We start from the raw sequence: 288,358 nt of genomic DNA on the forward strand, positions 1-288,358 counted from the left end.
AATAGGAGGTGAATGGTTCTAACTTGATTTCTATTTTTTATGCCCTTATTGACACCTTGCCATGAAGTTACAAAGCATTTCTCTTTGTAATTCCCAGACGTGTATTTGCAATGTGACCTCTTGTTATTTTCAACTGCCTTCTAGACATCTCCACTTATATGTCATACAGGCACCTCAAACTCAGTGTATCCAAACTAAACTTCTTATCTTTCCCCAAAACCTGGTCCTCCTTCTGTATGCCCTGGCTCAGTTCCAGGCGTCAACGTTTACCCATTTCTCTAAGCTAGATGTCTCTGGCATTTTAAACCTCTCCCTCTGGTCCTGTCCACATCCAATCAACTGAATGCTGTTGATTTCACCTCCAAATTATTTCTGGAATCTATACCCTCCTCTTCATTCTCACAGCCATTAATTAATTAATTAATTTAAAAAATTTAATTGTATCAATGTTTAATTAAGTTATTGATTTGTACATCATAATAATATAATACAGAATACGATAAAAACTGTTGTTGATCCCATGTGCTTCCCTTTTTTTCCCCATAATTCTTATTTTTATTTTTGAATTTCAGAGTTAATTGTTTAAATTACAAAAGATGACTCTTTTATTAACAACTTTGTCCTTAGCCAGAATTCCTTTCATACAATTTTTTTAAACATCTTTATTGGAGTATAATTGCTTTACAATGGTGTGTTAGTTTCTGCTTTACAACAAAGTGAATCAGCTATACGTATACATATATACCCATATCCCCTGCCTCTTGCGTCTCCCTCCCACCCTCCCTATCCCACCCCTTTAGGTGGACACAAAGCACCGAGCTGATCTCCCTGTGCTATGCAGCTGCTTCCCACTAGCTATCTATTTTACATTTGGTAGTGTATATATGTCCATGCTACTCTCTCACTTCGTCCCAGCTTACCCGTCCCCCTCCCTGTGTCCTCAAGTCCATTCGCTACGTCTGCATGTTTATTCCTGTCCTGCCCCAGGTTCATCAGAACGTGTTTTTTTTTTGATTCCATATACATGTGTTAACATATGGTATTTGTTTTTCTCTTTCTGACTTACTTCACTCGGCATGACAGACTCTAGGTCCATCCACTTCACTACAAGTAACTCAATTTCGTATGGTAGTTCTATTTTTAGTTTTTTAAGGAACCTCCATACTGTTCTCCATAGTGGCTGTATCAATTTACATTCCCACCAACAGTGCAAGAGGGTTCCCTTTTCTCCACACCCTCTCCAGCATTTATTGTTTGTAGACCTTTTGATGATGGCCATTCTGAGTGGTGTGAGGTGATACCTCATTGTAGTTTTGATTTGCATTTCTCTAATGATTAGTGATGTTGAGCATCCTTTCATGTGTTTGTTGGCAATCTGTATATCTTCTTTGGAGAAATGTCTATTTAGGTCTTCTGCCCATCTTTGGATTGGGTTGTTTGTTTTTTTGATATTGAGCTGCATGAGCTGCTTGTAAATTTTGGAGATTAATCCTTTGTCAGTTGCTTCATTTGCAAATATTTTCTCCCATTCCGAGGGTTGTCTTTTGGTCTTGTTTATGGTTTCCTTTGCTGTGCAAAAGCTTTTAAGTCTCATTAGGTCCCATTTGTTTATTTTTGTTTTTACTTCCATTTCTCTAAGAGGTGGGTCAACAAGTATCTTGCTGTGATTTATGTCATAGAGTGTTCTGCCTATGTTTTCCTCTAAGAGTTTGATAGTGTCTGGCATTACATTTACGTCTTTAATCCATTTTGAGTTTATTTTTGTGCATGGTGTTAGGAAGTGTTCCAATTTCATTCTTTTACATGTAGCTGTCCAGTTTTCCCAGCACCACTTATTGAAGAGGCTGTCTTTTCTCCATTGTATATCCTTGCCTCGTTTGTCATAGATTAGTTGACCACAGGTGCATGGGTTTATCTCTCGGCTTTCTATCCTGTTCCATTGATCTATATTTCTGTTTTTGTGCCAGTACCACACTGTCTTGATTACTGTAGCTTTGTAGTATAGTCTGAAGTCTGGGAGCCTGATTCCTCCAGCTCCGTTTTTCTTTCTCAAGATTGCTTTGGCTATGCGGGGTCTTTTGTGTTTCCATACAAATTGTGAAATTTTTTGTTCTAGTTCCGTGAAAAATGCCATTGGTAGTTTGATAGGGATTGCATTGAATCGGTAGGTTGCTTTGGGTAGTATAGTCATTTTCACAATGTTGATTCTTCCAATCCAAGAACATGGTACACCTCTCCATCTGTTTGTATCATCTTTAATTTCTTTCAGTGTCTTATAGTTTTCTGCATACAGGTCTTTTGTCTCCTTAGGTAGGTTTATTCCTAGGTATTTTATTCTACAGCCATTAATTTAGTTCAATTCTTCTCTTGTACTTTTACAATGCCCTCCTAATAGCATCTTAATAGGTCCCTCTGCTTCCAGTCTCTCCCATATCCAATCTATCTTTTATGTACTAAATAGAGAGTTTTTAAAAAAAATACAAATCTGGAGCAAATTCCTCTCTTCCTTAAAACCACTCAGTACTCCTGGGAGCCTACGGGATCAAGTCCAAAGTTTTTAGCATGGCAGACAAGGCTCACAGTCTGTCCCCCATTCCTCCTTCCAACTTCATTGCTGGGATGCCTCATGTAACAGGCCTCTGCCTGTTAGACCAAACTACCATCTCGTCCTCAAAGAAAGCTTGTCATTCCTCTAAGTTAGTGGTTCATAACCAAGAGGACACATCATAATCACCTGGGGAGTGTTTTTTTTTTAAATAAAATACAAATGCCCTTTCTTCATCTGAAACCTTCAAAATCAGAATCTGTCTAAATGGAGCACAGGATCTGTATTTTAACCAGGTCATCAGGTGATGGGAATACACATGCCTCACTTAGGCATTTGCTCATGCTGTTCCTTCTATCTGGAATCCCCTTTCTTCTCCACTCCCTTTCCCTGATTCTCTACCCATTTTTCAAGGCGTAGCTCAAATATCACCTTCTTTGTGAAGCCTTCCAGGATCTACACAGGTAAAATGAATTGCTCTCTGGTGCCAGTTGCTGTAACATTTTTAAAAATTGTATTGCTACTATCATTATGTATCACTTTGAGTGCTCCTTGTTTGTTTGTTTTTTAATTTTATACAATTTTTAAAGGTTACTGAGTGATCCTTGTTTTTTTATTGTATTTCTTGCAAGAAAGCAAACTCCTTGCATTTCTTTGTATTCCCAGCACTTAGCACAGTTCCTGGCACTGTGCTCGAGAAATATGTGAGAAAGCAAAGAGCGGAAGAGAAATGAAAGGAAAAAGGGAAAGGTGGTGTGGCCTAGCCTGGCTCTGGGGCCCCAGTAAAAGTATAAAAAAAAACGTTCTGCCTTCGATTTCTCAGCAAAAATCCCCTGTTGCAGTCTATAGTGGGACCCTTCTAGTGGGCCTCACGGTGGAACATACTGAATTTTAACTAATCTTAAAATATCTATTTGGCACAGAAAAAAAAAAATGAGTAGAGCGGGAGCTCTGCTTGTCTACAATGTTGAGTTTCTGCCCCAGAAACTTCTGGTAGTCCCTGATAACAGCCCTGCAAGGGCTGCCTGCTATTCTCCAGTTCTGTTCATGTTCTCTTGAGTACAGAAGTAACAAAACTATGGGAGCTTTTACCACAGGGTGACAGAACCTCAGCAAGCAAGTTGAAGGGTAATTTTACACAACTGCCTTTCTTAGAGGTCCTGGCAACAACTTCCTTTTCCTCAGTGTGAGCTGATGGCATAGTCACTTCCTATTTGGTCTCAACTGCCAGTTTTTTTTCCTGTTTTTAACTGCCACCTTTGACTAGAACTGTTTCTTGAGAAACCTACAAATTAAAGAACAAGTGGTCAATTCAATACATGTAAAAAAGTTAATTCTGAGGGGAAAAGTATCACCCAAATTGGTTGTCTAGCATCATTTCATGGTAACCCATGAATGGTTCTCCTGTGACTAAAAACTGCACTCTGGAGAATACAAAGAAGTTACCTGACTTCATTACAAAGAGCCTAGTCTCCCAAAGAATCTCTCCTAAGAAACTCCCCAGTCTCCTCATGTACCCCTATGGCAACACAAAACTCAATTATAGGATGAATGGTACAGCAAGCAGTGGTCTGTCACCATTGAGGAGACTGTGAGTGAGTGCTGGCAGGCTTCTGAGGGCCTTCACCTTGGGTCTAAGGCATCTAAAGATCAACAGTGCAATTGTGTGAGAGTTAAGGCAGGCAGCAAAACTAGAACCAGGAAGTTATTTCTTATCGTGCTATCTTTCGACTCCTACCTCTACATGTGAATGAAATTGTTGGGGCCACATCTACCTCTCAGTTCTGTAACCAATTGGTGAAGGCAAGAAGTAATGAGCTCAATTCTTTTCATACTTAAATGCAAATATTGCAAAGTGAGTAAGCGTATATGTAAAGAAATGTTCTAAGCAGGAAACCGCTTAAGCAGCATCTGCTTCCACCCACCTCCTCCGTTGCTCTACTCCCCTCAGTAGCGTCAGGAAGTAAAGCTAGCAAGAAAATTCATCTGTGCTGAGTCTTAAATACTAGGTTTTTGTTATAAATAATACTATGGCAGAGTACTGTGCGAGCCCTCAAAGGTGCAAGGTTATTCAGGAGAATTAAGCAATTACACAGGTTTAATGCTCCTTGACCGAGAATTGATTCAGTATGTTTTTCTTTGGGATGCTTTGCTGGAACAATAGCCAGGTTACAACATCTGCAAGAACTATTATTTCGTGCTTTCCAATTTGATACCCACAGAGAGTAAAGTAAAGAGGAGAGTTACGGTATCACATATGCCTTTGTAAAAAAAAAAGAAAACGAAAAGAAAAGAACCCTTGAATGTTATATTTCCAAATATCAATAGAGTCTAGTAGCTTAAATCAAAATATTCCTATCACTGGATGGTGCGGTTCTAGAATTACCCGGATAATTTCCTTTAGTTTCAAATATTCAGATAATTGAAAGAAATTCAGATAATTGTATCAACTTCTCTTACACTTCAGACATATATGCACTTTATACATTTTAATGTAGTGATGAGTCTCAAAATGTGACAGTCCAAAATGTGAAATCCTACCTTTAAATTTTATAAAGTGGAGTAAGAGGTCAAATTTATCTCGATGAGGTAACATATTTGAAGGCTCCTAGGTAATGCCTGGTACATTAGAACATGCTCCATGATTAAATTTTTTAACACAAATCATTAAATTTTTCTGAAGGTTATTTTCTGTTCAATAGTATTTTTCATTAAGTAGTATTCACTCTTTGGGGGAAGATGATCTATGGTCTATACAAAGGTGGCATAAAAATACTGCTTTGTTTCCGGTACCCCCTTGATGTGGCCCAATATCTTGTGGGATTGTTTGTTTCTTCGTTTTAGCCCCAGCCACCACATTGAACTAAAATCTTCAGGGAACAAGGATTCTTAAGTCTGTTACCTGCTTATGGGACTTCCCTGGTGGTCCAGTGGTTAAGACTTCGCCTTCCAGTGAAGGGGGTGCAGGTTCGATCCCTGGTTGGGGAGCTAAGATCCCACATGCCTCGCGGCCAAAAAACCAAAACATAAAACAGAAGCAGTATTGTAACAAATTCAGTAAAGACTTTAAAAATGGTCCACATCCATTGGTTCTATTTTATGTTTTGGTTTTTTGGACGCGAGATATGTGGGAGATCAGCTTGGTGCTTTATGTCCGCCTAGAGGGCTGGGATAGGGAGGGTGGGAGGGAGACGCAAGAGGGAGGGGATATGGGGATATATGTATATGTATAGCTGATTCACTTTGTTATAAAGCAGAAACTAACACACCACTGTAAAGCAATTATACTCCAGTAAAGACGTTAAAAAAAAAAATGGTCCACATCAAAAAAAACTAAAAAAAAAAAAAAGTCTGTCACCTGGTTAGTAAACCTTAATGCAAAGAGTATAGAGCACGGTGTTTCAAACGTTGGCACCATGGACATTTTGGGTGGGCTAACCCTTTGTTGCCCTGTGCATTGGAGTATGGTTAGCAGCATTTCTGGCCCCTGCCCACTACCAGTAGCACTCTTCCCCCTCATTCGTGACAACCAACAATGTCTCCAGGAAGCAAATTTGCTCCTGGTTGAGAACCATGGCCCTAATGCATTACCTCACTATTGCCTACATTAAAGTTTGGCCATTTCTGTCTACCTACACTTTAGCCATGAACCCAGTCCATTCAGTAAATATTTATAAACATGGGAAAAGCTAAATATTTAATATTGAGGGTGTGACAAATGTCAGGAAACTGAAGCCACAGATTGTAAATTTAAATTAGTAACTTTTGTTGGGTTCAAGGGCACAGTCTAACTTGGAATTCACTGACTTTGCTTAATCTGTATATAATTTTGCTTTATTTATATGGTTATTAAGTATTCATACCCACTCAGGTCACATCAATCAAGCAGGTACCAAATCCAATCTGATACACTATGTCACACTCTATGGGGCTACTCAGAACATAAGATGTGGTGTCTCCCCTCAAGCTGTGGGAACACATTGTAATATATTATTAGACTCTAGGCTGACATTTTGGAGTAAAAATATTCAAGTGCCCTTTTGGGGGGGAATAACAAAAGCATACTTGAATTTCTTGTCATTTTGTTTAAATTAAGAAATAGACACATGAAAAAGCATAAGCAAACTACAAGGAACTCCATGTAAAAACTCAAGTGATCTCTATCAGTAATAACAACAACAGTTTATTTAATAGCAGGAAACCTAAAGAAAGGTCAGAAAGTTCACTAAGATCTCAAAAGCAGTGTTTTTAAGGAAATTTCTCAATAGTTCAGGTCTCAAAATTTAGCATTCAGTCTTCCACAGGCTTACATAACTCTGGCCCAGAATCATGTCAGGAAAAGTCACTTCTTAGATATGCTTACCTTATTTATTAAAATTACACAACTTGCTCTTAGGTAGTTGTGAAATTAAAGTAATGGAAAAGAATTTAGGGGACAAAAAAAGAAAGATGTAACATATAGTAAAGTGAACAATTTAAAGATTCAGCAAGAGCAGTGCCTAGGAGTTAAACCAGGCCATCAATAAAACACTATACCAACTAGCACTATGCCAACCTCAGTGAAGAGTTCAAAGGAAATCCATCCATCCATTCATTCAACAAATATCTATTGAGGGCTTCCTATGTGCCATACACTGTTCTAGGCTCTGAGGATACAGCAATGAACAAAACCGACAAAAATCTTGCCCTCAGAAAGCTGACATTCTATCTGAATAATTCTTACGTAAGAGAAGCAAATGAAATGCATGAAATAAGAAGAAAGAACTACAATGTGAGTGCTGCTTCCACCAACATGCAATAGGAGGAGTTTGAAGGAGGGCTTCGATCAATGAGGAAGAGTCAGTGGGGGTGGGACTCGAGATGAGCCTTAAATGATGGGGCTTGATTCAGACCCTTGCTACTCAAAGTGTGGTCTAAGAATCAGCACTATCCGCACCACCTGCGAAACTGAGAGCAACGCAGAATCTTGGGCCACTCCAAACTTGCTAAGTCAAAATCTGCACTTTAAAAATATCCCAGGGAATTTCTATGGACATTAAAGTTTAGATGGCACTGCAGGTTTCTGGTCAGGCTGGCATTAAGTGTGAACTGGGCTGGTGGGAAATAGAGACTGGATTGTGGCCTATCATCAGTTTAGAAGTGGTGAGGGCCTGGACTTGAGGATGATATCCTTTACCATCTGAATGGATAAAGAAAACGTGGTGTATATACATGAAATGGAATATTATTTGGCCATAAAAAAGGAAATCCTGCCATTTGTGACAACGTGGTTGGACCTTGAGGGCATTATGCTAAGTGAAATAAGGCAGACAGAGAAAGACGAATACTGTATGATCTCACTTATATGAGGAATCTAAAAAAAGTACCAAACTTACAGAAACAGAAAGTAGATTGGTGGTTGCCAGGGGAGGGTGATGGGGGAAGTAGGTGAAGGTGGTCAAAGGGTTCAAACTTCCAGTTAGAAGATTATTAAGCTCTGGAGATGTAATGTATGGCATGGTGACTTATAGTTAACAATACTTGGGGCTTCCCTGGTGGCGCAGTGGTTGAGAATCTGCCTGCCAATGCAGGAGACACGGGTTCGAGCCCTGGTCTGGGACGATCCCACATGCCGCGGAGCAACTGGGCCCATGAGCCACAACTACTGAGCCTGCGCATCTGGAGCCTGTGCTCCGCAACAAGAGAGGCCGCGATAGTGAGAGGCCCGCGCACCGCGATGAAGAGTGGCCCCCCGCTTGCCACAACTAGAGAAAGCCCTCGCACAGAAACGAAGACCCAACACAGCCAAATAAATAAATAAATAAAGTGGAAAACTGAAAAAAAAAAAAACAATACTATTTTGTATAGTACTTGACAGTTGCTAAGACAGCAGATCTTAAAAGTTAGAAGGACCTGGGTTTGAATTCCCAGCCCTACCACTTCTTAATTATGTGATATTTGGCTCAACTTATTTAACCTCACTGAGCCTTTTTCTGAATTTCTGCAAAATGGAAGAAAAGCAATATGACCTCAGGGGACCCTTGTAAAGATTTAATAATGTAACATATATATAGCACTTAGCGGTCCCTGGCACAAAGAAAATGGCACCCATTAATAATAACCATATTGATAACAATAATTTGCTATCTTTTGAGACAGATTCAAAAGGAACAAGAGAAACATTTATTGTCTGCCAGAGCCCCAACACTGTGTTGGGTACAGACCTACAACAACCTGCAAGTTAGGGAACTCCATCCTCATTTTAAACTGGCACTTGGATATTACATATTACAACCCCTTGTGGTTTCTCAAAGGTTCCTTCATAATGAGATGACCGGAACTGCTATTATTATTATTGCGGTTGTTATTGTTAGGTTATTCTCAAAAGAGCCTGTCTCCCTGCTGGAGTGAAACTTCAAATGGGGTGGAGGCAGGGAGTTGCCAAAACCACTGCTGTGTATGCTGAGTTCAATAATACGCCCATCTAACGACCCAATCTCATTTCCCATGCCTCTATTTCCTCATTAATTTTTCTGCCGATGTACCATCTGTTTTCCAACTTCCCTCTCTCTTACATGTGCAGAACTTGTGATGAAGAGAAGCCCCAGTCTGGTCGACCCCCCCAAACCCCCCAACTGACAGCCCAAGAGATAGGTAGGGGTAGCCTCAGTTCTAAGTCACCTGAAGCCTGTCTGGGGGCGGGGAATCCGGAAAGAGGAGAGTGGTCACGGACCCGCCCAGTGGCGCGGCCCGAAGCTGGGGAAAGAGCAGGGGTCCACCGACTCGGCGGCTCTCTGCGTCCCCGCCCAAGACCAGATCAGGGAGTCAAGAAGGACTTCCAACACCCGCCAAGTTTCAACTCAAGACTTCTGCGAGGCCGCGTGTGCCCGAGCCCTCGCACGCCTGCCTGCAACGTGGCCGCGTCCGGGACGCCCTCGGACCCCGAGGGTCACCCGAATTCTTCCCTTCTCTCTCCAGGCCGAGCCGTGCTCCAGGCCCCTCTGTCCGCGGGTTCTCCTCTCCGTGGGCCGGGAGAGCCTCCTTCCTCTCGGGCTCCAACCACCCCAGCCGAGCCCCTTCCCTGCGCGGAGCCTTAGCTCTCCTGACACCGCCCGGCTGCGGGGCGGGGGCAGGGCCAGCGGCGGAACCGCCCCCAACCGCCTCCCCGGCCCGGCGAGCAGGCGGGTGGCTGGGGCGCCTCCACCTCCTCTTCCTAAAGCGGCGAGGAGCAGACGAGCGGCATCACTCGAGCCCAGGTCCCGGCCACCGCCACACACGGCGCCCAGCGTTCAGTAGGAGGAGCAGCAGCTGAGGCGGCTGCCACAGCGGCGGGCGGGCGCCAGAAAGGTAGACTGAGTCTCGGGGAGCCGCGCCGCGGACCGCCCACCTCCCGGCCCCGGGCCGCGCGCGCCACCCGCCCCGTAACCCCACTCGTATGTGTCCTTCCAGGCCCCGGTCGAAAAGCCTGGGAGGGCCGCCGACCTACCCCCGGAGGAGGAGCCAGTCGGAGCCCAAGGCGCCACCGCCGCCGAAGCCGCGCGGAGCAGCTTTCGCCTTCATGGCCCACTCACCGGTGGCTGTCCAAGTGCCCGGGATGCAGGTGAGGACGCCCGGGCCGCCTCCGCCGTCCACGTGACTGCCCGGGAGCCCGGGGCGCGCTCCGCGCTGGGCACCGGCGACGAGAGGCGGCCCAGGGCTCTCCCGAAGCCGGGCCGGGCGCTCCGGCCAGGTGACCCGGGAAGAGGGTTCTCAGTGTTTCCCGGCGTGTAAGCTAGGTGGTGCACTGCGCCGGCCGGGCGCGGAGGGACTGGGGGCGCGGCGAGGTGGGGATGCTGGGGGGCGGGGGGGGGTGCACAAAATAGCCCGGAGCGAGACACCTGCGCCGGCTGAGCGTGGTGCGGTTGGGGGTTGGAGGTGGGAGCACTTAACTTGGGAGAGATGGAGGTGTCTCGGAATTCGTGGGGTAAAACGCAAGTGGTGCTCCCCCCTCACACACACACACACACACACACACACACGACACAAGTTGGGGCGGAGCAAGGCAACGGGGTGTCGGTGGTGGCGGCTTTGAATTGGGCTCTTCCTGTGTGCGTAGAGCAAAGAGCGAGGTGACTTCTTTTCCCCTTTTGGTGCTGCTGCTTCAGGGCCAAGTTGTATCTCGCTCCCCCAGCCTGGTCCAGCCCATAGGGTGGCGTGAGAAATGCAGGGTCCTAGGTTAGAGTAGCGGAGGTGATGACTCCCCCGCCCCGCCCCCTGCCTTTCCCACAGGAGGTCTGTTGCAATGCGGTTAAAGGAAGGTTTTTGTCCTCAACAAGGGACTACTTGCCTGGGACCCAACTTTTTACTCGACATCTTCCCAGCTCTCTCCCATTATATTTTCATTTTATTGAAGAAGAAATAAGCTATCTATGTCCACACACTTTTTATGCTTTTATGTTTTTAAATCGGTGCATTTCAAGCTATCTACTAAATGTTATCCAAGTTTACTAACTTTTAAGCGTTCACATTTTATTTTTTTTTCCTTTGCTAGACAGCCTAAACAACCTATTTATGAATAGGTCAGAGACTAGAAACACTTAAGCCTCATTACCTTCTAAAAATGTGAAAGCAAACTTTTTCTACGTTCAGAAAAAATGTTTAGAGTAGTAAAAACAGCTTATGTTTCTAGTAGAAATCAAAGTGCTATGGATTGGAGCCTCAGTTTACTAATTAATTAATGGAATTCATTTTTTTTAAAAAGCAGTTGGTCACATTTGATGCATGGTCACACACAAAAAAGGGATTTTTAAAATACTTTCCCCCAAAAGGACCGTTTGTGTCGGACATATATCTAACCTAGGACGCCTGTGTGTCCTAAGCACCAGGCCTTTTAGCTAAATATAGGGCAAGTCTGGGTTGAGTCCCAGGAAGTCGCTGTGTAGTTAATAAAAAAGAAAGGAAGAAAAAGGGAAATGAGAAATATTAGGGCCTTTTTATAGGTTGATCCATTCAAGCTTTACAAAATGCCTCAAACTTCCTTCTTCTCACGCCACCCCCCTCCTTCCCTCCCTCTTTCCCCCAGCCACTGCCCCTCACCCCATTCATTCAGTTCTGCCTTTGATTATATCAAGAGAATTAGTAATTTGCATTACTAACTACAGTTTTGCTCTGTCTGATGTGGAAGAAAGTGCGAAATTTTTCCCACCGTGCTCTCCTTTCCATTCTGTGAAGAGTAGAACGTTACGGATGTGTAGTTTGTCTCTGAGGGTCTCGGTACTTCTCTCTCCATTGTGTGCACGCGCTGCTTGCGTGCGTGCGTCAGCAGATTGAGTGCCTCCCGTTCATCAAGTTTGTGATTCTGGGGAACTCTGTGTGCTGAGGAGAAAATGGTTTCTGGTCTTTATTTCATTTGTCTTGACTTTATTTGATTTATATGGTTTCTGGTCCTTATTTGATTTGTCTTTATTTGATTTATATGGTGTAGGAACTGCTTGCTGTTCAGTATTTATTATGGCTCCCTGCTTTGTTTCATTATCTGAGTTCCCTATCTCTTGAATTTTAAAATCTTAATTAAGGTGGTTTAGAATGTGAATCACATCTTCTGAATGATAAATTCTGCTTTTCACTTTATGTCTGCCCAAAGTTGTGATTACTTTGTCTACCCTGATTTGGGGAGGGCAATCATCTCAATATTAGAAAAGAGGAGAGGAATATTTATTTGTCATTTTTCCTCGTCTGAATGAAATGGTAAATTCTTAACTTCTTATTTCCATTTTCTTTGTATATGTGGTTCTTACGCATTTGGTGCAACACAAGAGTTTTCCACTTTTAAAATTGTGGAGTATCCTAAAAATAAATTTAATGGCATGCAGTGTGACTCTTGAGCCTAGACTACTTTGACTATTCTTTTGTTTAAAAATATTGCAGATGAGATGCAGAAATATATCACGAGCTTGTAGAATTCTCCTCGAGTTTTGTGAAAGAGGGGCAACTTTTAGACCTTTAGAGTAGTAAGAAAACGTGTTAGCCATGTGTTCTTGAAATTCATGTATAGTATTTCCACAAATCTGGGTGAAGTGGTCGACCGGCCTATAACTTTTTAACAGTTTATTTTAGGGAATTATGAAGATTGATGGAAAAAATGATTTTTCCAGAAATAAAAACAAATTTACTTTATCCACAGTGTTTTTCTCCCCCTGAGGAGAGACGTGAAGTCGAGCTACCTGTTCTATCACTTAAGACTTCCAGCATTCCTGACTTTCAAACAAAGAAATTTCTGTTGCCACTAGTTTAAAATAGAAAAGAAACTTGGAGTGACGAAAGAAAACCCAGGATTTGGTCCAGTTGAAACCCTTCCTTGTGAATTAGTTATCAAACTCATATTGTTAATATTTCTTAATATTGTGGTAATGAACTTTTTTTGCCATATTACACCAAATGTGGAGGGTATGAATTTTTGGGGTACTTAATTTGTGCTTACTTCTCTAGTATATAACTAAAGGAATTTTCCATACCAGGAGCTAAACTCTTGAAACATATTTAAAGAACAACTTAAAAAAAATAAGCCAATAAACCTGTTTCTTTCCACTCAAATATTTACTCTTTAATGATTTAAAACATGTTTTTTCTTTGAAGTTCTCAGTTGTAAATCATACTTAAGTTTAAGATATTTCCCCTTAGAACCTGCATTAATGTTTATGAAGACAAGTGTTCTAAATTGGGTGTTAAATCTTTCATAAAGTGTGGGTGGGAGAATAAAGTTAAATGTTGAATTAGAGTACTAAGTATTATTATGTTATGCTTTGTGTGATGCCTTTTGTGAAAGAATTTTTTAAACTTCCTGCTAAAGAATTTAAACATTAGTCTTCATGTATCTTTAAATATGATCAGGGTGGTACAGTTTGTAAATGGTTGTTATTTGAGATGTGAGATGGAAATGAAGTTTAAGGATTAATGAACACTTTATTGGAGACTTTTATCTAAGAGTTGGAAAACATTGCCTTGCATTGGTGAACCTAGTTACTGGGTTCTGGGAAGGATACAGAAGTATACTACATGATCTCTGCCCTTAAAGATCTTAAAATGTTGTTGGGGAGATTAATCTAGTGCATGAAATATCAAATAATGCAAAATCTGTGATACTTACTCTATAATAGAAGTTGCTGACTGGAAGAGTTGAAGGCTTGCCCCCAAAGGATTTTTAGGATCCATATTGGGGAGGGCATTTCCAAGCAGGGAAATACCCTGAGCAAGTGTGTGCGCGCACACAATCTTTGAGCGTGGGATAAAATCACTTGGACTATGATGAAGAATTCCACTAAAAAAATAATAGGGGGTAAGATTGGAAAACTTGACTGGGTCCACATTATGGTGGTTCTTGAATGCTAGGGAAGGGTTTTGGCCTTCAGACTAGCCATTAAACATTTCTAAGTAAGGGAGGCTCAACAAAGTTGTATATAGGAAGAGAAATCTTAAGATTGGTTGAATGGATGAACTGGAGGATTGAGAGACTTGAGGCAGTTTGATCTACTGAGACTACTTCAACAAGGTATTCATATCTGTACAGATGCAATGGACCTTGCATTGACTGATTGCCTTCCCTATGCCTAGTACTATGAGGCAGAAAATATAATTACCAGACTTGTAATTAGCTAGTTACAGGAGGAAGAATCGAAGCCTTTGTGATGTTGAATATGGGCAACTGGGACAATTCTGGTACATCCAAAAGAAATCGGAAAGTCAGGGAGAAGAGCCAGATCCAGTAGAACATTAATGATTTCTGTTCTAGGCTTGTGAAGTTCAAGCTAACAGTGGGATGACAAAATAAAAATGTAGAGCTGTATGTCTATTATCTTGATTGTGGTGATGGTTTCAAAGGTGTATACATATGTCCAAACCCATCAAATCGTATACATTAAATATGTACAATTTTTTTGTATCTCAACATGCCTCAGTAAAGCTGTTTTTAACAATGTCCAGTGAATACTTGAAGATATAGATCTGGAGCTCTGGTCATTCATCAGACATTTACTGAGCATTTACTATATGCCAGTTTCTTTACTTGAAACTGAAGGGTGGGAGCCACCAAGGAGGGAAAGGTCATAATGCCAGAGAGCATGTGGAAGTGAGGGCCCTCGTGAGGCAGGAAGCACAGGTGGAAGGTTGGCTTGTAAGAAAAGGAAGGGTGACTTAAGATGCATGGGGGGGATGAGAAAATGTGTCAGGATCGGGAAGGAGTTAACTGGGGTGGGGGCGACTTCTTTATTTAACTCTCATCATGAAACCTAAATTGGAGGAAGAATTCAGTTTGGTGTCAGAATCTAGTATGTAGGCTTCTTACCTTCCTTCCACCTTCTGAAAGGACTGATCAGCTTTGCAATTTGAGGTGGAAAGAGGTAGAGAGCAATGCTTGCACTAATAGATAAAGCCAAACCATTGTCCTCGTTGGTGGGAAGCATATTCAGAGATGTTGAATATGCTAATGATAGTGGCAGAAGACCAGCTGAAACAGAATAATCAAAGACAACTGTGAGCTGGGAGAGTTGGAGGTAGTTGCAGGGTATGGGGTAAGCAGGCTGGGGGCTGAACGGAGAGTAAACAGGAATTGGGCATGGTAGGACATGTGCCTTGAACACTAATGAGGGTCTAAAAATGGCACATGAGGACAAATGTCCATCATGTACCTCCCTTGCTTGAGTTACAGAAAATGAGAGAATATAATTTAGCTGGTACCTAGGAACCATTGAACATTGTGATACTGTGTGTTTTTATTCTGCCTTTCATTTATTCAGTGACCTTGAGCAAATCATCTACAGAATGGGGAATAATAAAAGCTGCATTTCCTTTGCCTCAATGAGATGCTATTAGGATGAATTAACTATCATCTGCGGAGTATATTTTGAACTCCTTCATCAAAGGTGTTATGATGTATGTGGGCAGTTCATCCTACAAAACAGTGCTAGGCTAATCACATGAAAACACTGTCATTATCCCCTCTCACTCCTGCTTGACAACCCATGTTTTTCTATTGAAATCCAGTCTCCCCACCCCCGCCAAAGCACCCACACACATACCACCACCACCAGACCCAAAGTCTTCTGCTCAGCTTTCCAGACTTTCTGTTATCTGGCTCCTCTCTACAGATCTGTACTTAGTTATTTCTACTCCCCAACAAGAAATCCCTTTTGTTCTACCATGCCAGTTGCAATTCAGCAATCACTGACTGGCCAAATCCTACCTGATTTTCAAGGTCTCCATCTTGCTTTCCCCATGAACTTTCTCTGAATGTTCCAGGCTACAGAAATCACTCCCATTTCCAAGCACCTGTTATATCCCTTGTCAGTAGCAGACAGTCCAGTCCTTGATTTATATACTGCCTTAGATTTTCCCTAATTATATATGTTATACTTGTCTCCCAAACTAGGTTGTAAATTACTTGAAGGTAGGGACCATGTATCTTACTTTTCTTTATACCGTTAGGTATGAATTATATGTAAAAGTGTAGGCTAGTGAGTGCAGTACACATAGACTAGACTTTTCTGACTTTTTTCCGTTCTGTTTCTGTAAATATATTGTGTAATGCTTGAATTCTTCTAGCTCATGAAGGCTAATTTGTGTACAGTGTAGACATTTTATACTTACTAAAATGATTTTAATGTATTACATGTAATAGGTCTAATGAAATATACTTGTAACTAATCAGCTGTCCACACACTGAAGCTCTCATTCTCATCTTGCAAGACCTTTGAGAGAAAAAGCCCTCATTGCTTTCCTAGTAACTAGGGCTGATTTCAGACAAATTTATGGCTTTGGGAGAAATAACCTCTTGTTCCTTCCCTTTGTTCCCCCCTCCCAAAAAAATACAAACAAATAAATAAAAGAAACTTCTTTACTTCTCTGTCCCAGCTGTTACATTAGAAAGAATCTGATACATTTCACTGATATTAAGGTGTTTTTGATTAGTGGCTCACTGTGTGACCTCTCCCATGGATGTTCACATGTTACAGGAAGTAATGCCTTTTAAAAAGAAATATAATAGTAGAATTTCAAACTGCTTGGTGATAATTTTTGAATGAATTGTATCTTCTGAAAGAGTCGTGGTTTTACTCATTTGTTGCTAGAAAGCAGAGTTAGGAGAACAAAAACTAACACTATTATTAGGTGTGATGCAACAAACTCCTTTTCATTTCTTGTAGTTAAGACCCAAAGAATTTCTACCACAGGTACATATACAACAATGTCTCTGGAGGAATGCCATGAGGTAACTCATTTTTAAAAGAACAAAAATCAATAAAATATGCACAGCTAAAATTTTCACTCCATCTTATGTACATTTCTCATTTGGTCATCTGCCGCTTTAGACTAAGGTGTTATATGGTAGGGACCACAGAAAGCAAACATTTAAATACGATATTAACTAATTCCTCTCAACAATCTTATGAAATAGGAAGAGTTCTCCAATAGGAAAATGACTTCAAATTTATATTTAAAAACAGAAGAGCACATTGCTGGCCAACGCTACCCATCATCCTCTTTGTTGTCCCTCCCCCAAATCCCATATATTTCAAGCAGATCTTCTGAAATGCACATTCAGAGAAACCAGGAAACCTAGTGCAGAGCAGATCCCATCCTTCTCCTCTATTCCTGCTTGTCTCTCCCCATTACCTCTCACCAGCATTTACCTTACTGGGGATGGAGCTATACTCCCCCTCAGCCTTTTCTGGACTTGTTCCAGCATACTTCTGACAGCAGCCCGCTGGCCTTTCTTTTCCTTGGTTTATCATACGATCATGGATTAGAATGATCCGTGTCCTAAAATATTGGATTAGCCATTGGTACGACAGCTTTGGATATTCTAGCAAAATATGAACAAAATTGTGGTTCATACTTCCTGGGGACTAGAGTAAACAAAACTATAGACAGCTTAGGTGTAAGAGTTAAAAATATTCTAATTATCTTTTTTAAAATGTCCACTCTCCTCCTTTTTGATCAAGTAACTTCAAGAATGTGCTGCTGAGGAAATCCAAGGCATTGTGTTTTTATCTTTTTCTCATGAAAAATGTTTACAGATAAAAACTTCTCAACCTTTCTTTAAGATCCTTGTAACAGAGAGCGTGTGTTCTTAGTGGTATTTTTCCCCCTCCCCCTTTCACCTGTTTTATAAAAAAGTGAGGAAAAGAAATCTGTAAAACCCTATCAATTTAAAATGTAAAGGACTGAAAAAAGTAGGGTTCAAATCAACTATCATTGAATTTTTCAGTTTGTTTATTACAGAACAATAGAGTGTCTAGCTGAAGAATAACAGTTGCTTTGAATTATAGAAATAGCTTCCCAGTATCAACTTAATGAAGTTTTTACTGGATTTGAAATCCATACCATACTAGGTATGTTAGGGAATTTCTAAGCACACTAGTGAATTACTCTACCAGATTTCAATAGTGCCTGGTAACACAATCCTAGGAGTGAATTTTTGGCAGGTGGAGTAAAGACTTCAAGGACATTTAGACGCATCCAGATTTTTGTTTGAAAATGCATTTTTGAGTTGCTCTGTTAGTGCCTTTTTATCCCCCTCCCCCGGCTTTCCATTAAGCCATTGGCTTTGGGACATATCACTTTACAGTATGTTATATTAAGCTAGGATTTAACTGCTTGCTGCAGTATAGTATAAATAACATAGCAGTGGGTGATGGGGAAGGGATGGGCAACATAGATAATCAAGTGGGGCATAAGTTGTTATTAATGCAAGAAAATTTGGGGCAGCTGAGCCAGTAGAAACCATAAAGTCATAATTTCTTCCCAGAGCTAGGTTCATCATTATTGTTGCCCCCTAGAGCTGGGAAACTTTCTGGCCTCCCTGGTCTCAATTTCCTGCTGCCTGCCTTAACTTTAAGTAGAAGCATAAAAGAAACCAATCAGCAAAGCATGCACACATGCTACTAAGTATAGGGCTAGAAAATAGAACTTTGACCTCTTGTGGTTAAGGAGACTACAGTCAGTGTGTCTGCCAGCCTCAGGGAAAGAAGCATATTTCAAATGTATGCTTTTTAAGTGCTACCAACCCCATGGGAAGAACAGTTAGCAAGCTCATTAATTAGGGTCCTGTTTGCTTCTCTAGTTTTATTTCAAATCCTTTGAACTTTGCTCTGAGCCTTCCTATGTGCCTGTCAGTTAATGGTAATGTATTAGACTTTCCCAAGTTGGACGCTGGTGATCCAGGTTTAATGTTTTTACACGCTTAGTCTTCATGAAACAACTAGGTGTGATTTAAGCTAGAAAATTATTAGCAGCAAAGTTTGGAAGACCCACATTGTGTAGGACATAGTGCTTGATACCTATCTTTGAGATACAAAAAGTATAAAGGAGTCCCTGACCTCAAGAAGTTTATACTGAAACTGAAGAGATTAGACATCTACACATTTAGGCATCTAACAGTGCAGAGCAATAGTAATGAATCCCAAATGTGATAGAAACTGATATAGTAGCATTCCAAGGAAGATCAGACTAAGGAAGGGAATTATCATTTATAGAATGCCTTTATGCACTTGTGCTTTTGCCACTGCACTACCTTACTTCTAGGCAGGGCATCCCTGAACAGACCCTTAAAGGAGAGTGGGAGACAGGCAGGAGAAAAGGCATAAAGGGACACACACAAGGTTCCTTCCATAACAGAGGTGTGAGGTCGGTGCTTGTTGTCATGAACTACGTTAGGACCAAATTATGAAAGGCCTTGAATGCCAGACTGAGACAGGTATTTTTAACTCAGCCTACAGCAAGTTGTTGTTGTTTTTTGTTGTTGTTGTTGTTTTTTAATCAAGAAAGTGAACTGATGAAAGCAATGGTTCGTTGTCTGTTTTTGGAAGATTACATTAGGCTTCCAACCTAACAGGCTGGGTTGGAGAGGGAAAGGCTAGATATAATAAGTGGATGTTGTAATAGCCCAGGCTTTAGCTGTTAAGGGTGTGATCTAGGGCAGTGATGGTCAAGCTTGAGCATGTATCAGAACCACCTGGAGGGTTTGTTAATACACAGATTGCCAGGCCCCATCTCCAGAGTTTCTTTTTTTCTTTTCCTTTTTTTTTTAACATCTTTATTGTAGTATAATTGCTTCACAATGTTGTGTCAGTTTCTGCTGTATAACAAAGTGAATCAGCTATATGTATACATATATCCCCATATCTCCTCCCTCTTGTGTCTCCCTCCCACCCTCCCTATCCCACCTCTCTAGTTGGTCACAAAGCACCGAGCTGATCTCCCTGTGCTGTGCAGCTGCTTTCCACTAGCTATCTATTTTACATTTGGTAGTTTATATATGTCCATGCCACTCTCTCACTTCGTCCCAGCTTCCCCTTCCCCCTCCCCGTGTCCTCAAGTCCATTCTCTACGTCTGTGTCTTTATTTCTGTCCTGCCTCTAGGTTCATCAGAACCTTTTTTTTTCTTTTAGATTTCATGTATATGTGTTAGCATATGGTATTTGTTTTTCTCTTTCTGACTTACTTCACTTTGTATGACAGACTCTAGGTCCATCCACCTCACTACAAATAACCCAGTTTTGTTTCTTTTTATGGCTGAGTAATATTCCATTGTATATATGTGCCACATCTTCTTTATCCATTCATCTGTCAATGGACATTTAGGTTGCCTCCAGAGTTTCTGATTCAAGTAGGTCTGCAGTGTCCGTGAATTTGCATTTCTAATGAGTTCCTAGCTGCTCCGCTGGTCTGGGGACCACTCTGAGCACCACGTAAGGAAGACTTGACAGACCTTGGTGACTAATTGGATATGGGAAGGGCAAAAACGTGATGGGAGAGTAAAGACTCAAAGATATTGCCAAGTTTGGGAGAAAATGGGTTTATTTTTAAAAGTTGAATTTGAAGCACTGGCCACACAACCAAGCAGAAGCAATTAGTAACAGGTTTGTTCAGGAGTGAAGATGGAGATGGGAGGTCCTACATGGAGAGAGATAGTAGATGAAATTGTGAGAAATCAAAATAACATGATTGTCAATCATCCTTCCAAGAAGCTGAACTCAATTTTGTATTAAGTTTTGTAGCTTCCAAAATCTCGCTGTCACCCACCACTTCTGTGTTCCTTGATCCAGGTAGGTTTGACAGCTCAGTAAATGCTCTTCAAATGCAAACACTTTTATTAAGAACATGAAATCTATTTATGCTTATACTTGTGAAAATGCAATTTGGCTAAAGTGACATAAAATGCCAGTTTCCTAAATGCCAGTAAGTGGCACCATTTACTCCAAAGATAGACATTTTAAAGACTTTTTCCAATTTTGATACATCTCATCAATTTTGTTGTACAGAATCCCTTTCCCTCACTCTGTATTAACCCCCCCCAAAAAAAACCCAGATGTAATAACTCTGAGCTGCTATTATGTCAAAAATACCCATTCAAAGTTATCATATTCCAAAGCCACCTTGTGTTTACATATGGAAATTCTTGGAGGGGAGAGGAAGTTACTTCTGAATCATTAAGGAAATATCAAACCACTTCCTAAATGGCCTTTCTGACTCCAGCTTCTGCTCTCTAAAATATTCTCTATACCTGTCAGATTAATATATTACCACTTGCCAACAGGTACCATGTAGGAAAGCTCAGAGCTCAGTTTCAACAAAGGATTAGAACTGAAAATAAGAGAAGCAAATGGGCCTACTTAATGAGTTTGCCAACACCAAACAACGTGAGCAAACTTGATTCCCCACTTCATTCACCAGCCTTGGACCTAAGTCACTCTTCAATTTCTAAAATGAACACACAGGTAACAAAACCGAAATTATCCTTCAGAATTGAAGATGTGCCACCAGTGAGGATGTTGAAAAACATGTGTAGAAATGTACCTCTAAACACATTTTAGGTGATGTTTAATTACCATTAAAATAAGGTCCTTGAGTGCCTAGGGGACTTTCTCCCCCTTTAGGGAATACAATTTGTTTGGGTGTAAAATTCTGATATGTTTACCTTATACCTCTCACCTCTTTTGGGGTAGCTATCTCTTTTCCAGGATACTTAATTACTTTTGTGACCCATTTTTCATGATTTTGGACGGTAAATTAAGTTTTCATTGGGGAAAATTGATGGAGGCTGTGTGTATATGCACATGAAATGTATATTGTACATGAAGTATATTTTGTGTTTGAAAACACTTTTGATCTATTCAAGAAAATGAGGCTCAACATTGGCCAGTAGAGTTTTTAGTCAGCTGTACCAAATTTAGACATAACTATTTTAAAAAGTAGAAAAGTGCATTGTCAAAATAAAAATGGGTAAAAGATAGGATGGTCACTAAGTTCAAGAAGCAGAAAATGATGATTTGGTAATGTCATTTAAGAAGGTCTGCATATAAAAGGAATTCAGTAAAATTGATGTAAAAATTATGTACTCAGTAAAAATTATGGTATCCATGGATTTGCTAAATATTTTTATTATATAGTAAATATATAGAGTTCTTTACCACCTTTAAAAAGATTTATAAAAATCTTTAAATATGTATTTATAAAAGGTAAATACATATGCATATATGTACCTATGACTAAATACATAACAGTGTTATCAGGATTTTACACGTTGCGGTTTTATCATCACTAGTTCCTTTTTCTGTCTTTAATATTTAAACTATTACTATTCTTAAAGAAATTGGACTCACAGCAGTCTATTCCATACAGGAAACAGATCATGGGAAACAACTTTTAATGAAATTCAGTACCAGTGTTAAGCTGTTTTAGTGAATTAAAATTGGATTGAACATTACGTAGGATTATATTTATCAAGATTCTCAATTCTCTGCTTAATTTCTCCCATAGAATAGTCTTACAGAGAATCATTGCATCAAAGGAACTGCTTTTGATAGATATAAATCTGTTTACCTATTAGTAAAATCAGAGGCATGTGAGTAGTATACAAATGACTTCTGGTTAACAGAAACTTGTGATCATTGTCTAAGCTCTTATTTTGAAGCTAAAATTGTTATAGGTACTTTACACTAGATTCTAAGGTGATAGGGAATGGAGGGGGTTAGGGCATTGGATTCTGTTTCAGTGGCAAACAAAATCTCATACAGGAGAGCTGCTTTTTTTTTTTAACTATTTATCTCTTCATGAAAAATGGTGACTGTCACTGAAAGATCTTTTTTTTACTCTGTCACAGGCTTCCCAAAGGGCACATAAAATGAAAACGTGGGATTTGACTAGTTAAATAGTGAATCAGGTTTTAGCATAGGTGACACCTCCATCGTCGTCTTTTCGGACTGTGATTTCTGGTAATAGCAAGTGAAAAAAACTATTACCGCTGTTGCTATGGCTCTTCTATCTGCTGAGGTTCAGGCATCGTTTTGGAGGCTGCAGTGTAAACCGTGCTTTGGGAAGGTAGAATTTCATAATACCAGAGGATTCCTGCTGCCTCATGAGCAGACAGAAAATGTAGGTGAGGGAAAAGGTGTTGGACACTGGAAGAAGAGAAAGACAGTATTTCCTAGGAAGGGAAAAAGTAGTCTTTTGCTTTAAAGATTGAGAATTCTCTCTATATTTTTTAGAATGGGAAATTTCTCTACTTTCTGCAGAGAGGAGAAAAAGCTAACAGAAAAGGAAATTGGGGAGGTAATAGTAATTCATTTCTTTCTTGTTGCTTATGACTTCTGTGATAAAAGTTACATTTACGTAATCGACTTGTTATGGCAAGAAAATGTAAAGAGTCTTTTGTGGTTGGGAGAAAGCTTGTGGAAGATCAGGGGGAAGAGCTAACATCACAGGGATGGTGATTTCAGCTGCTTTTCTGTTTAAGATGTGCAATTTTGGTGGCGTGTGTACTGCACCAATAAATTGTTTCTAGACACTTGGAGTCATTTTGGGTGGCCTTTTTTTCCCTCTGTAGGCAAAATGAATACTTTTCATTAACAAGGAAAAGTGCCAGATTATCACTGGATTATATTTGACTAATTTGGACTGTTATTTGGGGATGGGGAAGGGGAGGCTAAAGAGAAGAAATCTTTCTTCCAAATGACTGGAATTAATATGATTGTTACTTTTCCAGTAGGTTCTGGCCTTAAAATTCTCCCTCAGGGAATGATTAAAACAGTTTTTTGGAGCATTTCAAGGCTGTGTAGCATCTCAGATTTACTTTAAAATAAGTTTGCTTAATCACTTTTTAGCACCACTTGATTTATATCTTGGCTGGGAGAAGAGTTCTAGAGAAGTATGTAGTCCAATTACTTTTTTCTAAGAAGACTTATGGATACCAAATACTACATTATTCTATTGTTGGCTTTTAACTTTCCAATAGTTTAAAAGGTATAAATGTCTTCATACTTGGATAAAACCAGCAACAACATTGTATTTTGCCCAGGGATTGCAGCCCCCTCCCCACTTTCCAGGATAGAGACAGCTTTCTCCCATTGTCCATCCACATGCCTGGGTTTTTTGGGAGAGTCAATCTGTATAACCCAAAGCAATTTAATTTGATTACTCTTGTGTGTTATTCTTTAATGACAGTGTGTCGTGCAGTCATAGTGTAAGTATGATCCTGATTGAAAGATAAAGCACAGTTTTAGATGATTTTTAAAAAAACCCTTTAACTCAAAAGATGATTCATATATTGTAAAAGAATATTCTTATTTAATATGGCCAAGTGATTCCAGAGTTTGAGAATTTAATTCTTTTTTCCTAGTAGGACACTAAATTGTCTTCTCCTAATTACTAGAATGAAGAATGTAGTGTATTCTCTTCCTTTATGCTGTGAAATAATGCCTGCACACATCTCCTCAAATGTAAAACTGTGAGCTTTGGGGATTCTGCTTAGGAGTCTGGACTAGGCTATTATTTATAAAAGATAAGAGATCATGTATTCATTCCAAGCAAATTTTGAATTGGATGTAATTAATTTTCTACTGAGGCAATTAATGTGTAATTACTTTTCTACTATGTGTAATTAATTTTCTACTAAGAGGTAGTAAGGCTATAATGTTTGGCTTATGTTTTGTACAAAAGGAAGTTTCCTTGAAATTTTGGATTTTCCCCTCTCCCTTGTAAATATTTTTGAATGCCTGTATTTTTAAAAAATAATAATGATCACCTTCTTCCAGTAGTGTTTTTGGAGTTTTGTTAATCTAATGCAGCCTTTCTCAATTGCAATTGTCATTCTGCACCACAAAACAGAGACAATGGTATGAGTTAATGTTTTCTCAATTCTCCCAAGAAGGACACAACTAAAACCATTCTAGATGCACTAGAGAGGAGTTTATTACACACAGTAGATTCCTTAGAGCAGCAGTTGACAAACTAGAGCCAAGGGCCAAATCCTGCCTGCAGTCTGTGTGTAGCCTGAAAGCTAAAAAAAAATTTTTTTTTTACATTTTAAAGAGTTGTTAAAAAAGAATATGTGACAGAGACCACAGACTATACCTGGCCCACAAAGCCTTTAAGACATTTACTATGTGGCCCTTTGCAGAAGAAGTTTGCCAAACCCTGTCTTAGGGCATGGAACCTCATTGAGAATTGCTGATCTAAAAAAAGGAAGCATTTTATAGTATTTTCTCTGGGATTAGGTATACAGTAAGATAATAGGAAAGTTTCTCTTCTTGAGGTAACTGGCTTGTATATTGGTCCCATTATCGTAATGCTTAATTCAAGGAAAGACTCCAGATCATAGTTAATAGGGAAATACATTTTTATTTGTTTTCTAGACAAAAATTTTAATGGTTGAGTGATATAGAAAGTTCTGTTGGTAACAAAAATGAATGATAAATTATGTGTATGTATATACAAATATATTTTAATATTTTTCTTAGTTTCTATAGCAAGAAAATAAAAGTGATTGAATTTTATAGGACTATGAGGGAGGGCACTGATTGCTTTTATCACTATTTTAAATTAAGGGGCTATATCTATTAGAGAAGGAAAGTGAATAGAGAGTATTAGGTGTCAGATATAATCACATTTGTTTCCTCCTTGTACTGAATAAGTGTCTTCACCCTACAATTAACATCTCAGGTACCTTGTCAGCAGTAAGGAGAATAGTACTTAATCAAAACTGCATTAAAATTATTAGATCACAGCATATGAAGTAATCAGGCTCTACCAAATGCCACTTAACTACTTGATTTAGTAGGGGAGGTGCCATCAGCCATAAAACATATATTGGTCAATCACAAAATTATCAAGGGAGAAAAAGACCAGCAGGCATTATTTGTAATTTGCTGCTGATTTCCTTTATCTCCATATTTAGTTAATCATGAAGTTCTAGCAGTGTTTTTTTCTTGGGAAATGTCAGACATCATCCCTTCTTTTATCATGCCATTCTGGCCTCTGTCACTAAATACACTTGGAAAGTTGTGTTGACAACTTTCCAAGGCAACGTGCAGAAATAATGAAACTACCTGAAACACAGACTTTATTTTTCACTCATCTGCTAGAAGCTTTCAGTGGCTCCCTACTAACCTGATCAGAAATTCCTAGGATGGATGAGTCAAGTGAGGCTTCTGAGATGGTCAGGAAAGGCATCACTGGATGGCTGAGCTGGCTTTAAGACTGGGTGGGAAGAAGGGAAAGAAAGGAAGGGAATGAAATTAGGCAAGACAAGAAAAGACAAATGGACTTCTAAGGTTGTGTCTTTCAAAATCTTCTGTGGGTCCTTTTGGGGAGGGCCATAAAGATTTGTTTGGTGAATGGTACTTTATCTCTGGTTAGGACTGTAAAATGATAGGGTACCAGTCAGCTCAAGTTGTAGATCACAGATCTTTTTGGGTAGCATACTGTTCAAAGCATTCTAATTACTTTGAATTGCTCATCAAGATTATTTTCGTTATGGCAATTCAAAAACTAATTAAGGAACTTTGCCATTTGTCTGCATCCTGAGGTTACTTGTTTGTCATTGCCCCACCCTACCCCATCCTCAGCTAGAAATCACTCATTATAAAATCAAAACCGCCAAGTATTTTATAAAGATCACTTCCAGTTCTAAAATCCTATGGTCCTTTAAAGTTTCTAAACAGATTGTATAGCATATTTTTTGGAGGAAAAAAATCAGATTTTGTACATGTATTCAGATTTGGTACTGGATGTTGATTATCCTTATTGGAGAATGACAGTTTCGTTAAGCTGATTGCAAAGTGAACAGGACCATATAGTTCAACTACTAAAATATATTACCTTAGCCATGGTTTTATGGAGAACATGTAAACAGCCTTATGTTTATAATGGTATTTCTTAAAGATTAAAAAATTCAACTCATATTAGTAGGTATCTCATAATTTCAGTAGCATTTTCCCCTTTATTTGAAAATTTAATTTTTCTAATATTGTGCTTTGATGACATGAATAGATTTCAGCAATGTCAGCACAGATCAATGGGGCTTAAAAACTGATGAATCTGTACCTTTAGGGATAAGGATTAGAACATTCACAAATGTTATTGACAGTGGGGTGTAGGGTAGGATGGAGATGGGTTTGAGAAACTTTAGTTCAGGAAAAGCTGATGAACTCTGAGCAGAGATTAATTTATAATAAAGAGAAGAAGAGTTCTCTAAGCTGAAATTCTTTGGGAAAATGGAAATATGGCAATATTTAGGACTTTTTTTTTCAAATGAACTGGTACTCCCTGTGCAAAGGAAAGGGGATACTGATGATAAAATCCTCATCAGTGAGGATGTTGAAATCCAGCCCCTGTTTTGTTAATGTAACAAATTTGTTGATGCGAGCTAATTTCTCATATATGTTGAGTGTATCGTGATGCGGGGCAAAGAACTAACTTATGCTCACTTGTAGTAGTTCTTCTTAGCTTAGGGTTTCAGGTACAGCTGTTACACATACACATCCCACTTTACTTAGTTTCTGAGTGTATTCCTATTTATTAATGCACTGCTCCAATTCTTTTAAAGAAGTAGATAGGGCATAAAAAATAATAAACATTATTCTTTTAGCCATGCACCCATACACACACATAAGCACACATTGTGATGATATTTTTCACTTTGGGGAAATGAAAAGTGGGAAATGGATTGTTGAAAAATTAGAGAGCATTCTTTTAGAGCATTCTATAATCTCCTCTCTGCTCCATTCTTAGGGTTTGCCAAGATTAAAATTGTTTGCTATTGACACATCATGCCATCGGTATCATTTTCTTGGGATCAAAGAATGTTAAAGCCAGCAGGACCCAAGAGATAAATTTCCTTAGTCCTAAGATTCCATTGGGTAACTCCTTGCAAATATTATTTGATTAAATTCGTTCAAAGTATAGATTTGATTAAAGAGGGAAATGTTGGAAGGAAATTATACTGCAACCACTTTCTCATGAAGAATGAAAAGGTAAGTCTATGTAAAATTCCACTTTTTCAGTGTTAATTTTCTGAAAGAACTCATGGTGTTAATAATTTAGTGCTGTGCTTACAAGCTTCAAACCTATTGATTTTAATTGGAGTTCCACATCGAGAAGGAAGATAGACAGTGAGCAAATCAATTTTGTTTTAATCCAATGCATTTAAATAAGTGTGTTGAAGATTCACCATAACATTATCCATGATAGTTTGATATTTGCTATAAGGGGCCTCTGCCTTAGATTCTATCCAAAGGTGTTTATTTCTGAAAGTGCTAGAATGGCATCCTTTAATTTTGCCTCCAGTATGGATAGCATAAAATGAGGCTCTCAGTGTCCATCATGTTAAAGTGCCCTGTGTGGGTTTGATTAAATAATGGCCTGTTTTATCATTTATACATTAGCAGAATCTTTGTCTTCCTCTCATTGTATAGCCTTGTCCTCTTTCCAAATTAGTATTTTATAGTTAGAGCTTGTTATCAATCCCAAGCCATATTTATATAATGTCCTGTCTAGTCAGTAATAATCCCTTTAACTTTAACCTTAATGTTTATGGTTAAACCCGATCCTTGATTGAATTGTGCATTTCTATATGTGTTCAGCCCAACTAAATTAAAAGAAATGTTCGGCAGAGTGATACACAGACTGTGGCCTCTAATCTTTGCATCAGTGTATGACATCATGCGAGACTCTCTAGGACATACAGTAGTCATGTGGCTCTGTTTAATAGTGATTACAGATGTGCTTCCAGAATCAGATTTCCATATGCCACTGAGGTACATCCTTTTGTGTATGGTTCCTACCAACTCTCCTTTGAGTATAGCTCCATATTATTTCACGAATTGCTGTTTTGCAACCCAAAGAGCTCCCCGGTAGAAAAGAAAAAACTCAAAGTTGTCACTTTGGAAAGTTTTTATTATGTCAATCACATGTGAGAATAGGGATTGACTTAGAATCTCATACCTATTTTAACATCCTTCAGTTTATTGAATGTAATCTTCCTTGTACTGAAAGTCAGAACTCAAATTGCAAATGGAAGGATAACCTCATGCCAAAGATTTCATCTTAGGAGGGCGCCCAGGTAAGCATCCTAAAAACATTCAAGAGCCACAGTATACGAAGTACTGTACTGGGTGCTGTGAGGGTACCTGGTGCTTAGTGAGATAGAGCCCCAACCTCAATGAGCTTACTCATTAGAAAATAGCAATAGAAAAGTCATGGCAATGAAAGAGAATGCAAAAATAATGAAATGCGTGCTGTAATGGAGGCTCAAGCAAAGGGCTGTGGGAGGGCAGAAGGTGAAACAATTGATTTTGTTTGGGTGATCAGGTTCCCCTGGGGAGTTCGGAAGGTGGTTTTTTGTTTGTTTGTTTTAATTAGAGATGCGGATTTCCAGAGGAGCCATAGGGTGTTGTTGACTGCGAAAATGGCATGGCCTAAAGGCTCAAACATAAGAAAGTAGAATTGTGCCCCAATGGAACATTGCATTTGTTTGTACGTCTAAGCTACTACTTACTGAAGCATTGGGTTTGAGATACGGTAAGATATCCCTGAAATTTTCCCTTTGGGCCTTTAGTTTTGTTGGATGTTCTAGTTCTGTATATGGGCAAATATAACTGCATTAGTTTCTGCATGCCACTTTACTTTCTGAATGAATTTACAATTAAAAGAAGAGGAAGATGAATATAACCTTAGGTCCTGTATGAGCTGAACTCCTGGCTCCCCTTGACTTCCTTGGAGCAGTCACTCACGTATAATGGGGCATGGCCAGTGTGAGGGGCCAGAGGTCAGTCTGGATTGTAGTTCACTCTGCTACTCTTTATCCATCCATCCTTGGCTTCTGAGCCTGCTTCATTATAGTATCAGAGAGTTGGAACTTGAATGCCGCCTACTCTAATTCTGAATTTCTTACTGGAACAATGGGATAGTATATACTTTTCATTTGAGCCACTGTATACCACTGTAGAGTTGGCCGTGTGGCCAGTGCCAGTTCATCCCTTACCTTAATGATTGCTTCAAAACTAGAGTTGGCAACTGCTAGTGATAGAAGGAGGGGAACAAAGGGATTTGGCTTCTAATACCTCACTAATTCACAGTGTCAGAACAGTAAGGGACTTAACAGTTCCCTGAGCCCACCTCTCTCCCTCATTATACAGATGGTGAAGCTGACATTTAATCACTGATTTCTGGTAATTTCTGGGATAAGCAAAATTATGCCAATTTTGCCTGACCTCTCTGCTGTTTACCTCTGTAATACTTATAAGAAACCAGATCTCCTTTTTTCCTTTGGAATGGCTGTGAGGTCAGAGAGAAATGAGCTAAATGATGCAATGGAATCTGCATCCAGCATTTATTGTGATGATAGCCTTGACTTTTGGTTATTGAAAGAAGAACGTGATTGTTTGCAGGATGTTTCCTTCCCTTTACCTATGGATATAATTAAAGGTTTAAGGGAAATTCAGCTCCCAGAGAGTTAATCAAAAAGACAAAATTAGTTATTTCCTTTAATTTAAGAAGTCTTAGATCCAAAGATGATTTACCTGGCTGAACAAAATAATATATTTCTACTCTCAATTAAAATAATAGGAATTTAAAGATCTGGGAAATGGAGCTAATAAAAGTGCTGCCTGTTATGACTTTGTTTCTTGCTTGAGGATTTCTAAGATGGAGGAAGCTATATAATTAAATTTCTTCTCAGTCTTTCTGTAGTTCAGTTTTCTTGAGAAAAATGTGGCATGTGGTAAAGTGACAATAGAATCAAAGAAATGTTTCATTCTTCTTTACCCGATTGTACATTGGACTGTCTTACAAACTTATGTAAAGAATTGCATTCTTCACATCCCAGAATGTGTCCCGCTTACTTCATTGTTCTTTTCCTCTGATCTGAGGTTGGGTAAAAAGAAGAATGCAACTTAGGGGGCAGAGGAAGCTCTTCTCTTATCTTCTCTTGAGTAGGAGGAATTAAGATGAAGGAATATTATCAATTTTTCTTTTGTTCTTAAAGATGAAGTAGACTCAAAATTATTAATCAGGTGAAACTCTTCAAACAGCTATGTCAAAATCTTTTGTAATAATTTCAACAGAGTTATCCTTTACTAAAATATTTGCATTCTAAGTATTTTTGCTAATGAGATGCATCTAAAAACAGGAATAATAGGGCTTCCCTGGTGGCGCAGTGGTTAAGAATCAGCCTGCCGATGCAGGGAACACGGGTTTGAGCCCCAGTCCAGGAAGATCCCACATGCCGCGGAGCAACTAAGCCCCGGCGCCACAACTACTGAGCCTGTGCTCTAGAGCCCACGAGCCACAACTACTGAAGCCCGCATGCCTAGAGCCCGTGCTCCGCAACCAGAGAAGCCACTGAAATGAGAAGCCCACGCACCGCAACAAAGAGTAGCCCCCCCTCGCCTCAACTAGAGAGAAAGCCTGCGCACAGCAACGAAGACCCAACGCAGGCAAAAATAAATAAATTAAAAAAAAACCCAAAGAACAGGAAAATAAAGGGAAGATGAAAAAGTACTAAAAAATTTAATTTTATTTTTGCCTTATGAACACATTTTTCTTGTTGCTGTGCACAGTATTGCTGAAAGTTTAAATTGTTGACTTTATGCTTTGCTATTAAGACCAGGGCTGCCTTGTTGCTGCCTCATCCATCTTTAAACTGCCTTTTAAGTGGGTGAGTAAAGACAAGGACTCAACTGTGAGTTTAGAAAATGCTGTCTGAAGACCACAAGGAAGCCCAGGGTTGTTTTAACTATATCTCTGACTACATTTCATTTATGTCATTATGTACATAAAATCAAATAATTTGACTTCTACTTTATGTTGCAAAAGCAAGTTATAATTACCTTTGAGAGATGTGGGTATTCAATAAAAATAGGTTAACTAAGAACATTTTCTTTATACAAGTATTTTGAGCTCTCACAAACATGGAAATACAAACTCAAACGACTGACCACCTCAAGAGATTTGACTTTAAGCTCAATTCTTCTTGGTTAATTTGAAACACATACAGACATACTTAATTTTGATCTTAGTTCTTATTCTGTTATATGCAAAATATAGTGAAGCTAAATATTTTATTTCATAAATATAAATCACAGAGGTCTCTTAAGAATTCCGTAAAATTTCATCAGATACTTGTAATATGAACCTGAGGTAAGGTAGAGAAATACTCTGCTAACATCACATTCTTCAAAAATTTAGAAAAATTTATGAGGAGTTTGCTTTATCCTTCTCATTATTAAAGTAATCTGAGTATTCACATGGTCATTTGAACAATTCTATGCCTATATAAAACCTAGCACAAAAGTATTGTCTTTATTCTTGGATAATTTCATCAATTTGAGGGTCTCTTTTCTGAACAGAACTGAAAACCTTAGTGTTAATGGTTACTGAAGTCTACAATAAATCACTGATAAAGCTGGAATTGGAGCTGTTGGCTTCCGGACATTGGGTCCTATGGGAATCATGGTATAGAATACCGTTGCTACCTTGCCTCCCACACTTTAGAGGCTAGCCCGATCCAGTCTAGTTATTGACATGGAAAAAATGGTCCAAGTATAGTAACCTTGTCAGAAAGTCAAGATTACATACTGTAAGACTCTAATATGAACTGTTTGGTAATTGTGCATATATACAGGGATCAGTCAATTGCATAGTGGTTCAAAAATTATAAGAAATCGTATTCAAAGAATAGGAAAGTCCTATTTTAAGTTTTTTCAAATTCTTCTAAGTTTAAATTTTTTTCAAATTCTTTTTTTTCAATTTCTTTAAATGTAGGGATATTAGTATGTAGACATTGGATAGTTGTGTGATCTGTTCATGGTGGAAAATAATTTTGGTTTTATAGCAAAAGGGTATAGTTTAGGTTACAAGCTGTAGTGAAAGAACCTTAGACTTAGGAGTCAGTATACTTGGGCTCAAGTTTGAGCTTTGCCACTAGTTAATTGCCTTATATCACTGAACAATTTGTAACCTCTCTAGACTACAGTTTTTCTCCCTGTAAAAATACATTCTGGATCAATCTAAATTCCTTTTATCCTGCTAAATTCATTCCTTGCTAAATTCCTGTTCATCTCAGAGATTCTATAATTATTTTAATTCCAGGATTTCTGCTTCCCTTTTTAACCTCTCCCTACATCTACCATCATTTTGACATAAATGGCCTTAAATTTTGCAGCTTCTGTTTGGTGGTATTAACCTAGGACACAGCAGGCAAACAATAAATGCTTGTTGCTGACGATGGTGATGAGGAGTTGCAGTAAATGACCATTTCCTTCCAGCTCTAAAAGCCTATGACTGTTATGGTTCTATCCAGAGAGAAGTCAATTGTGCTTAGATCATATATAGCACTTTAAAAAGACAGATAGTGTCCTGTGGTATTGAACGCAAGTAGTGCTAAGGGGTAGATGGCTGTTGATTTTTAATCTTTCCCTTTTTTCTTCTGGCAATATCTTGATTAGGAAGCACGCAACAGACTTTTGAGGCCGTGTTCATAGGGCAATTGAAAAATCTTAACATACCATAATAAAACGAATTGAATTTGAGGCCTATGGAACCACTAGAGAAAGACTTATATTTCTATGCATTCTATATTGTTAAATGACATGTAATAGTACAGACGTGGAAGTAATCTAGAAAAATATTTCCTCTTTAACTTAGGAGAACTAATCTGAGCAATTTAAAGAGGTAGCTACCTGGGTATATCTCTAGTTTTTAGTACATTGTTAAGCTAATGTTTTTAGTTACTCTCTGTGATTGTCAGGGCATCCTGAGTTCATTGCAGATCGCTTCTGGTTGTTACCACTTGAGAGGCTGGAATGAGTAAGAGATATTCCTTTCTAAGCCTTGATAGCATTAGCACATTCTTTGCTCATAATTTCCTGTGTGCCCCTCCTCATTAGTGAGTCACTGATAGGCCTATACACAGATCATTCTTTGTAAAGTGCAAAAAGTATTTTATAGTCAAGAGCACTCATAGTATGGATTTTACTAAGGTTGGGAGGCAAGTGCAAAACCTAGTTTGAGGTCAGCCTTGCTTACTTTGGTTCTCGGTTTTTGAAGGTTCTTTCACCTGAACTCAACCCTTTTTGGTAAAAACCTCTGAGAAATCTATCTTCTTTTTCCTGAATCTCTTATGTTTTCACTTTCAGTTCCAGACTAGAGGGCTTACAGAGCTACCTCAGATTCAAAGAAACTAGATTCTTTATCTTTGGTTCTTTCCTACCTTTGGCTTTCCAGGTCTTCATACTGCTAGAACCCCAAGACTAATTCTAATTTGGCCTACAATTTTCTTGTTTCTTCTAATCACCTATTCCTAATGTCCCCTGATGGGGTTCAGGACACACTAACCCCAAAATATAGCACTTTGGCATCTTGAATGTTTTAAGTTGAAGAAGTTTGAGAAAGACCTCCCCCACACTGCTGCCTTGAAGCAGGTCAGAAAACCCTCATTTGAGAGGTGCTCTCCCTATACCCAGAGGAAAGGAGCATCCTTATCTCCAAAGACAAGGTGACGCCAAAAAGAATCGGAACAAACAGGCGTTGCTAAGTTTCCCACAGTTTGCTGTATTTAGCTCGTACTCTTTGCCCAATCACTCTTTCCGCGACGTTCCACTCTTCATCAAACTTAGCATAAAAACACACAGGTTTAACCATTTCTTTCAGTCTTCATTTCCTTATGGAGGTTCCAGTGTCATGTAAAACTTTTATTAAATTATATTCTTTTCTTCTGTTCATCTGTCTTAGTTTAAGTTTCAAACCTAGGCAGAGACCCTAAGAGGGCTGAGGAAAAATTTTTTTGCCCCTACACGCCCCCCTCCACAGTCTGTACCCATTTTCTAGAAGCTAACTAGACCTAAACTTTTACTCTTTGTCAATATTGACTGTTAACTCAAAATGGTCATCAAATACATCACAACTTATTATATACCCTATTATTACATAGACTGTATTGGGTAAAAATTATTCAAGAATACATACATAAGGAGTATGGGATATGTTGCATGAGTTTGGATAAATGTTACATGTACAGTCTTATTCGAGGTGTCCTTAGAACAAGTATAGCAGGACTTAATTTTTAAAATATAGGTATGTATGTGTAAATACCAAAGTCCTCTTGGTTTTATTTTAATCTCCAAGATGTCCACTTTTAGTGTGTAGAGTTAGAAGAGAGCCACATGCTTGCCTGGGAAAAATAAGGATAATGAGTTCCCTATAATGAAGGATTCAAATTTCAGATCTGTCTGCTCAGTGGTTCCTAAATGCTGATTTTAAGACTGGTGCCAAAATGACTAGATAAAAAATAGTTTGGAGTACTTTTTTAAACAAATACTGATTCATGGGCCCTAGTCTCAGAGATTCTGAATCAGTAGTTTTGGGATGAGGCCTACGTATCTGCATTTTAAGAGATGTACTGGTGATTCTAATGTGTAGCCAGGACTGGAGAGTACTTAGGAACCCTTTAAGAGAGTTCTTCCAGCCCTCTAATTCTGTGATTTAAGTATACAAGAAACCTTCTTCCATCTGCCCCTGACTTTCCTGTTCTTTTCCTTTTTTAAAATTATAGTTGATTTATAATATTATAATAGTTTCAGGTGTACAACATAGTGATTCAATATTTTTATAGACTATACTTCATTTAAAGTTATTACAAAATAATGGCTATAATTCCCTGAACTATACAATATATCCTTGTTGCTTATACATAGTAGTTTGTACCTCTTAATCCCCTACCCTTATCTTGACCCTCCCCAGCCCCTCTCACCACTGGTAACCACTAGTTTGTTCTCTATATCTGTGAGCTTATTTCTGTTTTGTTATATATATTTATTTGTTTTATATTTTAGATTTCACATATAAGTGATAACATACACTGTTCATCTTTCTCTGACTTATTTCACTAAGTCCATCCATTTCCAGGTCCAGCCATGTTGTTGCAAATGGCAAAACTTCATTCTTTTTGATGGCTGAGTAATATTCCATTGGATACATATACCACATCTTCTTTATCCGTTCATCTATTGATGGACACTTGGGTTGTTTCCATATTTTGGCTATTTTAAGTAATGCTTCTCTGAACTTTGGGGTACATATATCTTTTTCAATTAATGTTTTCATTATCTTCGGATATATACCCAGGAGTGGGATTGCTGGATCATATGGTAGTTCTATTTTTAGTGTTTTGAAGAACCTCCAAACTGTTTGCCATAGTGGTTGCACCAATTTACATTCCCACCAACAGTGTACAAGGGTTCCATTTTCTTAACGTCCTCGCCAACATTTGTTATTTGTGGTCTTTTTGATGATAGCCATACTGACAGGTGTGAGGTAATATCTCATTGTGGTTTTGATTCGCATTTCCCAGATGATTAGTGGTGTTGAGCATCTTTTCATGCGCCTGCTGGCCATCTGTATGTCTTCTTTGGAAAAATGTATATTCAGGTCCTTTCCCCATTTTTAAATCAGGTTGTTTGTTTTTTTGATATTGAGTTGATGAGCTGTTTATATATTTTGGATATTAACCCCTTATCAGTTATATCATTTACAAATATTTTCTCCCACTCAGTAGATTACCTGTTCGTTTTATCAATGGTTTCCTTTGCTGTGCTAAAGCTTTTAAATTTAATTACGTCCCATTTGTTTATTTTTGCTTTTATTGCCTTTGCCTGACGAGACAGATCTAAAAAAAATACTATGACTTATGTCAAAGAATGATCTGCTATGTTTGTTTTCTTCTGGGAGTTTTATAGTTTCCAGTCTTACATTTAAGTATTTAATCCCTTTCAAGTTTATTTTTGTATGTGGTGTGAGAAAAATTTTCTAATTTCATTCTTTTACATGTAGCTGTCCAATTTTCCAGCACCACTTATTGAAGAAACTATCTATTTTCCATTGTATATTTTTGTCTCCTTTGTCAAATTGACCATAAATGTGTGGGTTTATTTCTGGGCCCTCTATTCTTTTCCATTGACTTGTGTGTCTGTTTTTATTCCAGTACCATACTGTTTTGATTACTGTAGATTTGTAGTACAGTCTGAAGTCAGGGAGCATGATACTCCAGCTTTGCTCTTTTTTCTCAAGATTGTTTTGGCTATTCAGGGTCTTTCGTGGTTCCATATAAATTTTAGGATTAATTGTTCTAGTTCTATAAAAAAAAAAGTCATGGATATTTTGATAGGGATTGCATTAAATCTATAGATTGCTTTGGGTAATATAGACATTTTAACAATAGCAATTCTTCCAGTCCATGACACAGGATATCTTTCCATTTCTTTGTATCATCTTCAGTTTCCTTTATCAATGTTTTATAGTTTTTAGAGTATAGGAGCTTCACCTCCTAGGTTAAATTTGTTACTAGGTATTTTATTCTTTTTGATGCAGTTTTAAGTGGTATTGCTTCTTTAATTTATTTTTTTGATAGTTCATTAGTAGTGTATAGAAAGCAACAGATTTCTGTATATAATTTTGTATCCTGTAACTTAACTATGTTATTTATTTATTTTTTTTTGGTGGAGACTTTAGGGTTTTCTACATAAAGTATCATGTCATCTGCAAATATTGTAGTAACAGTTTTTACTTCTTTCCTTCCAATTTAGATGCCTTTTATTTCTTTTTCTTATCTGATTGCTGTGGCTAGGACTTCCAATACTATGTTAGAAGTGGTGAGAGGGACTTCCCTGGTGGTCCAGTGGTAAAGAATCTGCCTTCCAATGCAGGGGATGTGGGTTCGATCCCTGGCTGGGGAACTAAGATCCCAAATGCCACGGGGCAATTAAGCCCGTGTGCCACAACTACTGAGCTGGCGCACCTCAACGAGAGAGCCCGTGTGCCTGCACACTACAGAGTCCACGTGCTCTGGAGCCTACACACCACAACTAGAGAGAGAAAACCCGCACGCCACAACTGGAGAGAAGCCTGTGTGCCACAACGAAGACCCCACACAGCCAAAAAAAAAAAAGTACATAAAATAAATAAATGTTTTTAAAAAACCATATGGCCATGTGACATTAAAAAAAAAAAGTGGTGAGAGTGGGCATCCTAGTCTTGTTCCTGATTTTGGAGGAAAGATGTTCAGATTTTTACCATTGAGTATGATTTTACCTGTGGGTTTGTCATAAATGACCTTTATTATGTTGATATGTGTTCCCTCTGTACCAAATTTGATGAGAGTATTTATTATGAATGGATGTTGAACTTTGTCAAAAGCTTTTTCTGCATCTATTGAGATGATTATTTGATTTTTATCCTTACTATTGTTAGTGTGGTATATTACAGTGATTGATTTGCAAATATTGAACCAATCTTGCATCCCTGGAATAAATCCCGATTGATCATGGTGTATGATCATTTTTTTTTTCACACACACATACTGTATTTTATTTTTTATAAGAGATAAATAGACTGACACCAAGCATTGTACATGGATGACCACAACAAAAGCAACAATGATTGCAATTACCAAACATGAAACACATTCATACTATGTCATAATATTGACATTCAGTCCAGTAATCCTCCACTGTAACAGCTCCTTTACTTTGCAGTGAAAATTGATTTGTATATTCTTTGCCTCTGAGTCCTTGTGGGATTTTTTTTTTAATAATTCAGACAGAAAGTCACAAAAATTATACTCATCCTCATCAGTTCACTCAGTCCCATGTAATTAATTTTTTTTTTCGTCTTGATCTTTTGTTAGCACTTTTATGAGTTCATCAGTTTTTCATTAGAGTTCTGAAAATGCTTATTCATTCAGTTCAGCAGTACAGTCAGTTACCAGAAACCTGTACTTGTCAGAGTCTTTTCCATGAATTTCTTGAAGATGAAACCCTTTTATAAGAACATATTTGCAAAAGCATCAGAGTACACCCAGAACTGTCTGTAAATGACAAAAGACTTAAAAATGACCACAGTTAAAGATTTGATGAAAGTTCATAATAATGCAGTTGACAAGAAAATTAGTTATTTCTGAGATATACATTTTAAAGTAATAACTAGGATTATTACTTAGAACATTATACCAGAACATATAAGATTTTTAGAAATTTCATGTAATGTCTGAAACATTTATATTAACATATTTCCATACATATTTCCATACAAATACAAATATAAGATTTTTAGAAATTTCATGTAATGTCTGAAACATTTATATTAACATATTTCCATACAAATAACCCAATGAAAGTTTAGTATTAGTTGTTTTGTTTGTTTGTTTGTTTATACTGCAGGTTCTTATTAGGCATCAATTTTATACACATCAGTGTATACATGTCAATCCCAATCGCCCAATTCAGCACACCACCATCCCCACCCCACCGCAGTTTTCCCCCCTTGGTGTCCATATGTCCATTCTCTACATCTGTGTCTCAACTTCTGCCCTGCAAACCGGCTCATCTGTACCATTTTTCTAGGTTCCACATACATGCATTAATATACGATATTTGTTTTTCTCTTTCTGACTTACTTCACTCTGTATGACAGTCTCTAGATCCATCCACTTCTCAACAAATGACTCAATTTCGTTCCTTTTTATGGCTGAGTAATATTCCATTGTATATATGTACCACATCTTCTTTATCCATTCGTCTGTTGATGGGCATTTAGGTTGCTTCCATGACCTGGCTATTGTAAATAGTGCTGCAATGAACATTAGGGTGCATGTGTCTTTTTGAATTACGGTTTTCTCTGGGTATATGCCCAGTAGTGGGATTGCTGGGTCATATGGCAGTTCTATTTTTAGTTTTTTAAGGAACCTCCATACTGTTCTCCATAGTGGCTGTATCAATTTACATTCTCACCAACAGTGCAAGAGGGTTCCCTTTTCTCCACACCCTCTCCAGCATTTGTTGTTTGTAGATTTTCTGATGATGCCCATTCTAACAGGAGTGAGGTGATACCTCATTGTAGTTTTGATTTGCATTTCTCTAATAATTAGTGATGTTGAGCATCTTTTCATGTGCTTCGTGGCCATCTGTATGTCTTCTTTGGAGAAATGTCTATTTAGGTCTTCTGCCCATTTTTGGATTGGGGTGTTTGTTTCCTTAATATTGAGCTGAATGAGCTGTTTATATATTTTGGAGATTAATCCTTTGTCTGTTGATTCGTTTGCAAATATTTTCTCCCATTCGGAGGGTTGTCTTTTCGTCTTGTTTATGGTTTCCTTTGCTGTGCAAAAGCTTTGAAGTTTCATTAGGTCCCATTTGTTTATTTTTGTTTTTATTTCCATTACTCTAGGAGGTGGATCAGAAAAGATCTTGCTGCGATTTATGTCAAAGAGTGTTCTTCCTATGTTTTCCTCTAAGAGTTTTATAGTGTCCAGTCTTATATTTAGGTCTCTAATCCATTTTGAGTTTATTTTTGTGTATGGTGTTAGGGAGTATTCTAATTTCATTCTTTTACATGTAGCTGTCCAGTTTTCCCAGCACCACTTATTGAAGAGACTGTCTTTTCTCCATTGTATATCTTTGCCTCCTTTGTCATAGATTAGTTGACCATAGGCGCGTGGGTTAATCTCTGGGCTTTCTATCTTGTTCCATTGATCTATGTTTCTCTTTTTGTGCCAGTACCATATTGTCTTGATTACTGTAGCTTTGTAGTATAGTCTGAAGTCAGGGAGTCTGATTCCTCCAGCTCCATTTTTTCCCCTCAAGACTGCTTTGGCTATTCGGGGTCTTTTGTGTCTCAATACAAATTTTAAGATGATTTGTTCTAGCTCTGTAAAAAATGCCATTGGTAATTTGATAGGGATTGCATTGAATCTGTAGATTGCTTTGGGTAGTATACTCATTTTCACAATGTTGATTCTTCCAATCCAAGAACATGGTATATCTCTCCATCTGTTCGTATCATCTTTAATTTCTTTCATCAGTGTCTTATACTTTTCTGCATACAGGTCTTTTGTCTCCCTAGGTAGGTTTATTCCTAGGTATTTTATTCTTTTTGTTGCAATGGTAAATGGGAGTGTTTCCATAATTTCTCTTTCAGATTTTTCATCATTAGTGTATAGGAATGCAAGAGATTTCTGTGCATTAATTTTGTATCCTGCACCTTTACCATATTCATTAATTAGCTCTAGCAGTTTTCTGGTAGCAGTTTTAGGATTCTCTATGTATGTCATCCGCAAACAGTGACAGTTTTACTTCTTCTTTTCCAATTTGAATTCCTTTTATTTCTTTTTCTTCTCTGATTGCCATGGCTAGGACTTCCAGAACTATGTTGAATAATAGTGGTGAGAGTGGACATCCTTGTCTCGTTCCTGATCTTAGAGGAAATGCTTTCACTTTTTCACCATTGAGAATGATGTTTGCTGTGGGTTTGTCATATATGGCCTTTATTATGTTGAGGTAGGTTCCCTCTATGCCCACTTTCTGGAGAGTTTTTATCATAAATGGGTGTTGAATTTTGTCAAAAGCTTTTTATGCATCTATTGAGATGATCATATTGTTTTTCTCCTTCAATTTGTTAATATGGTGTATCACATTGATTGATTTGCGTATGTTGAAGAATCCTTGCATCCCTGGGATAAATCCCACTTGATCGTGGTGTATGATCCTTTTAATGTGTTGTTGGATTCTGTTTGCTAGTATTTTGTTGAGGATTTTTGCATCTATATTCATCAGTGATATTGGTCTGTAATTTTCTTTTTTTGTAGTGTCTTTGTCTGGTTTTGGTATCAGGGTGATGGTGGCCTCATAGAATGAGTTTGGGAGTGTTCCTTCCTCTGCAATTTTTTGGAAGAGTTTGAGAAGGATAGGTGTTAGCTCTTCTCTAAATGTTTGATAGAATTCACTTGTAAAGCCATCTGGTCCTGGACTTTTGTTTGTTGGAAGATTTTTAATCACAGTTTCAATTTCATTACTTGTGATTGGTCTGTTCATATTTTCTGTTTCTTCCTGGTTCAGTCTTGGAAGGTTATACCTTTCTAAAAATTTGTCCATTTCTTCCAGGTTGTCCATTTTATTGGCATAAAGTTGCTTGTAGTAGTCTCTTAGGATGCTTTGTATTTCTGCGGTGTCTGTTGTAACTTCTTCTTTTTCATTTCTGATTTTATTGATTTGAGTCCTCTCCCTCTTTTTCTTGATGAGTCTGGCTAATGGCTTATCAATTTTGTTTATCTTCTCAAAGAACCAGCTTTTAGTTTTATTGATCTTTGCTATTGTTTTCTTTGTTTCTATTTCATTTATTTCTGCTCTGATCTTTATGATTTCTTTCCTTCTGCTAACTTTGGGTTTTGTTTGTTATTCTTTCTCTAGTTTCTTTAGGTGTAAGGTTAGATTGTTTACTTGAGATTTTTCTTGTTTCTTTAGGTAGGCTTGTATAGCTATAAACTTCCCTCTTAGAACTGCTTTTGCTGCATCCCATAGGTTTTGGGTCGTCGTGTTTTCATTGTCATTTGTCTCTAGGTATTTTTTGATTTTGTCTTTGATTTCTTCAGTGATCTCTTGGTTATTTAGTAACGTATTGTTTAGCCTCCATGTGTTTGTCTTTTTTACGTTTTTTTCCCTGTAATTGATTTCTAATCTCGTAGCGTTGTGGTCAGAAAAGATGCTTGATATGATTTCAATTTTCTTAAATGTACTGAGGCTTGATTTGTGACCCAAGATGTGATCTATCCTGGAGAATGTTCCGTGCGCACTTGAGAAGAACGTGTAATCTGCTGTTTTTGGATGGAATGTCCTATATATATCAATTAAATCTATCTGGTCTATTGTGTCATTTAAAGCTTCTGTTTCCTTATTTATTTTCATTTTGGATGATCTGTCCATTGGTGTAAGTGAGGTGTCAAAGTCCCCCACTATGATTGTATTACTGTCAATTTCCTCTTTTATAGCTGTTAGCAGTTGCCTTATGTATTGAGGTGCTCCTATCTTGGGTGTATATATATTTATAATTGTTATATCTTCTTCTTGGATTGATCCCTTGATCATTATGTAGTGTCCTTCCTTGTCTCTTGTAACAGTCTTTATTTTAAAGTCTATTTTATCTGATATGAGTATAGCTACTCCAGCTTTCTTTTGATTTCCATTTGCATGGAATATCTTTTTCCATCCCCTCACTTTCAGTCTGTATGTGTCCCTAGGTCTAAAGTGGGTGTCTTGTAGACAGCATATATATGGGTCTTGTTTTTGTATCCATTCAGCCAGTCTGTGTCTTTTGGTTGGGGCATTTAATCCATTCACGTTTAAGGTAATTATTGATATGTATGTTCCTATGACCATTTTCTTAATTGTTTTGGGTTTGTTTTTGTAGGTCCTTTTCTTCTCTTGTGTTTCCCACTTAGAGAAGTTCCTTTAGCATTTGTTGTAGAGCTGGTTTGGTGGTGCTGAATTCTCTTAGCTTTTGCTTGTCTGTAAAGCTTTTGATTTCTCCATCAAATCTAAATGAGATCCTTGCCAGGTAGAGTAATCTTGGTTGTAGGTTCTTCCCTTTCATCACTTTAAGTATATCATGCCACTCCCTTCTGGCTTGCAGAGTTTCTGCTGAGAAATCAGCTGTTAACCTTATGGGAGTTCCCTTGTATGTTATTTGTCATTTTTCCCTTGCTGCTTTCAATAATTTTTCTTTGTCTTTAATTTTTGCCACTTTGATTACTATGTGTCTTGGCGTGTTTCTCCTTGGGTTTATCCTGTATGGGACTCTCTGCGCGTCCTGGACTTTGGTGGCTATTTCCTTTCCAATGTTAGGGAAGTTTTCGACTATAATCTCTTCAAATATTTTCTCTGGTCCTTTCTCTCTCTCTTCCCCCTCTGGGACCCCTATAATGCGAATGTTGTTGCGTTTAATGTTGTCCCAGAGGTCTCTTAGGCTGTCTTCATTTCTTTTCATTCTTTTTTCTTTAGTCTGTTCCACAGCAGTGAATTCCACCATTCTGTCTTCCAGGTCACTTATCTGTTCTTCTGCCTCAGTTATTCTGCTATTGATTCCTTCTAGTGTAGTTTTCATTTCAGTTATTGTATTGGTCATCTCTGTTTGTTTGTTCTTTAATTCTTCTAGGTCTTTGTTAATCATTTCTTGCATCTTCTCAATCTTTGCCTCCATTCTTATTCTGAGCTCCTGGATCATCTTCACTATCATTATTCTGAATTCTTTTTCTGGAAGGTTGCCTATCTCCACTTCATTTAGTTGTTTTTCTAGGGTTTTTTCTTGTTCCTTCATCTGGTACATAGCCCTCTGCCTTTTCATCTTGTCTATCTTTCTGTAACTGTGGTTTTTGGTCCACAAGCTGCAGGATTGTAGTTTTTCTTGCTTCTGCTGTCTGCCCTCTGGTGGTTGAGGCTATCTAAGAGGCTTGATGGGAGGCTCTGGTGGTGGGTAGAGCTGACTGTTGCTGTGGTGGTCAGAGCTCAGTAAAACTTTAATCCACTTGACTGTTGATGGGTGGGACTGGGTTCCCTCCCTGTTGGTTGTTTTGCCTGAGGCAACCCAACACTGGAGCCTACCTGGGCTCTTTGATGGGGTTAATGGCAGACTCTGGGAGGGCTCACGCCAAGGAGCACTTCCCAGAACCTCCGCTGCCAGTGTCCTTGTCCCCACGGTAAAACAGAGCCACCCCCCGCCTCTGCGGGAGACCCCCCAACACCAGCAGGTAGGTCTGGTTCAGTCTCCCCCAGGGTCACTGCTCCTTCCCCTGGGTCCTGATGCGCACACTACTTTGTGTGTGCCCTCCAAGAGTGGGGTCTCTGTTTCCCCCAGTCCTGTCGAAGTCCTGCAATCAATTCCCACTAGGCTTCAAAGTCTGATTCTCTAGGAATTCCTCCTCCCGTTGCCGGACCCCCAGGTTGAGAAGCCTGACGTGGGGCTCAGAACCTTCACTGCAGTGGGTGGACTTCTGTGGTATAAGTGTTTGCCAGTCTGTGAGTCACCCACCCAGCAGTTATGGGATTTGATTTTACTCTGATTGCGCCCCTCCTGCCATCTCACTGTGGCTTCTCCTCTGTCCTTGGACGTGGGGTATCCTCCTTGGTGAAGTCCAGGGTCTTCCTGTCAATGATTGTCCAGCAGCCAGTTGTGATTCTGGTGCTCTCGCAAGAGGGAGTGAGAGCACGTCCTTCTACTCCGCCATCTTGGTTAATCCCCTCGGTGTATGATCATTTTAAGTGTTGTATTTGGTTTGCTAATATTTTGTTGAGGATTTTTGAATCTATATTCATCAACGATATTGGCCTAAAATTTTCTTTTCTTATAGTGTTTTTGTATGGTTTTGGTATCACAGTAGTGGTGACCTTGCAGAATGAATTTGGGAGTGTTCCATCCTCTTCAATTTTTTGGAATAGTTTATGAAGGATAGGTATTAGCTCTTCTTTATATGTTTGGTAGAATTACCTTGTGAAGCCATCCAATCCTGGATTTTTGTTTGCTGGGAGTTTTTCTTATTACAAATTCAGTTACACTAGTAGTGATCAATCTGTAAATTCTCTGTTTCTTCTTAATTCAGCCTTTGCGGGTTGCATGTTTCTAGAAATTTGTACGTTTCTTCTAGATATGCAATTTATTGGCATATAACTGTTGGTAGTACTCTCTTATGATTTGTTGTACCTCTGTGGTATCACTTGTAATTTCTCCTCTTTCCTTTTGTATTTCGTTTTATTGGGGTCCTCTTTTCCTCTTAGTAGACGTTTATCAGTTTCGTTTATCTTTTCAAAACAGCAAGTCTTAGTTTCATTTATTTTTTTCTGTTGTTACTTAGGCTCTATTTTATTTATTTCTTCTGTGATCTTTATTATTTCCTTCTTTCTGCTGATGTCAGCTTTGTTAGTTCTATTTCTATTCCTTTAGATTGTAGGTTAGGCTGTTTGAGATTTTTTTTTTTCTTGAGGAAGGCCTTTATCACTGTAAACTTGCCTCTTAGAACTGCATTTGCTGCTTCCAATAGATTTTTTTAACACTTTATTGGAGTATAATTGCTTTACAATGGTGTGTTAGTTTCTGCTTTATAACAAAGTGAATCAGCTATACATATACGTATATCTTCATTCTCCTCCCTCTTGCATCTCCCTCCCACCCTCCCTATCCCACCCCTCTAGGTGGTCACAGAGCACTGAGCTGACCTCCCTGTGCTATGCGGCTGCTTGCCACTAGCTATCTATTTTACATTTGGTAGTATATATAAGTACATGCCACTCTCTCACTTCGTCCAAGCTTACCCCTCCCCCTCCATGTGTCCTCAAGTCCATGCTCTAGGTCTGAGTCTTTATTCCTGTCCTGCCCCTAGGTTCTTTAGAACCATTTTTTTTTCAGATTCCATATATATGGGTTAGCATGCAGAATTTGTTTTTCTCTTTCTCACTTATTTCACTCTGAATGACAGACTCTAGGTCCATCCACCTCACTACAAATAACTAAATTTCCTTTCTTTTTATGTCTGAGTAATAATCCATTGTATATATGTGCCACATCTTCTTTATCCATTCATCTGTCGATGGACACGTAGGTTGCTTCCATGTCCTGGCTATTGTAAATAGAGCTGCAATGAACATTTTGGTACATGACTCTTTTTGAATTACGGTTTTCTCAGGGTATGTGCCCAGTAGTGGGATTGCTGGGCGTATGGTAGTTCTAGTTTTAGTTTTTTAAGGAACCTCCATACTGTTCTCCATAGTGGCTGTATCAATTTACACTCCCACCAACAATGCAAGAGGATTCCCTTTTCTCCACACCCTCTCCAGCATTTATTGTTTGTAGATTTTTTGATGATGGCCATTCTGACCTGTGTGAGATGATATCTCATTGTAGCTTTGATTTGCATTTCTCTAATGATTAATGCTGTTGAGCATTCTTTCATGTGTTTGTTGGCAATCTGTGTATCTTCTTTAGAGAAATGTCTATTTAGGTTTTCTGCACATTTTTGCATTGGGTTGATTTCTTGATATTGAGCTGCATGAGTTGCTTGTATGTTTTGGAGATTAATCCTTTGTCAGTTGCTTCATTTGCAAATATTTTCTCCCATTCTGAGGGTTGTCTTTTCGTCTTGTTTATGGTCTCCTTTGCTGTGCAAAAGCCTTTAAATTTCATTTGGTCCCACTTGTTTATTTTTGTTTTTATTTCCATTTCTCTAGGAGGTGGGTCAGAAAGGATCTTGCTGTGATTTTTGTCATGGAGTGTTCTGCCTATGTTTTCCTCTAAGAGTTTTATAGTGTCTGGCCTTACCTTTAGGTCTTTAATCCATTTTGAGTTTATTTTTATGTATGGTGTTAGGGAGTGTTCTAATTTCATTCTTTTACATGTAGCTGTCCAGTTTTCCTGGCACCATTTATTGAAGAGGCTGTCTTTTCTCCACTGTATATTCTTGCCTCCTTTATCAAAGATAAGGTGACCATATGTGCATAGGTTTATCTCTGGGCTTTCTATCCTGTTCCATTGATCTATATTTCTGTTTTTGTGCCAGTACCATACTGTCTTGATTACTGTAGCTTTGTAGTTTAGTCTGAAGTCAGGGAACCTGATTCCTCCAGCTCCATTTTTCTTTCTCAAGATTGCTTTGGCTATTCGGGGTCTTTTGTGTTTCCATACAAATTGTGAAATTTTTTGTTCTAGTTCTGTGTAAAATGCCAGTGGTAATTTGATAGGGATTGCATTGAATCTGTGGATTGCTTTGGGTAGTAGAGTCATTTTCACAATGTTGATTCTTCCAATCCAAGGACATGAGATATCTCTCCATCTGTTTGTATCATCTTTAATTTCTTTCATCAGTGTCTTATAGTTTTCTGCATACAGGTCTTTTGTCTCCTTAGGTAGGTTTATTCCTAGGTATTTTATTCTTTTTGTTGCAATGGTAAATGGAGAGTTTCCTTAATTTCTCTTTCAGATTTTTCATCATTAGTGTATAGGAATGCCAGAGATTTCTGTGCATTAATTTTGTATCCTGCTACTTTATCAAATTCATTGATTAGCTCTAGTAGTTTTCTGGTGGCATCTTTAGGATTCTCTATGTATAGTGTCATATCATCTGCAAACAGTGACAGTTTTACTTCTTCTTTTCCAATTTTTATTCCTTTTATTTCTTTTTCTTCTCTGATTTCTGTGGCTAAAACTTCCAAAACTATGTTGAATAATAGTGGTGAGAGTGGGCAACCTTGTCTTATTCCTGATCTTAGTGGAAATGGTTTCAGCTTTTCACCATTGAGGATGATGTTTGCTGTGGGTTTGTCATATATGGCCTTTATTATGGTGAAGAAAGTTCCCTCTTTGCCTGCTTTCTGGAGGGTTTTTTTTTAATCATAAATGGGTGTTGAATTTTGTCGAAAGCTTTCTCTGCATCTATTGAGATGATCATATGGTTTTTCTCCTTCAATTTGTTAATATGGTGTATCACATTGATTGATTTGCGTATATTGAAGAATCCTTGCATTCCTGGGATAAACCCCACTTGATCATAGTGTATGATCCTTTTAATGTGCTGTTGGATTCTGTTTGCTAGTATTTTGTTGAGGATTTTTGCATCTATGTTCATCAGTGATATTGGCCTGTAGTTTTCTTTCTTTGTGACATCTTTGTCTGGTTTTGGTATCAGGGTGATGGTGGCCTCCTAGAATGAGTTTAGGAGTGTTCCTCCTTCTTGTATATTTTGGAAGAGTTTGAGAAGGATAGGTGTTAGCTCTTCTCTGAATGTTTGATAGAATTCGCCTGTGAAGCCATGTGGTCCTGGGCTTTTGTTTGTTGGAAGATTTTTAATCACAGTCTCACTTTTGGTGCTTGTGATTGGTCTGTTGATATTTTCTATTTCTTCCTGGTTCAGTCTCAGAAGGTTGTGATTTTCGTAGAATGTGTCCCTTTCTTCCCGGTTGTCCATTTTATAGGCATATAGTTGCTTGTAGTGATGTCCCATGATCCTTTGTATTTCTGCATTGTCAGTTGTTACTTCTCCTTTTTCATTTCTAATTCTGTTGATTGGAGTCTTCTCCCTTTTTTCCTTGATGAGTCTGGCTAATGGTTTATCAATTTTGTTTATCTTCTAAAGAACCAGCCTTTAGTTTTATTGATCTTTGCTATCGTTTCCTTCATTTCTTTTTTATTTATTTCTTATCTGATCTTTATGATTTCTTTCCTTCTGCTACCTTTGGGTGTTTTTGGTTCTTCTTTCTCTAATTCCTTTAGGTGTAAGTTTAGGTTGTTTATTTGAGATGTTTCTTGTTTCTTGAGGTAGGATTGTATTGCTATAAACTTCCCTCTTAGAACTGCTTTTGATGCATCCCATAGGTTTTGGGTCATTGTGTTTTCATGGTCATTTTTTTCTAGGTATATTTTTATTTCCTCTTTGATTTCTTCAGTGATATCTTGGTTACTTGGTAGTTTATTGTTTATCCTCCATGTGTGTGTATTTTTTACAGAATTTTTCCTGTGATTGATTGTAGTCTCATAGCATTGTGGTCAGAAAAGATACTTGATATGATTTCAATTTTCCTAAATTTACCAAGGCTTGATTTGTGACCCAAGATATGATCTATCCTGGAGAATGTTCCATGAGCACTTGAGAAGAAAGTGTATTCTGTTGTTTTTGGATGGATTGTCCTATAAATATCAATTAAGTCCATGTTGTTTAGTGTATCATTTAAAGCTTGTGTTTCCTTGTTTATTTTCATTTTGGATGATCTGTCCATTGGTGAAAGTGGGGTGTTAAAGTCCCCTACTGTGAGTGTGTTACCATCGACTTCCCCTTTTATGGCTGTTAGCATTTGCCTTATGTATTGAGGTGCTCCTGTGTTGGGTGCATAAATATTTATAATTGTTAAATCTTCTTCTTGGATTGATCCCTTCATCATTATGTAGTGTCCTTCTTTGTCTCTTGTAGCACTCTTTATTTTAAAGTCTATTTTGTCTGATATGAGAATTGCTACTCCAGCTTTCTTTTGATTTCCACCTGCATGGAATATCTTTTTCCATCCCCTCACTTTCAGTCTGTATGTGTCCCTAGGTCTGAAGTGGGTCTCCTGTAGACAGCATATATACAGGTCTTGTTTTTGTATCCATTCAGCCAGTCTATGTCTTTTGGTTGGAGCATTTAATCCATTCACATTTAAGGTAATTATTGATATGTATGTTCCTATTACCATTTTTTAAATTGTTTTGGGTTTGTTATTGTAGGTCTTTTCCTTCTCTTGTGTTTCTTGCCTAGAGAATTTCCTTTAGCATTTGTTGTAAAGCTGGTTTGGTGGTGCTGAATCTTCTTAGCTTTTGCTTATCTGTAAAGCTTTTAATTTCTCTGTCGAATCTGAATGAAATCCTTGCTGGTTAGAGTAATCTTGGTTGTAGGTTTTTCCCTTTCATCACTTTATATATGTCCTACCACTGCCTTCTGGCTTTCAGAGTTTCTGCTGAAAGATCAGCTGTTAACCTTTTGGGTATTCCCTTGTATGTTATTCGTTGCTTTTCCCTTGCTGCTTTCAATATTTTTTCTTTGTATTTAATTTTTGATAGTTTGATTAATATGTGTCTTGGTGTGTTTGTCCTTGGATTTTTCTTGTATGGAACTCTCTGCACTTCCTGGACTTAAGCATTTCCTTTCCCATATTAGGGAAGTTTTCAACTCTAATCTCTTCAAATATTTTCTCAGTCCCTTTCTTTTTCTCTTTTTCTTCTGGGACTCCTGTAATTCGAATTTTGGTGTGTTTAATGTTGTCCCAGAGGTCTCTGAGACTGTCCTCAATTCTTTTCATTCGTTTTTCTTTATTCTGCTCTGCAGTAGTTATTTCCACTATTTTATCTTCCAGGTCACTATCCGTTCTTCTGCCTCAGTTATTTTGCTGTTGATTCCTTCTAGAGAATTTTTAATTTCATTTATTGTGTTGTTCATCATTGTTTGTTTGCTCTTTATTTCTTCTAGGTCTTTGTTAAACGTTTCTTTTACTTTCTCCATTCTATTTCCAAGCTTTTGTATCATCCTTAGTATTATTACTCTGAATTCTTTTTCAGGTAGGCTGCCTATTTCCTCTTCATTTTTTGGTCTGGTGGGTTTTTACCTTGCTCCTTCATCTGCTGTGTGTTTCTCTGTCTTCTCATTTTGCTTAACTTACTGTGTTTGGGGTCTCCTTTTCGCAGGCTGCAGGTTTGTAGTTTCCATTCTTTTTGGTGTCTGCCCCCAGTGGCTAAGGTTGGTTCAGTGGCTTGTGTAGGCTTTCTGGTGGAGGGGACTAGTGCCTGGGTTCTGGTGGATGAGGTTGGATCTTGCCTTTCTAGTGGGCAGGACAGCATCCAGTGGTGTGTTTTGGGGTGTCTGTGACACCCCAAAACACACCACCGGACGTGTTTATTATTTTAGGCAGCCTCTCTGCTAATGGGTGGGGTTGTGTTGCTCTCTTGCTAGTTGTTTCTCATAGGGTGTCCAGTACTGTAGCTTGCTGGTTGTTGAGTGGAGCTGGTTCTTAGCGTTGAGATGGAGATCTCTGGGAGAACTTTCACTGTTTGATATTACGTGGAGCCGTGACGTCTCTGGTGGTCCAATGTCCTTAAGTTGGCTCTCCCACCTCAGAGGGACAGGCCTGACACCCAGCCAGAGCACCAAGTCCCTGTCAGCCACACGACTCAGAAGAAAAGGGAGAAAAAAAGAAAGAAAGAAAGAAAAATAAAATAAAGTTTTTAAAATAAAAAATAATTATTAAACATAAAAAATAGTAAAAAGTAATTAGAAAAAGAAAAAAACAACCAAAGAAACAAAAAAAACAGACAGACGTAACCCCAGAACAAATGGTAAAAGCAAAGCTATACAGACAAAATCACCCAAGGAATCATACTCATACTCACAGAAAGAGAAAAAGGAAAAAACATATGTATATATCATTGCTCCCAACGTCCACTGCCTCAAATTTTGGTTGATTTGTTGTCTATTCAGGTATTCCACAGATGCAGGGTACATCAGGTTGATTGTGGAGATTTAATCCGCTGCTCCTGAGGCTGCTGGGAGAAATTTCCCTTTCTCTTCTTTGTTCACACAGCTCCTGGGGTTCAGCTTTGGATTGGCCCCGCCTCTGCATGTAGGTCGCCTGAGGGCGTCTGTTCCCTGCCCAGACAGAACGGGGTTAAAGTAGCAGTTGATTAGGGCACTCTGGCTCACTCAGGCTGGGGGGAAGGTGGGGTACGGAATGTGGGGCGAGCCTGCGGCGGCAGAGACCGGCATGATGTTGCAACAGCCTGAGGTGCGCCATGTGTTCCCCGGGGAAGTTGTCCCTGGATCACGGGACCCTGGCAGTGTCGGGCTGCACAGGCTCCCAGGAGGGGAGGTGTGGAGAGTGACCTGTGCTTGCCCACAGGCTTCTTGGTTGCTGCAGCAGCAGTCTTAGCATTTCATGCCCGTCTCTGTGGTCCGCGCTGATAGCCGCAGGTCGTGCCCCTCTCTGGAGCCTGTTTAGGTGGTGCTCTGAATCCCCTCTCCTCACGCACCCCGAAACAATGGTCTCTTGCCTCTTAGGCAGGTACAGACTTTTTCCCCAACTCCCTCCCGGCTAGCTGTGGCGCACTAGCCCCCTTCAGGCTGTGTTCATGCAGCCAACCGCAGTCCTCTCCCTGGGATCTGACCTCTGAAGAAGCTGGAGCCTCAGGTCCCAACCCCCACCCATCTTGGCAGTTGAGCAGACAAGCCTCTTGGGCTGGTGAGTGCTGGTTGGCACTGATCCTCTGTGCAGGAATCTCTATGCTTTGCCCTCTGCACCTCTTTTGATGCGTTCTCCTCCTTGGCTTTGAAGCTTCCACCCTGCCACTCCCTGTCTCTGCCAGTAAGGGGCTTCCTAGTGTGTGGAAAATTTTCCTCCTTCACAGCTCCCTCCCAGGGGTGCAAGTCCTGTCCCTATTCTTTTGTCTCTGTTTTTTCTTTTTTCTTTTGCCCTACCCAGGTACATGGGGAGTTTCTTGCCTTTTGGGAAGTCTGAGGTCTTCTGCCAGCGTTCAGTAGGTGTTTTGTAGGAGTTGTTCCACATGTAGATGTATTTCTGATGTATTTTTGGGGAGGAAAGTGATCTCCACGTCTTACTCTTCCACCATCTTGAAGGTCTCCCCTGCTTCCCATAGATTTTTGAAAGTTATATTTCTACTTTCATTTGTCTTGAGGTATTTTATGATTTCCTCTTTGATTTCTTCATTGACCCATTGGTCTTTTAGTAGCATATTGTTTAGTCTCCACTTGTTTGTGTTTTCCCCATTTTTCTTTTGTAATTGATTCCTAGTTTCATACCATTGTGGTTGGAAAAAATGCTTAATCTAATTTCTAGTCTCTTAAATTTGTTGAGAAACTTGTTTTGTGGCCTAGCATGTGATCTATCATGGAGAACGTTTCATGTGCACTTGAAAAGAATGTGTATTTTGCTCTTTTGGGATGGAATGTCTTGTAAGTCGATATCTATTAAGTCCAACTTGTCTATTGTGTCATTTAAGACCATTGTTGCCGTATTGATTTTTTGTCTTGGTTGCCTGTCCATTGATGTAAGTGGGGTGTTAAAATTTCCCTACTATCATTGTATTATTGTCAATTTCTCCCTTTAAGTCTGTTAAGATTTGCCTTACATATTTACGTTCTCCTGTATTGGGTACATACATGTTAATGAATTTAATATCCTCTTCTTGTATTGATCCATTTATCATTATATAATGCCCATTTTTTGTCTTTTGTTGTAGCCTTTGTTTTAAAGTCTATTTGTCTGATAGGAGTATTGCTACCCCTGCTTTCTTGTCATTTCCATTTGGATGAAATATCTTTGTCTATCCTCTCACTTTCAGTCTGTGTGTGTCTTTAGCTCTGAAGTGAGTCTCTTGTACAGCATATATATGGGTCTTGTTATTTTATCCAATCAACCACCCTATGTCTTTTGTTTTGTTTTGTTTTGCTTTTATTGGAGTATAGTTGATTTACAATGTTGTGTTAGTTTCTGCTGTACAGCAAAGTGGATCAGTTATACATAAACATAGATCCACTCTTTTTTAGATTCTTTCCCCATATAGGTCTTTAGAGAGTATTGAGAAGAGTTCCCTGTGCTATACAGTAGGTACCCTATGTCTTTTGATTGGAGCATTTAGTCCATTGACATTTAAAGTAAGTATTGATAGGTATCTACTTATTGCCATTTTATTCCTTGTTTTCTGGTTGTTTTTGTACTTCTTTGTTCATTTCTTTTTCTTTTTCTTCCCTTGTGGTTTGTAGATTTTCTTATATGGTATGTGTGTGTTCCTTTCTTTTTAGTTTTTTTTTTTTTTTATCTATGGTAGGTTTTTGATTTGTGCTTACCATCAGTTTCCTATATGTTGACCTATAACTATATCTACTTGTTTTAAACTGGGAGTCATTTAAGTTCAACCACATTTTAAAGATCTACATTTTTTACTCCTCTCCCCCTCATTGTGTGTTTTTGATGACATATTTTACATCTTCATGTTTGTCTCTTACCTTTGTATCATTGTACTTGATTTTACAATTTTTGTCTTTTAATCTTTATACTAGTTTACTTAAGTGATTGGTCTACATCCTTTACTATATATTTTCCTTTACTAGTGAGATTTTTCCTTTCCTATAAACTCTTACTTCTTATAGCCTTTTCTTTTCCATTTAAAGAAAACCCTTTAACACTTCATCTAAGGTCAGTTTACTATTGATGAACCCTTTTAGTTTTTGGTTGTCTGAGTAGTTCTTTATCTCTCCTTCAATTCTGAATCATAGCCTTGCTTGGTAGTGTATCCTAGGTTGTAGGTTTTTCCCTTTCAGCACTTTAAATATGTCATGCTACTCCCTTATGGCCTGCAAAATTCCTGCAGAAAAATCAGCTGATAGCCTTATGGGGGTTCCATTGTATGTGACTCTTTATTTTTCTCTTGCTGACTTTAGAATTCTCTGTTTATCTTTAACTGTCACCATTTTAAGTCTGATATGTCTTGGTCTGGTTCTCCTTGGGTTCATCTTGTTTAGGACTCTCTGTGTTTCCTGTACCTGGAAATCTATTTCCTTCTTCAGCTTCGGGAATTTTTCATCCATAATTTCATCAAGTACATTTTCTACCCCTTTCTGTCTCTCTCTTCTCCTTCTGGGACCCCTTCAGTGCAAATGTTAGTATGCTTGATGTTGTCTCATAAGCCCCTTAAACTATCCTCATTTTCAAAAATGTGTTTTTATTTTTGCTCTTCTGATTGCACGATTTACATTCTTTTATCTTCCAGATCACTTAGACATTCTTCTGTATCACCTAATCTTCTATTAATTCCCTCTAGTGTATTTTTCATTTCAGTTATTGTATTCTTCACTTCTGACTGGTTCGTTTTTATACTTTATAGTTACTTGCTAAAATTCTCACTGTGTTCATCTATTCTTTCCCCAAGTTCAGCTAGTATTCTTATTACTAAAGGTTTGAACTCTTTATCTGGTAAATTAATTACCTCTGTTTCACTAGGATTTTTTTCAGGTTTTTTTTTCTTGTTCTTTCATTTGAAATATATTCTTCTGTCTTCTCATTTTGTTTAATTTTCTCTGTCTCTATGAAGTTAGGTGAAAGAGTTACCTATCTGACGCTTCTGTGGGAGCATCCCTATGCAGTCTACGTGTGCCCAGTGGCTATGGTAGGAGAGCCGGATCTGACGTGAGCAAGAGTCACATCTTCCCCCAGGGTGTGCTGGCAGCTATCAGCTTGGTAGAAGGTGGTGCTGGAGATGGAAGGGCTAGAGCCAGAGCCAGGGCTTCTTCTATGCTCAGCGGCCATCACCGCCTCACTGGGGGCAGAGTTGGTGCCCAAGGTACTGGAGCAGGAGCCCTGAAGGTTAGGTCCGAGCTGGTTCCTTTCCCTCTATAAGTGTGTGCACCACCCCCCTGGCAATGGCACCTCTGCCCTAGTGGAGAGCAGCACTGGAGCAACAGGTACTAGAGGGGGCCTGCGGGACAGGCCAGGGTAAGTGCTGGGGCAGTCCCAGCAAGTTAGTCCGAGCCCCAGGTAATTTTCAATCTGCTGCTTCCTCATGTGCATGCTGGTAATGGCTGCCTTCCCCTTGTTCAGAGGCAGGGTTGGGTCCGAGGCAGCTCCATTCTCTCTAAGTGTGTACACTCTCCTTGGCAGCAGCAGCCTTTGTGGTGGTGGAGAGCTGCACCAGAGCAAGAGAGGCTGGAGTGGGCACCTGGTGCAGGCTGGGGAGCAGGCTGTGGCAGTTGAGGGAAACCAGCCAGAGCTCCAGGTAGTTTTCAGTCTGTTTCCTCCACCTTGTTCCCTGGGAGTAAGCAAGTGTGTGCATGCTCTTCATGAGTGGAGTGTCAGTTTCTTACAGCCCTCTGGTAAGTCCCACTGGTTTTCAAACCAGCTAAGGAGACTCGTCTTCCCAGAGTCAGGCCCAACATGTGGCTTGAACCCATCACTCCCCACGGAGGATCCTTGAGGCTGTGCTATCCCCTGCCTCTTGTGTGTCCCCTACTTGGGCACTTGTCCCAACTAGATCGCTTTTCCTCCCTTCCTGCCCAACTCTGTGCAACTCTTTCTTTATAGCCTTGGTTGTAGAAGAGCCTTTATGTCAGGCTCCAGGTTGTTTTCAGCAAGAGTTGCTTCATATGTAAGATATATTTTGATGTGTTCGTGGAAGGAGGTGAGCTCAGCATCCTCCTACTCTGCCATCTTGATCTCCCTCCCATCTGCCCCTGACATTCCACAGGAGACAAGTAAGATGATCATCCTACATTTTTCCCCTTTGGACTTCCTCAGAGTATTTCCATACTAAAAGGTTGTTGTTATCTTTGCTGTTTTAGTGGCGATGATACTGTCTAAGACTTAAATTTGTAACAATGTACCTATAGCTGAAGAGTCCAAATCCAAGCTAAGGACAGGTGATGAAGGTCAAGGAATAATGAGAATGTCCTGAGATGGATCTCTGAGGTTTTCATTTTCACAGACGCATTTTTGTGCAACGTGTATAAGTCATCTACCATTAGTTGTAAATCAATGTGACATTAATTTAGCCATTCATCCTTTTTGCTGCTGCAGAACTTAGAGCTCCTTCCTGGGCTATGGCTTTAAGAAGGCAATGCAAGCACAGATATAGCAGTAAACTAATTTTGCAATAGAGATAGAAAGACTTAGAAATTTTAATATTCTTAAGAGACTATCTGATTTGTGTTGAGAGGGGGCCGACTTGATTTTCTTAGAGGCTCTAAAGAAGAGTGAATGTGAATGATTGGGCAAGCCAGCGTCTTTATAAAGGTGGTTTTTAAATTGCATTGCTTGGAGTGTTTACCATTTATTTACTTGACTTTTGCCCTTGCATGAAAAACCAAAAGGAAATATGTCTTACTTTGGTTTAAGAAGCTGGCGACGTGGTGAATGGGGAGTTAGAACTTAGGTATTATCTATCCCAGATTCAGGAAGTCAGGGAGATGAGGTTATACTAATGAAAACTTGTTTTCAAGATTCCCTCCACTCTGAAAATTAGGGTTTTGCATGAGAAGTTTTAGTCCCAAAATAAAAGATTGGGAAGTGCAAATGTTGTGTAAATGAGAGATCTTTCTCTTTTTCCAACTTGGTATTCCTTGATTGAAAATCTTAAATTATATTTATTGATGAGTTAGGATTCACTTCAGAGCATGTTTAAAATTCAAAATGTGACTTGATTTTTAAATCTTTGATTTACATACTTTCAGGAACCCATTTATTATAGAAATCAAGAACAGCTGTGTTCTCCCTAGGGTTGATTGTTTCAGTCAAATCCTTTTAAAACACGAATTAAGAAGATGAGGATTTAATCTTTGTTTCTTCCAACAACAACAAAAAATCTCATTATAGAGTTAATATACCTCCTAGTCCAGACTGTGTTATCAGAAAGTACATATTCAATACTATCTACTTTTTAATCAATGGTATATTTATAACTTTTAGATTATTTTGTAGTTACGTCAGAAAAACTGAAAGATTTGCTCTTTTTATTTTTCCAAATTCACTGAATTTAGGAAGTTACAGGGTGGTGAACCTATCACTGAGCTATTTGGCGAGTATTTTTGCCACAAGGTACTAGAAAGACAAGAACCATCACCAAAAGTAGGCAGAGGTAACTTGTGGGTTAGCTATTATACTATGTGATACTAATCACAATGTCTTGGTAAGAAATTAAGCACCAAGTAAATCAATAACGATGGTACGCAAGTTTTGGAGAAGGTATTATAACAAAATGTTAGCATTAAAGAAACATTTGCAACCTACGAAGCCTAAACTATTTTTAAAAGCTCATATGGGCAGCTGAAGATGTATTTGTCCCATGTGAATACTAGAGGTGGGTGGGGATAACAAGTAACTTGCCATATCAAAGAGACTATGGCATACATGGAAAGTGTCTTTTAGAAATAGAAAAAATCCAATCAAGGAGAATGGGGAAGCTTATAAATTAAGCAGGTCATGTGCGAACTGTCATTTAGGCTGGTTGAAAAAAGAAAAATTGGTGAAATTCTTTAAAATCAGTCATAAGTTTTTAAGTTACTCAAAAGCAGGCAGTTTACTGGGTCTATTTGGTGATGATGGTGCAACAAACTTGACAGAAAAATAATAAACTTTAATGATCTATTTGTCTAATAAAAGAAGATATAAGGGAACATGCTAACTCAATAACTTGTCTCCTGAAATTGATGACCAGGTTAAACTGTAATAAGTGAACAGGTAATCTAGGTCCAATTAACAAATTAAATATAGACAGTTCATCAGAACTATATGGCATCCTTCTATATTTTGAAGGAACTCAAAGTAAGGTTTTAGGTCTGGACTAATAAAGCACTTAAGTATAAATTAGATTGACATGTATACACTGCTATATTTAAAATAAAACGCCTTCCCATGAAAAAATAAAAATAAATAAAAAATAATAAATTAATAACATGCTATTTTTGTGAGGTTTGGAAATCTTTTTTTCTACTTGATCAGTAGTATATATTCAGCAATATGAGTTTAAGTAAGGTTAAAGGTTATCTTGTGGGAGAAAAATTTGAATTAAAAATTGTACACTGTTAGATAAAGGATATTTCTGAATCAGGAAAGGGCAGTGAATTTATAAATCTAAGTCATGCCTATACATCTGTTAAACTAAAACCTTATGCTTGATTCAGATTTTGTTGTAGCAAAATATTGATTTATTCTGGATTCCTACTGTGAGATGTGTTGTGAAAGTTCAACATATTACCATTTCCTTATGAGTACTTGCAATCGTGATAAAAGCATAGAATCTTATTTCAGCCATTGATGAGAACATTACATACAGATAGGATCCCAAGTAAAGAAGAAAAAAAGGACTTGTAGATTCTTGGGTCCTTTGTGCTCTGTGTTGTTTATATGGTGGTTTAGAAGTATAGGTGCAGTGATTAGGATGTCCAAGTTGGAGAGAGAGGAGAGTTAGAAGGTAATATTTTGCTGGTGGAATGTAAGAATTTTAACAACTCACCTACCTATAGCTTAGATTAGGTATTCTCTCATTATCACTACCATTGCATTAATGTGCAAATTGTGTATATTCAGCTGCTTTATTCTAAAAAGAGTCTGGCCCTTTGGTGTGCACCAGAGACAACATTTGCTATAGGAGATTGTGGTAGCAGGATCAGCTAAGCCCACTTAGTGTGGGTGATCCAATAGAATATGGACTAGTTGGACATTTGGGATACAGTTGTTCTAACAAAGCAACATGCGGAGAGTCAAGGGAGTTTGTATGCTTTTTTTTTTTTAAATGTGGTATTGTCTCATGTGATTTATTTTCCTTCATTTAAAAACTTGATGCAAAATGTTTGTGCTCTTTCCTTTCTTTCTCTCCCCGCCCCCCCCCCTTAGAATAATATAGCCGATCCAGAAGAACTGTTCACAAAATTAGAACGCATTGGAAAAGGCTCCTTTGGAGAAGTTTTCAAAGGTATTGATAACCGTACCCAGCAAGTGGTTGCTATTAAAATCATAGACCTCGAGGAAGCCGAAGATGAAATTGAAGACATTCAGCAAGAAATAACTGTTTTGAGTCAGTGTGACAGCTCATATGTAACAAAATACTATGGATCATATTTAAAGGTAATGTGTACGCTGGATTATTTAAGTCATAAGGTATTTTCATTATAAGTATTTCTTTTTTTTTTAATTCTGTTTTTCGAAAGGCAATGTCTTAAATTAGGATTTGACAGCCTTTGGCCTCCAGGCAGAATTCAGCTCCATTTGTAGGGCCAAAATAGACTGTTTTTAGATTTAGCAGCTGTATCCTGAGTGCATCCCAGTACTCAGCTGCAACATTTTTCCACACCTGAACTTTTGGGTTGATGGAGGAACAGAAAGGCAGCTGAGCCTTGAGACATATCCTTTGCCAGGAAAGAGCTTTCTCCCTGGGCTTTTACACATTATTCTCAATGGTCCCGTCTGTCTCAACCTCAGAATTGATGGCATATGTAAGCATGTCACTATTCCATTGAGTTATGGTGGTTATTTACACATCTCTCTCTCCCTCTAGGTTGTAAGCTTCTTGACAGCAGGGAGTTTAGTTCAACCCGTCTTGGTTTTCACATCACTTAGCACAGAGCATGGCACATCTTAAGTACATGATAAATATTTGTTGAAATGGAATTAAATAGATTAATATCTGTTCCCCCCCACCAAAAAAAAGTTGGATTTTTAGTTTCCAGGATTATGGAATTAGCAGACACCTGAATTTCCAGCAGATGGAGTTATTACTGCATCACAGAAAACTCTTTGGTGACTGAAACCCAAGAGTTCTTGGGTTCCATATTTATAGAGTCAGGATTTGTGTCTATTGAAATATAAAACAATAAATAATTAGAAAAATCTAGCTTAGAGTTTAAATTATTTTAAAATTTAAAAAAAAGTATCCCCATACTGATATTTTTCAAAGGAGGGCAGTATTAGTTAGATCTTTGATTTTCAGGGCTTACAAGGGGGAAGGTTTTTTGTTTGTTTGTTTGTCCATCTATCTCTAGGCCAAAAGGGTGTGTTTATAACCCATCAGGCTGTTGGCCTGCACAAAAATTGATGCTGTCTTTTTATGTTCTGCTGATCAAATATACCCTAGGATAAACTATCTATATTAGCTAATACTGATATAGAAATTCATCGATTTCCCTGGCTCTTTACAGAGCCTAACCTTTTTTTTTTTTTTTTTTGGCCGCGCTGCGTGACTTGCGGGATTGAACCCAGGCCCCCTGCAGGAGAAGCGCAGAGTCCTAACCACTGAACTGCCAGGGAATTCTCCACAGAGCCTAATTTATTCTAATAGTACGTGAATTAGGTGACTGTGGCAGTAATGCATAGTAGAATGAATCATTAAATAGCCAAACAGTCACTATGTGTCACACACTGTACTAGGTTATGGAGATGTAAAAGTGAACAACTCCTGCCATTAAAAAGCTCACAGTCTCATATTGCACTAAAATGGTGTAGATTTTGTGATTGAATGTGTACAAGGTACAGATGAAGCATAAATAAGAAAATGGTCACCTCTACCCTTTTTTTCCATGATGGTATGAAGGAAAGGCTTCCAAGAGGAGGTGATACTGCTGGTAGCTCCTATGCAATATACTTTTAAGTGTTAGCCATTACTCTATTTTACTGTATACCTAATTACTTGATTCTTTGTGGTTCACTTTGCTTTTATATTCTTTCCTAAAAAGCTTATTTAGTGGGTCAGATTCCTTTTTAGGAATCCTATGGGGGTGGTCATTCAATCTCAGTGGTTTTAGGTCTCCCTTCTAATTTCCATAGCAGGCGTGGTTGTAGGCAGCCCAGGGAATTTGTTGTTGGTGGTGGTGATGTGTGTATGTGTTTTGCTTATTCTGGTTTACTCTTTCTGGATTGAATCCTTGTAATTCCAGACCCACTCTAGAGCAAATCTGAACACTTGCTATTTTTAGGCACCTGTATCAGATAAGCTAGTTTTGGTGACTGACTTATATTAAAGAAGCCCTATTTAAAACGCGCTATTGTGTATTATATTGAAAATGGGTACTGACATGGTATTGAGTTTTATTGTTTGCTTACCTTTCTTTATTCATATTCAGTACTCCCATGGAAAATGAACTGTAACTCTGTTTTTATTATTTATTCCTAAGATTTCACATTTAAAAAAATTTTCCTTATAGTATACATGTACCAGTCACCCAAAAAATACTTAATCTTTTAATAAATCAAACTGATAGTTTGTTTTCTCCAAATCTTGATTGTTTAATGTTCTCAGGCCAGTTAGTGATACAAAACTATTATCCAAGATGTCTTCTTACAGAATTAAACTGCATTATTTTTATCTCGTTTACCCGTCACTAATTAAAATACATGATGAGAAAGCCTACTTTGAAGAACATGTTACTTCATGATAAAATTGTAGAAATTCACAGATGGCTGCTATTGATTATATTTGTATCTAGATTATTTGTGCACACACATATTATCTCTATATGGATATATATATATATATATGCACAAAGAAAAAGAAATATGATTTTATAACTCTTTAATACCATTTATTTAAATTACTTTCTTAAATTGACCACTTGTTTATTTTCCATTCATATTAAACCATAGTGTGACTTTACAGGCTTAAATTTTTTTAAACTAAAATCACATCAAATATAACAGGGTTCTGTTTAGTTCAGTCAGTGAAATCAAGGCTACATCCTCTAAGTACCATCGGAGAACTGCATCATCAATCGACTTATGTTCTTGTTGTGGCCCATCCTTCCGTTTCAGATGACATGGGAGAGTTTGTGAGTCAAGTTAATTGAGTAAAGTAGGATACAGGTTCTTCTCAGGTTGTCCTAACACAGGACATAACCAAAACCCTCACTGTTAGCTGGAGGAAAATTTATTGCACTTGAGAGAAAATTATATGCTCTCTGAAACTGTATGTAGTTGTAGTACTTTCCTTGAGACATGCAAAAATGTACTAGGTATTCATTTTGACTGAGCTCACTGTATAACTTCGTTTTTAAAAACAAGAGTAAAAACCAGACAGACACATCAGTATGACCACAATATTTTCCTTTAATTTCACTTCACTGCAGATTTTCTTGACAGACAAAGTTAGTCTTTATGACGAGTGCTAAAATAAGCAAACCCTTCCCTTCTGATCTCATAACATTGGAAGAATCTTTTATAATCTTTAAATATTTTTCTAGTTCGATGTAAATCTTAAAATGAAGCTCACTCAGGCATTGAATAGAATTTGAATCATGCCTTTATTTGCTGCTGAAAATTGCTTTTAGATTTCTGTTTATGTTAAAGAAATATGCCCCCCTCCACATACCACAACGACTGATATTTATTTAAAAAAAAAAAAGAATTGAATGATTGAAGTAAAATATTCCAGAATAGAGTCTGTACAGTTTTGTTTCCTTCTCATTATTTTTCCTGAGACTTTTGTGTGTGCTTATTTCCAATGTATGGTGAGTGTTTCTGGAATATTTCTGGAATATTCTTTCATTTTTAAAAATCATAGTTTTCTTATAAAACTTGAAGGAAATTGGAGAGGGAAATATTTCCTCCTTGTACAGTGGTTTTTTTCCTCAAAATAAGAATAGCTTTAAACTTCCTATAATACACCTCTAAGAAGCCCCATGTTAGATTCTATTCAGCAGATATTTATTTTTCGGTCACCTACTCTGTGCACTCCTCTCATTCTGCATATTTGCCCTGGTCAGTCTCATCTACTTCATTCTGACAATTTCTAAATTCATGTGTCTGGTTTCAGCCTCTCTCCTTAGCCCCAGATAGGTATATCTAACTTATCTCATATCTCCCACTTATCTGTGGGTAGGTGCATCAAGTGCAATAACCCAAAAAGTGGGGAATAGCACTTAAAGTGGGTCTTGAGTATGATTTTGATAGGGTTTGGGATGTGAGGGTGGGGTATAGACAAGGCATTCTAGACTGGAAGAAAACGATTCCAAGTTGGTAAAGTATCTGGCAAGATGATCTCTAGTATTCCTTGCAGTTATATAAGATTTCACATTCTGTTTCTTTTTTTATCGTGGTATAATATATATCACAAAAGTTACCATTTTAACCATTTTAAATGTACAGTTCTGTGGCATTTCATACACTCATGTGATTTTGCAACCATCACTAGCATTCATCTCCAGAACTTTTTCATCTTCCTCAACTGAAACTCTGTACCCATTAAACTATAACTCCCCGTTCTCTCCTCACCGTAGCCCTTGGTAACCACCATTCTACTTTCTGTCTCTGTGAGTTTCCCTACCGTAGACTCCTCATATAAGTGGAATCATACAACATTTGCCCTTTGGTGACTGGCTTATTTTACTTACACATGCTGGTTTATGTGGTCAGTGTTATGACTGGCTATTTGCTTCATAGACCAACCAACTTAATTCAACATGTACTTGATCTCTGTTCAATAATTATCTCATAAATATATATAATGGGTATTTTAAATGTTTTTTTAAACATTTTTTCTATGAGCAAATGAATTCCAAGTTCCACAGTAGCATTTCTTCCCCCTTTAGCCAAGTGTCTGCTTTAGTGGCAAATTCAAAGGCCCCATGGGGTGATGGAGTTGATACTCCAGACACCAGTGATTTGTTAAAACTAGGCTCCAACTTCTCCCCAGTAAACAGTATAACTCTGAAGTACTTAACTCTTTTTAAAAATTTTTATTGGAGTATAGTTGATTTATAATGTTATGTTAGTTTCAGGTGTACAGCAAAATGAATCAGTTATACATATACATATATCCACTCTTTTTAAGATTCTTTTCCCATATAGCCCATTACAGAGTATTGAGTAGAGTTTCCTGTGCTATTCAGTAGGTCCTTATTAGTAATCTATTTTATATATAGTAGTGCGTGTATGTCAATCCCAATCTCCCAATTTATCCCTCCTCCCCCCTTACCCCCTGGTAACCATAAGTTTGTTTTCTACATCTGTAACTATTTCTTGAAGTACTTACTCTTTAGGGGTTCTGAATTTTGGAACAGAGAGCCATTTCCTAACCCCTAACTGACCACCCATGTTGATGCAGGGCTTTATTTTATTTATTTATTTATTTTTGGCTGTGTTGGGTCTTCGTTACTGCGCGTGGGCTTTCTCTAGTTGCGGCGAGCGGGGGCTACTCTTCGTTGCGGTGCGCAGGCTTCTCATTGCGGTGGCTTCTCTTGTTGCGGAGCACGGGCTCTAGGCGCATGGGCTTCAGTAGTTGTGGCACGTGGGCTCTAGAGCACAGGCTCAGTAGTTGTGGCGCACAGACTTAGTTGCTCCATGGCATGTGGGATCTTCCCGGAGCAGGTCTCGTACCCGTGTCTCCTGCATTGGCAGGCGGATTATTAACCACTGCACCACCAGGGAAGTCCCTGATGCAGGACTTTAAACTTAACTCCTCCAACCCATTGTTAAAACATTTGGATCATTTTATAATTGGAGAAGTGACATTTTTCCTTCAGGGACTTCCTATACTTAAATGTGCCAGATATATGGTTATGGTTTAGAGGTTTAGAGTCACTTGGCTCTTTTGGATTTGTAAACCAGTATGTAGATATCATCTTAGCCTTTTAAATTATTTAAGAACAAACCAAACACACATATTTGCATTCTCCAACACAAACATCTTTTACCAGAAATCAAAGATAGAAATTGTAGTCCCCCAAAAGAATACAAACACAGGGTCTAGGTTTTTTGGTTGGCTTTGGTTTGTGACTGGTGTTTTCATTAAGACCTGCTGTGGACAAGGAACGAGTAAGAGCCTGTGTGGGTTAAGCTTCCTTGAGTAGGGAGGAGCCCCACCAGCTCGCCATTCCTGCCTGTGCCCACTCGGGCCTCGCTTCAGTTCCCCTGTCTGCCTCGCAGTCTTCTGAATGTCTGGACCTATAACCATTCTCCAGCGAGGCTTGTCTGCAGAAGTGACAATCAGAAGGAAGCAGCCAGAAAAGCTATGAGGCAGCTCTGGTTCCCTGCCTGTTTCAGAAGAGTCCTAGTTCCACTGAATAGCTCGCTTGCAAAGAGGAAGCCTTCTTTTCAGATCGGGAATTTGCTTAGTCATAAGTTTAATGACTTTTTAAGCTTTCTATGAATACATTTTGGTAAGTTTCTGTTTTGAATCGGTACCAAAAAAAAAAGACACACATTGTTTTTAACTTGGAAAACAGGTGCTTTCATTCATGCAGAACTGCAAAACAGATAAACATGTTTTATAAGATCTTTTTATTTTTCTTTGAATGTCAGGTGAATGGGAAGCATTCTGAATTCATGAGGTAGAATGTAGTACTTAGGGAAAAAACGTGGCAAAAGAAAAACTTCTCAGGCTGTACGGCATTGTGAGAAACATTTTTTTCTTCTGTAGAAAAAAGTATGAAGATGCATCAGGTTCACAGTTCTTATGTTCTGAGTCCTAATTTCTATACATGAAAACAAGTTACATGAACCACTCCTGGAACTCTTCTCCTCTCCCACTGTTATGGGGAGTTATTTCCTCTCCTTCCTACTGTATACACCACTCTTTCTCTTCTCAGTTCAAGCTGGCCTGCTGTGACAGGAGAGAGTTGATGTCAAGATGGGCGGGGGACATTGTTCCTTTCTTTCTCTTATACATCCTACATAATGTCAGCATCTTAATTTAACTGAGCCTTCCCTGCCCGGACCCTTACCCTACACCACAACCCATTCCCCCCACTACAGTGTCCCCTAAACACTCATCATCATGTTATTGGAGTCCATTCTCTGCCATAATAAAGCCCCAGTCTCATGGAGACACTTGGCAATTTTGAATGGAACTCCTGAGTACTTCCCAGGGACTTTGGAGTTTGAGGACTCCTGGCAACAGCTTGAGAATCTTCATTCCACAGCTGGGACTGTAAAGGTGAGAAATGTGTTCCTGACATCCCAAATTGAAGCACGACACTGAATATATTTTCCCCTAGAAACATTGTTATGGTATAAATGGTAGTGCCTCTGGTATCCTTTCTGCTATACTATGGATATCTTTGTGTTAAATTGTCTTTTTGGAGGACACTGCTCCAGGAACCTAGGCATTATTTTTATGGGAAAATGCTGGCTTTCCAAATTCCAAACATCTTACTTAAAAATGGACTTTTGGAACACAATCCATTCACAACTTGGCTATTGGCCAGTTTAGCAAAACCAACCATTCCGCTTCCAGTCAATTCCGTGGTCCTACAATAATTCAGAGAATACCACTCATGAAATGGTATGGAGAGAGAGATGTCTCCCGTATTTCAAACTATAGCTGAAAGAAAAATGATTTAATGATTTAGCTGATGTAGCTGAATGGTGTGTGTGTGTGTGTGTGTGTGTACACCTGTTTTGTAATTCAAATACACGTGTTCCCCCTATGAGCTCCATTTCCTCTTGTACAACTTACAGTGAAGTTAATTCTACATGGATTAATCATAATGCTTTTTAAGCTACACACTCCCTTTCTCTTATCCATTTACCTCGGGGGAGAGGGGAGTCAATGTTCTTTCTAGGTTCCATATGTGTACGAAAAATCCCCGTTAATCCTCGTTGGTAAAAGTTGTAAAGTACATTAAAACAAAAGCCAAAATCTAAAATAAGGCACAATACCCAGTGTCCTCAAACTCCAAAATCACATGGGAAGTACCCAGAAGCCCCATTCAAAATTTCTACAAGTCTCTATTTACCTCCTCATTCTTTAATGTAACTATCTTTTCCTTTCAGCATCATTATTCCAAATAATTTAAAGCGATGGTTTTTTTCTGGGTTTTATAAAAGTTGCTAACAGTTAAACAATAAGGAACAATAATGTGTTATTTATTTAGCTGTATCATATGCTAAATAGGTTTCAGGGAGGGCCAAGACTCAGAACTTGACTTTCATTTGTAATATTCTATGGAAAAATATATTCTGAGTTCCAAACAACTAATTTTAAACCTATATTTTAGAACCAGTACATTAGTATGTCAGATTTAACATTTATGCTAGTATGTTACTTGGCTCAGGTTTATAATTATTAAACTATTTCATGGCTTTTACAGGGTTCAAAATTATGGATAATAATGGAATACCTGGGTGGCGGTTCAGCACTGGATCTTGTAAGTATTTTTAAATAATTACACACATATATCCATACTTGCACTTTTTTCTTTTAATTGGAGTAAGCAATGGTTTTTGGACAAGCTAAGCGGTTGTTTAGTTAATATGTTCACTCTGTCTTCAGGACCACTACTCTTACATAGATTCAGCTGTATTGCAGGGTTCCGCACGTTGCTGGCATTCTTAAAGTATATAAGAAATGCAAACAGCTTAATAAAATAAAATTCCCCCCAAATTAGGAATGAGTGTGTGACAGTTGCCGTCAGTTTAGAGTTTTACTTTACATGCTTATCCCTGAGAAGACTCAGTGTTCTTAGATTTTTTAAAAAGATATCATTCAGATAACTGTCTCTAAAATTGGCTCTTGGGTTCTGACCAAGAAGGCCTACAGACCCAGCTCTCTGCAGAGTTCTCTGTGCCCCTCTATAGGTCATTTGGAAATGTGATGGCATCTTTGTCACAATGACTTGGAAGTGCCACAGCCATTTTAGTGGGCAGGGACCAGGCTGCTACAATCCTGCAGTGTGCGGGAAAAGTTCTAACCAATGAAGATATGTTCGTGCATGAAATGTTTTTGAGAAACACTGGTTGTTTTCCCCAAGTGGTGTGATTCTGTCAGTGTTGTTCCCCACCTTTTAAATCTTTATTAATATGACATTGTATTTAAAATGCAATATGAATGACTAGAGACAAGTTTGTGTAGTAGAATAACCACTGGGCTGGCCTGTGGGAGTTTGAGGTTCTAGCGCTGGCTCTATTTATAACTAACTCTGTGACTGTGAACCAGACGCATAAATTCCTTGGACTTGGCTGTCCTATAAAACAAAGAATTTGCACTAAGCTCCTCTTCCATGTTTAATATTATATGACTTTTATATAATATGCTTCTGCCTTTGAAATGATAAGAGTCTGCTGTTTCTAAAAGTAATTTTAATTCTTATTTTTTAAAGTGGAGATGAGTTTTTCTGACTGAAAGTAATCAAATATTTTTTAAAGGCTTTCATCCTGACTGCCAGTGACTCCAAAGTTTCAAATAATCCTGTGAACAGAAATGACCATAAGCGATTTTCTTCCCTTTAAACAGAACCATACTTAAATCATTCTAAAGAAATGGTAATTAAACTTGATGGAGAGCCTCATCTTCTAGGAATTCATCTCAGTTTAATCAGTTGCTGAGTTAGGTCATCCTTCCTTGTGTCTAATGTAATTCTTATATCGTAAAGCTCAAGTTCATTTTTTTCTTTCTCTCTCCTCTCTAGCGAGAGAACATAACTGGTGTTTCTTTGGATAATAATCCTTCATGCATATGGAGTCAGGTCTCATTCTCCTCTTGCCGTTAAATGATCTCAGCTCTTTCTCTTGTCACATGGTTTGATTACACAATAGTTTTTTCATTAGCTCCACAAGAAGCCTCACAATTGCTCCACGAGCCTCCTTCCACTTCTTAAATATTAAGAACCCTTTCCAAATTTATCACAGTTAACTGGCCCCCAAAAGTGCTTACCATGTCGCTTCCCCGTTTTGTAGGCATTGGCAAAGCTAGTGCACTGCTTTCATCCGGATTTCTGATAGCAATGTGAAGCACTGGACACTGGCCCAGCCCTAACTAATACAATCTGTATCCCCAGTAGTAGTTTGGTCAGTTTTATGAAATCTCTGAATGAAAGGATTGTGAGATCATAATCTCATCCTGCCATTCTGATCTCCACCTAAATACAACAAATACCTATTAGCATAAATTCAATGAACTTAGAATGTTCTTAAAATCAAGAGACCTAGATCCTAGTCCTGGTTCTGCCATTGACTAGCTGGCTAATATTGGGCAAGCCATTGGACCTGTGCCTCAAATGTTCAATGAAGAAACTAGATGAGTAATCTCTCTAATTCTGTTTTTCTAGCCCTAACACTTAATGATATTGTGATTTAATTATAAACCTCATTTGACTGGACTTTGTAGGCAGAGCAAGTGATGAGAAAATGTGCTATTTCTGCTTCATATATAGTCCTGTACGAATGAATGCTATCATTTGGGGGAATCTAAGAAAGGATCAGGCTTAGAGGAGGGCACTGCTACCAGGGACAAGAGAAATCAGGAGGGATGCCGGGTAGAGAGCGTTCATCCCTTAAGCTGGTGCCTGACTAATGGAACATGATTATGACCAGTAATTGATGTCAACATTATATAGTGTATACCTCAAGATTCCCTCCCATTCTAACAAAAATAATTAGTTGTATGTGAACAGACTTTGAGCGTACTGTACATTATTTTATTGAATTGATTATACCTTACTTCTTTCCAAATAGAATTGCAGTGACTTACAACAAAAACACATATAATAAGGTTAAGAGAGTAAAACATGAGCACCAAGGGAAAAAGTTGGAAACAATATGCTAACTGTAAGAGAAAGCATAACAGAACATGCTGCATTAGGGACTGGCTGGAAGTCAAAAGAGTATGGGGAACACCCCCAAGCCCACAAGTAGATAGTCTTTGAAAGGGAAAATGTCCCTCTCTTGAATATCCTCAGTTGACAACAGAGGCAAATCACACAAGGCCAGTACACTGCCCTGGGGGCAGAAGTGTTAGCTATTAGAGACATGATATGGTCTTCAGTCTTTGGAGAGAAGCTCAGTTGTGTGCTCCAGGGACAGTCGACCAAGATCTTGCATCATCTCTCCCAAGGTTGCATTGGACATTTTTTAAAAAGCAATCTGTGTTCCATCTACTTTACCTTCCTTCTCTTTCCAACTCCCTTATTTCTCCTTTTCTGATCATTATCATCATGGCTAAAGAAACATTTTAACCACAACGTTTGGGACAGTTTTCTGTCTGATAGTGAACAAGAAAAACCCAGCTCTGCCACCACCCCATTCCCATTTCCCTGCCACCCAGGCGCCCCTACCATCCCCCTCCGGTACCCAGTTAAGTGAGATTTTACTTTTACTGAATTTTAAACTGGACCTAAGTATACCAGATAAGCTAATGGGTCTGTAGGACCACTTTTCTGTTTGTTTTTACTTAAATATATTTTTAAAATTCTGTATTATCCAGGGCACTTTTAGAAACCCTTCAGAATGATAGCTAGTACCTTTTATATGGACCTTGCCCAATTTCCTAATTTCCTAAGTGACTGAGGGTATACCTCCTCTGGCCCTGTCAACATTTTATGATCAGTGATACTAAGTACTAATCTTAAGTAGTATGACATTTATCTTTTTTTTTTTAGAAATTCACGTTCTTTTATTTATTTATTTATTTATTTATTTATTTATTTATGACTGTGTTGGGTCTTCGTTTCTGTGCGAGGGCTTTCTCCAGTTGTGGCAAGTGGGGGCCACTCTTCATCGCGGTGCGCGGGCCTCTCACCATCGCGGCCTCTCTTGTCGCGGAGCACAGGCTCCAGACGCGCAGGCTCAGCAACTGTGGCTCACGGGCCCAGCTGCTCCGTGGCATGTGGGATCATCCCAGACCAGGGCTCGAACCCGTGTCCCCTGCATTGGCAGGCAGATTCTCAACCACTGCGCCACCAGGGAAGCCCGACATTTATCTTTAACTTATTTGGTAGTACCTCAGAATTTCATTGCCAGCAATCAATAAAATAATATGCCATTTTCACCTCTTAGATGACTTTAATCACTGCTGTTTAAATAGAAACTTTTGGGGTGGAAGTTGATATATTTGAAAGTAAACAGATAATGTTACCTAGGAAAGGCACCTATTGAACTATGAACATCCCTGGAGTATACTATATATCCAGAGCATAGTTAATATTAAATGGTGAGACCGAAGTGTGGTTTCTATTTTAAGCTGTTAAATTTCAACATGAAAGTGCCCTTTATTCAGAATAAATATGGCATTCATGAAAGATGAAATACAGAAGGTGCCAAAGAGCTGTGAATCCCTCCCAGTGTGAGGCAGAGTGGGCAATATTTGATTTTCACCACCTCTTCCCTCCTTCCAGCAAACAGAACTCTACCTCAGCTCTGACTTTAGATTCCCACCCTTTCCTGTAATAATATTGTACAGTCCACTGTTTGTGCTTTATGAGGTACCAGAATTTTAAAATAACCATTTATTTTAAGGAGAGATTTTCAGATATTCCATTACAAATTCTCCTGAAACCTAATCATTGCTTTCCTTGTATTACAGTTAAAACTACTGGCTTTAGTACAAGGAAATGTGTTACATTTATTTGAAAAACCGTATCCCTCCATGATTTGATATTTTTTTTACAATGAAAGTCTGAATCGTTTAATTATTATATTCCTAGCTGAAATTTAAATCTGAGTCTCAAAAAAGGCTCTATGCTTTATAATGTTTTTGAAATACACAAATGCTAAGAACTGTGCTACAGCTGACCTATATGATCAAATTTGGTTGCTGCAAAAATCTTATGGACCGTCTGATCTAAAAATCAGTTCGGTGTAAATATTTAATAAGTTTTAAACAGCAAATGCCAAAATTTAAGTAGCTGATTTCTTTTTTCCTATCTGAGAAAAAGAAAGCTAGTTCTGTCATTATTTAAGCATGTTTCTTAGATCTTTGACGTGAATATTTAAGAACCTTAGGATTTGGAGCTAGTATATAGGTTGTACTATCTTTCAAGATTAAATCTAATCATTAAAAAACCCTTTCTGCCCTTTGGCTTAACTTTCCTCACCTTTTAAAATTTTCTCATTTGTTTAAATATTGGTTTAATAAACAGAACTGCTTCATATATCTAAGCGATTCTCTTATTTCAAAGAGAATGTCAAGTTCGAACTTCATTGTTCCAAACTTTTACATGTATATGTATGTATGTGTTTTTCCCCCTAAGCTGAGAGCTGGTCCATTTGATGAGTTCCAGATCGCTACCATGCTAAAGGAAATTTTGAAAGGTCTGGACTACCTGCATTCAGAAAAGAAAATTCACCGAGACATAAAAGGTATACAGAAGTCTAATGTGAACCTGAGAAAAACAGATGCATTCTGAGGAAGCTGAGGGTTTTTTCATCTCTTTTTCCCTCCTAGCTGCCAATGTCTTGCTCTCAGAACAAGGAGATGTGAAACTTGCTGACTTTGGAGTTGCTGGCCAACTGACAGATACACAAATTAAAAGAAATACCTTTGTGGGAACACCATTTTGGATGGCTCCTGAAGTTATCCAGCAGTCAGCTTATGACTCAAAAGTAAAGTGTTACCTGTACAAACTATTTTGTTTTTAATATTAAGTTTTATATAGTGTACTATCCTATTTAATAAACTGCCTTAATACTCCTTCCTTTTAAAGTATTCCTAAAGCTAGAGTCATGTCAGATGTTGCTGGTAAATCATACGTTCCCTTGATGCTGGTAGTATTTGGACCTTCTTCCCTTCAATGGCCTTTCATCCTACTTGGAATACAATCCAAAATTCTTACTATCACATATGTGGCTCTCTACAGTCTGGCCCTTGTCTACCTCTGGCTCATCTCTTATCACTCTCCTCTATTTTCTTTTTTTTGATCTCTCTTCACTTCCACTTTTATTTAAAATTAATTTTTATTGACCCTCTATTTTCTATCTGCTTCAGCCACAGTGGCCTCATTGCTGGTCCATAAACACAGCAAGTCCCCTCTAGCCTCAGGACCTTTGCACTTGCCTCTCCCTCTATCTGGAATAGCCTTTCTCCCAGTTAGGTCTCTGCTTAAACATTACCTACACAGAACAGTCTTCCCTGGCCATCCTGTGTAAATTTGCAGCCCTTTTACCTTATTCATTATTCCCTTATCCTGATTTACTATTTTCTTCACAGAACTTAGCACCATCTGACATCCTATTATTTATTTATTTATCTGTCTCTTCTACTAGAACATAAGCCCCTTTAGAGCAGGGATTTTTGTCTGGTTTGGTCACCACCTGAGTCCTCAGTGCCTAGAATACAGTACCTGGCACAAAGTAGGGGATTTGATCATTTTTTTAAATAAATGAATGATATTAATAAAAATTTATTAACATCACATTTCTTGAGACACTTTCATATTGTATGACCGTTAGACTCCACAGGTTATTTTGTGGCAATATGTTGGAATGGAATTTCAAGGTAATTGTTCTTTCCTCCTTACCTTAGGCCGACATTTGGTCACTGGGAATTACTGCTATTGAACTAGCCAAGGGAGAGCCACCTAACTCGGATATGCATCCTATGAGAGTTCTGTTTCTTATTCCAAAAAACAATCCTCCAACTCTTGTCGGAGACTTTACTAAATCCTTTAAGGAGTTTATTGATGCTTGCCTGAACAAAGACCCATCATTTGTGAGTATATGTGCTGCGACTACTATTTTCTATGATCAGATCTGCATAGAGCCAGTGTGGTTTGTTCAACAGTGAGGAATACAGTGCCTGTGAAAACTGTCTAAGATCCATCCAGGAACGTGATTCTTCCCTCTATGTTGCTAATTTTCTTCAGTTGTTGACAAGATCCGTAGTTCCTTCTCTCCTTCCCCTGCATCTTTTTCTCTTTTTTCTATGGTCCCTAGCTTCTTCTTTATTCTGTTGATCATTTCCTATTTCAGGGGGAAATAAAGTTCATTTTCTAGGATGTCATTATGAAAGTATATGTATAACTATTCACAATGATTTTTATTCAACTGTGTTTTCATTTTTCATGAAAAGTTGTTTGCGTTTCACTATTTTTTATTTAATGTTCAGCAGTTCCAACATGAAGTTGTACATGTTTCCTGAAGTCTAATGAGCTCCATTCATTTACTTGGCAAAGTTGATTACAGTTGTTTTACTGTTTTTAAAATAAAGCCGCCCGATGACTTCGAGAAACTAGAAATATACAAGAACTGAATTTGATGTGACAATTTTTAAGTTGCTAATGAATATTCTCATATTAATAAAATACTAGGGGGGAAAATATCCCCCACAGCACCTGGTATTTGTATTTAGATGCAATATGAATTAATGTGTGATGAAGAAGGGGGTCATATGATATGTGCAGATAATAACAAAGTTACAGCCTTGCTAGTTTTCATCCTTTTTTCCAATTTGCAGTAAATATAGTAAAAGTATTTTAAAGCACTATTTTGAAACGTTTTTAAATTTTTGCTTAATTATCAAAGTCCTGCCATGTGTTTCTCTGATTTTAAGAAAGCCCTGCTGCCTGTTGCTAGTAGGTAGGCCACCTTTTGCCCATTGGGCTTTAGCAAATTGGTACCAAAGTAGTGAATTTAATTTGGTTGCCTTGAGCCACTTCAAAAATAGAATTAGATATTGTCTTATGGCATTTTAGTTGTCCTCATATCTGCAGACATACTTTTACACCTTTCAGCTTAATAACTGAAGTGATTTCTTATCACTCCTTGCAATCAAAAGAGCCTAGAAATATTCATGCATCCTTTCTTTTTTGTTCCTTAGCGTCCTACAGCTAAAGAACTCCTGAAACATAAATTCATTGTAAAAAATTCAAAGAAGACTTCTTATCTGACTGAACTGATAGATCGATTTAAGAGATGGAAGGCAGAAGGACACAGTGATGACGAATCTGATTCTGAGGGCTCTGATTCGTATGTACCAATTATTTAATTTTTATGTAGATAGCCCATTTTAATATTGCATATATTTTAACTGTGATCCAATATGCTTTCTCTAGCATAAAATATAAACCTTATTCTAAAGTTTGACTTTAGAAACTGTGAAAATCTTTTAAAATCACGGTCTGTGAAGTACAATGAATTTGGAAACACGTTTTTTTTCTTAGAAGTGAATTGCTTTAGTTTTAAATGGTCTCGGTCTAACCCCTAGTGGATACTTGAGTATATTACAAAATTTTGGAACAAGATTCGATTTAAGGTGTTTTACTAGTTTGCCCAAAGTGATAAGGAGCAATGTCTTCTCTTACTTTGATGGCAACCTGCAAAATCCCTCTGGAGAACTAACGTTTCCCACCTCTTGGCCATGTACCAAACCGTGATCAGACCGGGACATTGAAATATTCATTTATATCTCATTTGTACCCCCTAAAAAGTTGCATTGTTTTTTAACTGCAGCACTTATACTAACGTTTCAGCCTCTAAGTCCATAATTTAATTTACTCCTTCGCTAGCTGAATTGACACAAAGGCAACACCAAATTTCTTTAGATACTACTTGCATTTATGAGAAATTGCCCAACTTCTAAAAGGTCTAAAAAATACCAGGATAGTTGTTTTTACTCTGTTCTAATGGTTGTTGGCCTTAGCTGCCCATGAGAGTCACCCATGGAGCCTTTCAAAAATGTAAATCAACTATACTCCAATATAAAATAAAAATTAAAAAAAAATCACAAGCCACACTACAGGAGATCCTGATCTAGTCAGTGGGAAGGGGTTGGGGCAGGGCTTTATATATAGTAAGAGACCTTCACGTGTGATTCTGGTACACACTTAGAGTTGAGAACCATTGCTACTCTTCAGTAAAAAGCAGTGTCTATTTGAAACTGAGATCAAATGATTTTTTATACATTGGGACAATTCTCCATTCGGAGTCTGGCTGCATTGATTAGGTATTTTCACCAAGCTGTATCATTTAGGAACTTATAGAAGTATCTTTGGCAATCTCTTTAGGGAATCCACCAGCAGGGAAAATAACACTCATCCTGAATGGAGCTTTACCACCGTGCGAAAGAAGCCTGATCCAAAGAAACTACAGAATGGGGCAGTATGTATATGGAGATGATCACTTCCTCTTGGTAGACTTTTTCGAACTATATAGTGAGAGTATGATGGCCAAAAATTGTTAGAATTTAATACCCCTAAGTGCTCATCTACCTCACTGTGTCCAGAGTAGGTTTCATTTGCCATTCGTTTTGAGCTAATTAAGAAAAGGTCATAGAAGTCATTTAAGTGGCCATTGGTATGTTTTAAAATGCATTTTACCTAGAGATAGCTAAACCCAGTGGAATCATGTATATCAGTTGTAATCCTCTAAGTTAGAGAACTTCTGGATGAGGGATGGGAATTAGTGATGGGAAGAAAGCATGGAAACTTGCCCTGTATTGGGTCTTTTGGGAGGAGGATTCCAATGAATGATTATTTTAATTTCATGTGTATAATCTATAATATTTGTTCAAAGGAGCAAGATCTTGTACAAACCCTGAGCTGTTTGTCTATGATAATCACACCTGCGTTTGCTGAAGTAAGTACGGATTCATTAGCTTCGGATATCTATTTTAAGAAGTATAGTAATTTTAAATGTTATAGCTATTGATCTTTCTCAGCTTAAACAGCAGGATGAGAATAATGCTAGCAGGAATCAGGCAATCGAAGAACTGGAGAAAAGTATTGCTGTGGCTGAAGCTGCCTGTCCTGGCATCACAGATAAAATGGTGAAGAAATTAATTGAAAAATTTCAAAAGTAAGCTTGAAATGTCATTTTTAAAAAACTATTTTGACATTTTCTGTTGGATGTTCATTTATGATGCGATAATATAATTACCTACTTGATTCAGTCATTCCGTTTATTCCTAACAAAGTCAATTCTTAATAGTCATATGCTTGAAAACTGTTTTGTTTGTTGCCCATCTTAAACATTAGCTTTTGGAATTATTATCTTCGGGCATTACAAGGTAGTTTTCCACTGAACGAAATGGCCTGGTTTTTTTTGTTTTGTTTTGTTTTCCTTTCCCTGTTAGTAGGAGTACAGACAAAAGGTCAGGGGACATATTCTTATTTGGACCCTTGTAAATACCATTGAGGAATGCTTTCATTCTTGCCACTACTCTTATCACACTGCTGTTCACATTGTTTCAGTGCTAAAGTTCATTAAGTTTAACCCCCATAAGAAAAGTTAAGGATTTTAGGTAGAGAAACTCAAATGAAGACTCTAAAAGGTTCTTATGTTTGATTTCAGTTTCTATACTGCCTCTTGAACTGTTGCTTTAACTTTGTTCACATTCAAAAAGGTTCTTACATTTAATTTTTAAATTCCCTTTTAAAACAAGACTTTTGTATGCATATGCAAACACAACTCCTTAGCTCAAGCAAGTTATAAAAAGCACTACTAATCTTAGCCTTAATCCCATTATATTGCTTCTCAGTGCATCTTTATATTCCTTGTATTTGTGATGCCGCTGGGACCAAGTTGGAACAAACCATACAGCCTGTAAAACACATACTCTCCTAGACCTTTCTGGCTGATAAAACCTATTTATACTCATCAGCTAAAGCCCCTCTTAAAATCCCTTAGTTTTTAGTGGAAACCTCCCCTCTTTTCCAATTTGCAAACAAATCAATTGGAAGTTGTAAAATCAGACCCAGAAGGGATTTTTGAACCGCTTTATATTTTAACGTTTACATGATGAGATGCAATACAATTTTTGTTTGCTGAATCAATTCTTTCATTGCAGAGTTCATACAGATGTAAAATAGACACATGCATAGTTGTATATCAATTTAAGTTTTTCTTAATTTTATAGGTGTTCAGCAGATGAATCCCCCTAAGAAACTTCTTGTTAGTGGCTTCTATTTCATATGGACCCAGAGAAACCCACCAAAGCTACTTCAAGCTTAACTATGCTTAACTCATGAGCTCCACGTGCCTTTTGGATCTTTGCGACATTGAAGATTTGGAAGAAGTTATTCAACTATTTTGTGATGGTGTTTATCATTTTATATTTTAAAGAGATTATTTTGTAAGGAATAATTTTTAATACTATAGTTTCACCTGTATTCTAGTAAATGTTGAGATACAGTTTTGCTTTTAGGTATCATTATTACTTAAGTTACTAGGATGAATACCTTTCATGTTTTGATCTTTAGTTAACTGTACACTCATGAAACATACAGGTCTTTTAAAGTCATCCTAAATATTCAACTTTTGTAATCATCAAGCCTCAAAAAGCTTTTTTTTTTTTTTTTAAAACACAAGCATATTCTAAAAATGACTACTGGTGGGGAGGCGGAAACAAGTCACACGTTCTTAAAGCAGAAGTTTTTAATAAGCTCTTAGAAATGAAACCTGGAAAACTATTGACTCTTCTCCCAAGTGGGTATGATATTCCAGGCAGCTCAATGATGATCACATTTGAGAGCCCTGCGTTTGAAACATTTAGAGGCAACATGTAGCAACAGAGGTACCTCTTGGTGTGCAGTATTTACTTTCTCTTATAGAAGAGACAATTGACCCTTATTTAACATGGTTGGAAAGTTAAAGCAATACTAATTAGCCAAGGATGGATTTTTGGTAATACCGGAAGAATTAGTCAGGATTCATTTTTAAAATCAACTCAAATCGCATATTATATGCTTGGATTTGGGGAGCTTAAAAGAAGCTGATTATCATGTGATTATAAATACCTGATCAACAGGTATGAATATAATTTACACCAGCATATTTTTGTCATGGTCATAAAATGTCCTATAAACTATTTATACATTTTTTTCCTCATAACTATCCAATACATAAACATCATTTGTTCATTTTTGAAAGGGTATTTAAATAAGCATTTTCTCGTTCATATGAAAATAACCATAGTACAGGATGATTTCTGTCCGTACAAAGGTAAGTTAGACTGTACAGTTAATTTTCAGTTATATTTATGGTACTGTTACATGGGTAATACCTTTTTCTTTTAAGCCCAGTATATATATTATGCCTGCCTAAGTTCTGAAGTGGGGCTATATTTCAGTAGTTGTAGAATTATTGATATTAATTAGTTTTGATAGTTAATGTTTTATTGTTTGGATCTGAACAATTTGGTTTTTGCACAAAAGTCATTTTAATAAACCTGAATAATTGCCAAATATTAGAAGAAAGATTTTCTTCAAGTGAAGAATACAGTTTTTAGTCAAAGCAGCCATTACCTCTTCCTTTTTTGTAATAATACAGACACTTGAATAAGTTGTTGTGTCATATGCCAAGAAAATTTTTTCATTGGTGCCTATACTGTAATAATTACTTTTAACACATTGTATTTTGAAGTAATAGTTCAGTTAAATTTTTCACCTGCTATGGAACTGAAACTCAATTACAGTTTATAATTTGTAGAGGTCTGGTAATAATTTTGAAGCTCGGATCATGTATCAAATGAATATTTTTGTAAAAGTAAAAGCAACAAATTTTTAAATTGATTATTTGAAACTTTACAGCGCAGCTGCACTGTGGATAGAAAATTGTATTGCTTATTCATTATAGTTATTAGTCCTGTAAAATGTTTCTGGGTAAGGATACTTCAGTGTTTTGGGGGGGGTAAAAATAAATATTTAAATTTCCTGGTCCTCAATGTTCATTTTCTTGAGGTGGGGGTATGGTGTGGTATTTTAATTGTTTCAAATCATTTCTCCTGTCCCCTTTCATTTATTGTTGGAACTTTAACACCAGTGTTTCCATTGGAAACTAGAAGGTATTCTTCACATTTTATTAAACATTGATTATAGCTCCAGTGAATATGTCCTGATTTCTGTCTCCTGTCCTGACAAAATTATTAATAGAGTTCTCTTTCACTCAAAAGTATCCTTCCTAGGTTACACAATAAACTTTATGGTCACCCTAGTTATAGTTTTATTAGGAAATTTTATACAGATGTGAACGCTGTATTTCTCTGGGGGAAACAAATTTCACAAAGATTTCTAGAAACTGAGATGAGAAATAGCATATAATCCTAAAAGAATCTGAGTTTTTCCTAGAGAAAAGGTCAAAGATGAACTTAATATAGCTTTGAGTATCTATAGGATTAATATATAGGTGATTGGGTTTCAATATATTCTTATTATTAAATAGCTATTCTAGACTTGTGAGTTACCGGATTCGATTCCAGGAGCAGGAAGGAAAGTGCTAGCATGTTGGAAAGAGGTAGAGTGAGGTATATTCAAAGGGATTTTTGTGGTGTAAGGACTAGGAGAGTAAGAAAACTATTCCATGCATCTTTTCTCCATTCAGTCATATATAAAAATAGCTTGCTTACATAATTGCATCATTTCTTTGAAGTCACTACCTAACATTATCTTGTAAATATGTTTTACTTACCATTAAAATCAATAAAGAAAATAAATAGTTCTCAAATAGAATGCTATACCTTCCAAGGGAAATAATAGAGAAATTTTGAATGGGTCAAGAATAGAATTTTGGTTCATTAACTCAGTCTGGAGTACTATCCTTTTTTTTTTTCAGCTACCCCAATTCTACCACTTCTCCATCCCTGACTATACATTTTTACCTGCTTCCCTCCTTTTCCTTGTTCTCTAAATGTCCCTTCCCTTAATTATAGGCTAGAGCCAATCGCTTCTGAAATTGACTGAAACAAAATGAAGTTCATACTTACAACTTAATTTTCAAATAAATGGGTTTCCATCACTCTTTATTAAAATGCTATTCATCTCATTTCCTTGCCTACATGCACGCAACAAGATATGGCAAAAAAAAATGCTTGCAGGAGAGATCACATAAACAGACCAACATGTTAACTTTTATCTTTCACTACATATTACAGCTAGTTAAGAATAGAGAATAAGTCAAACATCATATTATCCCCATCAGGCAGATGTCTGGCTTTAGAAATTGATCAATTCCTGAACTTCCGAGGTTTAGAATTGTGCCAAGTCCTAGATTAATTATAAACTGGTGTTCTGTTGAGAGGATCTATGTTCCTTCTTGTTCCTGAAATATAGGAGAGCCATGCTCCCCCTAACATATGTTATAAAAATTGAAGTCTTTAACATAAAACAGGGCTATTTTTACTGGGTCCCACACGAATAATGAGGACTGAAACCTTTAGTTGTAGTATTGTTTAAGAACAAAATGACCAACACAGTCACAGTCTACTAAGTCGCTAAATGATATCAGGAGCCAATTCTATAGGTCAATCCATACTGTCACTGTTCTTCAGTGTTGAAGAGCCTGACCTTCGTTTATAATGTCTCTTTGGGGAAATGTATAATGGAGATGACAAATACCCACCTCACTCTGCTACGGGGCTGGTGAGGAAAGGGCATGTTCCAGAATGATTCAGAGGGGATAGAGGAGTGAGGCTTGAGGAATGGGGCAGAGCTGGATCTTTCATAAGCTAAGTGCCTAAGCTTAGAAGAGTCCCTTAATACCAATGAATAGTAACAAAGAAAGTGGTTTTTGCAGAAGGTTCCTTATGTTTCACCTAAGTTAGTAACATGGAATTGGCCTGGAAATGTTCATAGGGTTCACATTTTAAGCTAAAAAGTAATTACATGCTTTTCACAAAGTCCTATCTTTAGCACTTGATGTATTGAAAGAAACATCTTCATCTTCTTCATCTAGCTGTAGACTACCAGAAGACAAGCGGATTCTGGCCATGGGTGAACTTATTCCTTTGTCATACAAAGAGTAGTAGTCTGGTTTAAGAATCTCTGATTCAGAATCACTGGATTCACTAGCTACATACCCTTCTGTTGCTCCCTGATCCATTAAAACTGTTGGAAACTCCTGCTCTGCAAACATATATGTAAACAGGTCAGCTTTACGACTCAGAGCAGGACAAGGCCCTAAAGGTCTAAATTCTGATCCAAAAGGAAAACGGATCGTTTTCATGTCTGATTGGCTCTGGGACCGTTTAGGGGTTGGCTCTTGAATGTTATATGCAAATGCATCTTCTAAATTTGGATCTTCCTCTTCTAGATCTACATTGAGGTTGCTCCAGCCAGTAGTTTGGGCCATAGCTTCTTGGAGTTCTTGGAAGTCTTGCTGAAAGCTCTGCATTCTGAGGTTCCCTGGGCTTCTTTTGGCTGGCTTCATTGCGGTAGGCTGTAGACAGCTGTCTGGCCTTTCCCTTTCCTCTGCCGTGATTGGAGACTGTCTGGGCACCTGGGGTGGTCTGTCCACATAAAAGAAGACTTGGGGAGGCATAATATCAACCTGCTGACCAGTACAAGGAATATAGGGCACATCTGTGTAAGTTAGCTGCCTTGCTGGACTCACTTTGCTTGTAAGGCCAGAAGATGTGCTCGTGTGATTGTCAGCAAACTTACAGCTTGTTTGGAAGGAGCTTAGAGGATTCCTTTCCTCAAAGTAGTCAGGATCGGGGTCAGTGGTAAAGACAGGGTCTGTATAAATAAAAGGGAACGAGGAACTGCTCTGGGACTGATGTAGTGATGTGGGATCTGCCTCTGGTTTGGAATGCTCCAGCTCGGCTGCAAACGTCACCTCCACGGCAGAGTTTCTCCTCCTGCTGTCCAGCACAGGCTCAGAGGCGTGCACTCCATTCACATTTCGGTAGTACCCGCTGCCATAGGCTAGTCTCAAATCTTCCACCTTGAGAGAAACAACATGTTGGTGAAAGAAGGGAAAAGCCATTTGGTTGGGGTGGGGGCAGGGATCTAAATCAGCCTTGAATTTTGCAAAGGTAGTTTTTCACAAAGGCCTTTCAACCCATGTTCTATGCCAGGGTTGATAAATAGCTACATAAAAGGTAATAACTTGTACCACATCCCAATTTATGTGCTGAAAAATAGACATGACACTTTCCTTTCTCAACACCATCACACTCCCAGCCTCCGCATTCTCCATCTACTTGAGCCAGCATCGTACTTCAGGCAGTATGGTTGAGTAGCTGTATTCATGAGCTAGGAGTTCTGCGTTTTGGTCCTGGCTCTGCCTTTATTAGCTGTGTGACCTTAGGCAAGTCTCCTAACCTCCCTGTTCCAGCCTCCTCCCTATTTTCTGTAAAATGGTGGGGAGGAGGGCTGTAAATGGCATGAGACGGTCAATCATTAGATGGTACCTTCCAGCACAATACCTCTGTGATGCCTTTCAGATAAAAATTGCCTCTGACTTGAATGAAGACAGAGTTCATGAGACCTCTAATTAATTTTTTTCAAGGGAGAGCAAAAGAAAAATAACATGGTTCATACTATAAAACTCAAATGAAGCCATCATCTCACAGTTCCAGGAGAACAGCACTTTGTTCTTAAATTAACAAAATTACATAGGAAAAGTACTTTAAAACCTTGACCCAAGGGACTTCCCTGGTCGCGCAGGGGTTAAGAATCCGCCTGCCAATGCAGGAGACACGGGTTCAAGCCCTGGTCCGGGAAGATCCTACATGCTGCGGAGCAGCTAAGCCCGTGTGCCACAACTACTGAGCCTGTGCTCTGGAGGCCACGAGCCACAACTACAGAGCCCGCGTGCCACAACTACTGAAGCCCGCGCTCCTAGAGCCCGTGCTCTGCAACAAGAGAAGCCACCGCAATGAGAAGCCCGCGCACCACAACGAAGAGTAGCTCCCGCTCGCCACAACTAGAGAAAGCCCACGCGCAGCAACGAAGACCCAACGCAGCCATAAATAAATAAATTTATTTATTTAAAAAAAAAAACTTAACCCAAGACCTTATAGCTTCCTCTAAGCCTTAAGATTTTCATAGGTAAAAAAGCAGCTTTTAGTTTTAAAAATACAAAGCCATAGAAATTCGTTTGGATCTGCATTTTGCAAGATGTTAGCAATACAGCTTGCAATTTAAAGACGTGCCAGATCTTTCCAGTCTATAAGGCACACACACCAGTTTACCCAATGGTCTTCTATTGGCTGGAGACTGAGTTGACAGACCTCCCCAGGAGGCTAACCTAACTTGACCAGAGTAACCTTTTTACATACTGGGAGATTCTGGCAGAATCAATTCCTGGAAGCATTTGAAATGTGGATGCATTACATTTATCTAAAGAAGAAGGAATTTTCAAAATCCTTACTTGTTTTGACACATCGGAGAGGAGGTCTGGTGAGGACCTGCACTGTCGTTCATGGTACTGCGATGGGTAATGTTTCCTGAAGTCCCCAAACAGAGAAGGAATTGAAATAGTCTTCATGTGAGTACAGGATCCCTATAAATCTCTAAATTCAACTTAAAAATCAACGTGACAAGTGGGAAGCAGCCGCATAGCACAGGGAGATCAGCTCGGTGCTCTGTGACCACCTAGAGGGGTGGGATAGGGAGGGTGGGAGGGCGACACAAGAGGGAGGAGATACGGGGATATATGTATACGTATAGCTGATTCACTTTGTTATACAGCAGCAACTAACACACCACTGTAAAGCAATTATACTCCAATAAAGATGTTAAAAAAGAAAAAAATCAATGTGACAAAGAGAAACAAAACCATGTACCTTTCAAATGGCAAGCTCTTCAACCTCCCCTTTTTCCCATATTCCAAAAGTTGCCTTTGGGTTCTTCCGCTATTATAAAAACAAGATAAACAATTTTATGAATGCTCTTTATAACCCAGTAGGCTAACTAAAACTCAAAAGTGTCATTTATTGTTGAAATTGAAAGATTCTGGATGAATGACATATGTCGTGCATCTCTGACCATCACATTAATAAGACCCACTTATCCGAGGATCAGGCAGAGCAACCTCAACTATTCAGAACCCAGAAATTTTTTAAAAGCTTCTGAACAGCGCTATATAACAGTTACACATTCTGGCCTTGAAAACTAATATACTTTCCTTTAAAGGCCTTTCCCCTTCCTCCAAATTTACACATAGTTTCTAATGAGGCTATTTGTCTGGTTTCCCAATCCATGACAGGAGAAAAGCAGCTAACTAAACAGTAGAAGAAGGTTGCTCCAGTCAGACATACACTAGCAAAGAAAGCCAGCTGATTGCTGGGAGAAACACAAGAGCCAAAAAAGAAATCACTAACATAATAAAATCCAAAAAGTCTGAGCCATTTATCACTGTGGTGCAGGGTCTAACATGCCTCCCCCGCCCTGAGGCTGCCACTGCACTACAGCTGCCGGCAGAGGATAATAAGTGATGTTTATAATAGGTCATTAAGAAAAGGGAAAAATATCCTCAGTATCATCTGTTTAAAAAGGCAGGGATTTGTAGAATACATTTTGGAAAGAGTCCATAAAAATATGTACATTGTAAAAATCTCACTTTTTACTGGGGCAGGCTTCTACTACTTGAAAAATCCTTCACAGGAAGCATTGGATTCGAATTTTTTATCTTAGCTAAGAGTTTGAAAGCGTCTTCCAAAGAACTCCTAGGCTGGTGGGATCCAGTAAAAACAAGTTCTTATATTGACCTCGCTTCCTTTCCTCCAAGGTGTTAACGTGTAGTAAGGAGCCTTCACTACAATATTGTTCAACCTCTCAAATCCCTTAGCCCCTCCAGTGATTTCTCACCCTATCTTTTGCCTAACCACCACCAAAAGGATGTTGTTGAGCTGTCCTTCCTATGGCTAGCATGTAAGTTGCACGTAAGGAAAACAATAGGTTCATTGACTACGTTTTCTCAAACGGCATATGTCCCCTTATCCTTGCAGAAATTCTGATCTAACCTCTTAAGTGGGGTGTACACCTGCCCCTACCTCCCTGTTAGGAAATATTGACTTAATGAGTCACACAGAGAATGAGCAGTAAAGGGTATCATCCTTTATGTGATTGAAATGGATTCTTTATTGCTTCTAGAATTCAAGCTCCTCCTACTGCCTTCCATGTTATTGAAAAGAAGTTGTGTGTTTAGTTTGCCTGTGTGCAATATTTAATTACCTGTAGCGGAAACTGGAACCCTTGCTGCAGAGTAGGGTTTTGGGCTTTGATTTGGGCTCTTCAGAAAGTCTGAAGAAAGCATGGTACTCCACACAAGTCTTCCAGAAAGCCTTGCAGGCATCTCGGCTGGCCATGGTGAACTCCAAGGTATCCTTGCACAACACCTGTATAAACCAATTTCCATCAAGCAAAACATCCTTCAAGAATATCAAAGACCTTCAAATCCCAACGCCTTCTAAACTATTGGTCCAGGGGCCCATCCAGCTTCTGATTTTCCACTTGGCTCCCTTTCGGCTTCACACGTACTGAAACCAAATGATTGGCAAACTTCCAAGGAACAGACAGGGCCACTGCTCAAAAACAGAACCTTCTCTAAGAAGTAAATCTTGCTCTGCACACCCTCCTCACCTCATACGCTTTTTTACCCCCTCTTCTCTGCCAGGAACATTTTTATGAAGTTGTAAATTAGGTTAAAATGAACATCAAAGGACATCCTTTCAAAGTGACAAGATGTTATAAATGACCAACAGGAAAAGGGGAGGGAGGAGGAGATCTGTCTTACAAATGGTAGGCTTTATAGGATGATTGCATATACATGAGTCTTTTTAACACACCAGCTAGAAACATTTCTCCCTCTTTATGCTGCCTTGTTCTATGGTGCTCTGTGTTGCTCATTTAGTGTATTCTAATCGGCTGTAGGGGAGCTTAGTCTTCCAGACCTAAAGTGCAAGGTTGCCCCATCTCCTGACTCACTATATACCCCCATTTGCCCATGCACGTGTGCGGTCCACTTTGCTGCTCCCCTTCTCTCATTCCTCTCCAGGTCTCTGGATGCAGCCCTGGGATTCTTCCCAAGCTTCACACTGGATTCAGTCTTCTGAACTGCTCAAATGAACACCTTTATCTAAGGCTAAGGTTCAGAGAATGAAGCCCAAACTACTGAATTATCTGTAGGTCAAAAATGTAGTTGATACATATTTTTAATTTCCTTTATAGTCATAAAAATTCTTTCTAGCCCCTTTGTCCCACCCTGTACAATGCAACCTTACCCAATAGTTGCTTCCTTTGCTTAATATATACCCACTCCCCACATCCTGCTTTGGGAAAGAGTAGGTGTTCAATTAGTTGGCATGCAGTAGGTGTTCAGTTATTTTTGCTTAAGGAAAGAAGATGAAAATACTTTATTAAAGGAAGCAAATAACGTTGAATTAATATGTCCACAGTCTTAGATCTGGGCTCTTTCATTTGACTTATCAAGTCCCTGAAAAATGGTTTCTAAGGAGACTTGTCTTTCATCCCAGCCACCCCATTTTCCTATTACTTTATTCATTTTGAACTGCCAATAGGATTTCTTAGTGTTTTGCCTTTAGTAAAAACATGACTAAAGCTCTGGTTTATTTATGTAGAGGCAAAAGAGGGAGAATATCATCGGTCAGGGCCAGGCAGCTTTCATCACTCACAATCAAACCATTTGCAGAAACAACCAAGAAATCTCAAGTGAGTAGAAAGTAAAAGAATTTATTCAAAAGCTACTTACCAAGATGTTGGCATGAAGTTTGATGAGAAAATGTTTTCTCTTAAAACTCAACTTGCGGATTTTAGCCCAGTTGAAAGTATTGATCTTTGTATTTCCCTATGATGAAACACACGACAGATTTCAGGATGAATGTCAGCACAAGCTGGTTTGTAAGACAATGCAACCCTGTTGGAAAATGCACTTCATGAACAGGACTATCCTTGATCTACCTCTTGCACAGACTGATCCAGTTGTACTAGATAGAAGCTATGGTCAAAGAAGGCATTCCAGGTGGGACACAAGTCTGCTCTGAAATGCAAGTAAGAAGGGGCATGCCTGGGAAAAGTTTCTAACCAGGATAGGGGATCACAGTAGAAAAAGATTGCAGGTATCCGGGTATACCCCACTTTTTGAAAGTTCACTTTACGCCACTTCGCTTTTACGAAAGACCCACATTATTACAAGTTTTCGCTAACTGAAAGAAATCCAAAGAGGATTTTTGCTTTTACTCCGAAAAAGGCGAAAATAAAAATCAGCATTTGTTTTGCAGTGAGCTGTTATAGAGGCAACACACACCCTGAGCAGTGAGAGTGGCACCTCTAAGCTCTTTCCCCGGGAACTACACTCTGCTCGGCAGCTCAGCATCAAGCCACCGTAGCTTTGAACTGTACATCGGTACTTTATCTCGATTTATTTTGTGCACCCATTAGCAAGATGTGTCCTCAGGTAATGCTTCTTCACTTGACACTATTTCAGCTAGGAAAGGTTTCATAGGAATGCTCTACTTTCAAATAGCAGGGGAAACCTGAACTGCAATAGCTCCTCTAATCTCACCCCCTTCCCATGTTTCCAAATTCAACTGCTTTAAAAAAAAATCCCATTTATTCTGCCACCTCATTTACTCAAACCCCTTCAATAGCTCTGCACCACCTACATCAACTCTACACTCTTCTGGCTTGATTTTCTTGCCCCAACTATATTGACTATAACTTTGATCCCACTGCTCCCAGAAAACACATTTCCATCCAACTCTGTACCTTCCCTCCCATAGGTCTCCTCATTCTCCTTACCCAGAATGACTAGCGCCTCCTCTAGGGTATTCCATATCATTGCCACAGCCTACACCCATTTCTAACTCCTCTGAACTCCTTTAGCTCTCCTGGACTACTCAAACAGTTTAACTCTCTTGTTTGTTTGTCTGTTTGTTTGTTTGTTCACATGGTCCAAAAATCAAAGGGGGTACAAAAATAAATATACTGAGAAGTCTCACACCCACCACTGTCACACCTACCTCTGTCCCCATCTAACCACTGTCTACAGGTAACCACATTATTTTGTTGGGTATACTACTTCTGCAACTAAAGTAAATGTGATAGATTAGCTTTTGATTACTCATTGTCTGATATTGATCGTTATTTCTCTGGTCTTTCAAAATAAATTGTGACTATTGTAATGACAGGAGCCATGTGTCATGCTTAATGTTAGTTTCTTGATTATGTCATCCTTTTCCTTCTCAGGGCCTTAGTCTGTGTGCCCTTTCCCTGGAACACCCTCCTTCATCAGCCAACCCTATCCCATTGGTCTGGATAACTTCCTCAGGTCTTGCTTAAATGTTAAGTCCCTTTCACATGTGTTACCTTAGCATCCTGTGCTTCTTCTAGCACAAAGCACATCACATTTGTTTATAATTACTTGTTTAATTGTCTGTCTTCCTCCTATTAGAATTTAAGTTCCTATTAGAATTTAAGTCAGGATCATACCTGTTTACCTCTGCAGTTCTAGTACCTGGCACAAAGTGGATGTACAATAAATATACTGATAGAAGGATGAATGGATTGCTGCCCAACTATAAATATACTCAAACTCACTGAATTGTACCATTAAAACAGATGACTTTTATGTTATGCAAATTATAGCTCAATAAAGCTGTTTTTTTTTTAAAGAAAGAATAGTACAATGAAGAACAGATAGAGGGTACTCAATACATAAATACTCTTTGACTGGATTTCAAGTAGGACAAAATAGACCATCTATATTGTTCCCAACTGTCTACAGAAGTATTCACAATGAAAGAGATCACAGCTAACATGACGGTCTTGCTCTCATACCCTTCCCATCTTCTCTCATGCAATAGGAAATAGCAAGAATCAGGGTTAGCAAGAAGAGATACATGAAAGCAATCTTGAGAAAGAAAAACAGAGCTGGAGGAAGCAGGCTCCCGGACTTCAGACTATACTACAAAGGTAGAGTAATCAAGACAGTATGGTACTGGCACAAAAACAGAAATATAGATCAATGGAACAGGATGGAAAGCCCAGAGATAAACCCACGCACTTACAGTCACCTTATCTTTGATAAAGGAGGCAAGAATATACAATGGAGAAAAGACTGTCTCTTCAATAAGTGGTGCTGGGAAAACTGGACAGCTACATGTAAAAGAATGAAATTAGAACACTCCCTAACACCATACACAAAAATAAACTCAAAATGGATTAAAGACCTAAATGTAAGGCCAGACACTATAAAACTCTTAGAGGAAAACATAGGCAGAACACTCTATGACATAAATCACAGCAAGATCCTTTTTGACCCACCTCCTAGAGAAATGGAAATAAAAATAAAAATAAACAAATGGGACCTAATAAAACTTAAAAGCTTTTGCATAGCAAAGGAAAATATAAACAAGATGAAAAGACAACCCTCAGAATGGGAGAAAATATTTGCAAACGAAGCAACTGACAAAGAATTAATCTCCAAAATTTACAAGCAGCTCATGCAGCTCAATATCAAAAGAACAAACAACCCAATCCAAAAATGGGCAGAAGACCTAAATAGACATTTCTCCAAAGAAGATATACAGATTGCCAACAAACACATGAAAGGATGCTCAACATCACTAATCATTAGAGAAATGTAAATCAAAACTACAATGAGGTATCATTTCACCCCAGTCAGAATGGCCATCATCAAAAAATCTACAAACAATAAATGCTGGAGACGGTGTGGAGAAAATGGAACCCTCTTACACTGTTGGTGGGAATGTAAATTGATACAGCCATTATGGAGAACAGTATGGAGGTTCCTTAAAAAACTAAAAATAGGGCTTCCCTGGTGGCGCAGTGGTTGAGAATCTGCCTGCCAATGCAGGGGACACGGGTTCGAGCCCTGGTCTGGGAAGATCCCACATGCCGCGGAGCAACTAGGCCCGTGAGCCACAACTACTGAGCCTGCGCGTCTGGAGCCTGTGCTCCGCAACAAGAGAGGTCACGATAGTGAGAGGCCCGCGCACCGCGATGAAGAGTGGCCCCCGCTTCCCGCAACTAGAGAAAGCCCTCACACAGAAACGAAGACCCAACACAGCCAAAAATAAATAAATAAATAAATAAATTTTTAAAAAGAACAAAAAAACTAAAAATAGAACTACCATATGACCCAGCAATCCCACTACTGGGCATATACCCTGAGAAAACCATAATTCAAAAAGAGCCATGTACCAAAATGTTCATTGCAGCACTATTTACAATAGCCAGGACATGGAAGCAACCTAAGTGTCCATTGATAGATGAATGGATAAAGAAGATGTGGCACATATATACAATGGAATATTACTCAGCCATTGAAAGAAACAAACTTGAGTTATTTGTAGTGAAGTGGATGGACCTAGAGTCTGTCATACAGAGTGAGGTAAGTCAGAAAGAGAAAAACCAATATGCCGTATGCTGACACATATATATGGAATCTAAAAAAAAAAAAGGTTCTGAAGAACCTAGGGGCAGGGCAGGAATAAAGACGCAGACGTAGAGAATGGACTTGAGGACACGGGGAGTGGGAAGGGTAAGCTGGGGTGAAGTGAGAGAGTGGCATGGACTTATCTATACTACCAAATGTAAAATAGATAGCTGGTGGGAAGCAGCCACATAGCACAGGGAGATCACCTTGGTGCTTTGTGACCACCTAGAGGGATGGGATAGGGAGGGTGGGAGGGAGACGCAAGAGGGAGGAGATATGGGGATATATGTATATGTATAGCTGATTCACTTTGTTATAAAGCAGAAACTAACACACCATCGTAAAGCAATTATACTCCAATAAAGATGTTTAAAAAAGATTAATAAAATAAAGAATAGATACATGTATATGTATAACTGAATCACTTTGCTGTATACCTGAAACTAACACAACATTGTTGATGAACTATACTGCAATATAAAATTTAAAAAAAGTTATTACAAGATAATGGCTATATTTCCCTGAGCTATATAATATATCTTTGTTGCTTATCTAAAAAAAATAAAAATAAAAAAGAATCAGGGTTTGAGTGGACTGGGTAAAAATTCCCTCCTGGGTGAACAGGTGTGCCTGTGATCCATCGGGTGTTTTGTCTATCAGTGTGGCTCTCATGCTGTAAAGTTTATAACCAAATAAATTAGAAAGTTAAGATTCTTGTTGCCAAGTCTGTACCTGATCTGCTTTGTGACTTATTTCAGTGCTCTAATTCGGTCCTGGGGGTCAGTGGGTCTGAAGCCACCCCTTTCTTTGTCACAGGTGATTCATTCCAAAACCTGTCTAGGTATCTGCCTATCGTTCTGAAGCTTCTTAAACCTTAACTTGGATCTAAATTCATTGAATGTTCACAGATGTAAGAAGTCCAAATAGACTGAAAAACTGTTGAAAAATATGTTCTGGCCACATTCCAAGGATTGAGGATTAATGGTGATGGAGAGAGCCCTCTCTGGAAAACAGAGTCCTGGGAAAAGGATGAGTCAGTAAACAGCAACCATTGCTTTCAGGGTTGGTCGCTAATTCCCTACTAGCTGGCACTGGGCACCTCCAACAAAACTGCTAATTGAATGAGAACAACCCTTCAGGTTGTTTCTGGTGGATTTGGACAGGCTGAATGCACTTTATGTCACAGCCTAAGCTTTTAGGATGCCAAAAACCTGTATTCTTATTTAGGGTCTAAAAGTTCCAAAGAGCCTCTTGACTTCATCTCTTCACCATGCTGGCCTGATCTAATGTGTGAGCTCCTGAGAATCAAAACAGTCAGTTCCAGACTGCAAATGGAAGCAAAGCACATCAAGGAGAGGGGACTTACCCTAAACTCTTCCAAGCACTGCCTCCTTTTCTTGCTGGTGGTAAGACTGAGGGGTGGGGTCACCTTGAGAATGGACATTCAAATTTGAGCCAAGATAACACCCAAAGCTGAAGACTTTAAAGGAAAAGAGCTGTTACCCGTAACACCAGTACGCCCATGTGAGCAACAGCCAGTTGGATCTGCATCCCTTCACCATCACTGGCAGGGTGCGGCCTGATGCCGTACATGTCCAGCTTCCTCGCTATGTCCAGTAGCAGAATGTCAGATTCAGCTGGGCTCTTGCCACTGCAAGGGGAAAGAATTTATGAGCCTAATAAATGCAGCAAGAATGACGCCTAAAAAAAAAAAAGAATGACACCTCTACCCCAAGAGCTCGAAGAGGAAGTCAGTGTTTTCTTGAGCCTGAAGTTTCTCTGACTTAAAGACTTGCTTTTAAGAGTCTGTCCTCAGCTTCAGTCTTCCCTGCTGGTAGAATAGGTGGAAGCAGATGCCAGGGAAAGTACTTACATGTGCTTCTGATGGAACTGCACGATCTTGCTCTCTAAATCGTCTTGGTTCGGTAAGTACCGGGTTTGTGCCAAATATTTCCTATCTGTTTCTTCATGAAAGTCTCCCAGTTCTGCTGCATGACAGTAAAGTGACATTTTTTACATTACCATTGATGACTTAAGCAATGGAGCACCCAGCAGACCCTCTGACCTCCCCCAAACAGCCCTTTCTTTGCAGCCAGTGCAGCCCTAGACCTCCTGAATATATGTATATTTGTTTCAGGATATGGGTGGTGGGGGAGAAACTAACTGGTTCTTCTTCAAATAAGAAGCAGTGGGTTGCTATGAAGTCACAGACACAGTGTAGGTCTCACAGGCTCCAGGATCATAGATGAATATTTTGTTATTTTCTTCTCCCACATTCTGTTTATGATCTCTTCTACTTCTGATCAGTCTCTGTTATGAGTTGAACTGTGACCTTCCTCTCAAATTCATATATTGAAATCCTAACCCCCAGTACCTCACTCAGAATGTGACTGTATTTAGAGACAAGGCCTATAAAGGAGTGATTATTTTAAAAATGAGGCAGTAGAGTGGGCCCTAATGCAATCTGATTGGTGTCCTTATAAGAAGAGGAAATTTGGACACCAGGCACCAGGAATGCAGGTACACAGAGGAAAGACTGGGTGAGGACTCATCAGGAAAGCAGCCATCTGCAAGCCAACGAGAGAGACCTCAGAAGAAACCAAACCTGCTGACACTTCAATCTTGGAGGTCTAGCCCCCAGAAGTGTGAGAAAATAAATTTCTGTCCTTTAAGTCACCTAGTCTGTTGTATTTTGTTATGGTAGCCCTAACAAACTAATTCAGCCCCCTAACCTCACTCTGCCTTGATCAGGCATTATTAAGAAAGGAGAATACAAATGCCAACTCCAATGCAAGCCAGTCACAGCCATTCATCACTCTGTACATTGGGAATCTAGTAAAACCCTGCTATATGGAATCCCCAGTAGGTGAATAATTCTGGAAATTATTCTCACTTTTCCAAATCACTGGAAGTTTATCCCTGCTCATAATCTATTCTAGATGTATCCAATTTATTGTTATAAACATCTATTATAGCACTGTGCCTACAAAGGCAATTGAGGTATATAGGATTATCTGCCCCTACAGTAAACGGCTTGAAACTGTTTTGATTTTTGAATTCTTGTGTGTTCTTTATAATTTTTATGCCTTTTCCCTCTCTGTCAGATTAATAGGAATCACTTCCTGGTCATTGACTTCCCCTGAAGAAGTCTCTACTTGGTTCCAAATTGTGACTTCTAATCTACCATAAAATGGGCACCCAAAATAATATTTACAATTAAAATTCACATTTTAGGGCTTCCCTGGTGGTGCAGTGGTTGAGAATCTGCCTGCCAATGCAGGGGACACGGGTTCGAGCCCTGGTCTGGGAAGGTCCCACATGCCGCGGAGCAACTGGGCCCGTGAGCCACAATTACTGAGCCTGCGCGTCTGGAGCCTGTGCTCCGCAACAAGAGAGGCCGCGATGGTGAGAGGCCCGCGCACTGCGATGAAGAGTGGTCCCCACTTGCCGCAACTAGAGAAAGCCCTCGCACAGAAACGAAGACTCAACACAGTCATAAATAAATAAATAAAAGAACGTGAATTTCTAAAAAAAAAAAAAAATTCACATTTTAACATGAAAAAAAGGGAATGCAGATATCCAAACCTGTTAGCATTTTATGAATTATAAGAGTAAATAGACTCTCCATGGCATCATGTGGTGCTCTCCTATTGAGTAAAATTCACGGACATGGGGGCATCAGTTTTGAGTACTAGAAAGTTATTTTCTCTTTTGTCTTGGTTTTCTATTGTGTTTTAGACAGATGGCGTGCTCATTTTTAGATAGGTGAAGTGTATTTGTATATTTCAAAACCACATTAGAATGAAAATCTTTATATAACAAGCTTTTTTAAAAAGACCAAATCAATGGCTCTTTTATCTATTTATTCTTTGCCCAAATTGATAAATGTACAACTCTCATTAAAACTTAATCAGGCCCACCCATATGGTTTCACTAGTTAATACTATCAAATATTCAGATAAGATACAAATACCAATTTTTCACAAACTCTTCCAGAAAATAGAGTAAGGAACACTTACCAACTCATTCATGAGGCCAGTATTACTCTGATACCAAAATCAGACACAGACATCACAAGAAAACTACAGATTAATATCTCTCATGAATACAAAGGCAAAAATCCTCCACAAAATACTAGTCAACTGAATCCAGCAACATATAAAAAAGAATTATACATCATGATCAAGTGGGATTTATCCCAGGAGTGCAAGATCAATTCAACACGTGAAGGTTAATTAATGTAATATGCTATGTTAATAGAATAAAGGACCAAAAATACATTATCATATCAATAGATGCAGAAAAAACATTGGGCAAAATCCAACACCAATTCATGGTAAAAACATTCAACAAACAAAAAATTGAAGGGAACGTCTTCAACCTGATAAAGTTGGAAAACCTACAGCTAACATCATAATAATACTAAATGGTGAGAAACTGAGTGCTTTCCCTTAAGACCAGGGACAAGACAGGGATGTCTGCTCTTGCCACTTCTATTCAACATTCTACTGGTGATTCTAGTCAGTGCAATCAGACACCATGGTCCTGTGTGTAGAAAATCCTAAGGCCTCCACAAAAAGCTACTAGAAGTAATAGATAGTTCAGCAAGGTAGCAAGATAGAAGGTCAATATACAAAGTTATTGGATTTTCATGTACTAGCAATGCATAATCGAATAAGAAAACTAGAAAAACAATTCCATTCACAATAGCATATAAAAAATAAAAGACCGATAAATTTAACAAAAGATATGTAAAACTTGTGTTCTGAAAATTACAAAACATTGCTGAAATTTTTAAAAGATCTATATAAATGGAGAGATTTCAGATTCATGGATTAGAAGACTCAATATTGTTAAGATGGTAATTCTGCCAAAATTGATCTATAAATTCAATGCAATCCCCACCAAACTTGGGGTAGATGTTGACAAAAGATCTTAAAATTAACATGGAAATGCACAGGATGCAAAACAACCAAAACAATTTTGAAAAAGAACAAAGTTGGAGAATATACACCTCTATTTCAAAGCTGAATACAAAGCTACAGTAAACAAAACAGTGTGGTAATAGCGTAAGCACATATAAATCAATGGAACATAGTTGAGAATCTAGAAATAAGCCCTTACATTTATGATCAGTTGGTTTTTGATAAAGATGGCAAGACAATTCAATGTGGGAAATAATAGTCTTTTCAACAAATGGGAGAAAGGGACATCCACACGCAAAAAAAAAATGAAGTTGAATTCCTACCTCACAACCATATACCATACAAACATACAAAAAATTCAAAATGGATCATAGGCCTAAGCCTAAGAGATAAACCTAAAAAAGTTGTTCTAGAAGAAAACTTAGGAGAAAAACTTTTGACCTTAAGTTAGGCAAAAAGTTCTTAGATACAACACCAAAAGCATAGTTGACTAAAACACATTGAGAAAGAGGAATTCCATCAAAATTAAAAACTGTCACACTCCAAAAGACAGTATTAAGAAAATTAAAAGTCAGGGGGAAGAAGGGATAAATTGGAAGTATGGGATTAACAGACATATACTACTATATATAAAATAGATAAACAGAAAGGACAGGACCTATTGTATAGCACAGGGAACTATATTCAATATCTTGTAATAACTTGTAATGGAAAAGAATCTGAAAAAGTATGTATATGTATATCTATGTATCTATCTATATATATATCTATATGTAGATATATATATATCTATATATCTGAATCACTTGCTGTACATCTGAAACTAACACAACATTGTAAATCAACTATACTTCAATTTAAAAAAAAAGAACACACACACACACAAACGAAGAAAATGAAAAGTCAAGCCACAGATTGGAAGAAAATTTCACAAATTATATATCTCATAAAGGATTTTTAATAAGAATATATAAAACTCTCTTAAAATTCAATAAGACAACCCATTTTAAAATTGGCAAAAATTTGAATAGGCATTTTACCAAAGAAAACATAGGAATGGTTAATAAACAGATGAGAAGATGCTCAACATCATTAGTCATTAGGAAAATGCTAATTATAATTGCAATGAGATTCATTGCACTAGAATGACCATAATCACAAAGATAGACAATACCAAATTTTAGTGAAGATGTGGAGAAATTGGAAACCTCATACATTTCTGGTTTTATTGTAACAATTTGGAGAACAGTTTGGCAGTTTCTTAAAATGTTAAACACAAATTTACCTTAAGACGAAACAATTACATTCCTAGAAATCTACCAAAGAGAGATGAAAACATGTGTCCACACAAAGACTTGTACATGAATATTCATAACATTATTCATAATAGCTAAACTGGAAACAATCCAAATGTCCCTGGCCAAGTAAATAGATAAATAAAATGTGGTATACCCATAAAATGGAATACTACTCAGCAATAGAAAGGAACAAACTGCTGTGATTCATGTTAGAACATGCATAAATTTCAAAAACATTGTGTTGAGTGAAAAAAGCCAGATACAAAAGACCACATATTTTATCACTCCTATTATATGGAATGTCCAGAAAAGGTAAATCTATAGAAACAGAAATTAAATTAGTGGTTGAGTGACTGCAAATGGGCATGAGAGAGCTCTTTTGGCATGATGGAAAAGTTTGAAAACTGGGTTGTGGTAATGGTTGCACAACTCTGTAAATTTACTAAAAACCATTGAGTTACAGACTTAAAATGAGTGAATTTTATGGTATGCACATATACCACAATAGAGCTGTTTTAAAAAATAAATTAAACACACACACACACACACACACACACACACCAATCTTTCTGTTTATTAAGCACAAGTATTAAGCACAAGACCTTACGTTGACCCTAAGGAAAACATAGGAACACATAAGACCATGCTTCTTTTTTCTCTCCATGCAGGACTATGACAATCTAGGAAGAGAACTATGACATACAAATGAGTAAATATCATTAGTCATAGAAGGCAGCACGTGGTGTGAGCACCTTCACTGTTACCACGCTGGTCCAAACTACCATCATCTCTCTCTCTCCTGCTGTCGTCTGTTATCTGGTCTCCCCACTTCCACCATCCCTCATCAGGTCTATTTTCTCTCATTTTTAAAAATTGAATAAATTTGACATATAACATTGCAGCAATTTAAGGTGTACAGTGTGTTACTTTGATACATTTATAGATTGCAATATGATTGCCATTGTAGCAATATTTATCACATTACATAATTATAGTACAATATTATTGTCTATATTTATTATACTGTACGTTAGATCACTATGGCTTATTTACTACTCGCTACAAATTTCTGTTCTCACCACAGCAGCTAACATGATGTAGTTAAAACCTAATTCAGATCATTTCACTCTTCTGTTTCAAATGCTACAGTGGCTTCCCATCACATTTAGAGTAATGTCTTAGGTCTTTAATATGCTTTTAAGGCCCTCCATGATTACTGTCTCCCTCTCTCCCTCAGTTCCAGCCATCCACAAAGCCTGCTTAATGTTTCTTGAATACTCCCGGCATGCTCCTACCTCAGGCCCTTTGCACTGGATGTTCTCTGCCTGGAACTCCCTTCCACCAGATTTCTGCATAGCTTGGTCTTTTACCTCCTTCAAGTTTTGTTTAACTATCACCTTCACAGTGAAGCCTACCCTGACCACCTTATTTAAAAATTCAGTACCCACCCCCCGAATTTCCCTCTCTCCCTTCCATACTTTATTTTCTCCAGTGCACTTATCACTTTCAAACTTACATTATATATTTCTTTATTTTGGTCTGATTGTCCTCCACTGCCAAAATGTGAGCTCCACGAGAGCAAGGATCTTTTTATTTCACTGCTATGTTCCCAGTACCTGGCATGTGGTAGGTACTTAATAAAATTTGCTGAATGAATGACAAAGAAGAGTTACTGTACTAAGGGCATTCATAACAGGGAGGCTTCATTTGGAATGTACAAACTGTATTTGAGAGGAAGAGTCTGGCTAGAGCCAGAGGGGTGTGTAAGAGAGATTTAAGCAGACGAGGTCAGAATGTGGAGGTTCTTGAATGCCTAGAACATACATATTAGATGAATAAATAAATGAGCAAACGAATGAGCAGCCTGGCTGTGTTCTGCACACTGTCTTAGCAACCAGTGAAAGAATCTGACCTGGATGGATTGTGAAGAGCTGACTCCTTGAAACTTTAGCTTTTTTTCTATGGAAAGAGCTTCTATTGACAAACAAAATATCCTCTAGAAAAGCTGAAGCGTTCTGTGCTATGCCTGAAATGGCCACTAGGGAATGCTCAAATCCATAATGTTGAACTATTAAGAATGAAATGGGGCTCCCCCATCAGAGGCTGTCTGGGGAGCCCCAATCCTCTGACTGCTGCCTTAAACAGGCAGCTAATGGAGAAGGATAAGTCTTCCAATATTGTTTTCTCCACCTGCCTTACCCCATCTCCCGACCCCACCCCAAGCACAATACTGGACATATAGTTAGTGTCCTTGGCATTCAAGGCCCTTCAAAATGATGCTTAGTTTCTTGCCACCTCTCCTAAACAGACCCTATGCTCGAGCTGTACTTGAGCTGCATCCTCTGTATATACTTCTTCTTGTACCATCATCTTTTTTTCTTTTCTGTTTTCTCTGCTTATCATTACATATCCAATTCCTATGCATCATTTTAAGGCCCAGCGCAAAAGCCATCTCATCCATAAGCCTTCCCTGATAACTACTGCTCTCACTGCCTTCCTGAGATCCTGGGCTCTCATCCTGTCTCACTTATGAGTCACTTGGTAAACACTGATTCAGATACTGTCTCTATCCAAGCCCTTCATTCTGGAGTTCCCAGTGAAATCAGAAATCTACCATTTCTGGACTGTCAGGAAGGCAGTGGATAGAGGTCAAAAATGAACTTATGAAACAAAAAAATGAAGTTATGATCCTTCAGGAACAGTAAGGAACAGCCTATTCTTGGATGGCCTCTCTAGAAGAGAGAGGAAGTCCAGCCAGCCCTAGAAGAAGACATACTATTTCCAGCTGCCTCAATCCTGCCCTCGGGGGTACAGGAGCAGCCTGACGTGCCCAGCTTCACCCCCTCCCCAGGCCAGGCCCCACTGTTCCCCGGGCCTCTTTTCCCTGCCTACATTACTCAGCCTAGTCCAACGACGTGGCTGCTAGGATCTGGGGAACTCTAATAGACGCCTGGGGCCTTTTTCCCTTTTAGTCTCTCTCCACCTGCTGTACTCTGTGCTTTGTTCTCTGGAATCATGATAAAGAGCAACATGGGAATCACATTAAACGTGACAATGTGCCGCAGAAAGCACGTACCAGAAATGGATCCTGGGGCAAGCAGAGGGAGTGGGGCCGGCCTAGCAAAGTTCATGCCCAGATTAGTCCAGACCAGCTCCTGGAGAGCAAGCCCGGGGCAGTGGGAGGGCAAGGTTAGATGGAGATAGAAGAAAATCAGCATTTACTTTTCATCTACATAACTGCTCTGTGAGAAGGCATTCTTGTCACTCTTTTAAAGACTAGGGAACTCAGGCAAAGACAGCTGAGGGGACTTCACCCAAGGCTACAACAGTTAGAACGTAGAAACAGGATTTGAATCCAAATCTCAATGACTACAGTAACCAGCTTCTTTCTACTGGACCATGCCATTTCTATATATCTCATCCAGGCTTTCTCTCCTCTACAGAGAAGTCCTAACATGATGATAGGGATGTTGAGGGTACTTAGCCTCTTTGCTTGGTTCTCTAGCTGGCTGATAGGCCCCGAAGCCGACATTTGCTACTTACATTGTAAGATGTGAGAGATCATCAACGCTGTACAGTTGTCACTGCATGGAAGCCTTCCCAGAGCCAAATCCTTCTTTATTTGAAGAGTAAAAAGATACCTGCAAAGAAGTGGGGGGAAATCTCTTGAGGAAGAAACAGGAACAAGAAAGAAGCATTTCCCTTCTCCCAGATCCAAGATGTTTCAAAAAAGACACGGTGCCCCCAGTCAGGGAGATGCCTTTTGGGGGTGGTGAGTAATGCATAGGCTTTGCTTCGGCCCCTAACCAGCACTAGACCACAACTCGGCTGATCCAGCACTTCAGCAAGCCTCACAGCCATTAGGAATCACCCCGGCCAAATCCTCCCGCCAACTTGAGGGAGTTGGCCAACCATCCTCTGGTGATTTCTGCCACGTAGCAAAGCCACATACCCAGCCAGAGAGAAAGGGAGATTCAGCAAGAATAAGCCTACTCAGGAGGCCAGTACTGCTCTGTTTACAAAATGCTATCAAGTACTCACTATCGTAACAACTTAGAAGGCTGGCATCATCACCGCATGTTCCAATTACGGAAAGACAGAGGTTAGGCGATTTGGGCAGAGTCATATCACCCCAAGACAGTGAAACTGTGGCAAGACCTCAGGTCTGCCTCTCAATTCTAGGCTGCCTCCTATCCAAAAGACTGTGTTTCAGAAATCAAGAACTTGAGGCCATGATTCTGCCCCTTCACCTGGACCACCGTCTCCGTATCACCAGAGCCCAGCCTAGCCCTTTGCACAGAGCAGGGATGGAATTACTGTGTATTGAATGGAATGAAGCCAGACTACTTTTTTTCCTACTGATAATCAGGGACCCATGAAGTACACATTGGTATCCAGAGCTTTGCAAAACAGACGGCATTTGTCCCACACTTTTAAGCCCTTATCAAAGGCAATCAACTTTTGAAAAGATGTGTATAATTAAGACCCTACTGCTGACTATGTTCCTTCTTGGTTCAAAATTGGTTCCAATGTTTTATTTTATATATTAAAACATTTACTATCTACTGTGGGCATTTCCCTATATAAGATGTAATTTTCTGAATAAAGTTCTATCTAGATTTTTTTAAACCAGTTAAGACTTGAAGGCAATGTGGTGAACCAGAATTAATTGCACGTGATAGATGAAAATGCAGACTGGGAAAAAACAGGTAAATTAGTAGGTGATTCTTCAATTTACAAAGCCATTCATTATAATCCCTCAAATTGTGATCTCTCTTAATGGATTAGAAATGATTCAGTTAGAAAAGTTATATTTGCACATCACTCTGAGAAACTCACGTATTGGCCCCAAAAAGGCATCCTTGTAAAGTCAACTACAGTTAAGTATTCTCAAATGGACCAATGGGGAAAAAATAAAGGAAGTCTAACCGTTGCCATTACCTGCTTTCAAATATAGATGTAAATGAGAATAATCAGCCTCAATTGCTAAAGGGGACGTGAATTTCATTTTACTCCTAGCAAGAAAGAAAGTAACCTTCTTGTCATTTGACACATTCCTTGCTGTTAAGAAGGCAGCTGCCTGCTGCAAATACCAAATCCTTCCTCTGAACAGCTGATGAATCATTTATCATCACATTGATTTTCTCATTCTTTTTTTTTTCCCAGAGAAAGTTTATCTCCATCAAAACTGGTTACAATTTGAGACTGGACTGAAATGAGTTAGCAAAGGCAAACTGATAGAGATACCAAGACATCAAGTTATCTGGGAAAAGGGCCTACAACTCACAAATTTGGAGAGGATTGGGAGAGAGAGAGAGAGACTGACTTTTTAAAAGTGACTTCTACAAAGACCACTCAGAAAAGAACTCCCCCCTTTACAAAAAGGGTGAAGAAAAATTGGCCATGAACCATGATGGGGAATATTTCAGGTAGAATAACTGCCAACACGCTGTGACCTTGATCAAGTCACTCTAGTTCCCAGGACCTGTTTCCGCATCTGTAAACCAAAAGGTCTGGACTAGATTATTTTTCCACATCTGTAAACCAAAAGGTCTGGACTAGATTATCTCTTACATCCCTTCTATGTGTAGAAGTCTGGAGTCTGAAGTCTAGAAAGCAGAGTAAGGTTTGGGGGGGTGTTATGTTGACAAAGTATTTTTGAAGAAGTAGGTTTACATTGTCATTTTAAAGGGCATTTTTATAAATATAAAAATACTTTAAAATGTTTTATACTTTTTAGCTTTTTAATTTTTTGTAAGTATAAAAATATTTTACTTATATAAATTATTAATCATTTGTAATTATTAATAAGTACAATAAATATCAATAATTTATAATTATGCAAAATAATTTATTGAATTATTCTTTATATTTTTTACTTTTCTACTTTCAAAAAGGTTTTATAAGTGTATGTCATCATCACTTTCTACCTATGGGATATACACAAACACACACACACACACACACACACACACGTGCACACAACCGTTTTCAGTAAGCAGGGAACTTAGCTGTCAAGCTGCCCTTTGATTAGAACACAGATGCAATGAAGGCAAACACTCTAACTGTTGTAGCAGTTAATGGCTTAACCCCCAAGTGGGCACCCAGGCTGGTTACCACTTTTAGAACGCCACCCTTCCTTCTCCCTGAAGTCCCTATCCTTTGGAAGATTAACACTGGGGACCAGCCAGGCCCTCCTTCTCACCAACTTCTTACCATCTCCCAGAGAGTGACTGAGAGCCAAGCCTTCCAAAGAAGGCTAGAAGCCCATTCCCTGATAAATGGAGAATAATGATTAAGTAACATCATGCATCATGCAAGTACTATACCTTGTAAGCTCTTCTCGCAGATGTCCAGGGTCCACTGGGAAAAATTTCACCATAAATTTGAAAACAACCTCCTTAGGATCTTAAAACACAATATCTCCATAAGTTTTGTTTAAATGTCCATCACGACAGTTACAGGTCTTCTCTCTCTCTCTCTCTCTCTCTCTCTCTCTCTCTCACACACACACACACACACACACACACTCCCCTCTCCTCTTCCCTCCTCTCCCCATCACTCCCTCTCACAGACTTTTCATTTAAATTTCAATCTTTCACATTTGTGAGATGTTATTTTTGAATTGTGCCTCTATATGGATAACAGTTGGGAAAGTTCTCCTGCCCCTCTTCCTCCCTTCTCTTTCTTTGAGTTTCTTTTTGTAAAGGTATGCCTCGTTTGGGGCCTACTGTGTCCTCTCTTAAGAAGTGTTCCATTTAGAAAAATATACCACTTGCTACTTGGGATTCTGCATTCCTGGCTGAGAGAAGGGCCCAGCTATAGAGGCAGGGGAATATCAGCTGGCTCAAGGATTCATAAAGGGAACTAGAAGTAGTAGGGACTGAGGCCTCTGTGTATCTTAAAATCTACATGAAGAAAACATATCTACTTGCCTTCACTCCTACTTGCATTTGAAAATAAGAAACTTTCTGTATCAAAAGCAAATACACACATGCAGCATTAACACCATTCATTCAGTAAATATTTGTTGAGTGCCTATTGTATGCTAAGCATTGTACTAGAGGCTCCTGGAAATAAAAATACAGTTAAGCACTCAAAGATTGGTAGAAGAGGCAGACATCTAGACAGACAATCACAGCACCACAAAGTGTTATAAGCCCCGAGTACTGGGTAAGCACAAGAGGGAGAAAAGAGTTTGGAGGAGGTCAAGGAAGGCTTCCTGGAAGAGCTGACATCTGAGTAGGGCTGCCAGATTTAGCAGATAAAAATATAGGACTCCCAGTTAAATTTGAATTTCAGATATACAATGATTGCCTGGGACATACTTATACAAAGAAATTAGTCTTTGTTGATCTGCAATTCTAATTTAGTTGGGCAACTTCTATTTTATCTGAGAAGCCTACACCTGAAGTTAGTTTTGTTCAAATTAGGAGACGTAGGAGTATGAAATGGTCAGAGGCAGAGGTAAAGGCTAGAAAGGCAGGCAGAGTCCAGTGCTTTGAGGATCATGTTAAGGAGTTTGGACTTTATTCTAAGGGCAATAGGGAGTCATGGAAGCATTTTAAGCAGGAGACTGATGTGGTCAGGTTTGTATTTGCAATAGTTCCCTTTGGGAGTAGTGTACATGATGGATTGGGGGGAGTCACTTGGGAAGCTGTTGGGATCATGTGACAGATTATCAGTACGTGGTGGGAAAAGACAGAATTGTGGGAGACACCAACACTTAGAGAGCAGGAGGGGGAAGTGACAAGAAACAGCCTTTCCCAAAGTGTGGACTGAAATCCACCTGCAGCGGAAGCACCTATGGAATTCGTTAAAAATTCAGGTTGCTGGCCCCCAACTCGGGGATGAGGCCCAGGAATATGCATTTTAACAAGAACTGCCCCCTCCTCCCGGCCCGTGATTCTAATACACACTGAAATTTGAGAACCACCACACTAGATTGTGAAATATAGGGTTCGGGGGAATATTTCATGCATAGTAGGCACTCAAATATGACCTGAATTGGATGGACAATGTCTGTGACGGGATTAAACTGAAACACCTCCTGGAAGAAGGTGAATGGCATTGCTGCTTGACATCAAGGATGCTCGAAGATTTGCAGGTCTAGAGTCAGAGATGTATTCCTAGAGCCAATCCACAGAGCGCTGTTATTACCAGGGTTCTCAAAATTTACTCAAAGATCCAGCAGCCTGATTTTCCTCATCTCAGGCAAAGTTAAAATGATATTTTTAAATTGCTAAATTTACTGGATGGATGAAGGATTAAAATAATACATCAAAGCCCTTTTCTCCCCTTATATTAAGGCGAGGAACAGTGTGGTATTGTTGAAATATTTTCAAGTTGTAACTGGGAATTCTATTCCTTAAGTGATTTTCCATACTTACTTTTTACTTGCTTCGTAATGGACTTCAGAAGTTCCAACCAGACCTGTAATAACATTAATGAAAGAATTGATAGAACATGGCACTGAGTATAGCTTTTTGTTTTTTGTTGTCTTTTGGTAGCAGGTTAAAGTCAACATGAAACAAACAAATATCAAGACTCTTTAGACTTCTAAAGATAGTAAGAAACAGCAACGTCAAAGAAATGCTGTGCTTCCACCACACTCAATCTGTCCCCTTCTATTTTCCCAATGACAGTGCACATTGTTGATCTATAAACTCTTTGCTGTTGACATTTGAGTCACTGCTCCCCTGCCTCAGGAGGATGACAGAGGTGTCATATACAAGGCTCATTAGTTGCCACAAAGACTAATGAAGGCATTTGGCTCCACATTTGAATCCTACAGCCCCCAAATGCCAGCTTAATAGTCATAATGAGCCTTTCTGGGAAGGAGCCAGATAACAGATCCGCCAAGGCAGGACACAGCGGGCAGAACATTGGGAATGTTAGGATGTGAGAGAGGGACAAGGAACGTTCCCGAATACTACTGGTGAGGTTAGGAGTCTTCAGTTTGGAGGTTGAGGTCCAGCCTCTGGAAAGTCAGAATAAAGCACAGAGACCTCTTCATACAGTGACAAAAGAGGAGCAGACGGTGGAAGAGTTTGTGCTTGGCAAACGGAGGTGACTTTTCATAGACAAGGAGGGGAAATAGTTATTAAATCCACTCATTTTTCAAGGGTTTAAATGGTTTTTCCTTTTGCAGTTGGGGGTTTGAGCCCTGCATATCTAGCTGCAAGCTGCATTTAGAAGCAATTCTAGACACAAAGAACCCTATAATGAAACCAACTTACATTATTTCCAGAATGGCTACAGAATTCTAATCCAAAATATTCCTTTTCAGCAAGATTTAGATGGCTGCAACTCAGGTTAAACAGCGCCTTCCCGGATGACTTTTGCTAAACAAAACAAAGAGACCATAGCACAGTTTGTGATCCTAAGCTGATATTGTTGCTGCAGTGTGGAATAAAGGGTAGAAGCACCTAGACTCTCTTCAGTTTCCTTTAAGCACTGTTTTCAGGCCCTGTATCCTCCCAAATGTTGTTGAGTTTTACACATAAATACATGCATCTATCTGTAGACAAACCCTCTTGGAAAAAGACAGCCTTGCACTTAGCTACATATGGCTAGATCTGCAAATCTACCCTTTCAGTGGAATTCTTTCATCAATTCATCCCACAGGCAATTTGAAAGATTTTCCCCAAATTGACAGATAGTTTAATCAAGATGCAAATCGGACCTGCTTAAAATCCTTCAGTGGCTCCCTTCAGGATAAAGTCTCTACTCCTTAGCAGGAAGGCTGGGCCCTTTCCCTCATGTGGCCCTGCCTGCCCCTCCAGCCTCATCTCTTGCCCTTCCCCCTTCCTTTCTAATAATCGCAGCCCGCTCATGTTTCCCCACACGTCAAGTAGATTCATGTCTCCATGCCTCTGCTCATGTCATTCCTTCTACACAGAACGCCCTTCCCACCTTTCTTTGCTTTGGCTTCCTCCTACTCAGCTCAGATGCCACTCCCCGGGAGAGCTTTGGAGCCAAGGGCAACCTCCGTGCTCCCAAACACTCTTGCTTACCTCAAACATGGCACTTCTCACACGGGATGTCTATCTTCCCCGTTAGACTGAATTCCTTCATAGCAGGGGCCTTGCTTTAATTTTCTTGTTACTCACCAGGTCTAACTCAGAGCCTGCCACATACTAGGGGTCTTGAATGTTGGTTGATCCAACATGAAGTTGGCCAACTTCCTCCTCCGAGCTCCACGAGGAGATTTCATTCTACAGCTTTTCCCACCGTAACTGCATCTAGCATACTCCTTTCACATAAGGCCACACATATTTGTTTTTCTTCGTAAAGCCCACATACACTGGGAGCACAAAACAGTCCCTTTCTCAGGCTTCTCTGAGAATAGGAGCTGTGAAGAGCTCTCTGTGAAAATCTCTATGAGCTGAGTGGGGCTGGAGCTGATCTTCAGCCAGCATTGCTGAAGCCGGGGGTTGCAGTTGCAGGGAGGACGGTGATGGGAAAATTGGGCCCTGGCTGATAGGCACAAAGACACGCTGCTGAAAACCCCTAGTTAAAGCCAAGTCACGCGGTGCCTCTGGTGCTGCAAAGGAAGCTGGGTGCAGGGAAATGTAGTTGGAAATCACCGACGCATAGAATTAATGCCAACCTTGAGAGGTCAGAGAGTCCAGCCACCCTCCTCCCACACCCCACCCTCTCCCTCAAGGCGGTCCCACACGGAACAGAACCCACATCTGGGATTTAATAGCTTCCAGGAAGGCGACCTCCCCCATCCCCTTCCCCCAACGACCCAAAATGCTCCCCTCTCCCTTGGACTTCTCTCCACTTGGTTTCGTAGTCCAAAGCTCCACCAACTGAGATTCATGAGGGTTAACCAGGGTCCTATTTTTAAATGCAAATAGGATGCAGAGGGTGAAAGCTACTGCATCCTTAGCGCCTGGAGAGAGAGCTGAGGGAAAGGGGGTTTGATTTTATGTGGGAGGTCACATTGGAGCTGTGATCCAGGAAAAAGGGGTCAGCCCATGGTGGGGTTCGGGGGCTTGAAGGGCATTAGGGGGCAGTGGGGGAGGGGATGTCTGGGAGGGAGGAGGGAGGGGGCGCTTCTGCCTATGTGGCAACCTTGCCTAGGGCAAGTCCTGACACAGACCATTCCAGACAGATGAAATCGCTCCTATTTTCAAAGTCCTCCAGACAAGGAGCTGTTACGGGATTTTTATTATGAATTAAAAAATTTTCTAAAGAGAGAGAGAGAAGAGAGCAATACTTTTTCCAACACCAAAGAAACGTTTCAGTCATGAGGACCAAATTCCGTCATAGACTCCAGTTTCTTTGCAAACAATTTAAGAAACTCAAGATTTTCCTTTTTCCTCCTCATTTTTTCTTTTTTCTTTTTTTTTTTACCATTGAGGTGCTTAATCGTCGCCATCAGTGCTGCCACATTCCATGTGTTTGTATATTTAAATGTTTCTGCAGTCACAAAGAATATATAGCCATTCCTGTAAGGTTTCCAATCCAGGCTGCCTTTTTGCTCCCTTCTGTAAGATCCCATACCATGTTTCTAAGAATAATCCCCTGATTCGTCCACTCCTGTACATCTTGCCAACTGGCTCTAAAAGCCTTTGGCATCTGTGCCTTAGGAGGTCAGGAGCTCATGTGGCTCAAGCTCTCTACCCACATCTCCGGGAGAGGCATTTCCCTTCGACCCTCCGTAGTGTACGTTGAAATTGGCCAGCCTAGTGGAATGTGTTGCACAATAGGTAAGGTCTTGGTTCTGTCTTAACATGCAGCCTTTAATTTTTTTCAACCAATTCCTCGACTTTTATGTTATGATTATTTTTCTCATAATATCTCTATATACAACTTTCCTGTTTTCTCTTTTCTGGACTTCTGATTCTCTTTTCCATTGCTTGTTCTTGTTTAAGCTGACACTTTTCAACATTCTAATCAAGCTCCTTAGTGGATCTAAATTATTTATCACCGGTCGTCCCACTCAAGGAATTGGAACTCTAATCCTGAACCTTGTCTTATATTCGTCTCCCTTGGATTACAGTAGAGCAGTGTTTGCCTTTAAAAAAATCACACACACACACATATAATTTAAAGCCTTTCAGAACTTGTATTTATAATCTTCAGCTTACAAACTCGGTCTTAACCATTGGACACTGATTTCTTGGGGCTCCAAACTCATCTTCTCATGGAAACAATAAATATTCAAGGTGACTGTTTCCAAAAAACAGCCCACCAAATCTTCTATGCACATAGGGCTGTCATATAACAGTTTATTAAAACAAGCCTCTATTGTAATCCTGCTCTACCCACTTACTAACTGGATGAATTGGGGCAAATGTTTTAGCTCACAGATTGATCTCCCTTTTCCAGGTACCTGAAGACAGAAACCATGTGTCTGAGTACCTGGCATTATATACAGTGATTGGAAAAGAGTGGACATTCCATAAATGTTTACTGAATAAATAGATGAATGGATCCAAACATTTAACTTGATTCCTGTGCATTAGCAGGACAGTCCTCTCAAGAGGAAGAACAAATTAGTTACTATGTGACCTAGGGCAAATTACTGAACCGTTCTGAGCCTTGGTTTACTCATCTGTAAAATGGAGATAATAATAGTATTATGTTACAGAGTCGTTGTGTGGATTAATCAAGATAATTCACATCAAGGCCTTAGTACTATGCCTGGCACATCGCAAGACATAAGTAATACACACATATATTTATAGATATAGAGAGAGAAGAGTCTGGAAGAACACATACCAAACCGTTAACAGCATTATTCCTGGAGAGGGGTTTAGATTAAAGGGAACTTTACCTTTTTAGTTTGTACATATCTGAATTCTTTTTCTAAATGAGCAGGGACAGTAGAAACTCTCTTAATAAACTTTAACTCAACAACGCACAGAGAATGCTTTCCATTCCCCCTTTAAAACATTGACAGATGCCTAAGTCATGATGAAAGCTCATGGCTAGTAAGCTAATATGACTTTGCACTTTTACATCCATCGACTGAGTCTCAGGCTTGATAATAATTATTTTCTTGAACATATTTTGACAATTCTACTTATTATTGTAATTATACAATTTAATTATATTGTATGTATATCAAAAGAATCATGATCACTAATAACAAGAGTGGTTTCTATGAAAACTAAATTGAAAAAAAAAATCAATAAGGGGGGAATCCCCCAAAATATGCTGTCAAATTAGTTTTGGGTAGGACAGCAGTAAAATATTGGGGGATAAAATCTGGAAGGATTCTGTACTCAAATTTTTCCACATTAAATGAACAAATACTGGAAATCATAGATGATGCATTATGGGTATGAGTCAGAGAAGAAAAATGGAAACACCGATCAGAAGTCCTTACTCAAAAGGCCCTTGACCCTGCATCAAAAGCTTGGCATATGAATATAAATGTATACGTTTTATGTCGAAGTGAGAAGTTTAAGGTGTTTGTGTGTAAATGTACATATTTATTATGATTTTCTGCTTTGGCAAATTTTATCAATTAACTGATCAACAATCACCTTTGATCACATTAGATAACAGAGATTCTAATGCATCCACATAATGACTGTGTACTTCAAAAGAATGTAGGCTACAGAATTAAGGTTTCAGAAAAGGATAAGCTGGAACAGTGTATTATTAACAGTAGCATGATAGGCCATTTTAATTTTTCCTTATATTTGTTATATTTTCCAGAGAAACACAATACACATTGTAAAATTTAAAAGCATAGTGCCATACAAAGAGTCTTATAGATGCTTCTCCTGTTTCCACTGCTGATTCCCACATTCAAAATATTTCTCATGCTCCCCTCAGGAAATTGTTTTTGAAGTCACAGATAATAATCACCCATTCTCCTGATTTTATAGTTATGCCTCATTTTTTAATTCCAAAATATGACTATATAAACTCCGGTGATGACAACAAAATAGCAGAGAGAGAGAGAGAGAGAGAGAGAGAGAGACCTGTCTCTTCCTGTTTTATAAAGCCATCTGTCCTATCAGGTTAGGGCCCCACCCTTATGACCTCATTCAACCTTAATTACTTCCTAAAAGTCCTATCTCCAAATACAGTCAGATTAATCACACGGGGAGTGGGGTTAGAAGTTCAACATATGAATCTGGGTGGGGGGAGGGAGATAATTCAGTCCATATCAATGACTCAACTTGATAGCCCACTTTAGTTACCATACTTGCTCTTTATGACTTTTGACTCTTTCCAAACATGAAATCCATTCTCAAATAATGAAGATTTGTGAGTCATTTTGGAAGCAATGTGCCCAATTACAGAAGGCCAAAAGGGAGTTCCAAAATGTGCTGAGTACCTGCAATACGTAGGAGAAGGCAGCACATCATTGTGGCTGAGAATGTGGGCTCTGAAGCCAGACACAGCTGCTTCTAGTTCTGACCTGTCTCCCTGCTAGAGGGGTAATCTTGCGCAGACTATTTAATCTCTCTGAACCTTCGCTTCTTCAGTTGCAAAATAAGACTGTCAGGAGCCAAACACAGAAGGGCCACATATTATATGATTCTATTTATATGAAATGTCCAGACCAGGCAAATCCATAGAGACAGAAAACAGATTGGTGGTGGTCAGAGACTGCGGGGGAGAGGGGAATAGGGAGTGACTATTAACTAGTATGGGGTTTCTTTTGGGGAGGATGCAAATATTCTGGAACTAGATAGTTGTGATGGTTGTACAACAATGAATATACTAAAAACCACTGAATTGTACACTTTAAAAGGATGAATCTTCTGGCATGTGAATTGCATCTCCATTTTAAAGAAGGGTCATAGTGAGCATGTAAGGAGACTATTCTTGTCAAGTACTTTACACAGTATCTGGTCCAAAGGAAGAGCTCAAGAAATGTTGACTGTTTATAGGGAGACTATATAATTTATCATCCAAATTGGGACGGTTTTGAGGGTTGACAGGGCACTAGTAATTATTATATTGTCACAACAGGTGTAAACCAGGACTGTCCTGGAGAAACTCTGATGTATGGTCACCTAGTTATTTGCATCTGGACCACTCCAGGGGGTCTGTTTTGACAAGGGCAGCATTTATTTGAATATTCAAAATCTGGAATATTAAGAATCAGAGACACGACTATTAGTTTCCCCTCATAGAAACCAGTGTCTGATGATCATTCCTCCAGTAGCAAGTGAATGAGGTGCCTTTCAGTCATGTTAACCCTGGTTCCATATTTTTATAGGAAAGGCTCAACCGTAACAACCACACAAAAAAACAGGGACAGAGAACTGCTTCACCAGTCTTAACCTTCTCCCTAATAAACATTTTAAAAGTCGATCCCTCTCCTTTAACATGTTTTTCCTCCATTCTTTAGTCTCTTTTTTCAGTTCTTTTTGTTTTCCTGTTGTAATTTTCCCCTGCACAAACTCCAGGCTTACTTTTGATGCGTTTGCCCTTTTCCTCCTGTATATGCCTTTACTCTTTTGTGACACTTTCTACCACCCCTTCAATTCAACACACAATATTGAGCGCCTGTTCTGTGCCAGGTACTTTCCTGAACTGCAGGGATACTGAGGTGAACAAGACCCAGGCATTACCACCAAGGAATACATAGGCTGGCAGGAAAGGCAGGCACATCAACAGGTGATCGCAGTGGTCGGGGCTAAGTGTGTTTTTAAGCTTGTATGCAGGGGGTAATGTGATATCACATCCAAAGGGCACCTAACCCAGAAACGTGGGTGAGGGTATAGCACAATGGATTCTTTTTTTAAAATTAATTAATTAATTAATTTTGGGGGGGGCTACATTTGGTCTTCGTTGCCGCGCAGGGGTTACTCTTTGATGCGGTGCACGGGCTTCTCATTGCTGTGGCTTCTCTTGTTGCGGAGCACGGGCTCCAGGTGTGTGGGCTTCAGTAGTTGCGGCTCGCGGGCTCTAGAGCGCAGGCTCAGTAGTTGTGGCGCACGGGCTTAGTTGCTCTGCGGCATGTGGGATCTTCCTGGACCAGGGCTCAAACCCGTGTCCCCTGCATTGGCAGGCAGATTCTCAACCACTGCGCCACCAGGGAAGTCCCTGCATAATGGATTCTTAACAGAGGGGACACCTAATCCAAGATAGGCTGCAAGAGTTGGAGTTAGCCAGGTGAAGAGGAGGAAAAGAGAAGGGTGTCAGAGGCAGAAGAGATTAGAAAACAGAGTGTGAACAAGTCGACTGTAAGCAGTGTGGTGTCCCTAAAGGAGCGAGGGAGATCCAGGGACACTGAGCAGGAGCCTCACCAAGATGGGAAGAAATCTTGTTCTGCATCTTGGTCTACACTCCCTCACCTCCATCCAGCTCTCTGTGTATAAGCAGCAATAGGCCCACACCTCATTTACAGAGTTTGGACCCTTCCGAAGGAAGGTAAGTCTTTCTCCATTCCTGTTGTCTGCAGGCTACATCCAGAAGCCTCAGAACCCTTTAAGTGTTAAACCCTGGGACTGCTCCTTTTAAAGGGCTGTTTCACTTTTCATTAAAAATGCAAATATCCTGGGGCTTCCCTGGTGGCAGAGTGGTTAAGACTCCGCCTGCCAATGCAGGGGACAAGGGTTCGATCCCTAGTCCGGGAAGATCCCACATGCCGTGGAGCAACTAAGCCCGTGCGCCACAACTACCGAGCCCGCGTTCCAGAACTGCCAAATCCCGTGTGCCTAGAGCCCGTGCTCCACAACAAGAGAAGCCACCACAGTGAGAAGCCTGCACACCGCAACGAAGAGTAGCTCCCACTCACCGCACCTAGAGAAAGCCCACGCAGCAACGAAGACCCAACGCAGCCAAAAATAAATAAATTAAAAAAAAATTTTTTTTAATGCAAATATCCTGACATTGCAACAAACAACGGCAAAAATCCGACACATATCTTATTCATCTACCAATATAGTCAGATGCAACCAGTTTTCTAAAAACGAAGTTGAACATACTTTCAAAATTTACACTGTGTAAACCACCCAGGGAACTAGGAAACAGAGCTCCTTTGGGGCAGGGCAGAAGAAATTACTGGGCAAGCTATAACCGTCCTGGGGGTTCAACTCCTGGTAAAAAGAGAACTGCTGAGAGTGGTGAGAGGCTAATTACCAGGTAGCTGCAGTTCATTCTAAGACGGAGCCCTCTCTGCAGGCAGTCTAGTCTTTCAGCATCTGGTAGAGAGCAAGGTGCAGTTAGACACATCAAAGAACAAAGAATAAGTAGGAAGTCAAGGGAGGCCCTTTCCCCAGAGCCCAGAGGACTCAGCAATCAACCCTGGAGGGAAGAACAGTTTAAATGGGTACTTAAGACTTCCTGGTGGCGGTAAGCAGAGAGAACAAGCCTTGTAGTTGCTTGTGCACGTGTGAAATTCACACCAAATTACAACTGGTTTTTATTTTATTTCTGAAAACATAAAGCAGTTCAAAGTACTGCCTGTGTGATTGATGGAAGACTTAAAGTTGCTTAAGATTAACAGCTCAGAAAGATTTCCGGCCCACGTGGCTGTCCTAGGGGGGTCCTGAAGGATCAACCTAAGCAGCTGACTGACCACCCGCCTCTTTTTTTTCTATTGAAGTAGAGTTGATTTACAATGTTGTGTTAATTTCTGCTGTACGGCAAAGTGACTCAGTTATACCTATATACCGCCCTCTTTACCTGCAGCCGTGTTGATACTGATTAAACTAAGTTCAGAAGGGAACTCGGGAGTCAGAGAGCTCGTCTAGGCCCTGATAGATGATACCTCCTAGCAGACAACCTTTTCAAGCTCTAAGGGAATGATGTATTACTGCCTGAGGCCTTAGGTTGGTTTGGCAATGATCTGGACATGTTCCATCTGATTCATACTCTTTGCTGGAATGTGTCTAAGAGACTCTCCTTGCTCAGAATTGCTCTTCTACTAAGGAAAGAAAAAAGAAAAAAACAAAACAAAACAAGATTACCACCCTAATAGCAATCTTGCCCCCACTCCTGAGACATTGAAATTACCATGCCTACATTGGAAAAGCTGTTCAAAAGTGACAGTGTAATAATGGCATTCTCAAGACAGTGCTCCCAAGTCCTGTCGAAATTACTAGCTACTCGGGTAATTAAAACAATTATAATTGTTTGTTTCCACTTAATGCTTTAGCACTAAATCCACGTGCTGTGTGTGACGCACAACCAGCTTCCAAATGGTAGTCGGACTTTTCTTTAACTTTAGGTTGATAAAACATTCTGTGCATATCTATCAATCTGAGACATTCAGGACACAACAGAGATCATTCAATGTCATGTAATCCGGGCCCTTCATTTTACAAGTGGGGAGATTTAGACCCAGACAAGGGAAGAAACTTGCCCAAGATCTTCCAGCAGGTTAATAGCAGATCTGGGATTGGAACCCAGGCCTTCTGGCCTCCAGTAATGGGCTCATTTTATTACACCGGGCTGTCCTTAAATATAAAGGGAAAACTAATATCTAGGTGTATGAAGGACAAGAAAGAGATAAACACCTAAACTTGTTCCTTTGATTCACTCTTTCCTTTCATGTTCACTGTTTTTTTTCTTTACCATCTTTTCTCAACTTTTGACTGTACTGTTAACTCACTTTTCTCTTCTTCTGCTTATTACTCCAATGTTTCTCCTTCTTTAGGCTCCCTTTCCTTGATTGTTCTACATTCCTGACTCTTCTTTCTAGAATCAGGTTTACTCCATTTATAAAGTGTTCACTATGTTGCCCAGCAAGGCTGTGAGCAGGTTGGAGGCCACTCTGTTCTGACAGGTTGTGAATTTCATAGAAACTCTATAAAGAAGCCATTAAACAATAATTCCTTTTAAAACATCTACTTAATAAGAGGCCATGAAACCCAATGTATCAGGGTTACTATGGAGAATCTGTGTTGGCTGAACAGAAAATCTTTTTAAAAAATATTTCAGAAATTATTCCAAGTTAAATGGAATCAAGAGACACAGTGTGGAGTTTAGGGTTCCATAAGAAAGTAGTATTTCAATGTATAAAATATACACCAGAATGCTAAATTCTGGATGATGGGATTATACTTGCATTTTATTTTCTTCCTTGTGCTTACCAGAATATTCTAATGAATTTATGTTCTGTCATATATGGAAGCTGGATTTGAAACTTGGAAAAAAATCAGAAAGAGAAAGACAAATACCATGTGATATCACTTATATGTGGAATCTAAAATATGACACAAATGAAACTATCTATGAAACAGAAACTGAATCACGGACATAGAGAACAGAATGGTGGTTGCCAAGGAGGAGGGGATTGGGGGAGGGATGGAGTGGGAGTTTGGGGTTAGCAGACGCAAACTATTATATATAGAATGGATAAACAACAAGGTCCTACTGTATAGCACGGAGAACTATATTCAATATCCTATGATAAACCATAATGGAAAAGAATATATAAAAAAATGTATATATATGTATTACTGAATCACTTTGCTGTACAGCAGTAATTAACACAACATTGTAGATCAACTATACTTCAGTTTAAAACAAAAGAATCTTAGCATCAAATTTTGAAAAAATAAATGAACCTCTAAAGGACTTCTGAGTAGCAAAATGAGTGGTCATGTGAGCCATCACTCAGGCTAATCTGCCTGTCATGAAGTGTCTCATTCCCCCACCCTTTCAACATCCCTACGTTAGCCAGGTGTGCATGCTTGTCAACACCTGTGGACTAGGTTAAGGGACCAGCTCTGCCCCGCAGCAAGAAGCCTATAAGGGCTTCCTGCCTGAGTCTCACCTTGGCTTCTTGCCAAGCTCCACTCTTGCAGAAGTCACTTAGGACCTGTGATTTCATTCCTCTTTCCCTATGCAGACATCTGCCTTAGTTCTTGACCCTTGTTCACTTAGTCTGTTTACTTGGGTTCCTGCTGTTTGGTGCTGGATTGGACCTACAACACCCGTGGGCTAGGCTCCACTCAGCTCTGCTCTCCCCTTGACTGGTCTCCACCTCTGTTGTGCACACCATAGGTGTTTCATGAAGATTGTGGTTTAGCAATATAACTTAACTCCTGGGCCTGCTTGCAGCCTTTTATCCCTTTCCTCCCAGCTACCCTGGCATACAGTCATGCAAGTCCTGAGTGCTAACTCCCTCCTGTGGGCCTTGGGGCGACTTAGGCTCTACAACCCAAAGCCTAAGAGCCGCATACCACTCTCAGTCTGGCTTAGTCTGGGCTGATACCAGGTTTGCAGAACACTGCCGTCCTCCCTGCACAAGGCTACTTCAATATGGTGGATCTATGGTTAGGGTGCGTAACTCAAAACAGTTGTCTGGGATTCTCTAGCTGTACTCAGGGACAAGCACAGCCAAGCCCAGAAAAATGTTAATTCATATATTTTATTAAATACTGCACATCTAAAATTCTAATGTACAAGAAAGAAAGGCATGGTATTCTTTCATTGCTTCAAAAGATAGTTATTGAGCATCTACTATGTTGCTGGTTAACTATACTACAGACCGTACTACAGACTGTCACTGATGTCACTGAATTAAGAGAACCTACTGTGTCCTTTTGGGTGCATAACCCCCCTCCACATTGAGCCCCAAAGAAGGACCTATCTTTTTTGGCTTCATGCAATTCTCAGATGCCCTATACCTTATCTTTCTAACCCTGTCCATGTCTCTGAACCGTTTCCATTGTTCAGCTGTCCCCTGAAAGCTCCCCAACAGCTCTTGCAGGTCCCCCTTACACCAGGGCAGATTTTCCCTGAAATAGCCGACCCTGTTGTCTACATCACCACTCCCAACACACACAAGAGCTAACTGCTTAAGATGTGAAATGCCGAGATAACTCCAACACAGTGGCTCTTGAAAAACAAACATTAAAGAGATTATAGTGGTCAAGTGCATGGGCTCTTAACCTAGAGTGCCCCATTCAAATCCTGTTTCTACCACTTACTACTCTGTGACTTTGGGCAAGCTACTTCACCTCTCTGCCCAGTTTACTCATCTGTCAAACAGGGATACTTCATTGAGGATTTCAGTGACTTAATATATGTAAAATTTACATTAGTACCTAGTAAATGATAAACATTCTTTTGAGATATATTAGCTAGTATCATTACTATTTAGGCTGGAAAGGAATTGAGTAGTAATTGTGGGCTAGTGGGCAATGGGGTTGATATTTGGGGGGCAGGTGCCATTTTGAGAGGAGCCTCTATTTTGACTGCTTATGCAGCAGCCATTTTTTTGTTTCTTTTGTATTTTTAACAACTTTATTGGAGTATAATTGCTTTACAATGGTGTGTTAGTTTCTGCTTTATAACAAAGTGAATCAGCTATACATATACATATATCCCCATATCTCTTCCCACTTGCGTCTCCCTCCCAACCTCCCGATCCCACCCCTCTAGGTGGTCACAAAGCATGGAGCTGATCTCCCTGTGCTATGCGGCTGCTTCCCATAAGCTATCTATTTTACATTTGGTAGTATAGATAAGTCCATGCCACTCTCTCTCTCCATCCCAGCCTACCCTTCCCCCTCCCCGTGTCCTCAAGTCCATTCTCTACATCTGTGTCTTTATTCCTGTTCTGACCCTAGGTTCTTCAGAACCTTTTTTTTTTTTTAGATTCCATATATATGTGTTAGCTTACAGTATTTGTTTTTCTCTTCCTGACTTACTTCACTCTGTATGACAGACTCTAGGTCCATCCACTTCACTGCATATAACTCAATTTTGTTACTTTTTATGGCTGAGTAATATTCCATTGTATGTATGTGCCACATCTTCTTTATCCATTCATCTATCGATGGACACTTAGGTTGCTTCCATGTCCTGGCTATTTTAAATAGTGCTGCAATGAACATTTTGGTACATGGCCCTTTTTGAATTATGGTTTTCTCAGGGTATATGCCCAGTAGTGGTATTGTTGGGTCGTATGGCAGTTCTATTTTTAGTTTTTTAAGGAACCTCCATACTGTTCTCCATAGTGGCTGTATCAATTTACATTCCCACCAACAGTGCAAGAGGGTTCCCTTTTCTCCACACCCTCTCCAGCATTTACTGTTTGTAGATTTTTTGATGATGGCCATTCTGGCTGGTGTGAGGTGATACCTCATTGTAGTTTTGATTTGTATTTCTCTAATGATTAGTGATGTTGAGGATTCATTCATGTGTTTGTTGGCAATCTGCATATCTTCTTTGGAGAAATGTCTATTTAGATCTTCTGCCCATTTTTGGATTGGGTTGTTTGTTTGTTTTTTGGTTATTGAGCTGCATGAGCTGCTGGTATATTTTGGAGATTAATCCTTTGTCAGTTGCTTCATTTGCAAATACTTTCTCCCATTCTGAGGGCTGTCTTTTTGTCTCGTTTATGGTTTCCTTTGCTGTGCAAAAGCTTTTAAGTTTCATTAGGTCCCATTTGTTTATTTTTGTTCTTATTTCCATTTCTCTAGGAGGTGGGTCAAAAAGGATGTTGTTGTGATTTATGTCATAGAGTGTTCTGCCTAGGTTTTCCTCTAAGAGTTTTATAGTGTCTGGCCTTACATTTAGGTTTTTAATCCATTTCAAGTTTATTTTTATATATGATGTTAGAGAGTGTTCTAAATTCATTCTTTTACATTTAGCTGTCCAGATTTCCCAGCACCACTTATTGAACAGGCTGTCTTTTCTCCATTGTATATTCTTGCCTCCTTTATCAAAAATAAGGTGACCACATGTGCGGGGGTTTATCTCTGGGCTTTCTATCCTCTTCCATTGATCTATATGTCTGTTTTTGTGCCAGTACCATACTGTCTTGATTACTGTAGCTTTGTAGTATAGTCTGAAGTCAGGGCACCTGCTTCCTCCAGCTCCGTTTTTCTTTCTCAAGATTGCCTTGGCAATTTGGGGTCTTTTGTGTTGCCATACAAATTGTGAATTTTTTTGTTCTAGTTCTGTGAAAAATGCCATTGATAGTTTGATAGGGATTGCATTGAATCTGTAGATTGCTTTGGGTAGTATCGTCATTTTCACAATGTTGGTTCTTCCAATCCAAGTACATGGTATATCTCTCCATCTGTTTGTATCATCTTTAATTTCTTTCATCAGTGTCGTACAGTTGTCTGCATACAGGTCCTCTCCCTGGGATCCGACCTCCGAAGCCTGAGCCTCAGCTCCCAGCCCCGGCCCGCCCCGGCGGGTGAGCAGACAAGCCTCTCAGGCTGGTGAGTGCTGGTCGGCACCAATCCTCTGTGCGGGAATCTCTCCGCTTTGCCCTCCACACCCTGTTGCTGAGCTCTCCTCGGTGACTCCTAAGCTTCCCCCCACCCACACCCCGTCTCCACCAGTGAAGGGGTTCCCTAGTGTGTGGAAACTTTTCCTCCTTCACAGCTCCCTCCCAGAGGTGCAGGTCCTGTCCCTATACTTTTGTCTCTGTTTTTTCTTTTACCCTACCCAGGTACGTGGGGAGTTTCTTGCCTTTTGGGAAGTCTGAGGTCTTCTGCCAGAGTTCAGTAGGTGTCCTGTAGGAGTTGTTCCACATGTAGATGTATTTGTGGGGAGGAAGGTGGTCTCCACGTCTTACTCTTCTGCCATCTTGAAGATCTCCAGCAGCCATTTTTAAGTGAAGTTTCTTTCACTGTTTTGTTTTTGAACCTTTTCCCTCATTCAGAAATATGCTCATTGAAAATCAGGGTAAAAAAGAAACAAAAAGCAAGAAGAAGAAATAAAGTGCTTGTAATCCCATCCATCAAGAGATGGACAGTATTAAGACCTTAGTGTAAAGCTTTATTCAGGTACAGAATTATTGAGATAATTCTCAATGCACAATCACACTTTTGGGTGACCAATTTTTTTAAAACTTTGTATTATATTATTAACATTATCATTTGTTACTGTATAGGAAACTATCGTATGGAACACGTAAATTTTTTTCTCCTTTGAGATATTGCAAACAACACTAAGACAGACATCTCAGCACACAAAGATGTACATCCATCTTTGCACACAACCTTAATCATATTCTTAGGATAAGTTTTTCCATAAATTGAATCCCTCAGCTTATTTAGGTTGTATTGCTAGTTGTTTGTCTCATTTTTGTTTGAGATTTTTAATTAAATTCTAAGATGTTTAATTTTTGTGTAAAATTGGAATTAAATACTGAAAGACAAACAAATATTGTGGAAAAGATTCATGACAGTGATGGGCCTTGCTTGGTAAAGCAGTGAAAGGAGTTTCCTACTGGGTATGAGAAGTCTCATACTGGGTATGAGAATTCCTGGGTATGAGGCAGCAGTCTATAGGGGAAAGAGTTGGGACTCTGCAATCAATATATCTACTTCTAAATCCTGGCTCAAGTACTTGCTTGCAGTTGTATGACCATGGGCTCATAGTTAACCTTGCTGAACCTTAATTTCTTCATATGAAAAATTCCTTTTATGACTTGGCCCATGCTTATCTTTCCCGTCTCATGGCTGTCTCTCACCTTGCTCGTAGCACTCTCTGCCCTCAGTTTTAAGATCCAATCAGATTGAGTGTCTCCACTGGCCTTTCCCGATGATTCTACCTTTGCCTGGACCAACCTTCAACTCTGCTCCCTTCTATTCCCCCAACACATCTAAATAATTAGTACTGGTCGTTCGGGCTCAGGTTAGACATCTCCTCCCTCAAAAAAACCTGTCTGACCATCCCCGCAACAAACACACTTCAATCTGGGTTAGGTGCCCCTCTCCTGTTGTGCCATTAAGAAACTCTTTGCCGCTGCATTTGTATAGATCGTGCTGTAGTGTACCTGGTTTTTTACATTCTGATTCTTCCACTAAACTATGCGGTCTTTGAGGTCAGGTACTATTTCTTATTTTTCTCTGTATCCTCATTAGCCAACCCAGTGTATGGGAGCAGTGAGGGCTCATGAGAAGTTGTTAAATGAGTGATGAATGAATGAAGCAGGATAGTAATACCTGTCTAACACACTTATTAACTAATGATTGTATGAAATAATGTAAGTGGAAATTTCTGGAACATAGGCCAGGAAATGGTATCTCATAGCGTTAAAGGCAATTGACAGTAACTTTGTGACAGATCTCGTGAAATCATTTGAAATATTCTGAGTATGAAATTCTGGAGAACCTTTGTCTTTGTTTAAGTCTGTTGAAAGGTGAATTTCGTCATCATAGAAGGAATCTCAGAGGACAAAAGACCTCTTGTTTAAGACAGCTAAGCCCAGCGATTAGTGGTGAGGCGCCTTGCCTAAGTGCTTTCAGGGCCTGGGGTCAGCTAGCCCAGACAGACGCCCCCTCCACCCTAGCTCCACACCTTGGACCCAGAAGAGAAGGAGGAAGTGGGTAAGGGGAAAGACAGGGAATAAAGAAAAGAAGGCTGGAGTAAGATTCTGTGGGGGTAATAATTGTAGCTTTTGCATAGCAGCTGTGTTTAGAACAGGCAAGCTACACATCAGAGAGTTCCACAGCCCCCAGAGAAGAGAAGTGCCCCCCTGAATGCCTGTCACTTTCCATGCTTCCTGAGCTCTGTGGCCTTCAGCAGATCTTCCCTGTGGTGCCTTGCCCTGGCATTTCATTGGCCAATTCCTTCCTACCTCCTGTGGTGTCAATGATCTGTTCAGGGTGGATCTCTCAGCAGTAGAACTGGTCTAACCGAATGTCTTTCCGGTTCTGACAGTCTGGCACACAACTGCTTAGTGGCACCCAGTATCACAAAGGCCAGCATCGCTCTCTGCTGCTGGGATAACATGCTCCAGGTCCTTTTAGGAAATTGCTGGGTCAGTCCTGCCACCTCCTGGATGGTTCTGCCCCTCAAGCCAAGCCCTTTTGACCCCAAGATATTGGACTCAGCTCAGCCAGTTTGAAGAATTTCTGTCTCTAAGTTGCAATTGACAACTTCACTGTCTTACACCACAAGCTAAGGCTAAGCTCTTATTAGTGTAATATATTTGTATTTGTGACTGGTCAAATAAAGATGCAAATACAGAGTAAATGACATTTCATAGAAAGAGAGAAACTCCTGTAGAATCCAGAGGAATCTTGGCCTCGAGCAAGTTTCACTCTGAGAGAAGCTCTGCAGAGAGCCCTTGCTACAAGGCAGGGAGCCTCAGCTGGTCCTCCCCAGCACCCAGGCAGCAGGCAGGGCCCTGCACTCTTCTGAACGGTGAAGGGGTGGCAAGGCCCCAACTAACTGAAACTCTTCACAGAGATTCCCGCGAGTGCAGACTTGAACAAACGCCCAACCGCCACCCACCCAGCTCCAAAGACAGTTCCCCAATCCCCACCTCCAGCACCTCGAATATTCTTGGCTTCAGGCTCCCTCTTCCTGTCAGCTGTGGGCTTGGGACAAGAAGGGGCAGGAGAGGGGTGGAATGGGAAGGCTTGAGTCCAGGCCTCTCCTCTGAGCTCAAGCATCAGGAGAGCAGCCTGACAGCCAGGTGACCGCAGATACGGGAGCCCTAGAGGGGTATGACAGGCAGCACCTAAACCACATTTGGCCCACAGTTCCACCTGGCCCCTGGCCAGACAAAGCACAAGCACTTTCTTTCTTTTTCAGTTCAATTTATTCTCTGAATCAACAAACCTTAGGCTATGAGGGGCAAAGCAAATTCAGGAGTTTAAACAAAGGCATTCATCAGGCAGCTGGGGCCCCCTGCAATGAAAAATAAATCCCTGGCAAAGAAATAGTCAACATTGGCTAGCCTGGGACATTATGACTCCAGGATGATTTTCTCTGATGTGGTTTAGAAGCTCCTTTGCTTGGAGTATTGTACTTTGTACAGGCAGAGGGGTGGGGATGAGCTGATACGGTCAGCCTGTTGGTCAGTCTGTCATCAAACAGTGATTGAGCAACTAGTGTGGGGCAGGCTGCTTGGAACTAGAGGACACGTTATCATGTCCTGGAAAACCAGGAAGCTTAACGACACATTACAGCAATCCCACTCGAGTCACAAGCCCACCACCAAACCAATGACCAGCCAGGGTTTTTTATTTTTTTCTGAAGTGTGACTTTATTCCATAAATGTATGCTTTATATTTAAGTTATATTTCACAATACAAACATAATGCTTTTAAATGCATAGTTTCAAAGAATTCTTTTTTAAAACTTGTTAAAAATTGAAGTATAGTTGATTTACAATATTGTGTTAGTTTCAGGTGTACAGCAAAGTGATTCAGTTATACATATACCTATATATGTATATTCTTTTTCAGATTCTTTTCCATTATAGGTTATTACAAGATATTGAATATAGTTCCCTGTGCTTTACGGTAGGTCCTCGTTGTTTATCTATTTTATATATAGTAGTGTGTATATGTTAATCCCAAACTCCTAATTTATCCCTCCCCCCTCCTTTCTCCTTTGGTAACTATAAGTTTGTTTTCTATGTCTGTGAGTTTGTTTCTGTTCAGCCAGGGTTTTGAAACTAGACAGACTGGGGCTTGAACCCCAGCTCACTCATTAACTTAAATAGCAATGTGACCTTGGATAAGTCAACCTCTCTGCACCTTGGTTTACATGCCAGTAAAATAAAGATAAAAATAATGTCCTAGGCCCCATCAGCTTGGAATATTGCTGCTTGGATATAAGTATCAGGATGTGTATCCACCACCTAAATTTGGAGCCAAATTCCACAAGGCATCAATGTAGCAAATACCTTTATAGCACTTGCTAGCACTGTTCTAAGTGTTTTACATATATTAATTCATTTAACCTTTGTCACAATCTTATAGACTGGGTACTAATATTATTTCCATTTTATAGATGAGAAAGCCCAAGGCACAGACAGGTAATGGAACTACCCTAGATAGTGACACTCACTTGATTTGTGTGAACATTACATGAAGTAGTGCATGCAAAATTCACCTAGAACATAGGCTGTTGACAAATACTATCTATGATTATTAGTCAGTAGTATTGTTGTTATCATTATTATTAACTGTGTTAGTGTTACTATGAGTAGTTACCACAGAGTAATCTAAAATGTAGTTAAACACACTGGCCTAGAGGCCAAGATGGCCGAGTAGAAAGACCCTGAGCTCACCTCCTCTCATGGGCACACCAAAATTACAACTATTTATAGAATAACTATCGATGAAAAAGACTGGAACCTACCAGAAAAGGTCTTCTATAACTAAAGATATAAAGAAGGAACCATAATGAAACAGGTAGGAGGGGTGGAGTCACAGCATAGTCAAGACAAATACCCCTAGGTGGGTGACCCACAAACAAGAGAATAATTACAGTTGCAGAGGTTCTCCCCAAGGATCCAAGGGTCTAAGCCCCACATTGGGCTGCCCAGCCTGGGGTTCCTGTGCCAGGAAGACAAGCCCCCAGAACATTTGGCTTTGAAGGCCAGCAGAGCTTACTTTCAGGGGACCCAGGGGCTGTGGGAAATAGAGACTCCACTCTTAAAGGGCGCAGACAAAATCTCACATGCTCTGGGACCCAGGGCAGAAGCAGTAATGTGAAAGGAGCCTGGGTCAGACCCACCTGCTGATCTTGGAGAGCCTCCCAGAGAGGAAAGAGGCAACTGGAGCTCACCCTGGGAGCATAGACACTGGCGGCACCCATTTTTGGGAGGTCCTTCTACCACGTGGAGACTGGTGCAGGCAAATGCCATTTTGGAATCCTCCCTCTGGCTTGTTAGCCTCAGGACCCAGCCCCGCCCACCCCCACCAACCTGTAAACACCAGTACTACTGGGATGCCTCAGGCCAAACATCTAGCTGGGGGATGGGAGGGGACACAGCTCCACCCACCAGCAAGCAAGCTGAGACCACAGCCACCCCTGGACATGGCCCTATCCACCAGAGGGCCCAGGACTCAGCCTCACACACCATTGCACAGGCACTAGACCTGGGACTCTCTGGGCCCTGCAGCCAGAGACCCAAGGACCTAGATCCACCCACCACTGGGCAGGCACCAGCCCCAGGATATTTGGCTCTGCCCAACAGCAAGCCTGTTCTAGCCTTGGGACCAGCCTCACCCACCAGCAGCAGGCAGACTCCAGCCCCAGGACAACCACAGACCCACAGCCTGCTAACACAGCCCACCTACCAACAGACCAGCACTAGCCCAAGGACCAGATGAGCCCAGACCCCACCTACCAGCAGGCCAACACCAGCTCTGGGACCCCTGGGCCCTGTAGCCAGAGCCCTGGATTCAGCTCTGCCTACCGATGGGCCAGCACTAGCCCCAGGACTTGGCTTCACCCTGTGGTTGTCAAACACCAGCCCTGGGATCTCCTGGACCCTGACTCCAGTGAGCCAGCACTAGCCTTGGTGCCCCAGGGTTCCACAGACAGCCACCTTGTGACCCAGCCCCACCAACCAGCAGCCAGTAGCCTCCACACAAGGCAAAACCTGGCAACCAACCAGACTTAAGGCCAGCCACACCTACCAGACCACACACTGTAGTCAACCTGCTACAACAGAAGGACCCACGCAGCCACATAGGGGCACCCCTAGAGCATATAGCTGGTGACTAGAGGGGAGCTCACTGCTCGGATGCATAGGACATCTCCTACAAAAGGTCACTTCTCCAAGATCAGGAAACATAACCAACCTATCAGATACATAGAAATAAAGAACAAGTTAGGCAAAATGAGGCAACAGAGGAACATATCCCAAATGAAGGAACAAGACAAAACCCCAGAAGAAGAACTAAGTGAAGTGGCAATAGGAAATCTACCCAAGAAAGAGTTCGAGGTAATGATTGTAAAGATGATCAAAGAACTCAGGAGAAAAATGGATGAACATCAAGAAGTTAGGAGTTTTTAATAAAGAGTTAGAAAATGTTAAGAACAACCAAATAGAGATGAATAATATGATAACTGAAATAAAAAATACACTGGAAGGAATCAATAGTAGACTAGATGATACAGAGGAATGGATCAGTGAGCTGGAAGACAGAGTAGTGGAAGTCACTGAAGCTGAAAAGAAAAAAGAATGAAGAGAAATGAGGACAGTTTAAGAGACCTCTAGAACAACATCAAGTGTACTAACGTTTGCATTATAGGGATCCCAGAAGGATAAGAGAGAGAGAAAGAGGCAGAGAACATATTTGAAGATATATTAGCTGAAAACTTCCCTAACCTTGGGAAGGAAACAGGTGTCCAAGACCAGGAAGCACAGAGAGTCCCAAACATAGTCAATCCAAAGAGGCCCACACCAAGATATAGTGTGTGCAGATGACATGATACTATACATAGACAATCCTAAAGATGCCACCAAAAAACTACTAGAGCTCATCAATGAATTTGGTAAAGTTGCATTTCTATACATTAACAATGAAGTATTAGAAAGAGAAATTAAGGAAACAATTCCATTTATGATTGCACCAAAACAACAAACTTACCTAAGGAGGTAAAAGACCTATTCTTAAAAAACTATAAGACACTGATGAAAGAAATTGGAGACCACACAAACAGATGGAAAGATATACCATGTTCTTGGATTGGAAGAGTTAATATTGTTAAAATGACCATACTACCCAAGGCAACCTACAGATACAATGCAACCCCTATCAGAATACTAATAGCATTTTTCACAGAACTAGAACAAATAATTTTAAAATTTGTATGGAAACACAAAAACCCCAAATAGCCAAAACAATCTTGAGAAAGAAGAACAGAGCTGGAAGTATCATGCTCCCTGACTTCAGACTACACTACAAAGCTACAGTAATCAAAACAGTATGCAACTGGCACAAAAACAGACATATAGATCAATGGGACAGAATAGAGAGCCCAGAAATAAACCCACACACTTTTGGTCAATTAATCTATGACAAAGGAGGCAAGAATATACAATGGAGAAAAGACAGTCTCTTCAATAAGTGGTGCTGGGAAAACTGAACAGCTACATGAAAAAGAATGAAGTTAGAACATTCTCTAAGACCATATACAAAATAAACTCAAAATGGATTAAAGATCTAAATGTAAGACTGGAAACCATAAAACTCCTAGAAGAAAACATAGACAGAACAGTCTTTGACATAAATTGTAGCAATATTTTTTTTAGATCTGTCTCCTAAGGCAAAGGAAACAAAATAAAAAATAAACAAGTGGGACCTAATTAAACTTAAAAGCTTTTGCACAACAAAGGAAACCATGGACAAAATGAAAAGTCAGCCTACTGAGTGGGAGAAAATATTTGCAAATGATTTGACCAATAAGGGGTTAATATCCAAAATATATGAGCAGCTCATACAACTCACTATCAATCAAACAAACAACCCAATTAAAAAATGAGCAGAAGACCTGAATAGACATTTTTCCAAAGAAGACATAAAGATGGCCAACAGGCATGTGAAAAGATGCTCAACATTGTTAATCATCAGGGAAATGCTAATCAAAACAACAATGAGATATACTGACAGAGAAAGACAAATATCATATGACATCACTTATATGTGGAATGTAAAGAAATGATGCAAATGAACTTATTTATAAAACAGAAACAGACTTACAGACATAGGAAACAAACTTATGGTTACCAAAGGGGATAGCAGGGGTGAGGCGGGGGAGAGAGATAAACTAGGAGTTTGGGATTAACATATACACACTACTATATATAAAATAGGTAAACAACAAGGACCTACTTATAGCACAGGAAACTATAGTCAATATCTTATAATAACCTATAATGGAAAAGAATCTGAAAAAGAATATATGTGTGTGTGTGTGTGTGTAACTGAATCACTTTGCTGTACACTTGAAACTAACGCAACATTGTAAGTCAACTATACTTCAATAAAAAATATTTTAAAAAACAATGCTATATCACCTCACACCTGTCAGAATGGCTGTCACCAAAAAGAACACAAGTAAACATGGGCGAAGATGTAGAGAAAAGGGAACCCTTGAACACTGTTGGTGGGAATGTAAATTGGTGCAGCCGCTATGAAAAACACTATGGGGTTTTCTCAAAAAACTAAAAATAAAACTACCACATGATCCAGCAATTCCACTCCTGGGTATACATCCAAAGAAAACAAGAATACTAATTTGAAAAGATACATGCACCCTAATGTTCATAGGAGCATTATTTACAATAGCCAAGACATGGAAGCAACCTAAGTGTCCATTAACAGATGAATGGATAAAGAAGATGTGATATATATATGGATTGACCTGGAGGGTATTATGCTTAGTGAAATAAGTCAGATGGAGAAAGACAAATACTATATGATATCACTTATATGTGGAATCTAAAAAAGAAAACAAAGTAGTGAATATAACAAAAGAGATACAGACTCACAGATATAGAGAACAAACTAGTGGTTTTCAGTGGGGAGAGGGAAAAGGTGAGGGGCAAGATGGGGGTAGGGGATTAAGAGGTATAAACTACTATGTATAAAATAAATAAGCTACAAGGATATATTGTACAGCACAGGGAATATAGCCAATATTTTATAATAACTACAAATGGAGTATAATCTATAAAAATTGTGAATCACTATGTTGTACACCTGAAACTAATATAATATTGTAAATCAACTACTCCTCAATTTAAAAGAAAAGTATACCTCAATTTTTTTTAAAGTATCAAGTTAAAAAAATTTTAAATTAAATGTCGTTAAAGATAAAGGGTTTGGCTGTTTCCATCTGCTTCCTTAAAGGAAGCCCACCATTATTTTAGGTAACTCTAGACAGTTATTATGGACCCTCTCAGGATTAATGACTCCAGGGGGGGAAGAGCAAATCCCCTGGGGCTGCTGACTAAGCAAAGGGCAAGCCGCTCAGAAAAGCAGGATGAATTAACCCCAGGAAGCCCCAGAGGAAGAGCAAACAGGGGGAAACACAGCTCTGTTTTGCTTGGAGGTGGGCTGCAACAGCAAGTGTTATCAAAAGAAACTTCAAGTTGAGGGTGAAAGACTGTTCTCTGTTGGTTTGCAAAGTATAGAAATAAAGAGGTCTCTAAGCAAGGGAGAGGGGAATTAACATGCTTTGAGCACATTCTTTACATCAGGAACCTTACCTCTGGTATTTCATTCATCTTTACAATGATTTCATGAGGTAGGTGCTATGATTATTGCAATTTTAGTGATAAGCGCACAGGCTCAGAGAGGTGAAGTGACTCACATAATGTTCCACACCTTAGAATTGTTAGAGCTGGCAAGATATGGAAAGAACCTAAACGGCCATTACAGATGAATGGATAAAGAAGATGTGGTATATATAGACAATGGAATATTACCCAGCCATAAAAAAGAATGAAATAATGCCATTTACAGCAACATGGATGGACCTAGAGATTATCATACTAAGCGAAGTAAGTCAGACAGAGAAAGACAAATACCATATGATATTACCTATATGTGGAATCTAAAATATGACACAAATGACCATATGTACGAAACAGAAACAGACTCACAGACATAGAAAACAGACTTGTGGTTGCCAAGCGGGAAGGGAGGTTGGGGAGGGGTGGATTGGGAGTTTGTGATTAGCAGATGCAAACTGTTATATATAGGATGGATAGATAACAAGGTCCTACTGTATAGTACAGGGAACTATATTCAATATCCTGTGATAAACCATAATGGAAAAGAATATGAAAAAGAATGTATATATGTATAACTGAATCACTTTGCTGTACAGCAGAAATTAACACATTGTAAATCAGCTATATTTCAGTAAAATAAAGTTTAAAAAAATTTTTAGAGCAGAGACTAGATCTCAGGTCTACCCAAATCCAGGTATATTTCTCTTCCCATATTCCCATCAATAAATCCAAAACAAAGCTCCTTGCCCACCCTAAACTTGCTCCTTTTATTCTGTTTCTCTGTCTTGGTGAATGGAGGCCACCATCCAAACCATTACTTAAGCCAGAAATTTGGATGTCATCTAGACTCCTCAACTCACCTCCTGTATCCAGGCTGACATCAAATGCTTCTAGAAATTCTACCTCATTAACATCTTTTTATCCATCCTTTCTTTCTGTCTCCACCATTCTCTATCAGGCTGGAATATTGATGTTTGGGCATATGTGTTAGGATAGAGGCTGGCTATCTAAAATTGGAGCCACTGAACTTGAAACTATTATTCCGATTCTACCTGGCATCTCCAGCACTTAGAACGCATATTTCATTAAATATTGGATGAGCAAATGAATGCATAAATTAATGAGTTAACAGATGCTAATATCCCCATTTTGAGCTTCTTAAACTCTTTAGTGATTCTCTTATCACCTTCAGGATAAAGCCCAAACTTTATATATATACCACTTGAGCCAAATGATATAACTGCTGACCACCTCTGCTTCAGCTTGAATTCAAGCTACTCTCCATCTTCCTTTCAACACTCCATTCTTCACTCACACTGACCTTTTTTTTCCATGAAAGGGCCATGTTCTCTTTTGCACATTGGCCTTCAATCTTTCCCTTGTGTAACCACCATACAACCACCTTCACCCTACCTTCCACTTTTCACCTCCTTAGCTCCTACTCAGCAACTTAAATGGTATATTATTTGGAAAGTTTTTCCTGACACCCCAAGTCCAAGTTTTTAACATTGATAGAACTAAATCCAAGATAGGTTAAGTGACTTGCCCAAGGCCACACAGCTTGGAAGTAGCAGAGTCAAATTTTTGTCCTGCTTTATCAGACTCCAAATATACATTATATCCTTTATATCACTCCTCACAACTCAGGGAGATAAGGGGTTAAGTGACTGGCCCAAGATCACACACCTAAAATGGTGCAGTTTTTGTAGCCCCAAATCCAGGTACATTTTACTACACCAGAGCAACTCCATTTCACTGGTGTTAGAAGAGTTTTTCTTTATGAAGGGGAGGGGTATCTATTTCGCTATTGACAAAACTACAAAAGATTCCTCATCATTATAAATTGAAAAACCAGCTCTTGGACAAATATCCCAAGGGTAAATACCACTACCAATAAAAAAATCACTAAGCGGTTCTTGGCTTTCTTATTCAGCTTGAATAGTGCTCAGTCCTGGCAATGCTTCCCCTCCGCCTCTTTCAGAAAATGAGGCCTGGTGGCCTTTATGATGGGCTCCCAAGGGAATGGGGTAAGCTGACTCACTGTATTCTCTCACTGGGTAAGCCACTAGGTACTCACTGTGCTGGTCAATACAGTCACTTAGCAATCAGGTAAATGTAAGTCTTGAGATGTTCCAAACCTCTTATTTTGACTTTAGCTTCCAAAAACCATCAAAATAAAATGTGCTTTTGGGAATTCACAAACAACAGCTGCTCTTCCCCTTTCACTATGCTTCTACAAAGATAGAACTGCAGCAGGCAGGAGGCATATCAGACAGAACTGTGTCAAGTATGGTGATGGGATTATTGTTTTGAAAACTCTCCACCTAAACCTCAGAGAAGCAAACAGTTCAGGCTTAAAAGGAGGTCACCCTCCAAGGATGCTCATTATTACTACTGGTATCTGTGGGTATTGGGAGGGTTCCTAGTAAAGTTAGAAACCTGACCTTCTCTATGTTTTCTGAGTGCTCAAAAGCCTTCACTTTGGTCTTATCCTCCCTTTTTCTATCCAGAAAAGTCCCGGTCCCCATGTTGAAGAGGCAAAACTAAAACACTAAAATCTTCAATGTTTTTTTTTTTTTTTTTGGCCATGCCACGCAACTTGTGGGATCTTAGTTCCCCAACCAGGGATCAAATCCATGTCCCCTGCAGTGGAAGCATGATGGAGTCCTAACCACTGGACCGCCAGGGAGTTTTCAATTATCTTTAAAATCATTACCTTATTCCATTTCTCCTCCTGCTTACCCACTCCCATCATCATTCTGGAGAGTCCTACCAAGTGCAACACTAGAGATGCTGTTGATATTTAACAGTGATCAATTTCATCAAATAACTTGACTTGAAAAGTAAGATGAGGTTTTTACCGAATACATTTTCTTCATTGGATTGAACTTTAGTGGGCATATTCCAGCAATCCTGGAGTCCCATATCTGTCCTGCATCCCCAAAAACTCTTGGAAATTCAGAAAGGAAAAGTTTGACTAATATTCTCAGAGAGTTCATATATAAATATCAGCACCCCGTATCTCAGATTACAGATATGCAAAGAAGCTTCAAAAAACCAGGACATTTCAGGGGTCAGACACTCTTCTCAGTAATCTAACTGAAGGCATTAACAAATTAAAGACATGTCAATCACAAAGGGAGTTTGTCAACCATGCAATGAGAGGAAAAGGAAGCACTGAAGCCCAAGTTGGCAGCTCCCAGCCAGCGCTGCCCAGGCGAGAGTGTTCCCTTGCTCAAGAACTTTACTTACCCATATGGTAGAGTAGACCATGCCCGGAACAGGGCCTGGAACATACTAGGATCTCAATAATAATTTGTTAATGAAATGACTAAATGAATGAATAGGTGACTAAAAGGTGTCAATGACAGGGCCTTTGTGGAGACGGATGCATTATCAGGCCATCCAGTACTAGGATCATAAATCTAATTCCTTTAAATCTGACTCTTCTGCCCTTTGGCATATTATGTAACTGATGAGAGAACCCTAGTGTTCCCAATCCTGCTGTAAATGGTAACACTGGCCTCCTGATTTTAAAATATCAGTTTCTGACTTCAGATCTGTGGAGTGCTGACAAATCAGGCTTCTGAGTCTGTAGTCCTGAGCCAGATCTTGGACACCAGCAAACTCACTAAGATAATGCTACTGGGGGTGGAATAAAGGGTTCTGGATGTCAATTAGCCTAATCCAGGTGACATTATTCTATCTGATCAGTGTCATTTTCATATTTCTACTACTGTACTTTCTGTAAAAACAACACTAATGCCCAAGATGCCATTATTTCCCCCCATGCAACCAATTATTTTCTTAAATCTTATCTTGAAGAACAATTGTCCCTGGGACTCATCCATGCCTCTTGAGACTTCTGCTAATTGGTTCATAACAGTCATTGAAGCCTTACTGCATGCCAAATTCTATGCCCTTTGAGGGCCACAGAAACTAATGTGCAGTGGCAATATTACAGGACTAGGCAGCTACTGACAGATGAGTCTTCGGATACAATTGTACATGGGATCGCGGGAAGAGTCCTGGATTGGAAGTCCCAGCTCTGCATTCATCTTTTCCCTACTTTCACTCACAGGGTGGAATGGAGGATCAAATGAACTAATGGATGTGAAATTGCTTTTTAAATTTTAGTGTTGCCCATTGGCGACCCTCTACTACTACTATCATCATCATCATCTTCATCATCATTTTCATTATCATTATCATCATCATGATTATCAGTCTACTACTGTTAAGGAGAGAAGATACTGTTAGATGGCTGTATGCTAACTTAAGGTTCCATTTCCCTCAAGACTAAGCTGCCCATGGGACCACAGTTAGTGCTACTGCCACTCTCGGTAACGCCACGATTGCTACTTACAGAGCAGCCCTCCACAGAGCAAACGGGATCAGATGCTGTGCCACCCAAATTGCTGGGTATCAAATCTCTCCCATTATCTTCCCAAGGAACACGGTGTGTTGCAGCTGGAAGGAGACAGTCTGACTTAAAGCCAAATCATGCTGGCTTCAAGTTGCTAGAATCGGCTCCTCGGAAGGTGAATTTTGTGAAGCTAGGGTACTGTGCCTCCCACCCACCCCCACCCCCCATTTAATTGGATCTGTATTTGAGCTGTACATTCAGAAAGCTCTTCTGTCACTTTTTGTCAAAGATTTCTCTTTGAGTAGCTTGAAATATCTATTAAACATTTAGCCTAAAGCAGTGTCTTTTGAATCCCCAGCTCACTAATTCAGGTACTGGAGCACTGCAAGCGTACACCACCAGCCTGCAAATGGATAAACTACTCAAAAGACATTTTCCACCCCTTAAATACAGTTCCAAGAAAGAATAGGAAATGCCTCATACCTCTAATGGAAGCTATTTGCTACAAAAACAAATCATCAGGTCCGTGGAGCTAGAAATGCCTTTTGCAAATAAAAGTGAAAGGAAGAGACAGCAAAACAGCAGCGGAAACCGTGCAGTAATCACCCACAAAGCACATGATTCAAATAAAAATGAAATACTTATTTGAAAAACGGGTTACCTACACACCCAACAGCGGTTGTCAGTTTATGTATAAAAGAAAACAACCAGCATTTTGTATGAATTTCAAAGGAAATGAGCTATTTGTTCCTTGTTAGTAGCTAATGTAAATATCAGAGCAAATAGCATTTTTTTGATTCCAATAAAATTGTAGAACATTTCCAAATGCTCGTACGTAAATCCTGACATCAAAATGTACATCTCTTAAGATACTGAAAGATGAGCCCCAAATGATGTGCTTAATACATTTGTTCTTTCTTGAAGAGATGAGGTATAATTGTAACAATCATCTTGTAGCTAGGAATTAGATGAAGAACCCTGAACTATAAGTACTAAATCAAACTAAATAGTCTCTTATCCTATTTTTCTCTCTTATACTTGTCATTACTTCCTGAAGTTCTCATTACAACTGCATAATTCTACCCACCGCCCTCCACCCTCCGAAACCCCATAGGTTTTCTTCAGAAAAGGAGGGTAGCTTTCCCCTTCTCCTTTCCCTCGGAACCACAGTTTTCTCCCCACAAATATTCATGGGGTGAGACTCACAGACAAATTATTTCAATGAGCAATAATACCTTTTTGGGTAGGACAACTAAGTTATTTCTGCTTTGTCTTCTTACATATATTTAGCGTATCTTTAAGACTTGCAGTTGTTATCCCTTGAGAAAAGAGAACCTGTTCTAGAAGAAAGGTTAGTGGGAAAGCATGAGCTACATTGTGATATTAAATACAGATTTCTTTTTCCAAAGCTAAAACCCACAGTCCTCCTTCGTTCGGTCCTAAAGAAGACATAACATCTCCAGCTAATGGGCTGTCCACAAATGACCATTATTGAATGAATAATAAAGGAATAATAGCAATGTGATTTCCACTTACATCAACCACAAAAATCTTCTGGGAATCATCCAAAAACTGCACTTTTAAATGTAGCATTCTCGGAGAGGCCGTTGGGCTGCGAGCAGGCTCAGAGTGCTGTGAGTGTTGTGACAGGAAGGGGGCTTTCTCAAGGAATTTCACTCTTAGCTGCAGGCAGTGCGCTCAGGTCCCCCCACCCCCATCCAGGCACCCCCCCACCCACAGCAGGGCACACTTCTGTTTGCTTGAATTGATGCACACTCAAGGGCATGTGTGCTGCCACGTGCTGATGATCAATAGCATCTGGGCTATCTCCTATTTGGTCAACGTCAAATCCAACTGGACTCACTCTAGCCCTCTTAAACTCGATTCCTTTCTTCAAAGAAAAAGAAGAAGAAAGAAAACACTTGCAACCCCTGGGGATTTTCTTTATTTCACAGGAGCACGATTTGAAAACCCTAGATGAAGCTTTGATAAACTGAGAAAAGCCATTCTCAAAAGTAAAAGGATTAGAGTTAGTCTCATATTGTACTAGAAATTTCATGGCTGAACTAGGAAACTTTATGTATAATAATTGTAATTGTTTTGAATGTACGTGATTTAGAAATGAAAATTATATAAAAAGGAATATATGGAAAAGCTCAATTCCATTTCTGTCCCCTCTATTCTGTGTCCCCATACATCCCTATCAGTAACCAATTTTATTAGTTTTTTGTTGTTGTTATTTAGCCTTCAGTGTTTCTTTATGCAAATACTGTACAAGAAAATACGAATGTATTTCTCATACATATGTAGCATGCTGTTAAACTGTTTTGTGCCTTCCTTTTCTTACTTCATATATCATTGTTGATTTCTCTTTAGCTGTGCATGGAGAGCTTCCTGATTTTTTTACAGCTGCATAATTTTTCACGGTGTAGGTGAAATACAGTTGACTCAAATAATCCCCTATTTGTGGACATGGGTTGTTTCCAACTCTTTGCTTTCATAAACAAGTTTGAAATGAATATCCTCATATATATGTCATTTTATATGTATGTCATTTTATCTGTAGGATAGATTTCCAGAAGTGGAATTGCTGGACAAGGGTAATGTACTGGTAATTTTTATAGCGACTTCTATTTCCTTCCATAAAGGTTGTTATGATTTGATTTGTGTCCCCCAAAATTCAAGTGTTTAAGTCCTAACCCCCAGTTACTCAGAATGTGACTCTATTTGGAGATAGGGTTTATAAAGAGGTAATTAAGTTGAAATGAGGTCATTAGCGTGTGCCCTAATCCAATATGACTAGTGTCCTTATAAGTAGAGGACATTAAGACATAGACATGTACAGAAGGAAGACCATGTGAAGACACAGGGAAGAGAAGATGGCCACTTACAAGCCAAGGAGAGAGGTCTCAGAAGGAGCCAACCCTTCCAGCACTTTGATCTCAGACTTGTAGCCTCCAGAACTGTGAGAAAATAAATTCAAATAAATTTCTGTTCTTATAAGCTACCTAGTGTCTGGTACTTTGTAATGGCACACCTACCAACCTAATACAAGTGTTGTACCAACTTGCAGTCCTACTCACAATGTATGAGCGCTCCTATTTTCCCCAGGCTCACCAACAGAGTACGCTGTCAAACTTTTTGATCTTAGACAAATCGATAAGTGAGAAAAAGAATCTCAGTGTAGTTTTAAATTTGAATTTTTCATATTATGAGAGAAGTTGAGTATCTTTTCAGATGTTTCAGGGTATTCTTTTTTTTTTTTATAAACTATCTTTCCATGTAGTTCCACACACTTTTTGAAAAAAATATTGGTTATTGTCTCTTTTCCTCAATCTCTAGGAACTCTTTAAAAATTAGGAAAATTAGCCCTTTGTGATATGAATTAATTACAAATACTTTCCCCATTTATCCTTTGTCTTTGCTTATGGTGTATGTGTGTGTGTTATTTACCATGAGAAATTATTTATTTTGGTGAAGTGAAATTTGTCAATCAGTTTTTAAATGGCCTCTGGATTTGTGTCATAATTAGAAAGGCCTGCTTCACTTCAAGCTTTACCGTTAGTACTTTTATGGCTTCATTTTTTAAAATTTAAATCTGTGATCTCTTTAGATTTTATCTTGATATATGGTGTGAAGTATGGATCAAATTTAATCTTTTTCCAAATAGCTACCCAGTTGTCCTGATGTCATTGATTAGAAAGTTCATTTTTACCCCCATCAATTTGAGAAGATGCCTTTATCATATATTAAATTGCCATATGCATTTGGGCCTGTTTTTGGATTTTTGTTTCCTTCCATGTACTAGTTTCACATTGTTTTAAGTTTTGAGGCTCTAGAGTATGTTTTAATATCCAATAAGGCTGCTCTACTCCACATTGCTCTATATTTACAAAGTTTTCCCTGCTATTATTGTTTACTTATTTTTCTATATAAGCTTGTACAGTTCAGGAAAAGAATCAGGTATATTTATAAAGATGTGTTAAAAATTATAAATTTATTTATGGAAAACATATCTTTCTGATGGTGAGTCTTCTTATTCATGGGGCATGTATGTCAATTTGTTCAGGTCTACTTTTATGTCCTCTTCTAGAATGTTGTATTTAATATAAATTTTCAAACATATACAGAACCAAAGAGTTTAGTACAGTAAACTCCCATACAGTCATAATCCAGATTAAAAACTGTTATGAGATGAACTGTGTTCCTCCCAAATTCATATATTGAAGCCCTAACCCTCAGTACCTCAGAATGTGACTGTATTTGGAGAGAGGGCCTTTAAAGAAATAAGTAAGTTCAAATGAGGCCTTTAGGATGGGCCCTAATCCAATCTGACTGGTGTTCTTATAAGAAAAGAAAATTTTTACACACGAGAGAGACCAGGGATGCGCACACACAGAGGAAAGTTCGTGAGAGGGCACAGTGAGAGCGCAGCCATCTGCAAGCCAAGGAGAGAGGCCTCAGAAGAAACCAACCCTGCCAACACCTCGATCCTGGATTTCTAGCCTCCAGAATGGTGAGAAATAAATTTCTGTTGTTTATGCCATTTAGTCTGTGGTATTTTTTTAAAATTAATTAATTAATTTGTTTATTTTTGGCTGCATTGGGTCTTCGTTGCTGCACGCGGGCTTTCTCTAGTTGCGGTGAGCAGGGGCTACTCTTCGTTGCGGTGCGTGAGCTTCTCATTATGGCAGCTTCTCTTGTTGCAGAGCACGGGCTCTAGGCGTGCAGGCTTCAGTAGTTGTGGCATGCGGGCTCAGTAGTTGTGGCTCGCGGGCTCTAGAGCGCAGGCTCAGTAGTTGTGGCGCACGGGCTTAGTTGTTCTGCGGCATGTGGGATCTTCCCAGACCAGGGTGCAAAACCGTGTCCCCTGCATGGGCAGGTGGATTCTTAACCACTGCGCCACCAGGGAAGTCCCATACTATTTTTAAACTTTCTTTCTTCACTGATCTGTACAACATGGACATTTTTCCATATTAGTACATTAGATCTATCTAGGTTTTTTTTTTAATGCACTATTGTATATTTTCTCAGTTCCTTTATTAATAGACATTTGGGTTGTTTTCCCTTATGAACAATACTGCAATAAACATCCTTGTACATAAATCTTTGCACATTTGTGGCGACGTCCCTATAGGATAAATTTCTAGCACTTGAAATGGTGGATCACCGGGTCTGAAAATTTATCTTTTAATAGATACTATCAAGTTGCCCTTTGAAAATGTTATACCAATTTTCACTTTCAGCAAGAGTGTGCTAGCTAATACATCCAATGAACCATTAAATAATAGTGCCAATAATGGGCATCATTTCCTTTCTCCTGACATTAGCAGGAATGCTTCCAGGGTTTCCCCATTAAGTAAAACTCTGGCTTTTGAAGGAGACATTTTCAAAAGTACATTTAAACCTGATTGGGTAAGAATCCCAAAACACCACCTTTTGTCTATATTGAACCGACTTATCCTATGTCACTAAATAAATAGGCTGGTAAAATTAGACCAACGAAATGCTGTCATCTGATGGACAAGAGAGCATACCTTTGCTAATATTTTGACAGCTCACAGCACAGTCTCCACAACAACTCCAAGTGAAGAGTCAGCTGCAAGGCTGGTGGAAAAAGCTGTAGCTCTGGTGACCAAAGAATCTATTTAAAATCTTACCAGCAATGTGACCTGAGACAGGTCACTTCAGCTCCCTGTGCCTCAGTTTCCTAACTTATAAAGTAAGGTGACAATTCTAATTCATAGAGTTGTTGTGAGAAAGAAAAGATCTAGATATATGAAATCATAAAATTCAGTGCCTGGCACACAGTAGGCACAAAATAAACGTTTGCTGAATGGGTGAGTATCAAGGAAATAAATATAAATAATTCACTGTTTGCTGAAGTTTAAAATGGTAAATGAAGAATTTCTCTCTTTTCCTCTCTCTTTTTCCACCTAGACTTCATTCCTTCAGTTATTACTGGCAAAATGTTACTAATTGACTGTGATCCAAAACAGGAAACTGTCTTAAAGGAAATTTTCATATTCTACTTTAAAGTAAAAATCCAAAGTTGGGCTCACCCCTGGAAAAATCAGCCTGGCCAGTCTGTCTTCACTTTAGTCCCTCCACACATAAGAAGGTGGAGAGGGAGCGCTGAGCAGGAGGCCAGAATAGGAGCAAAAGGAAATTGGGCGATGGATCCCAGGGTTGGTGAGCTAGGATGTAAATGGAAGAGTATACTAGATAGCTTTTACCCTTACCATTTAAAAATAAACCTAAATCAAAAATAAAAATAAAAAGCACCACATCACTGTTTTTTCCTAAGATCCAAAGGGTGAACTGTGATATGACTTTAAGGGTAAGAGTTAAGAATTCTGACCAAAATTAGGGCCCCAGTTCCTGGCATTTCATCATTAGTATCTTATTTCTTTGGGGTTAAAGACTATTCTTTTTCAAAAGTTCCTTATTTTTTTCCAGCTTTATTGAGATATAATTGACATAAAACAGTGTTTAAGTTTAACGTGTACATGTGATGATTTGATACACTTATACATTGTAAAATGTTTACCTCAGTCGGGTTAGTTATCACCTCCATTACCTCATGTAATTACCATTTCTTTTTTGTGATGAGAACATTTAAGATCTACTCTCTTAGCAACTTTCAATCATATAATACAGTATTGTTAACTATAGTCACCATGCTATACTTTAGATCCCCAGGACTTATTCATGTTATAAGTGGAAGTTTGTACACTTTGACCAACATCTCCCCATTCCCACCCCGCCAGCCACTTACAACCACCATTTTACTTTGTTTCTGTGAGTTTGAGTTTTATAGATGCTACATATAAATGATATCATACAGTATTTGTCTTTCTCTGTCTGACTTATTTCACTTAATGCCATCAAGGTCCATCCATATTGTTGCAAATGGCAGGATTTCCTTCTTTCTCATGGCTCAATAATATTCCCTTGTGTATATATGCCTCATTTTCTTTATCCATTTATCTGTAGACTGATGCTAAGGTGGTTTCTGTATCTTGGTTATTGTGAATAACATGGCAATGAACGTGGGAGTGCAGTATCTCTTTGAAGACTTGATTTCATTTCTTTTGGATATGTACCCAGAAGTGAGATTACTGGATCATATGGTAGTTCTATTTTTAATTTTTTGAGGAATCTTCACACTGTTCTCCATAGTGGCCTCACCAATTTACATTTCCACCAATAGTGCCCCAGGGTTTCCCTTTCTCCACATCCTTGCCAAAATTTATCTCTTGTCTTTTTTATAATAGCCATTCTAACAGGTGTGAGGTAACATCTCATTGTGGTTTTGATTTGCATTTCCCTGATGACTAGTGATATTGAACATCCTTTCACGTACCTGTTGGCCATTTGTGTATCTTCTTTGGAAATGTGTCTACTCAGTTCCTCTGCTCATTTTTTAATCAGATTTTTTGTGTGTTTGTTTTTGCTCTTGAGTTTTATGAGTTCCTTCTATGTTTTGGATATTAACTCCTTATCAGATATATGATTTGCAAATATTTTCTTACATTCCATAGGCTGCCTTTTCATTTTTTAAATTATTTCTTTTGCTGTGCAGAAGATTTTTAGTTTGATGTAGTCCCACTTGTTTACTTTGGCTTTTGTTGCTTGTGCTTTCAGTGTCATAGCCCCCAAAATCATTGCCAGAACCACTGTCAAGGGGCTTTTCCTCTATGTTTTCTTCTAGAAGTTTTATAGCTTTAGATCTTATGTTTAATTCTTTAAATCCATTTCAAGTTAACGTTTTGTGAGTGGTGTGAGATAGGGTCCATTTTATTCTTCTGCATGTGATTATCCAGTTTTCCTTATACCAATTATTGAAGAGATTATCCTTTCGCCATTGAGTATTATTGACTCCCTTGTCAATATTAGTTGGCTGTATAAGCAAGGGGTTATTTCTGGGTTCTTGATTCTGTTCCATTGGTCTTTGTGTCTATTTTTATGCCAGTACCACACTGTTTTGATTACCATACGTTTGCAATAACATAGTTTGAAATCAAGAAGCGTGATGCCTCTCGCTTTGTTCTTTTCAGGGTCTTTTGTAGTTCCATACAAATTTTAGTATTTTTTTCTCTATTTCAGTGGAAAATGCCATTGGAATTTTGATAGGAATTGCATTGAATCTATAGATGGCTTTCAGTAGTATGGACATTTTAACAATATCAATTCTTCTAATACATGAACATTAGATATATTTCCTTTTATTTGTGTCCTCTTCAGTTTCTTTAAATTGAACAATCTCATGCAAAATGATTCAGTATTTTTGCAGATTATATTATATTATAAATTGTTACAAGTTAATAGCTAAAAATTCCCCGTGTTCTACAATGTATCCTTGTTGCTTATCTATTTTATTCATAGTAGTTTGTATCTGTTAATCCCTGACCCCTAGTTTGTTCCTCTCCCCTTTGGTAACCACTAGTTTGTTCTCTATATCTGTGACTCTGTTTCTGTTTTGCATATACATTATTTTTTAGATTCCACATATAAGTGTTATTATATAGTAGCTGTCTGACTTATTTCACTAAGCATGATATTCTCTAGGTTCATCCGCATTGCTGCAAATGGCAGAATTTCATTCTTTTTTATGGCTGAGTAATATTCCATTGTATATATATACTGCATCTTCTTTATATATTCATCTGTTGATGGGCACATAGTAATCTCTAATGGTTTTTCTAATTTCTGTGATATCAGTTGTAATATTTCCTTTTCATTTCTGATTTTATTTGTTTGAGTCTTCTCTCTTTAAATTTAGTCAGTTTTTGTTGTCTTCAAATAAAAAAACAGCTCTTAGTTTCATTGATCTTTTCTATTTTTTTTTCTTTTGGTCTCTATTTCATTTATTTCTGCTCTGATCTTTATTTCCTTTCTTCTACTAAATTTGGGCTTAGTTAATTCTTTTTTTTCTAGTTCTTTGAGGTGTAAAGTTAGGTTATTTATTTGAGATCTTTCTTTTTTCTTAATGTAAGTACCTATTGCTAAAGCTTCCCTCTTATAAGTGCTTTTGCAGCATCCTATAATGCTTTGGTATGTAATGCATCCTATAATGTTTTGGTATGTAGTGTTTCCATTTTTGTTTGTTTTCAAGATATTTTTAAATGTTCCTTTTGATTTCCTCCTTGACCCATTGGTTGTTCAGAAGTGTGTTGTTTAATTTCCACGTTTGTGTGAATTTTCCAGTTTTCCTTTTGTTATTGATTCCTAGTTTCATACCTTTGTGGTCAGAAAAGTTACTTGGTATGACTTCAGCCTTCTTAAATTGGCTAAGAATTGTTTTGTGATGTGATCTTTCCTGGAGAATATTCCATGTGGAACTTGAGAAGAATATATATTCTGCTGCTGTTGAATGGAATGTTCTATATACGTCTGTTAGGCCCATTTGCTCTAAAGTATAATTCAAGTCCAGCATTTCCTTCTTTTATGTCTGGATGATCTATCTATTATTGAAAGTGGGGTTATTGAAGTCCCCTACTATTATTGTACTGTTGTCTATTTCTCCATTCAGATCAGTTAGTGTTTGCTTAATATATTGGATTAGCCAAAAATTTCGTTTGGGTTTTTCCATAAGATGTTATGGAAAAAGCTCATCCCAGACTGCCCTCAGCCCACACGCCAGCCAGCTCCGTTATGGTGACCCACAGCCCCAGCACTGTGGACCGAATTGCTGGCTCAAGATGTGATGAAGGAGATGGGAGGCCATCACATCATGGGCCTCTGTGTGCTCAAATGGGGCTATAAATTCTTTGCTGACCTGCTGGATTACATCAAAGCACCAAACAGAAATAGTGATAAATCTATTCCTATGACTGTAGATTTTATCAGACTGAAAATCTACTGTAATAACCAGTCAACAGGTGACATAAAAGTAATTGGTGGAGATAATCTCTCAACTTTAACTGGAAAGAACTTCTTGATTGTTGAGGATACAATTGACACTGACAAAACAATGCAAACCTTGCTTTCCTTGGTCAAGCAGCATAATCCAAAGATGGTCAAGGTTGCAAGCTTGCTGTTGAAAAGGATCCCTCGAAGTGTTGGTTATAGACCAGACTTTGTTGGATTTGAAATTCCAGACAAGTTTGTTATAGGATATGCCCTTGACTATAATGAATACTTCAGGGATTTGAATCATGCTTGTGTCATTAGTGAAACTAGAAAGGCAAAATACAAAGCCTAAGATGAGAGTTCAAGTTGAGTTTGGAAACATCTGGAGTCCCATTGAAGTCACCAGTAAAATTATCAAATGTTCTAGTTCTGTGGCCAGCTGCTTAGTAGAGCTTATTGCGTGTATCTTCTAAGAATTGTATCTGTTTTGTATTTTAGAAAGGTCAGTTGCTGCATTCCTGAACTCTTTATTTGCAGCTGTGAGTCTATAGACTATCAGTTCCCTTTGGGTGGATTGCTGTTTGACTTGTGAATGAAAAATCTCTTAAACCACACCACTATTGAATGAAAATATTGAAATTGTATCTGTAAGAAACATTTAAAGAGATGAATATGTTAGTTTTTTAACTGGGATTTTAATTTTTATATAGTCAGGAAAGAACAGAAGTGATTGAATGCTGTTAATTATACCACTGTGTGTTTAGAAAAGAAGCAGTTTCATAAAAGTGACAGCATTTAGAGGTCATTATGTAGTATAAACTGTATGTCCTAGAATTATTTTAGTAGACTTCAGTAGTATTAACTGTATGTTCCCGCTTGTTCAGATTATTTCTGGTGAATCTTTGTTAACAGTTCCTTTTAAATACAGGTCAATACGTTCCAAAAACCTACCACTTTTTGAATTCTTCAATGTAAAAAACCCTTAAAAATAAAGGCTGTCTCTTTAAAAGAAAAAAAAAAAAGGTTACAGAAAAACCCAAAAGAACTTTTTGGCCAACCCAATATTTAGGTGCTCTGAGGTTGAGTGCATATCTATTTATGACTGTTAGGTCCTCTTGATGAATTGACCCCTTTGTAATTATAGAGTGACCTTTTTGTCTCTTGCTATAGTTTTTTTCTTAAAGTCTATTTTGTCTGATATAAATATAGCCATCCCTGTTCTCCTTTGGTTTCCATTTGCATGGAATATCTTTCTCCAATCCCTTCGCTTTGAGTCTATATGTGTCCTTATAGCTGAAGTGAGTCTTCTATAGGGAGCATATTGCTGGTTCTTGTTTTTTTTTTATCCATTCAGCTACTCTATGTCTTTTGAGTGAAGAATTTAGCCCATTTACATTTAGAGTAATTATTGATAGGTAAGGACTCACTAATGCCATCTTATTAATTGTTTTCTAGTTGTTTTCTATTTTTCTTATTCAGGGGTCCCTTATAAAAGTGCCAATAGTCTTGAAAGTTAATCAACTTTTTACAATGGATTTAATAGAATGTCAGAGCCGAAAGGACCTTTCTTAGGTGTATTCACTTATTCTTTTTCTGTGTCTCCCATGAAAATAGTTCTTTATGATCATATAAAAATAAATGTTCATTTTTTAAAGTTTAGCAACATAAACACATAAAGAAGGAATTAGAGTCATCTGAATTTATTCAACAAACCTGAGATATTCACCATCAACATCTTGGTAACTATCTAATAAAAATTATAGTAGTAGTCCTGGTACTATAATTTGCCAACTGGGTGATTTTGGTAGGTTGTTCTCTAAGCCTGTTTCCTCACCTATAAAATAGGGTTAATACCCCCTGGGTAGCAAACCTTGTCAATGTGTCTGTGCTTTGCCCAGATCCCCTCAAATACCTTTTACAATTTTTGTGTGCCCATCTTCCCAGCATCTATGTATTTTGCTTTTAAAGGCCAGCACTTGCGAATGTTTTTAAGAAGACTGTCCCTGGGAGACTGGAGCCACTTTTCCTAAAAGTGCAGACAAATCAGAAAATCCTGTGAAATTTAAATCTCTCCAGGGCAGCCGTTAACCAATGGCTGATGCAGAAATATAAAAGCTCAGCTCTGATGTATAATTTACATGTCAGAGCCTCCCTGAAGGATAAAACTAAAGTTGGGACTTAGCCCAAAATTGCACCTTTCTTTGCTTCTTCTCATTCTGTATCCTACTTGCCCCACTCCAGTTCTTCCAGGAGTAATTACTTAATAAACCATGTGCACATGAAACTATCTTAGTGTCTGCTTGTGGCGAGCCAGCTTAAGACACTCAGGTTGCTTACTTCACAAGTTGTTGTCAAGATAACTCAAGAAAGTGAAAGTGACAACTTTTGCTAGGTAAAGGGCCCTCCCATGACCATCTTTCTACTTTCCTTTTCAAGAATGAGCTCTACATAGGACTGACACTCAGGATCCATGCAGAACCGCCTCTCTAGAAATGAGTCTTTGCCCCTGTTTAGAGTTGAAGAAACTGCCACTCTTTCTAGTCCAATCTTTCTTTCCAGGTATGTTAATCCCAAGAATACTAATAATTATAACTACTATATGTAGAGCTATTACCATATTCAAAAAGTCTGAATATGTTATCACATTTTATCCTCAAAACAGCCCCCTGAAGCAGGAATTCTTACTATCATCCCCATATTACAGATGAGGAAATGGAGGTCCAGAAAAAATAAGTATCAACAAATGCCAGTGCTGGAATTTTAACTCAGGTCACATATTCATGACTTCAGTGTCCAACTCTTGACCACTACACATATTGCCTCCCACTTTTTGCCTACCTCTCACTCAGGGAACTCAGGAATCCTGGTTTGCCTCCCCATACGAGCATCAGGATTTCACCACTTAAAACATGCCTCCATTACGTCCTAACATTCATTCACCCCTGAGCGAGTCTCTGAATTTCTGTAGTATACATCTTTGATCTTCGCTTTGGGAAGATCTATATAAAACAGTTTATCTTGACAGGATTGTTCTGAGACTTCTGGGAAAATGAGCTTTTGTCGAGTGTTCATTATGAGCTAGACACTTTGTTAATCAATTAGCTAATCAGCTCATTTAATTTCCACATAAACCTATGATGTGGGCACTATTTTTATCAGAAAAGGAAGGAAGATCATTTTGTAGGCGAAAAAATTGAGGATCAAAGAGGTCTTACCCAAAGATCACCTTAGCAGTAGCTGGCAAACCTGGAACTTGGGGCCTATTGACTCCGAAGTTTGAATTTGTTCTTTTTCCATCGGGCTGCCTGTTAACTTTATTTGTCCAAATCTCAAATTTGACTTGTTAGCTACAGAGCCAAATGTGTTGTGTCTGTTCTTAGTGATGCACTGTTACTGAAGAAGGTGTTTGGTGAATATTCTTGTTTAACCAGGTGCTCAGTCTGATTTTTGCAAGCTCTGTCATATGCCCAGTTTTGGGGAAGTTGAGAAAGAAGGGATGAGGCCAAAGGCACTCCGTCTGGTACCTTTTTTGCTCTCGGCATAGCCAGTCCCCCATTACACACCTAACTGGTCTAAGAGAATAGCAAGAGGGGTAAGAAGATGGGTGGGTGAGAAGGGGGGACATAAGTCTTCTCCCACGTGTGAGCTCAGCTTCCTGCAGGGTTTTAGATTTTCTAAAACCCTAAGATTTCAACTAACTTAGATTTTCAACTAAGATTTTCTTGGGTGCCTATTATGTGCCAGGCTTCTTCATATGCTATTCCTCCATCATTCATTCAAAAATCTCTGCTGAGCCCTGTTAATGTAAGGCATTATTTATTTTAGACATTGGAGATATAGCAGTGAACATAACAGGCAAAATACCTGCTGCTCTAGAGCTTCCATTCAAGTGGAAACCAAAGAGAAACTTGCTTTTCTTCCCCCAGCTCCAGCTGCAGCTCCACCCCGGGCATATTTGCTTTTATTTATTCGATACATCAGGGTTCCAAGTGAGAATTCATTTGAAAAAAAAGGACCCTGCTGCCTAGAAGAAAATGAAGTTTGAGAAAGACCATGCTAAACGAATCAGATAATTAGATCTAAAGTAGATCTGTAATTTAAACACAGTCCTTTGGGTTTAAAAAAAAAAAAAGAAACTTTTGTTGGAAACTAAATAGATGCTTTTTTCAGAGAACATCATTCTCAGTATAAATCAGTTCTGAGTAAAGGCTTCTGGCTTAGAGAGCAAGAAAGAGATTTGAACTCTTTTGCTGTCAAAACTGCAACAAAACCCCAAATAAATTAAAATATTGTATTTTAAAATTATCAAGTGAGGGTTAATGACAGCAACATCGCTCTCTCATTTCATTTGCACTGGAACTGCATAAAGTAGATGCTATGATTATCCCATTTCTCAGATAAAGAGACTAAAGCTCAGAGAGATTGAGTTCCTTGCTGCTGTTTGTTTCTGTGCTTCATCCACACAATCCGTATGTGGAAGAGTTGGGATTTGAATCTAAGTCTGTTTAACTCCAAAGTCCAGACATTTTTTACTTGAGCAGATACTGTCTTTTAGAAATGAACATGCTTGTGTTTTTGCTCCCTACACTCATACTAATGAAAGACAGTGTTCAAGAGACTTCACTAATGCTTTTCGGCTAAGAAAGAGGAAGAGCAGTTTGGATCCCACAGCATGTGTCTCGGCTGAGCTTCCTGGGGGTCATCTGACCCAAGGTCCCTGGGCTTCACCATGCCAGCATGGGCCTGCATTTGAAGGAAGGCAGTCTTGCCTCCTGTCAGATTCCAGGGATTGAATTTCATACAGCTACAAAGGAAGCAGCCATTTATTAGATCCTTTCCACTCCTTGAAAATTTCCTGTGATCCCTGCAAAGACAATCCAGGCTCAAGGAGGTGCAATGAAACTCTTTAAGAGAAGGGCCACTGGGGGCACATTGTGCTGCTGAGAAAAGCCAATCAAGCCGTAGAGAGAGAGCTGACAGTGTGCCAAGATTTCAGCTTAGAAGCACAAAGCGTAGAACATTCTTCCTTATTTGCCCCTCAACTCTGGCTTCCTCAAATACCAGTCTCAGAGCCAGTGTACAGCTGAAACATCCAGCAAGTCATGGATGCCCTCAATTGTCAAAACACAGCCAGGTCTTTGAGAGCAGATACAGTGAAATCCACCAGATGGTGATGTTTCCAAACAAGGTGATGTGGAGCGTGGCTCGGAGCTGCCTGGGAGGTCTGGAGCGCTTGCGGATGCTGGACTAAAAGAAAGCTTCACACGTTGCTCAGAAGTCAAAGGGCATCTCGAAAAGCCAGGAAGATGATGGGTCTATGCAGAAAGGAAAAAACAACTTGGGGCAGGCTGCTTGGGGCCAGGAATCGTTTGTTCTCTAAACAAGGAGCCCTTTGGCCTCCTGGGGACTGAACGTACCCTCCCTGAGGGCCCCCAGTACTTGATGTCTTGGGGAGAAGGATACATAACTAAAAATTAGGGCTGATGTCAGACATTTCAGCAAGAAAGCAAGTTCCAACGTCTGTCCTAAGATCAGCCCAGATGAGGCCCCATGTCCCACATGATCTATATCAGTGGTTGGCAAACTTTCAGAAAGGGCAGGCCACAGCTTTATTTAGCCCCTCTAATTTAAGGTTGTGCATGCCAGGAATACATTTGAGCATTTGAGGTCTCTTGACTCAACTCTTCACATATGTACAGCAAATATGATTTCTTAAGTGTTCAAAGGCCTTCTTTGAGAATTCAGCTGCAAAAGCAATTTGGCCACTTTTGTGTGATTCCCTGCCTTGACTTTTCCTTGCAGAATATCTTCATGGATGCTTTAATCTACCTTGACAAAATGTAGCCTCCAGCAGTCACCTCCCCCCCACCTCCCCCCCACCCCCCGGCCCGGGGTTGTGTCCCTGTGCCTTGCAATTTCCCAGGGGATTAGAGGATTTGTTTCCATAGGGCAAGCCACTGGAATTCTCTTTTCCCTGGTCCTCAAGGCCCTTCTCTCTTAATTGGGAAGCACATGCAGTCCTTCCCCGTAGGCGGCCTCAATTCCTACCAGGAATGTGGCCTACAGCAGGCTGAGCGCCCTAGACCTATGGGAGACCAGCCAGGCATCTTGGCTTCTCTCAGCCTCCTCCTCTTTCTCGGAGCCCTCTTCCCCAGGCTAATTTACTCATTCTCCGTGCTGCAGCGGAGGTGTCTTGCCTGAATATCTGGACTAGAAGAGCATTCTCTCTTAAGCATGCTAATCAGCCCCTTTGTAGCACTAATCGGAACTCTAAATTAAAAATTACTTAAGTGCTTAATGCCTACCCTCTGTACTAGACTGTAAGAGCCATGAAGGCGGGGAAGTATCAATTTTATTCACCATTATACCCCTAGTGGGTGATAAAGTCAAGCATTATAACGTTCACTTATAGTAAGCCCTTAAATGTGTCAGACATTGCTCTATGTGCTTATGTGTGTGCTCTGTGTATATTCATTCATTTAATCCTCACAACAATCCTATAAGGTGTGCACTATTATCATCACTGTTTGAGAGGTGAGGAAATGAAAGTGTGGAGAGGTTAAATAGCTTACCTAAGGTCACAAAGCTAGGAAGTAATAGGGTTGGGATTTAAACTCAAGGAATAGGGCTTCAGAGTCCGTGTTCTTAACCGTCACACTCTAGTGTCTCTCCCTGAGACTAATACATGAATGGAAATGAGTGAGATGAAATAATCCACCTCTAACATATTCTCCAGTTATGATCAAAAGTGGTGCTTTTCTTGGACCTCAGAAATAATCTTTTGTGTTTAAAACTGGAAGCCAGATGGAAGTAAGCACACAAGTATTGGCAATCTTGGTTTAGAGGGGTCCATCCAAGAACTGTCCTTTGCCTGACTAACAAGAGAATACCCTGGACTCAACTCACTTCATATCACACATTGAAAAACACATTCTTAAAACTCAAACAGGGATTTAGGAAGATCTTATCTTTAAGACAAGGCAGAGGAGGCTGAATAATACTGTATTATTGGGATTAGGTTTAGTTATGAGCGATAGTAAATCCCCAAATAAGAGAAGTTTATTTCTCTTTCATGTTCAATAAGTCCCGAGGTCATCAGTTCAGGATGGGGACATGGTGTTTCTTAGTGACAGGAACTGTGAATGGAGATGTAAACCAGGGAGCAAGAAATAAAGGACTGGAGTTCAGGGCAGAGAAACTCCACTACACTGTTGGTGGGAATGTAAATTGGTGCAGCCATTATGGAAAAGAGTCTGGAGATTCCTTAAAAAATGAAAAACAGAGTTACCATATGATCCAGCAATCCCACTTCTGGGCATATATCTGGAAAAGGTGAAAAACTTTAATTCAAAAAGATACATGCACCCTAATGTTCATAGCAGCACTATTCACAATAATCAAGACATGGAAGCAACCTAAGTGTCCACCAACAGATGAATGGATAAAGAAGATGTGCCATATATATATATAATGGAATATTACTCAGCCATAAGAAAGAATGAAATATTGCCATTTGCAGCAACACGGATGGATCCAAAGTGAAGTAAGTCAGGCAGAGAGGGGAAAATATTGTATGATATCACTTACATGTGGAATCTAAAAAAGAATAATATATATCAACTTAATTACAAAACAGAAACAGACTCACACACACAGAAGACAAACTTATGGTTACCAAAGGGGAAAGGGTAGGGAGAGGGATAAATTAGAAGTATGAGATTAACATATACACACTACTATATGTAAAACAGATAACCAACAAGAACCTACTGTATAGCACAGGGAACTATATTCAACATCTTGTAATAACCTAAAATGGAACGAATCTGAAGCTGTACACCTGAAACTAACACAATATTGTAAATCAACTATAGTTAAATTTAAAAAAAAAGAAGAGAGGTTGGGGGTGGGGCACAGAGGGGAGATGATGCTGAATTTGAAGCACCTCTGGGATATCTAGATGGAGATGTGTATCAGAAAGTAAGACATAATGTCAGAGGACTGGACTATAGATACCGATTTGAGGGTCTTCATCACAGAAACAATAATGAAAGCCCTTGGAGGGATACTGTTTCAGAATCTGAAAGTATAAAGAGACAAGAGAATAGGCCAATATCATGAGGTTTTCAAAATAAGAGTTTCAAGGAGGAGAAGGAAAATCAATAATGTCAGCTGTTGTAGAAAGCTCAAAGAGGATGAAAGCTAAGAAAGGAACATCAGAGACAACCAGCTGAAACTGCCCTGAGCAATCTTGTGTGGTGAGGAGCTGTGGGAAGTGTTGAGAAGGTGCAGGTATGCAGGTAAAGGCAGGCAAGGAAGAAGGGAAAAGACCCCGATTTCAGGGTACCTAGTGTGGGCGAACGGTGAGGAAGTTTGGGTCCAGGTTGTAGACCACGCATTAAGGTTTTGATGTGTGAGTGAGGGTGGGCAACAAGGTGTGCTCACTTTTACGAAAAGCATGGAATTTCAGAACTGGAAGTGCCTTTCGAAATTTCATCTAATCCTCAACTGAGCAGTAATAAGAACAAAATTTATGTCCACAAAGCAAAACCTAACCACTTCTGTCCTCAGCTGTTACTAACCAAGGCACCAGCCTTTCCTTGGCCCTATAGGAACCCATGTGAGCAAGACTACAAAACACTCTTCAATCCCGTTTAATAAAACCGGGAATTTTTCCAAAGATTCAAAGTCTGACACCAGGCAATTAATTATCAGTCTTCTTTACAGAGATAAAGTATCGCCTGTGGAGACACCTATAGAGAGAAATATTCTAATTACTGTTTGGGTGCCAGAAAACAATATCTGGAATCCCAAGGCAGAGAGAATTTTTGGAAGCCACTGGGCCTTGAAAACTAGAAAGTGGGCCTAGTCTATTGACTTACCACAAGGCTTACTCTGACCAGTCATTAGATATTAGGGATGCAATCAAGGATGGGGATCTCTGTGAGTTTCCAGAAAGCACCCTTAGCTAGTTCATAGTAGAGGACCTAGAGAGCTTTATTCTTTACATATGTTCCTTTCTGAGGAATTACAAAGGGAAGAATCAGGCTCCAAGGCCCAGTAGACCCTGATAGAAGGCTATGCATTTACAGGAGGAAATAAAGGCCACATACAAGGAAAGAGCAATGTAATTTTTAAAAAATTAAATAGTGTTCCAGTCAGCTGATGTTTTAAAATTTAGAAGAAGAAACATAAAAATTCTATTCAATAAATTCAGAAACAAAAAGCATATGTTAGGTGACCCAAAACAGAAACTCCGTAGCCATAAGCCATAACTCCCCATTTCCACCTCACCTCAGCTCCTCATAATCTCTCCTCTACTTTCCATCTCTGCGAATTTGCCCATCCTAGATATTTCATATAAATGGCATCATATGATATGTGGCCTTTTATGTCTGCCTTCTTTGGCTTAGCATGATGTTTTCAGGTTCAGATGAGTGGACAGAATTGAAATTCGGCATGGGAGTAGGGGATCACAGAGTGAGGGACAGGACACGCAAGACCCTACGGGAGATGAAAGCAGAGAGATAGAGACAGAGATGTTACAAAGTGAACAGAGACGGGGAAAGAGGAGACTGGAAGGAATATCCTTCTTGGAGTTGTGACAGGGTGTAAGTCTATGGAGAGGGTGGCTAAAGACAAAATGCGAGTCCCAGACTTAGCAAAGATGCATCAGACTCATGACTCGACCTCTGAAATGCTCACAAGCTCTGCAACAATTCAGGAACCATCCCTTCTTCACTGGGAACATACTTCTGCATTTATTTTCAAACCGAAGGTTTATTTTTAAATAAAGGTTCATTTACCCATGGAATTCTGAAGGTTTTATATACTTACAAAGGAATGGCTTAAGGTATAGAAGTCTCCATTAGAATCTTAAAGGAGTCGATTTTGTAGCTTTAATCTTTTTTTTTTTTCTTCCCTTGGCTGCGTTGGGTCTTCATTGCTGTGCGCGGGCTTTCTCTAGTTGAGGCGAGTGGGGGTTACTCTTCATTGTGGTGCATGGGCTTCTCATTGCAGTGACTTCTCTTGTTGCAGAGCACAGGCTCTAGGTGCACAGGCTTCAGTAGTTGCAGCACGCAGGCCCTAGAGCGCATGGGCTTCAGTAGTTGCAGAGTGTGGGCTCAGTAGTTGTGGCGCACGGGCTCTAGGGTGCATGGGCTCAGTAGTTGTGGCTCACGGGTTCTAGAGCGTGGGCTCAGTAGCTGTGGCACACGGGCTTAGTTGCTCCACGGCATGTGGGATCTTCCCGGACCAGGGATCGAACCCGTGTCCCCTGCATTGCCACCAGGGAAGTCCTCTAGCTTTAATCTTAAACTATTTATTCCTGAAAGAACAATGAGATACCACTACACACCTTTAGAGTGGATAAAATCCAAAGCACTGGTAACACCAAATGCTAATAAGAACGTGGAGCAACAGGAACTCTCATTCATTGCTGGTGGGAATGCAAAATGGTACAGCCACTTTGGAAGACAGTTTGCAGTTTCTTATAAAACTAGACACACTCTTACCATATGATCCAGCAATCACACTCCTTGGTATTTACCCCAATGAATTGAAAAATTACATCCACACCAAAACCCACACATGAATGTTTATGGCAGTTTCATTTATAACTGCCAAAACTTGGAAGTAATTAAGATGTCCTTTGATAGGTAAATGGATTAGCCAATTGTGGTACGTCCAAATAATGGAATATTATTCATTCTAAGAAGAAATGACTTAGCAAACTAAAAACATTGAGGAACCTTAAACACATATTGCTAAGTGAAAGAAACCAAATCTGAAAAGGCTACATACTGTGTGATTCCAACTAAATTACAGTCTGGAAAAGGAAAAACTATGGAGACAGTAAAAAGATCAGCAGTTGCCAAGGGTTCTGGGGGAGGTAAGGATGAATAGGTGAAGCACAGGGTATTTATAGGGCAGTGAAAAATCATTCCACATGATACCGTAATGGTAGATAAATGACATTATCCATTTGTCAAAACTCATAGAACCGTACAACACAGAGTGAACCCTAATGTAAACTATGGACTTTGGTTAATAATAATGTATTGATATTGGCTTATCAACTGTAACATGTATCACGCTAATGCAAGATGTTAATAATAAGGGAAAGTGTGTGCAGGGTGGTGAGTAGGGGAGTGGACAGAGCGGGTATATGAGAACTCTCTGTACTTTCTGCTCAATTTTTCTGTAAACTTAAAACTGCTTTGAAAATAAAGTCTGTTGATGAAAAATGAAAGGCAAATAAAAAGGCCATGCACCCTCCAAAAAAAGTTTATGTCCTCTTTACATATTTTGTGGTTGTTGCTATTTATTATCTCTATAAAAATACTACCTCGACTAAAAATCTGGATTTGATTTGTAACAAACCACCCACATTAAGACATAAATTTTGATTTCCAGTTCAAACTTTAGGAATTATGGACCAAGCTAGCTTAAATCTCTCCAAGAGCAAAGATCATCTAGAATCCATGGAATGACACCAAGAGTTTCACCACTCTTTGTAGCTTGTCAGTTCTCTGTCATGTAGCCAGAGGTTTCGGCCTGAGTGGAATATTTACAGTAACCCCTCTTGTCAGGGTTTATTCTCGACTGGAAGCTTGTCCCTGGAGTAGTGGTATTCTTTTATACTTGCTAACTGTATTTGTTTTCAAGGGCTGCTCTAACAAATTATCACAAACCGGGTGGCTTAAAACAATAGAAATTGATTCTTTCTTAGTTCCAGAGGCTAGAAGTCTAAAATCAAAGTGTCAGCAGGGCCATACTCCCTCTGAGACTCTGGGTAGAATCCTTCCTTGACTCTTCCTAGCTTCTGGTGGTAGCCACCAATCCTGGGTGTTCCTTGGCTTAAATCTGCATCACACAATCTCTGCCTCTGTCATCATCACATGGCATGTCCCTATGTATCTCTCTGGGTCTCTTCTCCTCTTATGAGGACACCAGTCATATTGGATTAAGGGCTCACCCTACTCCACTATGACCTCATCTTAACTTGATTCCATCTACAACAACTACTACTACAACTCTATTTCCAAATAAGGTCCCATTCTGAGGTCCTGGGAGTTAGGACTTTAACATATCTTTGGGGGGACACAAATCAACCAACAATACTAACAGAATAATGAGGTCAAGTTGTGGGCACGGTTTGACTTTTAACCTGAAGCAAAGCCTTCTCGGAAATGACTCCTTCTACTGAGAACAGCCTTGGGATTCTACATAGACCAAAAGTCCAACTCTTACTACCATGTACAGTCATGCTTCCTCAGACACCAGGTGGAACATTCATTCAGGGGCTCTTTACCTATAGGCTAATAGCTGTAAAGAGGCTTTTTTTTTTTTAAATCAGCCTCACTGGGCAGGACTGTGTAGCTCTTTGAAGCCATCAAACCTGACAGTTCACACCACATAGGTAGAATCACCCAAAACCAGGCCTCGATCTGAATTATTCACAGCCTTAGTTCTGAACTTTCTGTCCTAGACTTTCCTCCCCACTTATATCTTATTCTTTCAGCTTCTGATCTCATGATTCCTCTTTCTGATGATGGTTATATCTGTTCTTTGGACTTGATGTTTAGCACCATTTCTCTGGCTTTGACCAATATCTTTCTTCCTGGACCCCAGTTTGAACTTACCAAAGACCGTGTTGTAATCATGCATTGTGGGCAAATACTCTATAATGTCCACCCATACACAGCACAGTCATCTGCAGTTAATGCTCCCATTGAACCATATGAATCAGAGCCAAACATCAATCCATGACCTCTAAGGTTCTAGGCCATCCCTTGTGCTGCCATGAAAAGTTGGACCTTCTTTGACCCAGACAGAACCATCCTTTTTCCACTGGGAACATATTTCTGCATTTATTTTCAAAACTGAAAGTACATTTTTGAAATAAAGATTTATTTTCTCATGGGATTCTGAAGGTTTTACACAGATATGATGGAAAGTCTTAGGATATAGAACTCTCCTTCAGGTTCTTAATGGTGTCAGTCTTCTGCCCTCATATCTTGCCAGGAACAACGCTAGGAAATGTCCCCAATAACCTCCTAATTACTGCATTCAGTCACTTGTTTTCAGCCCTCACACTGCTTGACTTCCTAATGCCATTTGACACTATTGACCCCTCCCCATGTCTCAAAAATCAGCTCTCTCTTGACTTAAGAGATAGAACCTCTGCTATTTTCTCCAACTTCACAGTCTCCTTTGCTCTCTCCTCTGGCTCCGACCATCCTTTAATCATTGGTCATTCTCCAGGCTCTCTCCTTGGCTTTTGGCTGTCATGCTATACCTTCTGTGGTGATCCCATTTCCTGTCAAGGCTTCAGTTATATGTTAATGATTTCCAAATCTGTATCTCCAGCCTCGGCTTCTTTTCTGAGCTCCAGACCTGTGTATCCAATGACTGGACACCTCAAGTTCAACGTGTCCAAACAAATCTCATTGCTTATATTGCCTACTTCAGAGAAAGTACCATCAGCCTAGATTTGTTACCCCATTTCACCCCTCACCTCTAATCTACATGTTCTCTTTCTCTTTTTTTTTTTAACATCTTTATTGGAGTATAATAGCTTTACAATGGTGCGTTAGTTTCTGCTGTATAACAAAGTGAATCAGCTATACATATACATATGTCCCCATATCTCTTCCCGCTTGCGTCTCCCTCCCTCCCACTCTCCCTATCCCACCCCTCTAGGTGGTCACAAAGCACCGAGCTGATCTCCCTGTGCTATGCGGCTGCTTCCCACTAGCTATCTATTTTACATTTGGTAGTGTATATATGTCCATGCCACTCTCTCACTTTGTCCCAGCTTACCCTTCCCCCTCCCCATGTCCTCAAGTCCATTCTCTAGTAGGTCTGCATCTTTATTCCCATCTTGCCCCCAGGTTCTTCATGACATTTTTTTTTTAGATTCCATAAATATGTGTTAGCATACGGTATTTGTTTTTCTCTTTCTGACTTACTTCACTCTGTATGACAGACTCTCTTAATCGACTCTTTCTCTTTGTACTCACTAGCTTTACCCTAGTTGGAGCCTTTACTACACTTTGGACCATTTTAAAGCCTTTTGCCTAGCTTGTCTCTCACTTCATACCGTTCTCCACCTGGCATTCAGAGTGAAAATGTCACAGCATGAAAGTCTTCGGTCACTTTGCATTGCCTGTAGGATAAAGTTCGGCTTCCTTGGTAAGCCGTCCAAGGGGCGGCCTTTCGCCCTTTGAACCTCATCTTTTGCTTTGCTACGCCTCCTCCCCAAAGCTTCAGTCATGTCAAACTACTTCTAGATCCCAATGTGTATCGCTGTTTTATGCCTTTACTTATTTTTCTCTCTGCTTGGAAGGCTTCCCCTTCTCCACCCCCGACTACTTAGAAAAGGCTCAGGGCCAGACCTCCTTTCTGAATACGAGGTAAGAAAGGTGGACCTCTGTAAGGGCTCATCCTTGCGGACATCCCAGCAGACACTCTGTTGGGCAATTGGCCCCTTTTACATCTGGGCCCTGAGAGAGAGAGAGAGCTGTGGCATGGTGACCCTGGATCCCTGCCAGAAGCTGCAGGGCAAAGACAACTTCTGTGGTGGACTCTTCCGGATGTGTGTCAGTTCCGGGTGAGGCTTTGAGGCTGCCAAGTTCTCAGGCTGGATCTCCTGTTGGCAGGCAGACAGCTTCTCCATGCCCTAGGTGCCAGCATTGTGAAGGTTTCTGCTGAGGGGTTCCAGTTTTCCACAGTTACGCAGATAGCTAGACCTACCCTTGTCTTTGGCCTGACTCAAAACAGATGGGTGAATGGGACTGTTCCCATCCCCACTGGCTCCTGGGGTACATTGTGGCTGGGCCACAGTATCCGTCATGCAAGAGGCCTCTTTCTCGAAATAACTTATAGGATGGTCTCTCTCTCTCCTCAGCATTTATTCAATCAACCAATATTTATTGACCAAGAACTATACACCAAACACTCTACTAAATACTGAGGGCACAGCAATATACAAAAAACAGGCAAAAAAAATCAGTGCCTTTTTTGAGCTTACAGTCTAATGTGGGAGACAGACATTAAATACAAAGACACATAAATATTTCCTTAATAACCGTTGTGAAGGAAACCGTGCAATGAAGGAAAAGTGCAGGGTTCTATGAAAGAATTGAGTCTTTGTCAGCCTGATTTGTTGGAGAAATGAAATCCCTCAAGTGAGTACAAAGCAATTGCTTTTCTCTTGAAGTTTTAAGTTTTTCTTCTCTATTTGTATGAGTTTCTTATACGTTAAATCTATTAATCCCTTGTCTACTATATTTGTTACAATTATTTTCCATGTTAAAATAATTCTAATTAAATCTAAAAACTCTGACACATTTGAGTACTACAGGCTAGTTATGTAGGTGTCCCCTATTTGAGTTTGTCTCATGTTTTCTCATGATTAGGTTCAGGTTATGCATTTTTGGCACAGTTGTCATAGAAGTGATGCTTTCGACTTTTCATTGCATCCTATCAGGGGGCACATGATTTCAATGTATTCTATTACTGACGATGTTCACTTCCATCACTTGGTTAAGGTTTTCCACTGTGAAATTACTCTTTTTCCCCTTGTATTATTACTTTGTGGACTCCTTTCTCACGCTGAATGGGCTCCAGCACCCCACACCAGGCTGCTCATCCATGCATGCCTTCATCACCCAGGAATGGACAACCTTCTCACCCCGTTCAGGCTCTGACAACCCATGCCTGGCCACTCCCATGTGTGGATGCCCTCCTCACCCTCTCTGGGCTCTGACACCCCGTGCCAAGCCTTTCCTCCACACGGATGCCCTCTCTTACCCTGCTCTGGTTCTGAAGCTGAGTTTTCCCCCTTCATGGAGGCCACTGTCATTCACTTGGGTTCCAACATCCTATGGCAGGTGCTCACCTCGCAGATGGACACCCTCCATTTGGGCTCGGATGTCCCATTCTGGGTCCTCCCCCTGCTTGGACACCTGCCCATGCCGCTTAGATTTTGAAACTGCACCTGCTTGGAGTCTGACTCCGCACAAATGCTGGGGCTCTGCAGGGATGCCCTTCTGACAGTGACCTGGCTCTGACTTCTCACTCCAAGCTGCCTTTCCACGCACCTTGCTCCATCCCTCTTAATGGCATGGGGACTGAACTGCTCAGACAGAGAAGGAAAAGGAACAAAAGAGGAAGAAGTAGAGCTCTACCCACTCTGCTACGTCCAGAGACTAAAACCACGGTCAATTCTCATCAAGATTATCTGGATTACTTCAAAAAGCTCCACCTTTTTAAAGGGTGCATTTAAATGCCGTCTCTTTATGAAGCATTTTCTTTTCTAAAAAAAATGATTTTATTGAAGTATAGTTGATTTACAATGTTGTGTTAATTTCTGCTGTACAGCAAAGTGATTCAGCTATACACACACACACACACACACACACACACACACACACATATATATATATATATATATATATTCTTTTTCATATTCTTTTCCATTATGGTTTATCACAGGATATTGAATATAGTTCCCTGTGCTATACAGTAGGACCTTGTTTATCCATTCTATATATATTAGTTTGCATCTGCTAATCCCAAACTCCCAATCCATCCATCCCCTACCCCCCTACCCCTTGGCAACCACCATTCTGTTCTCTGTGTCTGTGATTCAGTTTCTGTTTCATAGATATGTTCATTTGTGTCATATTTTAGATTCCACACTTAAGTGATATCATATGGTATTTGTCTTTCTCTTCTGACTTACTTCACTTAGTATGATAATCTCTAGTTGCATCCATGTTGCTGCAAATGGCATTATTTCATTCTTTTTTATGGCTGAGTAGTATTCCATTGTATTTATGTACCACATCTTCTTTACCCATTCATCTGTCGATGGACATTTAGGTTGTTTCCATGTCTTGGCTATTGTAAATAATGCTGCTATGAACATAGGGTTGCGTGTATCTTTTTGAATTATAGTTTTGTCTGGATATATGCCCAGGAGTGGGATTGCTGGGTCATATGGTAGTTCTATTTTTAGCTTTTTAAGGAACCTCCATACTGTTTTCCATAGTGGCTGCACTATTTACATTCCCACCAACAGTGTAGGAGGGTTCCCTTTTCTCCACACCCTCTCCAGCACTTGTTATTTGTAGAGTTTTAAATGATGGCCATTCTCACCCGTGTGAGGTGGTACCTAATTGTAGTTCTGCTTTGCATTATGAAGCATTTTCTTATCAATTCATCCAACTATTAGTGATCTTTCCCCTTATTCAGAAACCTCAAGACTCCCATGACACATTCATTTATTCAACAAACATTTACTGTGTGCCAACTCTGGCAACCAGGCACCATGCAGGATGCTGAAGATAGTGTGGCAAGTGAGCCCCCAGCCCTGGTGGAGCTTACAGTGTAGTTAGAAATACAGGCAAATGAACAGAGAATAATAAAGTGTGCCAAATGCTCAGGTGAGAGCAATGCATAGTCTGTAGGTCATTAAGGGGTGGTGGAGAAATGAGGATGAAGAGATAGGTGAGGCCAGATCATGTAGGGCCTTTATAGCAATTCATTCACCATACACTGATGTAGAATTTACTGTGTGCCAGCCATGGTTCTGCACACTGGGAATACAGTTATACAAAACAGATAAAACTCTACCCTCATGTAGTGTATATTCTAGTGGGAGGAGACAGCTGATGAACAAACTAAACAATGGTTTTAAGTACTATGGAGAAAAATAAAGCAAGGAAGGGGATAGGAAGTGTCAGTGGGGGCAGGGAAATTAGCCGAGGGGGCAGTAACCATTTTAGGGTGAGCGGGGAAGGCCTCACCGATAATATTTTACTTCCTCAATTGGTGTAAGTGCAGGAATGAGCCAGGCCCACAGAAAATGTGGGCATTTCAACCAGAGGGAAGAGCAGGCATAAAGGCCCCGGGGCAGAAGTGAGGAAGAGCGAGGCTACATTTAAAAATATCCCTCTAGCCATTGGGTGGAAGATGGAATGGGGGGTGGGGAGGTCAATTCTGAATGTAGAGAGGGCAGTTAAGGGGCTATTCCAGTAGTCAAGGTGAGAGATAAGCCTGTTCTGGACTTGACTGGTGGCAAGGGAGATGAAGGAAAGCTGATGGGTATAGAATACACGATGGAATGAAAACTGACAGGACTAGCTGATGGACTGGCTGTGAGAGGGAAAGAGAAGAATCAAGAATGACCCAGGTTTTCGGTTTCAACTGGGTAGTGCCAATAACTGAGATGGGAAATCTTGGAAGAGAAATAGGTTGATGTGGAAGGGGGAAATCGAGGATTCTGTTGGATATCCAAGTGGAGATGCTAAGTAGGCAACTGGATATACATTTTTGAAGCTCAGAGGGAGAGCTCCATCTCAGAAATGTCTCAACCTGAGACACCCCTCCACCCCTAATCACAGTCTCCCATCCCTTTACCTGTCTCTTAATCAACATGCTTTTTGGTTTCATCAAGACCTCAATTCCCATCCTCCATCCTCATTCTCCAAGTCTGGCAGCCACCTTCTATCTTCATTATTTTTCTCTCCGGCCCAAACTCAGTGCTCTGCTTTGTCAAACATTCCAGTTGAATTTGCTCTATTTTGTAACTTCTGTCATATCCGTCTTGCTAATCCTCCATCCTGGACAAATACAGTCATGTTTCTTTTTTTTTCTGTTCCTAGTCCCTCTTATGGGTTCATAACCTGGGATCCAAAGATGGGCTTCATGAACCCTCTGACTTGTAATATATGTATATATATATATATATATATATATATATATATATATATATATATATATATATATACACATTTATTTGAATAGACCACACATTGTACTTACATTTCCAGAAGGATTCAGGACCTTAAGAAATTTCGAGAACTTTTACATTAAATGATACGATACTGGCAAATATTAAAAACAAGCAACAATAATTAGTCCCATTGTAAATTCATGTTATGGGAGCTCAGCTAGTTCCTTAATGTCACTTAGTGATACTTTTTACTCTTTACTGTTATTAAAAGTTCAGGGATTGGGGAAATATGAGGGAAAAAAGACTCACAAAATTATATTTGGGGTTGATTCTTTCACTTACAGATGCTCCTTAAGGCATAGTGGATATTCATCTAGGCAGAGTAGAACAGAAAGAACATGGAATTAGGAGGCCCAAGGTCTAGCTCCATCTCTGCCTAAAACTAGTAGTGTGTCTTTAGGTAAGTCACCTAACTGTTTCTAAGCCCCAGTTTCTTCATCTGTAAATAGAGATGATAGTATCTCCCAAAGTTTTTTAAGGGTCAAAAATTGTAACAAACATATGTGAAAGTGTTTTGTACATACCTAAACTACAGACCCCATGTTGCTAAGGAGAAACGGCTGAATTCTCAAAAGTGTGGCGTTTCTTTTCCTGAGACGAATTGAGAAAAAGGGTCAACAGGGCAAAGTCCTGGAAGCAATACGAAGTGGACAGAGAATTCATAATTAGCAATTGATTCAACATGTTTTGCTGTAAACATACTCCTGGAAATATTTTGAAAATCTTCAGCTGTTAATCTCCAGGCACTGAGCTGGGCCAAACAGGGAGGGGCCTTGGGTGGAATGATGAAATCCAGGATGTGTCTTTTTGGCCCCCCTCACCCATCCCCAGCCCCACACTCCACGCCTGTACCCAGTGTCCCCTGCTGGCAAAGTCAGAAAGTATCTCACCCTGCAGCAATGTGGGAGCATGGAACAGCCTGAGGGCAGAGAGGGGCTGAAAGAAGGCAAGCAATCCTTCCTGCCAATTCCCCCTCCCTTGGCCTCTTGCCAAAAAGAAGTCATGTCTCCACCTGGCTCTCTCTCCCTCCCTGTCAATTTCCTTTCTACCAGGGAGCTTTGCAGTTACTTAAGGAACTCTTGAAGACCTATAATTTTTCCAGACCCCAGTGAAAGAATTTTTCACGGTGTCATTCTAGGCACTGCAACCAGCAGTGTGTAGAAGCAATACCTCCTCAGCACATTAAAAATCCAGCTCAATATTTGCTTTCCAGTCTTCCTGCTCTGAAGATCAGCCTTGGTGACAGAAAAGAGAGCTACAAGCCTTGAACATTCTAGTCAAACATTCTCTTCCCAGAATCATGAGTCACCAGGGTGGTTGGCTTAGCTAATAAATAAATATTGAAGCACTGGCTTCTTGTTGAATCCTTGTAGTTAATAATTCTTCAAAAATAGATAATCCTCAGCAGTGTCACATAGCAAATATACTTGAGATCATGGTGTAGTGCAGTGGTGCTCCATGTAGGGTGCACACTGGAATCTGCCGAGGGAGGGGATTATTGGAATCAACTAGGACCCAACTCCAGAGAGTATGATTCATTTGCTCAGAGGGTAAGTGATGGGTGGGGTGGGGTGGGCAGGGCATTAGTATAGTCTAAAAACTCTCCAGGTGAAACAGTCTAGCAGTTCCTTAAATGATTAAATATAGAGTTGCCATATGACCAGCGATTCCACTCCCAGGCATATACCTAAGAGTAGTGAAAATATATATCCACACAAACACTTGTACATGAATGGTTTATAGCAGCACTATTCATAAAAGCCAAAAGGTGAAAACGACCCAATGCCAATCAATGGATGAAGAGATAAACAAAATGTGGTATATCCATAAAACGGAATATTATTCAGCCATAAAAAAGGAATGGAGGACAAATATATGCTACAGTCTGGATGAAACTTGAAAACGTTATGCTAAGTGACAGAAGCCAGTCACAAAGGTCCAAATATTATATGATTCCATTCATATGAAAGTCCAGCACAGGGAAACCTATAAAGACAGCAGATAGATGAGTGGCTGCTTAGGGCTGGGGGTGGAGGATGGAGGAATGGCAGGGTGATAGCTAATGAGTATGGGATTTCTTTTTGAGGTAATGAAGATGTTCTAAAATTGACTGTGGTCAGGGTTGCACATATATGTGAATATATTAAAGTCATTGAAATGAGTGAATTGTACGGTGTGAATTATATCTCAGTAAAGTTGTTTAAAAGAGAGAGAGAGAAAATAAAATACTCCCCGGGTGATTTTAATGTGCAGCTGAGGTTGAGAACCACTGGTGTAGTTGAAGGAGCATGCAATTGAAGTTAGACAGACCGGAACAAAATGACTGTGTCATTAGGTGACCCAGCTGTGGTTCTCTGAGCTTCATTTTCCTCATCTGGAGAATGAGGATAATAATTTCTGTCTCATAGGCTTGGAAGGAGGATTTAGTGTGGAAAACAAATGAAAGTATGTATGTGTAGCATCTGACACTTAGCAAGCCAGCACCCTATTAAAGGAGGCTGTTGCCATCATTGGTTTTCTTTTCTGCCTGAAGGCTCAGAAGGACGGCATTAGAAATATCAGCTCTCACTGCACAAGCTGGGGGAAGGCAAACTGAAGAGTGGAGGGGACCAAGCCAAATGCATTATCTGAATGTACACTCAATAAATGTCCTCTGTGCTGCTAATAATTTTTTTGGCCCTGTCACAAAGCCCACATTCTTCCCATGAGTAAGACTGCAGTGTCATTGTTCACGAAGGAGATGGGTTGCTTCTTTTTTGCCTTTAGAGTTGATGGAAGACCAGCACAGGCCCACAGTGGGATCTACTGACTTTCATAATATATCTGCTGTCAAATCTACCACTGTAGGGAATTCCCTGGCTGTCCAGTGGTTAGGACTTCACGCTTCCACTGCAGGGGGCCCAGGTTTGATCCCTGGTCTGGAAACTAAGATCCTGCAAGCCACATGGCACAGCCAAAAAAAAAAAAAAATCTACCACTGTAATATGTCTCTCAGATCCCCTCACTTATATCCATTTCCACTGTCATTACCTTAGGTCTCTAACACCTCTCGCCTAATGACTGCAACATCCTCCTTAACCGTCTCTAACCCTTTCCCCTCCTACTTCTCCTCTATACCTCAGTTCCAGCCATCTTGGTGAAGCACCATTCTGATGGAATTTTTTATTTAAAGACCTTTCAATGGCTTCAAGCCTTTCAAGAGTTGCTGCTATATGACAGTTCTGTTAATAGTATCATCGTCCATGCAGTTGAGTTCAGTTCAACAAATCTTTATTGATCGTCTGCTTTGTGATAGGTTGTGGAATAACTAGTAAACAAGACACAGTCCTTTCCCTATCAGAGTTTACCTTCTTGAAAAGGGAGGCAAACAATCAATTTCGACGTATGTGTAGGAGATAGGCAAAGAAGAAGAGGCAAGGGGTTTCAGACGGAAGAAAGAGAGTGAGCAAGGGCATGAGAGTATATGCAAGAAACTACAAAGCCACAGGATATTAAAGGGAAAGGTGTGAGGACAGAGTGGGGGAAACAAGGATGGACAAATAGGCAGGGGCCAGGTTACCCTAAGAAGTTTGGACTCAGTCTGATAGTGATAAGGAGCCCTTGGGGAGCTTTTGGCTAGGGGGAGATACAGGATTATATTTGCATTTGTAAAAGATCACTGCGGCTGCTTTGTAAAGGAAAGATTATAGTGGGTCAGGACCGGAGGCAGGGGAAGCTATATGGAAGCTAGATTATTTATGACTGTCCAATTACCCAAGCTAGAAACTACTTAGTTTCTATTCCTCCTCTTCATCATAACCAATAATCGCATCAAGTCCTGTCAGTTCTACCGCCAAAATTGACTTAATCACTCAGCATTTATTGAATCCTTCTATGCATCAAATGCTGGGCTTGATGACAAAGGATCCATTTCTCTCCTAAGAGAAGCTGATTGTCTTTGGGGGGGAGACAGATATGTAAATGGATAAATGTGAAATAATGTGATAAGTACTCACTGGGCGCTGTCAAGGCAGGAAGAGGAAGAGAGAAACAAATGAATGTCTCTGCCTGAGGGCAATGAGACAGAAATCAGGGATCCGCGGAGATGAGGTATGAGTTACGTCCTGAAAGATGAGTAGAATTCTCTAGAGGGAGGAGATCTGGGGAGAGTGTACTGCACATGATGGGAATAGCTCCTGCAAAGGCATGGAAATGTGAATGAACAGGGCTTGTCTGGGAACCAGCAAGAAGTTTGGGGTCATGGGGACTGGAGATTAGGTTACGAAAGGAGGCATAGAAAAAGATGAGGTTGGAGAGGTAGGCCAAGTTGGAATGTGAACTCCCTTGTTTAGGGCAGTGGATCCTGGAGAGTCATGAGAGAATTTTAAGCTGAAGAATGTGATATGAGCAGATCTGTGACTCGAGTCCCTATCTTAGGCCATATTAATTTATCACCATCTCTTCATTTTTTGAAGAGATCCTGATTTTGCCCTATTAGGGCACTTGTTCTTTCTCGTTTATGTGATTGCAGTGGTCCAACAGGTCTCCCTGCCCCAGAATCCCCTTCCAATTTATCCTCCACTTTGGCATCTTTCTAAAACACCTATCCATTCCTGCCATTGTCCTGCTGCAGCCTGCCAGCGGCTCCCCATCGCTGCCAGGAAAACCTTTAAATGCCCAGTACGGCACGCAAGACCCTTGTAATCCAGCCTGTGCTGCTTTCCAGCCTCATCTGTCATCCCTCCTTCCCATCCTTTTTCCAGCCTGCCCCTTTTGCTATCCTTGTTAACTAGAGGACTCCCAAGACCGCCAGGCACATTTGGGGCTCCACATCTCTTCTCATTCTCCTCCCACAAAGTCTATCTGAAATGCCCTTCCTGCAAACTTCTCCTTAGCTTTCAAGAACCAACTCGTAAGGCAAGTTCTTTCGACCTTCCCTTGACCCCCGACAGGGAGAACAAACCCCACTTCCAGTTACTTTCACTCTAAGCATCTTTGCCGCAAGCATTTTTGCCATTTAACTAATTTCCTGTAAGGCAATTTTGCCCTGAAAGATTAAAAACACTGGTTGACAGTTTTTGGTTTGACAGTTTGGTTCCAACTAGTTGAAATGCATTTCCTCCAATTAGAGATGTTATTGATGGCTTTATGGAGCTGACAGATGATGGGTGATAATTTGCACCGAGTTCGTTTCTTATTTTGAAACACACTGTGTTGGAGGAGAAAGAGGCCAAGGGCCTCAAAGGCGCAGACTTGAACCTGAATTTCCCATAGAACTTTGGGATGTCTATCAAGGGACACGTGACAACATGCCAAGAACACACAACAGTGTAGAGGCTTTCACAACACAATACAGAGCTCTGTTTTGTTTTGTTTTTGTTTTTAATATTTATTTATTTATTTGGCTGCGCCAGGTCTTAGCTGTGGCATGCAGGATCTTCGTTGCAGCATGCGGGATCTTTAGTTGCAGCATGCGGGATCTTTAGTTGCAGCATGCGAACTCTTAGTTGCAGCATGTGGGATCCAGTTCCCTGACCAAGGATCGAACCCAGGCCCCCAGAATTGGGAGCGTGGAGTCTTAGCCACTGGACCACCAGGGAAGTCCCCAGAGCTCTGTTATGGGTACGCATCCTAGCATTTGAAAATTGATACCTCTCTTAATGAAGGAAGACATTTTAGCAAAAAAGAAAAAGTGCGATGCCAAAAGAGGAGCCGAATCAACAAGTTAAGTAAAAGGAAAAAATACTATGAACAGAAGACTTGGAAGACAAGTACTTACGTACAACCCACAAAATAAAATCAGTTATTTTTGTAGTATTGCCGTGAATCTACACACATTTAAAATGCATTCTTGTATTTTGTATTTCGCAATAGTCTTTTCAATTTTGTTATTCATTTTTCATGCTTTATTATGTTGTCTTTAATGTCCCTCTTTTATTTTTCGTTATTTTATCTTTTAGGGCAAAACTGCCTACAGCCAATTAGTTATGTGGTGAGAATGTGGTCCTTTTAATTTTGTTATTTATTTTTCATGTTTCATTATGTCCTTCTCAATGTCCCTCTTTTATTTTTCGTTATTTTATCTTTTATGGCAAAATTATCTTACGGCCAGTTAGCTATGTAGCAAAAATGTTTGTGGCAAAAATGCTTATGGCAAAGATGCTTATGATGAAAATACTGGATACACAAATCCTTTCCCTTCTCTGGGCTCCCTGGAGTCTGGTACATGCTGATATTAGAGCATACAGCATATCGCCTCATAATTATTGCTCGCAGGGCTGTCTCCCAGGCTGGAATGTAAGCTCCACCAGAGGATAAGGTCATATCACATTCCTCTTATAAACTCAGCTCATAGCACAGTGCCTGGCATATACATAGAAGCTCAGTTAAATGAAGTTAAATAAAGGTGTTGATTTTTCTTGTCCCTTTTTTGTCTGGAATAGTTATCTTCCCCACCAAGCAACTATTTACTGCCAAATGGATATCAGTCTTCTCTGGGCCGGATTTCCATTCCTAGGTCACTGAAAATATTCTTTTTAGCCAGCTGGAGAGCCAAAGGCCTGCAGCTCAGACTTCTCTTGGGTTAGAGAACAAGGGCTTCGATTGCCATGCCATAGTGGTCAGAAGACTCAAGCATCCACCAGACTCAGCTTGTAACCAAGCAGCATGATAAAGCCTTGCATCTGCCATTTAAATGTCCACCCCCCCCCCAACTTACTTCTATATATTTTGGGGCCTGAGCAAAGGGCCAAAACACTTGTAGAGATATCTTGGGGGCATGGCATAATGTCTATGCTTTGGTTGGGATTTTTCTAAGGGTAACCATGCAAGTGTTCAAAAGAGGGACTGCAGGAAACCAGAGAAAACGATGACCACTGGTATAAGGGGTTCCAGAGGCTCCCTCCTAAACAATGAACCCCCAAACTGGGATTTACTGAAGGGTCAGAATCCCCAGAGATCCTTACGTTTCTTAACCATAGACTTCACACCTGTCCACTTTCAAGGTCCAAGGAAAAGTTCAGATGGGCTTAAGCCCCTCGTTCCCTCACAACCCCCTTCCAAACTTTAAAGCTTACAGCAGCTGGTAGGAGCTTCAAACTACTAAGTCCAGGGCATTCTCTGAGGCTTACAGCATGAGTAAAAGTATCTAGAGCCTCAGAAGCCAATTCCTGGAGGGCTTTCTGGGGCATCTGGGAGTCTCTGGTTACACGGCAGACTGCACGGATAATTGATATTGAAGCACATACATGGGACTCACATCTGGGGGATCACCTGACATTGGTTTAAGGCCAACCTGAAAATGTCTCCAACTACTGGTGTCAAAGGATTTGGAGACTGAATCTTGGTGTTGGGGGAACCAGAGTAAAAAAATCTTTACTTCCATTAGTTTTATTACTCATAAAACTATCTTATGGAAAGAAGGGAGGGGGCAGGGTAGGAGTTTGGTTACATGGGGTACGAGTTAATTGGTAGGTACGATGAAGGAATGGGGACAAGGATTAAAGCAAAGGCCAAGGAGATGACTGTAGGGGTGTAGGTGGGGAATCGCCTGAGATTTTGCAGAGAGAATAGGAATTATTGCCTCATTAAGGGGAAATACTTGAGAGGTTGGGGGACCCAATATGAACATTTCTCTGACTTGTCTAAGAATGAGGCTGGGACAGGTCTGGGTCAGCTTTGAAATCTACTGGAGAGGAAATCCAGGCATGAGCAGCAAATACTCTTTCTTGACTGTATTCTCCTCCCTAGATTCTGGGGGAATTTAATCTTAGACTCAAGGCCCTTCCATCCATATTTACAGTATGCCTGTATGGACCGTCTCTTTATGGTATACATTGCTCTTGAAAGTGAGTTTAGAAACAATTACTTCTCTCATAAACAAAAACAGAAAGCAAAACAAAGGAGCAAAAAAAAAATCAACTTAGTGCTGCAGAGGATGAAGGAAGGTGGAGGAAGAAAATGCATTTCCCATACTACCTGCTATAAATGAAAACGACCAGTAGGAAATGGCAGGGTTACAGTTTTCTAAAGAGTGAACACCATCTGCCATACTGGTTCTGTGATTGTAATTTCGTAAAATATTTATTGAGCACCTATAACACACTAGAGGTAAGAAGTGACTTAGGCAAGGCCTTACCTTCAAGGAGCTCACAGTCTATGGGAGAAAACTTATGAATGGGTCCTGTACAATGACAGGACCATTGAGTTTGTGAATGGGGCAGCCTGGGCCATAGAGAGTAATGCCTAAGCACTGAAGTAGGTCTGTTTGCTGACAAAGGATGTGTCTGGGATCAACTGCACTTCTGGTCCTCCATTCAAACGCTAAGTTTAGGTAGAAAAAGGGTGCAGCTGAGCTCTGCAATGGATTCAGGATACAGCTGCTAAATCTAACTATAGTTCTTTTGGCTCTGCTAACTGGGCTGGATTCTGCCTGGCGGCCAAAGACTGCCAAATCCTGATTTAAGACATTGACTTTCCAAAGAAAAATAGCTATAATGAAAATAGCTTATGTCTTACATAAACTCTTAGCAATATAACAAACACATTACCTTTAAATAGGACCCATAGTATTTTGTTACATATGAACTGTCACACTGACTCAAAACAGTTATTTCTTGCTGTGTCTTTTGTGTTGTTTCCATGAGCTTTATAATTTTAACAACAGCACATATTTGACACTACCCAATGATGAATTAATTTTAAGACTTGTCCCAAAGTACCCTCCTCAACATTTTAATCATTTGACTTTGCCTTTATGATCTTAAGTCACAACTTTCCTGAGCTTTGGTTTCATCAGCAACAAATTGGGGACAATAAAGTCCAAAACACCAGATAGCTGTAAGGTTCAAATGAGATAAATATATGTGAAAGCAGGAGCCTATCTGAAAAACTGTCCCTGCTTTAAATCTGAACGAGAAGTCTTACAGCCTTGGATATTGACCCACGCAAGCTGCTATGTCCTGGAGGATGAATCGTCTCCCCAGATGAGAACAGGAAAAGGGCAGAAAAGGTGAAGATATAAAGGTGACCTGGCTGTGACAGAGCACCCGACAGATATGGCTCACCAGGCATCTACCCTACTCCATCCTCTCTCTCTGTTATTCACTTGGTTAAAAATGTTGACCTTGCTGGATGAGGGATGCTATTCCTTCAGTAGAAAAAAAGGGGGAGGGCTCTGAAGTCATGAGAGCCTTCCTTGTAGAAAAGGGCTTTTGGACTTGAAGGACAGCATCTAGTATGGCCTATATGGGGTATTTAGAGCCCAACTAAAGACTGATAATCGATGGTAATAAACAACAAAATATCTTCTGTATGTTACGACACAGGTATATAAATCTGCCCATTTTTACAATTTAAAAAATCCAGTTCATAATATATTTGGACAGACAGAACTGTCCAACTTCAAAGAAAACATGTGGCTCTAAAAAACATTGAGATTAAAACATCTATTCAGTTCAACAATTTAAAAACACTAGGTTAAGCAGTGAATTAAAGTGATTGGCAAAACCTTTCACTGGATAAAACAAAGTGATAACTGTGTTGAATTTTTCTTAATTCATTATTTCAGAATTTAATTATATTACTTAATATCATCTGAAAAGTCCTACACATGGACAATTCCCAGCCAACAGATTTGTAGCTGGGCCACTTTCTCCATTTGGGACAAGTCATATACATTATACTTTTTTACCCATTATTTCTAATTTCTAATTTATTTATAAGTTATTCAATTGATTAAATATTACATTTTAGGATATATCTCAGTTTTTCCCCATATATGCCAGAATGGTGACTAAGGACACAAGTGAACGTTTAACTTGTTTAAACATGTACCACAATACACATTATCATTTTGATAAAAAGTAATGACTTTGAGTTATGAGATTTACAAGTTAGCAAATAACAAGTAGTGATACACCAAATAATTCAAGAAAACAACCTCAGTAATACAGATGTCTATTTTATTAAAAAAGTTACAAACAGGTGGACTGCAGGGTCGTCTTACAAAATGACAAGAATGAAATCTATTGGAAAAATTTTACTTTTACAAATCTTTATAGGTCATTGTTCAATGTTTGTACTTGTTATTCGAGATTTTTTACCTTTCATTGATAAAGTTACAGTACATTAGATCCATGATAATAGGTTACATGATTTTATTTGCAGAGCCCTACTGCAGTGATTTGAACAACTCCTAAACAGATGCCATAGTAAAGACGAGACATATATTGCATTTAATATTAATTTATTATCCTAATAAGCAACTTGACATGCAATCTATTGAGGAAGCTAAAATAACTTTTGGTCCCTTTTCTTAAAATGTGCCGGAGAAACCACCTTTAAATCACTTTCCCCTGATTCCTGTGATCCTAAGTGAATTCAAGTTAAACTTGCTGCTGAGGTCAGTGACAGAGAGAGCGAGAGAGAGCAAGAGAATGAGAACTACCCATAGGAAAGAAACACTGTATTAAAAAAAAATCCATCTGCGGAAAATGTAAATCATTATGAATTATTTGATTCCTTTAGAATTTCACAAAGCTAATAAAGATGAACCACAATCACTTAACCTACTTTGAACTGAGTGTTTGGTTTTAAGTTTGGTGTTAAAGTGCAAACTTAAATTAGGTATTCATTTCAAGCAGTTTATAAATAAGAAACAAAGTTTCAATTGCCTCCACCCTTACAATCTCACCATAAAATTCAAAATCTAAAATCAAGAGTTCACTTTGAGGGAATTTGATCAGGAATCAAATGCAACACGATTTTAAAAAAGGAAATCAAAGTTTAATTAATTTCTACGCAATAATTAATGGTCATGCTGACCAATAAATCACATGAATGTAGATAACACTTTATTTGAACATCACACACAATATAAATTTAAAATTGCCACACCCTTCCAAAAACCATCACTGCATATATTAGAGCTTTCCTTGACAAAGTTATTGAGCTATTATTATAGATCAAAAGTATAGTTTTGGTTTTTTTTGTTTTGTTTTATTTAGAAGCATGTTCAAATGACTAAAGCTGGGCTCCTAAAATCGAGAACTTTGGTGCAGTAGGTGAGCTGCAGTTACTAACTTCTGCAAATTAAAAGCACACAACTAAAACCAAATAAAAACCCAACAACAAAATACTGTCAAACTTACAAAATTTTTAAGTCATTGCTAGAAAAAGCGCTCGTCATGATGTTAAAACTGAACCACAAGATTACTCTTTATAAGTTTTCTTTCTGCTTCTATACCTGTGTTACTGTTAAAATGTTCAAGTATTCAGACAAAATGTGCTGATTAGGTAAACAACATGGAAGGCAATGGCTATTAGAAGCACATTTGCAAAAAAACAAAAACAAAAACAAAACGCCCAGAGACTTGGCGCTATCCTCCCTCCTGTTACACAGATTTTTGTCTCTACTACAAACATGCTTCTTGAGAAATAACTAAAAAGCAATTGTGATAGTGCAAGAAAACTTTAACAAATATTGCTTTAAACTATTACTCAGAAAGACAAATATTAAGAACTAGAAACTGTATATGATTTTATTTGAATTTAATTTTACATGTGCAGAAGTCTACTAGATGTCAATTACAAGCCTGACAGGCAAAGCTGAGCTATCTCTGTTTAGGTATACAATTAATTTACCATGGATACAATATCCCTCTTCAAAGGCATTGCTAAGTAGGTCATAACTAAATTTAGAACTTCACAGAAAGGAAAATGTTACTGCTGCAATTTGATGCTGTAAATGAGATTAACACATGTGAAAACCTAATGGAATCAAATGCTTAACTCTTCAGCTAAATGCTCTACAGTCAATTTCAAATATCAATTGTAACTTTCAGAACATTTTAATTACAAAAACACATCACAAACTGCATTTGAAGAAAAGGGATATTCCATCCATACAGGTAAAATGTGATCTTTAGTTTCTTTTTACAACACTGCCACACGTAAACAAAGGCTCAAAGTATTAACCAACCATTTAAAGGAGAAAGATTTTACAAATAGAATGAAGCACTGGTGCGAGGTAATATACAGAAGTAACCATTTGTTTAAGGCTCAATTTTTTCTCCATTATAACTTTCTTTTAAAAGGCATTGAGTAGGTAATACTGAGTTTGAGTATTTAATAAATACAAGTTGAGAAACTGATTAAAGAAATCAATTAAAATATTAAAAATTAATTCTTGCATATTAGCCATCAATAAGAACTTAGAAAGCTACAAAAGGACTGATTGATAAAGAACAGATTTTAAACATATGGTAAACGTGCTAAGCATTCCTGTTTAAGGTCAATGGATCTTGAAGGCCAAAGACCTTATGCACTTAATTAGATGTATGGCAACATGCTGTAATAGAGACAGGTTTACCAAGGCTCAGTTCTGCAACCCAGGTTGTAAAGTTCTCCAAAGCAGCATCTGTGCAAATTTCCTCTGAGTTTTATCTGCAATTAAGATTAAAATGTCATTAAAATGTAGAAATACAGATTACAGTTTAAAATGAAAACACTGACAACAGATCTCTATACACATGCCAAGTGGTACCAGAATCGTAAAGTGGAATTTCACTGTGTTCCCCATAAATTTAAGCAAAAATAATTTTCTGTGGTCATTAAAAGAATCATTAAATTTTAGCAACACTATAATGATGCATTGGATGTAATATACTGTAACTTCTATTTTTAAAAATATTATATTTTATAAAGTATACAATATTAAAAATGTTATTACGTGTTTAAAAGATCTTACAGTGTAAAAGTGGCAAATGTTACTTCTACTTTGAATTTGATCTCTTCATGTTTTGAATGGGAAATAGTATTAGAATTAAATGTATACTGATTATGAACTAACTTGACAATATGCAAAACTTCAAAAGTTAGGGGTTTTTTGAGATTTTAAAATAAGAAAATGTAATTCAATCAAGGTCTAGCGATCAAGCATCTACTAGGCACCCCGACTTGGGTTAGATGCTAGGTGACAGCAGTAGTTCAAATTTCCCACTCTGGTCTGCCCTCTTCAGTACATCCTCCCAACCATAAAAGCTTCTCCTATGATTGAGATTTCTCAGTCTCTGCTCTTAGAATTGGTAGACTTCCGCCCTCCTAATTAATACCAGGGGGAAAAAAATCTATCATTCAGACCCAATGTCTTTTAAATATGCTGGATCACCAAAGTGCTTCTAGGGGAATGGAATTACATTTTTTAGTGTAAAAGATTAAAATTGTTAAATAAAGCCAGAAACAAAGAGTAGAATAACAACTATGAAACAATGCCAAGTGAAACCAACTTAAGATCATCTTAGGGCTCTACCAATGTTTATACACGCAAAATTTTAATTTCATTTGACAGCTACACATCTATTAGTGTTCAAAGAGCCTGAGAGAACTCTTTATTAGCAGCTATATCATAAAAATGATTAGTTTTAAAGAACGTCTCTCCACTCATTGAAATTCTGCCACCTAAACACATTAGGAAAAACAGAACAAAAGTTTGCCTCTTTAGAAATTATTAAAGGAAATTTTTTCTTCCAATTAAAATTAAGACTTTCTTTGCATTAACGGAAGTTGTTAATTAGGACACTGGTTATTTAAGCTTGGGCAAGTCCAGTTTCCTCATCATTAAAATAAGGATAAAAATTCTTTCCTGACAGGGTTGTGGTAAACATCACATAAGGTACTATGTGAAAGCACCTTACATGTCAAATGTCAGGTAACTTTTTCATTTCTCAACTATGTTATAAATTTCTAGAAGACCAGGATTATGCCTTTGATATCCAAATTAAAGACCTTTATATTTTTATTTTTTAGCCTCATTTCAATTTTTATACCTATTTGAACACAACAGTATTTCATTATATATTCAGTTCATTGTGAGGACTCTTTTTCAGATCAGACTCGTCAATTAATATGAATTAGTAAGTTGACTATAAATTTTAACCTACATTTTTCAAAATAAACAATTATAAAGAGCTTAGGATTTCCAAATATGAATATGTCTCTTAAATAGGGAAGACTTGGATGATTTAATAGTTCAGGCATTCTCTGAAATCAAATTGAGGAAGTAGTAATTATTTCTAGCCAAAATAAACATTAAGAATACATACCAGCTTATTAACCATAATCTACATTAAATAAAACGTGATAAATGCATTATTTCCCACCCTCTAAAAACCTGGTTAATACTTGGTCTATCCACATTCCACAGGATGACAATACTCCAGTGAAATCAAAAGAGACATAGATAAATCCCGGGTCAGATTCAACAGTATTAATATGAGGCATACCATTAAACAAAGTTTAATACCAACTACTTTTCAAGAGAGTAATAAATTTTAATTCTCTGCAGTAATAAATCCTGAGGCAAAAGCTTGCATTAAGCCAAAAGTACAGTCTCTCTCAGATTAGAAGTTCACTGAATGCAAAATGTAAATGTTACTGCTCCACACTGTGAAAGCAAAATTTTCAGTGTACTAACAACTCTTATTCATTTAAAAAACATTCCAGAAGTTTTAAAGGCAGCTGGTCAAAGTCATACTTTTTAACTCCCAGGGTATCACATCCAGACACACTGCAAAAGTATAACATGCTACTTGTGAGATAGAACACAAGTGATCCTTGTCCTGACTCTCAAGTTTCCAGCAAGACACCCAACAAATCTGAACTCTGGAAGCTTCTGCTCAAATTCTTGCTTAACTGGTTTCACTTTTCCACTTTTTTCTAATTAGGTTTTGTTAGGAAAGAATAAAAAAAAAATCCCAAACAACAGTCCAAACCTTTTGCTCAGGAAATTATGAAATAGGGTCTCCCAAGTGGGGTAAATTGGTACACGAGAGTACCAAACACAGAACTGAAAGAACAAAGATCATTATTTATGTCAGCGTGAAGAAAAAGGGAGACTCTTGATTCCAGACTAGCACATCATTTCACGTGGCAGCAGAATGCCTGGGATATTAACAAAGGCTCCTGAAGGGCTTAGCAGTTTATGAATGCCTTTCTAGCTTCGCTGGATTTAGCATTTCTAAATTCAATGGTATTTACTAGCATTCTTTTTAGCAAATATAAATGTGCAATCATAATCAATTTTAACTTTTTCCAGTTTTATACATATGATATTCTGGGGACTTAACCAAAGGAACTTTTTAAAAAATAAATTTCGTTTCACATTTTTTTACATGGCATTTTCATATCCAAGTTGAAATATTAATTATATTAGCAAAGCACTAGGCTAGAATTCTGTTGATAGAGTTTATGTTTTTTGTCAAATATCTTGCTTGTCTCTCCACTGTAATTTGCATAACACTCATGAAGCTTATTAGGGGGTGGAGTGAGAGAACTAGGATCATTAAAAGTGCTCATCTGTCACCCATTAAACATAGACAGCAGAAGCTGAACCTACGGCATAGAATCCTCAAATGGAAGGTGAACCGTGCGTTAAGGAGAACATGCACACTAAAAGTTTACAGTAAACCCAGGGTAAAAAGGAAAAGCTATTTTTCTTACGTCCTAGACCTAAAATCTCTAAGTTTAAATTAATATGATGGGGGGCTTCCGTGGTGGCGCAGTGGTTGAGAATCCGCCTGCCAATGCAGGGGACACGGGTTCGAGCCCTGGTCTGGGAAGGTCCCACATGCCGCGGAGCAACTGGGCCCGTGAGCCACAATTACTGAGCCTGCGCGTCTGGAGCCTGTGCTCCGCAACAAGAGAGGCCGCGATAGTGAGAGGCCCGCGCACCGCGATGAAGAGTGGCCCCTGCTCGCCGCAACTGGAGAAAGCCCTCGCACAGAAACGAAGACCCAACACAGCCAAAAATGAAATTAATTAATTAATTAATTTTTAAAAAATTAATATGATGAATTCAATTCTGAGATCTCAAACAGTAGGATCATGCCCACTGATAATAAGCAGCAGCGTGAGCCCAATGATCTGATCCCAGCTGCTAGCTTTGAATTAAACCAGGTAGGGCACTGCTTCCCTCAACTCTAAATTGCTTTTTCTGAATCCCATATTCCTAAGACTGTGGCTAATCAAAGGAATTTGGGAGTATGTTTTTAGTAGGATAAGTTTTTCCAACAGCTGACAGGATTTAAGTTTTTCTTGGTGATATTATCTTCTGGATTTTAGAATTCCACTGAGAAGTACTCCCACGAGGAGAATCTTTCCTGAAGCATGGCTAGAATACTTCCTCAGTGGCAATTCTCCAACTCCATGATGCAATTTTTGTTAATTCTACTGATGGCTCATTCTAAGCTAGAGAGGTAACAGAGTAAAAGTGAATGGCTCAAATGCATTTTATTCTGCAATAAAAGCCTAATCGTGAGGTTAAAAGGAAGCAGTTAAAGTGGGAACAGATATACAAAGAGTCATTCTAATCACAGACACCTCCATACCCAGAGCAGGTCTAACTAGGCACCTATCCACCCTGAACAGTCCCAAACCATGAACCTTGTGGGGGTCAGTGAAGGTCTGGGAGAATTAGTGGGCAGAAAGGACAAGGCAACTCTGTTCTTCCCTTTTCCCCCAGGTCCACTGCAGATCTATATGGTACACGCTACCCCAAGGAATGCTCTCTCCTCCACTCAGGGCCGCTGTGTCACAGGCTCCATTCTGGCTCACTATGTGAACTGGATGACAAACGAGCATTTAAAGTAAGCTATTTTCTCCAAAGTGATAAGCAAGATAGGGCAGGGGGGAAAAAAGGATCTATCTAAACTGTAACTTCAGCAATAGAATTCCACCCCAGTGTTTTACTGATATGATTAATATTTAACTTGGATATGAAAATGCCAGCATCTTAAAGTACAAAATGTGATTTAATTTTCATGATTTCCCCCTCACATCTGCTAAATCCCCGGCATATCATATCTAATTAAAAGCTGGAAAAAAGGATTAGAAACAATTCTGATTCCACATATTTATTTATTAAAAAAAAAACCTGAAAATGCTAATCAATTCCACTGTGTTTAGAAATAGTAAGGCCAGCTAGACTAAAATGACATTCATAGATGGTTCAGCCCTTCAGGAGCCTTTGTTAACATCCCGGCCATTCTGCCGCCACGTGAAATGATGTACTAGTCTTGAATCAAGAATCTCCCTTTTTCTTCGGGCTGACATATATAATGAACTGAGGCTGACATAAATAATGATCTTTGTTCTTTCAGTTTGATTCCCGGTGTTTGGTACTCTTATGCACCACTTACTCTCGTTGAGAGAACCCGTCCATAATACACGGAGAAAAATAGGATAAAATCCTGCAGGAGACCTTCAAGCTGTAGTAAAGAACACCTTCTTTTATTCCTGTTTTTTTTAAAAAAAATAATAATAATTTCTGTCAACACTGGACTGAGATACAGGAATCCTTGAAAAAATAGTCTTTAAAAAAATTCTATTTGCCGAAAGAGTATTTACCAAATGATCACATTTAAGGAATAACTTTACTGTACTTCCCACCTTTCAGGGAATTAACAGAATATTTTTAGGATACTATTTTGTTTCTTTCTGGCATTCCCTCTGTTTGGAAATCACCTCTACCCCTCCCCCCATCCACTCAAATCCTACCCATTCTTCAAGGCCTGACTCAAATGCTACTGCTCCCCAGTTCCTCTAAATCAGTGGCTCTTAACCAGGGGCAATTTTGCCCCCCAGGAGACACCTGGCGATGTCTGGAAGTATGACTGTTCATCACAGCAGCGGGGCGGGGGGAATGCCCTTGGCATCTAGTAGGTGGAGGCTAGGGATGCTGCAGAACGTTCTGCAATGCACAGGCTGCTCCCTACAGCAAAGAGTCCCGAATGTCGAGAACCTGCTCTCGCTGAACGTGGTCTCTCCTTTCCCTGAAACCCCACAGCGCTGTGCTTTACTTCTTTTATAGTATTACGAGATTATTAACAAAACACTCATCATTCTCAACGACAGTATCTCACAACAGCCAAATGTCAACTATTTACACCAATACAGAGGAACACCAATACAGTTAATAAAACCAAGACAGGGCTGCAACACTGACCTGGGTTTCTATTATACTTCTGCTGCACAGTAAATGAAGTCCTTCAAAGCAGTTGACGGCAGGCTCCTCAGGTCAGTAAGGAAACCAGCCACGAAAGCAGTGCATAAGGAATCTGGCATTGCTTCCAAACTTACAGTAAGATTACTGCCAGTGGGAGGGTGAAAGGTGAGGAAACAATCCTGGGAGCCATGCAGATAAACAGGTGTTGGGCAACAGACTGGTGACTCAAATTGAAGGGTGGTAAGAAATAAATGTGAGGAATTATCAGCAGTAATGCTTACAGCATTAATATATTTTCCCTTTCAATTAAGAGAAACCAACTTACAACAATCACAGTTCTTCTGACTTACTTGAGTCTTACTATCTCTAACTTGGACAAGGTACTCTTCTAAATATTAAGGACAAACATTTCCCAAATCACCTTTGTCAAAGTCTGATCTTCAATCTAAATCTGGGACTGATAGACTTCAGAGCTCTATGACTCAAGCTACAGGACTCAGAATCCATCACCTATTTTTTCAAATAAATAGTAAGCAAGCACAACCACACACTTTATGGACCTCCAATCACAGATACCTGTGCACATCAGTTCAATTTTATTTGATAGCAAAAAAACCCACTGCATATAGTGTGCTTTGTTCTAAAAGATCTTGGTCAGGCGACTCCCTATAACATTTTCAGAAATCCAGCTGATTAGATATTTTATTTCAAGACTCACACCTTCAATTGTGTATTCTGCTTATAAAAACCAAACAAAAACTACACAGGCAACTTAACCCATTATTATAAAAATGAGCAATTATTGTTATTAATATTTTCTGATTTCAGTACCTTAGTTAACAAAAAATATAAACATAGTTTCCTTGAGATATTAAAAAGTCTACTTAATCATTCTTGTAGGTAACCAAACAGATTAAAAGTAATTTAGATCACAAAAGCTGCAAAATGAAATAAACTCAGAAATAACTCAGAATAAGAAATCTTTAAAAATAGCTTTAGACATTACTCATTCGCCAATTTGACTAAGACAGTGGCCCTCTACATGTGAGACCAATTTTATTCAGTTTCCTTCCTATAGCTGTCTACATTAATGACGGAAAAAAACTGGGAACATTTTGCAGGAGCTGGTTTTTTATAAAGATGATAAAACTAAAATGCATACACTTACATCATTTGCCTGGTTAAAAGTGTCAGATAGAGAAGTAGAGCATAATGGTAAAGATGCGACACCACACAGAACTTGCTCAAACTTGAAGCTGGCTTACAATTTAAGAAGAGACATTGTGGTATCAAGAACCCTGGACTCAATCACCTACATAGGCCTGTTCCTGCCTCAAAAAACTATATTGCAAGTGTGATGATATCAACAAAACATATGCTGGGCTACAGTCTGCACAGTGACACTATATGATAACAGATGGAGCTAGGTATAAGACAATGAATGTGTTTTCATCTCATTCTGGTATGCTCAAAAACTGATGAGTGAAAGCATTTTGAATAAAGCACTGTTGTCATCCTTCATTTTCAAAGATGACACTAGCTGACAGAAGGTCTTGTCTGAAAAGATAAATTAGGGACTGTTAGTCTTTTCTCCAGGGAGCACATATAAAGCCAGACCTTTGATTAGGAATCATCTCTGCGATCTGAAATGACTGTTGCCATTTGCAACACTGCCTCTTAGACTTGAGGTCAGTCTTGGCTCAAAACAATCAATTCCATTCCTGATATTGTCAGGCTAGTCTGGCATTTTCTGTGGTTTCTCAGTCATCCAGGATATTTGTTGTCTTATCTTATAATCTAAGTATTATTGTCTAAGTGAGACTACCTGCCCAATTACAATCTAGATTAAAAGATCATGACATGAATAAAATAATCTCATTTTAAATGCTCACTAAGTTTTATATCACCTTACTTTTCCAAAAACACATTCATTTAAAAAACCTTTATTATTTAGCCCAATGAAAGGTTTGAAGATTTTACTATTGTTCTTATTAACTCCATTATTTATTAAACTGAATACACATTTTCCTAGGCTTGGGATTGTCCGTTCTAAACACATCACAGATGATTTCACCAGATTCTCATCTGGACCATATATTCATAATGAAGTCAAGGTACATTGCGGCACTGTAATTTATTATTATCAGAGGTCACTTAAGTCCCTCCAGTGCAAGGTACAGATGAACTTGATTAAATAATCATCTTGTAAATCTAGCACTTGGGTGATTAGTAAATTGATGATTTCAATTACAGCAGCTCTCCAACCCGGGATAGAAAAGCAAAGAAAACACAAAACTAATCATCTTCTCAAATTATTACTGGATGCTCTCCCATGCATATTGGATGCTACATCACCAAAACAGGGAAAAGGTGTATCATTCTTTAACTTATCCCACCCCAAAGGAATGTTACCAGAGAGAGAAGAACAGTAAGTCGCTTTAAAAAACAAATCTTGGTGATGGGAATACAGGCAATTTCTTACCTTCATTTTACTAATCTGTAATTTTTTCGATTTTCTACATTGAATGTTGACTATTTTGCGCTAAGGGAAATATTATTTTAAAAATAAAGAAATTTAAGGTAGCACAATGTGTATTATTAGTATTACCCAGCTTTTTGTTCCACTTGACCAAAAACATAAGGTTCCATCAACAACTAACCTGCTCGGTATGGCCATGATTGAGGTTATCTTTTTTTTTTTTACTGGACAACGCAAGTTGTACAACACTGATCTTGCTTCTCGGGCAGGGAAGAATAGTTCATTTGCCTGACGATCTCGGCAAAAAGTTCATCCACCATTGATTTACTTTTTGCCGATGTCTCCATGAAAGGACAGCCCCATTCTTGAGCCAGAGCTCTGCCTTCTGAAGACATAACCTCTCTTTCTGGTTCCAGATCCACTTTATTTCCTACTAGGATCAGTGGGACTTTTTCATATCTCTTCACTCTGACAATCTGATCTCTCATTGGCTTGATATCCTATGTAAACAGTCACAAAGAGAAAGGAAAAAAATTATGCTATTTGCATAACCATAAAAGAAATATTGCAATATTGCAAGAAGTCATCCTTCAGTAAGTAGAGAAAGCTGAATCCAAAATAAAACCACACACCCAAATAGAGAAAATGTCATTTTCTCCATTGAAGTAGGAACTAGATAATTTCCACAGACCCTACCTGCTGGATTTCTGTCAAGAATATAAAATGTAGGTTGCACACTAACTTTAGGGCTCATTTAATCACTTCTTTCCCTCAGTCGATACTGATGTAAAAAGCAAATTCCCAAATATGATGAATCCATTTGTACAAAAGGGTGTCTGGCCATGTCCTTAAACCTGCCGGCTTGTCATCACTCCTGATAACACCTGTTATCCTAGCACAGGATGGCAGCATCTACGCATTCCTAGCCATTTAGCAAGAGCGCTTGAGAGAAAGTGTTTTAGGTGGGAGCAAAAACACTGCTTTGTGTCTAGAAAGACCAAAGTTAAAAGCAGATTCACACACTTCAATGTTTCATTTTAAATGTAACGGTATGCCTTTATCCTCAAAGTACACTTCAATGTTAGAAATTACTGTACACTAGTGAGCAGCTCCTGGGAAGGACAATGCAGGGGGGAGACTGGGCGGGAAGAAGTCAAACCTTCCTTTGCCTATGTTCGGGTTTACAACTTAAATTTTCTCCCACGTGTATTACTTTTTCTAAGTAATTACAATTAATTACAAAACATAAGAGCCTTAACAATTCTCTAGGAGGGTGAACTTTGGGGGGGCGGGGAGTACTGATTTAAGACATGTTATAGATTTAATACTAACATTACAGTTTTTTGGATTTTTTGGTAACTTAAAAGATTTGACTTAAATATAACACGTGTTTAATTTGAATAGTTACAGAGCACAGTATTCACTTGCAGGATGAAGGAAAAACAAGGGACTGAAAATTTACAAAAACATACAGTCATTTGACATTTGTAACAATTTTGTTTGATCACATATCAATTCAGTCTTCTAGGTTAAGCTTCTTTTCCCTGTGTCCTTATGGAAACACAAGTTCAGCTGAGATTCCAAATTTATGGCATTTGGGCTTAAAAGAGTTTAAGTCTCCATTGAAATGATGGCAGTTTTTCACTCTCTATTTATGTGTATAAAAGAAGTAGCTATAATGGATATCTTATGAAAAACCCTTCAAAAGACTGCCAGCCTCAAGAGAGTCAGCTAATAGAATAACAAATGTCCCAAGGATCCTTTAGAAAGAAAACGCCTGTCAAATAGCACCTTTGGCACATTGGTACTTTCTGGTGAAAAATGCTTTTATAATAGTAATGCTTTGGAATTTAAGCCTACATAAAATGAACTTCAGTTTGGTCACAATAACTTTGTTTCATTTACCCACAACTTATTATCTTTAAAAGAAAAAAAAAATCCTGAAGTTGCTATATCTGGTTACTGGAAAAGCTCACTATAGTACTTTAAGTTAAAATACTAAGAAAAGTGGAATTAGCACATTGGCTTGGCTAAAGCACTTAATGTCTCTTAAGTAAGCAACATTAGTGCATACCTTTAAATGCAGGAAAAAAATATCCATTTCCTAAATCAATGGAGGTCAATATAACGGGTCAATATGAGGTTATTTATTTTCAAGGAATAAATAGCAACATTTATTGCATCTCTTAAAATAATGTTAAACCTCCAGTCTGTCTTCCAGTGAAGGACACGACAGATTTTCCGAAGAAATTGGACCACCTCCAGTTCGGCCACTGGCCGGGGGTTAGAAATCTGCACTTGTTCAGTGTTCCCAGTTCCACATATTTTCTATAAATATTGTCAATGTTATCAGAAACGATTTGGATGAACTGCAAAAAAGGAGAGTCATTCTAGATTTTTGTTCGTTATTAATTCTAGGTACTAGTCTTTTCAATTAGTGACTTCCCTTCACACGCCCCAAGTAAGTAAAATGCCTAGAAGGCAGGTCTTGAGTTCTTCATCTTGCAGCACTAAGATTTATAAATCTGGCTGAGAGACTTGGCTGAGAACAGAGAGGGGGAGGGGGGAAGCAGACGCAGAGGAGTTATCTGTGCAACAGATAATCGGCTCCAAATAATTTTCCTTCTGAAGTGCTCTATTTGCCCGAGATTATCTTTTAAATGTTGTTTTGTTGAGTACATTAACCAAGACTTGTTGACTTGAACAAGCAACTTCAGAAGGCTATATAGTCCAGGCTAAATATACACAAGCTGACATTTCTTTTTCACTTCTCTTTCACTTAAAAATAACTTTAAAACATTTGTTGACGGTTGAGACTTTAGTCCTCTCTACAGAAACAACTCGATACTTTTCCGTGCCAGGAGTAACCTCAAAAATGCGCCATGTCTAACTTTCAAAAGCAAAACACAGTCATTTACGCATGGTGCAAGCAAACCAGAAGTAAATGTAGGATTACCACACCCCCTTCTAACAAATTACAAGACTTGGTTTGATTACCTGAAAAGACTGTTGATTAACCAGACTATAAACCAGGATGAAACCTTGGCCGTTTTTGATGTACAGATCTCTCATGGAGGCAAACTGCTCAGTTCCTGCGGTGTCCAGAATTTCCAGCACGGAGGGGGAAGAGTCCACTTCGATCTCTTTGCGGTAGAAATCTTCAATGGTGGGGTCATATTTCTCAATGAAAGTCCCAGTGACAAACTGCACAGTCAGGGCAGATTTGCCAACCCCTCCGCTCCCTAACACCACTACCTTGTATTCCCTCATGAGTCTCACCTTCCCCAACTCCTACCAGAGGGAGGGAAAAATTACACCCCGCTCGCTGCGGCGCGGCTCTGGGAGGCGGAAGGTGGGCGGAAATCTGCGAACCCGGGAGGAGAGTGCAGAGCAGCCGAGGGCCCAACGAGGGAAGAAGAGGAAGTTAAAGGAGGGGGAGGGGAAAGAGCGAAGTGCCGGGGTGGGTGGGGATGGGATGGTAATGCCCTTCCTATAGGAACTGAAGCCCAGGCAGGGGGCGTGGGGAGAGGGCGAGCCCGGAGCAGCCCGGAGTCGGGGGGAGGCGAGGCGCGCCCCCCGGAGGGAAGGGGTGGGCGCCGCAGGACCGACGGGGGCTCCCGCGGGAAGGCGGGCGTCGGAGGAGCCCGCGGCCGGGGGCTGCCCCGTACCCCTCCCCCGCCCTTCACACAAAGGGGCCCAGGGACCCCGCTTCCTGCTCGCGCCGCCGAGCCGGCCCGGGCCTGTGTGCTCTGCTCCAGTCTCTGCTGCCCGGACGGGTCTCTGGGCCGCGGCTCCCGCGGGCGTCGTCCGGCCTGTGATGGGGCGGGGAGAGGGCGCGCGTTACCCGCCGGACCCCCGCCCGGCCCAGCCGGGCAGCCCGGCCGGCCGCCTCCCCTCCCCTCCCACCGGACCCGGCCACCGCCGCCAACACCGCCGCCGCTTACCCTGCCGTCCGCACCCGCCCGGCCGCCCGGGAGGCTCTGTCACGCCAAGGCCATGGCCATCGGCCGGCTCCTTGGTCTCACCGCCGCCCCTGCGCTGCGGCTCGCAGAGGGAAAAGGGGCGGGGGCCGTCCGGCGGCGGCGGCCGCTGGGACTCCAGGCGAACCCACCTCTTTTTTTTTTCTCACCCCCCACCCCCCCCCACCGCACACACCCGGAAGGGTTTCCCTGACACACTGGTTGAGGTGCCCCAGTTCCCCGAGACTGGGCGGGATCACTTCCGGTGGGGAAAGTCCCACCTCTCCGGGGCGAACCGGGTGGCGCTGGGGCCGCGCCCTGCTGGGCGAGACGGCCAGGGGACGGTTTCGGGTCGGGGCTACGGCCTTGGCGAAGGGCCTCTCCCAGAACCTCCGGCGTCCTCCCTTTTTCCGCCCGGCTGCCCGCAGCTGCTGTTCCTGCTGCCGATGCTGCGGACAGTCCCACCCCGACCTCGCGGAAGCCCCTCCGCGTCTCAGCTGCCCCCGGCCCGGCCTGAGGACTCGATCCGCTCTTGGCGGATCTAACGACCCGGAGAACGCCAAACATCTCCGGACTAGACGCGGAAGGGAAAATAAAACAGCCAAGAAAGTTGATTCTCTTTGCTGGTATTCCTTCCACTTGACATTTTTCGAAGAAACGCGTGCAAATTAGCCTTCGACTTCGCTAATGGTTCTGATTTCCTCTGTGGTGTGTTTTATTTAGCCGCGCCTGACAAATAATTAAACACACACACGGTACTTTTATCATCTGGCAAATCTGCCTTGTCTCCATCAGCAAATGCCAAAGTCATTCCTTTCTTTCTTATCACCAGGCTCGAAAAACAACAGGATTAGAAGTAGACTTTACGGTACTCTAACTCAGCTTTGCCCCATTTTTGATTCCAACCGCTACGCAGCAGGGAAGCCTCGATTGAAAATTGTTTAGGCCAGCAGACTAACTTCTTTTAATCTTTTCATTATCTGCAGGCACAGCAATTTGCATGGCTGGCTCTTCCAAGTTAAAGTTTGTTTTAACGGCCATCCTTCATAGTCTTTGAAATTCAGAAGCAAAGGACTCGGGTTAAACACACTAAGTTTCTATTTTTAGATAAAATTGGTACTTCTTACATATCTTTCCCTCTGCTAACTTTCTATTTGTAAACTTTGTGTCAGATCCACAGAGCCCCAGGATCCCAGAAGCCTAGGTTATATTTTAGGCATGTCACTCCCTTTTTGATTCAGGCATGCACCCAGAAACCTGAGTCAGTGGCCAGTCGAGTTAAGTTGACCCCAAATCCCCTTACTTGTAAGCCCTAATGGCTGAACTGTATAAATAGGGATTTATTACCAAACCCAAATTGTTAGACATTAGACAACAGACAAATTACAGTCGTGTGCAGTCCCACTGTGTCTCTCCCTGAGTACTCCCCAATGTCACTTACAGTATCCAAAGGACAGTTTAGCTCAATTTCTCCTCAGCCTAGGGTTGGTGTCATCTGTCCCGCGAAGTCTCCGGCTCTGGCTCCAGCTGGCCTGAGTCCCGCCTGATATCTGAGGCACTGCCCTCTGCTGGAAGAGGTTTGGTCTATGAATTATGAGTCTCCTCGTAGGTCACTGCTCCTTCCACACGTGCTGTTGCCTGATTTGGAGCTCTGCTGCCCATCTCCCTGGCTAGCCGTCTCCAGACTGTCTGGGGGAATCCACAGCCCTGCACCAGCCCTGCTTGTAACTGAGTCTGGAAATTCCTCTTCTGATCCAGCAATCAGTGCTAAGCAATTGTAGCAAGTCTCTGCTGTTACTAAACTGGCAAAACAGGGTGCCCTTCTTGTTGAGGTGGTCCCACCTGTTGGCGACTCTAATGTGAATGTGTTGGCCAAAGTATTTTGGAGAGAATTCTTCGTTTCTCCCCGCAGGGAAACATACTCCTACGCTCGGTACAGAGTCCGATTGGGTCACTCTCATCGACTACAGAGTAGACAAATGTCACACAGTCTGAAGATCCTTCTAAACTTTCTTAGGAAGGGTATTCGTTACAGCAGCGTCTAGGAAAGTCAACAATTGGAAGTAACTTAAACGTCCTTCAACAGATGATTTAAAAAATAACGTGTACATACACACACACACACATTCACAAAATAAGATACCGTGCAGCTATTAAAAAGAGAAAAGTAGATTTTTAAGTGCTGATATGAAAAGATGGCCAAGATATATTGTAAGGATGAAAAAAAAAGCAATATACTGAACAAATATATAGTTGCTCCTATTGATGTAAAATATGTGGGAATGTGCAATATATAGTTATATAACCATCATAATCTGAAACAGTCATTAATTATCAGTGAGGGGTATTATGAAAGGACTTTCATTTCTCCATATCATTTTAATTTTAAAACAGTGATCAGGTATTATTGGGGGAAAAGGGAAATAAATATAATTTTATAATATTCTAAAGGAGAAAAAAATTCGTTGATCATCCCCTCCTCAGGGAAAAAGAAAAACACCAATATCCTGACTGTCTAGGGGTCAGTGGACAGGTCTGCCCAATTTAAATTCCCTCCTGCTCATCCTCTCCTCCCCAAACATCTCTATACTTAGAAAAGTATTTTCACATACATTACCTCATTAGACTCCAGTTGTTTGCCAGTTCACTCTTATTAGGCAGTGAGAATATAAAGACCGATTAGAAGAGCACAGCCTGGTAGTTGAGAGCCAAGGGCCCTGAATTGAGGGGGACAGGCATTTCAAACGGCAGCTTCCCCACTTCCTAGCTGTGGGACCTCAAGCAAGTGATTTCACCTGTCTGAGCCTCGAACGCCTCACCTAGAAAATGGTGCTAATCATTTAATGTCAGAATATAATGAATTATATGTAAAATGCCTAGCACAGTCCCTTACTCATTATGAACCTTCAATAAATGCTAGCTGTTAGGTTTTTATTTTAAAGATTTAATAAAGTGTTTTTCTAAAAACAAAAAAAATCAGTGAACATGGAGAAGAAAACAAAACTTTTAAAGCCCAAGTATCTCCAAATGGCACAAATATAATAACTCAGTTACTCTTTCCAAAGGTATTTATTGTTAAAGGCTTTTTTGTTTCCTTTCGGGGAAAAAAATGTTTATATGCTAGTACATCTATCAATCCATCTTCTATATGTGTTTTTTAAATTACTACAAAAGTAATCTTACTATACACACCATTCAGCACCTTGCCTTTTTCACTTACTATATCTTGGTGATTTTTCCACTTCAGAACATATAGACCTACTTCATTTTTTAAAATGGCTGAACCACGAATTAGTTAACCAGTTTCCTATTAAAGGACACTGGTTGATTCTAGTTCTTTGCACTGAACATCTTGCACATGTTCTTTGCCAGTTAAACCTTAGGGTGAATTTCCAGTAGCTCAATAATTGAAACAAGGGGTACTTACATTAAAATTCTTCTTGTAAATATTACCAAATTGTCCTTCAAAAGATCACAGTAATTCACATTTCCTATGAACATAGTATGACCAACACAGAAACATATCTGTTTCTTTATAAGGTCACCCTAGGCATTACTAATTGTAGTATTTTATAACTATTGTTACTTGCTTTAGGGTATTTTCAGGACTAACGAATGCAGGCTAGCATTGTAGAAGGAATTTGGGCGTCAAAGTCAGACAGTCCTAACATTGCCCTTTGCCAGTTAGATCTCGATTCCCTTACTTGTAAAGTTGGGCATAATAGCAGTGTCTAACTCATAAGGCTCCTTTGAAGAATAAATGAGTCAATCCATCCAACGCACTTAGCCTTCCAAACACTAACTGCTCAATAAATGTAACTGCGCAAATAATAACTTTCCACTCCCAAGGCTCAAAGTGGGGGGGGGGGGGAGGGGTCACTTCTCCCAAGAGTGTGCCCTTGAGATTTAGAATTTTTGCTTTAATTCTGTGTCAACCTCCACTCCAAAGTAACTATTGCTGGGGCAATCATTTTCAGGAACACAGCTGATTTTTACCATAATGTGAAGAAATCTTAGGGTATAAACTATATGCAGTATCTGTAAGTTACAGGTACATAATCTCATTTTATGCACTTAGCTTGGCACAAGTTTAAAGTGCTAAACAGTTTGCTTCAGGCACTAGTTGTTCACTTCTCTTATTCCTCCCTTCTAGTTTATACCTACTTCCGTTTTGATCCCTGGAGCCCTTAACTGTTCTGGATAATTCCACCTTCCAAGTGAGCCCTCTCACCTTCCAGGTCCTGGAAAAAAAACCACAAACACCCAGGCCATGTTCTATCCACGTCCCAGGCGCTTGCCTTCTCTTTGCTTAAGGTTGCCTTTGAGTTAGCAGAAAGCTAAGTCTGTAGTGTCCTCCGTCTTTGCCTGCGGAAATCTCCAGCAGAACATCGCCTCTTCTTATTTCAGTGTTTTCGGGAGGCCCCTTGATATCAGATCGTCCTGGGTTCTTTCCAGCCTCTAAGTTTCCAATCTTCTTTTTCAAATCATGCCTCCAGCTACACCAGCTGTTAGTTCTGCATGTCAGTCCCCTCCAGGTCCACAGAAGCAATTTTATACCTTTATTATCTTTTTCTCATTATAAAAAATGGTTTTTGAAAAAAACTTTCAAAAAACATCTTGAAAACAAAATTTTTTAAGGGTCATCCCACTACCCAAAGAAAAAAATCACCATTATATTTTAATGCCATTCACAAATTTCTTTCTCTGAGAATGAAAGAATATTTTTTAAACTAAGAATGGGGTCGTATAATTTTGCAAGCTGCTTGTTTTACTTACTGAAACTTCATGTTTGTGTAAAGTATTAAAAATACTCACGTAGCCCTCATAGCCTGAGTACATCTTTTCCCGCATAGCTTTGGCATTCGTATAACCCCAATTAGTATTTAATCACACTTAACCTTGCCCACCTGGAATCCTTCATCCACCCAATGGGATTTCACCAGAAGGGCTGCTTACCACAGAGGCCACTACCTGAGCCCAGCCAGGCAAACACTCCTCTGGAGACACAAAACTCTTTATTTTCCAGATATGACGGCAGAGAGAGTTAGTTCCTTGGAACTCAGGGGCCTACTAAATAGGTATGTACCTAAAACAGATCTGAACTCCTTAATAATTTTTCCTCTCCATTTCATTTTTAATTTCAAAGGTAGTAGTTAGGAAAGCCTTTTGTTAATTTATTAAGTACCAAATAAATGTAAGGAATTAGTTTTAAAAATAACCATAATCTTTTTATTGTTTATATCTGCATGTTTATTGAAAATTTTAATCTGTTGTATAACCATAGCCTTCATTTCTGTGCATCTGAATCACCTGGGGGTGTTGTTAAATTACAGATGGCTCCGTCTCAGCCCCAGAGTTTCTGATTCTGGGGTAGGGACCACACTTTAAGCACCACTGTTCTAAAAAGTGGTAGGACTTTGTACTTGGACCTTCCCTGCTCAATATACATTAATCTATCCACTCATTCATTCATTCATTCATTCATTCACTCATTCACTCACTCAACACACATTGGTTGAATTCCTACTTTACACCAAGCACTTTGCTAGATAGTGGGAATAGAAAGATGGATAGGACACAGTGCCCTAAAGAGTTCATGGCCCTTTGAGGAACACAGACAATGCAATCAATATTTATATTATAGTGTGGCAAGTGCCATGGTAGAGATATGGCCAGCGTGCTCCTGAAGGGCATCAGGGAAGGATTTTTGGATGCAGTGATTGGGCTGTAGGCATGGACGCCAGAGGGGTTAGTAGGGGCCAGACCCAGCTAAAGAAAAGCCTTATGTAGTAAGCTAAGGGGTTTGACTTTTGCCCTGGAGGCCGTAGGAAGTCATGGAAGGTGGTTTTTGAAAGGTCGAGCAGTGCTGCACTGAGCAAAAGTAGAGGATTCAGAACCCAGGCCTAAGTTCAAAAATTGGCTTTGCTACTAGTATGACCTGGGGCAAGTTACCTAATCTTCTTTGGGTCTCCCTTTCCTCATGTGGAAAGGGAAAAATAGTATTTACCTTATTTAGGTGTTGTGAAGATTAAGGAAGAAAAAGTACCTAAATGCCTGGCATGTGCTAATGAATGATGATTTAATGAATGGTGATTATGATCAGGTTTGACCTTTAGAAAACTAAAGACATGGAAGACATGCCTCTCAGATAACTACAATTCATTTGAAACTACCAGGCTAGTTCAAACATCAAGGCCATATTTGTCATAGTGGCAAGTTGGATGATTTAATGGTATAATAATAATGATCTATTGATTACAGACTATATTCCAGGTATTGTGCAAAGTGATTCACACACATTTCATTTAATTCTTGTAATAGCTTTAAGAGTTAATTGCTATTATTATTATTCCCAATTTTACAATGAATGGAATAAAGCTCAGAGAAGTTAAGTAATTTGTACAAAGTCACACAGTTTGTCAGTGGCAGAGCTTGAATTCAAACTCAGGTCAGTCTGACCCCAGAGCCTACACTGTATTAACCACCTTGTTTCAGAGCAAGCAGTTCTGTTTCTTTGGCATATAGAGTAGTGAATGAGTGGTAAGACAGTGTTAAAATTTTCGGAGTTATCTTTCTGTTTCTCTAAACTTGAGCAAGGCTGACTGTTCCTACTGATTTCCTATCCCCTCTGAGAGCATGCCTCCATGACCTGCCAGGGGCCACTTAACTTGGGTCTGTGGCACTTCCTGTTGATGCCGCGGTTATCACAATTACATTCCACAATGCCCTGGAGACTTTGCAACAGGGAACCTCCTTCTCTTGCCCCTGGAACCATATTCAACTCCATGCGAGGAGGCAGGGAGTAAGCTTAATTATTTTTCATACTGTTATTACAAATAGCAGTTCTTGTTTATTGGGCACTTGCTATGCGTCAGGAACTTTGTAGAACACTTCAATCCTCACTGCAACCCACAGCAAGTACTACTATCCCTAGTTTAAAGAGGAGGCAACTGAGGCTCAGGGAGGTTGAGTAACTTATCTAAGATCACACAGCTAGCAGATGCAGATTCAAGCAGAGAACTGGTACATTCATTTTTACAAACCTTACATTTTTCATTTCTTGCCTTGCCTCTGTAGCTAAAACACTTCCAAACACAAATGTAATCCTCTTGAATGCTTCTACTGCCTACATGACTTAGTTACCAGACAATAGTTCAAACCCTGTTTTTAATGATGTGTATGCAAATAATGCCTGTTGCCTCAAAATTATTGCATACCATAAGAAGTCATTTTTTGGCTATTATCAAAAAGAAAAAAAAAAACAAGTAACAAGTGTTAGTGAGGGTGTGGAGAAAAGGAACCCCTGGTACACTTTTGGTGTGAATATAAATTGGTATGCCTATATGGGAAACAATATGGAGGTTCCTCAAGAAATTAAAAACAAAATTACCATCTGATCCAGCAATCCTACTTCTGGGTATATATTCAAAGGAAAAGGAATCACTATCTCAAAGAGATATCTATACCCCCATGTTCGCTGCAGCATTATTTACAATAGCCAAGACATGGAAACAATCTAAGTGTCTGTTGTTGACAGATGAATGGATAAACAAAATGTGATATATATATATATATATATATATATATATATATATATATACACACACAAACACACATATATTTTATTTTATAAAATATATATAAGTATATATTGTATAATATAAAATATATATACTATTATATATAATATATATTATATATAATATTATACTATATTATCATACTATATATAATATACTATGTATTATATATTATAATAATCTATAATATACATATTATAGATTATATATGTTATATATATATTTATGTATAAAGTAAAATGCTTCTCAGCCATAAAAATGAAGGAAATCCTGACATTTGTGGCAGCATTACGCTAGGTGAAAAAAGTCAAACAGAGAAAGACAAATATGGTATGATCTCACCTATATGTGGAATCTAAAAAAAACCAAACTCACAGAAACTGAGTAAATTGGTGGTTGCTAGGGGCAAGGGTGTGTGGGAAATGGGTGAAGGTGGTCAGAGGGTTCAAACTTCCAGTTATAAGATGAATAAGTTCCGGGGATGTAATATACAGCATGGTGACCATAGTTACCAATACTGTATTGTGTATTTGAAAGTTGCTAAGAGAGTAAGTCTTAAAAGTTCTCACCACACACACACAAATGACGTAACTGAGGTGAAGGATGTGTTAACTAACCTTATCATGGTCATCATATCACAACATATACATACATGGAATCGTCCCATTTCACACTTTAAATGTACACAGTGTTCTATGTTAATTATGTCTCAATAAAGCTGGGGGAAAAAAGAAGTCATTTTCCCCTCCCCCATTTACTAATTCATTCTTTTTTGCAAATGGTAGTTTATAATAGTTACATACAGGGCTAAATTTTGGCTGTTTAGTATAAACCCTCAGTGTGAAATTGAGGATTCTTAAATAGTTGAAAAGTATGGTTATGAAAACATTGTGAATTCCAGTCCCACCTGATTCAACTTCTAAAGGGAATTTATCCTCAGTCCCACCTGATTCAACTTCTAAAGGGAATTTATCTGAAGTGTTCACAACTTCCAGAAAGTGAAATTCTGACCTCCTTGGGCCTTCATGTGCTCTCAGGAATTCCCCCAGCAGGTAACCAAAATTGAGAATAGAAAGAAATTGTCTTCACATTGAATTCTTAGTCATTTAAAAGGACTGGTGTCTGAACACTTTAAAAGGCTGATATATAAATATGAGAAATGATGTTTAGATAGATATTATTTGCCAGAAGAGATTGTTGTTATTGCTGAACTCATGGCACTGTATAAATCCTGTTAATTTTTTTTTTTTTTTTTAGAGCAGCTAGTTGAATATGCAGAGTTCCAGCACTAGGTGTCAGCAAAACATTAAATAGAAACTCCCACTTTTTTTTCTTTATTTTTCAAAGTTTTCATAACAATAAAAATAAAATACATTTCCTGGATTTTAGAAAAGACGACACAACACACTTCCTTGCCGCTGTGACATCATTGGAAGAGAGGCACCAGAGGGAATCACCATGGCTCAAGAAATCGTAAGTCTTAGTTTGACTTTCAACTTTGAATGGCCTGGTATGGTACTCAATTTTGTGTCACCTGGAAAGCTGAGGGATTAAAGTTTTGAGGTGAGGGTGAACTAGTTCCTAAAATTCTAAATAATGAATTCTTTCACACAGAGAAATCTAATTTTCAAGCTGACCACAGCACTGGTGCCAATTAACTCATTGAATGCTTTTCCCATGTGAACAAGATGAATAAAATTAATATAATGGTTCACTTTGATGAGACTCGGGAGTTGTCCCATCCTATGTCTGGTCTGGTGTATAGAGAGATTTGAGAAACATTTGTGTGACAGTTCTTTCCTAAAGTTTGTAATAACCTAGGTAGTGTATGTCTCTAATCCTTCCTTCACACTTCCACAGTGTCATGAAGCAAGTGTGTTTGAAGCAAGTCTGACTACATCTTTCTTCTGATTTCAGCAACTCCCTATCAAGATAAACTGCAAATTCATATGCATAGAATATAAGGCCACCTATAATTTTGTCCCTGCTTACCTTCTGCATCTACTGAGATGATCATATGGTTTTTATTCTTCAATTTGTTAATGTGGTGTATCACGCTGACTGATTTGCAGATATTGAAAAATCCTTGCATCCCTGGGATAAATCCCACTGGATCATGGTGTATGATTCTTTTAATGTGTTGTTGGATTCAGTTTGCTAGTATTTTGTTGAAGACTTTTGCATCTATGCTCATCAGTGATATTGGCCTGTAATTTTCCTTTTTTGTGTGTGGCATCTTTGGTTTTGGTATCAGGTTCGAAAGTATTCCTTCCTCTGCAATTTTTTGGAATAGTTTCAGAAGGATAGGCATTAACTCTTCTCTAAATGTTTGGTAGAATTCACCTGTGAAGCCATCTGGTCCTGGGCTTTTGTTTGTTGGGAGTTTTTAAATCACTGATTCAACTTCAGTACTGGTAATTTGTCTGTTCATATTTTCTATTTCTTCCTGGCTCAGTCTTGGGAGGTTGTACCTTTCTAAGAATTGTCCATTTCTTCTAGGTTGTCCGTTTTATTGGCATAGAGTTGCTCGTACCTGCTTACCTTCCAAGTACATCCCCCACCTTCACATCCTTTATGTTCTAGTGCAACTAAACTCATCACGGTTTTAGTAAATTTGCACCCAGTCTCAGGGCTTTAGATACCATCTTTTATACTGCAGACTCCTGAATTTCCATATGCAGTCCAGACCACTCCCCTCAGCTCTAGATTCACTCTTACTCTATAGCTGTACTTGTATGTATTCAGACATCTCAGATTTAACATGTCCAACACTGAACCTTGACAACCACCTCTCCTCAAAAAAAAAAAAAACCTCAGTAAATGGCAATTCCAGCTTGCAGCTGTTCAGGCCAAACCCCTGTGGTGGTCCCTGAGTCTTCTGTTTCTCTCCTGCCATATCCAATCCATGTGGAGATACTGAAGGAATTACATTCATAATATATCCAAAATTTAACCACTTCTGTTACCAAACCAAACTTGAGTCCACTCATCTGAGTGCAGTAAAGCCAGTCTACTGACACCAGGTTGTGGTGAAGGAAAGTGCAGCATTTATTGCAGGGCACCAAGCAAGGAGTCCAGACAGTTAGGGCTTAAAAGACCCAAACTCCCCGATAGGTTTCAGCAAAGCATTTTTAAAGGCCAGGTGAGGGAAGGGAGTCCCAGGGTTTGTGATCAGCTCGTGCACAATTCTCTGATTGGTTGATGGTGAGGTGACAGGGCAGTGTCACATGGGTTAACATGATCAATCCTTAGGCGTCAGTAGGTTTGGGGGCTATGTGCTCATGGTCATCAAGTAGTTAATTTCTTCCATTTGGTGGGGGTTTAGCATCTGCAAAACAACTCAGGAAATGTGCATCAGATACTGTTACCTAGGCACTGTAGAGAGGAGCTAAAGCAGAGGATATGGGGAAGGGGTCTGTCCCGGGAAAGTCCCACAGGGTTCTGGTTGGTGATATTTCTTACCACCTCTACTGCAGTGAATCTGGTCCAAACTACCATTTCCACTTTCCTGGACTATTACTCTAGTCTCCTAACTGCTCTTGCTGCTGCTGTACTTACCCCCCACTCAGTGTCTTTTCAACACAGGGACCAGAGTGATCGTGTTACAGCCATAAAACCCTCCAGTGGTTTTCCACTTCACTCAGAGTGAGGTCAACATCCTTAGAATTGTCTAGAAGGCCCTGCATGATCTGGCTGCTCCAAAATGTTAGGTACACTCTGACACCAGCCTTTGTACTTGCTGTGCCATCTGTCTGGAATTCTTTCCCCAGAGGCACACAGCTCCCTTCCTCTCCTTGGGTCTTTTACTCAAAAGCTGCTTCTGCAATGAGGCTACTCTATATAAAATTGTAAACCACCCCCCCCAATACAATGCCTTCAATCGCTCTTATCTGCTTCATTTTTTTGTTTTCAATAACACTTATTCTCTTCTAACTAGGCATTTTGTTTAGTATATTTCCCCTGTTAGAATGTAAGTTCCACGAGGACAGGGATTTTTCTCAGTTTTGTTCACTGCATATTCCAGTGCCTAGAACAGTGCCTGCAACATAGTGTTAAACATGATTAAACTGCTTATACTATTATGCATATATGATATTTCTTTCCTATGTACCTCTGTTTATGATATGACTTCTGCCTAGAAGTCTTTTCCCTCTCTTCATTTTTTCCCCTATGGATTTCTTATCGGCATTCTTTTTAAAAAATATCTTTATTGAGATATAATTTGCATACTATATAGTTCATCCATTTAAATTGTACAATTCAATGGTACTTACTATATTCACAGAGTTGTGCAACCATCACCACAGTTTTTAGAACATTTTCATCCCCTCAAAAAGAAACTTTTTAGCTACTGCCCACCCTGTACCCCCAATCCCTCCACCCCTAAGCAACCACTAATCTGCATCTCTATAGGTTTGCCTGTTCTGGGCATTCTGTATAAATAGAATCTTATAATATGTGGTCTTTTGTGACTGGCTTCTCTCCCTTAGCATCATGGAGAGGCTCATCCATGTAGTAGCATGGATCAGTATTTCTTTTCTTTTCATGGCCAAATAATATTCTATGGTATTGATATACCACATTCTGTTTATCCATTCATCAGTTAATGGATATTTGGATTGTTTCCACCTTTTCACTATTATGAATAATGCTACTATAAACATACAAGTTTTTGTGTGGACATACATGTTTTCATTTCTCTTGGGTATATACATAGGAGTAGAATTGCTGTGCCATATGGTCATTCTAGGTAACTATTTAAGAAACTGACAGACTGTTTTCCAAAATGACTGCACCATTTTACATTTCCACCAGCAGTGTATAAGAGTTCCAGTTTCTCCTCATTCTCCCCAACATTTGTCATTGTCTAACTTTTTGATTCTAGCCATACTAGTAGGTATGCCATGGTATCTTTTATCATTTTGATTTGCCTTTCCTTGATGATTAATGATGTTGACTTCCTTCCTTCCTTCCTTCCTTCCTTCCTTCCTTCCTTCCTTCCTTCCTTCCTCCCTCCCTCCCTCCCTCCCTCCCTCCCTTTTCTTTCATTCTAATTTATTTTTTATTGAGGTAACATTGGTTTAAAACACTATATGAGTTTCACGTGTACATTATATTTCTACATCTATATACTACAGTGTGCTTACCACCAAACATTTATTTCCATCTGTCACCATAGAGTTGACCCCCTTTACTGGTTTTGCCCTCCACCCACCAAGCTTTTCCCTTCTGGTAACTACTACTCTGTTCTCTCAGCATCTTTTCACATGCTTTTTCATCATTTGTATATCTTCTTTGGAAAAATATCTATTTAGATCCCTTTCCCAGTTTAGAATTGGGTTACTGGTCTTTTTATTATTGAGTTGTAAGTGTTCTTTATATATTTCAGATACAAGTTTCTTAACAGACATGATTTGTAAATGTGATCTCTCATTCTATAGGCTGTCCTTTCACTTTCTTGATAGTGTCTTTTGAAGCACAAAAGTTTTAAATTTTGATTAAGTTCAATATATCCATTTTTTTCTTTGCTTGTGCTTTTGGTGTCATGTCTAAGAATGCTTGGCCAAATCCAAGGTCATGAAAATTTAACCTATGTTTTCTTCTAAGAGTTTTATAGTTTTAGCTCTTACATTTAGGTCTTTTATCCATTTTGAGTTTATGTTGTGTATGGTGTGAGGTGACGGTCTAATTTCATTCTTTTGCACGTAGCTAACTAGATGTTCCAGCACCATTTGCCAAAAAGACTAAAACAAGATTTTAATGGCCTGTTTGTTGCAGAAGATGGGATGTATTCCATAGTCCAGTGGTTCTCAAAGTGTGGTCCCCAGGGCAGTAGCATTGGTATCACCTGGGAACTTGTTAGAAGCACAGAGTTTCAGGTCCCATTGCCAACCTACTGAATCAGAAGCTCAGGGGGTAGGCCTGACAATCTAGGTTTTAATAAGTCCCCCAGGGGATTCTGATGCAAAATCAAGTTTGAGAACCACGGCAAGTCAAACCAACTGATGAAGTACTTGTACTTAATGAGCATCTCTTGTATGGATCATCTCCCTTTCCCCCTTACACCTGGTCAGGCCACCAAATCCTATCGATCCTTTCTTATTAATATTTCCTGCATTCATTTACCACCACCTTTACCCATTCTGAGCCTCACTATCTTAGTTCAGTTCCTCATCACCTCACACTACAAGAGCCTCCTAATACCCCACTCCACCTCTTACATTGTCCTTTCCAGGTTGGCCCAAGATTCCTAGAATATTGTACGTGTCAGTCAGTGCCCTACTGAAAAATAAGTGATAATGCCTTATCACCTCCAAGATGAAGCACACATTCTTCACTTGGGCAATCAAGGATCTCCTTCATTTGGTTCCAAACTGACTTTAAAATTTTTTTTCACTTATGAATCCTCAACAGGAACTGCTATATATCTAAATTTTTCCTTACACATACCATGAGAATTTTTACCTCTGTACCTTTCCCTTTTCTAACTCCCACCCCGTACTCACCACCTCTCCTGTTTAACTCCCACTTCTCCCCTAGATTTTAGCTTTGATGTCTTAACTTTTAGGATGCCATTCTTGGGTGCTTTAGAAAAGGTAAGGTACCCCTCCCCCTCCTCTGTGCTCCCACAGAACACTGTACTTACACACTGTATTTTAACTGTCTGTTTGTCTCCTCTATGAATGTGTAAATTTCATGATGGCAGGAATCTTGTTCATTAACTCAACAAATATTTATTGAACAGTACTGTGTGCCAGGCCCTGTATCCCCCACACCTAGGAGGTATTCAATAAAACTTTTAATGGATTAAAATGAGGGTTATCCCTTTTTATGCTTGCCCCTCCAGCCACATATTGCTCTGTAAACCATGATTTATGGAGGATGAGTTTTTGGACACTTAAGATGACATCCAAAGTAAGTGGTGTAAAAAACATAAGAGCTATGGACCTAATAGCAAAGAAGAAGGGAAGGAAGGAAACTTGTCCAAACTCATCAACTACAACATGTTAGGCACCTTATAGGAAATAAAGCCCTTTATTTTCTTCCTCTCTTTTATGTGAATTTGCAACTAAAATTAAATATGTGCAAATAAAGAGAATTTATCATGGGAAAGTAAATCTTTTTTGGCATATATTTGCGTGTCAGAAAAGATGAGCATTTCATATTAAGATTAGGAAAGAGTCATCTGGGTGTGAATTGTGTTCCACTATTCATAATTTATAGGTAGATTATAAATATTTCTTCCCACCTCTTACCCTACTTTCCTCTCTAACCATCACTGATTAATGACATCGATTGAGAATGCATCTGACTTGGGAAAAGTTAGCAGAGAATAACAGTGGGGATTCCAAAATGTTTTCAGACAGCCTGGAAAGTTCAGCCTCCTTTCAGTATTCAGGAAACACTGGACTATGAACAGGATTCCAGATTCATCTAAGGTTAAGGTCAAAGTTTCCAAACTAGGGGCTGTGGATCCCTTAAGGGTTATATAAAAAACAAACATTGTCTATACACAATAAATAGATCTGGTACATATATGCGAAACTATGGACTGTAAAACAGAAGAACATGAACTTCATCTAAAATACGACTACTATTCAGAGGTAGCCACAGTTACATATTGTTAAATAAACTTTTATTTTAGAAGAGATTTAGATTTATAGAAAAATTGTGAAGATAGTACAGGGAATTCCCATACAACCCACACTGTTTCCCCTATTATTCACATCTTACATTAGTATGCTACATTTGTTATAATCAATGAATCAGTATTGGTTCATTATTATTAATGGCAGTCCATATTTTAGTCAAATTTCCTTAGTTTTTACTTAATGTCCTTTTTCTGTTCCAAGATCCCATCTATTACATTTAGTTATCACATTATAGTTAGTTGTCATATTTCTTTAGGCTCCTCTTAGTTGTGACGGTTTCTCAGACTTTCTTACTTTTTGATGATATTGACAGTCTTGAGGAGTACCGGTCAGGTATTTGTAGAATGTTCCTCAATGGGATTTGCCTGATTTTCTCATAATTACACTGGAGTTATGAGATTTGCGGAAGAAGACCCACAGAGGTAGAGGGGCATTCTTATCAACCCATATCAAGGGTACTAAATGTAAGATATATATAAATATATATATATATATGTACACACAAATATATCTTAATAATATATATATTACTATATTGTACATACTGTTTTGTACCCTGCTGTTTTCATTTAAATGCCTATTGTGAAACCCTTTTCCATGTCATTAATAGCAGTATATGAATAATCTAAAAGTTCATTTTTAACTTTTAATGGCTTTAGAGGTACATTTTGTCTCCATATCTTTCTTCAAAAGATGGATTTCCCAGATCCAATTCCTATCGTGTGCAAGACGGTGTAATCTGTTTACATTATAAAAGGGGTTCTAATTAAGGAATTTGGTTCCTATACCCTGGCATTGCACACTGAGGACTCTTGGTTGAGTTGGACTTTGTGAGCTATTTTCATGTACCTGTTGAAGTTTCCTTGGGGTCAGTGAGATGTGAGCAGGTGAGAGAAAAGTATAGAGGATGGGTTAGGTAGAGAATTAAGAAAAACAAGAGATTTTTCTCCTTGTCAATTGCATTATTATGAACTTTCATCAAATCTTTAACCGTGGTCATTTTTAAGTCTTTTGTCATTTACAGACAGTTCTGGGTGTACTCTGATGCTTTTGCAAAAATGTTCCTATAAAAGGGTTTCATCTTCAAGGAATTCATGGAAAAGACTCTGACAAATACAGGTTTCTGGTAACTGACTATACTGCTGAACTGAATGAATAAGCATTTTCAGAACTCTAATGGAAAAATGATGAATTCATAAAAGTGCTAACAAAAGATCAGGATAAAAAAAAATTAATTACATGGGACTGAGTGAACTGATGAGGATGATTATAAATTTTGTGACTTTCTGTTTGAATTAAAAAAAAATCCCACAAGGACTCAGAGGCAAAAAATATACAAATCAATTTTTACTGCAAAGTAAAGGAGCTGTTACAGTGGAGGATTACTGGACTGAATGTCAATATTATGAGATAGTATGAGTGTGTTTCGTGTTTGGTAATTGCAATCATTGTTGCTTTTGCTGTGGTCATCCATTTACAATGCTTGGTGTCAGTTTATTTATCTCTTGTAAAAATAAAATACAGTGTGTGTGTGTGTGAAAATAAAATCAACACAATTATACCTATCCTCTTTAATTTTTAAAGTTTCTGTGCATTTTGGTCAAAAAGATGATTACGGTTAGATTCGCTTTCACATTATGCAGACAAACCTTTCAAATCAATAATTGGTCCTTCCAAAGTAAATTGTACTCAGAGCAGCCTGAGTCTTCAAGGTATGTCGTGTTTCATAATTATTATTAGAACTTGCTATTTAAAACAAAACAAAACAAAACAAAAACAAAAAAAAAGAAAAACAAGAGATTTTTAGACTTTCACCTGAAGGGGGAGAATCCAATTCACAGTTACTACCTGGGATAGTCTCAGAATTGAGAGTCTCCAAAGGCTCTGGTTTTGCTAAACCACAGCATATTTCCATGAGTTAAAAGACAGAAGATATAGAAGATATGTGGCAGTAGATGGTTGTGTTATTTTAAAATTATATATATATATATATTTTTTTTTTTTTGGCTGTGTTGGGTCTTCGTTGCTGAGCACGGGCTTTCTCTAGTTGCGGCGAGCGGGGGCTACTCTTCATTGTGGTGCGTGGGCTTCTCATTTGCAGTGGCTTCCCTTGTTGCGGAGCACGGGCTCTAGAGCACAGGCTCAGTAGTTGTGGCGCACGGGCTTAGTTGCTCTGCAGCATCTGGGATCTTCCCGGACCAGGGCTCGAACCCGCGTCCCCTGCATTGGCAGGCGGATTCTTAACCACTGCACCACCAGGGAAGTCCAGAAATGATATTTTTATGGTTTGAAAAGTGACCCCAAACAACTAGCTAATTTGTGCTTTGGTGTAATATTTTATTAAATATTAAAATTTGGTTCTTCTGGTTGGACTTTTGCCTAATGTAATCATAATATAATCATATCACATAATCACATCATTTAAAGCAACATTTTGATTGAACACAACTTCATATTTTGGGTGTTACTGGCAATTGGACAATATTTTCTTACTACTCCAAAAGGGGCGAAGGTAAACAAACTGCATTATTGTTTATTTTTAGATCTGCTTATACTGATCCAAATACATATGTCATTAATATCTGCTAATGTTATTATTTGAATGAAGTAAAATTAAGCATGTATTATTATGAATAATAGGGATTTTTGTTAAATATTTCAGACTGACTGCTGGGTACTATAAAAGAGGTTCTGCTGATTTTTGCCTACACATCAAGAAAAACACATATGCAGTATCATGTTAGGAAATGAGTGGCTGGGGCTTGAACTGGGACCATTATACCAAAGTGTAATATATTTCCAGCAGTAAATCAGAAGTCAGAGGAGTTACAGAAATAAGACCGCCAACCCATGTTGGATATACAAAGTTCATTCAAGTAATAAGCAACCAGGAGATCTTATCAACCACTGAAATGTGGCATGCTGGCTGCAGCAGGGCACTGAGAAGTGTGAAGGTCCGGGTTTGAAAGCCTGCTCCTAAAGCAGCGTGCCAGCTGCTTATGTAACACAGACCCATCACTTCTTCTCTCTGAGTTTCAATCTCCTAAGGCTCTTTCTAGCTCTAGTTGTCTATGAATCTATGATTCTACTCAGTTGTACAAGACACTGTCCATGTTCTTAAAAATCAAAATAAGGATTTGAACGATTCCATGAACATTTAGCAACCATTTGCTACTGGGACTCAAGAAGGCTTCAAGTACTGAGCTAGAGATAGAACGTATAAGTGACGGTGACACAATTCCAACAACAAAACAAAGCTATGACGTTTGTCTTAGCTTCAATTTCATTTATCCTGCTCCAAATATCTACTTATACACGGCTAATATGAAGTGATAATATTGATTTAAAAACAAATATGCCAGAACTGAAGCATGTGTGCAGTCTCTTTGAAAAAAAATATCCTTGAAAGATTATTCAGATACTTGATAAGTCCCTTCATGGCCTGTGGCACATGTTCAGATTTACTCGGTTGGAATAGATCTTGGTCATTGGAGAATAGACGAGGTGTTTGGGAATAGCCATGTGTCACTTAGAGTGAAGTCAAATGAATAAGAGGAGTGATAGAGCTAGGCCATACATTTTGAGTTGAAAATGAAGTGTGACAATTAACAAATGAGACTGGTTTTCTTGACAGCCTTGTAATTGGCTCTGAAGGCAATTCTTGTTCCTAGAGATGTTTTGAGTATCACAAGAATAAGTAGATGTTCTCCCGAGGGAAACAGTTTGAAAGGCAACACTACTTCTCTGGCATGCTTGTGATTTCAGGGTTTGTTTAGTTACAAATACCAGCTATATTATAAACAGTTATATATTATACCTGACCGATCTTTGTTGTTACAGTTTTGGGACAAGTAACATCTTTCATCTGAAGGAAAACATCTTAAAGTAACACTTACTGAATCTCTCCCTCCTCTCACGAATCCATTAGGTGTTAGATGCAACCCTTATGAAGTAGGCATCATTTCCCCCATTTTATAGATGAAAAAACTGAGGTTCAAAAAAGTTAAGTGGCATATCAATAGAAATCAAGATCTTGGAGTTTGCCAAGGATCATAAAAGAACCCTCCTCCATAGTGTATTCGAGGAGTTCTTACACAGTTAGCAATGTTTGTAGCATTAGTACAATCCACTTTCTTTTTTCTGGGTGTTGTAACACCATTTTAACCAACCAGAGTATACCATTGCTTCCATACTTGCCTCCCAGAGACTAATGTAATAAACATGATTTTTTATTTATTTGCTACTTGTTTCTCAACGCTAACCCTTTCAAATTTGCCAGTTAGGTACAAAAGGGTTTTCCCCTCTTTCATTGCGTGGTTGCCTTCTCTTATTGTGCTTCAAGTCTCTTGACCCATAGGGCATAGTCACCTTAGTTCCTGATAATAGTTCTTTTAACTAGTCTCCAGACTTCTAAAATTTTTTATAGCCAAGAAAATAGTAACTATCCAACCCTAGGTAATTTACTGATTACCTAGGTAATCATTCTGAACTGTTTTCTTATCTTTCACCTAGAGACAAAAATGTTTACCTTACCTCCCATCTCAGGATTGATGGATGGCCTGAATGCAGTAATGTATTTAAATGGATGTTGAAGTATAATGCATGGTATAAAATGCCCAGTATTGTTTTTTCACGTTAACTATGTGATTGACTAACCACTAAACCAATGTGGATTTTGATGTAATTTGATCTAGGTTCTGGGCTGGCTCCAGAGAAAGATTACCTTCTTTGTCTCAGCTCCAGAAAGCAAAAAGGAGTCATACATTACTAAAGATCAGGCCATGTCAGATGTCCTTTTGACAATTAACCATGGCAGCTGTTACTACTCATTGTCAAAAACATTCGATTATATTTCACAATATATACAAATATTGAATCATTATGTTGCACACCGGAAACTAATATAATGTTATATGTCAATTATATCTCAATTTTTTTAAAGTTTAAAAAATGCAAAATACAGTTTTGAGTTGAGAAGCTTTCTTAAAATCTAGATTGTTGCTGCTTCACCAAAAAGATACAGAATGTTGTATAAGACTTGCTTTAAGTTGTATTACAAGCTAATAAAAGTTGAAATTAGTAACACACACGCACAAATCCCCAAACCCCATTCAATGAGATGTTTTACATCAGTGAACCAAATGAGGACAATTCTTCCAAAAGGCATCCCCTGCAGAGGGAAGCTGGTTGGTCTAAACAGGGAAAACACGGAGGAAGGAGCAAAAGATCTCAGTGCAAGAAGCAGGGGGCCTCCCAGGGCTCTCAGCCCTGAATCTTGCCCACTATTTGAAGGCAGGCAAGGCTCTGGTGCATTCTGATCATCAGTTTCTTTAACTAAAACAAGAGGAGGGACAAAGAATAATGCTTCGCTTATCTCATTGGGTTACTGTGAAGAGATTTGTCAACCGTAAAGAGCTATGCACAACTGAGGAATTAACAAATGTTTATTGAGTGCCTATTGTATACAGTGCACACAAATGAAGCATTCACGTACCTTCAAGAAACTGGCAGTCTACTAAAGAGAGAATAAAATGTATAAAAATAAGAAATGTGAGGTAGACAATTGTCAGTGCCAAAATAGAGGAAGGCATTATTCTTACATGTCTACAAATAAACTAGGTGGTGATTGGATTGCTCAATAAGATGATTAAAATGGTGAAATGATCATTCTTAGGCACAGGGCTTTAGCATCACATTTGCTTTATTCCTTGTACTTAATTAATGTATTTTTCAATTAACGAACATTTACTGAGCAACTACTATGTGCTGGTTCCTATGCTAAAGGCCACAAATATACTGGGAGTTAAAAATGAATGTTCCTGCTTTCAATGAACTTATACTTTAGAGAGGAGACAAAAACGTGCAAAGACGTTGACACAAGGTATCAGGGGTAATGGAGGACACTTGGACAGGTTCTGGTAGGGGGTAGCACAAAGGAAGCAGTGATTACCTCTTGGCGGTGGTGGCAGATCTGGGAAACTTCATAGAGGAGGTGCCCCTTGAGTATTAAAGAAGAAGGAGGAATCCCTCAAGCAGACAAGAGGTAAGGAAGCAAGGGCATCTCTGGCAAAGGAAAGGACATGAACACAAAGGCAGAGGTGCAAAGAGCCTGCGGAGTGAGGGCAGCTAAATGGTTCTAAGTGGCAGCACTGAAATGGGCTGTGGGAAGGGAAGGGGCACAGAAAAAAAGATGAGATGACTTTTTTGGGGTGGTGTATCACTGTCTATTGCATAGTCATCCCCGTTGGTTAAAGTCTTTCTCTGTGAATTCCTTTTCTTGTTGGGGAAAAAAAAAACAGTCATGAAAACTTCAATTAGCCATTCAGGTTTCTAGAATTCCAAAGCAGTTGTTAGCTCCTTAAATGTTAGTATTATTCTGGAGTACTTGTCAACTAAAGTCTGCACCATCCATGGTTCCATTGCTCCCCGTCCCCGCCCCCCACCCCGTGGCTGCATTTGCAATACAGTTTACCAGTCTGGTGAGAATGGGTCCTTTAGCTGGCGAATCTATTGGCTACTGTGTTAGAGCTCACAGAAATGAGTGCTTGGTGCTCCTAAGAAGTTGACATGTTTGTGCTCTTTTGTGATCTATTTCCCCCTCAAAATGGCAGAGTCTTTATCTGCAGTTGACTCCAAGCTATCTTGCCAGAGCATCATTCCTGCCTGTTCAATAGGAGCTAGTATAGTGCAATAGCCATTTGCCGTAGGGGAATTCCATTACCTCCCCTTACCAGCAAGATAGATTCTGTCTGGTGTTTACGCTGAAGATGGAGGAAATTTAATTAAATTCTTTCAAGTGCTAGATTTACTTACACTATCAATTTGCCACTAAACCCACCATTCTCATTTTGGAGAAAGAGGATAGGACCATATGTCTCAAACTTATCAACTGTCGGCACTTCCAGTAATAGCTTTCTGCTTAGAATCAAAGAAAGGTTTGAGTTTTTGAGTCCCCCAAAGCCCTCTAGTTAGAACCTTATGGACTTCGTGATTTGGAACTGAATTGACTGTACACTTTTGTTTATTGGAATGAGTTTTGCAATAAATCCAGTATCTTGTTTGCAAAATGTCTTAGGGCAAAGTTTGGCAAGTTCTCCAAAGGGTAGTTCTTTCCTCCCACCATTGCCTGGTGAAAACTATGCAAGAATTAGATTAAACAACACCACCACCAATAAATCATCTACACGTTTGGCCAAGTGACAAAACACTGCCCTGTGGGGAAAGCCAGAGAAAGCAAGGATAAGGATATACATTAATTGCCATGAACATATATAAAGATAAAGAGAAACTTGGCAAAAATTTCTGATGGCAAAGAGAATGATTTCATAATGCTGTCCAAAAAATGGTATTATAGGAAAGCTTCTCCCACTGAGTTTAGATGACTATTTAATTTATAGATGGAACAGAAATACATATGCATGTTCACATTTCTCTAATTTGTATCCAAAATGTCTGATATTTGAATAAAAGCTCAAAACAAAAATCCCATCCAAAATCTAAAGGGACATGGGACCTGTCCTCAAGTAGTACAGTTGAAAAGATAAGACTTCCACACATAGCATCATTAAACTCAAAGAAAGTTTGTTATGAGGAGTGAAACGCACATAACTTAGTGCAAAACTTCACAGTACAGACACGCATCCGGAGCTCTGGGAAGTTAGGAAGAAGAACAAGGGATTAATAGTAGCTCAAGTCTTAGAGTTTCATGAAGAATGTGATCTCAAAGGTTAGGCACAGTTTGAATGAGACATTCTGACTGAAATTCTGATTGAGAAAAGGGGGAAGAAAGAGCAAAAGTATGAGAGAGTGAATATGATGGGCAGAGGGCAAAGAAGAGGCCAGGCTGTTTAGGATGGAGTACGTGAGAATGTTGGTGTGGCATGGTAGACTCAGACTTAGCAATGCAGGCTTAAGAATTTGGGTTGGGTTCCACAGGCAAAGAAGAGCCATCAGGATCCATTGAGCAGTGTAGTGACATGATGAAAGTAGTGTTGTGGGAAAATTAGACCAGGATTTATGCAATTACATATGGCCATCCAGATGGCAGATGCACCAATTGCAAGGATACTTACTTGCCAGTACAGTGAGCAGTGAGATGACTGTGAAAGGAAAGAGGTTGAAGGCTGGCATAAAATCAGGCCATGATGGAGGCTAGGATCAACCTGGATGAGTTCAGATGGGAAGAACAGATAGTTTCAAGTGGCAATATGGAAGAGTTGAGATGAAACATTCTGATCATTCCTATATAGCATACTCAAAAGAAACCAAGTTAAGAAGGACACTAAGGAGAATAAGAGAGTTGGAATAGTGAGGTCCCATTATTATGTGACCCCTGCCTCTCTCTTCAAACTAATTTTGATGCATGTGCCAGTCATATTGAACTGCCTATAGTTTCCAGAAATCAATGTTTTCTCATCTCTCCAGGCCTTTGCCCAGAACACTCTTTCTCCCATTTTTCCTGAATGCAATTGTTGTAGGTAGAATGGGACCCAAAGATACCCAGTTCCTAATCCCTGAAACCTGTGAATATGCTACATTACATAGTAAAAGGAGCTATGCAGATGTAATTAAGGTTATGGAACCCAAGATAGGGAAGATAATCCTGGATTCCAGGTGGGCCCAATCTAAGCACATGAGCCCTTGAAAGCAGAATTTTCTTGAGCTGGAGTCAGAGATATTTGGCAGAAGGAGGAGTCAGAGAGATCTAAAGTGTGAGAGGAACTCAACTTGCTGTTGCTGTAGGGAAGCCACATGGAAACCATGGGAAAGAATGAAGGTGGCTTCCAGGAGCAAAGACTGGCCTCTGGCTGACAGCAAGCAAGGAAATGGGGACCTCAGTCCTACAACTGCAAGGAACTGAATTTGGCAATCAACCTGAATGAGCTTGGAAGTGAATTCAATTCCAGAGCCCCAGAATGGAATGTAGCTGATGACACCTTGGTATTGACCTATGAGACTCAAATCATAGAAACCAGCCAATCCACACTGTACCTAGACTTCTAACCTGCCGAACTAGGGGATAATAAATGGATGTTATTTTTTTTAACATCTTTATTAGAGTATAATTGCTTTACAATGGTGTGTTAGTTTCTGCTGTATAACAAAGTGAATCAGCTATACATATACATATATCCCCATATCTCTTCCCTCTTGCGTCTCCCTCCCACCCTCCCTATCCCAGGCAATGATTTCTTTGGTAATTTGTTACAGTAGCCTTAGAAAATGAATATAGCACCCTTTAACTCTGAGCTCAAACATCATACTTCTGGGAAGGCTTCTCTAAGGCCCTCTTCTGGGTTCCCATAGCCCTCTATATGTTTCTTTACAATGGCAAAGATGACATTATATGGATGTCATCTGGGTGCACAGCTGCTTCCCTCCCTAAGTAGTGAGTGCCTTGAAGGAAGGGACCGTGTCTTATTCATTTTGAATTTATATCTGTAGCACTTAGCACAGTGCCTGACGGTTAGCAGGTAAATATTGCAGAGGAAAGAAAATGAAAATGGGAGGAGGAATATGTGGCTAAGAGGCTGAGAGAGAAAGGGTAAAAGAAAATGGAATGGCTGCCAATAATTGCTGAGTCAGTAGGGCTTAGGAGCAGTGTGGTAGTGATAGTGGCTGGAGATGTAAATAAATGCAAAAAGAAGACCTAGGAGTTAGAAGGGATCCAATCAAAAAATGGGCAGAAGACTTGAATCGACATTTTCCCAAAGAAGACATACAGATGGCTAACAGGCACATGGAAAGATGCTCAACATTGCTAATTATTAAGAGAAATGCAAGTCAAAACAGCAATGAGACATCACCTTACACCTGTCAGAATAGCTATCATCAAAATGTCTACAAATAATAAATGCTGAAAAGGATGTGGAGAAAAGAGAACCCTCCTACATTGTTGGTGGGAATGTAAATTGGTGAATTTACATGTACCAATGGAGTACATGTATTGGTACATGTACTCCATTGGTACATGTATGGAGTTTCCTTTAAAAACTAAAAATAGAACTACCACATGATCTAGCAATTCCACTCCTGAATACATACCCAGAAAAACGAAACCACTAATTTAAGAAGATACATGCACCCAAGTGCTCATAGCAGCACTATTTACAATAGCCAAGACATGGAAGCAACATAAGTGTCTATCCGTAGACCATTGGATTAAGAAGATGTGGCATATTACACAGCCATAAAAAAGGAATGAAATTTTGCCATTTGCAGTAATATGAATGGACCTAGAGAATATTATGCTTAGTGGAATAAGTCAGACAGAGAAAGACAAATTCTATATGATATCACTTATACATGGAATCTAAAATACAATATAATACAAATGAATATATATACAAAACAGAAACAGACTCACAGACATAGAAAATATACTAGTGGTTACCAAAGGGGAGCAAGAAGTGGGGAGGGACAAATTAGGGGTATGGGATTAACATACAAACTACTATGTATAAAATAGATAAGCAACAAGGATATACTGTATACCCATTATCTTGTAATAATCTATAATAGAATACAGTCTGCAAAAATACTGAATCACTGTGCCATACACCTGAAACTAACACAATACTGTAAATCAGCTATACCTCAATTTAAAAAAGAGTTAGAAGGGAATACCAACAATAAACAAGCTTAGAGGACTCTAGAAAGGCTCTAAAATCGCAGACATTAAGTTCCGCCCACCAATTATGCAACACAACTTCCAACGTGTTTTTTAGTTCTTCACTCTTAAACAAGAATGGATAACTAAAGGTCACCAGTCACTTGAAAGAAACTCTAACTTGAAGGAGTTAGGCCAACACAAAGAGAAAAGAAGGAATTGAAACAATGTAGAGAGAAGAAGAAAATGTCTATGAAACAATAATTAATATCCTTAAGAAATAAGACAAGATATGGTATCACTAAAACAAGAACATGATTATATGAAAGAAAAATTAATCAAAGAACAAAAGAGTTCCTGAAAATTAAAAATATAATAGCAAAAAATATCAGTTAATAGGTTTGAAGATAAAGTTGAGGAAATCACATAGAAAGTAGAGCAAAAAGATAAAGAGATTTCATTCATCAAAATGGCTTGAGTGCTTATTATGTGTCAGATGCTGTTCTACACTCTTGGACTATATCATTACATTATCATCATCAACAACAACAAACAGATAAAATCCCCTGTCCTGGGCTTCCCTGGTGGCGCAGTGGTTGAGAATCTGCCTGCTAATGCAGAGGACATGGGTTCGAGCCCTGGTCTGGGAAGATCCCACATGCCACGGAGCAACTAGCCCCGTGAGCCACAACTACTGAGCCTGCGCGTCTGGAGCCTGTGCTCCGCAATAAAAGAGGCCACGATAGTGAGAGGCCTGCGCACCGCGATGAAGAGTGGCCCCCGCTTGCCACAACTAGAGAAAGCCCTCGCACAGAAACGAAGACCGAACACAGCCATAAATAAATAAATAAATAAATAAAATTTAAAAATCCCCTGTCCTTATGTAGCTTACATTTTGGTGGACAATATGAGAATAAAGAAAAGTTGAACAATCCAAGCTATCCATCATCAAACTAATAAGAATTTCCAGAAAGAAAACAGAAAATAGTGGGAGCATACTATCAGTGAAATAATGCAAGATTGTTTTCCCATCTCCAAAAGACATGGGTTTCCAGATTTAAAGGGCCCATCTAGCACAAGAACATTGTGAGATTCCAGAATACTAGAGATAATAAAAAGAGCCCGAAAACTTCCTGAGAGAAAAATAAAATAAGTCACACACAAAGTATTGGGCTTCTCAATAACAAAATTGAAAGCTAGAAGACAACGAGGGTAATGCCTTCAAAATTCTGAGCAAATGATGATTTTCAGCCAAGAATGTTATCCTCAGTTAAGTTGTCAGTAAATCAGAGGGCAGAATAAAAAACATTTTCAGATACGCAAGGTCTCAAAAATGTTACCTGTCATGCACCCTTACTCAGGAGGTGATGCTCAACCCAAACAAGGATGTAAACCAAGAAAGAGATTCACAAAACAGGGATTCCATCCAGGGGAGAGATGAAAGGAATTTACAAGATAACAGCTGTACAGCAAGTTCAGAAAGCAAATGGTTCAGATTGGAGCAGGCCAGAGGGCCCCAGGAGGGATATTTCTAGGGAGAAAAAGCCCTCAAAACCCAAACAAAACAAAACAACATAACAAAACTTTGAGATAATCTGAAAGCTTTGCTTTCCTAGTTTACTTCCTGACTCACCAGTGAATAACATCTGTGTACTCATAATGATGCAAACTTTAAATTGTGATATAACTATTGGGAAAATAGAGGAGGGGAGGGGAATTGTAAGAAAATTGAATCCTCATCTACTATAATATGACCCCAATATATTAATTGTAATGAATCAAAAGACAACAATGAATGCATGTTATTTAGCAATATGGAAGTAAATGTCAGAAGAGACAGTTAAAAAATTGAAAGTGAGGTAGGGCAAGTTGGGAGGAAGGGAAGACAAGGAGATGGAGTCTTGCTTTTTTTTTTTCTTAAGTAGTATAAGCCTTTAGATACAGTAGTATACCATTGTAAATCAGTATATATTAGATACAATAATGATTAATTTGAAAAAGAATCAATGGGGGTTAACATAAGGACAACAGGTGTTTTTTAACCTCCAGTTTCTAAATCCTCTGCCCACGGTTATCCTGTGGTTTTGTCCTGGCCATAATCAGAAAGGAAAGGTCTGATAAACTCTTTCACTCTGAGATCCTAGATGCTTAAGGGGCTATCCTTGAGGAGGAGTGTCCTGGGGAGTGGGATATATATTTTTTAAAGAGGAGTTTGGAGCAAGGCAACGCTAAGCAAGGAATAATTTCTAAATATGTATACATGGGCATTAGCACAAGTCCTGACCAGAATGGGATTTGGTTACATGGGTGGGCGGGTGATATACTTTGTAGTGTGGGAGATTTCACTATGTTCTCAAATAGAGTCATGTAATGAAACCAAACATTTGTATTGCATTTATAAAGCACTTTCACCTAGGTCATTTTATCTGAGTCCCATAAGGTCAAGATCATCCATGAATAAAGACGGAGCAACACTAAGATCCAGGACTGGCCACCAGTGATTCTCTGTATCACTCCACCAAGGTGCTTTCTTGAGAATTTTATGTGGCCTCCTCCCTACTGCCCTTAAAAGACTCACTTGGCCACTGAACTAATGCTGCACATGCCCCAGCTCTTCCAGAATCTCTCCACCAATCTGCCCTGGCCCCTGATTCTTTTCTTTCCAAGGCAAGCGAAGGAAAGGCAAGAGTATCAGCAAAGGACAGTCAGGCAGGTGAGGTTGGGTGGAGAAGCAGTTGGGGAGAAGCAGGGCCTCAGTGTCCTTTCTGTTTGGCGACTGGAATGATAAACATGGCACCTATGTGCTCTCAGTGCTCATCTCATCAGATTTCCAGACTTGAGCCCTTTCCAGTGCCTAACACTCAAGGCAGAAGACGGGCCTTTAGAGTCCTGTGTACTAACAGAAAAATGTGAACAAAGGCATAATCGGTGCCCTTTGATCAGCAAACCACCCAAAGCACAAATGCAGCAGTCTTCACAGAAAGCTTATCAGCCTTCCCAGCAAGGAACCAAAAACTACATGCAGGGTCTGCCCTGTCAGGGCTTCTCTGACTGTCTCTATACAGACACCTGGCAAGCTGGAGGCAATGTCCTAATCAGCACCTTGAGAAAACCTGCCAACCTCAGCCAGGAGCCTGGGAAGGTTCCCCACTGTGGGAATATTGGGAGGGGCCAAGCTTGGGAGGGGAAAGAGAGGAGTGATGGGAACTTTGTTCTGAAGTTCTTCAGGGGGCGGCCTCTGGGAGTGCCCTGGCATCTACTGTTTGGCCCAGTTTTGAGAATGTGGATCCGTTAACTATTGGCCCATTAGTGGTTGCATCTCCTCAGGCAGGCCTCCCTGTGAAGCTAGGATGGAGACGGATGGTGCCTGAGCAGTAATGATGCCTCTGCCACATTTCTTCTGTTTTCTGATAGCTCCTCCTTCTGTCTTTGAGACCAATCTAGGAGACTGTAGACCCCAGTTTACCCCCTCCGTGCATCTAGGAAAAACAATGAGATCAACAGAAACACATTCACATACAGGTATTTGAGATTGAATGAGACTTCACCCGGATGCTTTGCATTTTAACAGAGGAGACATGAGAGAGAGCAAATCTTTACATAGAACTTAAAGCACTAACACATAGCCTGTGGCTGCCTGCATTCAAAGACACATGGAAGTTTAGAGCTAGCAGAACCCCTGGAAATCACCTGTCCGCACCCTCCCTTTACAGAAGGGGAAACTGAAGCCCAGATAGAGGAAAGGACTTGTTCATAGTGTTTAAGGAGTTAGTGGCAGAGAACCCAAGTTCTTCTATTTGTGGTTCCATCATCCCCTGAAATGTTTTCCTTCTCTGCATAGTTAAAACTGTTTCATCACCACTGGGAAGGGAGGAAGAAAAAGGAAGTACAAGGTAAGCCACTTCCTTCCTTTTTTAGTTCTGGGATGGATTTTATTAAAAAAATTTTTTTTTTTATTGAAGTATAGTTGACTTACAATGTTGTGAGCCATTTCCTTTTAAGGAAGTAACTCAGAGGTTGCAGGCATCACTTCCCTACACGTACTTAATCATATGACCACACGTAGCTTCAAGGGAGGTTGGGAAATGTAGTCTTTATTCTGTGGAGCCAGGTTCATTGCTAAATCTCAGAGATTTATCTTACTAAAAGAAATAAAGCAAGAGAATGGGCAGTGGTAGGAACATCACAGTCTCTAACACATGCTGATTTGCTTCCCTCGTATGGGAAAAGGCAATTTTAGAGGGGAAGTTGTCTGATGGTAGGCTAGGGAGGGTCTGAGCCAAAACCAATTAAAGAGTTAATAGTGCTTCAAGATTACTGGTTTGGGTAATGGGCCAGAAAAATATGTTTACACATTCTGGATTGGCTACCCCCCAAAATTTAGCAGGACAGGATAAGGTGATACAAACCTGATCAGAATGTCCCCAGTAGAGTCACTGCTATCTTTAAGCTGCATCACTCAGATCTCCTTACTCAGTTCCACTTTGCCTGACTTGAAAATGTCAGGTCAGTCTCCCTGTCTGTTCATATTCCTTGAGAAGGGCATCTTCTCCAGCTGGAGAGAGAAGTCTGAGAAGGGGGATCTGAATATTTCAAGTCAGGTCCAGATCACTGCTGTCATTCTTTTAGGTTGGCATGTCAAGTGCTGGGAATCAGTAAGATGGCATTGCTGTAGACTCACAGCTAGACAGAAGCAGAGATGCGAGCTGGATCAGTCCACTGAGATGAGGTGTAAAGCAGGGACAGGCACATGTTCAGGCAAGCAATCAGTGCCAAAAGGTCTACGATGAAGGGGAAACCTGGCCCAACATAGGAGTCCTTGGAATAGAGGAGTCCAATTAGTGGACTGGTGCCATGGAACAGAGGAGTTCAAGAAACTGGCAGCCATCTGTCCACAGGGAACATAGTCTCAGCCACTGACCAGGGCTCAGAGATAGGGCTCTAGCCCCCAAGCAGTGGGGCAGGTCTGAGCACTTCAGGATTGCAGGAAATGAAGAGTCAGGGTAGGGACCAGAGCAGATGCAGAGTATTATGAGCTATGGTGTTCAGGTAAGGAAGGAGGGACAGTGACTCAAGAAGCAAGTATCCCAGGGCTTAAGCTTTATCACAGACTGCAGGAGAGAAAGGAGTTTATTATGCTCGCATCTCAGAAGACAACTCCTCCCAGTCCCTGTTATATCTATTATCCTCTACTCTGTGTTCCAATTAGAAAACTGGGTATCATCTTTGACTCTTCCCTCATCATCTTAACCTATCCTATTCATGATTAGCAAGTCCTATGTATGCTATCTTCTGATGTTCTCTTGAAGCAATCCAAATATTTCCAGCCCCTCTGCCATTACTTAGTTCAACCAAACAAAATTTCTCTCTCCTGAATTAATGCAACAGCTTTCTCACTGGCCTCCCTGACTCCACTTTTGCTGCCCTACAATCTATCTGTTATATGCTGAATTGTGTCACCCAGCCAGATTTGTATGTAGATGTCCTAACCCCCAGTAACTCAGGATGTGACTATATTTGGAGATAGGGCCTTTAAAGATGTAATTAACTTTATTTTTTTTGATAGCTAATTTTTAATAGTTGTATAATTACAAATGGTCTACTAAACTACCAAATGTGTAAAGTACCAAATAACTAATAAAAGATCCTTTAAAGTATACTTCAATTTTTCTAAAACACCAACCCATTTTATTTTCTTTACTTTTTTATTGGGGTATAGTTTTTTTTACAATGTCGTGTTAGTTTCTACTGTACAGCAAAGTGAAGTAGAGTTCCCTGTGCTATACAACAAGTTCTCATTAGTTGTCTATTTTATACATATTAGTTAGTGTATATATGTCAATCCCGGTAATTAAGTTTAAATAAGGCCATTCGGGTGGGCCCTAATCCAATGTGACTGGTGTCCTTATAAGAAAAGGAAATATAAGAAATAGGTACAGAGGGAAGTCCATGTGAAGACACAGTGAGAATATGGCCCTACAAACTGAGGAGAGAGGACACAGATGAAAGCATCCCTGCCAACACCTTTATCTTGGATTTCTAGCTTCCAGAACTGTGAGAAAATTAATTCTGCTGTTTAAGCCACCACTGTTTAAGCCACTCAGAAAGTCAGTGACACTTTCTTATGGCAGTCCTAACAAACTAGTACACAATCCTCTACACTACCTCCAGAGGGACTTAATGCAAAGTTGGTCATGTTGGTTGTCTGTTTAAATCCCTCAATGGGCTCCTGCTTTCAGTTTCACCATGAACAACTAGAAATTAAACTAAATATTTTTTGAACATCTTTCTTGGCGTATAATTGCTTTACAATGGTGTGTTAGTTTCTGCTTCATAACAAAGTGAATCAGCTATGCATATACATATATCCCCATATCTACTCCCTCTTGGCTCTCCCTCCCACCCTCCCTATCCCACCCCTCTAGGTGGTCACAAAGCACCGAGCTGATCTCCCTGTGCTATGTGGCTGCTTCCGACTAGCTATCTATTTTACATTTGGTAGTGTATATATGTCCATGCCACTCTCTCACCCTGTCACATCTTACCCTTCCTCCTCCCCATATCCTCAAGTCCATTCTCTAGTATCACCTGGAGAGTTTTTAGACTATACTAATGCCCTGCCCACTGCACCTATCACTTACCCTCTGAGCAAATGAATCATACTCCCTGGAGTTGGGTCCTAGTTGATTCCAATAGTCCCTTCCCTCGGCAGATTCCAGTGTGCACCCTACATGGAGCACCACTGCACTACACCATGACCTCAAGTATATTTGCTATGTGACACTGCTGAGGATTATCTATTTTTTAAGAATTATTAACTACAAGGATTCAACAAGAAGCCAGTGCTTCAATATTTATTTATTAGCTAGGCCAACCACCCTGGTGACTCATGATTCTGGGAAGAGAATGTTACCCTTCCCCCTCCCCGTGTCCTCAAGTCCATTCTCTACGTCTGCATCTTTATTCCTGTCCTGCCCCTAGGTTCTTCAGAATCATTTTTTTTTTAGATTCCATATATATGTGTTAGCATACGGTATTTGTTTTTCTCTTTCTCACTTACTTCACTCTGTATGACAGTATCTAAGTCCATCCACCTCACTACAAATAACTCAATTTCATTTTTTTTATGGCTGAGTAATATCCCATTGTATATATGTGCCATATCTTCTTTATCCATTCATCTGTCGATGGACACTTAGGTTGCTTCCATGTACTGGCTATTGTAAATAGAGCTGCAATGAACATTTTGGTACATGACTCTTTTTGAATTATGGTTTTCTCAGGGTATATGCCCAGTAGTGGGATTGCTGGGTCATATGGCAGTTCTATTTTTAGTTTTTTAAGGAACCTCCATACTGTTCTCCATAGTGGCTGTATCAATTGACATTCCCACCAACAGTGCAAGAGGGTTCCCTTTTCTCCACACCCTCTCCAGCATTTATTGTTTGTAGATTTTTTGATGATGGCCATTCTGGCTGGTGTGAGGTGATAACCCATTGTAGTTTTGATTTGCATTTCTCTAATGATTAGTGATGGTGAGCATCCTTTCATGTGTTTGATGGCAATCTGTATATCTTCTTTGGAGAAATGTCTATTTAGGTCTTCTGCCCATTTATGGATTGGGTTGTTTGTTCTTTGATATTGAGCAGCATGAGCTGCTTGTATATTTTGGAGGTTAATCCTTTATCAGTTGCTTCATTTGCAAATATTTCCTCGCATTCTGAGGGTTGTCTTTTCGTCTTGTTTATAGTTTCCTTTGCTGTGCAAAAGCTTTTCAGTTTCATTAGGTTCCACTTGTTTACTCTTGTTTTTATTTCCATTTCTCTGAGAGGTGGGTTAAAAAGGATCTTGCTATGATTTATGTCATAGAGTGTTCTTCCTATGTTTTCCTCTAGGAGTTTTATAGTGTCTAGCCTTACATTTAGGTCTTCAACCCATTTTAAGTTTATTTTTGTGTATGGTGTTAGGGAGTGTTCTAATTTCATATTTTTACATGTAGCTGTCCAGTTTTCCCAGCACCACTTATTGAAGAGGCTGCCTTTTCTCCACTGTATGTTCTTGCCTCCTTTATCAAAAGTAAGGTGACCATATGTGCATGGGTTTATCTCTGGGATTTCTATCCTGTGCCATTGATCCATATTTCTGGTTTTGTGCCAGTACCATACTGTCTTGATTACTGTAACTTTGTAGTATAGTCTGATGTCAGGGAGCCTGATTCCTCCAGCTCCATTTTTCATTCTGAAGATTGCATTGGCTATTTGGGGTCTTCTGTGTTCCCATACAAATTGTGAAATTTTTTGTTCTAGTTCTGTGAAAATTCCACTGGTAGTTTGATAGGGTTTGCATTGAATCTGTAGATTGCTTTGGGTAGTATAGTCATTTTCAAAATGTAGATTCTTCCAATCCAAGAACATGGTATATCTCTCCATCTGTTTGTATCATCTTTAATTTCTTTCATCAGTGTCTTCTAGTTTTCTGCATACAGGTATTTTGTCTCCTTAGGTAGGCTTATTCCTAGGTATTTTATTCTTTTTGTTGCAATAGTAAATGGGACTGTTTCCTTAATTTCTCTTTCAGATTTTTCAACATTAGTGTATAGGAATGCAAGATATTTCTGTGCATTAATTTTGTATCCTGCTACTTTACCAAATTCACTGATTAGCTCTTGTAGTTTTCTGGTAACATCTTTAGGATTCTCTATGTATAGTATCATGTCATCTGCAAACAGTGACAGCTTCTTTTCTGATTTGGATTCCTTTTATTTCTTTTTCTTCTCTGATTGCTGTGGCTAAAATTTCCAAGACTATGTTGAGTAATAGTGGTGAGAATGGACAACCTTGTCTTGTTCCTGACATTAGAGGAAATGGTTTCAGTTTTTCACCATTGAGAACAATGTTGGCTGTGGGTTTGTCATATATGGCCTTTAATATGTTGAGGCAAGTTCCCTGTATGCCTGCTTTCTGGAGGGTTTTTATCATAAATGGGCATTGAATTTTGTTGAAAGCTTTGTCTGCCTCTATTGAGATGATCACATGGTTTTTATTCTTCAATTCATTAATATGGTGTATCACATTGATTGATTTGCATATATTGAAGAATCCTCGCATTCTTGGGATAAACCACTCTTGATCATGGTGTATGATCCTTTTAATGTGCTGTTGGATTCTGTTTGCTAGTATTTTGTTCAGGATTATTGCGTCTGTGTTCATCAGTGATATTGGCCTGTTGTTTTCTTTTTTTGTGACATCTTTGTCTGGTTTTGGTATCAGGGTGATGGTGGCCTCATAGAATGAGTTTGGGAGTGTTCCTCCCTCTGGTATATTGTGGAAGAGTTTGAGAATGATAGGTGTTAGCTCTTCTCTAAATGTTTGATAGAATTCGCCTGTGAAGCCATCTCGTCCTGGGCTTTTGTTTGTTGGAAGATTTTTAATCATGAATTCTATTTCAGTGCTTGTGATTGGTCTGTTTATATTTTCTATTTCTTCCTGGTTCAGTCTTGGAAAGTTGTGCTTTTCTAAGAATTTGTCCATTTCTTCCAGGTTGTCCATTTTATTGGCATATAGTTACTTGTAATCTCGCATGGTCCTTTGTATTTCTGCAGTGTCAGTTGTTACTTCTCCTTTTTCATTTCTAATTCTATTGATTTGAGTCTTCTCCCTTTTTTTCTTGATGAGTCTGGCTAATGGTTTATCAATTTTGTTTATCTTCTCAAAGAACCAGCTTTTAGTTTTATTGATCTTCGCTATCGTTTCCTTCATTTCTTTTCCATTTACTTCTGATCTGATCTTTATGATTTCTTTCCTTCTGCTAACTTTGGGGGTTTTTTATTCTTCTTTCTCTAATTGCTTTAGGTGTAAGGTTAGGTTTTTTATTTGAGATGTTTCTTGTTTCTTGAGGTAGGATTGTATTGCTATAAACTTCCCTCTTAGAACTGCTTTTGCTGCATCCCATAGGTTTTGGGTCATCGTGTTTTCATTGTCATTTGTTTCTAAGTATTTTTTATTTCCTCTTTGATTTCTTCAGTGATCTCTTGCTTATTTAGTAATGTATTGTTTAGCCTCCATGTGTTTTTATTTTTCTTATAGATTTTTTCCTGTAATTTTTATCTAGTCTCATGGCGTTGTGGTTGGAAAAGACACTTGATATGACTTCAATTTTCTTAAATTTACCAAGGATTGATTTGTGACCCAAGATATGATCTATCCTGGGGAATGTTCCATGAGCACTTGAGAGGAAAACGTATTCTGTTGTTTTTTAATGGAATGTCCTATAAGTATCAATTAAGTCCATCTTGTTTAATGTGTCATTTAAAGCTTGTGTTTCCTTATTTATTTTCATTTTGGATGATCAGTCTATTGGTGAAAGTGGGCTGTTAAAGTCCCCTACTATGATTGTGTTACTGTCAATTTCCCCTTTTATGGATGTTAGCATTTTCTTTATGTATTGAGGTGCTCCTATGTTGGGTGCATAAATATTTACAAGTGTTATATCTTCCTCTTGGATTGATCCCTTGATCATTATGTAGTGTCCTTCTTTGTCTCTTGTAATAGTCTTTATTTTAAAGTCTATTTTGTCTGATATGAGAATTGCTACTCCAGCTTTCTTTTGATTTCCATTTGCATGGAATATCTTTTTCCATCCTCTCACTTTCAATCTGTATGTGTCCCTAGGTCTGAAGTGGGTTTCTTGTACACAGCATATATACGGGTCTTGTTTTTGTATCCATTCAGCCAGTCTATGTCTTTTGGTTGGAGCCTTTAATCCATTTACATTTAAGGTAGTTATTGATATGTATGTTCCTATTACCATTTCTTAATTGTTTTGGGTTTGTTATTATAGGTCTTTTCCTTCTTTTGTGTTTCCTGCCTGGAGAATTTCCTTTAGCATTTGTTGTCAAGCTGGTTTGGTGGTGCTGAATTCTCTTAGCTTTTGCTTGTCTGTAAAGATTTAGATTTGTCCATCAAATTTGAATGAGATCCTTGCTGGTAGAGTAATCTTGGTTGTAGGTTTTTCCCTTCATCACTTTAAATATGTCCTGCTACTACCTTCTGGCTTGCAGAGTTTCTGCTGAAACATCAGCTGTTAACCTTATGGGGATTCCCTTGTATGTTATTTGTTGTTTTTCCCTTGCTGCTTTTAATATTTGTTCTTTGTATTTAATTTTTGATAGTTTGATTAATATGTGTCTTATCTTGTTTCTCCTTGGATTTATCCTGTATTGGACTCTATGTGCTTCCTGGACTTGATTAACTATTTCCTTTCCCATATTAGGGAAGTTTTCAGCTATAATCTCTTCAAATATTTTCTCAGTCTCTTTCTTTTTCTCTTCTTCTTCTGGGACCACTAAAATTCAAATGTTGGTGCGTTTAATTTTATCCCAGAGGTGTCTGAGACTGTCCTCAATTCTTTTCATTGTTTTTTCTTTATCCTGCTTTGTGGTAGTTATTTCCACTATTTTATCTTCCAGATCACTTATCCGTTCTTCTGCCTCAGTTATTCTGCTATTGATTCCTTCTAGAGAATTTTAAATTTCATTTATTGTGTTGTTCATCTCTGTTTGTTTGCTCTTTAGTGCTTCTAGGTCCTTGTTAAACGTTTCTTGTATTTTCCCCATTCTATTTCCAAGATTTTGGATCATCTTTACTATCATAACTCTGAATTCTTTTTCAGGTTGACTGCCTATTTCCTCTTCATTTGTTTGGTCTGTTGGGTTTTTGCCTTGCTCCTTCATCTGCTGTGTGTTTCTCTGTCTTCTCATTTCGCTTAACTTACTGTTTTTTCAAGTCTCCTTTTTGGAGGCTGCATGTTTGTAGTTCCCGTTGTTTTTGGTGTCTGCCCCCAGTGGGTAAGTTTAGTTCAGTGGGTTGTGTAGGCTTCCTGGTGGAGGGGAGTGGTGCCTGTGTTCTCCTGGATGAGGCTGAATCCTGTCTTTCTGGTGGGCAGGACTGCATCTGGTGGTGTGTTTTCGGGTGTCTGTGACCTTAGTATGATTTTAGGCAGCCTCTGTGCTAATGGGTGGGTTTGTGTTTCTGTCTTTCCAGTTGTTTGGCATAGGGTGTCCAGCACTGTACCCTGCTGGTCGTTGAGTCTAGCTGGGTCTTAGCGTTGAGATGGAGATCTCTGGGACAGCTTTCGCCCTTTGATACTACATGGAGCTGGGAGGTCTCTGGTGGACAAATGTCCTAAACTTGGCTCTCCCACCTCAGAGGCACAGGTCTGACACACAGCCAGAGCACCAAGACCCTGTCAGCCACAAGGCTCAGAAGAAAAGGGAGAAGAAAAGAACAAAAGAAGTAATATAAAATAAATAAAATAAAATAAAGTTATTAAAATTTTAAAAATTATTAATAATAAAAAAATTAAAAGGTAATAAAGAAAGAAAGAAGAGAGCATCCAAACCAAAAAACAAATCCACCAATGATAACAAGTGTTAAAAACTATACTAAAAACAAACAAACAAAAAACGGACTGACAGAACCCTAGGACAAATGGTAAAAGCAAAGCTATACAGACAATATCACACAAAGAAGCATACACATACACACTCACAAAAAGAGAAAGAGGAAAAAAATATATATCTATATATTAAAAAAAAGGAAGAGAGCAACCAAATCAATGAACAAATCTACCAATGATAATAAACTCTACATACTAAACTAAGATAAACATAAAACCAGAAACAAATTAGATGCAGAAAGCAAACTCCAAGTCTACAGTTGCTCCCAATGTCCACTGCCTCAATTTTCGGATGATTCGTTGCCTATTCAGAGATGCAGGGTACATCAAGTTGATTGTGGAGATTTAATCCACTGCTCCTGAGGCTGCTGGGAGAGATTTCCCTTTCTCTTCTTTGTTCGCACAGCTCCTGGGGTTCAGTTTTGGATTGGCCCCGCCTCTGCATGTAGGTCACTTGAGGGCATCTGTTCTTTGCTCAGACAGGACGGGGTTAAAGTAGCAGGTGATTAGGGGGCTCTGGCTCACTCAGGCCATGGGGAGGGTGGGGTACGGGATGCGGGGTGAGCCTGCAGCAACAGGGGCCAGCATGACGTTGCACCAGCCTGAGGCGCGCCGTGCGTTCTCCCGGGGAAGTTGTCTCTGGATCATGGGACCCTGGCAGTGGTGCACTGCACAGGCTCCCGGGAGGGGAGGTGTGGATAGTGACCTGTGCTTGCACACAGGCTTCTTGGTGGCTGCAGCAGCAGCCTTAGCATTTCATGCCCATCTCTGGTGTCCACGCTGATAGCCGCACCTCGTGTCTGCCTCTGGAGCTTGTTTAGGCAGTGCTCTGAGTCCCGTTTTTTGCGCATCCCAAAACAATGCTCTCTTGCCTCTGAGGCAGTTCCAGACTCTTTCCTGGACTCTCTCCCAGCCAGCTGTGGCACACTAGCCCCCTTCAGGCTGTGTTCACGCAGCCAACCCAGTCCTCTCCCTGGGATCTGACTTCCAAAGCCGAAGCCTCAGCTCCCAGCCCCCACTCACCACGGTGGGTGAGCAGACAAGCCTCTCGGGCTGGTGAGTGCTGGTTGGCACTGATCCTCTGTGCAGGAATCTCTCCTCTTTGCCCTCTGCACCCCTGTTGCTGTACTCTCCTCCGTGACTCCAAAGCTTCCCCCCGCCACCCCCCCGTCTCTGCCAGTGAAGGGGCTTCCTAGTGTGTGGAAACTCTTCCTCCTTCACAGCTCCCTCCCAGAGGTGCAGGTCCTGTCCCTATTCTTTTGTCTCTGTTTTTTCTTTTGCCCTACCCAGGTACGTGGGGAGTTTCTTGCCTTTTGGGAAGTCTGAGGTCTTCTGCCAACGTTCAGTAGGTGTTCTGTAGCAGTTGTTCCACATGTAGATGTATTTCTGATGTATTTGTGGGATGCAAGTTGATCTCCACATCTTACTCCTCTGCCATCTTGAAGGTCTCTTCTGTATGTCTTCTTTGGAGAAATGTCTATTTGGATCATTTGTGCATGTTTTTGGTAAGGTTATTTGTGGGTTTATTTATTTATTTATTGCTATTGAGCTGTAAGAGTTCGTCATGTATTTGTGATATTAACCCCTCATCAGATATATAGTTTGCATATATTTTCTCCTATTCTGTAGGTTTCCTTCTTACACTGTTGATTATTTTCTTTGCAGAAGCTTTTTGTTTTGATGCAATCCTGTTTGTCTATTTTTGCTCTTGTGCTCGTGCTTTTGGTGTCATATCCAAAAAAACTCATTGTCAACACCTATGTCAAGAAGTTTTACCCCTGTATTATCTTCTAAGAGTTTTACATTTTCAGGTCTTATATTTAGTCTTTAATCCATTTTGAGTTGATTGTTGTGTATAATGTAAGATAACGGTCCAATTTCATTCCTTTGAATGTGAATATCCAGTTTTTCCAGACCATTTATTAAAGAGACTATCCTTTTTCCATTGTGTATTCTTGGCACCTTCGTTGAAGGTCAATTTTGACTGTATATGTGAGAGTTTATTTCTGGGCTGTTTATTCTGCTCCCTTGGTCTATACATCAGTTTTTATGCCAGTACCATACTGTTTTAATTACTGTAGCTTTGTAATATGTTTTGGAATCAGGAACTATGATATCTCTAGCTATGTTCTTCTTGCTCAAGTTTGCTTTGGCTATTTGGGGTCTTTTGTGTCATGAATTTTAGGATTCTTTTCTCTATTTCTGTAAAAAATAAAACGCCATTAGGATTTTGATAGGCATTGCATTGAATTTGTAAATCACTTTGGGTAGTATGGACATTTTAACAATATTAAGTCATGTAATCCATGAACATGGGGTGTCTTTCCATTTATTTTTGTCTTCTTTAGTTTCTTTCATTAATGTTTTGTAGTTTTCAGCATACAAGTCTTTCACTTCCTTAGTTAAGTTTCCTAAGTATTGTATTCCTTTTAATGGTATTGTAATGGATTTTTTTTTTTTTTGGCCGTGCTGTGTGGCCTGCAGGATCTTAGTTCCCCGACCAGGGATCAAACCCATGTCCCTTACAGTGGAAGTGTGGCGTCTTAACCACTGGACTGCCAGGGAAGTCCCCTGGAATTGTTTTCTTAATTTCTTTTTTGACTTGTTTGCTCTTAGTGTATAGATAATGCAACTTATTTTTGTATGTTGATTTTGTATCCTGTAACTTTACTGAAATCATTTATTAGTTCAACAATTTTTTTATTGTTTTTTTTTTTTTTGTTTCTTCGGTTTGGTGTGTGAAGTCTTTAGGTTTTTCTATGTATAAGAACATGCCATCTAAAAACAGAGACATTTTTATTTCTTCCTTTTTCATTTGGATGCCTTTTATTTCTTTTTATTGCATAATTGCCTTGGCTAGGACTTCCATACCATGTTGAATAGAAGTGGCAAGAGTTGACATCTTTTCCTTTTTCCTGATCTTACAGTAAAAGCTTTCAGTTTTTCACCATTGAGTATAATGTTAGCCATGGGCTTATTATATATGGCCTTTATTATGTTGAGGTAAATTCCTTCTATTTGTAGCTTGTTGAGAGTTTTCATCATGAAAGGGTGTTGAATTTTGCAAAATGCTTTTTCTGCATCTATTGAGAAGATCATATGATTTTTATCCTTCATTCTGTTAATGTAGTGTACCACATTTATTGCTTGTATATGTGGAGCCATCCTTGCATCTGGAGATCAAGAAGGTAAGTAGGAAGTCTCAAAAAAAACAAAGTAGTGTGTTCGGCAGTCTCACTGTGCTAAGTAGATAAGGATTAGTGTTCAAGATCTGCCAAGGGTAAGGGCTTTGTTGAACACACCAGATTATCAGCAGAAAGTTCTGGACAGTAATGCCTTAGAAGCAGGGGCAAAAGTAAAGTAGACAGGCTTTACCAACACTGAACCTGGTTTTGATTCAGCTTAGTCACTGATTCAGTAAAGGTGATCTGTCCTTACTTGATCTACTTAACAGAGAAAAGAGTGCATCCTCTCTGAGGGAAGATATCATCTGGAGCCTAGATAATTATTTATACACAATTGGTTAACACTCATTCAACACTTTCTAGGAATTACAAGAGACAAGGTCATATGACTGAAAACCTAGGAAGAAAAACAGACAGTAGACACAAACCCACAAATGATCCAGATATTTAAGTTAGCAGGTAAGGAATTTCTAATAACTACATATTCAAAGAATAGGGGAAAAGGTAGAGAAAATATATGAAAAAAGAATTTAATCCAATCATTGGAATCTATAAAGAATCAAATGGAAATTTGGCCTGTGACTGGCAATAACCAATAGAATGCAGCAGAAGTGAAGTTGTGCCAGTTCTGGGCATATTCTTTAAGAGGACTGGCAGTTTCCACTCCCTGTCTCTTAGAACACTCTATTTGGGGAAACGTTGTAAGAAGTCTGGCTCCCCTGCTGAAGATACCATGTGGAGAAGAGAGTCCTTGAACTTTTATGTACAGGAAGAGAGGGCCAGACATCTCAGAGACCCAGTTGAGCCTCTGGATGACTCCAGCTGCATCTGACTACAACTGCATGTTAGACCCTGAGTAAGACCAGCAGAACTGCACAGTGGAACCCAGTCAACCCACAGAACAGTGGGAGAAAATAAATTGATGTTTTAGCCATTATATTTTGGGGTAGTTTGTAAGGTGACAATAGGTAATAGAAACACTGTCTTTCATAACTGCTCCATACCCCACACTATGAGGTAGGATAATGGAGATCTGATATCTGACCCTTCCTCAACGCACAAGGCCAGTTTTCCTTGCTGGAAACCTGTTCAACTCTACAAGAAAAAGGCTTTGCTCCTGGATCATCCACACTTCTGTGTGAGTCAAGCCTCAGTACAATACTTTCCAGAAGGTAGTATTCCAAATCTCCTCTTGAGTTCTGCAAGAAAGACTTCAGTTCCAGATGTTGGCATTTCTAGCATCAATAAGCAGGTGAGGAAGATCTCTGAATGATCAGTTGCCCAAATAGGTGGTCTCTTCCCTCTACTTGTTTGCCTGTCCAGAGGCTGATAATTGCTCAATGGTATTATCTTTCTAGGGAATCATATTCACCCACTACCACTGCATACCCTTACAGGTCCTGGTTTCACTCAAAAATTCTCCCATATGAATACATGATGTCATCTTGAGGTTTGCATCAGATTGAGTTCAGAGGCATAATTCTGCTGCCTATTTAGAAGACATATCGCTGCAGGCTTTATTTACTAATTTTCATTTCCCTACGAATTCCACTTCAACAGGTCCTGTGTAAACAATTTGCTGCTCTAATAATTTCAAAGTATCTTTTGGAGGCAGCTGATAGGCATATCATCCAAGAAGACCACTTGTATAAAGAAACCTTCCTTGAATTGTTTTACGTGGAATGCACGTCTTTATTTTATAAATATAGCCAACTCGGTTATCTAGGCTATTAAAGGGCTAGTGGTGTAAATAATCTAAAACATTGGAGAAAAGGTCATTTATATCTGTTTTGGGACTGTAGTATAGATTTTTTTTCCAGCAGCAGCAGGTGTTCCTAATTATGATTTTGCTTAGGCTAATACTAGAATGAACTCGCACACTCTGAGCATATATATACCAAAAACATGTTGGTAACTGAGCAGGGAGAGCTGACCCAAGACTCTTAAGAAGGTGTTAGTTGTACAATTTGCCTACAGAATCTTGAATCCTCTTTTAATGGATCTATCGGATTTCCCATATGAACTGAGAGCTTGGTCCTCACTTTGACAGGTTGCATACCTACTCCAAAGATGCTATCATTTCTCACATTCTCAAAATCTCTCTTCATGATTTACCTCCAAAATCTGCCCTCCTTGTTTTCCCCTGCAGTCACAAGAGAATCTGGGCTGCTGTATCTACTCATCAATTGTAATGTCCGTCCCTGATGGACTTTGGGGGCCAGTTGCGAGGCGTGATAGGCAGGCAAGGAAGGCCTCACTGGGATCAGCCATGAGCCTGTGTGGCTTCAGCCACCCTCTTTATCCTGATTACTCCTGAATTCCTATACCTGGCTCAGACCTCTCTCCCGAAATCTAGGGGTGTGCGGATATGCCTATTTATCTCCACCAAATGTCCCACAGGACCTTCACCTGAACTTCTCTCCCTCACTCCCTTCCAAGTCTGCTCTTATGTTCTTTACATCAGTGGCTGATACCACTATCCATCTAGGCCTCAAACTAAGAACTTAGGAATCCTCCTTGTCTTTTCCTTTTCTGTCCTTACCCACCTGCTCCAGTTCTTGCTGATTTACTCCCTGATTATCACTTCCGTCTGTCTACTTCTCTCCACACTCTTTTCCCCTCAGACCAAGCCTCTATTACCTCTTGTCTGTTCTGCACAGACATTCCCATAACTGGCTTCCTTGCATCGAGTCTAGCTCCCCACCCTCATCCATCTTCCACATAGGAAAGACACAGAAGCACTGTTCTAATACACATATCTCATCAAGTCACTCTATGGCTTCCCATGGCCATCAGGACAAAGCTCAAAATCCTTGCCTTGCCTACAAAGGCCCTGCACAAATGTGACCCCTGCCAACCTTTCTAGCTTTATGTTATGTCTCTTTTCCCTTCTGTCTCTCCACTTCAGCCATGCTCTCTTTTTCTCAATCTCAGAACATACCAGGCTCTCTCATCTCTGGGCCTTTTTAAGGGTCTTTCTCTCTGTCTGAAGTACCCTTTCACTTTCCCCTTCATCTGGCTAAGTCTTCCTGCTTCTTCAGATCTGGATCCAAATGTCACTGACTCAGAACAATTTTCTCTGATGCTCTAGACTTTTAGGTCTTCTTGGTTTCTGCTCTCATAGCACCCTGGACGTTTCCTTTGTAGCTCTCCTCAGACTGTGAGGGCCACAAGAAGATAGGACATGTATGTCTGTGTTCCCTGCTCAAGTCATTAGCACAGTGGTTGGAACAGAACAGGAGCTCAGTAAATATACTCTGAATGGCTGACTAAGCAATAGCCCCTTAACTGGTCTCCCTTCCTCCAGAGTCTCCCCTTCCAACCTGTCCTTTCCACTGCCCCCAGGGTGATCTCCTAAGCCTAGGATCTCCATTCAAGTCACATTTGAGCTAAAAAAAAAAAAATCAATTCTCCCCCTCTCCTACAGAATGAAGTCCAAATGCTTTTGTATGATGTGACAACAAGATCTTCTGTGATCTGGTTCTAAACTACCTGGCCAACCTTATTTGTCTTAGTTTCTGCTTAGAAGAATAGCCTACACTCCAGTCAAAAGGAACTGTGCACTTTTCCCTGCCCTCACCTTGCTCTTTCTAACCTCCGTGCCTTTGCTTTTGGTGATACATCCTCCTGGCAAAGCCCATACCGCGTCCTGCCTATTAAGTCCCATCTCTCCTTCATGAGCCCGCCTAAAAGCCTTCTCTGAAGTTTTGGCAGTTCCGCCTCCCAGCTGGAAATGACCACTTCTTCCTCCGAACATCCCCAGCCCTTTTTACCTCCCTCGTGGCACTGATCCCATTACATGCACACAAGGTGCATTCTCCACTAGGCTGCGAACTACAGGAGAGAAGGCCCTGGCCATTTCTGTGTGGCTGACAGGACTCAGGCAACAGGAGAGGTGCGGGGTCTATTTGCAGGCCTACTGCTTGCTTCATAGCCTTGTACTCTAAGTGAGGTCCAAAGACGAGTTGCCTCAATATCATCTGGGGGCTCGTTAGTCATTCAGTCTTAGGCCTCTCAGACTTCCCAAATCAGAATCTGCATTTTAACAAGATCCTCAGGTGATCTGCATTTACATTAAAGTTTAAGAAGTCGTGCACTGTTTTATTACACAAGGGAACGTGCCTCCTCCAGAAAAGACAAACACCACATCTTGTAATTCATTGCTCTCAGACCTGGGACCAATTTACAGATCAGCTGCACAGTGTGTGTTGCTGTTTCCGTTACCAGAAGTGCCAATTTCATCAGGCTCTTAGTTTGGGACCCTCCCCTTCTCCCACGACGCGAGGAAGCCTATTTTAGGCAAGGGAAACCTTTCCTCCTATTAGAGGGCTGTGGAGGCACAGAGATGGCCCCAGTCAGGGAGGGAAGCTGTGATTCTTCACAGCTTGCCTTCATCAGTGCAGTCTCTGGCCAAGCTGTGCATCAGGCCTTGTGTCCTCTGTTAATCATCAGTGAAAGGAACGCCACGGAGTGATGTCAAGTGAGCTTTGGGGCTAACCACTCCTAGAAACATCTGGAGCTGGCAGCAGATCGTGACTGTGAATACGGATGAGGGGAACGACTGAACAATTTGAGTTAATCATAGTTTTCTGTGTCTTGTACAAAACGTATTTGGGTTTTGATCTAAAGAGGCAATACTTGAGCTTCCTAGGTTTTAGAAGAAAGGTCAAGACTCCATCAAAAGAACTTTCTTTCCTGCACTTTCTTTCTCCCCAGATAGTTTGAGCAAGGACACCCTGTCTTCTTCCCTAGGCCTTACTTAATTATCAGCAGAGCTCCAGTGTTGTACTCAGCGTGCATGTTGTGTACGGATGCTGACGGGTCATGTGGAGCAATATTGTCTCGCTTCCCTGCAGAACAGCCGATCACTGGAAGGGCCCTCAAGTCCAGGCAAAGCAGCTCAAACTGGGAAGTGGCAAAACCTGCCGTTTTTGCCTCAGGCGTGTATTTGCTGATGAATTCCTGCCCAGAAAACCTCCTCCAGCTCTCTTTGAGCTGCTTGGCTTCTAATCAGAGCCACACCCAGACTGAGGCGGGAGCGGCTTCAGACTAGCTTCTGTCTGTCACTGGGAAAGAAAGACAAAAATGTCCCCTGCCACGGAGATGACAGAAGAGGCAAGGCTTATTAGCAAGCGTGCTGCCACAGGCCCCTGACTGTGCATTTAATCAGCAGTGTCTATTGTCCCATAGGGCTTTGCCAGGCAAAGAAACAACTGGTTTAAATGAGAAAGTGGAAGACGACAAACAGGCCACTGATGGAAGCTGGTCTTCTCCTAAGAAAGCTGCCCCTGGACAAAATCGGGAAATAGACACATTGCACATTTTCTCTTCACCTATCTCCCTTTGCTAGGTTGATCAGGAATATATATATATTCCTATTGGTATGTATATATATATCTTTCTTGAGAGAGAAAGAGAAAGTGGGGGAGAGAGAGAGAACAAATTGAGATTTGAAGGAGTTGGCTCATATGCTTTTTTGGGGCTGGCAAGTTCAAAATCCTTAAGGCAGGCCAGCTTGCTGAAAACTCAGGCAGGATTTCTCTGGTACAGACTTGAGACAGATTTCCTCCTTCTCCACTACACTAAGGCAGTTCTGGCATTTCAACTTCATTTAGTAAAGGCCATCTTTTGGTCCATGTTTTATATAAACAAACTGCTAGACTGGGCTAGCGCCAGCTCTCTCCTTTCTGATTAGTCAAGGTTGTTGGGCTGGTCCACAGAGGAAATATCGCGGGGTTCCCTGTAGATCTAGGAAGCCGGGAAAGGTAGACAGGGACATTTGTCTGATGCCCCCAGCATGCACAGCAGGAACCTCTGGGGCAGCGTCAAGAGAGCCAAACCCACAGGTTGTCACGTCCGTCAGGAGAGGTCCATGGTAGGCAGTGACTCGAGCGCTACTCGAAGGCCATCCTTTGCCTTTGAAGTCACAATAGTTTGGCCCTCCCTGTTCTGTACTGCCCGGCCCTGCTAAGCTGGCCAGCTTTTCTGAATTGAAAGAGTACTCACTAGTCTCTTCCAGCTCTCACCGCTCTAAGGAGCCGGAGAGAAGATCTCACTGTGCCTGCCTGTTCCCAGGAGAAAATTGTTGTGATCTCAGGTTCGGTAGAGTTCTTAGATATAATACCCAAAGTACCATCTATAAAATTAAAGTGATAAATTGGTCTTCATCCAAAAGAAATGTTTCGGCTTCAAGAAAAGGATGCCGCCAAGAATGTGAAAAGATAACCCCCAGAGTGGGAGATAACTTTTGGAAATCATATATCTGATAAGGGTTTATATCCCAAATAAAGAAGTCTTGCAATTCAATTATAAAAAGACAACCCAGTGAAAATTTAGACAAGGATATGAATAGAAAATTCTCCCAAAAAAGATATAAAATGGCTATTAAGTACATGAAAAGATGCTCAACATCATTAGTCATCAGGGAAATGCAAATCAAAATGACAAGGTACCATGTCACACTCACTAGGATAGCTATAATCAAAAAGAGATAGTGTGCATTGGCAAGGAAGTGGAGACATTGGGGCCCTCCTACATTGCTGGTGGGGATGCAAAATGACGTAGTCACTTAGGAAAACAGTCTGGGAACTCCTTAAAAGTTAAGCATAGAGTTACCACATCACTCAGAAATCCCACACATGGGTACATACCTAAAAGAAATGAAAATATATATCCATACGAAAACTTACACAAAAAAGTTCACAGCAGGGACTTCCCTGGCAGTCCAGTGGGTAAGATTCCGTGGTTCCAGTGCAGGGGGCGCGGGTTCAATCCCTGGTCTGGGGACTAAGATCCCACATGCCGCACGGTGTGACCAAAAGATTTTTTAAAAAGTTCACAGCAGCATTATTCATAAGAGCCAAAAAGTGTAGACAACCCAAATATCCATCAATCGATGAATGGATAAATAAAATGTGGTACATTCATACAGTGAAATGTTATTTGGCCATGAAAAGGAATGAAGTATGTATACAAGCTACAACATGGATGACCCTCGGAAACATGATGCTGAGTGAAAGAAGCCAGTGACAAAAGACCACATACTGCATGATTCCATTTATATGAAATGTCCAGAATAGGCAAACTTATAGATGCAAAAAGTAGATTAATGGTTGTCAGTGGCTGGAGAGTGGGGGGAATGGGGAGTGACTCCTCATTAGTATGGGGTTTCTTTTGGGGGTGATGAAAATACTCTGGAATTAGATAGTGGTGACGGTTGCCCAACTTTGTGAATATACTAAAAACAATGAATTGTATAGTTAAAGGATGTAAATGTGAATGTATGGTATGTGAATTATATCTCAATAAAACTATTACCAAAGAACAAAAATGTCCATAGTTCTCTGTTGCTCTTAGCATTAAGTCCCAAGGTTCATTGCCTGAAACATTAGAGCCTTCACTCCTACATACATGTCCAATCCCTGGCATGCATTGTGCCACATCTAGCCACACTAGATTGCTTTATCTCCATTCTCCCAACAGGCTGTGCATGACTACACAACTGTGCCTTTGCTCCTATCGTTCCCTCTGTTGTCTCCTCTGCCTTGTGTATTTGGTGAATGGCTACCTATTTTTCAGAAAGCAGCTCAAGCCTCTTCTCTCTCCCTGATCTCCACTCTCTTAGGCCAAGAAGGGTTACTCTTCCCTTCTCTCTGCCTCAACTGTTCACAGCACACACCTCTCTCATTGCACTTCTTACATTGTGTGGCAGTTGTCTGTGTTTACCTATTTGTCTGTCTCCTTAACTAGGTGATGAGTTCATTGTGGGCAGGAACCATGTCGGCTTTAGCTCTCTACATCCAGCACCTAGCAGAGGGCCTGATACACAGTAGGCTCTAGGTACATATTTGTTGGTTGAATGAATCAATTTAAGTAGACTATCAGTTACTCATACCCTCTTGTCACTCCATTTTATCAGAGTGATATCCAGTGACTCGGGAGCTGACAACAAGGTCTGAACACATGGAAGAGGAGGGCAGACATATTTGGGGAGCATGGAGAAGGCAAGTCTGGCCAGAACACTGTAGTGCAGAACCCTGGGCAACCAGAAGGCCAACAAAGACATGTGGCTGGGAGAGAGGATGTTGTCGGGGGGAGGGGGTCACTGGGGTTGAAAAAAGTGGATAGAAAGGGGAGGGAACATCAGCACCCCAGCCTTCTCTTAATCCCACTTGCCTGAAATCATTGACTCACTGGGTGGGGAGCTCCTCAAAGGCAGGGATCGTGTCTGATTCCCTTCTGAAGGTCTGTGCCTAGCACAGAGTGGCATCAAATAGCTGTTTGATGAATGGAGGATCTTTGGTTGCCTCTCAGGGTCATAGCAAGTTTTCTTCTAGAAGTTTTAGAGTGTTGGCTCATACATTTAGGTCTATAATCCATTTTTAGTTAACTGTTGTATATTATGTACACTAAGAATCTGAATTCCTCTTTTGCATGTAGATATCCAATTGTCCCAGACCATTTGTTGAAAAGATTATCCATTTCCAATCGACTTGCATTGCCATGTTTGTCAAAAATTAATCAACCATAAATGGACTCTCAATTCTCTCCCACTGATTTTTTTTTGGCCTATCCTTGTCCCTATACTAAACTTAATTGATTATTGTGGCATTATACTAAGTTTTGAAACCAGATATTTCTTCGTTTTCAAAATGGTTTTGGCTATTCTAGACCCTGTGTGTTTCTCTACAAATTTTGGGATCAGGTTGTCAATTTCTCCACAAAAGCCTGCTGTGATTTTGATAGGGCTTGCATTGATACTATACATCGATTTGGGGAATATTGTCTTCCTGACAATATTGAGACTTCCAAACCCATGACCATGGATTCTATCTGCATTTATTAAGATCTTTATTGTTCTCTCACTATAATGATTTATAGTTTTCAGTACACTGGTCTTTTTCACATCTTTGGTTAGATTTATCCCTGAGTAGTTCATAATTTTTGATGCTATTGTAAATGATATTTTAAAATATTTAACTTCTGATTTTTCATTGCTAGGGTATAGAAATATAATTGAATTTTGTATAATGATCTTGTATCTTGTGACTTTTCTAAACTACTTACTAGTTCCACTATATTTTTATGGATTCCCTGTGATTTTCCACATACAGGATCAAGTCACCTGCAAATAAAAACAGTTTTACTTCCTCCTTTTCAATCTAGATGCCTTTTATTTCATTTGTTTGTTTGTTTTGCTTACCACACTGTCTAGAACTTCCGACTCAATGTTGAATAAAAGTGACAAAAGCATAGACTCTCACTTTGTTCCCCATCTTATAGAGAAATAGTCAATCTTTCACCATTAAGTGTGATGTTAAGATGTTGTTTTGTTTTGTTTTTGAAGATGATACCTATTCATTCTGACCAAATCATCTATTCCTAGTTTGCTGGCAGCTTTTGTCATTAATGGGTATTGGATTTTGGAAAATGCTTTTTTTTTTTTTTTTGCATCTATTGAGATGATCATGGTTTTTTCCCCATTATTCTATTAATATAATGTATCACATTAATTAATTTTCAAATGTTAAATCAACCTAAGATAGCTGGAATAAATCTCACTTGGTCATGGGTTATAATGCATTTTATATGTTGCTGAATTTGGGTTGCTAATATTTTGTTAAAAATTGTATCTTGACAATGGATGATATTGGTCTGTATTTGTGGGTTGTTTTGTGTGTGATGTGTTTCTCTGGCTTGGACTCAGGGTAATCCTAACCCCATAGATTGAGTTGGGAAGGTTCCCACTACTATTTCTTGGGAGAGATTGTGAATAATTGATATTACTTCTATTTTAAATATTTGAAAGAATTCACCAGTGAATCCGAGTCTGGACTTTTCTTTGTGGGAAGATATTCAATTACTATATCAATTTCTTTACTGGGTATATGTTTAGTCAGACTTTCTATTTCTTCTTTAGTCAGTTTTGGTAATTCATGTCTTTTTAGAAACTTTTCCATTTCAGCTATGTTGTCCAATTTTTGGCATAAAGTTTTTCATGGAATTTTCATAATCTTTTAAATTTCTGTCATGTTGAAAGTGAAATCTCCTCTTTAATTTCTAATGTTGGCAATTTTTGTCTTCTTTTTTTTTTCTTGTCAGTCTAGCTTATTATTTGTCAATTCTGTTGATCTTTTTGAAGAATCAAGTTTTGATTTAATTGTTCTCTAGATATTTTTACCTATTTTACTAATTTCTACTTTAATTTTAATTATTTCCTTTCTTCATCTTGCTTTAAGCTTAGTTTGCTCTTCTTTTATTGGTTTTATAAGGTGACACATATTATTGATGAGACATTCCTTCTTTTCTGATAGGCATTGAAAACTAAATTTTCTGCTAAGCTCTGCTTTAGCTGCAACCCATAAATTTTCATGTGTTACATTTTCATTTTTCAGTTAAAAAACATTTCTCATTTCTTTCATGCTTTATTCTTTGACCTATGAGTTATTTAGAAGTGTGTTGTTTAATTTTCTAGTATCTGGAAGTTTACCAGATTTCTCTCTGTTGTCAATTTCTCACTTAATTCCATTTTGTTATTAAATATACTTTGTATAATTTCCATCCTTTTAAATTTACTGAAGCTTGCTTTATTGTCTAGAATATGGTCTATACCGGAGAATATTACTATGTGTTCAAAAAAATATGTGTTCTTTGGTTGTTGAGTGGAAGTTCTTATATATATCAGTTAGGTTGAGTTATTTGATAATTTGTTCATGTTTTCTACATCCTTGCTGATTCTCTGCCTAGTTGTTCTATCATTATTGAGAATGAGGTATTGAAATTTATAACTATTATTGGTGAATTGTCTATTTCTCTTTTCAATTTTGTCAGTTTTCAATTCATGTATTTGGATGCTTTGTTATATAGCATCCAATTTATAATTGTTATAATTCCTGATTTATCCTTTTATCGTTATAAAATGTCCTTAATTATCTATAATAATATATCCTGTTTTAAGTCTATTTTGTATGATATTAATGTAGCTGCTTCAGTTCTATTATGTTTGCTGCTTGCATGGTATATCTTTTCTCATCATTTTACTTTAAAATTATTTGTGTATTTGAATCTAAGTTGTATTTATTTTAGAAAAAAACGTAGTTGGGTCTTGCACTTGTATCCAGTCTGACAATATCTGCTTTTTGAGTGGGGTGTTTAAATTATTTATATTTAATATAATTAATATGGTTACATTTGCATTTACCATTTTGCTATTTGTTTTATATATGTCTTTTAAAAAAAATTAACCTTTTGTGTTCTTCCCTAACTGCCTTCCTTCACACTAAATACATAATTTTGAATGTACCATTTTAATTCCTCCAGGTTTTTAAATAATATATTTTAACTGAGTTCCTTTATGATTTCTCTGGGGATTACGAGTAAATTCTTTTAACTTATCACAGTCTACTTAAGATTAATATTAACTTAATTCTAGTAAAATATAGAAACTTTGTTCCAATATAGCTTCATTTTCTTCCCCTCCTCTTTGTTATTTTATTGTCACATATACTGCACCTCTATATATGTTTTAAACCTAACAGTATAGTATTTTAATTGTTGCTTTATAAAGTCTTATGACTTTTAAAGAACTTAAGGGACAAAAAATATCTGTATCTCTAAGGTCTTTTATGTTAACCTGCCATTTCTGGTGCTCATTATTTTTTCCTGTGCATTCAAACTCACTGTTTGAAGTAATTTCTTTTCAGCCTAAAGGAAATTCTTTACTATTTTATATGAGGCAGACCTGTCAGCAATGAATACTCTCAGTCTTTCTTTATGTTGAAAGGTCTTTATTTAACCTTCATTTTTTAAGGATAGTTTTGCTGTATATAGAATTCTTGTTTTTTTTTTTTAATTGAAGTATACTTGATTTACAATGTTGTGTTAGTTTCTGGTGTACAGCAAAATGATTCAGTTATATATATGTATATATATATTTTTTTCTTTTTCATATTCTTTTCCATTATGGTTCATTACAGAATATTGAATACAGTTCTCTGTGCTTGTATATAGAATTCTTGACTGGCAGGCTATTTTTTCCTCCAGTGCTTTGAATGTGTCATTCCACTGCCTTTTGGCTTCAATTATTTAAGATGAGAAATCAGCCATTAAGAGTATTGGTGCTCTTTGGTATGTGGCTAGTCATTTTTCTTTTGCTGCTTTCAAGATTTTGTTTTTCTCTTTTACCAGTTTGACTATGATATGTCTAGATGTGAATCGCTTTGAGTTTATTCTTTTTTTTTTCCTTTGAGTTTATTCTACTTGGGATTCGTTAAGATTTTTAGATGTGCAGAATAAAGTTTTTTGTTAAATTTGGGAAGTTTTTAACCATAATTTCTTCAAATATTTTCTCTCTCTTTCTCTTCTCTCCTTCTAGTACTCCAGTTACACATGTACTGGTGTACTTGATGTTTCCCCACAGTTTTCTGAGTCTCTGTTCGTTTTTCTTCAGTTCTTTTCTTTCTGTTCTTAAGATTGAATAATTTCTATTATTGAGTCTTCTAGTTGACTGATTCTTTGTTCTGCCATCTCAAATTTCCAGAATTTTCCTTGAAAATCCAGTATTCCCATTTGGTTCTTATTATGACTTATGTCTGCTATTGAGAATTGAGAATCTCTATTTATTAATTCATTGTTGTCATTCTTTCCTTAATTATTTAAACATACTTTCCTCTGGTCATTTGAACATATTTGTAATAGCTGCTGTATCACCTGCTAAACACAACGTCTGGGGACACTCAAAATTTCTGTTTAGTGCTTTTTTTCCCCTCTTGACTATAGATCACACTTTTTTTCCCTTTATATGTCTAATAAGTTTTTCTGGATAACTGGAAATTTTCATTAATAGATTATAACAACTGTGGATTCTGATGTTTTACCCCTGAATATCATTGTTGTTACTGGGTTTTGTTTGTTTGATTGTTTCTTGATTTAGTAATTTTCCTGGGCTAAATCTATGAAATCTGTCTCCTCTACCCATTTGCAGTTGCTAATATCTATTTTTTAAACTTTTTTTTTATTGTTAAACCTGGCTTTCTAAGGGTCTCCCTGTGTCTGCATAGGTTAGTGGTCATCAATCATTGGACCAAGATTGTGCTCTACCACCTTGAGCAGTACCCAGCTGATGAAACTGTGTGCACGTGAAGGAGCACATTAAATCTTTATGCTGTTTTCAAGTATGCCTTTACTTTTTCTTTCAGTTAGACCTTTACAGATCTCCTCTACACATTGTGCAGCTTCAGGTTCAGCCAGAAGTGTATGGTTTGAACTCTCTCAGGTCTCTGATGCACATGTGTGCCACCACAGCCAGGAATATACTTGTCCCAAACATGCAACTTCTGACTAGTAGAGATGTTGGTCCTCCCCACACCCTGGCTGCTCATGTGCTCTGTGATTGCTACCTGTACTAACAATACTGTTAGGCATAGACATTGCCCATCACACTTTTGACCTTGTCTGAGAAGCTGCGAGTCCTCATGGTCTGCTCTATCTTGCAGAACTTCCATGCTGACTGAGCTGGATGGGAAATGGGAGCAGCTCCAGGCCAGACACAGATTTTATTGTTTTTACCTGAAGTTCAGAATTTTTTCAAACATAAACACCTCTCAGATTGTTGTGTGACCTTTGTTGATTTCCAAGGCACTAAACTTGTTGTTTTTGTCAATTTTGTTCAGTTGTATAGTGACTTTTGGGGAAGATTTGCCTGTCCTATCATTCAGCCATAGGCATGTGGAAGGTAAAAGAAGAAAGTGACATGCAAAGTTTTGCAGGGTTGAAAGATCAATCTAACCAACATATGGAGGAAGGCCTTTGTAGGACAAGTTTGAAAGCAGAGACCAGTTAAAAGGCTGTTGAAGTAACACAAGTGAAAGATAATAGGACTATGAATGGATTGTTGCCAGTAAGATGAAGGAAGGTGAAGGAATTGGGCATCGATATCAAATGCTGAAGCCACAGGCCATTTTAGTAGTCCAGTTGAGAGGGTATAAGGCCAGAGCCAGGACAGCGTAAGTAGAAATGGAAAGTAAGAAATATTTTAAAGATATATTGCAAAGGAGGCGTTGCAAAGACTTGATGCCTGATGGGAGAACTGGAATGTGTTGAGAGGGAGGGAGGGGAGAGTTTGGGTCTGGGTTACTGATAGGATTAAAGCACCAGACACAGAAGGAACAAAAGAAGGACCAGTTGTGGGCAGAAGGAAGACAGTTTTGGAAAAATTTAGTTTTGGAAAGCCATGAAGACATCCAAACCGAAATGCCCAGTGGGCAGAGGAGATTTAGATCTGTAGGTCAGGAGCAAGACAAGGCTGCAAATGTAACAGGACAAAAGACCTTTCACATTCATATTTGTATACAGATGTCTCCATAAATCAGGACATCTTTGGTGTTACTGTTTTCAAAAACAATGTTTGGTCCTCCATATAGAATCTCTCTTTTAAAAAAATTTAAGATACATTTTATTACATCTAGAAGATAGGTGGTCACTCCCTCCTTTTCAAAGACAAGACCATGAAGAGAGGTAAGAAGATTCTCCCAAAGTCACAGAGCTGAGTATCAGAGCGAGCATTTGAACGTAGGTGTTCTTATTTATTTCTATTAACCCAGATTTCCACATCTTTAAAAATGAGAGTGATGATGATATTAAATAAGATAAAGCCTTTGAAAGTGTCCTCTTCAATGGATTGTTGTTAGAGAAAAGGTTGGAACAGGTCAAACAAAAAACTGTTGAAAAATTCTAGCAGGGAGGCAGTAGGTTTCAGTGTTGGGAAGCACACAGATCAAGATTCTTGATTTCAAAGGATTCAAACTGACTCTGGCTAAGTGAAACAGCAAAGAAATTTGTTGGTTGGGCATTGAATGGCTCCCAGACTTAGCAGGAAAGCTGGGGAGCCTGGTTCAGGGAAGAGGCAGGAACTAGGGAAGCTGAGTGGCCATATTCACAGCCACGGGCACCTCCATAATCGCTTATATTTGCCCACAATCCCAAGAAGGTTTTTGTTGTTGTTTGGTTTTGTTTGTTTGTTTTTGTTTTAAGGGAGTTGGCTAGAAAGTGGTCATGGGGGAGGAACATATAAAGATTAGGTAAAAGAGTGAAAGAGAGGGAAGAAATTGGGATCATATGAGAAAGAAAGGACATAAGGCATACCAGAAGCTTCTTCTATCATCAATGTCCTAAATTGTGATGTGAGAACTAGACCAGAGAGCAATTGTGTTCATTCTCCCCATCCCTCACTCCTCAATTTTCAACAAAAGGTTCACCTAGTTTCATGAATATCTGTGTTTATGTCTCACTTGCTTTGGCCTTGTCTTTGTCCTTCTCTGTCTTTGTCTTTCTTAGTTTCAGGGGATTTTTTCATTCTTCATCAGCTCAGTATTTCATCCTTTGGCTGGCCCACGTTTCTCCAAAAGGCTGGCAGCTCCATCTGAGAATGCAAGGGCCAATTGCCCCCAATATACCTCTGAAGTACCACTAGATGGCAGCGTCTGGGAACTTTGCTAACCTGGCCTAGATCTTCACAAGTGCCTGGCTGCTGAGTGGTGGGGAGTTTCACTTGGTTATTCTGCTCTTACACTCTTGCAAACAGTTGCTAACAAAAGGCATTATACCTAGCAGGCTTCCTTTGTCCATCACAGAAGAAAACTGTTTGTAAAACACTCAGGGCTGGGAAATCCTGTTCTCTAAGCTGGTGTTTTCCCCCACCTCAATTCTCATACAAGTTCCTAGCTGCAAACCTTCCCTAGATGTCCTTTTATTACCTCTTCAGCTGTTGTTTGTTGTTTGGTTTGGTTTTGTAGGCAGATTCATTTCCGCTTCCCTCCCCAACCTGGTCATCAAGCTGAGTTGATCCTCTTTCCTCACTTTGAGCAGGGGCTTGTAGAGTCATGTGCTGTCAAAGCCTCAAGGGCTCTTATACTTCACTGAGTCTAAACCTATCATTTGCAGACAGGGCAACTGAGGCATATAAAGGAGCAGAAACTTGTTCAAGGTCCTATAAAGAATTCAGGGCAGAGTCATATGGGTCAGAGTCTCTTGACATACTTGTAAAAAAATCAACAGAACAAACATAAGATCATTTTGATCTACAAATTGTGCTAGCACAGCTATATGCCTGAGGAAGGAAACAGAGGCAAGAGATGTAAGACATGCCATCTGTCCTCCAGGCACTTAGAATCTAGTCAGGAAGCCAGACTTATATACAATAAAAAGGAGATAAGGTGGTAGAAAAATGCTAACGTGGGAGAGTTGGCTCAGGGATTCAGAGAAGAGAGAGCTCTAAGGGGAAACAGGGCCATGGGTGGAGGTAGAGGGGTAGAGAATTAGGTGAAGCTTGGAGATGAGAAATTCAACAACTATAATTATTCAGAGGTCAAGGCCTAGGCTGACTTAAGCAGATGATGCTCAAAGACAAGTAAGAGATAAGGCTAGAGTGGTGGGCTGGGACTAGACTGTTCAGGCTTTTAAATGTCTGGCTAATTTCCTACTAATACTGAACAGGAACTTTCAAAGGCTTTGGATCTTCAGATTTTCTATTTTCAGTGGGAATTTTCCACTAAGTTTGATTCCCTAAGAAGCAGCCTCTTCGCTTTGCCCTACTTTCCCCCAGTAGTCTCAGCCCCACAAAGATGAAGTTGAACCAAAAATTAGGCTGGTGCTTGTTTCCACTATACCTGTTTCCTAGCGACATAACCAAGAGTAATCTGGACATTCTCTGGCTCTAAACCCTATTTACTTCATTTCCATACCCCACCCACTCGTAGGAGTCTGAGCAACAGGGCTCTGTATCCCACAGCTCCCTTTGTCACCAGGGGCCTTCCAGGAGAGTTGGAGAGCTCTTAACAGCTGAGCAACACCTAAAGGAGGTGAGCATGGTTTCACATAAATTCCAAAAGAGGCCTCCAAACAAAATGTCTCTTTAAAAGCAGCCTGAACATGGGAGCAATACAAGAGCCCTTCCAGATTGTCAAGAGCACATCAGGGCGCAAGCAGTCTGACCAGCCACATTTCAAAGCAAAACAAGGCTGCTCTCTGAGCTCTCCCTTCATATCCAGGTCTGTTTTTCTACCAGGATACAGTAGATATTCCTGCCTCAGAACCCTCCATCTAGTTTTACTCCTGCCATTTGCCGCCTCCCCTTCCTTCTCCCCAGAATACTATGCCTTACATCTTGGCTTCTGCTTGGTTCAGGGCCTGGCACATAGTAGGTGCTCAATAAATGGCATTCTCTTCCTTTAGACAGGTCTTAGAGATTATCTAGGCATTGGACTCCGTGGAGTCACTTCAGGGGCCATTCAGGATACAGGTCATTGGGGAGCAGGCAGGCTGCAGGCCCCCATGCCTGAGTCAACAAAAGGAACTCTATTTTTATATGTTAAATAATAGTTTGGACACTGGATAGGACTTTGTTTTGGAGGGAAAGGGAATGTTCTCACTGATCTAATGTCTTCATTTTCTAGATGAGGTCAGTGAGGCTCAGAAACACTTTAAGTAGAGTCAGGAAAACAATCCCATTTACAATAGCAATAAAAAGAATAAAATGCTTAGGAATAAACTTAACCAAGGAAGTGAAAGACTAGACACTAAAAGTTATAAGACGTTGAGAAAGGAAATTAAACAAGACACAGATAAATGAAAAGACATCCCATGTTCATTGATTAGATGACTTAATATTGTTAAAATGTCTGTACAGTCCTAAGTTATCTACAGATTCAATGCTATCCCTATCAAAATCCCAATGGCATTTTTTACACAAACAGAAGAAAATCCAAAAATTTATATGGAAACATGAAAGCTCTGAATAACTGAAGCATCTTAAAAAGGAGAACAAAGCTGGGGACATCACATTTCTTGATTTCTAAATATATTACAAAGCTACAGTAATCAAAATAGTATGGTACTGGCATAAAAACAGACATATAGATCAAGGGAACAGAATAGAGAGCCCAGAAATAAATCCCCACATTTATGGTCAGTGGATCTTTGACAAGGGTGACAAGAACATACAATGAGGAAAGGATGGTCTCTTCAATAAATGGTCTTGTGAAAACTGGATAAACACAGACAGAAAAATGAAATTAAACCCTTATCTCATACCATATAAAAAATCAACTCCAAATGGATTAAAGATTTAAACATAAGATCTGAAAATGTAAAACTGCCAGAAAAAAACATAGGGGAAATGCTTCTTGACATTGGTGTTGGCAATGATTTTTTTAGATATGACACCAAAAGCAAAAGCAACCAAAGCAAAAATAGAAAGGTGGGACTGCATCAAACCTAAAAGCTTCTGCACAGCAAAGGAGACAGTCAACAGAGTGAAAAGGCAACCTATGGAATGAGAGAAAATATTTACCAACCATATATCTAATAAATAGTTAGTATGTAAAATATATAAGGAACTTGTACAACTCAATAGCAAAAACATAAATAAATAATCCAATTTAAAAATGGACAAAGGAATTGTATAGACAGTTCTCTGAAGGAGACATACAAATGGCCAACAGGCATAGGAAAAAGATGCTCAACATCACTAATTATCAGGGAAATGCAAATCACAATGACAGTGGAATATCACCTCACATCTGTTAAAATGGTTATTATCAAAAAGACGAAAGATAACAAGTGTCGGCAAGGATGTGAAGAAAAGGGAGCCCTCGTACACTGTTGGTGTGAATGCAAATTGGTACACCTATACGGGAAACAATATGGAGGTTACTCAAAAAACTAAAAACAGAGCCTATCATATATTCCAATTCTGGGTATATATTCAAAGGAAATGAAATCTGTATCTTGAAGAGATATCTGCACCTCCCTGTTCATTGCAGCATTATTCACAGTAGCCAAGACGTGGAAACAACCTGAATGTCTGCCAGTAAATGAATAGATAAAGAAAATGTGGTATAACTATACAATGGAAAATTATTCAGCCATAAAAATAAAGGGAAATCCTGCCATTTGCGACAACATGAATGAAACTGGAGGGCACTACACTAAGTGAAGTAAGCCAGACACAAAAAGACCAAAATTGCATGATTTCACTTATATATAGAATCTAAAAGAGCCAAACCCTTAGAAGCAGAAAGTAGAATGATAGTTGTCAGGGGCTAGAGGGAGGTGGAAATCAGGAGATATTGGTCAAGGAGTACAGTTTCAGTTAGGCAAGATGAATTAGCGCTGGAGATCTAATGCACTGCAGTGTGAATGGAGTTAGTAATACTCTATTGTGTACTTGAAATATACTAACAGGGTAGATCTTAAGGGTTCTTACCAAGAAAGAAAGCAAGGAAGAAAGAGAGAGAGGGAAGGAGGGGAGGGAGGGAAAGAAGGGGAGGGAGGAAGGTAGAAAGGGGGGAAAGGAAGGAAGGAAAGAAGGAAGGAAGGGAAGGAGGGAGGGAGGGAGGAAGGAAGGAAGAAAATGGTAACTATGTGAGGTCATGGATATGTTAGGTTGATTGTGGTGATCATTTAACAATGTATACATATATCAAAATGTAAGTTGTACACCTTAAATGTATACAATTCATATTTGTCAATTATGCCTCAATAAAGATGAAAAAAAGGAAATTCCAAAGAATCTTTATTTCTGTTTTACCACTGGCTTTTAAACTAAGCCTAGGATTTCCACTGTGGCCTAGTGGTTAGGATTCCAGGCTTTCACTGCCGTGGCTCGGGTTCAATCCCTGGTCAGGCAACTGAGATCCCACAAGCTTCACGGTGCAGCCAAACAAACAAACAAATAAATAAAAAAATAAAATTTAAAAAATAAACTAAGAGCCTTATAGCCCCCCAGGGCTTAGTGGAAATGCCTTAGGTCTCACTAAGAGAATGATTCTATCCTCTTCCCCACCCCCCATCCAAACAGCTTCACACTTTTATCTGTTTTCTACATTGTAATTACATATAGAGTTCATTTAAACAAAGGGGTCCATGGCTAAACATGATTGCTTCTGCCCATGAATCAGCTTAACCCTAAATACCGAAGGGAGAAATATCTAGACACCAAAATGGAAAGGGCATTTCAAAATCAGGGAGCAGACTGCCTCCAAGAGACCACCTCAGACATGATTTAGTAAACTGGTTACTATCAGTAAACTGATTACAGCCCAATGCATCTGAGATAGGTGGCAGAAAAAGGTTAAGTAACTAAAAATAAAGAAGTTATATTGGTGCTATGGCTTTATCTGGGAGGTAAATAGGATACAAATCTAAATGAGGAAGCAAGGGAAATGGGTACATTGATGTTAAGCTAGTCGAGAATGACATTCCTGGGGCCTGAGAGAGTTTGGATAGCCTCTGTCTGGAAATAAGCAAACTGAGGCCGTCATGGGCAGGGGCACAGGTAGCAGGAACTGCCCTTAATGTTCCTGGTTTACCACACACTTGCTACCACTCAACGCTTCCAATCTTAATTTTCCTCCTTTTCAGTTGACAGTAAAAATCCCTGTCCTTTGCCTCACAGAGATTGAGGGAGGCTCAGGGAAGACACTGGATATAAAAGAGCTAAAGATACTTTTGAAGGCTGTGCAAATAGTAGCTACTATTATGGTCCAAGTGTTCTGTTCTTCAGCTGTTTTTGTTTGTTTGCTTCTTTGTTTTGCTTGGTTTTAAAGCTGATGTATAGGTGTAACTTGAATGTCTGAGAAGGGCTTCCTGCTGCAGACCCCTCATATCTGCCGGTCTGAAGTCCCTAATTAGACCATTCATCAGCTATTAACACTGTATCCTGATTGAGCTTATCACATAGCTGGGTACTGCGGGAGGGGCACTGGTTCAACAGGGGGAGAAGGGGATGCCGCCTAGAGAGGTACCCTCCCTGGAGAATATTCAAGATCTGGCATCAGGGACAGAATCACAAATGTTCTCTCTCTCTCTCTCTCTGAAAGATATTTGCTTTATATATATGTTTGTGTGTATGGGTACAGGTATATATATACAAACATTTATAACAAAATAAGGGGGACAAAAACTGGTCACATAGTCGTAGCTGTTATTTATAACAACCTTCTTCTACTATTCATTCCACATGATTTTTGCCTTCAGCAAGCACCTCAGCTGGTCGTGGTTCTTTAGCTGGTGGGGTGACCCAAATCATTCCTGAAGGGTCTGTGCCATTATTAGTCCTGCCTGGATTGGGTGTTGTAGTTTTCCTTTGACTTTAATCATAGGTCACAGTAATATTAAGAGACACTCTTAAGGAATCTCCTGTATTCCAGACATAGTCTTCCTTGCCTCTGTTGTGGAGGAGTAGTCCAATTTCCCCTGGGTAGTCAGGATCAGTCATCCCAACCAGTACAGTAGCTCTCTTCTTTGCTTATGGACTCAGAGGCACAAGGAGCCCACAGTGGCTATATTGCTACAGCTGCCCTCTTTGGGGTAGTGCCTGTATATCCTGCAGCACCATCCATACACCAGAAGAGCCTTTTTTTCCTTTGTCAGCTGATCGTAGGGAACTCCCATGAGGCCATAGGTACAGACTGGGAGAACAAGGTAGTGAAGCAGGATTGGGGACCATGGGCATTTGGGCCACTTCTTTATGTAACTTACTTGTGCCTTCAGGAGCTGCTTGGGCCCAAATCATGTATATGTCACTTCCATTTGATGATGGATGCAGCTGCGCATGCCCAACTTTATGGCTTGGTGGGTCAGATCACCGAGTTCACGATGGGCAGCTCAGCTCACATGGTAACTTGGTGGCCCATGGTTAAGCGTTCAGTCTCTACAAAGGCCCAGTTAACAGGCTGAGAGCTGTTTCTCAAAAGGAGCGGGGTTATCGCAGAAGATAGTAGGGCTTTGCTCCAAAATATTGTGTATTAGGCCACTTGGTGCAGCCCCAAGGTTGATGCTCTATTCATTAATTTTTTTCCCTCTCTTCGTGTTTCATTCTGGATAGTTTCTATTGTTATGTATTCACATTCACTAATCTCTTCTGCAACATGTACTTTGCCATTAATCCCAAACCACTGTGTTTTTCATCTTAGACATTGTCATTTTCATTTTTAGAAGTGCAATTTGGCTCTTTTTTTATAATCTTCCATGTCTGTACTTTTTTAACATATGAAACACAGTTATAGTAACTGTTTTAATGTCCTTTTCTGCTAATTCTAACACAGCTATTCTCCTCATTATGGGTTATGTTTTCCTGCCTCTTTGCATGCCTGGTAATCTTTGATTGGATGCCAGCCATTATGACTTTTACCTCATTACATGCTAGGTAATTTTGTATTCTTATAATATTGACTTTTGTTCTGGGATGCAGTTAAGTTACTTGGAAACAATTTGATCCTTTCACAGGCTAGCCTTTACACTTTGTTAGGAGGGTCTGAAACGGTGTGTAGTCTTAGGGCTAATTGTTCCCCACAATTGAGGCAAGGCCTTCCTGAGTACTCTACCCAATGCCCTGGAATTCGGAGGTTTTCCAATCTGGCTGGTTGGGAACAGGCACTATGCTGGCCCTGTGGGAGTGCTCAGTACTGTTACTCCTGATCCTTTTGGGTGGCACTTTCCCCAGCATCAGCTAGTTTCCTCACATGCACTGTATTTGGTATTCAGCTGAATATGGTTGAGGAACCCTTTGTAGACACTGAACGTTCTCTCTCTATGCAACCCTCTCCTCTCTGGTCCTCTGTTCTGAGAACCCTAGCCTCCTTACTGTCCCTGTATTATCAGCTCCATCTCCTCAACTCCGGGAGTCTGTCAGCCTGTGTCTGATCCCCCCTTCCTGTGCCACGGCCTGGAAGCTCTCTCAAGGTAGTAAGCTGGGGCAATCACAGGGCTCACCTCATTTATCTCGCATAGTTCAGGCATTACTGTTCTTCATTTCCTGATGTCCAGTGTCTTGAAGAATGTTGTTTCATATATTTTAATCTAATTGTTTTGGTAATTTCAGGTGGGAGGGTAAGTCTGGTTCCTGTTGCTCATCATAACCAGAAGCAGAATTCCATCTTCAAGGAAAGTTCTTCTAAGAATCTCTCAACTTCTTCATTCATGCTGCCGGTGATCTTTCTCTTAAGCTTTATCCAGATCTTTCATCTAGTTGCAAACCCCTCTGCACCCATGGGCTACATTCAGGACACACACAGAACAGAGGCCCCTTTGTCTTTAAACAAAAGGATATATCGTACCTCTCCACCCTGATGGACACTGTCCTTGTCTCTTCAGATTGGCAAACTGACATGTCACTTGGCTGTAGGCTCTGAAAATTTCCTCAGAATGAAGTTTGGTGCCTCCTCCCCCCAAAAACTGCATTCTTTGATTTTCCTAGCTTCCTTCCTTTTAACATCAGGCATACTTAGAAAATTACCAGGGGATTCCACTGGATGCAGTCACGTCACAGGGCTCCTAAAATTCTACTCCAACACCGCCCAGTCCTAGAGGGGAAGGATGATGGAGGGGAAGTTGAAATGGAAAACTGTAGTCTTAACTGATTCAATTTAGACTATTTTACTTTTGCAAATTTTATATAAACATGCCCATGGGAACAACAGTGCTAGGTCCATTCCCAGGGCCTTGGGAGGAGTCTGCACATGAGGGGCCCTGAAGATTTAAAGTTTATTAGCTACATGGTAAATGCACCTCAGCATGCATCATTTTGACATTCTGCCTTAGTTCATATGCTAGAATCTTCCTTTTAGAGCCCATCTCTGTCCAGTGACTTCTTGCCAAGCAATTGATCTCCACATTTGAACTTTTAGTAATTTGTTTTGGCCACTCAACTACCTGCTTTCCAAAACACACAAAGAAGGTCATTTGCTCTTGATTAAGTTTTGAAAAACAATATGTACAAATATGAGATGTCCTAAGATAATTTTCAAGGAGACAGTGATCCATGTCTATGAAAAATTTTGTCTTTACCCACCCATCCTCACAGTGGTTATGGGGGACAAGTATGGAGCTTGGCTCTTGAGAAGATGGTAGGATAAATTCAAGAAAAACATCTTAGAAGTGAATACAAGACTAAAGAATAGAATAGACCAGTGTGAATGGCATGACAAGGGTGATAAATGAAGGATAGAGTCCAGATTCAGGGACCAGGAAGAAACTGGATCTCAGTAGACGCATATCAGGAACAAGCACATATTCTTGGACACCAGTTAGTGTTCATAATTCATTTTTATGGGCCAATGGCTGTGTGGTCGTCTCACGAGGTTATTCAGTCCATTAATATCAAAAACTAGTCCATTCATATAAACAAACCCCCACATATCCCAAATCTATGCCTCTTCATGAGAAGTGAGCGTTATTACTCTTTGGCTCTAGCTTTTAACCACATCTCTAGAATGAACTTTAAGCAAATTAAAGATAGAAATTATTATTTCATCAGCAACTAGCAATGACTAGAACAGAGTAAAAGTTTAGTGACTATATGTTGAAGCAAATTTATTACTCTGTATTTTACTGACTGTACATTCCCATCTCTCCCACTACACAGGGGCCATTCTTATTTATTTTTCTACACTTTATGTCTAGCACTATGCCTGGAAGTTTGTACATTCTTGATAAATGATTTCTGGGTGAATGGGAAACCTTGAAAGTGCAATGCAATGTTTTGTGAATCACTTCAAGGTCACAACTTGCAGCAGTGTTTAACACTCCTCCAAGAAACTAACCTAAAAATGTCCCCTCTACTTCTTGAGAAGGAGAGAGCTAGGGTTGATTTAAATAATAAGAGGGAAAATGGAATGACCTGAACCAGAATTTCAGGTGTGCCTTCCTCACTGTAGCTCACATGCTCAAAAGAAAGTGGAGCCCATCCTATAGCTAGCTGTCATCACCTTCTTCAAGTTCATTGATCTTTTCTTTTGCAGCATATAGTCAGATATTAGGCCCATTCAGTGAATTTTTCACTTCAGATATTGTATTCTTCCATTATAGAAATAATTCCATTTGTTTGTTTTTTTATATCTTCCATTTCTGTCCTCTTAGTGTTCATGTTTTCCTTTCATTTTTTACAATGAAATGCATTCATAATTATAATATTTATATTTATAATACCCTTTAAAAAGTCCTTGTCTGCTAATTCTACCATCCCTGTGATTTCTATTTATATGGACTGATTTTTCTCCTGGATATGAGTCACATTTTCCTGCATTTTCTGTGTTAGTAATTTTTTATTGAATGCTAGACATCATGAATCGTTGAGGGTCTGGGTTTTGTTATGTGCCTGCAGAGTGTTGAAGTTTATCCTGGCAGGAAGTTAAGTTACTTGTGGATCATCTCGATCCTTTCAAGGATTTTTTAAAGTTTTATTCAGATGGGTCTAGTATAGCCTCTAGACTAGTGTTAATTTAGCCCACTACAAATGCATGACCCTTTCACTCTTTTTTTTTTTAAGGATAGTTAATTTATGATGTTATGTTAGTTTCTGGTGAACAGCAAAGTGATTCAGATATATATATACACACATATATATATGTATATATATATATATACACACACGTATATACATATATATTCTTTTTCACATTCTTTTGCATTATAGCTTACTACAAGATTTGAATATAGTTCCCTGTGCTATACAGTAGGACCTTGTTTTTTTAAATATCTTAATTTTATTGACATACAGTTGATTTACAATGTTGTGTTAGTTTCAGGTGTACAGCAAAGTGATTTGGTTATACATATACATATATTCATTCTTTTTTAGATTTTTGTCTCATATAGGTTATCACAGAATATTCAGTAGGGTTCCCTGTGCTATACAGTAGGACCCTGTTGTTTATCTATTTTATATATAGTAGTTTGTATCTGCTGATCCCAAACTCCTAATTTATCCCAACCCCTTTCCCATTTGGTAACCATAAGTTTGTTTTCTATGTCTGTGGGTCTATTTCTGTTTTGTATATAAGTTTATTCATATCATATTTTAGATTCCATATATAAGTTATATCATATGATACTTGTCTTTCTCTGTCTACTTACTTCACTTAGTATGATAATCTCTATGTCCATCCATGTTGCTGCAAATGGTATTATTTCACTCTTTGATGGCTGAGTAATATTCTATTGTACATATATACCACATCTTCTTTATCTATTCATCTGTCGATGGACACTGAGGTTGCTTCCATGTCTTGGTTATTGTAAATAGTGCTGCTATGAATATTGAGGTGCATGTATCTTTTCGAATTATAGTTTTCTCTGGATATATGCCCAGGAGTGGGATTGCTGGATGATATGGCAACTCTATTTTTAGTTTTTAAAGGAACATCCATACTGTTCTCCATAGTGGCTGTATCGATTTACATTCCCACCAACAATGTAGGAGGGTTCCCTTTTCTCCACACCCTCTCCAGCATTTATTATTTGTAGACATTTTGATGATGGCCATTCTGACCAGTGTGAGATGATACCTCACTGTAGTTTTGATTTGCATTTCTCTAATAATTGGTGATGTTGAGCATCTTTTCATGTGCTCATTGGCCATCTGTATGTCTTCTTTGGAGAAATGTCTATTTAGGTCTTCTGCCTATTTTTTGATTGGGTTGTTTGGGGGGTTTTTTGTTACTGAGTTGTATGAAGTGTTTGTATATTTTGCAAATTAAGCCCTTGTTGGTCACATCATTTGCAAATATTTTCTCCCAGTCCATAGGTTGTCTTTTCATTTTATTGATGGCTTCCTTTGCTGTGCAAAAGCTTATAAGTTTGATTAGGTCCCATTTGTTTACTTTTGCTTATATTTCTATTGCCTTGGGAGACTGACCTGAGAAAACATTGGTATGATTTATGTCAGAGAACGTCTTGCCTATGTTCTCTTCTAGGAGTTTTATGGTGTCATGTCTTTTATTAAGTGTTCAATCCATTTTGAGTTTATTTTTATGTGTGGTGTGAGGGACCCTTTCATTCCGCTCTAGGTGTTCAATATGGCCTCACCACTTTGGTCAGAATTCAAATGTCTCCTAGCCAGTGTTAGTTCTGGGAATTATTCATATTACAGTTGCCCAGTACCTGCCCTTGTGGAGTTTCAGCATATGCATGTCAGCTTCATATTTAGCAAAAGACTCAAGGGCATTTCAAGCAGTTTTCTATGGTGTTTTCTCTGCAAAGCTCCCTCTTCTCTGGTTTTCTGTCCCATAAATTCCAGCTGTTTCAGCCTCAGTGAACTCTAATCTTTGTCTTCTTAATTTAGCAAGACTACTGCGTTCTGCTTGAGGTTCCCCTCCCTGAGCCAATGGTCTGGAAAGTACATCCAGTCAGAAGGCTGAGACAATCACAGGACCTGATTTATTTCCCACATCTAAGGAATCACAGTTCTGCACATTTTGTTGCCCAGTGTTTGACAACAATTGTTTATATATTTTGTTGAGTTTTATAATTTTTTATACAGAAGGTCATATCTGCTGCCATTTACTCTGTCATGGCCAAAAAGACTTCTGTCACCTTTAGAATTCATTGGCCTACAAATTTACATTTATAATCTTCTGTATTCCAAAAACTTGCACAAGCCTCTTAAATAGCCTCATCCACCAGAGGGAAGACAGCAGAAGCAAGAAGAACTACAATCCTGCAGCCTGTGGAACAAAAACCACATTCACAGAAAGATAGACAAGATGAAAAGGCAGAGGGCTATATACCAGATGAGGGAACAAGATAAAACCCCAGAAAAACAACTAACTGAAGTGGAGATAGGCAACCTTCCAGAAAAAGAATTCAGAATAATGATAGTGAAGATGATCCAGGACCTTGGAAAAAGAATGGAGACAAAGATCGAGAAGATGCAAGAAATGTTTAACAAAAATCTAGAAGAATTAAAGGACAAAAAGAGATGAACAACACAATAACTGAAATGAAAACTACACTAGAAGGAATCAATAGCAGAATAACTGAGGCAGAAGAACGGATAAGTGACCTGGAAGACAGAATGGTGGAATTCACTGCTGCGGAACAGAATAAAGAAAAAAGAATGAAAAGAAATGAAAACAGCCTAAGAGACCTTTGGGACAACATTAAACGCAACAACATTCGCATTATAGGGGTCCCAGAAGGAGAAGAGAGAGAGAACGGACCCGAGAAAATATTTGAAGAGATTATAGTCAAAAACTTCCCTAACATGGGAAAGGAAATCGCCACCCAGGTCCAGGAAGTGCAGAGAGTCCCATACAGGATAAAACCAAGGAGAAACACGCCAAGACACATAGTAATCAAATTGGCAAAAATTAAAGACAAAGAAAAATTATTGAAAGCAGCAAGGGAAAAACGACAAATAACATACAACGGAGCTCCCATAAGGTTAACAGTTGATTTCTCAGCAGAAACTCTACAAGCCAGAAGGGAGTGACATGATATACTTAAAGTGATGAAAGGGAAGAACCTACAACCAAGATTACTCCACCCTGCAAGGATCTCATTCAGATTTGATGGAGAAATCAAAAGCTTTACAGACAAGCAAAAGCTAAGAGAATTCAGCACCACCAAACCAGCTCTACAACAAATGCTAAAGGAACTTCTCTAAATGGGAAACACAAGAGAAGAAAAGAACCTACAAAAACAAAGCCAAAAAATTAAGAAGATGGTCATAGGAACATATATCTCGATAATTACCTTAAACGTGAATGGATTAAATGCTCCAACCAAAAGACACAGGCTTGCTGAATGGATCCAAAAACAAGACCCATATATATGCTGTCTACAAGAGACCCACTTCAGACCTAGGGACACATTCAGACTGAAAGTGAGAGGATGGAAAAAGATATTCCATGCACATGGAAATCAAAAGAAAGCTGGAGTAGCAATACTCATATCAGATAAAGTAGACTTTAAAATAAAGAATGTTACAAGAGACAAGGAAGGACACTACATAATGATCAAGCGATCAATCCAAGAAGAAGATATAACAATTATAAATATATATGCACTCAACATAGGAGCACCTCAATACATAAGGCAACTGCTAACAGCTCTAAAAGCAGAAATTGACAGTAACACAATAATAGTGGGGGACTTGAACACCTCACTTACACCAATGGACAGATCATCCAAACAGAAAATTAATAAGGAAACACAAGCTTTAAATGACACAATAGACCAGATAGATTTAATTGATATATATAGGACATTCCATCCAAAAACCACAGGTAACACTTTCTTCTCAAGTGCGCACGGAATATTCTCCAGGATAGATCACATCTTGGGTCACAAATCAAGTCTCAGTAAATTTAAGAAAATTGAAATCATATCAAGCATCTTTTCTGACCACAATGCTATGAGATTAGAAGTAAATTACAGGGAAAAAAACTTAAAAACACAAACAAACAGAGGCTAAACAATACGTTACTAAATAACCAAGATATCACTGAAGAAATCAAAGAGGAAATCAAAAAATACCTAGAGACAAATGACAATGAAAACACGATGATCCAAAACCTATGGGATGCAGCAAAAGCAGTTCTAAGAGGGAAGTTTATAGCTATACAATCCTACCTTAAGAAACAAGAAAATTCTCAAGTAAACAATCTAACCATAAACCTAAAGGAACTAGAGAAAGAAGAACAAACAAAACCCAACGTTAGCAGAAGGAAAGAAATCATAAAGATCAGGTCAGAAATAAATGAAATAGAAACAAAGAAAACAATAGCAAAGATCAATAAAACTAAAACCTGGTTCTTTGAGAAGATAAACAAAATTGATAAACCATTAGCCAGACTCATCAAGAAAAAAAGGAAGAAGACTCAAATCAATAGAAATAGAAATGAAAAAGGAGAAGTAACAACTGACAATGCAGAAATACAAAGGATTATAAGAGATTACTGCAAACAACTATATGCCAATAAAATGGACACCCTGGAAGAAATGGACAAATTCTTAGAAAGGTATAACTTTCCAAGACTGAACCAGGAAGAAATAGAAAATATGAACAGACCAATCACAAGTAATGAAATTGAAACTGTGATTAAAAATCTTCCAACAAACAAAAGTCCAGGACCAGATGGCTTCACAGGTGAATTCCAACAAACATTTAGAGAAGAGCTAACACCCATCCTTCTCAAACTCTTCCAAAACACTGAAGAGGAAGGAACACTCCCAAACTCATTCTACGAGGCCGCCATCACCCTGATACCAAAACCAGACAAAGATACTACAAAAAAAGAAAATTACCAACCAATATCACTGATGAATATAGAGGCAAAGATCCTCGAAAAAATACTAGCAAACAGAATCCAACAACACATTAAAAGGATCATACACCATGATCAAGTGGGATTTATCCCAGGAATGCAAAGATTCTTCAGTACACGCAAATCAATCAATGTGATACACCAATTAGCAAAGTGAAGAAGAAAAACCATGTGATCATCTCAATAGATGCAGAAAAAGCTTTTGACAAAATTCAACACCCATTTATGATAAAAACTCTCCAGAAAGTGGGCATAGAGGGAACCTACTTCAACATAATAAAGTCCATATACGACAAACCCACAGCAAACATCATTCTCAATGGTGAAAAACTGATAACATTTCCTCTAAGATCAGGAACAAGACAAGGATGTCCACTCTCGCCACTATTATTCAACATAGCTTTGGAAGTCCTAGCCATGGCAATCAGAGAAGAAAAAGAAATAAAAGGAATACAAATTGGAAAAGAAGAAGTAAAACTGTCACTGTTTGCAGAAGACATGACACTATACATAGAGAATCCTAAAGATGCCACCAGAAAACTACTAGAGCTAATCAATGAATTTGGTAAAGTTACAGGATACAGAATTAATGCACAGAAATCTCCTGCATTCCTATACACTAATGATGAAAAATCTGAAAGAAATTAAGGAAAGGCTCCCATTTACCATTGCAACAAAAAGAATAAAATACCTAGGAATAAGCCTACCTAAGGAGGACCTTATGCAGAAAGACCTGTATGCAGAAAACTGTAAGATACTGTTGAAAGAAAGTAAAGATGATACTAACAGATGGAGAGATATTCCATGTTCTTGGTTTGGAGGAATCAGTATTGTGAAAATGACTCTACTACCCAAAGCAATCTACAGATTCAATGCAATCCCTATCAAATTACCAATGGCATTTTTTACAGAACTACAACAAAAAACCTTAAAATTTGTGTGGAGACACAAAAGACCCCGATTAGCCAAAACAGTCTTGAGGGAAAAAAACAGAGCTGGAGGAATCAGACTCCCTGACTTCAGACTATGCTACAAAGCTACAGTAATCAAGACATTATGGTACTGGCACAAAAACAGAAATATAGATCAATGGAACAGGATAGAAAGCCCAGAGATAAACCCATGCACCTATGGTCAACTAATCTATGACAAAGGAGGCAAGGATATACAATGGAGAAAAGACAGTCTCTTCAATAAGTGGTGCTGGGAAAACTGGACAGCTACATGTAAAAGAATGAAATTAGAACACTCCTTAACACCATACACAAAAATAAACTCAAAATGGAGTAGAGACCTAAATGTAAGACCAGACACTGTAAAGCTCTTAGAGGAAAACATAGGAAGAACGCTCTTTGACATAAATCACAGCAAGATCTTTTTTGATCCACCTCCTAGAGTAATGGAAATAAAAACAAAAATAAACAAATGGGACTTAGTGAAACTTAAAACCTTTTGCAAATCAAAGGAAACTACAAACAAGACGAAAAGACAACTCTCAAAATGGGAAAAAATATTTGCAAATGAATCAATGGGCAAAGGATTAATCTCTAAAATATATAAACAGCTCATGCAGCTCAATATTAAAAAAACAAACAACCCAATCCAAAAATGAGCAGAAGACCTAAATAGACATTTCTCCAAAGAGGACATACAGATGGCCAAGAAGCACATGAAAAGCTGCTCAACATCATTAATTATTAGAGAAATGCAAATGAAAACTACAACGAGGTATCACCTCACACCAGTTAGAATGGGCATCATCAGAAAATCTACAAACAACAAATACTGGAGAGGGTGTGGTGAAAAGGGAACCCTCTTGCACTGTTGGTGAAATGTAAAATGATACAGCCACTATGGCGAACAGTATGAAGGTTCCTTAAAAAACTAAAAATAGAATTACCATATGACCAAGCAATCCCACTACTGGGCATATACCCCGAGAAAACCATAATTCAAAAAGACACATGCACTCCAATGTTCATTGCTGCACTATTTACAATAGCCAGGTCATGGAAGCAACCTAAATGCCCATCGACAGACGAATGGATAAAGAAGATGTGGTACATATATGCAATGGAATATTACTCAGCCATTAAAAGGAATGAAATTGGGTCATTTGTAGAGACGTGGATGAATCTAGAGACTGTCATATGGAGTGAAGTAAGTTAGAAAGAGAAAACAAATATCGTATATTAACGCATATATGTGGAACCTAGAAAAATGGTACAGATGAACCGGTTTGCAGGGCAGAAATAGAGACACAGATGTAGAGAACAAATGTATGGACACCAAGGGGGGAAAGCAGCAGGGCGTGGGGGTGCTGGTGTGATGAATTGGGAGATTGGGATTGACTTGTATACACTGATGTGTATAAAATGGATGACTAATAAGAACCTGCTGTATAAAAAAATAAATTAAATTAAATTTAAAAAAAAGAGTTCGCATGCCACAACTAAGAAGCTCACATACTGCAACTAAGACCCGATGCAACCAAAAAAAAAATCACAGTAAGTTAAAACAGAAAGAATATTCATGGCCAGAACAAGCCTGTCTCCCTACAGGGAGCAATTAAACAGCTCACAGTTCTTGTCCCCTGTGTCTCCCTTTCCTGGATCCCATGAAGGCCACCCCTTTCTGCAGCCACATTTTTTCTTCAGATGGAGCCCAGTACCATGAATTTGATTTTTTCTTTCTGAGTTATAATCTCCAACCAGGCATGCTTCCTTTGATTGCACTTGATTATTCCCAAGTTTCCTTAACACATCTGCAATTCCTTCCCCAGATGGTGCCTCTCATTCACTGTGCAAATTCACCACAACTTTCACTCCTGAGTGATGAACTTCCATCTAACCTCCCAGGAGGCCCTTTACTAGCTGTGTGACTTTAGGCAAGTTACTAAACCACTCTGAGCCTATTTCATCATTTATATTGTTGATACTGCTTACCTTGCATGGTTGTTTGGAATTAGAGAAAATTGTAATAATAGTAACAGCAGCAAAAGTTTATTAAGTTCTTATTGTGGCAGATACTATGGTCAGCATTTAACATGCAATTATTTGCTTGAGTCATCTCAGCAATTCTATCACATGGGATCTCTGACTATCCCCCCCCCCCAAAAAAAAGAATCTTCTGTATTACCATCCTGTGCTAAATCCCAAATTATATATAGAAGAGAAGTAAAACATCATCCCTGACTTCGAGGAGCTTACAAATCAGTCAAAGGGAAAAGATAAACAGGTACGAAGTCACTGTTCCCTTTACTTGGAATGTCCTTTGCGCTCTGCCTTTGTGCCTGACCAACACTTCCTCATCTAGCTCAAAGACGACTTCCTGTATGAGGCCATTCCTTGGGTAGGACCAACAATACTTTCCTTTGAACCTAACATTACCCTACACATTGTATCTTTGTTCTTTAAACACTTTCTTATATTTCTTTGTTTACATATTTGTCTCCCTCCCTAAACAGTGAACTCCTTTAAGACAAAGGTCATGTCTTTTGCCCAGCACCCAGAAGAGGTGGAGCATGGAATAGACATGCAAGGCAATAAATACTAGTTAAATGAAGGAATTAATGAGTAAATATTTGGTTGTGAGCTAATTAATGCATAATCAAATGCTAAACAGAGTGGTACTCTTATGCAATAAAAATTGAACAAAAAGAGAACATGGAGCATTAGAAAAATCAGGAAAGTCTTTGGAAATAAAATGATCTTGAATCGGTGTGGTTGGCAGAATGATGGTCTCTCCCAAAGATGTCTATGTCCTTATCCTTATGATCTGTGAATACATTGCCTAATAGGACAAAAATGACTCTGTGGATATGATTAAGTTAAGGTCCTTGAGAGGATGAGATTATCCTGGATTACTGAGGGAGGCCCAATGCAATTACAAGATTTCTTAAGAGTCATAGAAGGAGATGTGATGAGGAAAGAAAAACAAAAAACCAGAGTCGCACAGTATGAGAAAAACTTGATCTGTCATTGCTGGTGTTGAAGATAGAGGAATAGAGATACTAGCCAAGAAATTTCAGAAGGGAAAACCTCTAGAAGCTAGAAAAAGCAAGAAAATGAACTTTCTCCCTAGAACCTCCAAAAGGAACAGTCCTGCCAATACCTTGATTTTAGCTCAGTGAGACCCATTGTGTACTTCTGACTTCTAGAACTGTAAGACAATAAATCTGTGTTGTTTTAAGCCACCAAGTGTGTGGTAATTTGTTACAGAAACAATAGGAAACTAACAGAGTTGGACGTAGAGGGTTGGGCTGAATTTGTATGGGCCTACAAAGGAATCTGGGCTGAAGCAAGAATTGGAGACATTTGATGAAGATCCATGGGATTATCAGAGCAGAGATTAGCAACTCAAATGGAAGGCTTCTGGACAACTGGAAATGAAAACACAAATAGAACTGGTCTCCAAAAGTCATGCAGAAGTCAGACATTGGTCTTGACAGACTTAAAATGCAGGCACACAGACCAACATTTCCATGTGCAGAGATTTCGCAGAGGGCAAGAATAACTATTTTACTTCACTCTCTCTTTGGGGGAGTTTTCTGAATCCATTTACAAAGATGAATTTCGTTGCAATCAGTCTTCTCAAAGAAGTGTGCTGATAGAATATTCATTCATGTACTTATTCATCCTCTGCCTAAATATTGATGAGCCACTAAATGCTTTCACTGTGGAGGCATGGCCCCTGCACTCTAGGAAACCATGTCTAGAAGAAAAGATAGATAACTTGAATATAAGTATAGTGGGCAAGGTTCTTTTTCTCCTTAACTCTCTTCATTTCTTCTCCTCGGTTCTGGTGGGGAGAGTGCTTTTAGTATAATGATGCATCAAAGTCTTGCCATTAAAGATAGTTCAACATTAGCAAGAAGAAAGGTCTTGCAGACGTAGAGAATGGACTTGAGGACAGGGGGAGGGGGAAGGGTAGGCTGGGACGAGGTGAGAGAGTGGCATGGACATGTGTACACTACCAAGTGTGAAGTGGATAGCTAGTGGGAAGCAGTTGCATGGAACAGGGAGATCAGCTCGGTGCTTTTGAACACCTAGAGGGGTGGGATGGAGAGGGTGTGGGGGGAGATGCAAGAGGGAGGAGATATGGGGATATATGTATACGTATGGCTGATTCACTTTGTTGTACGACAGAAGCTGGCACAACATTGTAGAGCAATTATACTCCAAGATGTTAAAAAAAAAAAAAGAAGAAAGGTCTTATGGCTGCCCTATGCTAAATGCTTTGAAAGACCCAAGCCTGCTCCCAAAAGAGACTGTAAGGAGCCATTGGATGGAAGGATCCACCATCATACCCACCCCCCCACCACCACCAAATGAAGAATCCCCAGGCTTGACTACACTGAAAGCTTCAGACCGTATGAAAAGCCTGCAGGATGGAGCTGGGAAAAGTTGAGGGGAGAAGAGGGAGATCGGGGACTCTCATCACAAATGGGCTTTGATTGGACTGAAAGGAAAGCCCATGGGTACCATCCTCTGGAATCTGAGTGTGTTTATGATGGGATACTATTTAAATGGGATCTCCTTGAAGATCATTACAAGATGTTATATAAAGCAAAATGTACCAAGTGTTATAAGAGTGGCAAAGTGACATGGTGCCGGGGGGGAGGTTCCACATTGATGTAATCAAAGAAGTACCAAGCATGATTTCCAACCCCTCAAATATCTCTCAGAACCTGAAATTCTACCATTGATCCCTAACACATCTGTCTTAAGCATTGCTTTCTTTCCACATTATCTATTTGAAAGAGCAAGTCTCCCCAGTCTTAACGAGTTGGTGGAATGACAGATGGGACTGATAGTAAGATGGAAGATGTGCCTCTTTGTTCTCATTTGAAAAGACTCTGCTTTTCATCATTTATAGATATCTCACTACTTACTGCTGCTGATGTGGTCTTTGCACTTTAGAATTCCCTGAATATGAAGTAGAATGCACATTAAAATGGAATGCAACTGAATTGCTCTGTGCTAGATTCTGGTCAAGGGAGAGATTGCTGCTCAGGTTTTGGTTCAGTTGAAAGTAAATTTCATGCCTTGGGTAACAGATGCTACTATTTTTTTATTGAATAGTCAGTACAATTATTCCTCATTTTGGAGGGGGTGTTTAATCTTTTAAAAATAGATTTATCGAGGTATAATTTACATACCATAAAATTCACTAATTTTTTGTTTATTTTTTATTAATTTTTATTGGAGTATAGTTGCTTTACAATGTTGTGTTAGTTTCTTGCTGTACAGCAAAGTGTATCAGCCACATGTATACATAAATCCCCTCTTCTGTGGATTTCCTTCCCATTCAGGTCACCACAGAGCACTGAGTAGAGTTCCCTGTGCTACACAGTAGGTTCTCATTAGTTATCTATTTTATACATAGTAGTGTATATATGTCAGTCCCAGTCTCCCAATTCATCCCACCCCCCTTCCCCTCTTGGTAACCATAAGTTTGTTCTCTACATCTGTGACTCTATTTCTGCTTTGCAGATAAGTTAATCTCTACCATTTTTCTAGGTTCCACATATAAGTGGTATTATACAATAAAATTCACTAATTTTAAGGTTTGACTGTGCAACCATCACCACAATCCAGTTTTAGAAGGTTTCTTTTTAAAATTTTTTTAATTTACTTTTTAGACCCTACTATTTTAAATGCTACAAGATTTTCATTTTGTATGCTTAAAAAACAGGTCCCTGAATAAAGTTGGCTACTCAGAAAAAGCATAGCCATGACATGAACAAAATGATTATATGACCAGAGCAGCTTTCATTGTCTGCCAGGAATAGTAGGCTAGATGCTGTCAGTGAGGGACTGCTTTTGATACTTCTAGATGAACTTTATTCAGATTTTCCCTTCAGACTCTCCTAGAATGTTAGTGTTCATCAAGTCCCACGTGCAAGTTTCTCTTTCCCTCCTTCTCTTGGGGTGCATATCTTGGGTGGCTTCTCTGGTGAGGTCTATGCCTAAATGCCCCTCTGCACTATTCATGGGCAGAGGAAGTACAGCAGAGAGCGTAGGGAGCAGCTCACAGGAAACTAGCAAATGACCCTCAGGTACCCCCACGCCCCAGGCTTCTTCCTCTTTCCACTCGCAATCACATCAATCCCAATAGAAGGGATCCAGGCCTGAGTTACATGATTAGAACAGACTTTCCTTTGTCAAAGTTGGCACTATCCCTTAGTAACCAGGCAGAAGGTAGCCAACGGCAGAGTAGTGGAACCATAGAGGCAATTTAAAGATACAAAAATGCCTTCAGAGACCCATTGTTTCAGCCCTGCTGACCCCAACTCACCTGACTCAGAGATTTCTTTGGGGTTAGGGACTTCAGGAAAGCCTTGGGAACAGCTGAAGAGATTGGGTATCAATGATCCCAATAACTTCATTTCCTTCCTTTGCCACTCCTCTTTGTTCCCAAACAGAACCCAACAAGTAGGATCATAAAGAGGAAAGAGCATTTCTCTGGGGTTCAGAAGACTGGGTTCTGATGTCCAGGTGAGTCATTATTTAGTTGTGTGACCTTGAACGAATACCTTTCAATTCTTTGGCCTCAGTTTCTCCTTCTGTAAAATGAGGGGAAGTGTAGGCTACATTGCTAAGGATCTTGAAATCTCTGACATTCCAAGACTCAGAATAAAGCATACACATTTGCTCTACCATTTGTATCTGGCCTTGGGCAAATCACTTACCCTCTTTGCACCTCGTTTCCCCATCAAGAATGTGAGAGGCTGGGGACTTCCCTGGTGGTGGAGGGGTTAAAAATCCGCCTGCCAATGCAGGGAACACGGGTTTGAGCCCTGGTCCGGGAAGATCCCACCTGCCGAGGAGCAACTAGGCCCGTGAGCCACAACTACTGAGCCCGCATGCGTAGACCCCGTGCTCCGCAACAAAGATAAGCCACTGCAATGAGAAGCCTGCACACCACAACAAAGAGTAACCCCCACTCGCTGCAACTAGAGAAAGCCCACGTGCAGCAACAAAGACCCAACACAGCCAAGAAAGAATGTGAGAGGCTGGACTATATTGTCACTAAGAGCCCTGCCATCCCTGACATTGTGTACAGCATTTCCTAAGGCCAGAGCAAGTGCTGACTATCTGAGACATGGCAAGTCCTCATTAGGCATTTTGGGAGCAGAAAGTTGTCTCGCCTCCCAGTGCATGTGCTCACGAGTCTGGCGTAACTCACTAGGTTGGTCCAATTTTCCAATAGTTGCATTTTTGCTGGTTTGATTTCTTGTCAGGACAAGTGTGCAATCCATTCTGGGAATGTAATTAAACAAGCAGCTAGAGATTCTAGAGGTTCTGGTTCTCCCCAAAGGAGAAAATACATTTGCACTGGGAGCTAGGTCACAAGGGATGCCTCCCAAGAGCTAGTGACAGCCAGGCATGAGAATCAGCCTTGTGAGGAGGTGACCAGCTACATATTCTGCAGTGAGGATTGCCACTGCATAATACCATCTCTGCAGGTGCTGTCATCATGCCTCCAATGCTCCCATTTAAAATCCATCCATTTCAGTATTTGCAGATTTCAGCCAGAGGTTGCAAACTGGTGTCCTGGAGGCTGACTGCAGCCTGCCAACAGAACTTACTTGGCCAACACAATTTTAAGGAAGATTTGAATTTGAATACCTTTAGGCAGAGAAATGGCTCACCTGTAGGCCATATCTTCACCATTCCTTTTTATATTACAGCTCACTGTTTTACTGTGCCCCAGGATACCTTAATGCCAGTGATTTCTGTGAAGCCAGGTTTCTGCTCCCCGCTTGGTAGCTCCTCTCCAGCTGGGGGTTAGGTACTTGGGAAGTTGATCTTCTTCCAGCTGAGCAAGAGGGTGCTAGGTAGGAGTTTAAAGGTTCAAAGAGATCTGATATGTCCCAATGCTTTCCTGGCTTCCAAGGAGGTTTTTATATCCTGGAATAACCTGCTTACCTTGCCTTAGCCCATCCAGAGGGTTTTAATCTGTACGTCTTGGGGCCTAAATGTGGAGCTCCCTGGTGAGGGTGACTGCTGGCTCTGGCACGAGGCTCAAGCAGCTTCTCCCGAGCCCAGTCCTGACTGGGGAGGGGAACTGCTGGCAATGGCCTCTGGCCACAGAAGCATGTCCCAGGACTGGCCTTTGACTGGAGAGAGAGGAAGATGACAAAAAAACTTGAAGAATTATTCCATATTCTGTGTCATTTAAACTTCTGTTTAGCTTCTCAGAGCTTGGAAAGAAGCCTCTGGAAATGCCTTTTGGACATAAAGGTCAGATTTTCCTTGGAGTAAGGAGAACTCTTTCAGGTCATGTGCAAAAGTTTCCTTTCAGTTTACCAGTCACTTAACTGTTGAACTTGTTTTTCCAGCTCTGTGCCTTCAAGTTCCCTCCAAGTCATCCTGGAGAAACTTGACAGGAGATAAACAGTATGTTATTTAGGCTTGAACTGCTTCCCAGATAAACCTGTAGCTTACCTCCTGCTCTACAGAGGAAGGTCCATAGGGAGCAGACACTGGGAAGTGAGGTTGGGGCTAGATGTAGGGAAGCTGTTAATGGCGGAAATGTTCTGAGAGCAAAAGAAAATCCTCTAAGAGTCAGAACGTCAACCTTCAGGACCATCGGTGCAGCCACTGCCCACCCATTTAATTAGCATTTTCTCATCTTTTTCCTGGATAAGGCTGAGGAAAGCAATACTATTCCCCAGTAGAGCAGGCCTATAGAAATCCCTGGAAATCTAAAAAAGTCTGTTCCCAGTGTTCGACACCTACCTCTACCTTCTAGCCCTGCTGCCCTCTCTCCAAATTTCCATCTCTAGTTCCCTTTGCTCATCAGAAAATGTTTAATGATATTTAAAGAAAGCAGGTAACTGCATAATTCATTTAATAAATTCTAATAAGACTGGTTTCAATTAAAAAGAAAAGTTTGGGTTCTTAAAGTGCATGACTCAACTGCCCAGGTAACTTTTCACCTAATCCGTGAATATGTGTTCATCAGGGTTCCAACTCTAGCCACCTTTTCTTAGCACTATTTGTACCTCAAATACCATATTCCCATGATTCTAAGACATGAATTATAAGACACTGAGTCAATAATAGCTTTACAAAACTTCACTGTAAGACGCATGATTATTTCAGAAATACTAAAAAGAAAAAAAATGTTGCCTTAATATCAAGGAAATATGGTAGAGAGGACCTTCAAGATGGCAGAGGAGTAAGACCTGTAGATCACCTTCCTCCCGACAAATACATCAAAAATACATCTACACGTGGAACAACTCCTACAGAACACCTACTGAAAGCTGGCAGAAGACCTTAGACTTCCCAAAATCCATGCAGTTGACAGGGTCTTGGTGCTCCGGCCAGCTATCAGGCCTGAGCCTCTTAGGTGGGAGAGCCGAGTTCAGGACTTTGGACCACAAGACACCTCCTGGCCCCATGTAATATCAAATGGTGAAAGCTCTCCCAGAGATCTCCGTCTCAATGCTAAGACCGAGCTCGACTCAATGACCAGCACACTCCAGTACTGGTCACCCCATGCCAAACAACAGGCAAGACAGGAACACAACCCCACCCATTAGCAGAGAAGCTGCCTAAAATGAAAATAAGGTAACAGACACCCCAAAACACACCACCAGACATGGTCCTGCCCACCAGAAAGACAAGATCCAGCCTCATCCACCAGAACACAGGCACCAGTCCCCTCCACCAGGAAGCCTACACAACCCACTGAACCAACCTTAGCCACTGGGGGCAGATAGCCAAAACAATAGGAACTATGAACTGGCAGCCTGCGAAAAGGAGACCCCAAACACAGTAAGTTAAGCAAAATGAGAAGACAGAGAAATACACAACAGATGAAGGAGCAAGGTAAAAACCCAACAGACCAAACAAATAAAGAGGAAATAGGCAGTCAACCTGAAAAAGAATTCACAGTAATGATAGTAAGGATGATCCAAAATCTTGGAAATAGAATGGAGAAAATACAAGAAACGTTTAACAAGGACCTAGAAGAACTAAAGAGCAAACAAACAATGATGAAAAACACAATAGATGAAATTAAAAATTCTCTAGAAGGAATCAATAGCCAAATAACTGAGGCAAAAGAACAGATAAGTGGCCTGGAAGATAAAACAGTGGAAATAACTACTGCAGAGCCAAATAAAAAAACAGAATGAAAAGAATTGAGGACACTCTAAGAGACCTCTGGGACAACATTAAATGCACCACCATTAGAATTAAGGGGTCCCAGAAGAATAAGACAAAAAGAAAAGGGCTGAGAAAATATTTGAAGAGATTATAGTTGAAAAACTTCCCTAACATGGGAAAGGAAATAATCAATCAAGTCCAGGAAGTGCAGAGAGTCCCATACAGGATAAATTCAAGGAGAAACATGCCAAGACACATATTAATCAAACTATCAAAAATTAAATACAATGAAAAAATATTGATAGCAGCAAGGGAAAAGCAACAAATAACATACAAGGGAATCCCCATAAGGTTAAGAGCTGACCTTTCAGCAGAAACTCTGCAAGCCAGAAGGGAGTGGCAGGACATACTTAAAGTGATGAAATGGAAAAACCTACAACCAAGATTACTCTACCCAGCAAGGATCTCATTCAAATTCCATGGAGAAATTAAAACCTTTACAGACAAGCAAAGGTGTGAGAATTCAGCACCACAAAACCAGCTTTACAACAAATGCTAAAGGGACTTCTCCAGGCAGGAAACACAAGAAAAGGAAAAGACCTACAATAACAAACCCAAAACAATTAAGAAAATGGTAATAGGAACATACATATCGATAACTACTTAAATGTAAATGGATTAAATGCTCCAACCAATAGACATTGACTGGCTGAATGGATACAAGAACAAGACCCATATATATGCTGTCTACAAGAGACCCACTTCAGACCTAGGGACACATACACACTGAAAGTGAGGGGATGGAAAAAGATATTCCATGCAAATGGAAATCAAAAAAAATCTGGACTAGCAATTCTCATATCAGACAAAATAGACGTTAAAATAAAGACTATTACAAGAGACAAAGAAGGACACAACATAATGATCAAGGGGTCAATCCAAGAAGATATAACAATTGTAAATATTTATGCACCCAACATAGGAGCACTTCAATACATAAGGCAAATGCTAACAGCCTTGAAAGGGGAAATCGACAGTAACACAATCATAGTAGGGGACTTTGACACCCCACTTTCACCAATGGACAGATCATCCAAAATGAAAATAAATAAGGAAACACAAGCTTTAAATGACACATTAAACAAGATGGACTTAATTCATATTTATAGGACATTCCATCCTAAAACAACAGAATATGCTTCCTTCTCAAGTGCTCATGGAACATTCTCCAAGAGAGATCATACCTTGGGTCACAAATCAAGCCTTGGTATATTTAAGAAAATTGAAATTGTATCAAGTATCTTTTCCGACCATAATGCTATGAGACTAGATATCAATTACAGGGAAAAAAATGTAAAAAATACAAACACATGGAGGCTAAACAATACACTACTTAATAACCAAGAGATCACTGAAGAAATCAAAGAGGAAATCAAAATATACCTAGAAACAAATGACAGTGAAAACACGACGACCCAAAACCTATGGGATGCAGCAAAACCAGTTCTAACTGGAAAGTTTATAGCAATATAATCCTACCTGAAGAAACAAGAAACATCTCAAATAAACAGCCTAACCTTACACCCAAAGCAATTAGAGGTAGAAGAACAGAAAAACCCCAAACTTAGCAGAAGGAAAGAAATCATAAAGATCAGATCAGAAATAAATAAAAAAGAAATGAAGGAAACGATAGCAAAGATCAATAAAACTAAAAGCTGGTTCTTTAGAAAATAAAGAAAATTGATAAACCATTAGCCAGACTCATCAAGAAAAAAAGGGAGAAGACTCAAATCAATAGAATTAGAAATGAAAAAGGGGAAGTAACAACTGACACTGCAGAAATAAAAAGGACCCTGAGAGATTACTACAAGCAACTATATGCCAGTAAAATGGGCAACCTGCAAGAAATGGACAAACTGTTAGAAAACCACAACCTTCTGAGACTGAACCAGGAAGAAATAGGAAATATAAACAGACCAATCACAAGCACTGAAATTGAGGCTGAAATTAAAAATCTTCAAACAAACAAAAGCCCAGGACCAGATGGCTTCCCAGGCGAGTTGTATCAAACATTTAGAGAACACTTAACACCTATCCTACTCAAACTCTTCCAAAATATATCGGAGGAAGGAACACTCCCAAACTCATTCTAAGAGGCCACCATAACCCTGACACCAAAACCAAACAAAGAGGTCACAAAAAAGGAAAAATACAGGCCGATATCACTGATGAACATAGACACGAAAATCCTCAACAAAATACTAGCAAACAGAATCCAGCAGCACATTAATAGGGTCATACACCATGATCAAGTGGGGTTTATCCCAGGAATGCAAGGATTCTTCAATATACGCAAATCAATCAATGTGATACACCATATTAACAAATTGAAGGATAAAAACCATATGATAATCTCAACAGATGCAGAAAAAGCTTTTGACATCAACACCCATTTATAATAAAAACTCTCCAGAAAATAGGAATGGAAGGAACTTACCTCAGCATAATACTGGCCATACATGACAAACCCACAGCCAACATCGTTCTCAATGGTGAAAAACTGAAACCATTTCCACTAAGATCAGGAGCAAGACAAGGTTGCCCACTCGCACCACTATTATTCAACATAGTTTTGGAAATTTTAGCCACAGCAATCAGAGAAGAAAAAGATATAAAGGGACTCCAAATCGGAAAAGAAGAAGAAAAACTGTCATTGTTTGCAGGTGACATGATACTATACATAGAGAATCCTAAAGAAGCTACCAGAAGACTACTAGAGTTATTCAATGAATTTGGTAAAGTAGCAGGATGCAAAATTAATGCACAGAAATCTCTTGCACTCCTATACACTAATGATAAAAAATCTGAAAGAGAAATTAAGGAAACACTCCCATTTACCACTGCAACTAAAAGAATAAAATACCCAAGAATAAACCTACCTAAGAAGACAAAAGACCTGTATGCAGAAAACTATAAGACACTGATGAAAGAAAATAATGATACAGATGGAGACATATACCATGTCCTTAGATTGAAAGAATCAACATTGTGAAAATGATTATACTACCCGAAGCATCTACAGATTCAATGCAATCCCTATCAAACAACCAATGGCATTTTTCACAGAACTAGAACAAAAAATTTCACAATTTGTATGGAAACACAAAAGACCCCGAACAGCCAAAGCAATCTTGAGAAAGAAAAACGGAGCTGGAGGAACAAGGCTCCCTGACTTCAGACTATACTACAAAGCTACAGTAATCAAGACAGTATGGTACTGGCACAAAAACAGAAATATAGATCAGTGGAACAGGATAGAAAGCCCAGAGATAAACCCATGCACATATGGTCACCTTATCTTTGATAAAGGAGTCAAGAATATACAATGGAGAAAAGACAGCCTCTTCAATAAGTGGTGCTGGGAAGACTGGACAGCCACATGTAAAAGAATGAAATTAGAACACTTCCTAACACCATTCACAAAAATAAACTCAAAATGGATTAAAGACCTAAATGTAAGGCCAGACACTATAAAACTCTTAGAGGAAAACCTAGGCAGAACACTCTATGACATAAATCACAGCAAGATCCTTTTTGACCCACCTCTTAGAGAAATGGAAATAAAAACAAAAATAAACAAATGGGACCTAATGAAACTTAAAAGCTTTTGCACAGCAAAGGAAACCATAAACAAGATGAAAAGACAACCCTCAGAATGGGAGAAAATATTTGCAAATGAAGCAACTGACAAAGGATTAATCTCCAAAATTTAGAAGCAGCTCATGCAGCTCAATATCAAAAAAACAAACAATCCAATCCAAAACTGGGCAGAAGACCTAAATAGACATTTCTCCAAAGAAGATATACAGATTGCCAACAAACACATGAAAGGATGCTCAACATCACTAATCATTAGAGAAATGCAAATCAAAACTACAATGAGACATCATCTCACACCAGTCAGAATGGCCATCATCAAAAAATCTACAAACAATAAATGCTGGAGAGGGTGTGGAGAAAAGGGAACCCTCTTGCACTGTTGGTGGGAATGTAAATTGATACAGTCACTATGGAGAACAGTATGGAGGTTCCTTAAAATACTAAAAATAGAACTGCCATATGACCCAGCAGTCCCACTACTGGGCATATACCCTGAGAAAACCATAATTCAAAAAGAGTCATGTACCACAATGTTCATTGCAGCACTATTTACAATAGCCAGGACACGGAAGCAACCTAAATGTCCATCGACAGATGAATGGGTAATGAAGATGTGGCACATATATACAATGGAATATTACTCAGCCATAAAAAGAAACGAAATTGAGTTTTTTGTAGTGAGGTGGATGGACCCAGAGTCTGTCATACAGAGTGAAGTAAGTCACAAAGAGAAAAACAAACACTGTATGCTAACACATATATATGGAATCTAAAAAAAAAAGGTTCTGATGAACCTAGGGGCAGGACAGGAATAAAGACACAGATGTAGAGAATAGACTTGAGGACACGGGGAGGGGGAAGTGTAAGCTGGGACGAAGTGAGAGAGTGGCATTGACATATATACACTACCAAATGTAAAATAGATAGCTAGTGGGAAGCAGCTGCATAGCACAGGAAGATCAGCTCGGGGCTTTGTGGGGTGGGATAGGGATGGTGGGAGGGAGATGCAAGAGGGAGGGGATATGGTGATATGTATTTAAATATAGCTGATTCATTTTTTTATACAGCAGAAACTAATACAACATTGTAAAGCAATTATAGTCCAATAAAGATGTTAACAAAATAAAGTAAAATAAAAACTAAAAAAAAAATATATTCACCAGCTGCATTAGCCCCCCCCCCACCAAAAAAAAATAAGGAAATATGGTATCACTTTTCTGTTGATACTCCTGTATGATTTTTGTCTTCTTTGTTTTTCTTTTTTTTTTTTTAATTGAAGTATAGTTGATTTACAATGTTGTGTTAGCTTCAGGAGTACAGCAAAGTGACTTTGTTATATATATTGATACATACACACACACACACATACACACGTATATATTCTTTTTCAGGTTCCCTTCCCCTATAGGTTATTACAAATTATTGAGTAGAGTTCCCTGTGTTATACAGTAGGTCCTTGTTGGTTATATGTTCTATACATAGTAGTGTGTATATGTTAATCCAAAACTCCTAATTTATGACTCCCCTGCCTTTCCCCTTTGGTAACCATAGTTTGCCTTCTATGTCTGTGGGCCTATTTCTGCCCTATATATAAGTTCATTTGTATCATTTATTTTTAGAGTCCACATATAAGTGATATTATGTGATATTTGTCTTTGTCTGGCTTACTTCCCTTATTATCATAATCTGTAGGTCCATCCATTTTGCTGCAGATGGCATTATTTCATTCTTTTTTTATGGCTGAGTAGTATTCCATTGTATATATATACCACATCTTCTTTATCCATTCATCTGTCGATGAGTGTGTTCCAATGTTGTTTCCATGTCTTGGCTACTGTGAATAGTGCTACAATGAACATTGGGGTACTCCTGAACTTTCATCTGCCCCTCTGACCATTCTCCTGAAGTATATATCTAATACCAACTGGAAATCTTCATTTAGCAATTATTTACTGAGGACTTATTATGAGCGGGTACTGTTCGAGTCACTGGGGATGTAACAAGAAATAAGACAAAGTAACTACTCTTATGGAATTTACAGTCTAGTGGTAAAGACAGATGAAAAGAACATGAATCAACCAATAATAGTAATCATAATAATTGTTATGCAGAGAATAAGCCCTGCTACTTAAATGGAGAGTGCCAGAGCGAGGGGATGTTGTAACTAGGGTGGTTAGTGAAGACCTTTCTGGTGAGGAAACATTTGAGCAGATTTCTGAATTATCAAAAGGAGCCAGCTATTGGGTGATCCAGGGAAGAGCAGTCCTGGCAGAGTAAATGACAAATGTAAAGGTCCTGAGGTGGGAACATGCATTGGCATGTTCGAGGAACAAAAAGAAAGTCAATATGATTAAAAGGCAATGAGCAGTGGTGGTTATAGAAGAGGTAGGAGAATTAAGCAGTAACTGGGATAGGGCCATGTAGGCCAGGATAAGAAGTTTGGATTTTATTCTAACTATTCTTCATATAAACATTATTAAAAATAGCCAAGAGTTGGAGACAACTGAAATGTCCATCAACTGACGACTGGATAAACAAATGTGGTATATCCATACAATGGAATATTATACAGCTCTAAAAAGAATGAAGTACTGATAGCTGCTTCACAGATGAACACTGAAAACGTGATGCTAAGTGAAAGAAACCAGACACAAAAGTCCACATATTACATGATTCCATTTACATGAAATGTCCAGAATAGAGAAATCTTTGGAGACAGCAAGTAGATAAGTGAGTGCTTAGGGCCAGGGAGTATGGGGGCAGGGGTTATAGCTAAAGTGTGGAGGGTTTCTTTTTGAGGTGATGAAAATGTTCTAAGATTGACTGTGGCAATGGTTGGAAAACCCTGTGAATATACTAAAAAACATTGAATTATACACTTTAAATGGGTGAATTTTATGTTTTGTGAATTATATCTCAAAACTGTTAAAATGCAGAGTTGGGTTTGGGACATATTAAGTTTGAGGAACAGGTAGAGATATTAGGTAGGCCATTGTATACTCGATCTAAGAATTAGAGAAAAGGTCTAGGCTGGAAAAATAAATACAGGAGTTCTTTGGCTCTTTATTTCTTCTCCTCATTCCTAATGAGGAGAGAGATTTTAGTGTAATGATAAGTCAAAGACTTGCTATCAAGGATTCAATATCAGCAAGAAGAGAGGTCTTAAGACTAATCCATGCTGAAGCCTCTGAAAGACATCAGAGAGGACTGCAAAGAGCCATTGGATGGAAGGATCCACCATAACATCACTCTCAAGAGTGATGACTTCCCAACCCTGACCTGTATTAATTTTTTCGTAGGATTCTTTTCATAAGTTCCATTATGGGCTTGCTGAATATACCTCTTTGTTTTCATGTTAGGGGTTGCTCTAAGATTTACCATATGCATCTTTTACTTCTTAGATCCTCTTTTCAAAAACATGCTGTATCAATTCACATATAATGTAAGAACCTCAGAATTGACTTCCAATATACTTCCATTTCCCCGCTCTCACCCTTTGCATTATTGTTGACAAAGATTTTAATTTACATATTCATAAACCATACAATATATTGTTATCATTTTCTCTTTAAAGTAAATTATCTTTTAAATAAACTAAAAATCAGGAAAAATATTTGCCTATATATTTACCATTCTGGAACTCTTCATTCTTTTGTTTAAATCCACATTTCTATCTGGTATAACTTTCCTTTAGGCTGAAGAACTTTAATACTTCTTGTATTACAGATCTATTGGCCAGGAATTCTGTTAGCTTTTATTAGGAAATAGTCTTCATTTTGTGTTTATTCCTGAAGGATATGCTCTTGAAGGATATTTGGAAGTTTAAAGACAAGTTCCCTTCTGACTTGTACTGGTTTTGCCCAGAAGTCTAGTCGTTCTTATTTGTGTTCTGTATGTTGTGTCTTTTTCTTGTCTGGCTACTTTTGAGATTTTTCTCTTTATTACAGCTTTTCAGAAATTTTATTATGATGTATCTGTGTGTTGTTTGTTTGGTGCTTATCCCAATTGGGTATATTGAGATTCTTGGATCTGTTGGTTTATAATTTTCATCAAATTTGGAAAACAATTGGTCACTATTTCTTCAAATATATTTTCTACCTCCTCACGTTGCTTCTTCCTGGGATTACAATTATGCAAATGTTAGGTTGCTTAGTATTATCCCACAGATCTTTGTTATTGGATTTATTGTTGTTTTTACTTTTTAATTTCTTTCCTTCATTGTAGTTAGATTCTATCGCTATTTCATCAAAGTCACTGATCTTTTCTTCTGCAATGTCTAATTTGCTATTAAGGTACAAACTCTCAACAGTATACTTCCATTTCAGATGTTGTCCTCTTCATAGTAGATGTTGTATTTTTCAGATTTAGAAGTTACATTTCTTTTAAAATATCTTCCATTTCTGCTCTCATTACGTTCATATATTTTCCTTTATTTTCTTGACCATATTTAAAATAGCTATTTTTCAAAGTTATTGTTTACTAATCCCATCAGCTCTGTCATTTTTGGCTTTATTTCTATTGACTGACTTTTCTCCTAGTTGTTGGTTATATTTTCCTATTTCTTTGTAAGTCTAATAATTTTTGAGCTGAGAATAGTATGTTTGTTGAATGTCTGGACTTGTCTTCCTTCAAAGAATTCGGGCATTGTCTGGTAGGCAGTTATGTTACTGGCAGTTTATTATGATACTTTTGAGTCTTGTTTTTAAGCTTCGTTATAGCAGATCTATTGTAGACTTTCCTCAACGCTTGTTTAGCCCTAATATAAGATATGCCCTTTCTTGGGTCTTTACTGAATTCCCTGGGTGTTCAACAAGTTGGCTGTCCTCTACCTGTTTGGGACTCAAATGTCTCCTACCCCTGTGTGAACTCTGAATTTTTCAGCTTACAGCACCCTGGTAGTTTCCCTTTGGCCTGTGTAATTTCACCATATGTGTGTATGTGGCTTAGCATTCAGCAACAGACTCTGTGGTACCGCTATGCAGATTTCTCAATGTCTTTTCCTGCATGTCTCCCTCCTCTCCTGTGCCTTGTCCAACAAATTCAACTCACTTCAGTTTTCCATAACTCCAATCCCTGTCTCCTTGAACTCAGTGTGTGTCCTGTGTTCTGCTTCACTTCCCTCTCTTTGCACTATGGACAAGAAAGTAGGGCTTAGCTCGATTGTTCTATTCTCTTATGGATCCCATTCACCTCTTTTGTCCAGTTTTCTAGATGCTTATGGTGGGGCAATTGGTTTGATACAAATTACTTCACCATAGCAGAAGCAGAAGCCCTCTCAAACTATTCTTATTTTTCAGAGTATTATTTTTAGAGCACATTTCTGACTTGGGTTCTTTCTGGTCTCTGTGCCTTTGCTCATGTCCAAATCATATCCATTCTTCAAAACTCGGTGTATGCTATCTCCCTGATGCAACCTTCCATTTACCTTTCAGTCGGAAGCAATCTCTCTTTTCTTTGTTTACCAGAGCACATCTAAGCATTTCTTCATTTACTCAGTGAAAAAATAAACAATCATATAATGAGCACTTTGTATGTTCTAGGCACTGTGATAAGCTCTGGGGATATAGAAATACAAAGTCCCTGTTCTGTAAAAAACTCACATTTTTTGAGGGTAGAAGACCATGTTGTGATAATATTTGTGGCAGGATGCTCACTGGACCATGTGAGCCTAGTGGAGGGACACCAAGTCCACTGGGGGAATCAAGATACAGATTTCTCAGTAGACTGGATGATAGCTGGAAGAGGTGGGAGCAAAGAATGTTCCAGAAAGGAGGAACATCATGTGCTCTTAGCACTTTCTGCTTTGTATTCTTATGTCTGTGCAAGTCTGACCCACACTGTTACTTTTCAGCCCCCATTGCCTTTAAGGTTCTGGAGTCCAGGGATTTTGTTCTGTTTATCACCTTCCTATCCCCAATACACACACTATTCAAAGCATAGTGTGCAGCAGATAGTAACTATTTAGTAAATATTTCAGGTATAAAATTGGAATAGCTTATTTTTTCAATGGTGGAGCTATGGTCAGAAAATGACTTGGAAATGCCAAATCCTCTCAAATGGGGTACACCACTAAGATCCGGAGAAAGAATAATTGCTCCCCTGAGACTCACTGATCCCTAGGACATAAAGGCTTCCCATTTTTGAGCTTTATAGAAGAAGCATCTCCTATATATGGCTGAGAAATGGTATCCCCACTTGGCTACTACAGATTTTTGCGATGGCTTCAGACAATCCCTACAGACATCTATAAGCCATGTCTACAGGGAAGCTCTCAGGCAGGCATTTTGTCTTAGGTCAAAATGAATCTGTCGGTCAGGATAAATAATCTGGCTAATTCAGCTCAATTTTTGTGTTTCTGTCTTAACTATCCAGGTGATTGCCTGAATCCTTTGCTTGGGTTCTGACATAGCTTCATTGCATGTGTAACATTCATCTCTGCTGGCTCCCCTATGGCAATCAACATTCTGATTGGTGTGTTACACTAGAAAGGGGTCTGTTAACCTGGGTTCTGTTTTCAGCTCTGCAAGTCATGTCACCTCTCTGAGTCTTACTTGGGAAGATGATAATAATACTTAGAAGCTCATTAGTTATGTTCGTGCCTCACATTTGATGTGAAAGTGTTCAAATCATATAACCTGCTTCAAGATGTTTGGAGAATGCTTATATATAAGTATGTATGGTTTTTGTATTAGTAGAAACACTGTAATATGGTAGAAAAATTAGTAGTCTTATGGTTGTGACTCTGTAGAAATGAGCTTTGTACCCTTGAGGAATTCATTTTCCTCCTTTGAGACTTAGTTTCTTTATCTCTGCTTTGCGCCATTTCTGGGTACCTTAACTGAAATGCTTCTTACCCTGTGGCATACAAACTGCTGTTAGGATGCTAAAGTGGTCTAGTTGAAGCCCGACATTTTTAGATATCCAGGTCCAGTATTTAGATGTTGAGGTTCAACATTTTAGCCTTTAGATGATAAGAAAAGGCTCCAAAAAAGGAAAAGGGAAATTGAGACTTTTCGAAATGCATAAGGCTGAATCTGTTGACCCAGAACCCGAAGATCCAGCTAAGAGTGCCAAGACAGAACTCTCTAGGGAGAAGAAAGGAGTGTGATTCTGAGGGTTAGGTTTGGAAAGTGGATTTAATATCACAAAGTCTAAAATGGAGGAGAGGAATACTTATGTCCAAACTTGCCCCATATAAACAAGAACTTTACATTAGACCATCACAAAAATAATAGGAAAATTATGGCTGGAGGCTTCCCCACATGGATGTGAATAAACTAGTGCCACAGCTTTGAGGAACATCAGAAGGGCCAGCTAGAATCAGTCCACATGACCGCATTTGGGAAATAACACCTCCCAGAAAGGATGACTATTGGGAATTTTAATGGTGACGATAGGCATTGGAATGTTCAGTGGCAGTTGGTATCAACAATGGCAAAAAAGCAGTCAGTTAGAAACAGACAGTAATGAAACATTACACAGCGATGAGGTGGATTCCCTAGGGCAACGGGTGGATTCCTCCTCACCCTTGGCATTATTAACATTTTAGGCCTGATCACTCTTCATTACGGGGAGCTGTCCGTGCATTGTAGGATGTTTAGCATATACCTGGCTTCTACCCAGCAGAGGCCAGTAGCACTCCCCTAGCTGTGACAACCAAAAATGTCTCCAGACATGGCCACATGTGCCCTGGGAGGAAAAATCCTCACTTGAGAACCAGTGCTCCAGAGAAGGACAGAAGAGTGAAGGTGGATTGAAGCTCAGGGCATCAAGTTGAAACATAGGTTCTTTGGGGCACCTGCTTTGCACCCTTCACCTAGATGACTTAGGAGAAGTTGAGAAAATGACTGAGTAAACTAAAAGCCAAATAATAGCCAAGTGCAAAATGGAGAAGAAAGTAGTGAGTAAGGTTTTGTAGGATTCTCTCCTCCCTGCAAGCCAGGTGGAGAGATTTCTATTGTATAGTAGAAAGAATATGGGCTTAAGATTCAGACAGACCGGTTTGTAATCATAACGTTTTAGTTGTTTAGTCCTAGCCAAGTGACATCACCTCTCTGAATCTCAGTTTCCTCATCTTACCTACAAAAATTGGATTTTTATTTTAATATTTATAATCACAACTTCCTACTAAGGAGGGCATATCTTCTTATTTTATTATTTATTTAATTATTAACATCTTTATTGGAGTATAATTGCTTTACAATGTTGTGTTAGTTTCTGCTCTATAACAAAGTGAATCAGCTATATGTATACATATATCCCCATATCCCCTCCCTCTTGAGTCTCCCTCCCACCCTCCCTATCCCACCCTTGTAGGTGGTCACAAAGGACCGAGCTGATCTCCCTGTGCTATGCGGCTGCTTCCCACTAGCTATCTATTTTACATTTGGTAGTGTATATATGTCCATGCAACTCTCTCACTTCGGCCCAGCTTACCCTTCCCCCTCCCCGTGTCCTAAAGTCCATTCTCTACATCTGTGTCTTTATTCCTGTCCTGACCCTAGGTTGATCAGAACCTTTTCTTGTTTGTTTGTTTCCTTTAGCTTCCATATATATGTATTAGCATACGGTGTTTGTTTTTCTTTCTGGCTTACTTCACTCTGTATGACAGACTCTAGCTCCATCCACCTCACTACAAAAAACTCAATTTCATTTCTTTTTATGGCTGAGTAATATTCCATTGTATATGTGTGCCACATCTTCGTTACCCATTCATCTGTCGATGGACACTTAGGTTGCGTCCATGTCCTAGCTATTGTAAATAGTGCTGCAATGAACATTGTGGTACATGACTCTTTTTGAATTATGGTTTTCTCAGGGTATATGCCCAGTACTGGGATTGCTGGGTCGTATGGTAGTTCTATTTTTAGTTTTTTAAGGAACCTCCATACTGTTCTCCATAGTGGCTGTATCAATTTACATTCCCACCAACAGTGCAAGAGGGTTCCCTTTTCTCCACATCCTCTCCAGCATTTATTGTTTGTAGATTTTTTGATGATGGCCATTCTGACTGGTGTGAGATGATGTCTCATTGTAGTTTTGATTTGCATTTCTCTAATGATTAGTGATGGTGAGCATCCTTTCATGTGTTTGTTGGTATATCTTCTTTGGAGAAATGTCTATTTAGGTCTTCTGCCCATTTATGGATTGGGTTGTTTGTTCTTTGATATTGAGCAGCATGAGCTGCTTGTATATTTTTGGAGGTTAATCCTTTATCAGTTGCTTCGTTTGCAAATATTTCCTTGCATTCTGAGGGTTGTCTTTTCGTCTTGTTTATGGTTTCCTTTGCTGTGCAAAAGTTTTTAAGTTTCATTAGGTTCCACTTGTTTACTTTTGTTTTTATTTCCATTTCTCTGAGAGGTGGGTTAAAAAGGATCTTGCTGTGATTTATGTCAAAGAGTGTTCTTCCTATGTTTTCCTCTAGGAGTTTTATAGTGTCTAGCCTTACATTTAGGTCTTCAACCCATTTTAAGTTTATTTTTGTGTATGGTGTTAGGGAGTGTTCTAATTTCATTCTTTTACATGTGGCTGTCCAGTTTTCCCAGCACCACTTATTGAAGAGGCTGCCTTTTCTCCATTGTATGTTCTTGCCTCCTTTATCAAAGATAAGGTGACCATATGTGTGTAGGTTTTTCTCTGGGCTTTCTATCCTGTTGCATTGATCTATATGTCTGTTTTTGTGCCAGTACCATACTGTCTTCATTACTGTAGCTTTGTAGTATAGTCTGAAGTCTGGGAGCCTGATTCCTCCAGCTCCGTTTTTCTTTCTCAAGATTGCTTTGGCTGTTCGGGGTCTTTTGTGTTTCCATACAAATTGTTAAATATTTTGTTCTAGTTCTGTGAAAATTGCCATTGATAGTTTGATAGGGATTGCATTGAATCTGTAGATTGCTTTGGGGAGTATAATCATTTTCACAATGTTGATTCTTCCAATCCAAGAACATGGTGTATCTCTCCATCTGTTTGTATCATCTTTAATTTCTTTCATCAGTGTCTTATACTTTTCTGCATACAGGTGTTTCATCTCCTTAGGTAGGTTTATTCCTAGGTATTTTATTCTTTTTTTTTGCAATGGTAAATGGGAGTGTTTCCTTAATTTTTCTTTCAGATTTTTCATCATTAGTGTATATGAATGCAAGTGATTTCTGTGCATTAATTTTGTATCCTGCTACTTTACCAAATTCATTGATTAGCTCTAGTAGTTTTCTGATAGCATCTTTAGGATTCTCTATGTATAGTATCATGTCATCTGCAAACACTGACAGTTTTACTTCTTCTTTTCCGATTTGGATTCCTTTTATTTCTTTTTCTTCTCTGATTGCTGTGGCTAAAATTTCTAAAACTATGTTGAATAATAGTGGTGCGAGTGGGCAACCTTGTCTTTTTCCTGATCTTAGAGGAAATGGTTTCAGTTTTTCACCATTGAGAATGATGTTGGCCATGGGATTGTCATATATGGCCTTTATTATGGTGAGGTAGGTTCTCTCTATGCCTGCTTTCTGGAGAGTTTTTATCACAAATCGGTGTTGAATTTTGTCAAAAGGGTTTTCTGCATCTGTTGAGATTATCATATGGTTTTTATCCTTCAATTTGTTAATATGGTGTATCACATTGATTGGTTTGCGTATATTGAAGAATCCTTGCATTCCTGGGATAAACCCCACTTGCTCATGGTGTATGATCCTATTAATGTGCTGTTGGATTCTTTTTGTTTTTTCCTCAGGGGTCCTAACATATCCCTGAGTCCCTCTTCTAGACAAGACTCACCTGCAGGACCACTGGCCCTGGCCCTCTGAAGGAGAGGTCCCCAGAGTCCACCTGAGTCTGTGATCAATAAAGGGGGACACAGGAACTTGGGAATTGGTGGGTGGAGGGAACATATCCAGAAGGACTTGTGCTGTTGGATTCTATTTGCTAGTATTTTGTTCAGGATTTTCACGTCTATGTTCATCAGTGATATTGGCATGCAGTTTTCTTTTTTTTGTGGCCTCTTTGTCTGGTTTTGGTGTCAGGGTTATGGTGGCCTCGTAGAGTGAGTTTGGGAGTGTTACTCCCTCTGGTATATTTTGGAAGAGTTTGAGAAGGATAAGTGTTAGCTCTTCTCTAAATGTTTGATAGAATTTGCCTGTGAAGCCATGTGGTCCTGGGCTTTTGTTTGTTGGAAGATTTTTCATCACTGTTTCAATTTCAGTGCTTGAGATTGGTCTGTTTATATTTCCTATTTCTTCCTGGTTCAGTCTTGGAAGGTTGTGGTTTTCTAAGTATTTGTCCATTTCTTCCAGGTTTTCCATTTTATTGGCATATAGTTGCTTGTAGTAATCTCTCATGATCCTTTGTATTTCTGCAGTGTCAGTTGTTACTTCTCCTTTTTCATGTCTAATTCTGTTGATTTGAGTCTTCCCCTTTTATTTCTTGATGAGTCTGGCTAATGTTTTATCAATTTTGTTTATCTTCTCAAAGAACCAGCTTTTAGTTTTATTGATCTTTGCTATCATTTCCTTCATTTCTTTTTCATTTATTTCTGATCTGATCTTTATGATTTCTTTCCTTCTGCTAAGTTTGGGGTTTTTTTTTCTTCTTTCTCTAATTGCTTTCGGTGTAAAGTTAGGTTTTTTATTTTAGATGGTTCTTGTTTCTTGAGGTAGGATTGTATTGCTATAATCTTCCCTCTTAAAACTGCTTTTGCTGCCTCCCATAGGTTTTGGGTTGTCGTGTTTTCACTGTCATTTGTTTCTAGGTATTTTTTGATTTCCTCTTTGATTTCTTCAGTGATCTCTTGGTTATTTAGTAGCGTATTATTTAGCTTCCATGTGTTTGTATTTTTTACATTTTTTTCCTGTAATTGATATCTAGTCTCATAGCGTTGTGGTTGGAGAAGATACTTGATACGATTTCAATTTTCTTAAATTTACCAAGGTTTGATTTGTGACCCAAGATATGATCTATCCTGGAGAATGTTCCATGAGCACTTGAGAAGAAAGTGTATTCTGTTGTTTTTGGATGGAATGTCCTATAAATATCAATTAAGTCCATCTTGTTTAATGTGTCATTTAAAGCTTGTGTTTCCTTATTTATTTTCATTTTGGATGATCTGTCCATTGGTGAAAGTGGGGTGTTAAAAGTCCCCTACTATGGTTGTGTTACTGTCAATTTCCCTTTTTATGGCTGTTAGCATTTGCCTTATGTATTGAAGTGCTCCTATGTTGGGTGCATAAATATTTACAGTTGTTAAATTTTCTTCTTGGATTGATCCCTTGATCATTATGTCGTGTCCTTCTTTGTCTCTTGTAATAGTCTTTATTTTAAAGTCTATTTTGTCTGATATGAGAATTGCTAGTCCAGCTTTGTTTTGATTTCCATTTGCGTGGAGTATATTTTTCCATCCCCTCACTTTCAGTCTGTATGTGTCCCTTGGTCTGAAGTGGGTCTCTTGCAGACAGCATATATACGGGTCTTGTTTTTGTATCCATTCTGCCAGTGTATGTCTTTCGGTTGGAGCATTTAATCCATTTACATTTAAGGTAATTATCGATATGTATGTTCCTATTACCATTTTCTTAATTATTTTGGGTTTGTTATTGTAGGTCTTTTCCTTCTCTTGTGTTTCCTGCCTAGAGAAGTTCCTTTAGCATTTTTTGTAGAGCTGGTTTGGTGGTGCTGAATTCTCGTAGCTTTTGCTTGTCTGTAAAGGTTTTAATTTCTCCGTGGAATTTGAATGAGATCCTTGCTGGGTAGAGTAATGTTGGTTGTAGGTTTTTCTCCTTCATCACTTTAAATATGTCCTGCCACTCCCTTCTGGCTTGCAGAGTTTCTGCTGAAAGATCAGCTGTTAACCTTATGGGGATTCCCTTATGTGTTACTTGTTGTTTCTCTCTTGCTGCTTCTAATATTTTTTCTTTGTATTTAATTTTTGATAGTTTGATTAATATGTGTCTCAGCGTGTTTCTCCTTGGATTTATCCTGTATTGGACTCTCTGTGCTTCCTGGAGTTGATTAAGTATTTCCTTTCCCATATTAGGGAAGTTTTCAAGTATAATCTCTTCAAATATTTTCTCAGTCCCTTTCTTTTTCTATTCTTCTTCTGGGACCCCTATAATTGGAATATTGGTGCGTTTAATGTTGTCCCAGAGGTCTCTGAGACTGTCCTCAATTCTTTTCATTCTTTTCTCTTTATTCTGCTCTGCAATAGTTATTTCCACTATTTTAGCTTCCAGGTCACTTATCCGTTCTTTTGCCTCAGTTATTCTGCTATTGATCCCTTGTAGAGAATTTTAAATTTCATTTATTGTGTTGTTCATCTCTGTTTATTTGATCTTTAGTTCTTCTAGGTCCCTGTTAAACGTTTCTTGTATTTTCTCCATTCTATTTCCAAGATTTTGGATCATCTTTACTATCATTATTCTGAATTCTTTTTCAGGTAGACTGCCTTTTTCCTCTTCATTTGTTAGGTCTGGTGGTTTCTGCCTTGCTCCTTCATCTGCTGTGTGTTTCTCTGTCTTCTCATTTTGCTTAACTTATTGTGTTTGTGGTCTCCTTTTCGCAGGCTGCAGGTTCGTTGTTTCTGTTGTTTTTGGTGTCTGTCCCCAGTGGCTAAGGTTGGTTCAGTGGGTTGTGTAGGCTTTCTGGTGGAGGGGACTGGTGCCTGTGTTCTGGTGGATGAGGCTGGATTTTGTCTTTCTGGTGGAAGGTCCATGTCTGGTGGTGTGTTTTGGGGTGTCTGTGGCCTTATTATGATTTTAGGCAGCCTCTCTGCTAATGGATGGGGTTGTGTTCCTGTCTTTCTAGTTGTTTGGCATAGGGTGTCCTGCACTGTAGGTTGCTGGTCATTGAGTGGAGCTGGGTGTTGGCATTGAGATGGAGATCTCTGGGAGGTTTTTGCCATTTGGTGTTACTTGGAGCTGGGACGTCTCTTGTGGACCAGTGTCC

General features: G+C 39.3%; 3 protein-coding genes and 1 pseudogene across 12 annotated transcripts; 2 read left to right on the forward strand and 2 right to left on the reverse strand.

Moving 5' to 3' along the window:
* Window positions 1-9,261: 9,261 nt before the first annotated feature.
* On the forward strand, window positions 9,262-80,018 carry STK26 (serine/threonine kinase 26). Of its 2 annotated transcripts, XM_082377926.1 has the most exons (12): window positions 9,262-9,871; window positions 9,974-10,124; window positions 59,560-59,790; window positions 67,743-67,799; window positions 72,618-72,726; window positions 72,812-72,969; window positions 73,889-74,074; window positions 75,182-75,330; window positions 76,368-76,461; window positions 76,876-76,938; window positions 77,021-77,157; window positions 78,218-80,018. In XM_082377926.1, exons 2-12 carry the CDS (start codon window positions 10,083-10,085, stop codon window positions 78,240-78,242), a joined length of 1,251 nt encoding a protein of 416 aa, XP_082234052.1. In that variant the 5' UTR covers window positions 9,262-9,871; window positions 9,974-10,082; the 3' UTR covers window positions 78,243-80,018. The 2 variants fall into 2 exon arrangements, with proteins under 2 accessions (XP_082234052.1, XP_082234053.1); XM_082377927.1 differs by lacking the exons at window positions 9,262-9,871; window positions 9,974-10,124 and adding an exon at window positions 37,469-37,775.
* On the reverse strand, window positions 78,617-143,039 carry FRMD7 (FERM domain containing 7). 2 transcript variants are annotated; one of them, XM_082377889.1, is made up of 12 exons: window positions 136,522-143,039; window positions 106,963-107,067; window positions 106,114-106,156; window positions 104,053-104,131; window positions 101,267-101,364; window positions 93,374-93,488; window positions 93,004-93,151; window positions 87,793-87,888; window positions 86,256-86,419; window positions 84,866-84,934; window positions 84,451-84,526; window positions 78,617-83,019 (listed from the first exon to the last, which is right to left on the reverse strand). In XM_082377889.1, exons 1-12 carry the CDS (start codon window positions 136,576-136,578, stop codon window positions 81,967-81,969), a joined length of 2,103 nt encoding a protein of 700 aa, XP_082234015.1. In that variant the 5' UTR covers window positions 136,579-143,039; the 3' UTR covers window positions 78,617-81,966. The 2 variants fall into 2 exon arrangements, with proteins under 2 accessions (XP_082234015.1, XP_082234014.1); XM_082377888.1 differs by lacking the exon at window positions 136,522-143,039 and adding an exon at window positions 114,791-118,087.
* Window positions 143,040-144,652: 1,613 nt separating this feature from the next.
* On the forward strand, window positions 144,653-145,531 carry LOC309620166 (hypoxanthine-guanine phosphoribosyltransferase pseudogene; annotated as a pseudogene). The gene has a single exon. The product of its transcript is annotated as a hypoxanthine-guanine phosphoribosyltransferase pseudogene (transcript).
* Window positions 145,532-173,569: 28,038 nt separating this feature from the next.
* On the reverse strand, window positions 173,570-189,625 carry RAP2C (RAP2C, member of RAS oncogene family). 7 transcript variants are annotated; one of them, XR_014239740.1, is made up of 6 exons: window positions 189,505-189,619; window positions 188,049-188,792; window positions 187,102-187,916; window positions 184,286-184,604; window positions 181,626-181,849; window positions 173,570-176,068 (listed from the first exon to the last, which is right to left on the reverse strand). XR_014239740.1 is itself a non-coding variant. In XM_082377998.1 (5 exons), the coding sequence occupies exons 3-4, from the start codon at window positions 187,372-187,374 to the stop codon at window positions 184,326-184,328; spliced, it is 552 nt and encodes a 183-aa protein (XP_082234124.1). In that variant the 5' UTR covers window positions 187,375-187,916; window positions 188,049-188,792; window positions 189,505-189,616; the 3' UTR covers window positions 173,570-176,068; window positions 184,286-184,325. The 7 variants fall into 7 exon arrangements, 4 of the variants coding, with proteins under 4 accessions (XP_082234124.1, XP_082234125.1, XP_082234127.1 ...); XR_014239741.1 differs by having other exon boundaries at window positions 181,626-183,182; window positions 189,505-189,618; XR_014239742.1 differs by lacking the exon at window positions 173,570-176,068 and adding an exon at window positions 180,519-180,916 and having other exon boundaries at window positions 181,626-183,182; window positions 189,505-189,618.
* Between the last annotated feature and the right edge of the window lie 98,733 nt (window positions 189,626-288,358).

This window comes from Balaenoptera borealis, assembly GCF_965194805.1.
Source record: "Balaenoptera borealis genome assembly, chromosome: X".
Lineage (NCBI taxonomy): Eukaryota > Metazoa > Chordata > Mammalia > Artiodactyla > Balaenopteridae > Balaenoptera > Balaenoptera borealis.

What these genes read in the sequence shown, in the direction of transcription:
- STK26 (XM_082377926.1), top strand. Translation starts at nt 10,083, where the DNA reads ATGGCCCACTCACCGGTGGCTGTCCAAGTGCCCGGGATGCAG. An exon ending in TCCAAGTGCCCGGGATGCAG is followed by an intron (nt 10,125 to 59,559) that starts GTGAGGACGCCC and finishes CCCCCCCCTTAG; the next exon opens with AATAATATAGCCGATCCAGA. An exon ending in AGTCAGCTTATGACTCAAAA is followed by an intron (nt 72,970 to 73,888) that starts GTAAAGTGTTAC and finishes TCCTTACCTTAG; the next exon opens with GCCGACATTTGGTCACTGGG.
- FRMD7 (XM_082377888.1), bottom strand. Translation starts at nt 114,883, where the DNA reads ATGTGTCTAACTGCACCTTGCTCTCTACCAGATGCTGAAAGACTAGAC. An exon ending in GTAGCCATTCTGGAAATAAT is followed by an intron (nt 106,157 to 106,962) that starts GTAAGTTGGTTT and finishes ATGTTATTACAG; the next exon opens with GTCTGGTTGGAACTTCTGAA. An exon ending in CAGTTCCATCAGAAGCACAT is followed by an intron (nt 93,152 to 93,373) that starts GTAAGTACTTTC and finishes TTCCCCTTGCAG; the next exon opens with TGGCAAGAGCCCAGCTGAAT.
- RAP2C (XM_082377999.1), bottom strand. Translation starts at nt 187,374, where the DNA reads ATGAGGGAATACAAGGTAGTGGTGTTAGGGAGCGGAGGGGTTGGCAAA. An exon ending in TTAATCAACAGTCTTTTCAG is followed by an intron (nt 184,605 to 187,101) that starts GTAATCAAACCA and finishes CTGTTTACATAG; the next exon opens with GATATCAAGCCAATGAGAGA.